Below are 261,109 nucleotides of genomic sequence, written 5' to 3'. Positions count from 1 at the left end.
GCTGTGTAACAAGGAACCACAGAACCTCAGTGATATACAACAATGCTCATTGCTCACCTGTGTGGGGTCAGATGGAGGCCAGCTAGGGCAACCCTGCTGGTCTTAGTGAGGCTCATTCACATACTTGGGAGTAGTTGCCTGTTGGCTAATCTAGACTGGCCTTGGCTTGTTCCAGACTTTTTTTTTTTTTTTAATTGAAGTATAGATGATTTACAATGTTGTGTTAGTTTCAGGTGTACAGCAAAGTGTTTCACTTTTATATATATATATAAACTGTGTATGTGTGTGTGTGTACTCTTTTTCAGTTTCTTTTACATTATAGGCTATTACAAGATATTGAATATAGTTCCCTGTGCTATACAGTAGGTCCTTTTTGCTTATTTTTTTTTTTTTTTTTTAAGTTTTACTTGATTTTATTTATTTATTTATTTTATTTTTGGCTGTGTTGGGTCCTCGGTTCGTGCGAGGGCTTTCTCCAGTCGCGGCAAGCGGGGGCCACTCTTCATCGCGGTGCGGGGACCGCTCTTCATCGCGGTGCGCGGGCCTCTCTCTATCGCGGCCCCTCCCGTCGCGGGGCACAGGCTCCAGACGCGCAGGCTCAGCAATTGTGGCTCACGGGCCCAGCCGCTCCGCGGCATGTGGGATCCTCCCAGACCAGGGCTCGAACCCGTGTCCCCTGCATTAGCAGGCAGACTCTCAACCACTGCGCCACCAGGGAAGCCCTGCTTATTTTATATATAGCAGTGTGTATTTGTTAATCCCAAACTCTAATTTATCCCTCCCTCCTATTCATAGTTTCTTAAGAATATCTATCATAAATGGGGAATTTTTGTCAAATGCATTTTTCTATTGACATGATTGTATAGTTTTTCTCCTTTACTCTGTTAATAAGGTTAATTACATTAATTGATTTTAAAATATTAAACCAACCATGAGTCCCTGGGATAAACCCCAGTAGGTCATGATGTATTATCCTTTTTATATGTTTCTGGATTTGATTTCTTAACGTTTTTGTTTTGTTAAGAATTTTTGCATCGATATTCATGAGGGATACTGTTCTATAGTTTTCTTTCCTTGTAATGTCTTTGGTTTGGGTATCAGGTGCTATCTTTATAAGATGAGTTATGAAGTCTTCTCTATTTTGGAGAAAAATTGTATAACATTGGTATTATTTCTTCCCTACTGTTTGATATAATTCACCAATTAAGCCGTGTGGGCCTTGAGTTTTCTTTATAGAAAGGTTTCCCAAATTATAACTTAAATTTCTTTAATAGAAATAAGGTTATTTGGATTTTCTATTTCTTTTTGAGTCAGTTTTGGTAATTTGTGTCTTTAAAGAAGTTTGTAAATCTCTCTTTTGTTGTTGAATTTCTTGGTGTAAATCTGTTTATATTATTTCCTTTTTATCCTTTACTGTCTCTAGGCTGTATAGTGATGTCTGCTCTTTCATTCTTCGTATCAGTAACTTGTGTCTTCTCAGTTTTTTTCTTGATCATTCTAGCTAGAGGTTTACCACTTTTATTCATTATTTTTTGAAATAGCTTTTATATCCATTCATTTTCTCTACCATTTCTTTTCTATGGCATTTATTTCTGCACTCATCTTTATAATTTCTTCCTTCCACTTATTTTGAGTTTATTTTGCTTTTCTTTTTCTTCTTCTTAAAGTGGAGACTTAAGTCATTCATTTTAAACCTTTCTTCTTTTCTAATATAAGCCTTTAAAACTCTAAGTTTTTCTCTAAGCTTTGTTACAATTGCATTCCAGATATTCTATATTGCTTTCATTATCATTCACTTCAAAATAGACATGATTTCTCCTCTGATCTAAAAATTATCTAATTGTTGTTTAATTATCAAATATTGGGGTGATATTTTAGATATCTCCGTATTATTGAAATCTGTTTTAATTCCACTGTGATCGGAGAACACATTCTACATCATGTCAATCCCTTTAAGGTTATTGATTCTTATTTATGGCCCAGTATATGGTCTATCTTGGTGAAGATACCTGTGCATCTGAAAAGATGATCCATTCTGCCATTGTTCAGGACAGTGTTCTATAAATATGAATTGACTGTGGTTGGCGGTGTTGCTCAAGTTTCTAGAGCGTTACTGATTTTCTATTTTTTCTATCAACTACTGATCATTGCCAATTATTAGTTCTGTAAGTTTTTGGTTCATATATTTTGAAACTGTTATGAGATGCCTTCAGATTTAGAATTGTTAATGTCTTCTGTTGTTAAACTATGTTTTTGCCATACAGCTAAAGTAAAAAACAAAAGACAATAACCAAAAATAGTTGTCACATTTTTTCATAAATTCCAATTTTTAAATAAATAGTCATAGAACTGAGTAAAAACAGAGAAGAATCAAAATCAAGCATAACCCCACCTCTAGAGAGATAAAGCAACATGATCATTTTAGAACATCTTTCAATACATTTTCCATGAATATGATAATATCTTTTTATAACCAAATAATCACGAACATTTTTCCATATCATTATTATTCTTCAATGTTATTTTTAGCAGCTGTATAATATTCCATATGGATGACCATAATGAAATTTACTTCACATTACATTTACATTAATCTCTTTAATTTTAATCTTATAGCTATCCATTCATTGGAATGTCCTTTCCAACTTTTTTTCCTTTGTTCTATTGCCTTTCCTCTCAGTTTAGGGTAATCCACAGATTTACTTGGATAAGTTCACCATCTGTCTCTAAGATGTAGATATAAATGTTTCACGACACAGGCTCCAGGTGGAGCCCCGCGGTCTGCCCCTAGAGCTAGTCCTCCAACTAACAGCCATTCATTCCATACTCTTCTGTAATGTTTCTTCAACCAACAATGCATCCACCCAAGTGTACTATCACCTTGCTCCTCCAACACCATTCTAAATACCTTGTTGTGGAAGCTAATTCATTTCACTGATTTTTTGTTAAGGTTGTGCCCTTAGAGAGCCGTTTGCATATCACACTTGTTGGCATCTGTTACGGACTCCGTTGAAACCGATACCTTTCACCAGCTCCGCATGCCCACCGCCCCCTCTGTGTACTTTGCTGCAAATGGCTTGCACTGATGAATTTCAGAAGATTGACCTTGGGCACTAAAGCAGCTTCATTCTGGGAATTTTACATTTTCCCCTGGGCAGCCTCTAGCCAATAGCTAACTGATCTGAGAACATAAAAGCCCAGCTCTTGGGCTTCCCTAGTGGCACAGTGGTTAAGAATCCGCCTGCCAATGCAGGGGACATGGGTTCAAGCCCTAGTCCAGGAAGATCCCGTATGCCATGGAGCAACTAAGCCCGTGCACCACAACTACTGAGCCTGTGCTCTAGAGCCCACAAGCCACAACTACTGAACCCACATGCCACAGCTACTGAAGCCTGTGCGCCTAGAGCCTGTGCGCCTAGAGCCTGTGCTCCGCAACAAGAGAAGCCACTGCAATGAGAAGCCTGTGCACCTCAACAAAGAGTAGCCCCTGCTCGCTGCAACTAGAGAAAGCCCACGCACAGCAACGAAGACCCAACGCAGCCAAAAATAAATAAATTAAATAAATAATTTTTTTTAATTCAAAAAAAAATAAAAAGCCCAGCTCTTTTTTTTTTTTTTTTTTTTTTTTTTTTTTTTTTAAAAAAAAAATGAATTTATTTTTTAAAAGTCCCATTTACTTTAGAAATGGTAGGAATAAAAAGAATCTTACCATGAAATAATTTTATATTATCTCTGTAACAATAGAGGCTAGAATAACTGTAAAAACAGACAGTTGAAACAGGCTATTTGTCTAACCATAATAGACTCACAGCTGGATATCTCACAATAGGTTGGCCCTCTTGTTAAAAAAATAAAGAAATGGCCTATGCTTTGTACACAGAAAGGGAGCTAATTCTTTTTTTTTTTTTTTTTTTTTTTTTTTTTTTTTTTGACTTAAAATAACAGAAATTTATTCTCTCACAGTTCTGGAGGCCAGAAATCCAAAATCAAGGTATCAACAGGGCCGTGCTCCCTCCAAAGGCTCTAGGGGAGATTCCGTTCCTTGCCGCTTCCAGTTTCTGCTGACTGCCAGCATTCCCTGACTTCTGGCCACATCTCTGCCTCCATCTTCACATTGCTTCCTCCTCTTCTGTCTCCTCTGTGCATTTCTTTTTTTTTTTTTTTTTTTTTTTTTTTTTTTTTCAAACATCTTTATTGAAGTATAATCGCCTTACAATAGTGTGTTAGCATCTGCTTTATAACAAAGTGAATCAGTTATACATATACAATATGTTCCCATTTCTCTTCCCTCTTGCATCTCCCTCCCTCCCACCCTCCCCATCCCACCCCTCTAGGTGGTCACAAAGCACCGAGCTGATCTCCCTGTGCTATGCGGCTGCTTCCCACTAGCTATCTATTTTACATTTGGTATTGTATATATGTCCATGACACTCTCTTACCCTGTCACATCTCACCCCACCCCCTCCCCATATCCTCAAGTCCATTCTCTAGTAGGTCTGTGTCTTTATTCCCGTCTTGCCACTAGGTTCTTCATGGCCTTTTTTTTTCTTTTTTTTCCCTTAGATTCCATATATATGTGTTAGCATACTGTATTTGTTTTTCTCTTTCTGACTTACTTCACTCTGTATGACAGACTCTAACTCCATCCACCTCATTACAAATACCTCCATTTCATTTCTTTTTATGAAAGCCCAGCTCTTTTGATTCAAGGTGGTAAGCTCTGAGTTCCCCGTGGGATCAGGCTGAGTTTGGGACCTGAAATCTGACTTTCATTTGGTTTCCTCCCCTTTCCTATTCTACTTCTCCTGTTCCCTTACAGGTTTCTCCTGAGAGCAGTCCCTTTATAAATCACTTGCACCCAAATCTGTGGCTCAGGGTCTTCTTTTAGTAGAACCCAACCGAAGACAGCATGCAAATGCCACCCAAAGCATTACTCGAAGTAAGTTCCCCCCAACCAGCTCTCACCCACACTACTAACCCCCACCTTAAAAACCCCAAAAAACTGGTGTGCTGAACTTCAAAACAGCTTGACATCTGACATCTATGCTTGTACTAAAAGAATCGTAGGGGGTTTTATTCCCTTTATAGAAGAATTCACAGTGGAGTTCTAAATATAGGGAATTCCACTTGTGTGTTTAAAATAAAATTACAAAATTTTACCCCAAAAATTGACCTTTTACGGAAAAAAATGTATCCTATATAAAGCAGTGCCCCGTATAGCAACCCAATAATTGAGACTGAAATCCCTCTCTGTGAAAGTGGCTTTCTCCTGGGGCCCCCCGGTAAGTTTCTGACTCTTTTCCTTAACCCTCTCCGTGGTACACTGAAGGGAGTTGCCATGGTGACCGTAGGCCAGTGACCTCTGGAGTAGCTCAGATTCACAAGAACGGGCTTCTGCCGGCTTTACTAAGAAGCAGGGAGCTGAGATGCAAATGGCATTCTCCTTGATCAATTGGGACAGAGATTTAACGAGTTTAGCCTTGGAGACCTGAGGAAAGTGCTCAAACAACTTCAGAGGTACCTGAGCTGACGCTGGGCTCACCCTGCTACCCAGGGGTAGAAGAGTTAGCAATACACATTGTCCAGAGCCTAGTTCAGACAGATGTGTGCACTCAAAGGAAGGCATCCTCAGGGAAGCAGGGCTGGGACTGAATGGTTCTAATTAATTTATTATTGGAGTTCACTGGTACAAAGAGAGGGTCACTACATATGTAAATGATTCTGTTTTAAATCCCAGGATCTAAACGCACTTAACCAAGGAAATGAAAGCTATCTCACGTTTGTTAAATTAGCTCATTTGAATAGAAGAGAAGCCAAGGAGGGACAAATAGGCCCGCACTCAGGAACCTGCCTGCATGAATCATTCCTCACCCCCTTAACAGAGACCCTGCTGATCTCTCTCCTTAGTACTTTAAAAAAAAATGTTATTAATATTTGCAATTACGAAAAGAGTATGTGCTCATTGTAAGGAGGCTTCCATACCTTTCCTGGCAATGATTTAAACAGACACGGCCATTCCCCATTAAGTCTCCCCAACTCCCCCACAGGCTGTAACACTGTTCCTGCCGCTTAACCTTACATCACGGTATCATGGGGATTCCTTCAGGTCAAATATATGGATCTAATTCATTCTTCAATACCTCCATAATATTCTATACTAGTCTGTCCTATAATTTTCTATAATACTATAATTTATTCAACATTCACCTATTGATGGACAATTCTGATTTTATCCAGCTTTTGTTACTATAAGTATAGTAACAATCTTGTACATTTCCCCAACTACAAGTGGAGCATATTTTCAAATGTTTATCAGCCAATTGGTGTTCTCTCATCTGTAAAATGCTTGCTCCTGTCCTTTGTCCATTTTTTTTTTAAGTTTTGTCTTTTCCTTATCAGGTATGTATTAAGGATATTATTTATTGTCTGTCATAGGTATTATTATTAGCCTTTTGACTTAGTGAGACTTGATCATTTTTGTCCTTTCCTTGTCAGCTTCACTTGTGAATATCAGCTTTTACCATTTTTTCCAAGCTCATGGGCAAAGGTGTGGGACTAGGAAAAAGCATGTCATGACTACAGACCAGAGAGGAGACTCAAGTGACCAGAGCAGTGAGCCTGTGCTGGGAGGCTGGGGAAACCAAGCAGGACAACATTTAGCATCTATAATACTCACATCTGGTAGAGACAGAAAGATGAGTAGTTTTTCCAGAATTCAGTCAATTTCTGTTCTGCTTTAAATATTCCTCCTTCTCTTAGAATAGGATGCTTTTCCCAGATCCCTTTATCTAGCTCACTCCTACTCATCCTTCAAAACTCCACCCAGACATCACCTCCTCTGAAAAGCCTTCCTTGATCCACCCACAAGCTGACCCAGAAGCCCCTCCTATGTGTAACCCTGTTCTAGCTCTTGTCGGACCACATCATAACCCGTCAATCTCCCCCTCTAGACTGAGTGCCCCTTTACAGCAGGACTCCCTTTGGAGCTCATGTCCATCCCCAGGGTCTGGTACCTTTGTGAGTGCCCCATTTATTCAAAGAATGGCTTGAACAAATTTAGCAAACTTTTCTTCACTACCACCATTCCAGGTGCTATGGGAGTGACAGAAGAATTATAACACATGATCTCTGATCTCAGAGTGACTGAAGTCTAGCTGAGACATAAGAACGCACTAAAATTGAGATAATAGCACATGAAAGTGATCACACTTAGGTGGAACATTGTGTAATTGAGACTATAAGTGTTTTAGAAGCCCTGGGCTGGGGTGAGAGGGTGCAGGGAAGAGTCAGGGAGGACCTGGCACTTGATCTGGATTTTGACGGGTTGCGGGGATTGGGGTAGGGAGTAAGAAGAAACAAGGGGGGCTTCCCTGGTGGCGCAGTGGTTGAGAATCCGCCTGCCAATGCAGGGGACACGGGTTCGAGCCCTAGTCTGGGAAGATCCCACATGCTGCGGAGCAACTGGGCCCGTGAGCCACAACTACTGAGCCTGCGCGTCTGGAGCCTGTGCCCCGCAACGGGAGGGGCCGCGATAGTGAAAGGCCCGCGCACCACAATGAAGAGTGGCCCCCGCTCGCCGCAACTAGAGAAAGCCCTAGCACAGAAACAAAGACCAAACACAGCCAAAAAATAAAAATAAATTTAAAAATTAAAAAAAAAAAAAAAAAGAAGAAACAAGGGCAACCAGGTAGGGGCAGCAATGGGCAAAGGTGTAAACTGGGAAAGTGCACTTGGTGATTATGAAACAGTGCAGATGCTAAAGTGACCAGGGCAGAGAGTTTGTGCTGGGAGGAGGAGGAAAACAAGTAGGATAGTATCTAGCTTCCCAGAAAGGAATTTCTGGATTATTATGAATATACATGCTGCCTCCCCCAGTCTTGCTGGCTGATTATGGCTCTCTGCCATGTACTCTAAAGATGTGGTCACGTGTCTCTCTCACTAAATGGTAAGCTCCTGGTTTGGACCGTGGTTTGCAGAATAATGGCCCCCCACCAAAAGATGTCCATGTCCTAGACCCCAAACCTATGAATATGGTGCATTACCTGGCAAAGGCGAATTGAGGCGGCAGATGGAATTAAGGTTGCTAATCAGTTGACTTGAAACAAGGAGAGTAGCCTGGATTATCACATGAGTCCTTAGAAGAGGTCCAGGGAGGCAGGAGAGGAGGGTCAGAAGGAGCTGGGACCACGGAAGAAGGTCAGAGAGACACAAGGTGAGAAGGATTCAGCCCGCTGTTGCTGGCTTTGAAGATGGAGGAAGGAGGGCAGGCTCTCTAAGGTGGAAAAGGAAAGGAAACCATCTCTACCTAGTGCTTCCAGAAAGAAACACAATCCTACTGACATCTTGATTCTACTCAGTGAGACCCATTCCAGACTTCCCACTCCAGAACTGTAAGATTAAAAAATACGTATTGTTTAAGCCACTAAGTTGGAGATAATTTGTTGCAGCAGCAATAGGAAACTAACTCGAGAGGGACCGTGTCTTATCTGTATTTACATACACACATAACCTGGCTCTGTTTACTGTGGTGCCCAAAACATGCTTACTTAATGCAACTGCATAAAGAATTCCTCCTGACGCCTGACTCCTGTCCCTCCCAGAAAACACAAAGCAAACTCTATCAACAACACCCCTGGGCTCAGAGCCACTTGCTCTAAGTCCGTTTGTTCCTCAGCACAGATTTTGTTTTTGCTATTATAAATAACACCAGAGCAAACATCTTTCTTCTGTTTCGAAATAATTTGCTTATCCTAAGCAGAATTCCTGAGTCAGATGATGGACATTTTTTATGGCTCTTGACCCATTTTTAACCAACTTACTTTCCAGAGAGTTCGAGCTAATTTACACGTCCACTTGCAATTAAACACCACCCTCTACCACAACTGGACCCAGTGGGGCCCTCATGCACAGCCTCCTACCTGCACATTAAACTTGTTCCTGCTCTGATATCAACTGTATAAGTTCTTGCCCCAGAGACTCAAGGGGGCCTCCCACACTGAGCAGAGATCCTGGCCATTTTGCTACGGTGGCAAGAGTGACTTCTCAGCAGCCATGAGAAACACTCCTTAGGGATAATGCTGGTCCAGGAGGGAGGAACTGGACACATCCTTAGCTTATTTTTAGTCAGCAATGACAACAAAAGATTTTTTTTAAGAGTTACAAGAAATGATCTGCCTGTGTTTGGGAAGCTGGTAATTTTCCAATGTCCCCAAATAGGTAGCCTGGGAATTGCAGCTGACTGACCCAGAGGGAGAAGCTAGTTGATTTAAAGGTCTGGTTCTTTTTTCCCCTTTGCAACCTACTGGGTGTTGTGTTTGGGGTTTGATTTTGTTTTTAACAAGTCTTTTGTTGACTATGCTAATAAAAGCATCGCGGAAGCAAGAACAAGATTAGTCATTTTTCCACCCACTTCCATCCACAGGACAGGGACAGACCTGCAGGCTGCAGCTTCCCTCAGGAATGACTATCTCCCAGCTTTAGGGAAGAAAAAAAATCCCGTAAAGCAAATTTTGCTTGCCTCTGCTTCCTCACTCACAAAAGTCTTCCTGGGCTTGGGCGTGGGGATAGCATTCAAGCCTGGGGAGGCCACCAGGGAGGGGCGGGGCCACCAAGACCTCCGAGAGAGTTTAGAATCAGAGGCTCCCGGGAAGGGGGCCATTCCTGTCTCAGGCTCTCTGAGGTGGGCAGGCCACCTGGTGGCTCTCCCCTCCCTTTTCTGTTCGCCCTCTGCTCTTAGCACCCCACTCGGCTGCTGTCTCTGGTGTGTCCATGTGAAATAGGGCCCTTGAAGCCTGGCCTAGGAGGGCAGATGACTGTCCAACTGCACCAGAGCCACAGCCTGGGACTGTGTCAGGCCCAAAAGTACCTTGGTTTTGCCTGCATGTGCTTGATCCAAAGAATGGGAAAAACCTTTGGAGTCTGGAGATCTCCGTTGTAGTCTCGGCCCCTCCCCAGGTTCCCCTCGTGACTTTGGGCCTCAGGTTGCCTCTCTGTGAAATGGCCAGATAATCCTGCTTCCCAGGGAGCAAGCGCATGCCCTGGGAGAAAAGAGCAGCAAATGTTTATAAATCCATCACTGATGTGGCTGAGGAAACAGCTGACAGAGCAAAGCCCGGGGTCCCAGACCCTCCCCGGGGTCTCCTCCTCCCACTGCCCCCAACCGGCACCCCAACAGAGCGGCCGACCTCCAGCCTCAGGTGGGCCCCAGGCCACTTCCCAGGCCGTGAATTTCCTCTGGCACTTTGAGGCTTCCCCAGGAGGATTCATGAGACCGCAGCAGGAAATGAGGAACATATTTTTAAATCAGAAGGGGAAGCAATGCCTTTGTGTCAGATAAGTGGCCTGGATCCAGGGCTATGAGACAGTGGCGCATTTCCCCTCGCAGGCAGCAGGTGCTCTTCTAGATGTGGTTATGGCAACAAAATAAATGATGGATAATTGCTTTTGTGACAACTTGCCAATTAAATTAGACTCAGCAGAATAACATAATGACAATTTGTTATGCTCCGGTGGGCACTAACATACCAATCATAATTAAATGCTATGACTGAAATAGAATATCGCTCCACGCAGGAATATATAACCCCAATTCCCTCTCCGCGAAACATTATAGGTTGAGGCTTGATTTTAATTTCAGGAAGATAATGGCATTAGCGCATATCCGAGTGGGTGTGTGGAGAGGCCTGCGGTGAGGAGAGATGGGCCTCAGTGGGAAGACTGGGCCTGTGAGGAGACGCCCTGGGGGCTGCACTCCAAGGTCAAGGGGAAGAGGGGAGGGGCCGCCGGTTGTGAAAACAGTGCTTCAGGGCTGGGGCTGTGCCTGGCTCTGTCGGCCCAGCTGGGGAGGCCCCTGCGATGACTCTGCAGTGACAGGGGCTGCGCTGCAGCATCTCCAAGCCCCACTCCAGAATGTTCCAGGGGCGGGTTCTTGAATGAGAAGCCCAAGCTCACAACACTTCGTGATAAAGGGGCGTGGAAGACGTGCCAGGTATGGACCTGGTCCTCTTCATCCATAAGGCATTTTCTCCTTCACAACCCTTAACTAAAATGAGGAGCCAGCCTCAGAGAGGAGGGTTTTACTCAAAATCCCAGTTTGTCCATCCAAACGCAGATTGTCTGCCTTCAAAGCCCCTTCCTCTATGTCTCCACCATGCTCCTCTCTCCACACGCTTGCGGGCTGCACAAGGCAGTTAGGTCAAGAAACACAAGGGAAGGAAACTTGGGGGAGAAATAGGAAAGCTGGCTGAGTGGAGATGAGATTTCTGCTCAGCCCACCCACCCTGGCATGTACAGCCCCACCCTCCTAGTTACAGCTGATTGGGCCACGAGGGGACAGCTGACCCAACGTGGGCCAATCACAGTCTCCCTCTGGGAACTTTGCAATTGGACTCCTTCAGTTCCATAAAATGGTCATACATGTATACATCTGTCTCACTCCCTTTGAGCACTATAACAGAACACCATAGACCGGTGGCTTATAAACAACAGAAACTTATTTCTCACAGTTCTAGAGGCTGGGAAGTCCAAGATCAAGGTGCTGGTAGATTTGGTGTCTGGTGAGACCCGCTTCCTGGTTCATTGCCATCTTCTGGATCTTCTGCCTCACATGGCAGAAGGGGCAAGGGCGCTCTCTGTGGTCTCTTTTATGAGGGTACTAATCCCATCCAGGAGGGCTCCACCCTCATGACCTAGTCACCTCCCAAACTTCCTGCCTCCAAATAGCACCATTTGGGGGATTAGGATTTCAACAGATGAATTTTGGGGGACACAAACTTTTTTCAGTCTATAGCAACCTTGACTTTTTTTTTTTTTTTTTTGACTGCGTTGGGTCTTCATTGATGCACGCAGGATTTCTCTAGTTGCAGTAAGCGGGGGCTACTCTTTGTTGCGGTGCGTGGCCTTCTCATTGCAGTGGCTTCTCTTTGTTGTGGAGTATGGGCTCTAGGCACATGTGCTTCAGTAGTTGTGGCACATGGGCTCTAGAGCACAGGCTCAGTAGTTTCGGCACACGGACTAGGTTGCTCCGCGGCATGTGGGATCTTCCCCGGCCAGGGCTCGAACCCGTGTCCCCTGCACTGGCAGGCAGATTCTTAACCACTGCGCCACCAGGGAAGTCCCAGCAATCTTGACTTTTATAAGAGCTTTGCTATATTATAATATACATACAGTTCATGCAGCACTTAAAGGCTATAACTCAACTATCAAAAATTTGGCCTAAACTGGATATTCTGATAGTAATAAGTATTAATTATGTATTCCAATTTTAATATCTTTATTGATGTATTAATCCCAAACCATTCCATCAAAGATTGGAGGTGGCTTTTTTAAATCAAGTAACAATGATTTCATTTGCTTTTTTAACTTTTATAAGGGTGTTTTGTAGAGATAAAAAGGATGGTTGAGGTTTCTCTCTGACTCTCTTAAAAATCTTTACTGAGGTTTCTTTTACCGTAATAATGTAAAAACAAATTATACACTACTGAAATGTTAAAAATAAAAATCCACCCCCATGAAGCCTACTCCTCAAGGATGACCACTGACATCAAGTTAGTGTGTCTCCTTTCTTCCCTGCCTGCACCATCCTTTGAATGTGAATGTGGACCTGATGTTCTGGGTGGACCAAAAATTTCGTTCGGGTTTAAACCCGAATGAACTTTTTGGCCCACCCAATACTTATGGATACAGTGATAGGATATTTGGGGTTTGCTTCAAATAACCCATGGGTTGGGGAGGCAAGTGAATGGGATGGAAAAAGAATAACCAAGAGGTGAAAATTGTTGCAACAATGCTTTGGGACTAGAGGCGTTCATTACACTCTACTTTTTATGTGCTTGAAAATTTCTACAGTAATAGCTTAAATTTTAAACTATTCTTTTACTTTTTTAACTATTTTAAAAATGGATTCATACTTTATGTAATAATTTTTAATTTGCTTTTTCCTTTAACTAACAACTTGTTGTGGACATTACTCCAAATCTGTACAACATAGATCAGCCCTATTCTTCTTAGTAGTTTTCCACTGTATGGATATTCCACAATTTATCTAACCTCTCTTACCCTGAACGGTTATCTGCAGTGTTTTTCTATAACAATTAATGCTAACTGAACCTACTTAGCCATATATCTTGTCTCTCTTGAAGGAGGGTTTCCGTATGATAAGTTTCTAAAAGTGTAGCTTCTGGGTCAAAGGGCAAATGTATTTTATATTTGACTGATATTGCCAAATGCTTCTTTAAAAATGTTACATCAGCAAAAATCGACAAGTAAGACTATATCAAATGTAAAAGCTTCTGCACAACAAAAGAAATGATCAGCAAAGGCAAAAAGCAACCTACAGAATGGGGGCAAAATTTTGCAAACCAAGTATCAGATAAGGTGTTAATATCCAAAATCTATAAAGAACTCATACTACTCAATAACAGAAAAACAAACAGTCTGGGACTTCCCTGGTGGTCCAGTGGTTAAGAATCCGCCTTCCAATGCAGGAGACGTGGGTTCGATCCCTGGTTGGGGAACTCAGATCCCACATACCACGGGGCAACTAAGCCCACGTGCTGCAACTACTGCGCCCGCGCACTCTAGAGCCGGAGCGCCACAACTAGAGAGAAGCCCACGCGCGGCAACGAAGAGTCCACATGCCACAACAAAAGATTCCACATTCCGAAACTAAGACCTGACACAGCCAAGTAAATAAACACATTTTTTTTAAAAATCTGGTTTTAAAATGAGCAGAGGAACTAAATAGACATTCTTCTAGAGAAGACATACAAATGGTACAAGAAAAGGTGCTCAACATCACTAATCTTCAGGGAAATACAAATCAAAACTACAATGAGATATCACCTCACATCTGTGAGAATGGTTATCTTCAAGAAGACAAAAAAATAACAATTGTTGGCAAGGTTGTGGAGAAAAGGGAACCTTTGTACACTGTTGGTAGGAATGTAAATTGGTTCAGTCACTATGGAAAACAATAGGGATGTTCCTCAAAAAATTAAAAATAAAACTAATGTAAGATCTAGGAATCCCACCTCTGGGTATTTATCCAAAGGAAATGAAAACAGGTCATTGAAGAGACATAAGCACTTCCATGTTTATTGCGGGGGGTGGGGGGAAGTTTTAGCAAGTTTCAGTTTCAACTATATATGCCTTTTTATCTGTATCCTGTCTTGCTAACACAGAGTGTTAGCAATCTTGTTAACTTTTGCCAATTCTGACAGGGAAAATAGACCTTATTTTGCTTTGATTTGTGTTGTTTTCGTTGTTTCTGAGGTGGGGCATTTTTTTCTTTATGTGCTTCATGTATTCCTTCTTCAGTGAATTGCCAGTTCACAGTGCTAGCTCATTTGTCCATGGTATTTCTCTTTCTTGCTGATTTGAAGGAGCTCTTTGTATATGATAGATGTTAACCTTCTGTCTAGCGTATATGTTTAAAATATTTTCTTCCATCCTTTAACTTTTGTTTGTGGTATTTTTCACCTTACAGAAGCTGTTGTCACTGTTTCTTTTATGTAGTCAGAACTGTCACTATTTCCCTTTTGTCTGCTGAATTTTGTGTCATGTTCAAAAAGGCCCTATATTTTCTTCTAGTACTTTTATAGTTTTAATTTTTATTTTTAGATTTTTAATTCGTGTGGGATCATTTTTGGGTATGGTGCCAGATAGACAACTAAATTAAAATTTTCCCTGAAATTCACAACCTATTCCCAACACTGTCTATCTAATAATTCACCCTTTTCTCATTGATGTGAAATGCTTTGTCATATACTTAATACCCATACACAGGGTTTTTTCCTGAACTCTGTTGTTCTCCCTTGGTCTAACTGCTTATTTACACCTGTATCATGCTGTTTTAATTATTGTTGCCCTATAATACATTTGATAGTTAGTATGTATATCACATTCTTATATTTCAAATGTCATTGGCTATTCTCATGCATTTATCCTTCCTGATGAACTTTATTTTCAAGTTGTTAAGTTAATAATGAAAACTGCAATGGTATCTGATTAGAGTTGCCTTAACTATATGATTGGGAAGGATGCTCTAAGACGCTCTGGGTAAAAAAGAAAAACAAAAACTATCCATCGATGCCCACACATTCCCAGGATGCCATGGCTGGAATCCAGCAGGTTCAGTATCAGTCCCAGAATGATCCTGCCCCATACCCATGTCCTCTTCCACTCAGCCTGCACTGTATTCAACTCTTGCTTTTTTTCCTGTTGGGTTCCAACTCTGATTTCTACTTGTATATGAGTTATGTGTTTCTCTGGCCTTCCAACCACCTCTTGTTCTCCTAGCATGTTATGGTCGTTCTATAATCTTCATTCTCTTGCAGGTGAGTGGTCCCACCCACTGAAGCTAGCCTGTAGGGTCAGGATTAGACAATGCCATCAATGTCATAATAACAGAAGGAAACTGAAATGTTCTGTTCTTCTTTCCTTTGACTTTGTTTCCATAACACAGAGATCATGGGGTAATGACCATGGGCTTAGACAAAGAAAGACATAGAATAATTGGCACGTTGGAAAGGTACTCTGAATTTTTTAGCAGTAATTACAGGTAACACCTTCTCCTAGTGTCCACCCTTCCCTGTCCCCTGCCGAGAAGTAGAAAGGAAATATTCTAGAATTATGTTGTCCAACGTTCCACCAGTTCCAGAAAGAGGCTGACTTCATGGTGACTGGGAATTTTATTCTGATCAACCTGAAATTTTTACCATTTCCTGATATTTGATTTCCATGGGCGTTTGACAGGCCAGGACTAGGGTAAGGCAAGTGCCAAATCTGCGCTGGTATAATCTTGAGAGTGAGGGACTCAAGTCTGGGCCCCGTGTGCCTCACTTGCCTCACCCTAGTGCCAGTCCTGGAATTTGATTCCTGTGGTGGATACTGTGGTCCTCTGCCCAGAACCCCCATGCTCACATTCCAGCTAGTTGGAGTTGATGAGGGCTCACAGCTGTATCCCTCACTGGGAATTCCTCTGGCCACACAGAACCGCCTTGCTCAAAATTACAACCCAGGGAATATATGTATAGCTGATATATATACGCATAGCTGATTCACTTTGCTGTACAGTAGAAACTAAGACAATATTGTAAAGCAACTATACTCCAATAAAAATTAAAAAAAAAAAAATTACATCCCTTCCAGGGGGCAGCCTGTGGCCAAGGACCAGCTGAGGCAGGGATGTGAGCCCTGCCTCCTTGTTCCTGAAGAACTATCCCAGCTGCGGAGCCTCAGTTCCCACCGCCTAGCAGGGAGCGTAATGCCTGGTAGGCCTCATCGGGTTCTGGAGATACCATAGCCCATGCTTCACCAGGTAACACAGAAGTCTGCCAGCTTAGAGTGGGAACCAGGGCAGGAAAGGGCTCTGATCAAGTTCGGGCAACCCTGTGTCTTGCGCTGTACAACCCGGCAGGCTCCATGGAACCAGAGGCTCTGCGGTAGGAAAAGAGGCCACGCGGAGTTTCTGGCAAGCCCCAGGAAGAGAATAATATTATAGACGCCTACGGTTCTGAAGCAAGACAGGACATCTGCAGAAAGAACTACACGCCAGCTCAAAAGCAGTTCCCAGATGCTACAGAACCTGGGAGAGATGACGTTCCACCCAAGTGACACCAAGTGATCAGACAGGCAACCAGAGATGCCCATCGTGAACTTGGTTTTGTCAGATCCACCCAGTCACAGGCAGGCCCAGCAGCGATCCTTCATAAGATGGAAGTGGTACATTCAGGATCAGCACGAGTGAGCTTCAGGAACAGGTAGCCCAGACCCCACGTCGTGCACCAGTGTCGCCCCAGCTCCAGGCCTAAGGCTGCACGGGGGTCCTGTATGGCCAGCTGACAGAGCAGGAAAAAAGCCGAGCCAAGTTCATACATGGGTCAGCTCAGTGTATGTCAGTGTGAACCACGGCTGCTGGTTCTCAGTGGAGGCGGAGAAGGATACGTTTGACTCCCAGATGATCCACCGGGGCACTTCTTGGTGTTATATCCAATTTTAATGACAAATGGCAGCCAAGGCGTGAAATGAGAGTGGTAACCAAAGCCCCTCAGAATCCTCAGGAATGAGAGTCTGGGTCATCCCACCAAGCAAGCCACTTAGACCAGCAGAGATGCTGGCCAAGAGTAAGAAGAATCTAGTACAGGTGGTGGAGAAGGGGGCATTTGAGTATCAGTTAGAGTCTTGAGATCAAATGCAGTATCAGGGGCTGCAGTTTACCCCATTAAGCCTTCTCTTGTCAGTTTCCCTACAAAACAACCCACAGTCCTAGAGAAACCATCAGAGATGGGGCAAACTTACTATGAAAAGCAAGTGGGTCTGAGCAGCTCAGTGGATGATCTGTCACGAATACTGTCCGCCAAGATCCCCCTCTTCAGGGCCACCCGCCCGTCTCCCAGCTGCTGAGAATATGGGCTGCTTATGGCTCGGAGCTTCATCCCTCACTGGAAATTGCTTTACCCAAGGTACATCCTCTCCCTGGGGTGGCCCTGGCCAATGACTGGCTGATGGGGGGAAGCAAAGGCCCAGCCCCCTTCCCTAGGGACAACTCTGAAGGACCATCTCATTTGCAGAGCTCCCCATACAATTAGCTGAGGTCTCTAAGGCAACCACACTGGGGGCCTGGTCCTGCCTGCCTTGCCCCCTTATAGGTATATCTCCTGAGAACGCACCTAACTAAAATTTTGCATGCAGCTCTCCATCTCAGAGTCTGCTTACAGGGGACCCAACCTAAGACATCCCCCAAGTGCATGCTGAGATATTGGAAAACTCAAATGATGCTGACTTAGTTCTTTGAAACAAGGAACCCCAACAGTTTCACAGCGACCTACTGATCAATAGTTAAGCCTTGGATCAATCTTTAGGTTGGTTGTTTGCAACCTGTCCCCTCTCACTGGGGTTTAAGGAAATTATCAAAAATAGGAGAATGCAGGCTGAACCACACTTTATTGGTGACTTCCACTGCTGTGCCCTTCTTCCTCACTTGAAATCATACGACTCAGGAAATATTTAACTAATAATAGTAAAGCCTTCAACAAGACAAGGACAAACCCAGGGACCTCTGTCAAGGAACACAACCAAGCTTGTCCTTCCAAAGGCAAGGGAAGGGAGATTAGCATTTAGGTTGTTTACGGGGGTTCAGTGCTATACAGGAATATTTTTAGTAAATGACAGAGAAAAAGGTAGAAAACAGGATGATTGATTGACAAACAACTCAATTTTTAATCTGGACATCTTTAATAAATTTCTGCAATGCAGGATTATCAATCTTATCTCACCTGGATTTCTACCCTTCACAAGGAGATGGCCTTGATTTTAGAGGCCAGAATAAGTGGCTTCTTTATCAAAAGGTTCCCTGTAAACGGCCAAGCCTGAGCAGCCCTGAGCCGGTCCCCAGGAGCCAAGTCTCATCAGCTTTTCATGGTAAGAGAGTTTTTCTTAGTAGTTACACATAAGGAATCAGTCTCTTTACGTAAAGCCTTCCTAGATTTAAATGCAAGCAAAATGCAAATGCCAGCTTCCCCTGGTGTGGTAGTGCTATTCCAGGAAGTTAAAGTCATGATGGCAAGTTTCCTGGGTCAGCAGAGTGCAAAGCTCTTTCCATCCTGGATCTCTTTTGACTCTTTCAACACCTTGAAGCAGATGCAGTGCTATTATTATCCCCATTTTGCAGATGACCAAACTGAGGCACTGGGAAATTAACTAATTTGCCCAAGATTACAAAATGTTGTTAATTGTCAGAACTGGAGCTTCAACCCAGTCTGTCTGAGGTGGAGCCCATGTTTTTAACTCTTGATTCCTAAGGATTTTTAGCAATGTCATCTATACATCATAGCATCATAGCCACTTACATTTCAGATTTTAACACTTACATATAAAATTTAATAGTATATTTTCTATGATGATTTTAAAAGGTGAGGTTGTATACCCCCCTTTATTGTGGGAGAGGGCTGTGGTATATTGTTGGTTGTCTATTTTCAAGATTTTTCAGTCAATTTTTCTGTAAGTATTTCTTACTTCCAAACAAATAAAAGTTCAAATTATTTTTTTTTTAAGTCACAAATAAGAGCCAAAGGGAAGTTCTATATTTGACATTCTTTATTGAAAATAAACATACTGAGAATAAGACAATGTCCTTCCTAGTTTTCCTGGTACCAAGCTAAGTGAGATTTCCATACTGAATCCTGCTGCCCAGAATTTCTTCCTTCTTTGCGGGACGAGGGTTGAGGGTGGAATGGGAGGGGAGAGCGGTGGATAGACAGCTGAGTATTTGTCCTATAACAACTTCTCATTTATTGTCTTCTGTTCTGTAAGAGATCTTCAAGCTCATGTTTTATTTATTTAAACATAATAAGGAAGAAAAGTCATTTATTGTCTGTAGTCTGATGGTTTCAGTAACTGAAGTCTTTATAGATCTGTTTCTATTGCCTGTTTTTGCTGGGTCTCACGGGGTCGGGTTTCCTTGTGTGCCTGGTTCTCATCGACCATAGTCCAGTATTTTTTAAATTATTTAAGGAGTAATATGAGGCCAGATGTCCAGAGATCTGCTTCTGTAATGTGTTGGAGGCATAGCAGTCTGGGCCCACCTTTTTTTTTTTTTGATGTGGACCTTTTTTTTTTTTTTTTGTCTTTGTTGAATCTGTTACAATATTGCTTCTGTTTTTTATGTTTTTGGTATTTTTTCTTTTGGCCACGAGGCATGTGGGATCTTAGCTCCCCGACCAGGGATTGAACCTGCACCCCCTGCATTGGAAGGCGAAGTCTTAACCCCTGGACATCCAGGGAAGTCCCAAGGGCCCACCTTAAACCACATCCAAGGCTGAGATTTCCTGGACCTGGACAATCTGGGTAATTGGACCTGGGTTGTAATTCTGTGTGAAGGCTTCTCCACTTCCAGGTCACCTCCCCCAGGGGTATAGCCCTGTGGAGAGGGCTGCCTTCTGGCCTCCATCGCCCTCTCTCTTCCGGTAGCTGCAGGGCCATCAGGATCAGTAACCCTCAGGGTGAAAGCAGCCTCTGTGCTCACTCACCTCTCTGGTTCCTATTCTTCCATCTCTGTCAACCTAGTCATTCTTACTCTCCTATTAGCAATTTAATACTATTTAAGAATATTTCAAAAAATATTTTATGCATCTATTGTAGTTGTCTCCCGGGAGAGCTGGGCCAAATAGTTTCACCTACAATTGCTAGAAGTCTCATCCTACAAGCTTTTCAAGAAATAACCAACTCAGACCAAATTTGAGGCCCTACTAATACCGAATGTTTGATTTATGTGTCTTAAAATAAAATAATTACTTTTTCAACAAACGCATCTTGGATTGTGCTCACTGAGGTCTGTGGTCCACAGAGCGCTGGTTTAGGGTTCTCAAAGGAAGGTGGTGGGGGATCTAGAGGTGGGAGGGGAGAGGGTAAGAGTCACCTGCAGCACCAGGCCCACCGGCTCTGCCCCCGAGCAGCTGTGCAACCTTGGCCGGTAATGCCAGCTCTTGGCTGGTTTCCTCATCTGGAAAATGAGAAGAAGAAGAATAATGCCTGTCTCACAATGTTGTCGTATGGATTAAATGAGATTAAATAACACATGCAAAGCCTTTAGCACAATGTTAAGTGTCCGATAAACATGATTATTATTATTATCCCTGAGATGCTAATGTTCTCAGACACATGCACACACATACTCGCCAGACTGCCCTCTTCCCCACACGTGCACACAGACTGAGTCGAGAACCACTGCCTTAGTTAATGATGATTTGAATAAATCACTCAATTCCAACGGTCTGCTTGCTAAGAACGTCATTCTGAAGGCCTTAAAGGCAGGCCTCCTGGATTTTATCTCCCCTTAACTCACTCTGTGGCCTACAAACTTAAAGGATGACAGTAACTCAGATGTGGAAAGGGCCTGGAGATTCCCCCCAATAAAAGGTACCCCTGCAGCCACGTGGCAAGTTGTGCTGTTGTGATAAAGCGGAGGGCTGTTTGAAAATAATCAAAAATTCTCTCAGGAAGCCCAATTATATTTTTACATCAAGAATCAAAATGCTGGTGCTGTAGACTTCAACCTATCATTCACAAACCTTTTATCCTGTAATTAAGCCAGATCTGCTGCTGGGCTAATTCTTCCCTGAATGACACCACCCTTTGAGCCAGGCCGTATGTCGGCAGAAGACTTCACTCTGATGATCTATTACACTAATACATCACCGCGGTGAGCTGCCTCCTTAATGATTTATCTATAACACATCATCAAAGTGAGGCACGCTCATAATATATTGCTCAATAAGTCTGCGGTGGCCAAGGGGGGAAGCCACAAACAGCGGCCGAGTCCATGGCCTTACATGGTTGGTGTCAGTGCACGGGGCCCACGCTGGGCACTCCCTTCCTAAACAAATGTTTATGTAGGTGGGAGGGCTTCCACACCAATAGGCTTTTAAAACATGAAGAACCATGACCTTAAGAAAGTCCTATAAATCCAAAACAGAAAAGCCCCTCAGTGGGTAGTGAGATCTACCCTCCTAAGCCTGTCAAATAGGTAGAAAGCATTTTGCTTAAGCTCTTACTTAGTAGAAGGCCAGGGCCACTGCACTGCACAACTCCAGGGGGTGCCGTTCACAAGGCAGTCTGTGCAAATGGTGTCCCCTGGGGTTGTGCGACGTGCAGCCTGAGCCACCCCACGCGGCAGCCCTGTTGGAGGCCTTGGTTAAGAGCAGAGACTCTGGCATCACTGCCTCCTTTGAATCAAGGTTCTGGGAATAATGGTTGTATTTCATGGGGTTGCTATGAGATTGAACAAGATAATGTAACCAGGGCACCTATTATGTAGTGAGCACTGAACATATATTAGCCACAACTGATAGCAACCTTAACAAATCCCGAGAGCCAGGACACCTGCAGGACCAGGGCTGGGGTAGCAGGCAGCCCCTGTGTATTGTGACCTCCATTCTGTGGGGCCCTGTCTAATTCTTATGTATTTAGATCCTGCTTCATTCAAAAGAAAAAGGAGGGCGAATGGACGAAAGAATGCTTACAGAAAGTATACGAGGATAAAAATGAGTAGATGGGGACGTTTGGACAAAGGGAAAGAAAGATCAAGCAAAGTTTAAGCAAAAGTAGCACACAAAACACCACCAAGAATGGGCCAGGGTGGGAGAAATGGGCACACTCGCCTACTCAGCACAACTGTTCTAGAAGAGCAATTTGGCAAGATGGTTAAGGACATTCCTACAGAAAAAAGGGGGGAGCATCATGCAATCATTTGCTAGCATCCCCCAATGCGTGCCAGTGTTTCATGTCAAAACAGGACTCAGAAGAAGCTGCTCTGTGAGGACCCATCTTCAGAGCCGGCGTCTGGAACCTTTCCAGAGGAACAGGTCTGTGATAAGCAAGAGGGAAGCAGGCAGACTCTGGGGGCTGGTGCCTGGAGGCACATGAGATAGCATCAGCTCTGGGCAGGGCCCTCCCTCACGCTCCTGCTGCCGGCGGTGCTGGGACCCTCTACAGCCTTCGAGCTGGAGCAGCTGTGGCCCCGGATCAGAAGCATCCGCCCTTTGCCTGGCGCAGCTCAGGATCCCTCCGACTTCTCGGACCCCGGGTCCATTCAGTTGTCTGTTGAAACCTTTGGTTCTTATCCCCATTTCACAAAGTAGAGAATCGAGGTAGTTGACGGAACAAGAAATACAGACATAAGCATTTTACGTAATTGTGATATTGTGATTTGTAACAAGAAATATGCATTGGTCTCTGCCCCCGGCTCCTGACACAGGGCTCTTGAAACCCCTGTAATTTCCAGGGTGATAGGAGTGTTTTTTGTTCCAATGAGGTGACTCTAGGTGGGCTCTTAGATAGTTGCTGGATGAGGGCTGGTCACCAGAAAGACCAAGCTACGATTAGAAGCTTGGAATTTTTAGCCCCGCCCCTCATTCTCTTGAGGAGAGAGAAGAGCTGAAAATGCAGTTAATGGTTGATAATGCCTATATGATGAAGCTTCCGTAAAATCCCAAAAGTATGGTGTTCGGAATGCTTCCAGGTTGGTGAACATGTGGAGGTGCTGGGAGCGTGGTGCCCTGGGGAAGGTATGGAAGATCCACGTCCCTTCCCCATACCGTGTCCTAAGCATCTCCTCCATCTGGCCGTTCATCTGATCCTTTGTCACATATAAACTGGTAAACGTTAAGTGTTTCCCTGAGTTCTGTGAATCTCCCTAGCAAATTAATGAAACCCAAGGAGGGGGTCGTTGGAAGCTCTGATCTACAGCTGGTTGGTCCGAAGCACAGATGATGACCTGGGCTTGTGACTGGCATCCGAAGTATGTGTGTGTGTATGCGGGGTGAGGGTGGGCAGTCTTATATGACTGGGAGGCTGGGCTCTTAACCTGTGGGATCTGATGCTATCTCTGGGTAGATAGTGTCAGAACTGAATTAAATTGTAGGATACTCAGCTGGTCTCTCAGAGAATCGTTTGTTGTAGGGGGAAACCTCCACCTATTTGGTGACCAGAAGTGAAGTGTTTTATGTGAGTAATGAAGGAAACTGACAAGAAGAAACACCCAGGGGGGAAGAACTGGGTTTTTCTCTACATAGGAATGTGGAAAACTGAGTTTTTCCCCTACAATAATGGTCCAAAGATAGAGGAACCATATTAGTTTCCTAGGGCTGCCGTAACAAACTGCCACAAATTGAGTGGCCTAGAACACCAGGAATTTATTCTTTCACAGTTCTGGAGGCCAGAAGTCTGAGATCAAGTTGCCTGCAGGGCCATGCTCCCTCTGAGGGCTGGAAGGGAGAATCCCTCCTTGCCTCTTCCAGCTCCAGGTGGTTGCCGGCAAAACTCAGCACTCTTTGGTTTGTGGTTGCATCTCTCCAATCTCTGCCTCCGTCCTCACATGGCTGTCTTCCCTCTTTGTGTGTGTCTGTTTCCAAATATCCCTCTCCTTACAAGGGTGCCAGCCATTGGATTTAGGGCTCACTCTAATGCAGTATAACCGCATGTTAATTTGATTACATCTGCAAAGACCTTATTGCCAAATAAGGTCACATTCACAGGCACCGGAAATTAGGACTTCAACATACCTTTTGGGGGGAACACAATTCAACCCAAAGTAGAACCTTAGTAGGTGTTACTATACAGAAGAACTAGGTGGAAATACACCCCAGTGGAAGGAAGAGAGAATCTAAGTTAGCTCAACCCTCATCTATCATAGCAGGAAGCCCAGACACTGTGACTGCAGTTGGTAAACAAGAAGTGGTGGTATAAACTATGATTTCTGGGAAGGTAATCACCAGAGGCACTAAAGCCGGAAGTAGTTAACAGTGGTTGACTCCAGGGACAGACCTGGGGTAGGAGGAGGCTAAGAGCCTATTCAGGGAACTCTGGGGAAATCTGAATATGGACTGGGTATTAGGTGATATTAAATTAATTTTTTTGGCTGCACCGCGCGGCATGTGGGATCTTAGTTCCGCGACCGGGGATCGAACCCGCACCACCTCCAGTGGAAGCGCAGAGTCTTAACCACTGGACCACCAGGGAAGTCCCTAAATTACTTTTAATTACCATCTTATTAGGCTTAATGATGGTATCGTGTTGATGTAAGAAAAGGTCTTTTTTTCAGAGAAGCAGGCTGAAGCCTTGGGTGAGGGAGGTCATGTCTGGACTTGCTTTAAAATACTTCAGGGTTTCCCTGGTGGCGCAGTGGTTGAGAGCCTGCCTGCCAATGCAGGGGACATGGGTTCGAGCCCTGGTCTGGGAAGATCCCACGTGCCGCGGAGCAGCTAGGCCCGTGAGCCACAACTACTGAACCTGCGCGTCTGAAGCCTGTGCTCCGCAAGGAGAGGCCGCGATAGTGAGAGGCCCGCGCACCGCGATGAGGAGTGGCCCCCACTTGCCGCAACTAGAGAAAGCCCTCGCACAGAGAAGAAGACCCAACACAGCCCAAAAAAAAAAAAAAAAAAAAATACTTCAGAAAAAATATAGGCGAGCAAATATGGCAAAATATTAATAAGGGGCTTCCCTGGTGGCACAGTGGTTAAGAATCTGCCTGCCAATGCAGGGGACACGGGTTCAATCCCTGGTCCAGGAAGATCCCACATGCCACAAAGCAACGAAGCCAGTGCGCCACAACTACTGAGCCTGCGCTCTAGAGCCCACGTGCCACAACTACTGAGCCTGCACGCCTAGAGCCCGTGCTCCACAACAAGAGAGGCCACTGCAATGAGAAGCCCAAGCATGGCAACAAAGAGTAACCCCCGCTCGCTACAACTAGAGAAAGCCCACGCACAGCAACAGAGACCCAACGCAGCCAAAAATAAATAAATAAATAAATAAAATTTAAAAATATATATATTAATAAGGGTTAAGTCTACACGATGAACATATGGAGGATCATTACACTATTTTCTCTACCTTTACGAGTGCTTCCATAATCAAAATTGAAAAAGTGAAAAGATTTTAAATAAGTATTTAGTAAGTCTTGGAATGTGCTTGCTCGCCCCATCTTTGTGGCTCTTCTCGGACCCACAGACCCAAAGAATAGGCCTTCTGAGGTCTTGTAGTTCAACCCCTTATTTTACAGACGGCTGAAAAGGTTTAATGACTTTCCAAAGTCACAATTAGTGGATGAGCGGGGCCCGGGCCGGGGTCTCCAGGAGCCTCAGCCTGTGCTCCATCTACTGTCTCAAGTCTTCTCCTGCGTCGGTTTTGGGCTTAAGGGAGCTATTTTTAAACGTCAGTAAGAAGTGGCAGCACACTCAGTTCTTTCTGTTTCGTCTTGTGTTGTGTTGTTAAGGCAGACATCGCCTGTGAGTTCTCATACATACGAAATTTTGACTATACCCTGAAAGTTTTATTCTCTTCAACGTGACAGTAAAGTACATTCAAGTCCTTTAGATCTTAAAGTAACCCCTTTGGGGTTTGGCAACGCATGCTAGTTGAGCAGTGAGCATCTGTCATCTATCTTTCATTAATATTAATTATAAGTGGCCAACAGCTCAGGGGAACAAAGTCCTGTGGATGTGAGTTTCCTAAATTCGACCTTCTTGACTTTACAGGTATTCAAAGTGGTTCTTTTCAGAAGCCAGTCTGAATTTGATTTTGATTACTTCAGCAATCAAAAGGGAAGGAATGAACAGGTCCAACCTTAAGAACATGCTGGATTGGAGGTTAGGTTGCCCAGGCCAGGAGAGACCCGGCTGGAATGCTGTAGGACTATGGAATATTCTGGTGCCCTTTATCTGCCTGGAGCTCAGGTTACCAGACCGTTCCTACTCACCTGGCCTGTCTCCCAGGGCCCCTTCCTCTTCTCACACATCCAAAATTGGGAAAGTGAGGGATGGGGCAATGTTACCAAAGACAAGTTTGCCTTCTTAGGATTTAATTTGGAATTTTTCAGACATTAAGCCTCTTGTTCTAACCTCAGGGGCCCCATGAGTGCGGCTGGACAGCGAAACCGGGAGCCAGGGCTCAGGCACAGTCACTGAGGTAAGCCAGGCACTGGGCTTGGACCCTTCCTCTGCCCGGTCTGAACTGGAGACCCTGCCTCGCTGTGACAGGTGACAGCCCAAGGCTGGCAGCAGTGACAGCACAAGCCCATTGTTCCTTGAATTATACCCTCAGGGGGCTGGAAGCCTTGCGGAGCCAAAGTGACACATATGCCCTGGCAGGGGGATGGATCCCAGCAGGAAGCCAGGCCTTGGGAAGAGGATGAGCTCCAGCAGGGCGAGGAGGCCGTGACCCTGCCATGAGCTGGAGCAGGGCCGTTTCACCTCACTTGGCAGGAGCCGGGCGAAGCTGGTGATAAAGCCCAGGATCCTCCTCTCCCCATGTTTAATATTCTAGAGATAATCCTGAGCACGTCTAGAGTTTAAACTGAGCACCCCGGGAGGGGGTTTGAGGAACAGTGGGCATTTCCGGCAGAATTCTTTAGCAGGAGAGACAGGACCATCATCCTCTCCGGCTGCTCTGCACCTCTCCTGAGGCCACAGTCTCCGGCTCTGCTCTCCTGGGAGAAGCCCAGCCCTGCGCCTCCACACCCATTTCCATCTTCCCACACCTTTATCTCGCGTAACTGTAGAAGGCTTGAGAGTTTATAAAGTTCTGCCACACGAGCATCTTGTTGGCATTCTGCCCCCCAAAGCATCCTTGGTGCCAATACGATTATCCCCACAATAGAGATGGGGAAGCATTCCTTTGTTCATTCATTCACTCAACAAATACACTTTCAAGGACCTATTAGGCTCCAGACCCTGTGCTGGGACTGAATGCAGCTTAGAAGGGTTAAGTGACCTGCCCAAAGCCACAGTCACACAGGATTTGAACACAGTGCTTTTGACTGAGACCTTGAGAGGAAAGAAGGCAGAGAGCTCTTCCTCCCAGCGCACCTGGGTGGCACCCTAAGCCCTGTGCTCCCCTGACCTAGCATCCTGGGTGACCAGAGGCAGAGGGGTCCCACAACCCACCTGCAGACCAGCCAGGGTCAAATGGAGGGAGAGGGGCACTGGACAGGGGCAAGGACAATTAACAGATCTTTCTGGCTCTCCGGACCGCACTCCCATCCGACCCACCATTTCAGCCCTGGCACCCACGACCTCCTGCCCTTCACTGGGAGGAGGACCAGAGGGAGTTCCAGAAACTCCTGCCACAATTGCTGAGCAGCCCCAGGTCCCAGAAACAATGTCTCTGAGGTTTTCTTCTGCTGGGCCTCTAGGTTGTGACCCTCTAGCTTCCCTCCACAATCTGGGGTGCAGGGGGGAGAAAGAAAGGAGAAAAGTTTAACACAAGGAGGGCAGGGGAGCAACAATGAGGAAGGAAAGAAGGGACAGAAGGAATGCCATTAAGACACCGGTTTCTATACACACACACAAACACACACACGTACACACACACTATCTGCCTAAGAAATAACTAAAGAAAAGCAAGTTTTTCAGTGAAACCTACCAGCATTGGGTAAGTTCCAATAGTGGACAAGTTCACAGGATGGTGTTTGGTTTCCTCCTTTGTCTTTTTTGATTGATTGATTGACTGATTGATTGATTGGGTGCTAGAAGGCTGGAAGAAGATAAAGGAGATGGTAACTGTTAGGGGGGAAGGGTTGAGAAAAGATAAATGGTTAAACAGGTGGCTGGTGAAAAGGTACACAACACCATTGTTTGGTTTCTTCTGCATTTTGATCTAAAGCACATTCGTCTCCACCCAGTGGGAATCAACAGTTGCTGAGGCCTTCAAGCAGGGAGAGCGAAGACACATCTGATTTGTTCATGCTCATTTGCTCACAACTCCAAGAGGTAGATGTGAGTATTCCTGTTTTACAGATAAGGAAACTGAGGCACAAGCTATTCATTCACTCACTCCCCTAATGTCACAAGACAAAGCGATCTATCTGGGTTTCAAACCCGGGTCTGTCTCTCCAAAGGCCTGGGTTTTTTCCACTGCTCCGCGTTGCCCCCCTGCCTGCACCGTTCTCTCCCTCCATCCTCCGCAGCAAATTCGCAGATGTGTCACTTACTGGAGAAGGTTAGAGAACACTGCTCTGGGCAGGGTCCCCAGGGGCTCAGCACCAGTTAGGTCCTTCCCCTTCTGCTATGATGCAGAGAGTGCTGGATCCCCCGCCCCTACCCGGTAAGTCTTTGTCATCTGCCCGGAGGCCCATCCGCTCCCATCTCTACCCTATCCCGGGCACCCCAGAACCTCAGCTTCCTAAATCTCAGGCAGAACACCATTTTACAAGGACACTCGCCAACCTTGAAAGGCAAGGTACCCCGAGGCAAGGAAATGAAATGATTGTGGCCGATCAGCATGAGAGTGCAGCGCCATCTAGCGGTGCTGGGGCCAAGGTCCCAGGCGGTGACATTTTCAAACAATCAATATCTCATTATTAACCATAATCACCTGATGTTTACTTTTGGAGAAATGTTCAGCAGCAAGGGATGCAAGTGCACTTTTCTGCATGTTTCAAGAGGTCTGCGATCCTAAATGCCACAATGACTATTAAACAGTGTCCTGCCCATGAGCAAACAGGAGGGAGCCGAGATTGATTGTATATCTTTTAATCTAAGCTGCTCACCAAAAACAAAGCATCCATTGAAGCGACTGACCTTTCACTAACTGCTGGAAAGAAAATGCTTGATAAATAATAAATAGACCACTACTGGATGTTACTTAGAATCATCTTTTAATTAAAAGAACTGAGCAACTAGAAGGTCAGGTGACTGACATTTAAGTTCCAGTTCAGGAAAAGCATCAATCAAGGGTAAAACTATACCCCAAATGTAATTTCATTGTCAGCTAACATTTAACGAAAATCCCTTCTCTGTAATCTGCCCCGATGGTGGGGGGTAGGGGGTGGGCCATGGAGGCGGCATTTGTAGGGAACATAGCACTTAACTTCCGGCCTCCTTTGCCTTCCCCTAGCAACCTTTTCATTTTCATGCTGCAGCAATAAACACTTGTCTGGTTCAGCGTCTCCACAGAAACTGCTCCAGTGCTGGCCTCATCCAATCGGAGACCCACTTGCCACACTGAGCGCTACCCTAGGAGTGACAGGAAAACCATTTCCTGCCTTTTCCACAGGAGGGCAGGTGCCCTTCCTCCATCAGCTAAGGTGACCTCAACCAAGCTGCTCACTGAACATGCTCAGGCATCCATCTCATCGAGCACCATCAAAGGCTCAAAACGCATGATTAACCCAGCCAGCCGGTCCTCCACCTTTTGGCTGTTCTGGAATAGCATGCAGGAACACAGGGACCAGGAACAAAGTAATAACCTTGCCCCCTCCCACCCCCACCCCCCAAACACACACGACTCACCTTTCCTTGTTCCTAGCTCCACAGTGCCAGCCTGCTTCCATTGTCAGAGCCACACCATGTCACATGCCCCAGGTCCCAGGTAGTCAGGGAAACAGACAGCCTGGTTCTGAGCAAGGCTTGGTCAGAGCTGAGAGCCTAGAAGGATGGATAAGGCCGCACAAGGCTAGCGTGCCTCATATGGATGCCCAAGAACGGAGGCAGGCACCAGTGCTAGCTAGCCTCAGAGAAAATCTTATCATCCCACCTGAATGACTTTGTTTAAAAAAAGAATCTGTTGCATGTTTTCAAGTGGCAAGCCATCATTGATTTAGGGGGAAGGGTATCATTCTAACAAAATCAGGAATCCTTCGGAGGCACAGGTTTTCTGTAATACCACTTTCACTAACAGGAAAACAGGACATTAAATATTATATAGACAGTCCCCGACTTAACGATGGTTTGACTGACGATTTTTAGACTTTACAATGGTGCGAAAATACTCATTCAGTGGACACCGCACTTTGATTTTGGAATTTTGATCCTCTCCCAACCTAGCAATATGCACTGTGATACTCTTTTGTGATGCTGGGCAGGGCAGCTCCCAGTCAACCATGAAATCACGAGGGTAAACAACTGATACACTGACAACCATTCCGTCTTTCACTTTCAGTACAGTACTCAACAAATTACATGAGATATTTGACACTTTATATAAAAATAGGCTTTGTGTTAGATGATTTTGCCCAAGTGTAGGCTAATGGAAGTGTTCTGAGCATGTTTAAGGTAGGTTGGGCTAAGCTCTTATGTTCAGTAGCTTAGGTGTATTAAATGCATTTTTAACTTATGATATTTTCAACTTATGATGTGTTTATTGGGACTTAACCCCATCTTAAGTTGAGGAAGACTACACAAAATTACAAAAAGACTTGTGCTTGCCTTTTAAGGACACACAATCAAGGATCAGTTCTACCCAACAAAAGCAAAAGGAGAACTCTGTAAAACCTGGTGATTCTGGGACCACTTAAACAAGCCTCTCTATTTAAATGATGGATGATGCAGGACCTGTTTCATCTGCTGACTGTCTTGTTCCCCCATCCTGGCTCAGTCCCCACACCCTGTGTCTCTCTACCCTCCCCCTGGAGAGCTCGTTCATTCTCCTGGCTCCAACCCTTACCTGTGCTAAGGTTTCCTCCGCATCTCCCAGACACCCAACCCATCTCTGTCTGCCACTTGAACATTGAGCCATGACCTCTAACTCAGTACGTTGAGAACTGAAGTTCTCTTCCCCACCTTGCTGTCTGTCAGTGATATCGTTATTCTTCTGGTCACTCAGGTTTGCAAACTTGAAATCCCTGCCTTCAAGTGGGATGGCTACAGAGACCAAAGTCTTTCTGACAAGTCTCTTCTTCCCTCCCTCCCTGCCCACTCCCCAAACCCTATTCTTTATGTCACATCTGGGTGAACCTTCCTCTGACCTGAGTTTTCACTATGCGTTACTTCCTTGCTCAAACTTCCTTATACCCACTCAAGTCCTCTGTGTAGTTATCGAGGCCACCATGATCCGATCCCATCCTATCTGCTCAAACCTGTTTTCCACTGCTCCTCAAGAGAGTAATAAAGGCACCTGTCACACATGCTACAAGTGAGTTTTGCATTCATTATCTCAAGTAATTCTCACAGTACTAACTGGAAGCCAAAGAGGCAAACGTCATCCCTATTTTGTAGTCAGAGAGACGGTGACAGGCACAAGGTCACACCAGTAAAAACTGGAACAATCAGAACTAGAACCCAGACCTTCAGACTTGTCTGGTGCAAACTTCACTGTCACCTGGTCACATGCCTTCCTCGGCTTCAGCTCAGCAAACCCACGTGGAGGGTCTACTCTTGGTTTAATGATTTAGTGCATACAAATAAGAATTTCTGCGGTTGTTCACACTCTCAACAGGGAGAGGATAGTTACCTCTGGCGTGGAAGACCAGGGTCAACCAGGCAGGAGTACAAATAGTGGACCCAGGGTGCCGACTGCAGTGAGCGCAGCCTGCGAGTGTCTCGACAGGGACTTGAGACTCAATTTGGATGCTGGTAAATCTTGCGAGCAGAGATCGCTTTTGAAAGGGCTGTGAAGGTACGGTTTCTAAAGACTGTGGTGTCAGGGAGGTGCTCCGGGCAAAAGAAACAGCACGCACACTTCACGTCCCACCTGCCCTTCAAGGCTCTCCAGGCAGTGGTCCTAGACTAGTCCAGGGCTGATCCCTCTCCCCGACTCTCTACACTCCCTCCGTAATATAAAAGGATTCCTGTTCATCTTGTTTTGAAAGTCACTCTTATCTTCCCAACTAGATTTTAAGCTCCTTAAAGCCAAGAATGAGGTCACACCTCCATTCTCTCCAAACACTAGAGGGACCTGGTGATGGCTTTTGCCCACACTGACCATGGGAAGAGTTCTGAATTCCCCAAGGAAGCTTCACACCTTTGACAATGTTTTTTTTTTTTTAAAGATTTCCCATCCTGGCTTTCTCAGAAGCCTAGACGTTGGTCACCCACCGCCCTAGCAGCTGCCAGTGGGGAGGGGCGTGGCTGTTCAGGGATCCTTCTATTTGGGGCGCTGGGGCTCCTGGATTCTCTCTCTGGCTCGGGGTTGGGGACAGGGAAGGCGGGAGCATGCTCCCAACCCAGCCCTGCAGCACGCAGACCCCTCCTCATATCGTGCAACCCAACCCGGCTGTGTGAACTGGCACCCGCCACTCAGCTGCTCACAATGACGTTCCCTTTGACTATGTTTTTTTTTTTTATACTCTTTATTCAAATCTGCAAAGTACAAGCATATTTATTTATTTATTTATTTATATTTATGACTGTGTTGGGTCTTCGTTTCTGTGCGAGGGCTTTCTCTATTTGCGGCAAGTGGGGGCCACTCTTCATCGCCGTGCACGGGCCTCTCACTATCGCGGCCTCTCTTGTTGCGGAGCACAGGCTCCAGACGCGCAGGCTCAGTACTTGTGGCTCACGGGCCTAGTTGCTCCGCGGCATGTGGGATCTTCCCAGACCAGGGCTTGAACCCGTGTCCCCTGCATTGGCAGGCAGATTCTCAACCACTGTGCCACCAGGGAAGCCCCTTGACTATGTTTTGATCACTGAGGGTCAACCTCAAGGTTTGCTACGCGTCCATACAAAGGATCTCTGAGACATTAACTGGAAAACAAGGTACAGAACAGTATACGTTGTGTCCCCCTGTACACACTCAAAATTATTTCTGGAAAGGTGATAGTGGTGGCCCCAGGGAAGGGAAAATGGGAGGGCCAGGGGACAGGAGTGGAAAGGAGATTGACTTTTCACCTTCAAATTCTGAACCATGAGCATGTATAACTTTTTAATTATGCAACAAATAATTTTTTTAAACGTTTTCATTACTCTGACAAAGAAACCACCTTTCAAATCCCAGAAAGATGAGGTTTCTGAGAATGAGGGAACCACGGTCGTTCCTCTGAGACAGAGCCAACCCCTCCACCTGCCGAAGTCTTCCTCCCAAGGCCAGGCCCAGTATCCGGCACCCAGTGGTTGCCTAATGTCGAATGGATGTAATTTACTTCCCCATCTAAATGTAAAGCATTCCCTAAACAAGAGGAATTGTACAACAGTGACAAAGGTTGGGGGGAGAAGCAGCATCGCTGAGAATGGCTTTTGCCTCATGTACTCACTGACCTTCCATTACCTGAGCACCATGTGCAAGGTGTACGGTCTGCGGGGCGTGGGCCCCGCCCTTGACATGCCAGGAGACAGAAGAGACTGCACACAGGAACAGGGGGGGAAAAGCTACACAAGTTTTAAAGTAAGAAGTTTCTGGAGCAGCAAATTACTGATAGCTGAAAACTAATAGCTGAAGGGTGTTTTATTTATTCAGTAAAAGATAAGGAAATGAAGAAAGCAGGAGAGTCGGTAAAAACTCGTAAGCACACCGACACCAGGGAGGAAGGTGGACGCCGGTGAAGAGTGTCATCCCTCTTGGCAACCCAGTTACCTACAGAGAAGTCATCTGAATTCAGTCTTCAGCGGGATGTAATCATTCATTCACTCAACAAATCTTTCCTGAGCAGCCTACTACCTGCAGGTCTATGCTAACCATCTCCAGCACTCAATCCATGAGATTAAAGTAATAGTTTTGGCCTTGGTCCATCATCAAGGATAGGTCCTCATGCTTATTGCAAAGCACAAGTCAGCCTGGCCTCTCAAGCAAAAAGTACAAAGATTAGCTGCAGACACAGTTGGCCAGGGAACCACACCTGATGTGCAAGTAAAAGTCTGATGGATGAAGAGAAGAGAAACATACCAGAGAATCAAATGTGAACACAAAACTCCAAGCAAACCTACTCAGAATGAGTCCCATTCAAACAATACTTACAAAGGTTTCCTCATGCTATTTACAATTTTAAAGTAAATTTACTTTATAAGCACCAAGGAATTCTTTGTTTAATACCGCCCTAACATAAAAGTTCACCTAACTGCTTCTTCAAACCATGATACAGAGCTTTATGACAACCTAGAAGTGGGAACCAAAAGAAGGCAAACATGATGCCTTAGAGATCAAGAAACATTTACACAGTTCAACTGTTAAAAATAGTACAACATTCATGTAGTGAATCCAGTTTGGATGTCAATATACACAGCATACAAGTTCTTCAGGGAGGTGAGAGGCCTGTCGACTGTTCTCCAGGTGCCCCCAAATGCTGGGCTTGTGGATCTTCTTTCAGAGACTGGTTCTCCAACGCAGTCTGGGGTTCGACACCCATGGGTTCAGATTTCCAGGTAATGTGACTACCATCCTGTTGCTTAAAAGACCAGATATAAGTACGTCACACAGATGTTATGACTTTCACTCAATTAATCAGCTGAAGCTATATGACTAGCACATTCTATCACTGACTCAAAAATCTAACATTAATATCTCAGGTCAAATTTGATTACAACAAATAATAAACATGGTAAAAGTCTCTACAGAACCACGATGTTAAAAGCCCTCATGACAGGGCTTCCCTGGTGGCGCAGTGGTTGAGAATCTGCCTGCTAATGCAGGGGACACGGGTTCGAGCCCTGGTCTGGGAAGATCCCACATGCCACGGAGCAGCTGGGCCCGTGAGCCACAATTGCTGAGCCTGCGCGTCTGGAGCCTGTGCCCCGCAACGGGAGGGGCCGCGATGGAGAAAGGCCCGCGCACCACGATGAAGAGCGGTCCCCGCACCGCGATGAAGAGTGGCCCCCGCTTGCCGCAACTGGAGAAAGCCCTCGCACGAACCGAAGACCCAATACAGACAAAAATAAATAAATTAATTAATTAAAAAGAAAATCCTTAAAAAAAAAAAAAAAAAAAAAAGCCCTCATGACAACTCACTTGTTCCAAGCAGCAGTCCTTACCACAAAATTCTAGTCTATTCAATCTAACAGTATTTGACCAGGAGCCACGGTTGGGGAAAGAAAACCAAGCCTTCCTTTAACCTCTGACAAACAGACAACCAATCCTAGTAACAGTTCTGCTAATAAAATACTCACAGTCCTTGCTTCTCCTACTCGTCTTAAAATGACACCTTCTGCCAATAAAGCCTTCCCTGCTTCCACAAATAACTTCTCTTCATCTGTTTCTCCAAGTTTCTGTAGCTCAATGTACTTCTCCACAAACCTAGAATTCCAAGCAGTCACATCTTCAGTCTGTTTATTCAGTTGTCAAGACATGCTATTACACAGTCCCGAGTATTCCCTTAAGAGAACTTCCTGGGGAGTCTGGGATTGACATGTACACACTGCTCTATTTAAAACAGATAACCGGGCTTCCCTGGTGGCGCAGTGGTTGAGAATCTGCCTGCTAATGCAGGGGACACGGGTTCGAGCCCTGGTCTGGGAAGATCCCACATGCCACGGAGCAGCTGGGCCCGTGAGCCACAATTGCTGAGCCTGCGCGTCTGGAGCCTGTGCCCCGCGACGGGAGGGGCCGCGATAGAGAAAGGCCCGCGCACCGCGATGAAGAGCGGTCCCCGCACCGCGATGAAGAGTGGCCCCCGCTTGCCGCAACTGGAGAAAGCCCTCGCACGAACCGAAGACCCAACACAGCCAAAAATAAATAAATAAATAAATAAATAAATAAGAAAATCCTTTAAAAAAAAAAAAAAAAAAAAAACAGATAACCAACAAGGACCTATGGTTTAAAAAAAGAAAAAAGAGTTAATTTAAAAAAAAAGAGATCTTCCTATAGGAACATTTTTTTCCTCAAGTGGAATGCAACAAAACTCCTCAAATTGACAATTAAATCCTAAAAAAAGAAAGGTAACCGAAGACTTGTGGAATGGCTTACCGTTGACAGGTAGACTTGAAGTTTGGATTGAACAGATCAAAAGCTTTTTGACCAGATCCATAGGTTGAATAAAATTTCCTAGGAAGTACAAAACAACACCATATAAATCTCCAGTTATAGATCATGGCCAAGAATGGAGGGAAGAATAACTGCTGGGCCCTGAGGAATTGAGTATAACGTGACCTACAGACCATTTTTGTTCGTTTTAAATAAGCAGTGCATGCACATGGTAAATACATCAAATGTTACAGAAAGGTATCCAGTGAAAAGTAACACTCCTCCTCACCTCTGCACCCTCAACTCCCAGTTCCCCTCCCCTTAAGCAACACTAACCCGCTTCTTGTGCATCCACCCAGGAATGTTCTATCACTATACAACCAAACACGCATCTATCATTCCCTGTCCCCAGCCACACTGTTTAACCCCAAGGATAGTAAACACATCTTGCCTTTTTACTTAATATTTCTCAGAGATCATTTCAAATCAGGGCACGTAGATTGTTTCTAGTCCTTTGCTACTTTAGACAGTGTTGCAATGATTACCTTTATCTATATTTCTTAGTGTATCGTGCAAATAAGCCTGTGGAATAATTTCATAAAAATGGCATTGCTGGGTCAAGGTATGTGCCTTTGTAATTTGGCCTTGCAAATTGCCAGAATGCTTGCCAAAGGGGCTGTGCCAACTTATACACACACCGGGAAGGCAGGAGACCGCCTATTTCTCCATACCCGCACCTAATTATATCTTCCGACTCTTTGATCTTTGTCCATTTGACAGGTGAAATATTATAATTCACTGTAGTTTTGCTTTTCTTATGAAACAGGTTAAACATCTTTTCATGTTTAAAAGCAAATGAATTTCCTTTTCTGTGACCTGTCCACGTTCTTTGCCTATTTTTCCTTTTGGTCTTTCTCTTATTGACTCATAAACAAACTTTATAGCAATATAAACAGGAAATTAGCCCTCTGTCATACATGTTGCAAAATTTTTTCCCAGTATGTCACCTGACTTTTGATTTTGCTTATGGTAGTTTTGTGTGCAGAAATTTTAATATTTTCATCTATGGCTTCTGGGTTTTTATATCATGCTTAGGTAGGCTTTTACCACTGAGATTATTTTTTAAATTATCCCATAGTTTCTTCTAGAACTTTTACGACTTCACTTTTTACATTTAGGTTTTGATAAACCTGAAATTTATTTTCTTGTTATAAGTTCTTAAAAATATCAAAAACACCAAAAAAAAAAAAAAAAAGCCCAAAAGATAAAGGTTCAAAAAACTATGTAAGTATAAGGTGTTATTATTTTGGCCTTAACAGCAATAAAAGAGGAAGCAGTAAAATATTCCACATTCTCCAGTGACCATCATCCAGTTCCACTGCTACGCACACAGTAGAAGCACAAATGATTTTAATGTGTAAATGACCTTGAAAGCATCCTGACTGAGAGCATGCAATGGACCTGAGCAGAAAAGTACTGAAAAAGTATTTAATGCCCCAAAGATCTCTGAAAATTTCCAAGTACAGCCAGAACATACTTGTTCTCCTACCTCAAAGGAGTGTTGTGGGAGGGAAAAAAAAAAAAAAGATTCCCCAAGTGAAAGGTGCCTGGACCTCAATAGAGAAAATGACTTTATAAATTGTTTTCTTACATCCAGGAATAGGGGTAAGAATAAGGGATATGTATTAATTTCAATTAGGCACAATCTCTGATCTTAACATTTAAAGAGAAAAGAAACTGTACACACACTGGATACTAAAAACTAACTGACATCCGTATTTGAGGGAAAGGGCTTTGTCAGTGAATTCCCAGTAAGTTGACCTTGAGCCTCATTGTTCTCATGACTAAAATGGAGACGAGGATACCGACCTTGAAGGGCTGAAGTACAACCTAAATGAGATAACGTTGGTTAAGGGCTTAGCACGGTGCCAGCCACCAAACAGATGTGCAGAAACAGGTAGCTATGATTGCAATGATCAGTCAGTTGCTGGGCTCCAGATTCTACTTCTCCGAACTTCTGCTTCTCTCACATGGGGGAGGGGCTCTGATTCCCTAATCCGGCTAGATATACAAGACCGGCTCCACAGAGCAAGCCCAGACTCAATTCCTATTTAAGTTGCCAGACTGCTGGCTAAACCTTTCCTTCTCAAGTTCTGCAGCCTCCGGTCCACCATACGGGCCCGGCACTCACGCTCTAATCCGATCCTCGTGGTAGAAGATGTCCTGGATCTGAGCTTTAGCTTTGCCGTATCGCAAGCGGGGCCTTCTGAAGACCGGCTCCCTCAGTGGGGGGAAGGCATTATATATGTCAAACCAGAGGGGCTTCTCCTTCAACACACCAGCCCGAATCAGGTCCCGCGTCCTGAAGGAAGGGTAAAGAACGAAGGTCAGAGGGCTTCCCTGCTGGCACAGTGGTTAAGAATCCGCCTGCCAATGCAGGAGACACCGGTTCGAGCCCTGGTCCGGAAAGATCCCACATGCCACGGAGCAACTAAGCCCGTGTGCCACAACTACTGAACCCACGTGCCACACTACTGAAGCGCGGGCGCCTAGAGCCCGTGCTCTGCAACAAGAGAAGCCACCGCAATGAGAAGCCCGCGCACCACAACGAAGAGTAGCCCCCGCTCGCCGCAACTAGAAAAAAACCAGCGCACAGCAAGAAGACCCACTGCAGCCAAAAATAAATAAACTAATTAATTTTTTAAAAAAGAACCAAGGTCAGTCAGAGAATCAGTGTAGCCGCAGCCTGGGACACCGGCGGGGTCACAGAGTCCGGAAGACAACCGGAAGGAGGGCAGAGCAGGAGGTCCCCTACCTACAGATAAGATGTTATATTCGAAACCAACCTAACAGTGCTCGGGAGTTAATCCTTCCACCTTCTTATGTGCGTCCCACCCCCCTCGCCCTATCCCCGTCCCGTCAAGGAAAATGCAAAGACGGTCCCGCCAGGCCCATCAGCCCCTTCCTCCCATCCTCTTCCTCGAGACCTCCACTCGGGGAGCGGAGAGGTGCGATCTTGAACGTGAGAGCTAAGAAATCCAGGGGGTGACGCAGTCAAGCACAATTCTTCAGAAACAGGAGAGAGCACAAGAGAGGCCTGGCCGGACTCAGATCCACCGAAGAAAGGGCGTAAAAAGGGGAGGCGCCCTCGGCCCACCCCGGCTCCGAGCACGCACCGCGAAAAAATGCTCCCCACGGTTTCCAGGCGGCTCCCCGCCATGCCCGGCGCCTCGGATCCCGTGCGGCTCCTCGTACCGGAACCGGAAGCGCCCGCAACAAGAAAAGTGACTGTAAGTCGCGGGCCGAGCCGCGGATCTCTGGGCTACCGCCCCGGCCCCAACGGGAGGGCGGAGCCAGGCAGAAGCAAAGGATGGCCGCATCGGCCACGCCATCGGCTATATAACAGGTTCAGACAGGAGCACTCGATAGCCGAGCCTCCAGGGAGGGAGCGAGCCAAAGCCCGGCAGAAGCAATAAATGACCGATCCAGGGGAGGGGCTAATTGTGGTGGTTGCTTTACCCTTTCTAGCCTTACTGAGCCGACTCCGCCCGAGAAGACCGGGCCGTGCGGAGGGAAGATGATGGGGAGGGAGGAGGGAGGCGCAGCCTACGTCCTGGGAGAGCCAACTAGTCTAGGAATTCATAAGGCAGGATAAGAGATCACCAGCTCTAGGTCCGGGCTGCACCTAATTTTAGTTGGAGTCAAAGACTGCGCGGAAGGAAACTGAGGTCCAGGGAGGAACGTCGCCTGCCCAGGGTCACCCTAGAGCCCAAGCCTCCGTCCTCCGTCTCCTACTGTTTAGTGCTCCCCACTAAACCCTTTAGCCCTGGAGCGCCACCTGCATGCGCTCTAATAGGGATGCTGCGGGCAGCTAGTGTTTTCTCCCCGGGAGGCGTCGCTAGCTAGCTGTTCCTTAGAGCTTGAAAAGTGAAAGTGTCCGGAACAAACAAATTCCGAGAAGGAAACTCAAAAATCTGGGGAAGTATCCTCTAAGGATAACCTTTTGGCCCAACAGTCATACTTTGGGTAAAGTGCCCCATAGAAATTAAAACACAATTTCACGAGGATATTTGTGCAGAGATCGTCATTGCAGCATTGTTTGTAATGCACCCTCCCATCCATCGAATGGGAGATGGCTGGAAAATTATGCTTCATATAATCTATGGAGTCCTATGCAGCTATTGAAATGAACGAGCTAGATCCATACGTATTGACCTAGATGAATGCCATGACTTATTGTTAAATGAAAAAAGAAATTGCAGAGAAGCGTCTTTAATCTAAAGAAAAAAAAATCTTTTAGACATGTTTGTATGAGGATAGAAACTATGTGGAAAGGCACCCACGGCTGTGAACGTTGATCATCTCCAGTGAGATTGCAGGAGGGGAAGGGAGAATTTTTTTTCTTTATGTATCCCTCAGAGTTTGACCTGTGAAGAGTTTGTATTCATTTTTGAACTGTTTAATCCAGTGAAATGTTCTGAATCACATACACACACAATATCTTCCGGGAGCCCATTATCTTTGTCATCAGGAAAGAATGTCAAGTCATCCCAGAGTCCTCCCTGCTCTCTGGGAGGCTGGTGAGGTGGAGGGGGGATGTCTGACGAGCAGTTAACGCTTGCTTGTGTTCTCTCACCGAATCCACACACCTACCCACAACTGGCTGTTGTTATCCCCATTACAGATGAGAATGTGAGGCCACAGGGGGTTAAGTAACTTATCTGATAGGTAACTGACAGAGCCAGGCTTCCAGCCCCACCTGGGCACTTTCTAGGACCCCACAATGCCTCCTCAGCCATGCCTCTGGCTGGAGACTGATGGGCTGAGGAAGTCAGGCAGAACTGGCCCCAGGGGCAGGGGACAGGGTGATCTGAGGCCGAGGGCCGACAGGTGGGTTTCACTGCTGCCTCAGGACCCTCTGGAGCAGGGAAGAGAGAGCACAGCTCTGGCCGCTGGGCCAAGCGTGGAGTCCTAGGCAGGTCTACAAGACTTTGCTCTAGGGAGAGCAAACATACTTGCAGCTAAATATAGTCTTCCCAGGCTTCAAAACAAGTTTCTAATTCCGTCCAAGTAAGAACTAGCTGCCAGCCCAGACCACAGACACACTTCCCTTCTCTCACTGAGGCCTGCCCTGTAGGCCACTGCTGTTACCCAGTTACCGCTGCTAAAGAATTGGAAGGGCTTATTCCAAGTTCAGGGAAGGGAGCCAAAGACCCAAACGCTCGATGGGGGAGGAATTTGCAAGGTGGCAGTTTTCTCTCTAGATCTTCTTGGGGAAGTCCCTTCCTCTTCTGAGCCTTTCAAGTTTCCCCACCAGCGTCCTATTTCATGCTTCTGTGACTGAGAACGGAATGTTGGTGGGTTGTGTAAGGAACCATGGAGATGTGGGAGCAAAGATGGATTGGGAACCCTCTGAACCTGCAACAGGAAGTTGCATCCCAGGGAGCATTCATTCATCACGTAGGAGGGAGCTGGGGACTGGCAGAATGGACAGAAGAGGTTTTCTGTCTTCTCACCCGGGCCTCTCAATGCTGCAAGAAGCTGATGCACTCATGCCATGCACCACACCAGGGACCTGGATTATCTCCTTCAATAGTTCAGCTACCTGAGGCCATAGATCATGTCCTGACAATCTTACAGATAAAGGAATAGAGCTTGTAAACTCTCCAGAAGGTCATATTCCTTCCACAATACCGCTTGGCCCCATTTTGTCCCACTGCATCACACTGTAGATGTGCCCACTACTCCTGTCATCTTGGGCACTTACGTAACTTTTCAAGCCTCTCTTTCCCCATGTAACATCTGGCAGTGTCTGCTCATTGCCAGAGTAAAAGCGATCATTCATGTAAAGCACACATCACAGTGCCTATACATAGTAAGTGCTTGTAACAGGCAAGTCTAGTGGCTGTTACAGCATCACTTCTGCTGTTGTGTCCTGTAATCCACTGATTGCCACCTGAGACTGCAACATTTTGATGATATTTCATAGATCACCTTAATGTTTTATTTTCTTGTTAAATTATCCATTCATCCCACAAACATTTCGGCGCCCACCTGACCCTGTGCTGAGTCCTGGAGAAGCTGGCTGTCCAGAGGGGGAGACAGAGAGGCAAATGCATAATTGATAAGTTACGTGCTGAATAGCTTATTGACTATTGGGTAGCTAGGGCTGCCATAACAAAATACCACAGACTGAATGGCTTAAACAACAGAAATCTATTGTCTCACAGTTCTGGAGGCTGGAAGTCAGAGATCAAGGTGTTGGCAGGGCTAGTTTCTTCAGAGGCCTCTCTCCCTGGTTTGTAGATGGCTGTCTTCTCCCTGTGGCTTCACACGGTCTTCCCTCTGTGTGTGTCCATGTCCTCTTCTTATGACTCCAGTCATATTGGATTTGGGCCCAAACTAATGACCTCATTTTCACTTAAATACCTCTTTAAAGATGCTATCTCCAAACACAGTCACATCCTGAGGTACTGGGGGTTAGGACCTCAATGTATGGATTTTGGAGGGACACCATTCAGCCCACAACATTGATCAATAAGAACTGGCAGTGAATAGCTTCCATTTGCCTGCCCAGAGCCACACCCACTCTGTGCCCTTCTTCACCCAGCTCTGCTTCTGCCCCCCAGAGGCTGACTTCTAGGACTGCATCCTCCAGCCCCTTGCCCTCTGTTTCACCAATGGGAGGCATTGGCCGGGGACTGGGAAGAAGGAGGAGACAGACGTCATTCCCACCCCTCCTCCCTATACAATCCAGGACCGTAAAGTCTTAGATCTGCAGGGCGGCCTCTTCACACCCAGCTCTCTCCCCAGGTTCCAGTCTCCTCCCTTCTCTTCAGGCCTAGAGATGGCCAACTGTGCCCCTCTGTACCACCTGTAGGGTCTAGGCCAACCCTTGCGGCTTCCCTACAGTTTGCCCACATCTTTGTAATTAGTGCCCAGGAGTCTGTCTGACAAAAAGAGCAAGAGCATCTCCAATAGCAGAAGAGCTTTGGCAAGTGAACCCCCCAGCATGCTGATGAAATCATGAATACTGCTACTCGCCTTTGGCAGAGAGCCAGGACCAGAGAGCAGTTAGATGTTGCTTTAAAAGGGGAGGAAAGCAGTAATATATATTCAATCCACAGGACAGGGCCCAAGAAGAGGAAGGGCACAGAGGGGGGGTCTTCAAGGAAGAGGCAGGAGTGCCCCCTCTCACCTCCATGCTGTTTGTCCCCTGGCCCAGACCCTCCCTCCTTGGAGGCCCACACCGCCACTTCCTTTCAACAGTCAGTCGGGAAGGCGCTTCAGCCCCAGCACACACTCAGCCAGACTGCATGCATGTGCCCCTGGGACCTGCTCGCTCCCTCAGCTTCTCTCTCTCACTTTGCAGGCCTGCTGTTGTAACTGTCTGCTTGTCTGAGTCTGTCTAGCTGGGCCTCTTTGAGGCAGCAACCAGGACTCTTATCTATGCCTCCCCACACCCAGCCTGGTGCTTGGCCCAGAGCTGGCTCATAGAAAGAAGTTTCTAGTTGAACAGCATGGAGAAATAAAACCAAGTTAGAGCAAATGAGGATGCAGTGACCTCAGCCCTCCTTTGCTGCCTTCCTTCCTGGAGGCCTTCCCTGGATACACCCATACGGAGAAAGCTGTGGTTGAATGGAAGCAATCCTCCACCCCATCAGGCCCCTGGTCACTTCCCGTTCTGGCTGTCCTCTGTGCCTCACTGATAGGATAGATCCCTTTTATAAACCTCTGAGCCTCAGCTTGTCTTCTGTGAAATGGGCATCATCATAGCACCCACCACATAGCCTTGTTAATACCTATAGTTAACCAGTGAGTTAACCAGTGTAGTTAGTACCAGTGGGTTAATACTTGTAGAGTGCTCAAAACTGTGCCTGGTGTATAGTAATTGCTCAATAAATAGGAGTAATGATGATAACAATTTCTGACCATTCCATGCCTAAGAGCAACAGATCACAATGTATTCAATCACACCTACAATTAAATCTCATCTAACAATTTTCAAGGCATTTTCTTTCTTTCTTTCTTTCTTTCTTTCTTTTTTCAGGGATTGAACGCAGGCCCTCAGCAGTGAAAATGTGGAATCCTATCCACTGGACCACCAGGGAATTCCCTCAAGGCATTTTCACATGACTGCCCATTCATTTCTTCAGCAAACAGCAGCCTTGCCCCCAAGGAGAATCCAGTTCAGGCAGAGGAGAGAGAAGCACTTTGTGCCTACCTGCCCTGGGTGGTCTGTATCACTGTGACTCCTGTTGTAGCCAAGGAAACAGGAGCCAGCTAGGTCTGGCCTTTTGTTATCAGAATTAAAGTCCAGTGGGAACCACGCTGTGGAGTTTTCCCAGCAGATGAGACCCTTGCAGGCACACATTTCAGGGCTGGGGTAGGCCCTTCTTTTCTTGGGGGAGGCAGAGCCCTCCATCTATAATGTGTACCTGAAGCTCATGGGGTTCTTGGAAAATGCAGATTCTGACCCAGTAGTTCTGGGGTGAGGGCTGAAACTGCATTCTAAAAAAACTTCCAGGCTGACGCCAGCACTGCTGGTCTACAGATAGAGTAATTGACTCACCCAAGTTTGCCACGGGCTTTCCTGGTTTTAGCACTGAAAGTTCCACATCCGAGGAAACCACTCAGTCCTGGAAAACCAGAACAGTCGGTCACTGTATCCACAGACCACGCTTTGAATGGCAAGGTCAGAGCAAGGCAGGCTCGTGCTGAGTTTGTACTGAGCTTCACAACTCCTCCCTGCAGAGTCCCTGGAATAATCCTCCTGGCCTGATAAAGAACTGTGACTCTTTATAGAAATGACAGGCCAGGTAGATGCTGGTTTTGTGGGGCCTGAAGCTTATGTAATCTCAATGGCCCTTTTAAGAAAAAAGGTACAAAAATATCCTTGCTTTGCAAATTTTACCAAACAGAAGACCATGTGAACAGAGCGAACTTCCTCTGTCTGGCTTCAGGCCACACAGGTGCTCGGGTCTTCCTTCGGGGAACATGGTGTTTGGGCCTCTCGGTGACCAGCAACTGCCACTTCTGAGAGATCACCACCAGGTGGCAGTAGATCTACACAGCCCCCTTCAACACCCCAACCCGCCCCCCCTCACCCCACCATCAACTCCAGAAACTTCCAAATCTTTCTCCAGCTGGTCTAGCCAACTAATCCAATGAATATTAATCTATGCTGTGATAATGGGCAAAAGGGGTTCATGTGCGTCTCTCAGTAGCATATCTGCCATTTAATGGAAATGCAAAGAGATTGTTTTTAAAATCAGATAAAGAATGCTAATAGGTGACTTCCGGGCAAGCTGTTGAAGATGTTTTTAAGCAGGTGGACCTTTCCATGCTCTACAAATTGCATTTATGCAGGGGTTCTAAGTCTTATCACCTGTTCCCCCCACCCCAATATATAGCTTAGTGTTTAGGCACCAGCTCTGGAGTTCAGCTGCCTGGGTTCAAATTCAGGTACTACCGCTTACTGATGGTGATACTGAGTAAGGACCTTAACATCTCTGGGCCTCAGTTTCCTGATCTGGGAAATGGGAGTATAAATACTGATTTCATATAATAGTTGTGGGATAAAATAATGTTTGTAAAGCACCCCAGAAAAGTGACTGACATACAGTAAGCACTGATAAGCAGCTCTCAGCATCATCGTCCCACACCTTACCTGCCTGCTTCAGACCAAGCTCTCCTGTGTTTCCTCCAACCTCAACCCCTTACCAGTTGCTTCAGGAGAACAGAGGGAGGGTTGAGACCCCAGCATGGTAATAACCAGGCCAGTTCTTCTGGGCACAGCATTCCCCAGACCCATGAGCTCCTCTCAAGCTGGGACTGAGCCCTGAGGTCACCAAAGCATACAAAGGGGGAGGGGCATTGGCTGGACCAGACTTCAGTTAGCCCAGCTCAGCATTTTTGCAGAAGATAAATCTGCAAGTATCACCTTGTGGATACCAAGAGCCCAGGACTTGCAGATGAGCATGGTGTGAGGGTGGGTGGCTGAGGCAGTCACCTGACTCAGCCCGACTCCTTCCTGGGTCCTCTACACACTGTTCAACTGGGAGGGACTCATCATGGAGCAGGGGCTTCATCTTCTGCACTCCCGTTGGACCTGGTAAGCTTTCTTTGCCTTCTTTCCCCACACCCACCTCTCTGGTTCCAGTCACCTTCAGCCTCATCTACACTAATAGGCATAATAGTGAGTGGTGCTCAAACTTTGCCGCATATTAGAATCACCTGAGGAGCTTTTAATAAATTTTATTTATGTATGTATATATGTATGTATGTATTGGCTGCGTCGGGTCTTCCTTGCTGCGTGCAGGCTTTCTCTAGTTGTGGCGAGCAGGGGCTACTCTTCGTTGTGGTGCGCAGGCTTCTCATTGCGGTGGCTTCTTTTGTTGCGGAGCACGGGCTCTAGGCGCACAGGCTTCAGTAGTTGTGGCACGTGGGCTCAGTAGTTGTGGCTCGTGGGCTCTAGAGTGCAGGCTCAGTAGTTGTGGCACACGGGCTTAGTTGCTCCGCGGCATGTGGGATCTTCCCGGACCAGGGCTCAAACCCGTGTCTCCTGCACTGGCAGGCGGATTCTTAACCACTGCGCCATCAGGGAAGCCCACCTGAGGAGCTTTTACAGTCTGATTCCCAGGCTAAATCCCAAATCAATTAAACCAGAATCTCTGGGAATGGGACCCAAGCATCAGAGATGATTCCAGTGTGCAGCAAGTTTGAGAACCAGTGTTTCTCAAGCCTTACTGTGCATACAAGACAACTGAGGAGTTTTTTAAAATGCACATTCTGGTTCAGTAGGTCTGGAGCAGAGCTGGAAATTCTGTTTCTAACAAGCTCCCGGATGATATAGATGCTGCTGGTCCGCAGACCAAACATTGAGTAGCAAGGTAGTAGAACTGTGGTTCTCAAACGTATCAGAATCATCTGGAAGGCTTGTTCAAATACACCCCAGGTTCGGATTCAGGAGGTCTGGAGTAGGGCCTGGTAACATGCATTTCTAATAAGCTCACGAGCGATGCCAATGCTGCTGGTCCCTAGAGCACACTTTCAGCAGCAGGGATATAGAGGGTGGAGCACAGGTTTTGAAGTCAGGCAGCCCTGGCCCCTTTTCTGACTTCACACCTTGCTAGCTGTTAGGTAAGTTACTTAACCTTTCTGAATTGTCATTTCATCACCTGTAAAGTGGCCATTATTGGGCAAGATTAATTGGGCTAATATGAAACACCTAACAGACTGCTTAGTGTATTGGTCCTCAAACTTGATTGCAAACTTGAGTATGAACTTGAATTACCTGAGGCGCTTTCAAAGAAACCAACCTATAACTGCTGATTAAATTGGTGTAGGGTACTGAGCATCAAGACTTTTAAAACTACTCTGGTCATTCTACTCTGCAGCCAGTACTAGGTACTGACCTAGCACCATGGCTCCCGAACTTCAGTGCATAGCAGAAGCACAGACTGCTGGGCTGCACCCCCAGAGTTTCTGACTCAGTTTGGGGTGGGGTTGAGAATTGGCATTTCTAACAAGGTCCCAGGTGCTGGTGCTATGCTGGCGGTGGGGGGATTTACATTGATCAACAGCTATCAGTAAAGAATGCACAGAGCAGGGGTGAGAGGATAATCTTGGGTTGCTGAGGTCCAAACACCAGGTCTGGAGCATCACCAGATGTCCAGGTACGTCAATTTACAAGCCCACCTCCGTCTGCCTGGGCTGGGGGCAGGGCAGGGGTGGGGGCAGAACATTTTTGTAGGGGAGGCAGGAAGAACCTGCATTGTTTATCCAGAAGGAGAAAGACCACTGAACTCAAACATAGCATGGGGAAGCGGGGGGACTTCCCTGGCGGTCCAGTGGCTAGGACTCCATGCTCCCTTTGCAAGGGGCCCAGCTTCGATCCCTGGTCAGGGAACTAGATCCCACATGCTGCAACTAAGAGTTCACATGCCGCAACTAAAGATCCCTCATGCCACCACAAAGATCCCACGTGCCGTGACTAAGACCCGGTGCAGCCAAGTAAATGATAAAATAAATAAATATTCAAAACAAAAACAAAAAAACATGGCATCAGGGGAAGAGCAGTGACTTGGCCTGGGTGACTCGGAGCCCAGAAACAAGTTGTGTGGGTTGAAGCCACAAGGAGGCCCACAGCTCAACACCAGGAAGAACTTTTTAACCTTGAAAACCGCCCTGTCTGAAAAGGGCACCAGCCTCCTCCTTTGGCAGTGAGCTCCCTGGCGCGGGAGGTAGTTCACCGAAGCCTGGGAGTAGGGAAAGCGAGAGAGGTTTGAACTGGAAGATGTCTGTGGGCCCTTTGAAGCCTGAGACTACACATCCCCGCAGCTCCAGGCGAGACGTTATTCCGGCAGCTTTCTGTTTATTTAGGAAGGTGACCGGCTGGAGCTCTCGCAACAGACTGGCGTTTCCCTGGCCTGTCAGCAAGCGGTTTACTTTCCCAGGCAAACAGGAAGGCGGGCAGCGCCAGCAGGTGGGCGAGGCTGCGGTGCGGCACAGGTGCCACCTGAGGGGCGCTGCGGGGATGCCGAGCCCCGGGGCCCCGCGTGCACGGCGGCTGGGCCAGGCAGGCGGCCCGCGGGCGCGGGGTGCTGGGGAGGAGAAGAGGAGGGTCAGCCCACGCGCCGCCACGTCAGAGCACCAAGAGAACACCAAGTCTTTATTACACGAATTCCTATGAAACTGCTCCAAGAAAAAACCCACACGTAGGAGAAAAAACAAAAACAAGAAAACTGACAAAGCCACACACACAGACGGGGGTGGGGTGGGGTGGGGGGGCGACTGGCGCTCCCCCTCTGCTGTGCCCGGTCATCAGTGGCCCTTGGGGGGCGGTGGGGATGGGAGGGCGGCAGCACTTCCGCACTCGCTCGGGATGCTGAGCCGGGCCAGGGTCCCCCTCCGGCACCGCGGGGAGCCCGCCACGCCCTCATTATCTCGAGGTGGCCCGCCAGGCTTGGCGCCTGCTCCCACTGCCCCACCGCTGTGCCGCTGGGCTGGCTCCCCGCTCGGGCCCTAGCCTCGCGCCTGCCCTGGCTCGCCGGTTCTCCCGAGGTCGGCGCCTTCCCATCTCCAGCTGGGCCACAGAAGCTGGGCTGCCCCTCCCTTCCTCCCTCCCTCCCGTTGGCAGTGGTTGGTGCCGGGTCAGGTTCGTAGGACCCTTGTTTTCCTCCTGGCCATTTGCCTTCTCACTCTTGGCAAGGGGCACCCAGCAAGCCCTTGTGCCCCAGGGGCTCTGGCCCGGCTGGCAGCCTCTCCTTCTCGCCCCTCAGTCCTGCACCTGCTCAGGGTTACTAAAGAACTGGCCGCTGCCCACCCTTAATGACAGCAGAACTTCTAGGCCAACTGGGAAGTCAGAGCCCCTCGAGCCCCCCCGTGTCGTGGGACTACAGGATCCCATCCAGAACTGACTTTTGTCTTCTGTCAGAGTAAAGACTACCCCTGCCTAGCTAGAATCCGCCAGCTCCGGGGTGGCCAGCCTCCCCATCCCTGCTGGGGGCCCTTGCCAGCCCCTAACAGAGGCGGCCCGAGGGGCCCAGGCAGGGTACTCAGCAGATACCTCTCTGCCGTGGCCCATCACTCCTCAGAGCGGGCCCGAGTGACTGCCCAGGGCTCTCTCACCCAGAGCTCCGTGCAGGGGTGTGCCAAGGACCAGCACCCCTGGGGAAAGACTGAGATGCAGAAGGCCATGGGAATAAAGGACCCTAGGTGCCCAGAAGGGAGCTGGGGATGGGGGTAGGGGATCAGGCAGTGTCTGTGGCCCGACAGGAGAGACCAGGGCAAGACGGGGGCAGGGGCTCCACCTTCAGGCCAACGAGCCTCTGGTAGGATCACCCTCCCCTTTTGGGTACTCCAACGTTTGACAGTTTTCTGGGTGGTTTTTTTTTTTTTTTTTTAAGAAGAGGGGTTAGATCCTACATTTCCACTCGGTCCCCATAGAACAGCCTGGCTACAAAAGGGACTGTGGTTGGCTGTTGCCTCCACCCTCAGGCCCTCCCTCCAATGACAGCATGCAACTCCGAAGTTCTAAGTCCCTTGGGAAGTGGCAGTGGCAGTGGCTGGGCTGGACTGTGGCCGGAGAACCACTGGGCCTCAGAACTCAAGCACCATCCGTCCGGCTGCAGCTGGGCTCTTCAGCGGAGGGCCGGTTTGCTCTCTGGCTGCGTCTGCCGGGTCAGATGGTCTCCGGCGAGGAGAAACTGCTGCATCTGGCAGGAAAAAGGGATGGGAGAAGTCTTTTTCAGTGGAGCCCAGGGGTCTTTCCTCACCACTGGTTCCTGGAGAGATGGTTCTGGGCAGAAGCTTCTAAAGACAGGAGCCTTCTCCTTCCCCCAGGGACTCTATGTCAGCCTTGGAACTCTGCCTGCGGTCACACCCACCAATCCAAGCTCCTAGAAACATTCCAACTTGCAAAACACCAGGGACTGTGGCAGCTAGAGATGGAGTGGGGTGGGGGGGTGAAGCAGCTGTCTGTGAAGGGCTGAGAGGTGTGCCTGGGTGCCTGGCCTGTTCTGTGATACAGTGGTAGCCCAGCTGAGCTACACCAAGGGCACCTGTAGGGGCAGAAAAGTAAAATGGGATCAGAATTTGGTGGGATCCCCACACCAAGCTGAGGAGCCTTCACTTGGAAGACCCATTCAGAGAGCAAGGGAGAAATGGAACTAAAGTGGTGTCCTGGTGATGGGTGAACAGAGCAGGGGCAGTGAAGAGACCAGCAGCTGTTAACCAGGTGATGAGAGTCTGCCAGGGCAGTGATGCAAGGAATAAGGAAGAGAAATGAACTGGGGACATCAGAAGTGGGACTGTCTAGCTTTCAGTGAGTTGACAGCCAGGGCTAGAAAGACCATCGTGGGCACAGCTGGGGCTATGGAGTGGATCTGGAGAACTAAGATGGAGATTCAGATTTGGGAGCCAACTGTGCATAAGTATTGCTGATGCTGTAAGAGAAGCTGGTGGCACCGCTAGGGAGAGGGAGTAAGGAGGCTTTAGAGAGGGTCAAGCCCAGAGCTACGGGGAGAGCGGGGATTGAGGGAGTGGAAGGAGCAACGGGAGCCCAAAAGCGCACAGAGAATCCACGGCAGAGAGAAAGGGGATCCAGGATTCCTGGGGCCACAGGAGCCAAGGGAGGGCAGTTTCAGGGGAGACGATGGGCACGGCGTGCAGAGACAGCACCAGAGGATGCGGAACAGGAAAAGGCCCAGGACCTGGCAGGTGATCTTGAGTCAATCTGGGGGTGGGGGTGGGGGGCGGCCAGCTGGCAATGGGTGAAGGAGGATGCACTTTTCTGCAAACTGGGTGATGATGGAAAATATTGAGGACTCTTGGTTTTTAAGATGGGACGAGGAGGATGTAGACTTGAGGAAGGAGCTGGAAAGGGAAAAGCTGGAAGATTCAGGAAAGAAAGAAATGATAAGGAAGGTCCTGATAAGGGGTGGCTTTGGGCCAGCACGTTTCCCGGGGGGAACAGTGGGAAGGAGGTGGCAGCGACACTGCATGGGAGGCGGGGGTCCTCCCCCCGGCTGGCTTTATTTCAGCATTCTGGATACCTGGGAAGCATGGGTGCAGCAACATGGGTGAGGAGAGCCTGAGAGAACAGAAGAGGTCTGGAAGGGCCTGGTGGAGGGTGGCGAGTCAACCAGAGGTGACGTGAAGGCCAGCCGCCCAGGCTGAGAGGAGAGGGCGCCTGTACTCCTCCTGGCTGTGTCCTCCCCACCCTGGTCTCTCCCCTCCACTACAGCTACCCTGAGGGTAGCAAGTATTTCTCCATAGCCTGAAACAGCCATACCTGCCACACCGTGAGCTCAAGAAAGCCCTGTAGATAGCTGACCACTGGGACCAGGACAGAGGCTGGGGGCAGGGTAGGCAGGCAGCTTCCTGATGGGGGAGGGGCTGGAAGAGGGGCAGGTTCCCCTGAGCCCTGGAGGAGGTGTTGACGTTCCCTGTTTCTTCCCCAGGGATGCACAGGGAAAGAGGAGGAAAAGCAGCCTGGAGGCCCATGGCTCCAGCCAGAAACAGAGCTGTCTTGAGAGGGGCCGTTCCCTCATCTTCCCCACCACCAAAACCCAAGAGGCAATGGCAGAGTTCTGTGTGGACATGGCCGGGTGAGGCCATCTCAGTTTTTCTTAAATTGTTCTTAGTGTGCTGTGTGTATCCTGGACTCTCTTCTCAACTGTGCTGTAAACTATTCAAGGTCAAAGCTGATTTTTCTTTTCCTGTTCCTAGCATCTGGCACAGGCAGGTGTGATTATCTTTTGTCAAATGAATAAATAATGCAAAACACGAGTTCCCCCATGCACACGTCCCCCGCCATAACAACAAGGGAAAAAACCCCGGACCTGCGCCATCTAGTTGCCTGAGCCTGATGCCTCTGGACCTCGGGGAAGACAGCTGGGGTGTGGGGCAGGGCAGTCCTGCGCCTTACCTCTTACCGTCCTTCCCTTAGTGCTTCCTCCACCTTGGGCACCTCCTGTCGCCTTCCCCGGAAGTCTTCATCTGAAAAGCAGAGGAAAGCACCTCACCCTCCACCCTGCAGGGCCTCACTCAGGCACGTCCCCCAGGCTGGGCAAGACAGCTCACCCAACTCTCTCCACCCTTGTTTGCCGGGGCACACACTGATCCCCCGGGGCGATGCGTGGGTCTGGTGAGGGGCAACTGGGCACGGTGCGGGGTTAGGACCCCTGGCTGCTGCTCTGTCTCTATCGATGAGCTCTGAGGCCTTGGACAAGTTCTTCCCTCAGTTTCCTCATCTATAAAATGAGATGGGGAAGTTGGACTGTCCAGATGACCTCCAAGGCCCTTCTAGCCCTTGTTTCTGGATGTCTCCTAACCATCAAAGGGCTCCTCTGCTCTGAGGCCTGAGGATGAGGGTTCAGCTGTGGGCCTGGGAAGGTCTGAGGCAGTGTCTGCTGGCCCACATGCCTTTGGGAGGGACTGAATGAACGCTGAAAGGCCTCTGGGCCCCAGACACTGAAACTGCCCAGTGCTTGGTTCTCAAGGGGAGGCCCTTCCATGTGGGTGGGCCTGTCTGTCCCCTCACACCCCAGAGAATATTCTCCAGAAACAGCACTCGGCACTTTGTGCTCCAGGTAAAGATTTAGGTGGAGATGTGGCTGGGCCCCTTTTCAGGAGTGGAAGGGAGAGGCAATACGGACCAAGTCGGGGGGGGGACCCATTTCCTTGGGTCACCTGCCCACCAACCCTGATATGTCCCCCAGGTTGGGTGTCCCCTCCTTTACAGTCTGGGTTCACCTGTGAAATACCCAGGCCCTCCTCTTGGAGGACCACCCATCACAGGCAACTCAGAGCCCCGACTTCCCTGCCCTCCCCGCCTCACCACAAGTGTGGCCCTCCACGTCGTCCAGGAGATTGGCTGTTGATGCCGCAGCCCCCAGTCTACCGGGCCATTCAGGAAAACTGTCCCAGGGGTGGGTGGGCACTCCCTGTCCCTGGACTTCTACCCCCGCTCCAAGCTCAGGAGGCCTTCACCGCACCAGCCTTATCCCCCCAAACTCCCCAGTACCTCCCGCAGGCTCCTTTTCTTGGGGTCACCTGAGCAGCCAGGCCCTGACTCTCTCACCCGGCTCCCATCTCTGGGGACAGAGAAGGAAACTTCTCCCTGTTCTCCTTTGGCTGCTCAGCTTCTATAATAATATCCTGGGCCCTGTTTGACAAGCATGGATGGAAGTCTGGGTAAAATTGTGGAAAACCATATTTTTACTGGAGGAACTAAGAGTGAGAAGGCAGGGCCAACACGTGAAATGAGGAGGTGGAAAGGTCTGTGGATCAATTCAACTTAAGAAATTAGGGGTGCTTCCCTGGTGGCACAGTGGTTAAGAATCCACCTGCCAAAGCAGGGGACACAGGTTCGGGCCCTGGTCCAGGAAGATCCCACATGCCATGGGGCAGCTAAGCCCGTGTGCCACAACTGCTGAGCCTGCGCTCTGGAGCCCGCAAGCCACAACTACTGAAGCCAGTGCGCCTAGAGCCCGTGCTCCGCAACGAGAGAAGCCACCGCAGTGAGAAGGCCACGCACGGCAACGAAGAGTGGCCCCCGCTCTCCGCGACTAGACAAAAACCCGCGTGCAGCAACGAAGACCCAACGCAACCAAAAAATGAATAAAATAAAATAAATAAATTTATATTAAAAAAAAAGAAATTAGGAAAAGGTTTGCTGATTTCCATGGAAGGACGAAGTTTTCTCTCAAGATGCAGATTACCCCAAACAAAAAGTTAAAAAGTGGTAGGACAACTTCTGAGCCTACAGGGGGCCTACACTGGCCTGTTCCCCATGCCTGGTGATGGGGGTCAACATTGGCGTCAAGAGATAGGGCAGCGCCAGGCTGGCAGCAGGGCCCACGGCAGGAGAGGGAGAGTCACACGGCCCGGTCCCACTCCGGGGGAGGACGCAGCCTCAGGGAGTCCAGCCCAGGGTTTTCAGCACCCTTAGCATCCACCGCTGCCACCCAGTGCCAGGCTGGAAAGGATACGACTGATGCTTCAACAAGTGTTTCCTCTTTGACTTCCTCATCTTGGTCTTCTCCGAGAAGGCCCTGGCCAGTTCAAACAGCTTCCTCCGGGTGGCTAGGGGCAGAGAGACCTGTGAGCCGGCAGCCAGAGCAGCAGGTAGCTGCCCCCCAGGACTGGGGCAGGTGGGCAGGCTGGTGGGGGAGGGGAAGAGGTGACAGCAATCGCAGACCGGGGTCAGGCTGGTGCCCTGGCAGAGTGAGGCTGCCATCCCGGGTCGGCCAGCAGAGGCAGCACAGGCCACCGAGAGCCTGGCCAGGGACCGCAGCCAGCAGCTGAGATCCGGGTATTCCTCCTTCCCCAGCTGTGACAGACGGCTTCCGCTTCGCATCTTGGCTTTCTTCCTGCCACCTCCCCTTCTCCCCTCTCCACCTCCAGGGTTGGTTCTGGGATTTCCATGACTAATCCGAGATTTTCTCTGAAATGGAGCCTGAAAGGACGGCAGCCTCATTCATGCATGGTTGTGTGTCTGGGGGGTGGGGTGGAGGGGAAGGCGTGACCCGGCTGGCAGGACTTTGTGGGAAGGGGCCACTGACCCGGTGGACCGCCCACCCACAGAACGTGGACTTAGCTTGGGCCTCCCCACTCAGGCCCGGCCGGGCCAAGCCCCCTCAAGCCACAGAGAATGTGAACTCTAAAACGGCGGGGGGCAGGGGGGCGCGGTGCCTGGCACATTATTATTTTTCTGCAGACAGATGGCTCAAGAGGATTTAAAACTTAATTTGTATCCAGACTCAGCTGCACAGGGAAGTGAGGCAGGAAAGCTGAGGGAGCCAGCCCGTGATTAAAATGTCACTTTGGTTCACCAAGAGTCAGCTGCATTAAAATTCCGGGTGGCTCCCTCCCTCCCAGGAGGCCACAGGCCTGTGTTACAAGAGCTGGGGAGGGGGCGTGGGCTGGACTCACATTTTCCCATGTGTTTCAACTTGTCCCTGAATAAGGCATCTTCAGACACAGCGGGGTTGTTGTCGCTGGTTCCTGGAAGGGGGAAGACACCTCTGAGGGCCAGTGGCTGCCCAAGGCCCGGGGAGGTGGGTCAGGGCTGTCCCCACAGGACAGGGGCTCAGCCCACCCTTCCACTTGAGGAAGGGAGCAAAGAGAAGGCTTCTGCCCTAACCGGGAGGGAGCTTAAAGCAAGGAGGACACCGGGGTTCAAGGAGCATTTCTTTCCCCACCCAAGCCTCACTCTCCCCTTTTCTGTAAAAAGGGTCAGTGGTCTGGTCTGTACGTGTGGAGGGCCGGCTCCCGCAGGCTCCCAACTGTCCGCTCCTCTGACCACTCTGCATTCCGGGAAGGCCCTTTGGTGGCTTGAAATCAGCCATGATGGGAGTGTTTACACCGTGGAAGCTACCAGATGCTAAGCACTGGGGCTCCCCCTGCACCCCGACAGGCTGTTAAACATTCACCAGCACGTGGCCAGCCTGCCTGCATCCCGACATGGTGCGCCGAGTCTCCCCGTTCACTCAGCACCCACTTGGGTCCCTCACTGCCCTTCTAAAGCTCCCACGCTAATCCCGAGTCACCTTGCCTGCTAAGTCCCTGTGAGTCACTCTGATCCACCTCAGCGGTCCCGGTGTCTATGGTTAATTTGGGATCAAGGACAAGAGGCTGCTGTTAAACCCCCAGATGCATATCCGGTGGGACCTAAGCTCCCAGCCTGTTGCTTATGAATCAGTTCGACAGGATTTTCTCTCTTCAAGCTGGGATCAGCTCAGCTCCCCATCCTTCTGCCCCCCTCCTCCATTCTACCACACGATGTAAGATCTGTTTCGGGCAAGAGCTGCGGATTCTTCCTCTGAGGCGGGCAGCCTGTGTGTGTGTGGCGGGCACTGGCTGACCAGGGGCCACTGTGCACACACACAGGCAGAGTCCAGATGTCGAGCATGGAACCGGGGCCTTCAGGGTGTCCCCAGCTCCAGCTTGACCCTCGTCCGTGCAGCCCAGCAGCCTGCTGTCCACCCCTGGCCTTCCTTCAGCCACTGAGGCAATTCTTGCTTCTCACCACCTTGGACATGAAGCTTCCAATTCTATTCCTCCAACACCAAGGCAGAACCTGGCCCATGGCAGATATTCCCCAGCTACTGAATGAATGAATGAATGAATGAACTCTTCCTAGATTGATCCTGCCCTTCCCCGCCAACATGTTTTTGCCATAATTAACAAGTGTGTCCTCAGCCTTGCTGCTTCATTCTGCCTGTTTCTTGGATGCATCTCCAGTGTTCGTTCCCAGTAAAACCATAAGCTCCCCCGGGGCAGTGACCCAGTCTCTGAGTCCCTTGCCACCCCACCTCCGACACCCTGTGGGACATTACGTGGTGTGGTGTGTCCCCTTCTTGTCCGTGCTCCAGGCACCTCCAAGGAGTTCAGCCAGCCCGTTGGCCAATCCCGGGTGTGGGTTGCAGCAGCCACTGGGTTGGTAAGAACCCGGGGCTGCTGAGTGGAGGGGCCATCTCCCTCTTGGCGAGTATGGAGAAGAAGGAGAAACCTCCCCACCAGCCTGTTTCCTCAGCCTACCCCCAAACTCCAAATATGCAAACCACAGCTAGGGTGTGAGCCCCCTACACCCTCCAGGCCTCTCTCTTAGGAAGGCAAGGTTACCTGGGACAGGAGCGGGAAAGTCAAAGTCATTTCCCACAGCTACGCTGCTGGATGTAGATTTCTGGGACTCGTATTTCAATCGATCTGGAAAAGGACCACGTTCTGGTCAGGGAAGTTAGCTCCCACCCAGGGGCAGCCTGCGCTGAGATGCAGGAGGTTGTTAGAGGCCAAACCCCCAGAATCACACACACACACATGCACACACACTCACACACGGAATATGTGCACACACGACGCCTTCGGGCTCTCAAAGAACCAGAACCCTCAAAGATACAGAAACTACTGCCCTGACAACCACCTGCAGTGTCAGAATGCCAAAATTAGAAGGTCCCTGGGAAATCGGATAGTCCAGCCCTTCATTGAAAAGGAAAGACCCCGAGACCCCCAGCACCTTTAATGCAGAGCTGGGACCAGCCTTGGGCCTCCTGTGTCTCAGGCCAGACTTTTCCCTGCACACTGTGCTCCCTCCCCCAAAACACAGTCAGGCACACACACGCACGCTCACACACACATACCCCTCTCCCACAGACCCCTCGCTGTACCCCCGTCAAACACTCCCACCCTGAAGGGGGAAGGCGGCCAGGCTGGGGAGAGTAGAGTGCTGGGCCCAAGGACAACTCAAACACCCAAAAAACTCAAGAGCCCCTGCTCTAATGTCCTCTGCTCAGGGAGGCACCCTCTCTGGCACCCACGGACCCAATCACTCTATTCCTGGAGCTCCAGACACATGGTGCCGAAGCCAGTGCCTGGCACAGAGCAGACAGGCAGGGGAGCAAGGGAAGGGCACCCCTCTCTCTCTCTGAGTTCCAGAGGGGGGAAGGGGTGGCTGGGGATTCAGGTCCCTGTTGGCAGAATTCTGGGGCTCCCACCAGAATAACTCAACAGCACAGAGGCCACCCCGACCTCCAGCTCAGTGACTCTCCTGAGCCCCAAGGCTAAAGCCAACATCAGCCCCTCCTTAGCCATGGAGCAGCGGCCGCAACGCCCCACCCGGGGCACCACCTCTCTCCAGGGCGAGGAGGAAATCGCGGTTGCGCTGCAGCTCCTTCATGAACTCCTCGTTCTGCAGGAAGAGCGCGATCCTCTCGTCCTCCAGGTATTGCTTCCAGCGGTTCTCCTGGTCCCGGGGTCCGGGCCCGGCTGTGAGGGGCAGGCCTCCCTCTGTGCTCGCAGGCTTGGAGCCCCCAGAGTTAGCCTGAGGAAGGGAGCGAGCATGTGGACCGGCTACTCACAAGGACGCGCGCTGCACAAACATCCACGCGCACCTGGGGGTACACGTGTCCTTCCCAGGATGCTGTGGTCGCACCCTGCGGCCAGCACCTCCTATCTAACTTAACAGGCCAGAGCCCTCTCTGCTGAGGAAGCAGCCAGGGCTTAAAAGCTACTCCCCACCTCCTCCACCTTGGACCCCCCCCTTCCTTTATCAAAACCTGAATAGTCCTGAAGAGTGATCTGCAAACTGCTCAGGGTCCCCAAACTCAAAGCTCTCCCTGTCTAAGCTGTCTCAGGGGAGACCCCTTGCAGAGGGCCAGCCTCTGGGGAGAAGCACACTGGCCCTTTCCCAGGGGAGGGAAGGAAGGTGCTCTGGTCCTCTGCCGTTGACAGCTCCCCACCCCCCGCCCCTGCCCACCTCCCTCCAGCCTGGGGTGATGGCTGCAGCCAGGGAGCGTCCTCAGGACTGTCACCTCCCTGGGTGGAAGAGGAAACCTCTAGGCCCAGACAGGAAATGAGGCTTTTGGTTCAGTGTTCTTTCCCTACAAACCCAGGGCAACAGAAATACCTCCGCCTGGGCTTAAACAGCAGGGAGTGACGCTGGCTGGCATGAACGGTGTGGGCAAGCAGAGATGCTGCACAGGCCAGGGGCGGCGGAATCCTCCGTTACCTGTATGCTGTCCAGCTGCTGGGGCAGGATGCGGAGAAAGTCTTCGGGGAGGTTGCCTAGCAGTGGGGGGTTCCAGTTCCGATAGCGCCTCTGGCCGGAGGGGGGCGCGGAGCCCAGCACGTCGATGCTGCAGGGCGAGAGGTGACGATGAGGAGGGAACAGTCAGGCCCAAACACAGGTGTCCTGGCCCATCACACCAAGATCCTGCTCAGACTGGCACTCCTGCTGCAGAGCCTCCCGTGGCCTCCGCCGCCTCTGGCACAAAGCCCCAGCACGCTAGCTCCCCTTCTCAACCAGGCTTCGGCTGACCCCCAGCCTCTGGGCCTGGGCTCCGCTGCACTGGATGTTCAACTACTCAGCGCCTTCAAGGTCTCTGGGCCTAGAGAGCTCTGTGTTGCCGGCGCTCATGTTGAGCGTTGTGGATTTTGACATGGATGGCGGTCATGGCCCTTCATGCTTCTATCCCTAGCACCTAGCATGACGCGAGCTCCTCCTGGCTGCTGAGTGCCAGGCGTGCTCCGAGTGAACAGACACAGAGCTGCCAGCAGCCCAGCCCGCCCCAGTGCTGGTTTGCTAGGGTTGGGGGACATGGGGACACCAGGATCCCCAGAGGGTAAGCGGATCTAGGCTCCAGTTCTGGCGCAGCCACAAGCCAGCCACGCGGTCCTGGGTGAGACCCTGTCCCCTCTGGGGCTCAGTCTCCTGCAAGCTGCTGTCTCCCTGCCCAGGTGCGTGGGAGCCCCTCGGGAGGCTGTCTTGAACAGCGTGCTGAAAAGGCACATGGAGGTGTGGGGTTGGAAGGGTCCTTGTTCCATGTGGCGCTGGGGAACTGCTCTCCTGGGCCAAGGCGGAGGCCAACAGCGAGGCGGAGAGGAGAGGAAGGAGACCATGGCACGTGGCCTCCCTGACCCCCAGCCTCCCGCCCTGCCGTCCTGGCCTGAGGGCGGCCTGGGGCCTGGCCAGGAGCTCCCCACAGCTCCTCGGCAGCCTGCAGCGTGGCAACCGCAGGACACGTGTTCTGCTGAATCAGGGAAATGACACACAGAGAAGGCAGCCGAGGGCCGGGAGCCACTCTCTCTCTTGGGCCTGGCTCTGATTTGGTCTCAAGCTCCAGGAATCCCGCCCGCCCCCTCACTGGAGGGGAGCTTTTCCGGGCTGCCCCTGACTATGGAAATAACTTCCTTTCCTTTTCTATTTTGGGCGGGCGGCCTGGCGGCCGAGGGGGAAGGGCGGGGGCGGCAGCAGACAGGATAACAAGCCGCTAAGTGCCTGGTGGGAGCTCAGCGCTCAGACAGGAGCCAAGGAACCCCAGGGCCCCTCTCGCTGTACAGATGCGGGAATGGTCCTGAGAAGAGCCTGCATTAGAGCCCGGGACTCCCATTCCTGGGTGCTTTTCCTTCTCCATCGCTCATCCACCTCCTATCACTATTGGCGGCTTCATTCTTCTCCAAGGGCCAGAGAGTCAAGGGGGTGGATACCCGATCCCTCTGGGACTCGAGGACCTTCTTTGGTCGACCCCGGCACCCTTCCTCCAGCTTCAAGGTCTTCATCTGGGACATGGGTGCCCACCCCAACTCAATCACACCCACAGCTACCGAGGAAAGCCATGGAGAGAGAGCCCCGGAGTTGCAGCTGGACCCCTCTAGCCATTTGTTACTGAGAACCCAAGTCGGGAGGGGGACGAGGAGCAGGAGGCTAAGTGTCCCTCGCTGCTGGGCCCGCGGTCCTGGAGGAGGGGCAGGCCCAGCCCCCGGCCCTGGCACCGGCTGAGATGAGGTCAGCCCACAGCTGTGAGAGCCAGGGGGACCCTGAGCACAGGCGGCCCAGGCAACTCCACTGTGGTCAGAAAGGAATGTCAGAAATGAGCTGAGAGGCAAATAAAAAACTTCCAAGGCTGTAATTTCAATGGAAGAACAGCAGGTGGCCTGTGAGGAGGGGCGCCTCTGGGCTTCAGAGCCTGTCTTTCATTCAGGAAAGGACAGGCTGGGCGAGGGGAAGGAGAGAGAAGGCTGGGGAGGCTCTCCTGGCCCAGAGTCTCTGCCTCCGGACCCCAGAACTAGAACTGCATGCCCCATCAGACCCCCAGGCTTACCCAAAGAATATCAGAGTCCAGAAGGATTTCAGCAACAAGCCTTCCAGGCAAGATTTTTGGTAAAGACTAGACATGGAGGCCCAGATGGGGTCAGGCCTGTCCTGGAACACACAGATCATCCTGCGAAAACCTGGGCCCAGGAATCCTGGCATTCCAGGCACACTCCCCTGGGATCAGCCTGCCTCTCTGCGCCCCAGCAGGGCCAGCTCCCCAGCCCTCTTCCATCTTCACTCTCAAAGGCACCCCAGGGACTGGAGGTGGCAGAAGGGAGCCAGGCCATTCCTGCCCCCAACCCCCCCACTCGAATCTGATTGCCCCCAGCAGCCAGAGAGAGATTCCTCAAACACTAACCTTACCCCGTCACTCTCCAGCTTAAACCCCTGGCTGGAGGATAAGGTCAAAGCTCCTTGGAGGACCCTCAAGGGCTTCCATGATCTTCTCACCCCTCCAGCCTCACCCAGCCATTCCATACTTCCTGGAGTTCCCTCAGATGGTACCCTCTTTCCTGCCTCCAGGCCCTTGCACATGCTGTTTCCTTTGCCTGGAACGCCCTACTGTCCTCCGCTTTACCAGGTCACTGCTTGGACATCAGTTCCTCTAGGCTGCCTTCCCTGTACCCTGCCACGTGTCTGTGCCTCCCCCAGACCCTGATCTCCTTGGGAGGTCAAGGCGGGGCTGTGTTCATCTCTGTATCACACATGGTTCAGCACCTGCATGCTTCAGGTGACTCCATAAACTCTGGAAATGCATGTCCTGGATGGAGAGACTGAATGAGGCCCTGGAAATGGGCTGGGGGTGGATCTGGGCCTAGCAGGGCCATCCTGGGGCAAAGGGGCACATGCTCAGAGGCTGGCCCTGCCTCTTCTGAGCACTGGGCTCTGAGGGCCGCCTTACCCCTCGTCTCAATGTTCACTGTCAGAGCTGACCCCAGAGGCCCACTGTGCAGCCAGGGGCAGGAGGGAGCAGTAAAGCACTGGTGACAGGTCTGGTTCATATCCGGCATTGTGCTAAGGGCCCCACACACAATATCTCATTCAACCCTCACAAGAGTGCTGAGGCGGGGATTAGTCTTCCCATTTCACAGATGAGGCAAATGAAGCTCAGAGAGGTTAAGCAGTGAGCCAAAGGCACCTCAAGAATCAGAAGTTAGGCAGCTAAAGGAGGCGGGGTGGGGAGAACACTCTGCCTCTGTCTGACTTCACAACTAAGTTCTCTTCCCTGTATCCACCCCCAGGCCAGCGAAGACTTCATTTCTGGGTCAGGCCCCTGAACCTGAGGCAAGGGCAGTAACTTGTCCAAAGGTATGAGCAAGACATCCTGAGCCTTGGTCTAGTGCTGAGGTCATTTTGCCCCCAACTGGGGCTCCCATCACTGGGCTACACTACCCCTGCCCTACTTCACCCCACCATACCCAGAGGAGGGGAGGGAGGATGCGGCCAGGATATCCATGCCAGGTTTACAATGGGATTCTGTCTCTTATGGGCTCAGTTTTCCCTTCTGAAAAAATAGGTAGAACTATTCTGCCTAATAGAAACTGAACTTTTTGCAAAAGCATCTTGGGATATTAAAAAAATGTCAAAGGAAAATCATTTAGCCCTGGGCATCATGACCCATCCTGGGCTGCAAGTCCTGCCAAGATCTCACCCAGACCTATCCACTTACCCGCTGCTTTGTCCCATTACAGCCTCTGGTATCACTTGTGATGGAGGACCTCAGCTCTGCTCCTGTCCCTGACTCAAAACAATGCTTCCTCCTCCCCCCATAACTTTCTGGGCCTCTATCAGCTCCCTGAGCTGCAATCACAGAGGTTTTTCTCATTAGGGGGATGACAGGACACAGCAGGGAAGAGCATTTGTTGGCTTTGGAGTCAGAAATGACCTGGCTTCAAATCCCAGCTCTGTAGTCTTAGGCAAGTTATGAAACCTCTCTGAGGCTCAGTTTCCTCATCTGTAAAATGAGGATGACAACAGGGCCTACCTCACAAATTGTTAGATGGTTTGCATGCGATGGCGTAGGTAAAGAACCTTGTCAGTTTCAGGCATTTGAAGGGCACTTAGTAAATGGTAGGTGTTATTATCATCTATACCTGTATGATCACAGAGTTCTCCACCACCACTGTCTGGGGCTCCCAAGATCCCCAGAAGGGAAGATCCACTGGAACAAGTTCCCCGTCCTATCCTGTCCCCCCACCCCTCCCCACCCCAGGCCTGAGTTATTCTCAGGACCAGCAGCTCCAGGAAAAAGAGGCACCTGCGCTGCAACGGCCCTCCTCAAACACAGAGCCCAGAAAAACAAGCACTTCAGAGACCCAGGGACCCAGCTGGCAACCAGCTTCATTTTAAACTTCCAAATTACAGAGTCCCTGATCTGGACGAAGTCTCCAGGGACCTAACTCTTCTGCTTCCAATTATCAAATTACCCCAGAAAAAGAGACTTACTTGCTCCCATTGCTTAAAAATCCCCACAACATCCCTAGAACAGGGATAGCAAATAGAAATCCATTCCATCAATTACTGATGACTGTCTGGGAGTGCTGTTTTGAGGAGGATTCTGGGGTTCTGTCTCAACTTCGCAGGAAAGAGCACAGTGACCAATTAGTAATGTTTGCCATGGGCTCAGGAGGGGAAGTGTCAGTACACATTCCACGTGCTTGTCATCCCCACTCTGCATCTCCCTTGACTATAAACTTCCAGAAAGCAAAGGCTGAGCGTCGTTTATCTCTATGTCCTGTCCGGTGTTCAGCATAGCACCTAGTCTGGAGCAGGAATTTAGTGGATGTCTGTTCTTGCAATCCTTACACTTTGAAAGTTCTCTTTGGTATCTAGCTAAAATGCCTCTTGCTGCAGTAGAAGCCTGTTCTTGGTGGAATAGTATACTGAAGGGTCCAGTCAAGTTTCCCACTGTGTTTGTACTCAATCCCAACCCCTGATCCCCTTTCCCCATTGCCTTGCGTTCTGAGAGGAGACGGATTCTTACCGGGGAGGTGGAGTGGGGGGGGCCAGAGGGTAAGGCCTGTCGAACATGTGCATGTGGTAGGCTGGAGGGGAGTACACAGGCGGGGGCTCCTCATCAGAGCTATCAGGTTCCAAGGTCCTTTCCAAAATCTGTATCAGAGACGACAAAGAAAGAAATATTAACAATCCTTCCTTGAATTTAAATAACATTTAGACAAAATCAAGTGTGGGCGAGGATGTGTAGTAAGGGAACTCTGCTGCTGCTGGTGGGAGTGTAAAGTGATATAACCAGCACTCTGCAAAACCATTTGGTTTCCTGTACTAACGCTCAGCACATGGGCTACTCCTGAGCCCACGATTCCAACATACACAGCAGACGTGAAAGCACTTCTCCCCAGAGGAACGCTCCATGCAGCATTAGCCATCCAAGTAAGGTTCAAAACCAGGCAAAACATGGGACTTCCCTGGTGGCACAGGGGTCAGGACTCCACGCTCCCAATGCAGGGGGCCTGGGTTCGAGCTAGATCCCACATGCATGCCGCAACTAAGAGCTCGCAGGCAACAACTAAGGAGCCCAAGTGTCTCAACTAAGGAGCCGGCGAGTCGCAACTAAGGAGCCCACCTGTCGTGACTAAGACCCGGCGCAACCAAATAAAGAAAGAAAGAAAGAAATATTTGGGGGGAAAAAACAGGCAAAACAAATTCACTGGGATTGCAGTTGGAGCAGTGTGACCTCTGGAGGTGGGGAAGGCTAAGAAGGGGCACAACGGGGATTCCAGGCTCTGTTGATGTTTCTTCTCTTTTTTTTTTTTTTTTTTTGATTTGTACAAAATTTGAATTTATTGCCAGAACTGAAACATGATTCAATTTCCATTTTTGATTTTCTATACTTATTTGAAAACTAGAGTTCTACCATTACTGTCTCTTCCTGGACTCAGCTAGCAAAATAACTTACATAGTATATTAAATATAATAATATTTATCTAGATGATTTTATATCATCTGTCAAGACTATGACCAAAATTAAACCTTTAATAGAAATCAAAAAAACAATCACATACAAAGTGATGTAGAGGAAGCAAAAACATCTGTGAACTCTTAAGTAAAACTCATCTGTCCCTACAAATTCCTTTAGGGTACATAATTCTTTAAGAAATATAAAGCACACCTCCATCTGTGTGTTGATGTTTCTTGATCCAGGTGCTGATGAAACTTCACCGAGCTGCGTATTTGTGACTCATGGACTCTTCTGTCCCTGTGTTACTTTTGATAAATAACTTTAACATCATTCCTACCCTCTCTCAAAGTACTTCCACATCGATTATCTCACCTTAAGCTCAAACAACTTGGCAAAGTAGGCTATGGATCATTACCCCCATTTTACAGATGAGGAAACTGAGGCCCAGGCTGACTGATTAACATGGCAAGAGCCACACACTGTTTCTAGAACTGAGTCTTTAACTTAGATGTGGTCTCTACAGCAAGAATGCCTCCTTCAGACACAACGCCTGCACACCCAGGTTGGATTCTCAGGGCAGACAGTAGCAAAGGGAGAGCCCAGGCTCTTTCTTGGCCTCCTCTCCTCATCCAGGAGCCAGAAAATGGGGCAGGAGAGGCCAAGGCTGGGCAAAGGCCAGGCTTCCTGCCATATGGACTGACCTGAACCCTTCTGCAAAGGCGTCTGGAGCAGGAGGAAGCCATCAACCTGGAGAGCCCAGGCCACACAACCCCACCCCCGCGCCCTCCTCTCCAGCTCTGTGCCCGTCTCCTCCAAGACCAAAGAACGTGGGAAGGGCTCAGAGGCTGTCAACTGGCCCACAAATTGAACCCCAAGTGAATTTGCAGAAATCACTGCTAAGATGCCTCTGCACATCTCTGCCCGAGCCCAGCCATGCCCAGGCACCCAGTCTCAAAGGGACACCACACAGCGGGTGGGCAGGTGGGTGAGTGAGTGCGTGCACACACACACACACACACACACACACTGCCGTGCTTTGGAAGGCAGCTGTGCTCTCCACTATACCACCAGCACACACACACTGCCATGCTTTGTACACACACAGCCAGCCTGACCCAAGGAGGCCTCCTGCTCTGGAATGCACTAACGTTCTTTCCTTTGAGGCAGAAAGTACTTAAACAGATGCTTTTGCAGAAAAAGAAGAATGCAGCTGCTTCTTGGGCCACTGCTCTCCTTACCCCAAATTTCCACAAGAAAAAGAGAGAGAGAGAGAGAACACTGTCAACTCCAGCCCTGCTCCCTGGCACACACCTGCACAACCTCCGGTGCCCGGCACACAACCGCTCTAAGGGACAGGGTTCCACGCTGGGGCCTGTAGGCCGAGCCCCTCCCCCTCAGTGGCTGGCCTGGACCGTCCCCCACCCCGAAGCCGGTCTGCGCGAGACGGGCGAGGAGGGGAAGGCTCAGGAGGAATTGCTCCCAGAAGCAAGCCGCTTGGGACTCCTCTGACTGGGGCCCATAGCGGCCGCCCCTCGGGCTCAGAGAGATCGGGCCTCCACAGCCACGCAGGGGGGCTTTCCTCCCCTCTCAGCCGCTCCTGGTCCTCAGCGCGGCCTCCTGGGGCTACAGGAGCCAGACGCTCATCAGAGGCTCCTGGAGCAGAATGAGGAAACACCAAGGAGGCAGACAGCAGGCCAGGCACGCTCCGGAAAGGCTGATCCCCAGTCTCCAGGGAGAAGTAACCTCAGCCATGTTTCTGGTCTCCCCGCCCCGCCCCGCCCCCTCCCCCACCAGCCACAGTGAGGCTGTTCTTCTGGCTCTAAAGGTGCTGAAGTTTTTGGTTCTGTGGCTTCCTGGCTTAACTCCATGTGGGTGATGGATGCCTGCCAGGTGCTCTGGGGGCCAAGGTCTGGGCCATTTATCTGACAGGAGATATTTCTCTGTGGCAAGGATACCCCTCGGGCCAGCCCACTATCCATCAGCCCCCGGAGAGGGGGCTTTTTCCAGTCAGCAGTTATCGTCAGCCCAGCTGCTGCTCATAAATTTTCCGCAGCACTTTCCGCGGGCTCAGGAACCGCCCGCCGATGGGCCCACGCAGAGCTCCAAAGATGGGGGGTTGGGGAAACAGCCAAGGAGGGGTGCTGAGAAGGGGCTCAATCTGGAAAGCAAGATTCTTGGGAAAACAGAAGCACACACAGTGCAGGCCCATCTAGGGCATCAGGCAAGCTTTGCGGAGGGTCACAGGGCTGTGGGTGCCACGAACAGAGAAGGAAATATGATCCTACCTGCCAGACGGTCAGAACAAATGAGACTGTGGAAGGGGTCAGCGTTTGCAGAGAACTTTCCTTCCAGCTCACGCTTAAAGGATGTATCTGCGCACACATACACACACCTCCCTTTCACAAAGAAGATCTGGTTTTTCCAAAACTCCCTCCGCTGGCTAATCCAGGCAGAGCCAAGGAGTGCTCTCCCAGGGAAAGAGACTAAAGAAAGCCGTGCACAGACAGCAGCAACATTCATTCATTCAACAAATACTCCCCGAGTGCCTGCTATGTGCAGTGACTGTCCTGGGTGCTGCCCGTGACACAGGGATGAGCCAGATGCCATTGCCCACAGAGCTTCTCCATCCGGAGGGAGAACTCCCAGGCAGCAGCCCTATAGGAGGAAGAGCAAGCGGGCTTTGCCCTGCAGGATGACTCTGATTAACGGAGAATGGCCACCTGCAGGGCTGTGTTGAGAAGGACTCTGAGACCACATCTGGGTCTAGGTTTCCCACTGTAAACGGGGGTAATAATAACACCACCTCACAAAGTTTATGAAGATTCGAAGAGATGATACACCTAAAGCATGTAGGATGGTGCCTGGCCCAGGCTGGGACTCAGTGAAGAACAGAGCTGAATCCCATCTGCTGGGTCCTTCCGTCCTGTCCGTGGCTGCATGTCCCAGATGCCCCTGTGGGCAGTGACCCTCTCGTTGAAAGACTCTGAGTGCCCCTTCTGCACCCAGCACTGCAGGTCCTGCTGAGACTGGGGGCTCAGACATCTACTGAGCTCTTGGAGGGGCCGAGGAGGCCTGGCCACACCCAGCAAGTGGGCCTTGATGCAGTGGGGTGGTCCCTTCGCCCTCAGCCACCTTCCTGGAGAGAGGAGGGAACTGCTTGGGTATCGCTCGCGCCTCGGTCAGAGGAACTGAACTCGCAAGCTCTCTTGCACGGGTCCCTGCACTCCAGAACACACCACACTCTTTCTCAGCCGCAAGGCCTCCTGGTCTCTGCTCACTCTAGGATTCTGACAGAAGGTCCTGCTGCCATTTCCCTAACGACTCCTGCTCTATTTCACCCCTGAGCCTTTGCACAAGCTGTTCCCTCTGCCCACACACCTTTCCCTCACTCTTCACTCTTCCTCTGGGAAGCCATCCCTTCCTCTCTGCTGCTTTCATCTCTCCCATCCTAGCGCTCACCCCTCCGGGCTGCCATTGCCTGACACCTGCCCCTAGTCCTCACTGGACTGTGAACTCTGTGAGGGCAGAAACTCTGACTTGGCCTTAGCGGGTACCTGGAGGTTCAGAAAATACAGACCAGAGAGCTCCAGCCTGGAAGTGGGGTTCGGGACGTTGCGGTGGGGGCCAGGTGTCTACATTGTGAACAGGCTCCTTCATTCTGATGACCCCTGATCCAGGGTCTAGTACCGTGCCTGGCACAGCCCCAGCGTAGTGCTCAGTGTTGTTTAGTGACCGCATGATTTTTGCCCATAAATTAAGGCCACGGGCTGACTTGGGTACGTTTCCCTGGGAGAAATAAGGCTGCTTGCTAGGTAGAACCCAGACAGGAGTATAACCCAAGTCCTCTAAGAGGTTCAAACAGTTGTTGGAGCTCCTGGGAATCATCGGGGCCGTGCCCCTACCTCCGGGGGGATGCTGTCCTCCGAGTCCGAGCTGTCCTCGTAGACGCTGCCGCCACCCGCCTCCAGGTTCATCTGCAGCAGCTGGTCGATGGTGGCGTCCACGGCGCCGCTGTTGGCACGCAGCACGCACTCGATGATGTCGTAATCCATGTTGGGGAACATGGTCTTGAAGTCGTCCATGGCCTGGTTGAACTCGAGGCGGCGCACCTGGCGGGCGGGCCGGCTGTTGTTGAGCTCCTGCGAGGCGGCCGCGCTGCCCCCAGCCCCGCGCGCCGCCGCCGAGCCGCCCCCGCCGCCGCCGCCGCCGCCGCTGCTCCGGCGGAACAGGCTGGTCATCTTGCCGAGCCGCTGGGGGAAAATGTTTCCCGCCGGCGCCGAGCCCCTTCCCCCGGGTCCCTGTGCCGTCGCCGCTCGCTCGGCGGCTTCGGGAAGCTCAGTCCCGCGACGGGCGGGGTCCCCGGGTCAGGAGACAAGGGCGCGGCATCCGGGCCTGGGCCGTGCGGGGTTGGGCGGCTGGTCATCCACACCCCGGGAGCATCCTGGGTCCGGCTCCACGGACCATCCCACCTGAAACCGAGGGAGACAAGAGTCAGGGGCAGAATGCAACGAACTCGGGCGACCCCCGCCAAGCCCACGGGGGAACAGCTTCTTTCTGCTTTCTCTCCAGCTGCGGTCACAGCTCTTTACCAGTTAGTAAGGGCTTACATCCTGACACCACTATGAGGCAGGTGCTATTATCCCCCTTATGCAGAGGCACAGACCTGAGAAAGTGGACGAGGCGGGGATTTGAACCCAGCACTATGGCCCCTGAGCCACTGGTCTCAACCACTACACACACTGCCAAGGACTCCTAGAGACTTGACTGGGGCAGGAGGGGCTCTGTATAGGCAATGTCCTCCCCCTCTGGTCTCCAGCCCCATCCAGTCTCTGCTTTCCTTAGCTCCCTCACCTCAGGGCCCCACCATCATGGCATCCACTTGTGCAGAGCTCCAGTAAATCTGCAACAGAACACGGTGCAGCCCACTCAGAACCAGGCCAGTAAATCACTTCCAAGGTAGCACTTCTGCTAATGCAGGTAACTGAGAGTTGAATGTGTCTAAAAACATCAAGTTCGGACTTTCTCATGCTTATCCCAGGATGTACGGTAATTTTGCTAATTGTAGAAAAGCGGCAGCTTTATTTTTAAGGGACTGTTCCAGCAAAGGATATTCTTAAGTCCTTTTCTAGTACTCGGGGTCATCATCTTAACAGATGATAGAGAAAAGCTGGTGTGAGCAAATCAGCATGATGATCTTCCTTGCCATGATCTCCACAGTTAACTGATGATGAAAGGAAGATCAGACCAGAGGGTGTGGAAGGTGCAGTGGAAGCGCCCTCCCTCACCCTGAGGCCAGAAGACACATCACTACCACTGATTCCTTCTGTCCCTAAAGGTTAGTCCCCTCACAGGTAAAAATGGGGCTTCATACTGTCCCCCAGTGCCTTCCAGTGTCACCATGCTGAGATTCTTATCTCCTTCAAACCTCCACCTCCTTCGAGGGATGTGGAAATTGTCCGGGGCTCATGCTCTGAGGCTTGCTGGGTGGGTGTCTGCCTAGTCCCAGGGAGGCGGGCTGTGTTCAAGGGCAGGAAACTAGAAGCACATGGGCCCCATGCAGCCTCCGGACACTGATGTTACAAAACTATAATCCCCTCCCACCCCCAGAGAAAACCTCTTAACACTGGAATATCTACATGCAGATACATTTATCTATGCACATACTACCATATGTATGAATTCATTTTACTGAAATGTGATCAGACCATAAATTCTACTATGCAACTTCCTTTTTTCCACTTATTGATTGGAGCCATCTTCTCATGTCAGAACATAGAGATCTCCTTTGTGGTCTTTAATGCCTGAGTAGTATTCTGATGACTGGGTGAAGTATGATTTATTATCCAACCTCCTCCACCCCAACGCGTCCCAGATGAGCGAGTCACAGCTCAGAGAGGCCAAAGCCAGTGCACAAGGAAGCACAGAGGAGTGACCTCAAATGATCAGTCCAAGAAATGTGTTATGAAGATGAACACGGGAGGGGAGTCAAGTGTGACGTGGCCTCCCACAGCTGGCTTTAGACACCCCAACTCCCCTCACCCACACCTTCCACCCGCCCTGACACACTGTAAGGTCAGAGGATGCTGCCAAAACACCCTCCAAAGTGGGGCTCCACCCTGGTGTCTGCCTTTGTCCTGCGTTCTGGAAACTTGCCCTGAGGCTTCTAACAAGGACCTCAGGGCCAGGAGGCCCCAGAAGCCGGGCCCTGGGCTGCAATCTGCTGTCCTGGTGTCGTCACACATGGGGGTTAGTGCCTTGTGCTAACGCCTCTGGAGTCGGCCACCTTCACCACCTTCGCCCTCCCCCTCGAGTAGTTTCGTAAGAGAGATTGAGGGACCTGGCCCTCACTTTGCCAAGGGCAGCCCCTTGGAGAAAGAGGCCAGGACCTGATCCACCCCTGACAGAGGAAGATGGAAGATGATGGGGTCCACGGTTTCCCCATTAACAGCCCTCTTTACAGGTCCCTCGGGCCCCGGGCCTGAGTGTCGGGAAGCCCCCAAGAAACCTTCTTGCCCTCCTACCATTTAAGTAAGTGCCCTGATTCAGCCCCAGGCTGCAACTCCCGCTCTGCCGCTCCAGCTGTGGGACCTGGTACCCGTCCCCTGTCCTCTCTGTGCCCAATCCCTCACCTATATGAATGGGGCTTCCATGAGAATTAAACAGGATAATCCTCAGCACAGTGCCTGGAACGTGGTTAGCTGCATGACTGTTGTTCCCACTGCCCCACAAGGCCGGCAGAGAGCCAGGAGCAGTTGGTATGCCAGCCAAGCTGCTCCTGGAGTGGATGGGGCGGGGGATTCTAGGCAATCCTTCCCCAGCATCAACCCCCGAAATTCTGTCAGCCCTCGGGAAGGAGATACTGATCCTCACGGCCCCAGGGGAGGCTGGGCCGCAGCAGCTGCTTCCATTTACCCCAGGTGCAAAGCCTTGAAAAAGAGCACGTTGTGTGTCTGCCGCGACATGAAAACGGCCGACAACTCTACAGCCTGCTCCACATTACAGATGAAGAGACGAGACCCAGGACCAGAGGAGATACCCAGGACACAGAGCAGGAGCAGTAAAGCCTTGACTTTTCCGTCAGGGAGCGTTTCTGTGGATGAGGAGAAAGTGGCTCAGAAACGGTAATGGGAAACAGGATTCAGTGTAGAGAAATGCCATTTTCATAGGACTCTGCAAGGACCCACGGACTCCCAAAGCCAGGCTGCCTACAATTAACACCAGGAGGGGCCGCTGTGAGGGCCCCCACTTCTCAGAGGACCCTCTCCCCAGCCCTCGCTGAGCTCAAGTGCAGAGGCTGAGGCCAGGGCTGAGGTTTGGCCAGCGTGGCTGGGAGCAGGGAGAAGGACTGTCCTCAGGGTCACAGTCATCCGTGCCAGGCTGCCTTCTATAACCGGCACAGCTCAAGTGAAAAAAAATTTAAAACACATGAAAAAATGAAGCAGGCAGCTTAGGTGTACGAGCTTGTGCCAGGCGCTTTCACATTTAATCTTTTTTTACAACTCCAGAGATAGATGTTATTGTCCCCACTTTATAGCTGTGGAAACCAGTTCAGAGAAGTTAGGTAACTTGTACAAAGTCACACAGCCAGTGTGTAGAGAAGCCAGAATTAGGAACCCATTTCCTAAGAGCCAAAAATGCCAAGTCAGGTTTGCAGGGCTAGGAGCCGAGGAACCTCAGAAAGGCTCAGGAGACGGCACAGCCTGGCTGACATTCCAGCAGAGGAAATGTGACCCAGACAGCACTGGGGGAGGGAGGGCAGGGAGGGGGTCTGTTGGCTCTGCCCCAGAACTGGCTCTGTGACCTTGGGGAAATCACTCCGCTGCCTCTCTGAACCCTGGCTGCTGGGCACTGGCGGGGAAACAGAGGGAGATAACCCCTGACTTCTGAAAAAGGAAGTGAATCTAACCTGCTGAGCCCATTAGACATCTTGGAAGCAGACTCAGAGGCTCTCCTGAACTCACAGGTAGTGAGCAACCTGGGGATTGGGAAGCAGAAACCCCACACCTGTCCTCCCCCAGGTCCCAGGGAGCCAGGCCTTCCGCCTCCCCAGAAAGGAATCCAGGCCTGGCAGGGGCGGCAGACAGCCAAGCTTCCCTCCAAGCGTGCGTAGACAGCCAAGGCCTGAGTCACTCCCGGCCTGGCCCAGGGAGGTGGGCCAGCTGCCCGAGAGTTGGAGAGTCATTCTCCCGACTTTGCCCAAGGTCATCCCAGCCAGTCTCCTGCAGGGCCAGGTAGGGCCCACATGGGGGATGTGAGAGCCCAGGAGCCAGAATGGATTCCCATTCTGCCTGGGCCTGGTAAGGCTGTGTGACTTGGAGAAATTACTTCATTTCTCTGAACCTCAGCTTCCTCGTCTGTCAAAGTTGGGATCATACCTACGTGGAAGGGGTGTTGTGATAGAATTTATACGGGTGCCTCAGCATAGGAAGCACCCAACGAGACAGGTTGGTGCGGTCTCCGGCCCAGGTCTTGGCCCTTTTCCTGAGCTATACTCAAACCTTGAGTGATCTTATCCAGTCCCACAGCTTTAATACTGTCTACACGCCGAATATTGGCTCCCACATGTCTCTCACCCTGAGGTCTGCCGGGAACACGCCCTTCAACTCCACATTTGCACAGCCGACCTGCTGCCTCCACATGGGTGTCCAACAGCAGCACAAACGTAACTTATCAGGCGGATAAGTAAGGAAGGGAAGGAAAGAAGTTGAGGTGCAGCAACTGTGGGTTCCCTTCCCCTCTCTTCCTTCTCCGGCTCATATCAATGGTGGGGATGGGGTGCTTTCTTCATTTCCCTGTGAAGCCCTGTCTTCTCTGCATTCTCATTTAGTCCTCACAACAAACCTATCATTTATACAGGGTGTGCATTATTACCCCGCTTCACAGACGAAGCGACCAAGGCCAAGGCTGCTCAGTGACACGGTTAAGGTGCCTGAGCCCTATGCCACCTGGCCTGAGGGCCTCCTCCCTGGCACACAAGGCTGGTCTGCTGGTCTTCTTTCCAAGCCAGCGACAGCTCCAGCGGGCAGGAGGTCGACCCCCTCCAACACCTGAATTGATACTCTGCTGCCTCGCAGGAGGACCAAGACTCAACCCCAAAAGGTGGGGATTAGAAGAGGAGGCCTCAGGAGGAGGTATGGGGCTGGGAGGCCAGAGGTCCCAATTGCCAGCACTTTTCTGCACGCCGCCCCCCCATCCCCATTCTTGTGGAGTGACTACCCGAGGCCAGCTCTGTCCCTGCACACCCCAGGCTCCCTCCTCTGAAAACTCCCAGGGACAGGGACAGACCGGGTCTTGTGATCTATCTGTAATTGCTGTGATCACAGCCTGCAGAGGGACTCGCTGTCCCTTCTTGCATAAGATCTGGGCCCAGCCCAATGGCACTACCATTCCAGGCCACTAGGTGGTGTCCCAGGGCTCAGGCCACAGCTGCTCCCAGGAAAGGGCATACAGATCAGCTTCTCTCCAAGAACTCAAAAATCAGCCCCACCCCCACTCTCGGGCTGACTAAAAGGAAGAGGAGCCACCCAGCCACTCCAGGGATCTTAGAATCCAAGACTGGAAGAGTTTCAAAATAATTTATTCCCAAGGTGCGAAATACAAGGCACACACGCCACTAATTTATATCCTGTGTCCTTGGCAGGCATCACTAATCCATCTAGGTATTGTCCTATGGAACCCACACAGCCTCAGAAGCCTTTTCAACCCAGCGCTCTGGGCAAGCCACTACCAAGTGATTAGAACTGGCAAGCAAGATACACCCTGCTTGCCAGCCCTTTCATTTCCCGTATGAGAAGACCAGGCCCAGGCTTATTTTGTCTCATTAGGAATCCAGGCTGCAAAAGCCAGCAGGGCCAGAATGAGGTCATATGACCCCTGGGATGCTTGTGTAACCATGGTTAAGTCCTGGGGAAACCTCAAGTGGGTAATGGCAGTGTTAATGGAGAGGCTGCTGGGCCTGGGGCAGCTGCATCCTCGTCCAATTGTCACCTCAGACGTGATGGGGGCAGGGCACAGGGAAGTCTGCCTGAGCTTCTTGGCTTCTGAGCTGGAGAGGCCCCAAAAGGGGAGAAAGGAGGGCGGGACAAGAGACAGAGAGAGGCTGTCAGGGTTTGTGTGTGTGTGTGTGTCCGAGTGTGTAAGTGTGTGTGTATGTGCGTGAGCACCCAGCGGGGGAGGGGGGGCGGGGGGCAGCCCTGACAGAGGCGCCTTGTCCTCCGGTCCCCGCACAGTCTTGTTTTCTTCCCAAGCTATTAATGTCACTGCAGCTTCAAAAGCTGGGTGACCTTTAAATGCCGAGCCTCCTGCTCCAGACCAAGGCGCGGAAACGGCTTAATGGAAACTCGAACGGCCACAGCTGCTGGGGCCGCAACAAAGCCGGCCTCATGCCCGAGGCACCGGGAGCTGCTGGGCGGCCGCACCTGTGCCCACTCCCGGGGGGGGGGGGGGGGGGGAGTCAGGAAGGGCAGAGAGGACCCTCGGGCACGGCCATTGGGAAAAGGAGGCCTTATTGGACCTAAGAGAAGAGGAGGAGGAAGAGAGGGAGAGGCAGGCTCAGTTCTGCCATGCCCGGCTGTGTGACCTTGGGTTAGCCACTTACCTCTCTGGGCCATCCCCCATCAATTAGTCCAATCTAAGGCTGGGGCAGAAAAGAAATCCACCTACCCCAGTAATATCTTTTAAAAATCTATAGAAGAAAAAAACCGAAAAATGATATTTTCTTTCCTAATTTTTCTCTCTCTTGCTTCAACTTCTGTGGGCAGGTCTATAGCTGATGGGGGCTGTTGGGTGTGGATTAGGGCAAGAAGTTTCAAAGGAAATTAATAAGGTCCCTACCCTATGAAAGGACTGGCCCCAGAGCTTCAGTTCTAAGGACACCATTGTTCATCTTTGTTCCTGAGGCCCAGACATTGGGCTTGGCTGCTGTAAACGGGCTGAGAAGTCAACTCTGCCTTCCAGTTGAAAAGAGCCAAGATGAAGCTCCTCAGGCATGAGTAACATGTCATTTGTTCGGCTCATCTTGGTAGAATGATGGTAATAATAGCAATAATGCTAACATAACACTTATCGCCTGCTTCTTTATGTACCAACCACTATTCCAAGTGCCTTATGCATGTTAATAACTCTTTTCATCCTCTCTACAGCCCTAAGAGGTACATATTACTAATGCTATTTCCACTTTATAGATAGAAAAATGAGGCACAGAGGAGTCGAGGAATTTGTTCAAGGTCACACAGCTAAGCGGCCAAAGTGATCTGACTCCAGATCTGACACTCTTAATCCGTCAGGCCTGACTCCCTTTCTGCATTCCTGAAGCTGATCACAGAGCCAGGCACACAGCAAGAACTCAGTAACTGTGAACTGAATTGACTCCTAACGGGGCAGAGTTGCCCCTGGAGAGGCTGGGGGTGCCTGATGCTCATGTCCAGGGAAGAAGGGAGGAGGAAGGAGTCTAGGCAAAGCCTACCAGAAGGAAAGACAGAACCATGGCAGTTTCCTTACAGATACCTTTTCTCTACTCCGTCAAGGTTGTCAGTTGCCTGGGCAACCAACTGTTTTCCATCTCTACCTGAACTGGTTGGGACTATTTTTACAACAATCCCTCTCTCCATCAACAAGCATTACCAGCTCAGCCAAGACACTCAACCCAGGCGCCTGGGAGGAGATCAGGCCTCAGTTGACAGAGGGGAAGCTGCTCCCCGCTGCGCCACCCAGGGGCTGCAGCCTTGGGGAGCCCCTCTGGGCTGGCAGGAATGTGTTTGTACCTGGGACCAAGTGCAATGGCCCAAACTGGGAGAAGGGGGCACTGGCAGCTCAGGTGCAAGGCAGTGAGGCTGGGCTGGCTCCAGGCATGAGCTCTTGCTGACCCAGGCCCAGCTCCTTGGCAAAGAGGGGCCAGCTGCCCCTCCCCGGGCATGTCCTTCAGGCAGTTAAGCTGAAGGCCCCTCCACAGGCTGGGCCTGCATGGTCTGGTGCTGAGCCCTGAAGTCTGGGCAGAAACAGGAGATGTCTCTGGGCTGCTGGGACAGGTGGTCAGTCAGTGATACCACATAATTCAGTATCTGAGCATGCCCAGGGAGTCCAGGCCAAGGAACCAAGATTAGGGAGGGGTGCTCAGAGCAGAGGAGGGTCCTGGGAACAGAAGTCCCAACTCCTGTCCCCTTACCCCACGCTAGCACACACTTTGCACCCACCCACTGTTCCATGAATTCCACTTCTATGGAATTCATATAACATATTTAATGGAACACTATACAATGGTAAACAGAAATGAGGCATCTCTGTATGTCTCTATGTCCAAGACCTATTGCTTAGGGGAACAATGCAAGGCACAGAAAAGTAAGTATAGTCTCTATACTATAGGGCATTATGGTATGTGTATGTCTACATATGGAGAGGGTGAGGGAAAGGGCTCTGAAAGGATTCATAAGAAACTGATAATATAGGCTTCCACTGGGGAGAATTAGGTCATAAGAGACAGATCAAGGAAACTTTTCTATGTAAATCCTTTTGTATCTTTTAAATTTTGATTCATGTTCATTAATTTAAAAATTATAAAATAAGCAGATAACCTATAAAGAATATCAAAATGATAGCTCTGCCAGTGATTTTCTATATTCTCTTTGCATATGCATATTATCTACAATTGACATGAATTACTTTTTAATAATAGTCATAGCAAATATCTATGAGCACATACTATGTGCCACACACTTTCTAAGCACGTGGCATGCATTATCTCATCAAAGCCCCACAGTAAAGCAAGTATCATACTCATTTTGCAGATGAGGAAACTAAGACTCAGAGAGTTTAAATAACTTATGTAGGGTCACACAGTCAGTGACAGAGCCAAAACGTGAATCCAAACAATCTGTCCCCAGAGTCCATGCTCTTCTTAACCTCCGTCTTATACTGTTCTCTGATTTTAAAAAACCAAATCAAACCAAACCAAAAAAAACTGAATGATGATAGAAAAAAATCTTAAAAGCACAGAGCCTCCAGGGCTTTAAAACTTTTGTAATCCTTAGAATCCCAACTCCATCCTTCCTACCCGGACTATCTGGCAAGCCCTCCCCAGTCCTGCCTCGCACGTGCTTCCAGAGCCTCAGCCTCAGGGCCAGGGCCCCAGCTAGCTCCTGGTAGGGTTGCAGGGTACACAAAGGTTCCCGGTGGGCAAGGTGATGGCTGATGCCACAGCTGTTTCAGAGGTCAGACCACAGTGTGGAGGGCCCACCGGAGCCACGCAGTGGGGCGGGGTCTAGCCAGGAAGCTCCCCGTGGAGGGGAAACCACAAGTTGGTTTTTACCAGCGCTGTGTCTGGAGTAAGAGCGCAGCGGTTAAGGGTAGGCTTGAGCTCCGGGCTAACCCCGGCTTCCATCCTGATTACTGCTGCTTGGGTGAGTGGAACATCTCTGAGTGCGTTTCCTCACGTGTAGAACGGGGACACCTGTATCTCCTCAGACAGGTTCCTGAGGGGGATCACGTTCTCTCAGTCGGGGCAGCTGTCAGTAAGACTGCCTGTGTCTAGAGCCTGGCCCAGGAGTCAGGCCTGGGGTTATGATCTTTTTTTTTTTTTTTTTTGGCTGCGTTGGGTCTTCGTTGCTGCTCGCGGGCTTTCTCTAGTTGCAGCGAGCGGAGGCTACTCTTTGTTGCAGTGCGCGGGCTTCTCATTGCGGTGGCTTCTCTTGTTGCGGAGCACGGGCTCTAGGCGCGCAGGCTTCAGTAGTTGTGGCACGTGGGCTCAGTAGTTGTGGCTCACGGGCTTAGTTGCTCCGCGGCATGTGGATCTTCCCGGACCAGGGCTCGAACCCGTGTCCCCTGCATTGGCAGGCGGATTCTTAATCACTGCGCCACCAGGGAAGCCCCTGGGGTTATGATCTTGAATCTGGCCCTGAGCGGGGAGAGTGTGCAGCATGAAGGCTCTTCTCAGGGGCCTCCAGGACCTCAGGCTGGGGTGCTCTGGGACCCCTGCGTGGAGCTCCCGCTGTTGCTGGGGGCTGGGCTAGTTTGACAGGGGCCTGCCCCCGGGGAGGGGCTTCCGGGCTGGGCAGCAGGAGCACAGGCTCACCGAGTGCCCTTCTCAGAAGTGCTTCCTATAGCAGCTGGGGAATGCAGGCCCCAGGCTGGGGAGCAGGGGCTTGGGGAGGGGCCCAGCTTCAAACAGCAGGAGGCAGCTGCAGCTGGAGGGCCATCATCCCCCTCGGGCAGGCAGCCTGGACACCATCAGAAATTCCACCAGGCCCAGACAGCAGATGGGATTGTTTAGAGCCACTTACCAGGCCCGCTACTCTCCCCAGCCACAGGCTGCTCCCTCCCCCGCGCCCCTCCTCTGCCACCGCTGGGCTAGGCATCCCTCCCCACCTGTGGCCCTCCCTCACCCACACTGCTCAACTCCAGTACCCACGTGCCCACATATGCCCTCAGGAAGAAACCCCATGCTCTCCCTGCCAGATGGTGTGTGTTGCCTGAGGTCAGAGCTCAGTGGCCACAGAGCTGGGATCTGAACCCAGATTGGGGCGTCCTGGGCCAGTGCCCTGTCCCCGTGTAGGTGTGCACCCCAGCGCAGCAACTCACAGCTCATGCGCCTGCGTGTGCCACACACACCAGCTCCCTCAAAGCCTTCACTGCGCGGCGGGTGCCACAGGTGCCGCAGGCCCTCACAGCCAGGGGCCACGCTCCCCTCCTTTAGATTTTCCTGAACCCTCCCGCCCAGCCCAGGCACTCAGTCCACTCCTCTCTTCACCCAACTTGGAAGCTGTGTTCTTCCAGCCAGACTGTCCTACACACACGCTAACGTGCACTGACCGCACCCTCAGCCTTCCCACGGCCCACCCTTTAAGCCCCTCCCTTCGCTAGGCTGACAGCAGGGCCAGATGAGGCCCTGATCCCTCTCTCTCTTCCCCAAATGTGCCCAGAATGGTTTTTATAGCGTCAGGTGCATCAGTGGTGAGGGGTCAGGTCAGGCTGACCTGATTTGCAGCAAATCTGGCCAGAACCAGAACTGGGAAGCGGCACACCCTCCCTGGCCAAGGCATCAGCTTCCTGGTTCCCTGCAGAACCAACTCCCAGATGGGAGTGCAAGGAGGGCTGCAGGCCCGCTGGGGCTGGTAGCCCTGGCCCTCAAATCTGACAGTCAGGGGAAGGGGCAGGAGCTCCTGGCGGTCCCAGAACCAGCCTTCTTTGCCTCCAGGGGGCCTCAGTCTCCATCCCTAGAAAATGGAGAGAAAGAGTCCCTATTCAGTCTGACCTTCCCCATCACTGAAACCTCCCAGAGATGCAAGGACATGAGTTGGGGTGGGGGATGGATCAGAGCCAGAGAAAGGCACTGCCAAGCTAGGTACAAACCATGATGACACCTCTGCAGAAGGGGTTGGCTGCATCCCAGTCCCACAGGGCTAGAAGGACCTGTACCCTTTCTTCAGCTACAGAACCGGAACCCTTGTCCTCAAATGACATCCTCAGCAGAAATCCACTCCATAAAGACATTAAGCAGAGGCCTGCCCTCCCCTCCCTCCCCCAGCAATTAGTAATCAGAGAACCTGCCATTTACTGAGTGCTGGGCTGTGTTTCCCGTGCACTGTGTTAATCCTCACGATAATCTAGGACTGCAGATTATTACCTTCTACGGTTATCAGAGCCATTTTACAGATAGGGACAAGGAGTCGTCATGTGTGACCTAAAGGTCGTCCAGGGCTGCACCACATCCAAATTGCATGGCCTCACAGGAAAGAAACCAGCGTGCTGTCAAGTCTTCTGACAACACCAGTTTCTTGCAACCTGCTTTAAAGCCTAGGTTTAACCAGAGCTGTTTGCATCTCTGCCTGTTCCCGGCACTGCTACCGGCCTGCTCACGTGGCTTTGGGAAGTGCAAATGTGCTTTTCTATCAGTCTAAAAGCAAATGCCCTTTGCATTATAGCAGTGTATCTCAGAGGATGGTGGAGACCACCTTCACCAGACTCCTCTGAGGGGTTTGCTAAGGACACATATTCTTCACCCCACTATGAAATCAGAATTTCTGGGGATACAGCCTGGGAATCTGTATGTTAACAAGTTCCCCAGATCTTTTGGATGTCCAGTAAAGTGTGAGGACCACTACCTTACAGAGCGATGCAGTTTGGAGCCCCAGATTCTGACTTTAGCTCCATCACTGACCAGCCAAGTGACCTTGAGCAAGTCATTTTGCTGCCTGAGCCTTCAGGTACCCATCTGAAAAATGGGCAAGGAGGACTAAATTATCTTCAAGATCCCTTTCATTCTTGGCATCCTCTGTGTCTGCCCTGAGTCCCCAGATGGTCCACAGCTGTCTGAGCTGAGATTCATGGACCGTTCAGTCCCTGGACAGGCCGATGTACACTGTAGGCACACATTAAAAAGAATTCCTATCTGGCTGATTTAGGGAGATTGGCAAAAATACCTTATCTCTGGCTCCAAGCCCTGAACAAATGGCTTTTGGATTATCCATGCCACCTCCCTACTCCCCTGAATATCCATTTTTTTCATTCCAGCCTGAGCCAATCAGGATTCTGTAAACATTAGGCCCACACACCTGGGCTTAATCAACAGTCATCAAACAAATGCTCTGCCAAATCACCCCACAAGCCCAAACTCGTAGCCGCTCTGTCCCTCCCAGGGAAGCCACCAGCCGGGGATGTGTGGACCCTGCACTCCCTTCCTTCCAGTGTGGGATGGGCACGAGGGCTGGGTCGGAGAGAGGCTGTAGCCGGAATGGCCCCAGCCTACAAGTGGGTTGCAAGTCACCCAGACTTAAGGGGTATGAGGCGACAATGGGGACAGTCCAGCAATTGCTGGGACCTTTCCAAAGCAGCTGGACACCCCTTAGTCCCATGGCTCCTTGATGAGCACCGTTAAAACACGAGGTATTCAGCTAGTGCTCAAGCACTTCTTGCTGGTGGCAAACAGGACTGACTCATCCTTCAAGGTTTATGAATCTTTGCCAGAGGAGCCGTGGTGCTTTTCAGACCCACAGCCCACAGACACGGGGTGAATTCGGATTCATGCTCCCTTGGCGTGGCACAAAGGGGGGAACCCGTGTGCGTGTGCAAAATAACCAAAGAGGAAAGACCGACAGGAAAGGCAGGAGTGAAAACCCAGCTTCCACGGTGGGAAACATCTGTGAATTGTAGCCAAGGTCTGCTGATCCCAGCCGTTTAAAACTCCTGAAATAGATCATTCTCTCACTCTGAACGTGATGACTTTCCTCAAATGACTGTGCTTTACATGTGCACAGCACTTGACAGTTTCCAGTGCCGGGGGCGAGTTCCACAAGCCAGGCTCTAGGCTGGGCCTGTTCCCGGAGAGCAGGGGCTCAGCTGGCACCATGCCAGGCACTTCACTTCCATGGAATCCTAGCAACAACCCTTTGAGGCAGGAGGTGTTATCTTGCAGATGGGGAAACTGAGGCACCGAGGAATTAAATAACAAGCGGCTAAGTCAGGATTCTACCCCAAAGCCCATGTTCCCAACCACTCACTGCACTGTCATCCCACTTATAATGGGGAGCCTCTGATCTCTGCATGGGGCACAAAGGGAAACTGAGGCTCCAGAAGGGTTGGGAACGTGGGGTCACCCTGGGGCAGGAGAGAAGCGGCGGCATGGATTGGCCAGGAGCAGGGAGATAGAAAAGAAGGGGGTGCACCCCAGCTCAGAGCTGAGCAGGCCGGTCCTGCCATACGCCTCCTCTGCCACAGGGGTCCCAGGGCCAACAGGGCCCTGCCAGGCTCCGGCTCCCACCCCCAGCAGGGCCCCCCTGTCCGTCCCTGGGCTCTTCAAGTTGGGTTTCCATCCCAACCACAGCGGGCAGCAGCTGAGTGAGTCAGGCCCAGCAGGAGGAAGTGGCCACACTTGAAAATCATTAACATGCAGGGCTGAGCTCAAGCCTTTGTTCTTGAGCAAGGACTGTAGCATTTCACTTTCAGGAAGGAGCTGGGAGGGTGGGGCAGGATCAGAATTGCACAACCAAATGCACAGGCTCAGACACACAGAGGTCCCACGTGGAAAGTCTGCTTAGACAGCCCCTGCGGAAAAGTACAAGCAGACCCACAACCCTCACATACGGCAGGTCCACACAGAGCACAGGCCAACTCATCCCCTCTGCTTTTTAAATCAGAGAGGCCTTTCAACAGGTGTAAATCAGGGCTATGTGGTCAAGCGGCTTCTAAGTCAGGGACGCCAAGCAAAGGGAGGATGCACACAGGCAGCAGAGGGAGGGTGGGAACTCAGGCCTCCGACCCCAGCCCGACCACAGCGGGAGCCCCAGGTCGGAGAGGGACAGTTCGCCCCACGTCTGGCTAGCAGGGGCAGCCCCAGCTCTGGGCGACTGCCTTCCTACATGCCTCTCTTCCCAAAACACAGCATCCCTCTTCCAACCATGTGCCCCCCACACCCACCCTGCCCATGTCTCCCAGATGCAAGGAAAGCACAGCAAGCAGCCCTCATGGGCACCCCCAGCCGTGAGTGTCCAGGTGAACGTCTCAGGGCTGTAGCTCTTCCCTGAAAGAGTCACATCTCAGCCACCAGCAGTGGTGGGAAAGGCTGTGAAGTGAATTAGTTAATTCTGGGACAGGGTGGATGAAGGTCGGGAAGGTGAGAGGGAGGGAAGGGAGAAAAGTCAGTCAACAAGGAGAAACCTGTTTATAAAAATGTAATACAGGGGCTTCCCTGGTGGTGCAGTGGTTGAGAATCCACCTGCCAAGGCAGGGGACACGGGTTCGAGCCCTGGTCCAGGAAGATCCCATATGCCGCGGAGCAACTAAGCCCGTGCGCCACAACTACTGAGCCTGCGCTCTAGAGCCCGCAAGCCACAGCTACTGAGCCCGAGTGCCACAACTACTGAGCCTGCGTGCCTAGAGCCCGTGCTCCGCAACAAGAGAAGCCACCGCAGTGAGAAGCCCGCGCACAGCAACGAAGACCCAACACAGCCAAAAATAAATAAATAAAAAATAAATTTATTAAAAAAAATGTAATACAGGGAATTCCCTGGCGGTCCAGTGGTTAGGACTCTGAACTCTCACTGCCAAGGACGCGGGTTCAGTTCCTGGTTGGGGAACTAAAATCCCGCAAGTCGCGCAGCATGGCCAAAAAGAAAAAAAATGTAATACAAACAAGAAAACAGCTTTGAGTGAGTCCCACGGCCCTTGGAACAGGACCGTCCCTAGATCCCAGGGAACAGACGCCCTGCTCCCCTCCCCACCTCACAGGGGTCAGTGAGAGGCTAAGGTTTTACCCTGCTCCCCTCCTGCACCTCATTAGAGCTTAACCTCCAGGCCTTCAAGGAAATTGGTAGAAATGAGACCCTTGTCCTTTGTCAGTTAGGGCCCTCTCACACTCTTGGACAACCCCCTGTTCCCTTTGGGGGTGGCAGAGAGAAATGGAAAGGAAAGTGGACTTGTTTAGGGAAGCTGCCGGCTCCCAGAGTTGTGGGATGTCTGGCAGGGGCAGGCCACCCACCAGGTCCAGCTCACCCCCCTCAAAGCCCCTCTGTTTGTAAAGGGCTTTCGGGGACAGGAAGCAATAAACAGAGTCAAGCGTCCAAGATGCAGGGGCTGATTATGCAGTTTGTGGATTTTCCAGGCCTCTTTGTACTCTCCCACCAGCTGCCTGGGGCTCTGCAGAAAAAGGTGCTGGCAAAAGATAGGCTGGTCCCTGGCTTGAAAGGTGGCCTCTTGCCAGGCCTAAGCTGGGTCTTTCCAAGTGTGTGAGGGCACAGCACGCCTTGATGGTCCCACAGGCTCCTTCTCAGAGCCCCGAAGAGAAACCCCACCCGCCCCATGCTGCGAGACTCTGGACTCTCTCTCTCCCCAGCCGCAGCTCACCTCTCTGCCCAGCTCTAAGTTACTTCCTCACTTCAAAGGAGGCTGATTCCCAGAATTCCCAGAGGGGAGGGTGTACCGCGCCAGGCTGCAGCTCGATAAGGCCAGGTGGGTGGCCCTCCACAAAACACAGCTCAGCTAGTTTAGCTGCCCCAAGCGTAGAGCAACTTGGGAAAAGCTGAGACTGATGGGGAAGGTGGTTCTGGGCCGCATGGCCTCCCCAGTGCCAAGGTCAGCTCTGGCAGCCAACGTGTGCGAAGCTGTGAGTGCATAGGGTTTGTGAGAATTGTCTCTCACTACCCAGGAACCGATACATGACACAAGGTGCATCCACAGAACGGAGAGGCACACAGCCGAGAACTTCAGGTGCAACATGGGATGACATGGAAAAAAACCAAGTGGCAGGGCCAGGTGTCCCGTGCACTACTTTTGCTGAAATGTCTGAGTGTATGCTTGTATATTTGGAGATGTACAGGGAGGGGTCCAAGTGGATACACACCAAACACTAAGTAGCAGTTGTCTAAAAGGGAGGGTTGCATCGTTACTTCACGTACCTCTGCATCCTTTGAAGTTTTTATAACAAACATGCATTGTTTTTGTAGTTAAAAATTAAGAATTATTTTTAAAGGTACACTGCGACATAAAATGTATGGCTGCTGTGGAAAACAGTTTGGTGGTTCCTTGAAAAGTTAAACACAGAATTACCATACGATCCAGTAGTTCCACTCCCAGGTATATTCCCAAAAGAACTGAAGGCAGAGATGCAGATATTTCAACACCAGTGTTCATAGCAACATTATCACTATAGGGACTTCCCTGGTGGCACAGTGGTTAAGAATCCACCTGCCGGGCTTCCCTGGTGGCGCAGTGGTTGAGAGTCTGCCTGCCAATGCAGGGGACACGGGTTCGAGCCCTGGTCTGGGAAGATCCCACATGCCGCGGAGCGGCTGGGCCCGTGAGCCACAACTACTGAGCCTGCGCGTCTGGAGCCTCTGCTCCGCAACAAGAGAGGCCGCGATAGTGAGAGGCCCGCGCACCGCGATGAAGAGTGGCCCCCACTTGCCGCAACTGGAGAAAGCCCTCGCACAGAAACGAGGACCCAACACAGCCAAAAATAAAAAATAATAAATAAATAATAAATTAAAAAAAAAAAAAATTTAAAAAAAAAAAAAAAAAAAAAGAATCCACCTGCCAATGCAGGGGACATAGGTTCGAGCCCTGGCCCAGGAAGATCCCACATGCCACGGAGCAACTAAGCCCGTGTGCCACAACTACTGAGCCTGTGCTCTAGAGCCCGTGAGCCACAACTACTGAGCCAGCAGGCCACAGCTACTGAAGCCCGCGTGCCTAGAGCCCGTGCTCCGCAACAAGGGAAGCCACCGCAATGAGAAGCCCGCGCACCGCAATGAAGGGTAGCTCCCGCTCGCCGCAACTAGAGAAAGCCCCCGCGCGGCAACAAAGACCCAACACAGCCAAAAATAAAAAAAATTAAAAAAAAAAACAAAAAACATTATCACTATAGCCCAAAGGTAGAAACAACCCAAGTGTCTGTCACTGGATGAATGGATGAACAAAATGTAGTCTATACATATGGAACCATGGAATATTATTCAGCCCCAAAAAGGAATGAAATTCTGATACACGCTATAACGTGGATGAACCCTGAAAACGTGCTAAGTGATATAAGCCGGACACAAAAGGACAGACACTGTATGATTCCACTTTTATGAGGTACCTAGAATAGGCAAATTCTGAGAGACAGAAATTACAGCAGTTTCCCAGGGACTGAGGGGACAGGGGAATGGAGAGAGCTTGTTTCATGGGCACAGAGTTCCTGTTTGGGATGATGAACAAGTTCTGGAAATGGACAGTGGCTGCACGACACTGTATGTACACTTAATGCCACTGAATTGCCACTTAAAAATAGTTAAAATGGTCAATTTTATGTTATGTTCATTTTATCACAGTGAAAATAAAGACACAAATCAGGCAGGATGAGGCACTGGGTTGTAGAAGAGACTGAGACTCATTGGGCAGAAGGGGGCTCTCCTTGGGCTATGCAGAGAGAGGGCCACCAGCGCACAGGAAATCCTGCCTGCACAGAGGGGCTCTTTCCCCATCTGCATGGAGTGGGCCAGGGGACAATGGCAGCCCTGTTGATGAGGAATGTTCACATGGTCTGCAGAGTCACACATGCCATGGGGATGGCCGTGCAGGGATACTTTGTGGGACATTTGTAATGGTTGAGTTATGATACACTAGGAAACAGCTATTAGAAAAGGTTAGTGTGCCAGAACACGCAGCGTACATCTTGAGAGCCTCGGATAGAAGGAGCCGGGAGAGGAGAGATGGCTGGCCTGCACTGCAGGGCGAAAGGAAGTGGAGGAGAGAGAGAGGATGGGCAGAGGTCTGTCCTGGAGGGCGCTCCGGCAGGCAGAAACCACTTCTTCATTCGTTCATTCAACAAACATCACAGAGCACCCCCAGGTGCTAGCCAGTGGGCAAGTGAGGGCGAGAGGGGGATGGGAGGACCGACTCAGCTGGTGAAGACCTTAATGCAACTTCACCCCACCACCCACCTGGCTCAAAAAATATACCCATATATAAAACAAGAAATTAAAAGCTGTTCCTCGTCCCCACCTTCTTGAAAAAGGCAAAAATCCCTCTTACCTGAGCTGTTCAATCCAGAACAGGAAATAAGATCAAAACTGCCAGCGTGGGCTCCGCCCCAACCCCCCGCCACCCCCCGGGGCCTGGGCCTTATTCACAGGAGAGGGCCTGTCCGCCAGTTACCAGGCATCCACCCTTACCGGATACTTTCTTCCTAAAGGGGAGGAGCAGAGAGGAGCACGGGCACGCCGGGTCGGGAGACCAGAGTTTGCATCCTGTGACCGATGAATCCAGACTCAGATGCACGGTTTCCTGAGGTCTCACACCCCTTACCTCCACGTGTGCAAGGACACAGAGAAGCCACGCGTGGGGGCACGTTCACGGTCAGTGACAGCTCTGCCTCACTCGAGATAAGAATGTTTAAACAGCGGACTTTGTTATAAAAGGACATTGGGACTTCCCTGGTGGCGCAGTGGTTAAGAATCCGCCTGCCAATACAGGGGACACGGGTTCGAGTCCTGGTCCGGGAAGATCCCACATGCCGGGGAGCTACTAAGCCCGTGCGCCACAACTACTGAGCCTGCGAGCCACAACTACTGAAGCCTGTGCGCCTAGACCCCATGCTCCGCAACAAGAGAAGCCACCGCAATGAGAAGCCTGGGCACCGCAATGAAGAGTAGCCCCCACTCGCCACAACTAGAGAAAGCCCGCGCGCAGCAACAAAGACCCAACGCAGCCAAAAATTAATTAATTAATTAATTATTTTAAAACAGCACATATATTAGAACATTTCCAACATCACAGGAAGTTCTATCAGACAGTGCTGTTCCAGAACCTAAGGGGAGCCCTCCTCCTCAGCAGCATGAAGTCCTGGTGTACCGTAATTGGGGGGCTTCGTTACAATGATCTGGGGGGGACCAAGGACTGTGGACAATTGATCCCCAACAGAAAAGCCCTTCCACAACCTTCTGGGAAGGGCAGGCAAGTGCAAAGACCCCCTTCTCCTGGGCAGGCAGAGCTAGGGTGAGTACCAGGCCCACTCCCCACTGGTGTCCTTGGCCTTATCCAAGATCAAAGCTTTGGCCCGGTTCCCGTGGTGAAACTTGACACCCAGGCAGGGAGAAGCAGGAATCCAGCTAGGAGCCCAAGTCTGGTTTCAGAACCAGCAGGGCCCTGGGCTCAAGGACCTGATTCAGAAAAGTCTCTCCCACTTGCCCTGCCAGGACGAAGGGGGTGCTTAGCATCGGCAGGGCTCATCCATTGTCCCCTCTCCTGGGTGTGCCCCATGGTGGCCCTTGCATTGCCTCCTTGGGCTTCTGGGAAGGAGTCAGAGGAAAAGGGCAGCTGAGGCAGGGTGTGTGGTGATGGGGTATGGGAGGGATAGTGCTTATTAAAGAAAAAAAAAACATTTGTTTCCAGGAACCCAATGCGCCAGACCAAGGAAATGAATGAAAAGGGAGTCTGAAAGCACACAGAAGCCTGGGTGCTTGAGCCTGTATCTTTGAACTAACCAGAGAGAGAGAAATTGTCAAGGCACCTCCTGCCCCTGCAACACACACACCGCACACAATGATAGAAACGGCTGAGACAGCTTCACTCCTGACTTAACTGATCTCCTCAAGAATTTCCCCATTTGAGTCAAAGGGGAATCCCTGTTCTCCCCCCAGGCTGCCTCAGCTTGGCCCTGGAAGTCAACCAAAATGAGCTGTAAATCTGCAGTTTTTCCTGCAAGCTGCAGATTGGGAGCTAGGGGCTGGGAGGTGGGTGAGCAGACAACCCACAAAGAGTGGGAACAGTTGGAAATGAAGCCCAAGGGAGGACCGGTGAACAGGGGTTCTGGTCCTGACTCTGCCACACAGATCCTTGAGCAAGCTCCTTTTTCCTTTCAACCTTTTTTAAAAAATAAAACAGATACAGAAAACTGCACAAAATACATGTAAGTTTAATGAATTATCATAAGGCAAACACCTTTCAACCACTCATGTCAAGAAATGAAACTCTGCCAGGTGCTCCAAAACCCTCTCCACGTGCCACAAACTGTTTGCATGGTAATCACTTCCTTGCATTTCTTAACCCTCAAATGTGCATGCCTGAACACTATACTTAAGTCTTGCACATTGTCTTTAAAGTCTATTTTAATCTACAGGTTCCCCCTTCATCCCTTTTTTTCCTTGTAATTTATGAGCTGAACAACACAGGCTGTTTAACTTCAGACTTCCCTACTATCTGAAGTTCATGGAACAAGTTTCCTTTTCTCCCTGAGCCTTAGTTACTGCTTCCTTACCAGTGCCACCCTGCCCATCTTATGGCGCTCCTGTCAACAACAAAAAGAGACAGCCTCAAAGCACATCAGGAAATGCTTACGATATTTTGTTAAGCAAAGGATGCAGGATGCAAACTGATACATATGGTATGCTTTCAACTACATAAAGGAAAGATGCATAGGAAAAAGGAGTAGAAGGAAATACTCCAATGTATCAATAGTTGTCCTGGATGGTGGTGGAATTCTGTACCCCCCTTTTTCTTTCTTGTATTTTCCACAATTAGCATATAACAATGTGATAGGGGACAAATCATTTTTAAACATTTTCAAGAAAAGAGTGCTCTGAAAGCGTGGCACGAGATCAAATGTGTCACCAGGCTTGTCTGCTCTCCTGTCATAGGACCACTTGGCTTTGCTCTCTGCTCCCACGGCCACCACCAACCCAGCTGGGATCCTCAGCACCCCAAGCCTGCTTCCCTTGATGCCTCCTGGCTGGTCAGCCTGTCTCCTTCCTGTCTCTTCTCTGTGCTGCCAACAGAAGAACTCATCTAAAACGCGCCAGGTCACTTCCCAGCTCCTCAGTCTCTTCTGTAAAGATCAGACCCCTTCCTTTTTCTGCATCAGCTGTCACCACACTCAGTGAGCATCAGGGTCACCTGCAGGGCTTGTCAAACACACACTGCTGGGCTCTACCCCCAATGCCACTGGTTCAGGGACCACAGAGCACAGCCGTCTGCACCTCTCCTCTGTCCTCATAAACAAGGCCTGTCCAGCTTTCAAGAGCCTCTCAGGTTCCCCTTTTCCATGAGGCAGTCTCTGGAAACTTTGGCCAATATTGATCCCCCTCGGCTCTTCCAGATCAGCCACAGCACTCAAAGCGGTCTGGTGGCCTGGAAGAGGGGAGAGAGCACTGAGTGGCCGTAATGACGGGCAAGGTGGCACCTCATCGGTTGCTGTCTCCCTCTATCAGGCCAGCTCCTCAGGGCAGACTCAGGGAGGGATGCTTCTTCAGCGCCCCCATGCCACCCAGGGAGTGTTCTGCATGTACCAGGCAAACTGGGTCTGTTTCATTCACAGACACCCCAGTGACATTTACACATGGGCTTCTAATTATTCACTCATTCATTCACTGGAAGGCAAAAAACACTTAGGGAGGACCTACTGTATGCCAGGATACACAAGATAAAAATCTCTTTTCATAAAGAACAAGATTTACAATAGCGTGGGTTACAGCAGAAAGGGCTCTGTGAGGAGCCCTTCCAACTGCAGCCCCGGAGACCGCTGCGCACACACAACCTTGGCCTGAGAGGCAGGTGTTGGTGCCGCCAGTAAGCACACACAGGTGTGGACGTGCCCTCGTGCAGCCATGGGAAAAGCTTGGCTGCCGGTCACAGGCTTCGTTGTCCCCCAGCGAAGCCACCCTGGAGTCGGGGACAGGATTTATGGGTAGATATTGTTAGGAGAACAGATGTCCAGGCAGGCGGGCAGAGCAACTGGGAACAATGGTCGTGATTGTGCCAGCCTGGAACCCAGCAGAGGGAGGCAAGAAAACACTACGGTGTCTGAGGAGCAGACCCCCTACCCCGCTTCTTCAAACACCCAGGGCTCGGGACCCTTAGGCCCTCTGCCCAGCAAGACATTCAGCAGGCTGAAGACACCGTGGACTCTGTAAGGCAGGTTCTGGCTTCTCCATGACCTTGGACAACGTTTACTTTCTTGTGCCCCAGTTTCACTATCTAATAATACCTTTTAAAAAGTAGTAAAGCCAAAAAACAAGATGATAGAGATCACTGTCGGAAGAATAAAAGGAGAGATTAAAAACAAACAACAACAATGCCACTTCGCAAAAGTAAGAGTAAGTGCAAGGAGATGGGGCAGGGAAGATCCATCAGCGCCTCAGTGTGGAAACCCTAAAGGTACTCGGGCATCCCTGAAGCCAGGATTCTCAGGTGGAGGGGTGCAGCAGGATCTCAGGGAGCTTCTGAAAGGGAAAGGTCCAGGACCCTCTACTGAACCAGAATCTCCTGAGGTGCACACAATCCTTGTCCCCCAAACCCCAAGCAAGTCAAAGAGGCTCAGGGGTATTCTGGGCCCCTCCCAGTGTATCTGGGATAGATACACTATCTCAGAGGTGAGTGGCAAATCATTATCTCAGAGAGGGGGAGGGAGGGACAGTGGCTGCAGGGAAAACATCAAGGGAGCTCAGAGACAAGCTGGAGGCGAGAAGGAATGTCAATATTGAGGTGCCCTTCCTTTCTGTTCCCCACTCCAGAAATCTGATCCTGGAGAGGAGATAACCTCCTTTTCGCACAGATTGACCAATCCTCTAGGGACCTGCTGCTTCAGCCACGTGTGGCCGAGTCCTGGGCTGCTCCTTCCTCTAGCCACCATACCATCCCAGCACTTTTCCCTAGTCCTGCGCTCTTAACGCCTCGGCCCTAACAGCCTCACCCTGACCAACTGCAATTTTAGGATTCAGAACACAGACCTCCTCCTCCAGGAAGCCTTCCCAGATGCACTCCTTGGCTCTCCCCCACATGGCCTGGGCCTGTTAGATTCTTGCTGCACCATCAAAATGGCAGCACTAGTCACATGATATCAAAGTTACCAATGTGCCAGTTGGTGGCCCTGACAGAGCAGGCATTTTTTGGTCTCATTCAGCTCTCTGTCCCCAACGCCTAGTTCAGTGCCCAGCATAAAGCAGGTAAGCAATATGTACAGGCAGACCTCGTTTCATTGCCATTCACGTTATTGCACTTCACAGATGCTGAGTTTTTTACAAATTGAAGGTTTGTGGCAACCCTGCAACGAGCAAGTCTATTGGTGCCATTTTTCCAACAGCACTTGCTCAGTTTGTGTCTCGGTGTCACATTTTGGTAATTCTCACCATATTTCAAACTTTTTCATTATTATTATATTTGAGATGGTGATCTGTGATCAGTGATCTTTGATGTTACTACTGTGACTGGCTGAAGGCTCAGATGATGGTTAGCATTTTTTTCTCAGCGAAGTATTTTTTAATTAGGGCATGTACATTGTTTTTTTTTAAGACATAATGCTATTACAGACTTAATAGACCACAGTATAGTGTAAACATAATTTTTATATGCACTAGGAAACCAAAAAACGTGTGTGACTCACTTTGCTGCGATATTCACTTTATTGTGGCGGTCTGGAACCGAACCTACAACATCTCTGAGGTCTGCCTGTATATTTATGCTGATCAGGAGAAAGGGAGGGGAGGAAATTTTAAATCAAACAACGGCACACTTTTCAAAATTCTAGGGAAATTATAGCAAATATTTTCTTTAGCGCTGCCTATGTGCCACAGAGAAGCCTGAGACACAGGGAGGGAAGGGTGGCCACGGTGGCAGAGCTGGGTGAGAACCCAGGCAGTTTGGCTCCAGAGTCGCTGCTCTCAACCACTCTGCCATGGTACCTGTGGTTCAAAGGGAAAAGAAAAAAGAGTAAAACCTGGAAAAAAATAGCTCCCTCTGCAGTCCTTGCTCCTGTGGCTTGGGGGTCACCCTTCGGACAAAGCAGAGATTCAGGCTGCTGTCCACGGGCCAATTGGTGAAGGCCTCTCTCAGTGAGGTACCAGGGACCCTGCTGCAGCCCCTGGGAGAGCCCGGGAGTTGGCAGTCCCAACTGGGAGCTCCCGGAGGTCAGTTTAGAAACAGGGACAGGGATGGTGCCATCCAGGGCCTTTTTGCTGTGGGCCAGTGAGAGAATGTCCCACCAGCCCAGGGGGCTTCGTTCAGGAGCGGCTATGAGGAAAAGCAGGGACCCTGGGTGGCATAAAAGTAGGCAGGAAAGAAAATGCATTCAGAGTTAACCGGAATGATGGAAAATGGACCATACGCCAGGCACTTGGTGACGTGCGTCCCCACGGGATTTAATTTTCACACCAACCCAATGAGGCAGCTGCCACTCTCCTTGTCTTACCAACAGGAAACTCGGGCATTGTTCTGCTGGAACAAGAGAGAGCAGGGAGGGCGACCCTCCCAAATCAGGTGTGTTTGGCCAAGGCTGAGTAGAGCTGTACGGGTCTTTGGGTAAAGCATTAAGGCTACTTGCTCTCTGTTCTCTTTCTTAAAGACAGACCAAATAAAATGGGATTTAGGTGAGACTCCAGAAGAAACTTTCTTGACTGTAAAGAGGTGTTAGAAAGAGTACTTCCCAGGAGAGACCCCCGAACAGTGCATCACTCCAGCAAGTGCCTGTTCTGCAGCAGGAGACTGGACCGCCTGACCTCTATCACCACGAGAGCATCACCTGACACACTCGGAGTTCCCCTCAGACATCTTGGCTCCAGCTCCAGTCTCAAGGGAGGCTTTTGGACAACACAAATCTGAGGTTAAACACATCCTTTGCTAAATTTGACAAGCAGATGGGTGGAGAGTTCCGATATTGAAATGAAGCGTGGAGGTGGCGTATTTGATCAGTGAGTAAAGCTGGCACGAGCGTGGTACTGAGTGATAAACGCCTACTGTTTCGCCTGTTGGATAACATAGCTTGTCAAGCCAGCAGTGCCCAAGATGACCACAGGAAGTGTGGCTGGCAACCCGCTCAGGCAGAAAACTGCTCGGGAAGCCCGGTCCTGCCTGGGCCATCCTCGCCTACTCGCTACTGAGCTGCTGGGAGGTCCGTGAGGACACAGAGCAGATTTGCTGTTGCCCTGGGCTACTCGGGCCAACACTTTTGCCTTGGCCTGGAACAGCAGTCTCCCTGCCGTGATCAGCCCGGGAATGCAGGACACCCTGGGCAGGAGGAGGGGGCACCTGGGAGCCTGGATCACATGCAAAATGGTCAGTCCAGTCTAAAGAGAGGCTCCCAATTCTGAAGTTTCATTTCAAACCAGGCAACTCACTGGTTTGAGTCAAACACAGAATTTACTATTTACCATAGAAAATCATATGACAATGATTTTGCAGTTTACCCAGATGTGGGGCTTCCTTAAGGTAAAAGGGGTCACAGTATCAAAGAGGTTCAAAACGTCTCCACCCTCCCCGGAGAAACCAAGGCCTGGAAAGGTTAAAGGCCTCGTGCAAAGTTCCTGCCAGAGGATCAGCAGGTGCCAGCTCTCCCACCAGCCTCCCGCCCCAAGCGGCCAGCAGCTGCCTCTGCGAGTACGGGGGTGGGGGTTGGGGCCCGAGGGGGCTGAGTGTCTATACACCATGGCGGACTCGCTCCACCCATGGCCTCATGACGCACGCACGAGGCTCCACCACACGGGCCGGGCCCAGGCACGGGTCCCCAGCTGGAGGACTGACTATGGCTTCCCCAACCTGGGAGCTCCAGGCCACTGCAAGTCTTCCTGTGCGGTCCCCACCTTCCCTTTTGATCCCAAAGAGGGGAAGAGGGTGGAGAGCAAAGAAAAATCCCCAGTCGGCAGGCATCAATTTGCCCAAAGCAAAGGCAACATAAAGGCTGCGCCTGTTTCCATGGAGACGCGATGGGCGAAGCAAGGGAACAAAACAGAGCGAGAAACACAAACCGTCACCACGTTCTGGGCCAGTGTGATCCATGTTGTCGGGCCAGAGCCCTGACAGGAAGACATCGGAAGGATTACAGGTAACCAGAACAGCAGCAGCCAAACCGGGAGCCCTTTCAGTAGGTAGAGAGGGAGGCAGCGCCCATCCCCCCAGCCCCCAGCCTACAAATTAGCCTGGCCCCCACTCTTGAGAAAGACCCCGAACAAAAAAAACCCAAACCGAAGTCCAAAGTGAATCATTATTCACTTTACAAAAGGATTCTTTGCTTGACAAAGGGATTCCTTGAAAGGGCCAGAGCCCAAGGTAGACTGGAGCTTTGCTTTGTTTCATTATTTACTTCTGTGGGCCAGAGGAGGAGGAGGAGAAGGCAGTAACTTCCAGCTGAAAGTTTGTCAGAAAAGATGACAAAATTCCTAAGGGGAAGGCATAGAAGGGTGGAGACAAGACTGTGCTTCTAAAACATTTGCCGGGAGAGGCCCTCGAGAAATCGAGCCAGGGCAGCTTTCAAACAGAAGGCAAGAGAGCCGAGTGCCTGTGGCCTGTCCCCCAGGAAGGGCACAGCACAGGAGGCGGGCAGCAGAGTTTCCAACAGGTCCCCACGGGGTGGACCCCAGAGCCATCAGGCTGCGAGGAAAAGCAGGGAGCAGTAAGGGGCAGCCTTGTGCCCTGGGGCAGCAGGAAGGCAGGAGGCCAGCAGCAGGCTCAGCAGGTGGCAGGGGTGTCACCCTTTATCAGGTGACATTTATGAAGCATCTCTTTGCATGTGCTTGCCATGCTGGGGAGGGATGCCCTGCCCTTGGAGAGTCTCAACCAGGCCTTCACTCCACTGGGTCTTTTTCATAATTCCTACGACGAACAAGAAACAAGCGTAGCAACAGCAAGAATATTTCCTGAGCATGCTACCTAGCCATTGTCTCCTGTATCCCCTCAACCACCCCATGAGGGAGACATTATTCTTATTCCCATTTACCCATGTGGAGACAGGCACAGAGAGGTAAGTAACTTGCCCAAGGTCACGCAGCTAGTAAGTAGCAAAGCCAGGATTCAGATACAAGTCTGCCCAACTTCAAAGCCTGTGAACACTAGGCTAAATGCCTGCCACATCAGCCCATTTCACAGACAGAGATGCCGAGGAGGAGAGAATGCAAGCGAGTTGCACTGAAGCGGGGGATGGACTCTGAGGACCAGCTCTCCTGACACACCCAAGGCTTGTTTGACTTGTGATACCTCCGCTGGGAAGGCCAGCCAGCTTTCTTGGTGGGGTACGTGGACCACTCTGTGGCCATTAAGTCACTCACCGGGGCTGGGCCTCAGTTTACCTCTCTGCCATTCATCAGTATAGTGTAAGTCCCCCACTACCTCGCTGAGAGAGAGGAATGGGGAAGAAACGTGGGGCAAGGTCCAGGGTTGTCACCAGGGAGCCCATGGGAGGAACAGGCTCAGTCCCAGCTCCAAAGATTCACAGAGATCCACAGTCTCTGGGTTGAGCAACGTGACATTCACAGAGCAAAAGCCCAGGCAGCATCTCCAGGAGGCATCTGGTTCAATGGTCTGCCCACCAAGGTACACCTGGGAAACTCGGGGACTTCCTGACATGGTTGGCCTTCAGGGAATCAATTTCCAAAACCTCCACTTCCCCGTGGTGTCCTTCCACAATGTGCTGGGAACCATCGGAGCCCACCAGCTCTCTTTCGAGGTGGCCCCCCTCAACACTTCCCCGAAGAAAGGCCCATTCCCCCAGCCACCCCAACTTTACCCTGGTGCTTTGCCCTGGTAAAAGCCACCAAACAAAGGGACAACTCAAGAATGCAGCATTCCTGGGAGAAGTCTCCTGAGGATGGACATTGAGAAGGGAGCTGGCCTTATTTTACCAAGACCTTCTCTAGCTTATCTACCCATCTGTTTATTTTAGAATTAGGAAGGAAGGAAGCTGACACAGGGACACCTGTTTAACACATTTATTTGAATCAAAAAACGGAGTCAGAGTTTTTCCAACACAAAGCATGATTTGGCTGACGGTCTAACAACGAGGTCCAGCTTTGCCAGTTAGGAATTACGGCAGACATTTTCCATAACTGTGTGGGCTGAGTTTGCCGTTCTAGGCTTTGACAAAATAAGCCTGGAAATACGCTCTGCTTAAAGTTATGAGAAAAAAATTTTCTATGTGAATTTCTAAATGTGTAAGGAGATACAGTTTTTCAAAATTCTTTTGGCAGGTGTGGGAGCAAAAAGAGTTTGAAGCCTGTGTCTTTACTTCCCTGGTGCCACACTCAGAGGCTGTAGCTTCCACTCCACCCACTGGGCCATGAGAGTAATAGGTTCTCAAGAGAAGGCAGCTGCAGCGCACATGACAAGCATTCGACCTGGACCCAGGGTGTAAGTTTATTTCTGCAACTTCTTAGCTGTGTGGATCTGGTTAAGTCACCCAAACTCCCTGAGACTCAGCTTTCCCATAAGCAAATGGGAATAATACCATATGAGACATATTAAAAATCCTGACGTGGGGCTTCCCTGGTGGCGCAGTAGTTAAGAATCCACCTGCCAATGCAGGGGACATGGGTTCGAGCCCTGGCCCGGGAAGATCCCACATGCTGCAGAGCAACTAAGCCCGTGCGCCACAACTACTGAGCCTGCGCTCTAGAGCCCGCGAGCCACAACTACTGAAGCCCGTGCGCCTAGAGCCTGTGCTCCGCAACAAGAGAAGCCACCTCAATGAGAAGCCCGTGCACCACAATGAAGAGTAGCCCCCGCTCTCCGCAACTAGAGAAAAGCCCGCGCGCAGCAATGAAGACCCAACACAGCCAAAAAAAAAAAAAAAAAATCCTGATGTGATGATGATAACATTAAATGAATAATGGAGAAGTGCACGGCACGAACAGCACCAAATAGTAGCCAACCAGCAAGTGTTTTCTGTTTGGCTTGGACAACTTGATGGTCTCTGTCTCCAGATGATACTAATAACTGATACTTACTGAGCACTTACTATGTGCCAGGCACTGGACTAGGTGCTTCACAGGCCCCAGTTCATTTTGTCTTCACATCAATCCTATTGGTAAGGTGTCATTCTTATTCCTCGATTTATAAGCACAGAAAGCTTACACACTTGCCCAGCTCAGTCGGCTAGAGATTAAAGGCCCAGTGGGTCTGTTCAGTTCCAGAGGCCTTGCTCTAAACCCTCCCTATTCAAAGTGCGGCCTCTGACTGGCAGCATCTGCACCAACTGGGACCTTATTAGAAATGCAGGATCCCAGGGCCTACTCCATACCTACTGAATCAGAATCTGCATTCTAGCAACATCTACGGTTGATTCCCATGCACATCCCTGTTGGAGAACCCCTGGTCTAGACCACCAGTCCAGCTGATTTACAACCTGGTTTTATCTTGCTGAAGGTAATAGAATGTTTGCTTTCTCCACACGTGCACACACACAGCTGGCAAGTAAAGCAAGCAAGGTGGTTAGGGGTTACAATAATCCATCAGTGACACATGCAAAAGGCATATTTTAAAAAGGGCTGGGAGGACTCACGTCAAACACTCATCAGTGGTTACCTCTGAGGAGTGGTATGGGATGGGGAGAAGGGGTGGTGGAAGCGGGGGGCCATTTGTTTATTTTTTTCGTTTTTAATATTTATTTATTTATTTATTTGGCGGCACCGGGTCTTAGTTGCGGCACGCGGGATCTTTAGTTACGGCATGTGGACTCTTAGTCGCAGCATGTGGGATCTAGTTCCCTGACCAGGGATCGAACCCGGGCCCCCTGCCTTGGGAGCATGGAGTCTTAGCCTCTGGACCACCAGGGAAGTCCCAGGCCATTTGTATTATTTGAAATTTTTAATAAAAAGAATGGAGTTGTTTATTGGTTACACAATTTTTCAAAAAAAGAATGACAGTTCCCCGGAAGGCCAGGAAGGGGGTCCCTAGGGAAGCATTGGTAGAAGAAAAGGGTTGCTGGGCTTGTAGTCATAAGACTTGGATTCAAGGCCAGGCTCTGCCCCTAATTTGCCTCGGGACAGCAGGGCTCTCACTTGGCATCTGTGGGCCTGTGTTTCCCCCACTATAAAGGGGGGTCACCCCACGCACCCTTCCAAGCCCCACAGCATGGGTGCAGGGACCAACCACACAGCGAAATGCACCAGAGGCCCGTGTGAAGGGCAGGGTGCTGTGTTTCTTGAAAGGAAAAGCGACGAAAGAAAGCAGTGAAACATTCCCCCTCACTCATTCCATTCCCCAAACACAGACAGTCCATGACTTTATAAGGAAGACACACACAGCAACCTGGATTTAGAGTCCGTGGGAGCCCCAGGCTGATTTTCAAATCCTTATTCGAACTTAAAAGTTAGGTTTGGACGTGGTTCAAAACACAGAAAGAAAGGGCTGTTTCTCAGCATTTTGCCCATTCTCTTTGCTCCTCTCCGGGTTTCTCTTCAGGCTCAGGACTCGGGCATGCTGTGTTGGGGCACAGATGCTCCCCTCTATGTGCTTTCCATGCCTCCCCACACACGGCCCCGGCCCCGGCGCTGCCTCCCAGCTGCTCTGAGGGTCCACAGTTTGGCTCACTCTGGCCGAGGCCTTAGTTTCCCCACTTTTATCTTAGAACTGGAAAGAGCAGCAAGTCTTCCCCTAGCTTGTCTCGGGGGAGGGGAGGAGTCTGGGTCCACACGGATAAAGGCACTCGCTCAAACACACAAAGCTAGCTTAAAATAAATAGAGCTGGATCGGGTTCTCTATGACCTTTGGAAATACCTCCTTTTCCTTAAGATTTTTCCATCATTCCTTTGCAACTTGTCCCCTCATTCTGAGAGACACACAGATCTGAAGACTAAAAGCTGCTGTGCTTTTCCTCAAACTGAATGATCCTAAAACCACACAGTCTGAAGGTATCATTGAAACTGAGCCAGAAAAGAATCCCCTGTCAGATTTTCCAATGAGAACCAGGCCCTTCGAAACCATTATGAGCTTCAGCTACAGTGAAGTAATGGCAAAAGAAGCCTCCAGGCAGGCAGTTCCAGCCCCAATATACTTACATGGCCTTAGGCACCTAACTTCACCTCTCCGAGCCTCAGTTTTCTCATATGCAAGACAGTGAGAGAACCGGCACCTTTCGGGTTTAAAAAGAAGATTCTAGATAAGAATAAAGCCTTTCATGCAGAGTAGGAGCTCAGTAAATAGCAACTATTACCATCATGATCATCTCATTCAGGACCATCCATCCCAAAGACAGAGGTCTGTCTAAATCAGTTCTCCACTCCAGTCACACATTAGAATCACCTAAGGAAAGTTTTTTCCTTTTATAAAAATACCCGTGCCCAGATCTTATCCCCAGTGATTCTGATTCAGTGGAGTGGATTAGGCCCGAGGGAATCCGAACATTTTTTTTCCAGCTCTCCAGGTGATTCTAATGTGCACCTGTGATTGAGAACTGTGCTCTAAATCCTTGCTTCTCAACCTTTAACGTGCACACGAATCTCCTAGGGGTCTTGCTAAAATGCAAGTTCTGACTCAGTAGGGTTAGCATGAGGCCTGAGATTCTGCATTTTCAACTAGCCCCCACGTGATGCCAGTGCTGTGGTTCATGGCCTCAGGAGGAATGGAACCCAAAACTCAAGGTCTTGGGCAGATGGCTGGCAAGTTTATAAGATTCTTCTCTGGAAGTCTCAAAGGCCGGCTCTGTCTAGCCAGGCTAGAGCTCACTGCCTCCTGGAAGTAGACAGCCAACTATATGCCCTCAGACTGGGGCACAAGGACCCAGAACCAGAGCTTGTCCTCTGATGACTCTCTCTTTGGCTTCATGTTGCTGTTTTTTGGCGATGGTGGGTGAGATGGGGAGGGGTGGTCTAGCAAGAGCCTGCAGACAAGCGTGGCCACAAAGGCACACTAGCAAGTTAATCACGACACCGCACCCTGCATTCCCGTGGAGTTGCCTTCTCAACACCGTCTAAGACAAAAGCCAGAAGGAAAGGGTCCTAGTTACTTTCACTCAGATTGGCGAGGTGTAGGAGGGCATGGCCCGACCTGGCACCATGTCCCATCCAGAAGGAGCTGAAAACAACTGCACCTCTGGTCAGCCTGCCTCCTCTGATCAGCCAAGCAGGAAAGCTTCCTGCCTGGAGCTGGCTAGGTAAGTGCACAGTTGAAGGGACTCCAGGGAAACATGAGCTGGGAAGGGGCTGGACGGGCAAGTCCCTCCAGCTTGGAGGGTGGTGCATTTTGTGACCCTAAACAACATCAACAACACACCACTGACTGGGCACCTATTATGTGCCAGAGAAGTTTACAGAAATACGCTAATTTGATCCTCACGTCAACTTTGCAAGTCAGGCATCACTGCTTTCATTGTACAGATGTGGAGACTGAGGCTCAGTGGATAAGTAACAGAACTTACAGAGGACAGAGTCAGGATCGGAAGCCATGCTCAAAACTCTTAAATCTCTCGATGCCTCAACTTACCCTTTCACAAGAAAGGGAAAAGGGTATAAATCAACAGAACTGCAAGTGGCTTTGGGTCTCCAAGAACAAAGGCTGATGCTTGTTAGCATTGTTATTAATCATTATCTTCATCAGAAGTGTAGTTAAGAGATACTGGGAGAAAAGGTTAGTGTCTGTCCTGACGTTCAGGTGGCTAAGCCCAGACCCCTGCGGTCCCCAGGCCCTCGAGGGGAGGGTGAAATGCACCTGACGACTCCAGGGTGAGTACAGGAGCCTTCAGGGGAAGGCCCGGCTGTGGGATACAGCTAGGGTCCAAAAACCCAACAGCTCAAGGAAGGAGACAGAGCTGAGCCACAGCTGCATGTTCCCGGCACCTGGGCCACCATGCCAGGCCCAAGGCTGGAAATGATACTCAACTTATGCGCCCATGGGTCCTGAGGGCCAACCTGAACCTGTGCCCCATCCGTGAAGTCCTGAGGCTTAAAGTAAAGACAAGCTGGAGGTGGGGGGAACAACAGGGAATGCACAAGGAAGCAACAGTGTAGCCACTGAAAATGTTTTAAAACCACACCATTTCATTAAGAATGCTCATTCTACAGTGTTACATGAAAAAGCTACATACAGAAGTATGTAATCAGTAAGATTACAACTAATTTTTTTAAGAATCTATGCATATTAAAATAAAGAACAGAGGGAAATACAATCAAATGTTATTGGTGGCACTATTTAAATGATCAGAATGATCATTTTTGTTGGAAATTAAGCATTTTCCAGTTTTTCTGGAATGTAATGTAGAATGTAAACTACACAGGGGCCAAAGGAGCACATTCTTTTTTTTGTTTGTTTTTAATTGAAGGACAGTTGATTTACAAGAGGAGCACATTCTGACTAAAGTCCGTGTGTCTGAGGAGTCAGGATGAAGACTTGCGGAGACGGCATAGCCCAGGCGAGGCAGCTCACAGCAATGAGACGGAACAGGCACGTCTGCAGTCCAAGGCCACGGGGCTATGGTGCTCAGACCTGGGCCAGTGGGGGACCCTTCCCAAGGGGCTGGAATTCTCCAGGGAACATAACAAAAAACCCCTTAACCCTTAAAGCGCTCTAAAGGACTCTGGTGAAAGGCGCCTACTGAAAGAGTGCAGTCAGGTGCTCTGCCCCAGGCTGGGGGCAGCAGACAGCTGCCACTGCAGGCTCCAGGGTCCCTCGAGACTCCCGGCCGACGAGGATTCCTGCCTGTGCTGCAAAGCCCCACCAGCACAAGGACAGAAGAGAGCCGAGCTTCACCATACGGGGCTCAGGAGCCTCCTGGGAATGCCGGCGGGAGGGGGAATGGCAGGTCCCTAAGCCCTGTGCAAATGTGAAGGAGGGAAGAGGTTTAAAGTGAAGGAACGGCACCAGCTGTCGCCAAAACAACACTAATTACAGGGGCTGTGCCGCCTGAACCAGGCCGGGTTCTGCAAGCAAAGATCCTCCCAGGGGCCCGACAGTCACCCAGCCGCCTGTGCTTTGCTGCCTCATGACTGGGCTGCAGGCCTGTCACCCAACTGGGCAGGGAAGCCCAGGTCCAGAAAGCGGCTTCCACACGTCCTGCTTACTGAGACGTCCCAATCACAGGGTCAGTTGCCTGGGCCAGGGCCAGGAGACACTGGAATGTGGACAGGACTAGAGAAGCTCCTTCTCTGGAGATTTTTTTTTTTTAACTTTTGGCTGCGTTGGGTCTTCGTTGCTGCTCGCGGGCTTTCTCTAGTTGCAGCGAGCAGGGGTTACTCTTCATTGCAGTGCGCGGGCTTCTCATTGCGGTGGCTTCTCCTGCTGCAGAGCACGGGCTCTAGGCGCTCAGGCTTCAGTAGTTGTGGCACGCGGGCTCAGTAGTTGTGGCGCACGGGCTTAGCTGCTCCGTGGCATGTGGGATCTTCCCGGACCAGGGCTCGAACCCATGTCCCCTGCGTTGGCAGGAGGATTCTTAACCACTGCGCCACCAGGGAAGCCCTCTGGAGCTTTTAAAGACCTAAGTATCTGGAATAGCAACAGTAAAATAGGAAAAAATTGATGTCCTTGTCCCTTGAAGCTGGGGAAGGGGCAGAGTCAAGTGGAGAGACCAGAAATGCCAGTTCTCAGGGGCCCCTCACTCGCAGCTCACAGCTCATCCAGCAAGGAGCTCAAGTTCACCATCACTGACGGGGGGGGGGGGGGTGGGGGGTGGGGGCGGCCTTGGACGTCCTCCTGCCCAAGGCGTTTCTGCTGAGACCCTGGGGTGGACTGAAAAGGCCCACACTCAGGAAGCCAAGGGGGTAGGAAGGGCCCGGGTCCAGACCCGGGTTTTGTCCCTGTTCTGTGGCTTCCTAGCCATGGGGCTGGTGCCAAGCCGCTTCACTCCCCTAAATTAGGTGTAAGCGGTACCCATCCTCGCTACTGCATCAAAACGGATCCACAAGAAACACATGCGATGGTATTTCTAAGACTATCAAATTCTAAACAAATGGAAGGTGTCATTATGACTAGTGGGGCGTCATTATAAAGTGGGGGCATTTTGCTTCTCTCTCATGACAACATGCAAATTAGAAGCAAAAACAGACACATGCATTTTTTTTCACACCCTTCACCCACACACCCTAAAACAGGACTGGATGGGGCTGCCTCAGGAACATAGGAGGGGAAAGGGAAAGGGAGAAAGGAGTAAACAAAACCAGCGAGACTAGGGAAGAAGTAAGAAGGTTAGAACCCAGATTCTGGCCTCCTGGGAACGAGCCCCGCGTCCCTGGGAAAGAGGCCGAGATGAAAGAGAGGCGCAGCTGGGGGAAAACAGGCCGTGAGAACAGGATGCGATTGTTCACCAGGACAGGCTGAGCAGCCACCCCGGCTTTGTGCGTTGATGTAATTAAGGCCCGGTAGGTGGGGGCCGAGGTTTGGAATCCTTTAGCGCCTCGCTATTCTCCCGGGACAGCTGAGCTCGAACTTGGGGCTGGAACTGGGGGTGGCTCAGCTAAAAGGGGGCAGTGGCCCAGGCAGCCAGAGGCAAAGCCCTCATTCCTGCCTGAGAGGCACTTCCTTCTCCCCAGTACTGTCCCCGGGAGTTCCCTGAAGGCCGGCCTCTGCCCTGACCCCAGTTAACACTCCCACTAATTGCTGGGGCTGCGAGAGCCCAAAAGCCCAGGGAGCAAAAGAGCCAGAGTTAATTAAGGAGAGAAAAAAAAGTCTGCTTCTCTGTTCTTCCTTCCCCTCCTCCTTGCTGCTCTGGGTCAGGCGTCTAGTTTCAGGGAAGCTCCAGAGGCAGGGATCTCCAGCCTGGAGCCAAAACCAACAATGGCACATGGAAATTACTGAATGGGAGCAGCTGGGCCGCGAGGGCTTCTAGGAGCCTTGCTCCAAAGCTGCCCAACTTTCCAAATTTCCCAGAGGTATGTCAGGGGGCCACTCCCCACCCATCCAAAGGAAAGCCTCATGGTCTCAGTCCAAATACTGTTTGCTCTCAAATAAGCACAGCACAAGTTCTTGCTACCAAGGTGGGATTCCTCCAGAGGGCAATGGGGCATTCTGTAAGCTAAACAGTAATAATGCAACACAGGCATTTAACAAATATTACCTCATCTAATTTCACAACTACCCTATGAGGTAAGTATTATCCTTGTCCCGACTTTAGAGATGGGGAAACTGAGGCTTAGAGGAGATAATTAATTTACCCAAGTTCAACAAGCCAGCAAGCAGCAGAGGAACGATTCAGACCCCCGCACTCTGACTCCAAAACCTGCCACTTGGATATTCTAGTACACTAGTAACAAGCCTTGTGGAGCTTCTTAGCCAAGGGTCCTTGAGGTTTCAATGAGGTCCAGGGATCTCCCCCCAACGACATCAAATGCACAATTTAATGTGTTTGGGTGTGCATACACTCTTCAGGGTGAAGGAGGGTGGCAAAGTTCTCTTTAGATTATCAGAGGGGTCTGGAACCCAAAAAGAGGTTAACAAACATGGGCCAGTGAGGTGATACCCCAATCAATGCTTGCTAAGTTGACTCCAGAACACAGATCTTCTAACTTGAGTCCTCTACTTTTTCACTTCACCTCCCTGTTCTGATGAAACATCCAAGAGGGAAGCTGAATTTCTCCACAAAGAGACGATGCACTGGCAGTTTAGAATTAGGCAACTTAGCACTGAAAATCCACCCGGCCTGCTTGGGAGAGGGTATCCAAGAGATACACTGTGGGCGAGGAGAGGGAAGAGTTAACAGTCCGGCCCTGCGGGTGAAAGGGATTTCCTACCCACTGCTTATTACTTCTTTCCACTGCTGCAAAACAAGTTCCAACATTGTCCCAATTCTGATCCTTGGTTTTGCTTGGATTCACATAGAGGAAAATACATTACCAGCAGCCCCAAACTATCAGAAATTCACAGGGGGAAGAAAGTCTCTGTTCCAAACTAATTTGCTACACTTTTAAAGACAGTTGTCTATCTAAAAGCAATGGTATTCCTTAAGTGGAGCCACTGTCCTCATTTTCAGATGCTCCAAGACAGCAAACAGTAACAATGCTGCTGCTGCCCACAGCTGACAGCCAGTGTTATCAAGCTCGCATTCTGTGCTTCACCCACGCTTGCCTCATTTAACCCTAACTCCAACCCTATGAGGCAGAGGCATTATTATCTCCGACTTACAGATGACAAAATTAAGACTCAGAGAGGCTAAACAGTTGCCCAAGAACACACAGCAAGTTAAGTGACAGAACCAGGATTCAAACCCAAGTCTATCTGAGCCAAAGATGGGGCCCTAGACCAGGGCCACTTAAAGCAGGTCTGCAGACCATTCAGAAACTGTTAGTCGTGGGTCCTTGGCAAGATAAGCACAGGAAAAGAGAGTAAGGATTTAGAGACGTTTCTAGCAATTTGATATTGCTACCACATTCAAGCATGCGACGGCATACTTGCCTCTTTGAACAGGGAAAGCATATAGACCAGTTAAGACTTGTGCAGAGGGTCATGCTCATCGGGCCACATATCCATCCCCAAAAGAATGAAATAAACCACCTGTCCTTCATCTCAGAGTTTGAGAAGCACTGTCCTAAAGCGCTCTGCAAAGACGGGCATCTATGCCACCCAAATGAGGCCACCCCCTCAGTTGCCCCCCTCAGCGAGCAGTCTTCTAGCAAGGCACTCCTCAGGCTTTTACGTGCCCACAAACCACCTGGGCGTCTTGTTAAAATGCAGACTGACTTGGGCAGCCCAAGGTGGGGCCCAAGACTCTCCATTTCTAACCAGGTGCCGTGGGTGCTGCTGGTCTGGGGACCCGACTTCGAGGAGCAAGTTTCTAACTGCACATCACACAGGGACAGATAAGGCTGGTTCCAGCAACTCCACCGGACAAAGCCAGCCAGAGCCCAGCAAAGGGCCCAAGAACAGGCCCTCCCCCCGGGACTGGCTGTGAGGGGGCAGAAGGCCCTGCATGGGACCGGGTTCCCATCACAGGCAGCCCTAGCAACACACCTTTCCCACCCCAACCTGAGCCTGGGACACCAGGGGCCCTTTTTTCCGGAGTTGCAGAAACAAGGCCTTAAGGGCAGAGAAGAGCGGCTCTGAAGCATTTGCTACCTATAACCAGACCCGAGAAGAGGAGGTATTCTGATTAAACTGTGCTTCCTGCCTCAGCTCTGCTCATGCCACCCTGTAGCTGGATCTCGGACACTGATGCCCTGGGAGGATTACCACACACGCGTGTTTGGGTCATCCCAGGAGGGCAGAAATGGCTCCTCAGTGGCCACTCCCGTGGCCAGAAAGGGCCACAAGCAGGGGAACTCCAAGGCGAAATGGTTCCCACTTCCTTCAGGTTACCTGTCCTATTCCCTGGAAGTTCTTGACCGTAGAGACTTTCCTCCTTATTACCAATCTCTCTCTCCTAATTCAACTTATGGCCCAAGGACTGAAGGACTATGTACTTATTAAAGGGGCAATTCACGGTAAAAGGCTCAGATCTCCCACTCATTCAGGGATTCACTCTTTCATTCAAAAATATTTACGGGGCAACTGCCACGTGTCAGGTACCATTATGGACGCGAAAGACGAGGGACACTTCCTCACTCTTCTCTAAGAAGTAGGCAATAAATGACCGAAGGGGCCATGAAGCCAAGCCATTAACTAAGGCAAGGGGCACTGCGTCTTCCTGGAGCCAGAGGGAAGGCGAGCTTCTGCACAGTAGCTTTCACATATGCATGGACTTAGGGAAAGTCAGTCCGAGGGTGGGGCTGGGCACTTGAGGCCGATGGTACCTGACAGGGGCTCCTTGACTTGACTCACAACAGAGCGCAGAAAGGCCTGAGGGCTACTGACACACACAGCAAACACAGTCAGAGGGGCTTGACATCCGAACCAAAAGTGTCTGGACAAGACACAGACCCAACTCTGGGGAAAATCAGGCTGAAAAACCAACTCCGGATCTCAGCTGACTCTCATGAAACCACGAGGCTCCTTCTTTTTTGCGAAAGCAAACAACATTCTCCTACCTCCAAACCCTGCCATGTGCTATTTCCGTACAAGATGCTCTCACCAATGTCAGTAGTACTACCACCCCTAATTGTGATAGCCAAAAACGTCCCCAGACACTGCCAATGTCTCCCAGGGGACAAAATCATCCCCATTTGCGAACACTGTACTGGAGGAATGGCCGGAAACCCTGGCTGTGCATGAGAAACACCTGGGGAGCTTCTAAAACTCACCCATGCCTGGGCCCCACCCCACACACATTCTGATTCTGGTCTAAGATTCTATACGTAAACAAGAACGTCTGTCACTCTACAGGCCCTAATGTTGCTTTAATGTGCTGGCTGACTCATCCATTAGACTGACTCTCTCCAGAAGCATGAACTACATCTTTTCTTCCCCTCTCCCCACAAAGCTCCAGACAATGCTCCATGCAGTGTCTATTTTATGCTAATCAGAAGAGTCTGGAAAGTTCTTGAGCCCCCTCCACCCCCACTTCAAATGGCACCATCTCCCCCAGATGCAATAGTAGACGACAAGAAGAATCTACAACCTCCAAACCTCAAAAGCAGGAGGGGACAGAGGAGATGGGGGCCGATGAGAACGCAGCCACCTGATTTTGGCCTCAGTGTCCAACCTCTGAATGAGCCCCCCTTCATGCTCTCCTGTGGGTGTGAGGACCATTTGCTAAATGGCCAAGACGCCCACCTATGTACACTCAAGTTTATTGATCCCCCACTTTTCTTGACCAGAATGGCGGCAGCAGCAGCAGTAGGAACTCCAGTCTACCTGATTGAACACTGTTTTCCTCAGGCTGACGGTGACTTGAAAATAAATGCAGGCCCAGAATCAGCTACTTTCTGAGCTGGAAAGGTTAGGATCTTTCCCCACACCTCGCTCAAGGATCCCCAGGGGGATCTGGAGAGCTGATTGACAGAGGCCTGGCCAGTGTTAACAGTTAACTTATGTAGTCAAGTTCATGTCCTGCCTCCCCATCTCCCCACACCTGAGGCTGCCCCTGCTGGCCACCTCTTCGGACAAGGCCAAAGAGGGATGGAGTGTCAAGGGAGAAGATCTGGCTATTAACCCCTAGCCGCCCTAAGTGGAAATGCATTCATCATTCACACATTCATTAACAAATGTATAGAGAATACCTTAAAAGTGATATAGGTGCTTAGAGAGCAGACATGCCATTCTTCCCAATTTTTATACTTGAGTTAAAGACAAAATGAAGGGAGGGAAATCCAGCCACCAAGCTCCCCCAAAGACAGCAAAGGCTATTCAAGCTCCCAAGATCAGCTTTCTCACTAAAATTCACTGGCTAATACATAAGAATATAAATTGCCATTTGGTTACATTACGCTTAATGAATGACTTAGTATTTTCTCTGATATTTTCTCATTTGCTATTCATTGCCCAAAGGATGAGTGAGTCTTAAAGATCTGCTTCAGGTGGCCCTGGCTAGCTTGCTAAAATCCGTCTAGGGCAGGGGTCCGCAACCCCTGGGCCGCGGATCGGTAGCCATCCGCGGCCTGTTCGGCACCAGGCGGCACAGCAGGAGGTGAGCGGCGGGCGAGACGACGGAGCTTCATCTGCGGCTCCCCATCGCTCGCACGACCGCCTGAACCATCCCCCAACCCCCCCAACCGTCTGTGGAAAAACTGCCTTCCACGAAACCGGTCCCTGGTGCCAAAAAGGTTGGGGACCACTGGTCTAGGACACCGAGGCCTTCCATTCTAGGAGGCCACAAGGATAGTGATTTTTTTTTTTTCCAAGCTTCCTTCCCTCCCCTCAATTACACACAGACACACACACCCTGTTGCCTGGAGACTGAACACATTCCTCATGCTTACGTTTCTTTTCATTCTCCAGAAGCAGGAGCTGTGGAAACTGGGGCCTCCAGGAAACAAGCCCAGGGCGGGGGAGGGGGGGACCCGGAGTGACACTTCCTCACCAACAGGCCACCCCCTCCCCGCTGCCCCCCTTTCCTCCCCGGGTCTGAAAAGCCCGCTGGCTGGAACTGAAGGGCTCCCACAGGGAACAAGGCCCCCTTTGAAAGCCCGTGTTGACCGCAGCCCGGCCGGGGTTGCCATGGCCACGGTCCTCCTGGCAGCCCGGAGCCGGCGCAGCGCCGGGACACCCGTCCTGACCCCCTACCCGGGGCCCCCGACACCCCTCTCCTGCACCCCGCAGCTGCTGGAAGCGCCGATTTTCCTCAAATCAGAAAACATCCTCCTAAAGGGGACGAAAGGGGATTAAGGCTCCCCCGGGAGCAGGCCGGCGGCGCCTCCCTCCGGGCCCTGCCTCCCCACCCGGCCGTCCGCTCACGGGGACAGGGACCCGCACGACCTCTTTCTGTCATTCATTCTCGCCGTGCCCGGGGCCCAGCGGCCGGGGAGGTCGGGAGGGGCCGGCTCGGGCTCGGACTCGGCCTGAAGCCTTGGGCCGCAGGGACCCCGGGCCTGACGGCGGCAGCCGGGCAGCTCCAGCCTCGCCAGACCCACGTTCCTCCCGGTCCCTCCCACCACCACCCCCCGCCCCCGCTCCGAGAAGCCAGAGGGAGCAGGGCCTCTGAATAATTCAGCCCTCAAATTGCTCTGTGGTCGAAAGGGTTTCTTCATTTATTTATTTTTTTTTTTTTAATTTTATTTATTTATTTATTTATTTATTTATGGCTGTGTTGGGTCTTCGTTTCTGTGCGAGGGCTTTCTCTAGTTGCGGCAAGTGGGGGCCACTCTTCATCGCGGTGCGCGGGCCTCTCTTGTTGTGGAGCACAGGCTCCAGAGCGCAGGCTCAGTAATTGTGGCTCACGGGCCTAGTTGCTCCACGGCATGTGGGATCTTCCCAGACCAGGGCTCGAACCCGTGTCCCCTGCATTGGCAGGCAGATTCTCAAACACTGCGCCACCAGGGAAGCCCTTCATTTATTTTTTAACTCTCCAGGATCTGCAGTTTCACCACGGGAAGCACTTTAATCCCAAACCTGGATCTGGTTTGAGACCCAGGGCCTCCCAGGACTGCAGGGAAGGGGTCACTGAACTTCCAGAATCCAGCCAACCGCCCACCCAGCGCCAGGGCTGGGAAGCGGCTGCAGGTCGGGAGGAGGGCGCAGGCCTCCAGGGAGGAACTGAATTACTAGAAAGCCCTGAGCATCAGCCCCCTAGACTGCCTCTAGTGGGCGATGCCCAGCCCCCTCCAGCTTCCCACCCTCCCTCCCCACAGTCCTCTTGTTCACTCTGACTCAAGAGGCCTGGAGCACACAGTGTTACCACACGGCCACAGGTCCCTGGCATCAGCCAGCTTTGGCTTTCGTTAATCATATTAGCTAATATTTTACTGAGCTTTCATTTCATATAACCCTCACAATAACCTAATGAGGTAGGTACTATGCATATCCTCATTTCACAAGTGAGGAAACAGACTGGAGGAGGTTAGGAAATGTCCCCAGGTCATATAGCTAGCAAGTGAAGAAGGCGGATTCACACCCAGCTGTCTCATTCCAGACTCCAAGCCGGAATCCCCACATTACATGGCCTATGCATATGCGGCACACAGCATCCTCAAGGAGCAGAACTAACTCAGCCCAAAGAGGTGAAGAGCCTTGCTCATCGTCACACAGCCCACTGGGGCAGTGTCGGACGAGGACTGAAATGCCATAATCTGGGCTAACATCCTTTCCACAATCACAGTTTCAACTACCGAGGCATCCGTATTTACACAGGTGAAAGCACACTCAAAGTACTCCCTCTTTTACAGTGTTACGGTCTAATGGCCTATAAACGTAGCTTGACCCCTGGCAATGCCCCATGCTAGTCCTGTCCATTCCCTCCAGTCTCTGCTCCGTGACCTTCCAATAAACAGCTCCCCTGCCTCCACCAAAACTTAAATCCTCTCCCACCGCATTATAATCTCTCCCATCCCCCTTCAGGGCAGTGCGATCTCCAAGATTCCTAACGAGAAATCCCACACCACCCCGCCAGCTCATATTTATTCAGCACTTTATAGTTCTCAAAGCTCTCTTACAGACATTATCCAATCAACTCGACAACCCTTGAACTAGGTAAGCACCAGCACCTTTCTGAGGACTGCCCCCAACCCCATTCACAGGGGAAAGCCCCCAAGCCAGGTGGTACCAATGACCATGTGTTCCTGATCTTCACTGCTTGGACCAGCAGGAGACAGCTGACACAAAGGAACAATCAGATTCTTTCCTCAGGAATTTGAATCAAGGTTCTGAGATACAATTCAGTCTGATGGTTACTGGAAGGAGGATGGGTATATTTGGGGGCCGAGGACCCATGACATCTGGCACACATCCACAGACGCAGCGGCATCCTGCAGTTCCAGGCACTTGGGAGGCCAGCCGTATTTCCTGCCCTTGATTCCTCCATTCCCCTGTGGCTTCAAATAGCTCAAGCTGGTTTCTGTTACTTGCAATCAGTAGAGTCTGAACTAACAGATGGGTGGATAATTATCCTCCTTTTGCAGATGAGGAAAGAGGCTCACAAAGGTGGAGTGACTAAATGAATATCACATGACCAAAATGTAGTAAAGGAGAGGTTAAAATCCCTGCGATGTGACTCTCCTTCAGTGTCATCTCTTGCCTCCTTCCTTGGATTAAAGAAAGTGGCAGGTGCTCCCTTCTTGTTAGTGTTAAAAAAAAAAAAAAAAAAAAGATAACTGAGGATAAGTGATTAGGCTGGAGGCACTCCAGTGGATTAAAGCCAGAGACAAGAAATACAAAATCCTCTCCTTTGAAACGATGAAGACAACCTTTTGCCCCTCTACATTTCCCAGCCTCCTTTGCAGTTAGGTTGGAGCCATGTGACTAGTTCTGGCCAAATTAAATACACACAGAAGTAACAGGTGTCAGTTCTTTGCTAAGGCAGTTATAAGCCAGGGGCTGGGGAACTGTGATGGCCCCATATTCCAGATGGTGTGGCTATAGGTGGGGGAGGGCTGTCTAACCCACGTCAGACTTTCCATGAGCACAAATGAACCCTAGATGGTGTCAAGCCACTGGGATGTCAGGGTTTGATTATTACTGTAGCACAATCTAGCTTCTCTCCTGGCTGAAACACACGAATCATTCAACCGGGGCCCTTCAGCACATTTCTCTGGTCTGCAGGATGCTGTATTTGTCTGTCTAACATTCATTTGTTCAACAAATATTTCTAGAACACCAAGTCTAGATGCTGTAACACGTACATACAGCCAAGAGCACAGTAGTGAAAAAGACCCAATCCCTCTCCTCAAGATGCTCCCTATCTGGTGACCCACAGGCCCTACCTTGGGACTAAAAGGAGCAGTCCTACAGGTGTGAAAGCAGGACCTCCCACCCAGCCACTGGCTAAACTGAGCCCCAAGAAAAGGTAAGCTTCCAGGAGGCAAAGACAGCTTGTCCCAGCGACTCCAGGAGGGTAGCAGCCAAGACTGAGTTCGCACCAGGTTTTCATGCCCTGGGCTCTACCAGCTCCCCTCCTGCCAGCCATGCGGCCACACACAAGTGCCTCCCTTGCCCTGGGCACAGAACAGAGGGGAGAAGGCATCAAGGAGGAGTCATCAAGAGAGCAGGTGGCTGGTAGAAAACAGCAGCAAAAGACACAGCTCATCTGCCCTCACCCTCCTCTGCAGCAAGAGTTAACTCCTCTGGGAATTACACCCCTGCTTAATTTATTTTAGCCCCCAAAGTCCCCAACAGCTGAGCTTTTTTCCCCTGACCCCATGTAGTGGAGGGCCAACCAGAGAAATCATCACTCTGTCTCTTTCTGCCAAAAGCTAGATGAGGAGAGCAGTGAGGCAGGTAGGGCCACCACATACAGTTGTGCGGGCTGTTCACTGCACAAGGTGCCCATCCAAAGGGGCAAATGGGGCTGGAATCCAGCCTATGCTCTGCTTACCAAGCTGCATACCCTGGAGAAAGGGTCCCTTCTTCTAATTCACACAAAGGTGTCTGCTCTGTGCCATGGCCCCAAAAGCACTGGAGCAGGGGCTTCTCCACACAGAGCGAAGAAGTTTGGTGATGGGTCGGTGGGAATGTACTGTACTAGCCTAAGTTTGGAGTATATTTGAAAATTTTTACTATAAAGTTTAAAAAAAAACCACATCCCACTCAGTAAGTGGCTGTATTACTTAGGCATGTCACTTTACCCCGTAGCCCTCAGCCTTGGTTCCCACATCTAAAAAGACAATAATCCCTGGCTCATAGTTTGGTACAGGACTAAATTAAATGACTGAAGTGAAATGCTTGAAACGAGTGAGTCCTCTTACACATGGGAGCTGTTAACAGTAGCTACTGCTGATGGCTGGGGCAAGAAGGAAAACGAGGCAAAATGGGGGCAGCGGGGCCTGGCGGAGAAAAGCAACCGCTCTGGGGAAAGTTCGCCATGAAGCCAGAGGGTGTCTGAAAACACAGCTGCCCTATTACCATTCCTAAACTGGGCTTCCAGGGGGCTGATCTGAGGGAGTTTTCTTGCAATCCCTCCCTCCCAGGTGGACTTCGAATTCCTCTGGGGACTCCAGCCTCGGCTCACAATCCAAATGACAGTCCACAGAAAGGTCACAAAGAGTGGCTCGGAAAAGGATGTGCCCCCCAGCTTCCTCGCAAACTCAGAGACAAACAGGGTGGCTTCTGGGTGAGGCGGGGCAGACAGGGACTACTCACACCTGGAAGGCTCCTATCTGAGTTCTAAAGAGAACAAGATGTCCCCAAAGATGTCCCAGGGGAGTCAGGTGTTAGCACAGGGAGGGCCCCACCCAGGAGGGCCCCACCCCCCTTCACGGGGTGGAGTCCAAGTGGCCATTCACGTCCCTAAAGGTCAAAAACTATGTTTGCACTGTCTAGTTGTATGTATGAATTTTTACATTATTATCTTCAAAATTATCACTGCTATGTATGAATTTCACCAGTGGTTTGCCATTTAAAAATGACACCCCCCCCAATTTACTTCCCCTTAAGGCCTATTCCTTCCCCAGAGCCTCACGGGGATGGAGAGGGCTGGAAGTGACAGTGGCACAAAGCTGGGAGCCCTTCCCAAAGCCCCTGGGGGAATCTCACCCTTGGCTCGAGCCACCAAGACCCTGTGTGTCGGCCCGGCCTCTACCTTGGGATACCCACACAGAAGGCCTCTGGTTTCAGTCAAATGCCATCTCACTCACTCGTGCTTTCTTTTCTTTCTTCTTTTGCAAGATGAAAGCTAATAGGATGATTCATTCTCTTAAGTCAACTCATGAGAAGAAAGGAAGTCACCTAAGTTCCCAATTCTCTCTCCTTTGAACACCAGCCACTCCATGGCTCACCCCCATATGCATTTCACAGAAATGCAATAACAAAGAAGAATTTCCACTAAAAAGCCCATCCTTCACCTTGCCTTTCATGTCTCAAGAATTTGCTATCTGTATCCATGGCAGTTAGTTCTAAGTTTCTGAAGCTGTCACAGCTGAGGGCTGAGCTGGGATGTAAAGACAGGCTTCCAAATAAAATGTGATCGGAGAGCAAAGAGACACATGGCCCTTAAATCCACAGCGCAGCCCCTCACGGCAGGGAGTAAAAGTCCACCCAGAAAATGTCCTTCTCTGTCCCTGTCGGCTCTCTTCAGCTCTGTCCCAAACTTAGAAACAGCTGTTTCCCTATAACTCCCAAAAAAGCTCTCATATGCTCCATCTCCTCATTCTTTCCAACACTGTGATTTGTACACTTAATCTACCTCCAGGCTCAGCTTATCCCTCCCTCAGCTTGTCAAATAAGAAGAGGAACAGTCAAGGAGTAAGAAGTACAACACAACAGCAAAGCCCTCTTGGAAACACCGTCTACAGACTCAGCAGCCTGGCTTTCTGAGTTCAGATCCCAGCTCCTCAGTTACCTAATTGTGTGACCTTGGGCACGTTGACTTAACCCTCTGAGCCTCCGTCTCCTCATATGGAAAGTGGTAAATAATACTATACTCATACGGAGCTGAGTAAATAAATATATACTCCTAAAATGTATAGGATGGTGACTGGCATGCAATAAATACGTAATAAAAATGTTATCATTATTAGACCATCACAACCATCTAGTGCAATAGGGATTATTATTAAGAGCTCTAGTTAACAGATGTGTTCAAAAGCCATTTGTTGATGGGGTACAATAATAGATTAACCTCGGGCTTCCCTGGTGGCGCAGTGGTTGAGAATCTGCCTGCTAATGCAGGGGACACGGGTTCGAGCCCTGGTCTGGGAAGATCCCACATGCCGCGGAGCAACTAGGCCCATGAGCCACGACTGCTGAGCCTGCGCGTCTGGAGCCTGTGCTCCACCACAAGAGAGGCCACGATGGTGAGAGGCCCGCGCACCACGATGAAGAGTGGCCCCTGCTTGCCGCAACTGGAGAAAGCCCTAGCGCAGAAACGAAGACCCAACATACCAATCAATCAATCAATCAATAAATAAATCTTTAAAAAAAAAATAGATTAACCTCAAGAAAAGTACAAATTAAGAAATTAAGTGATTTGCTCAGAACAACACAGATGACACAGTCCATACATGGCAGAGCTCAGCCTGGATCTCTCATCTTGGACTCCAAATCGCACACTCAGAAATTTCACACTTTAACATGCTCCCTTCCTCAGGCGTGGAAATTTGAGAAGTCCCATGAATCAGCATGAAAAACAGATTTCAATTCTATGAGCCCCAGAGAGTGGCAGTAACTCAAGGGAATGTTGCAGGATTTGCCAAATGAATTTAATTTCCATTTGTTTTCATATTCCAAGAAAATATACCAAAACGGCCTTATACCACCTCACCAAAGGTGTCAAAAGACCCCTCAAGGCCCAGGATCACACCCACCTCAACAACAGTTCAGGCTCCCTCGGGAGGCTCCCAGGCTGTCAGCAATTTGCAAAAAAGGTCAGTGCAAATCATTTGGGAAGGCATTTGTGCAGGCCTGGCCTAAGACATGTAGACTTCCACCAAGCCCGTAGTTTTTCAAAACATGCACTGTCTTCACCCTTGATAAATAGCAGCCAGGCTACAGAAATATTTCCATTACACCCAAAAGCCTGCTTGCCACCACAGCTCATTGATATGGATGTTTCCAATTTGAGGAGAGCGCAACAAAAATATTGAGAAACACCCCAACCTTTCCAGCAGAGGTAACCATTCTGGCATTTAGGAAACCTCTGAACACTAGTAAAGGATGTTTGTGGACACAGATTATTTGGGAAACATATGCCCTCATGCCCAAAGTCTAACTATATCTAATACATGGATTGAGCCCATTTCTTCCAGCTCTATTATGAACGTTCATTCATTAGAAGATTTCTACACAAGTACTTTCATCAGTGCTCTTTGTGTATTTCAAGACTGTGATGAAATCATCTTATGGCCATGCTGGAGAGAACTAGGAATAAAAAGAGTTCAGCACTGGAGCCCTGGCTCTACCACTAACTAGCCACGTGATTTCATGAAATGATGATAATAACAATAATAATAACAACAGCAGCAGCAGTAGCAGCAGCTAACATTTATTGAGAACTTACGATTTGCCAAGCACGTGCTAAGGGCTTAATAAGTGATCCTCATTAGCAACCATTAGGGGATATTATTACTCCCATCGTATGGGTCAGGAAACTAAGACTCAGAGAGCTTGAGTAACTTGCCCCAAGAACACAGCAGCAACTAGCAAGAGTGGATTCAAACACAGGCAGTCTGACTTGCAGTTCTTAACTACATACCATAGTTCTTTTCAAGGTGCTTAATGACCCAGGACCACAAATTCCTCTAGGAGCCGTCTGGATGATCTTCGAAATCCTTTCTGGCTTTGAAATTCAGTGATTCTCTCTTTTAGAAATAAAATGAATTTATGACTTCGAGGAATAAAATGCAATGATGCTCTAGCACTGCTAAGGTGGGATGAAACATCTGTGTCTGCCTCACCCAGATCCGGTCAGGGGAGGAAAAGTGCTGATTTTCTAGGATAATGATGCCCTGTGAAACCACCAGACTGGCCCCAAACCGTCTCAGGAAAAACTACAGCTTGAAGACAGCGTCTTAGAAGATGCTCCAACTTGCAAAGGTCTGCAAGTTCTCAACTATCAGCTCTCAAACCTTCATTTGTCTTTTTTTTTTTTTTTTTTTTTTTTTTTAAGGAAACTCAAATGCAAGAAGACGCAAGTTTTAAGGATACTGGTACAAGGTGTGTGTAGGCCTCGTGGCACACTTACACCTGGCTTACCTCTCAGCTCTGCACCTGCTCATGGAAACCCCACCTCATCCAGGTAATCCGTGTTTTACAGCTTCCCTACAACCTCCCATCTCAGTAGTCCTGTAATTGTGCGGGGTTTTGCCTGTGCACACCTGCTGATATCTTCCTTCATACGCTGCCTCCCAGCCCATAGACACACACATGCTCAATGGCCGCCTTCCCCGACTCCATCTCTGATTCATCTTCCTCCTCTCCCTGCTCAGCACAGGAGTTCCCTGCCCACCCACCTTGCCACTAGTGGCAGCCAATGGTGAGACTCTCCCAGCTCACTTCTCTCACTCGCCCTAGCTCCCGCGCGTGCTCTCTCTCTCTCTCTCTCACTCGGCTCCTGGTACAGCCTGAAACCGAAACTAATCTCAGACCTGAACAAAGTGAAATCATTTCCTACGCCTGATCACCCTACACAACCACAAAGAATCTTCTCCTCAGAGCTCCAGATCTAGCGTGTTGGTCGCCGGGAAAAACAGAGTTCTGCAGGTGCCTGCTAAAACTCGATGCTTCCTTAATGCATAGGCAGGAGGAAGCAAGAGATCCTCCACAGGGTTTTCTGCTGCTGCTGCTTTTCTTTAATTTGCACAAGTTAATTTATATTCACCCCAGGAAGTAAAGTTCACCACCCAGTATTTTAAATTCATTTTCCAGCATCGGTTCATGTTTGGCTCATTCTTAAGCAGATTCTCTTCTGAGAGCAAGCTTTGCTCCCTTCGGAGATCTCTGCAGCCATCTTGCTTGCTATGCAGCTTAGATGGCTAGACCACATGCTTTTCCTAAATTCAAAAAATGCAGCCTTTACTTTCATGCTGGGAACAAAAACAACAACTACAGGGGCTTCCCTGGTGGCGCAGTGGCTAAGAATCCGCCTGCCAATTCAGGGGACACGGGTTCCAGCCCTGGTCCGGGAAGATCCCACATGCCGCGGAGCAACTAAACCCGTGTGCCACAACTACTGAGCCTGTGCTCTAGAGCCTGCGAGCCACAACTACTGAGCCTGTGTGCCGCAACTACCGAAGCTCGTACACCTAGAGCCCGTGCTCCATAACAAGAGAAGCCACCGCAATGCAACGAAGAGTAGCCCCCGCTCACCACAACTAGAGAAAGCCCGCGTGCAGCAATGAAGACCCAACACAGCCAAAAATAAAAAAATAAAATAAATAAATTAAAAAAAAAAACAACAACTACAACAAACAAACAAAAAGAGCAAGTCATCATAAATGAACATAATGTCTGCCCTTGAAACCCTTTCAAAGAATTATACATTTTGAGAAAAATCCCAAACTGTTCTGTTCATCATTCTTGCCCCCAGCATGCTTTTGGATGCCTTTCTCTGTTGCTGGGGGCATCGTGTAATGATTCAGTTGTTGGCTTGGGCAAAACAGAATTGAAATGGTAAATGCACTGGCCCAACAAGTGTTTGGTAAAAGAGTAATAACTTGTGGATCGTCTGCTATTTACTCTTCATTCAACAAAGTTTACTGAAGGCCCCGTAGGTATGCCTGAAGCTCATCTAGGTGCTGGGCCAGGAGGGTGAATAAGATGACCGCTAGCTCCGACTGGGCCATTCTCAGAAACATCTTGTGAGTAGGAGCTGAAGCTTTTCTCTAGTGCCAACAGCCAGACAAGCGGTCAACTACTTGCAGGTCTCCTGCAGCCCTCTTCACGAGGCGTGGACTCCATCCAGTAGGGCTGCGGAGTGCCCCCAGAATGCATCCCCTCTGACAGGGATTGACACAGGCCAGCACACAGCTGTTGGGCAGATGTGGTTTGTGTCTTGCCTTATTAATGAATGAATGAGCCACTTACAGTGATGGGCATTCTTCAGTCACTTCAATGGTAAAATGAGGGGTGAAGCCAGATTTGAGCAACATTCTAGCTCAAAAATTCCAGCTCCTTTTCCCCTCCCGCTGCTGAGCTGACACAGATCTCGAGGGGCCTCTACTTCATCTTCCTGTCTCCAGAAGAAACCTCTTAAACCACAAAGACAAATGGAACTTGTTCCCATTGCTAAAGACCTTCGGGGATGGCCATTCCCCTCCGCTCCTGTGAGTCACTTGTTCTCACATCTCACATCCTATCTGCAACACTGTCCTGAGACCTTACTCGAGTCCTTCCTCTGCAGTTTACATTCATTTGCCTCTGGTTCTGCTTCTAAGTACGGAGAGACAAGAGCGAATCACTGTGTTCTGAGCAACAACTCTTACAAGATTTTTATTTCTTCTTCAGCATGTTCACTGTAGGCTGTATAGGAGGTGACTTTAAAAACCACAAAAGCATCAAGGTAGCCAAATAAGGCAAGGGTGTTGCAGGATCCAGAAAATTCGACCCTCGGTTCTACTCAGAATTCACAGAGTGGGAGAAAGATATACTCTGTGGTCAGATCAAAAGCCCATGGGGCAGCAGCCACCTTTACCCTCACTCAGCTCAAGTGCCCCCTCCTGCAGGAAGCCCTCCCTGTCCCAGCTCCTCTTCTGGCTGGAAAAGCATCCCATTCTTCAGCGCTTCGCCTCAGTGCAGCATTTGCCATGGCAGCTGGAGTTCTAGGCTGACGTGTTTATCCCCCCAACTAGACTATAGCCATCTCCCAGGCAGGGGTCATGTCTTAGTGACCTTTGTACTCAGGGTCAGGCCCCAGGAGAGTGTCTGGCACTTAGCCAGTGGTTCTCAGTAGGCTGTGCTAGGCTGAACCCTCCAGGCACGTCCCAATGATACTTGAATGTTGCATTATCATCCCTTCACCAAGAGCACGTAACCCCTCCAATCCTCCCACCCAGCATCCCCACCTCTCAGCCCTTGGCTCAGTAGGGGTCTCTCTGAGACTTTCTCTAAAGATGTAAGCTCTCTAGCCAGGCCTCTTGGGTTCAAATCCTGGCTCTGCCAGTCTCTAGCCATGTGACCTTGGTCAAGTTATTTAACCTCTTTATATCTCCGTTTCTTCACTGAAAAATAGATATAATATCTCATAGGATCTTGTGAGGATGAAATGAGCTGATCCACGAGAAGCACTTGCAACAGGGTCTGACCCACAGCAAGTGCTCAATGAGAGCTGGAATTATTATTTCCCAAGCCTATTGCTTCACAGAACCCCTGACCTGCCCCTGGCAGCTTCCACTCTTGACTGACATTGGGCTGCCCTTCCCCGACTAGACCCCCTTCCTCCAGGCCCCTTCTGCCCGTTCCTCCAGGACCAATATTAGCATTAATATAAAAAGCAATTCGGGCTTCCCTGGTGGCGCAGTGGTTAAGAATCCACCTGCCAATGCAGGGGACATGGGTTCGAGCCCTGGTCCAGGAAGATCCCACATGCTGCGGAGCAACTAAGCCCGTGCGCCACAACTACTGAAGCCGGTGTGCCTAGAGCCCGTGCTCCGCAACAAGAGAAGCCATGGCAATGAGAAGCCTGCGCACCTCAACAAAGAGTAGCCCCCGCTCGCCACAACTAGAGAAAGCCCACACGCAGCAATGAAGACCCAATGCAGCCAAAAATAAATAAATAAAAGAAAGAAAGAAAAGAAAAAAAGTTAAAAAAAGAAAAGACTTTTAAAAAATAAATAAATAAATAAAAATAAAAAGCCATTCAACCCTTTTTACTGATTATGATCCTCCCCCCACCCCACCCTCACCAGCTTAGAGGGCAAATTCTCCAAAGAGAAGGGAGCAGAGTTGGTTCCACAGCAGGGCTACGAACGCCGAGTCATTCTGCCCCCAACTATGTTTCTCTGTCATCCCTTGACATTTCAGCTCCTCATCTCCCCTCTGCTCAAAATTTAAGCCTCACCCTACCCCATCCCACCCCTCCAAAAGCCAGCCTCAGCCTCTAGTTTTTACCAAAGATCTTCCTTAGCAATAAGAAGCCTCAGAACATTAGCACCCAAGTGAAGAAATAATAATAATAATAATAATAGCTTCTGTCTGGCATAGATCTCCTTTCATTTTTTCTAAAGCTGAGAAACTGAAGCATCTACAAAGTCATAGAGTAAGATGGAGAGCTGGAATTGCAACTGGGGATATGTATGTAACTTCAGATCCTGCATTCTAAACCACTAAGCTATTATGGAAATGGGCACAGAGTGGCCGGATTGCCTCCTGGGGGTGGAGGTTAGAGGGATTTGGAAAGTTTTCATCCCACCAATCATTCCTCAGTGCATTTCACATTTTATGAAAAGGGAGTTTATGTTGACAGGCATTGTTACTCTATTTATCATTTATGACCTGTTTTAAAGATAAGAGCTATAGCTGCATTATTAGGAGTCCATTATATTACTCTGACACATCAGAGATGCCTACTGGGAGGTTAAAAGCAGAGAGCATCAGAGAAGAGCTGAGTGAGCCGACACAACCAGCATTCTAAACTCACCAACCTGTGGCAGCCGGTGCAGCCGCCGACAGATAAGCCCTGGCCACCGATGTATGTGAATCTTTAGTCACCACAACGGGACCCTTACATCCCACCAACACAACTTCCAAGTTCCAAGTCAGGGACCACTGGACCACAGTGTCTCCAAAGCCCTTCATGGTTCTCACTTCCTGTTAAGTCTAAGAGCCAACAAAACGGAGACATCACCTCCTCCAGGCCACCTTGTATAGTCAGAGGTGATCCCTGTCTGACTCCCAGCTTCTCGCCCCCCCAAGGCTCCAGAATACACTTGCCTATGTTGCTTATTGCCAGGATCGGGGAAATCCATCAGGGCAAAGTAAATGTAGGAAGCTCTGAAGGAACAAACTAGTCTGAGTGCTACTACATGCTCAACACTGCTTGCTAGGCAAAGAAAAATCTGAACTGCCATTGTCTGGGGGCACTTGAACCTAAGAAGGGCTTCTCAATACCAAGCAGAGAAGTCACAGACAGCAGGCCCTACTAAAGGCTCTTCCAGATCCCCAACAAGTATAAATGCCACCAACACCTGAGCAGCAGCCCAGGGCCCAGTGAGCTTTGGCTAAGAAAGAAAAGGCAGGCCAGGTCTCCTTGGGGGTGCACTGGGGATGGTGACAGCCATTCCCTCTGGCCCCGACTTGCCTAGTCCAGAAGGATCTAAGGAACCTACAATACCTCGATCCTGGCCTTGAACAACTCTGCCCGAAGACCTCCTCAAAAGGAGGATTGTCTTTCACACTTACACTCTCCACTGAAGCACCTTCTCCCACCTCAACCCCGTGGCCCCAAGAATGAGCTGGGGCTATTAAAGCACCTGGCTCCTATTCTGTTGAAACACCAGAATATCCATCCCTCACCCTAGTCCCTGTATTTACCTCTAATTCAACAGTTCTGTGGCCCTGGCCCAGTTAGTGCCCAGAGCCTTCTCACCACATAGACAGCAAAATCAGCCCCTGGAGAAGGGCCACCCCATTGGCCCCCATCCTCTGGCTAGCTGTAGGGAGCTGGGATCTGGTCCAGAGTTTCCAGGTCTCCATGGCCACAGCCCAAAGTTGCATCGGAAGGTCATGAGAAAAGCCCTCTTGAGAGTTCTGCTCTCCGCACCCTGGGACTATTCACTGACCCGACACAAAGGAGGGAACTGTTCTGAATGGCCTAGGCTGGAAGACTCTAGATCAGGGGTCTCAACAGGGGCCCCAGTTCCAAGGGGCACAGTGACCTTCTGATACTGCATACAAAATGTGTCCTTACACACATGCACGTGTCAGAGGGAGGGAGGGGGGAGTTAGAGTTGTCACCAGATTCTCAAAGGGACCCATAACCCCAACTCTGGCCCCAAGCCCCTCCCCCCCCCCACCCCGTCATATCATCATCCCTAGACCATCCTAGCTGCCCAAGGTCTCTCTCCTATTTAAGGATGTGCCCAGGCCCGAGGCCCCACTCCTGATCCTGTCTCCTGCTCTTTCCAGCTGCAGAAAGTGAACTGGGGTGGGGTCCCACACACACCCTCCAGCTTCCTGGTGACATGAGCCAGGTTTCTCTCTCCAGCCCAGGGATGCCATCCTCCATTCAAACTGAGGTTCCAAAGGCCTCGACTGCCAACAACAGAAAGTGACCCATTTCACACCTGATCCCAAGGGGGCCAAATTTCATGGTGAGACAACTTCCTTCATGAGAGAATACCTGGTGTCCCTCACCTCCTTCAGGTACACGTGGCCAGCTCCACCCAGGCTGTAAAGATGAGCATGCCTGGCAAAGAAAAGGAATGAGAGGCCCAAGCACCTCCCTGAGTCCCTTCTCCCGAGCCGGGTGGCTCAGGGTGCTGCAGGATAACTAACAGGAAGGCTTCCTCCCTGTGCTCAGCGATGCTCCTGCCTGAGGGTCAGGTGGGGAGTGAGAAGGTCTTGTATCCTATATCACCTCTAGGACAACTTAATAAATTCCCAGTCACCCTCCACTCTCACCACAACAAGGAAAATCTAAAACCTCCCTCCGCTTAAATCAAATTCCTCTCCAGGAATTTCATTTCAGTATAAATTTCTTGGAACTAAAACTTCTTTTAACGGGAAAAGAAACGGGCAAGCCCATGCTAGGTGTAAGACAACAATGCAACCAGAAAATGAAGAGGAAATAAAGAATTAACGCCGACACCAACCCCCTGGAGCTTAGAGCCCCGGGCATGTAGGACCGGAGGTGGAGGGGGGGAGCAGGGGCGGGGACAGTGCCTGGTGAACTTTCCCTGGCCGAGCCACGAGAGATGCAGCTCCCAGGGGACCGGGTGGAACCAGAAAAAGCTGAGCCGACCTGTGACATCGGCGGGGACAGGAAGCGAACCTCCCCTTTTCCTAAAAGGAGCTCTGGCCCCGGCAGGCGCCCCCCGCCCCCCCCCACCCGCCAGCCGTCGCCGAGCAGCCAGCGCCCCCCCAACCCCGGCCCGGGCCAAGCGGGGAGGGGCGCCCACACACACAAGGGGGAGCGGCCGGGGAAGGGGCTCCGGGCGGCGCCGGCTCGCCGAGGCCTCGCTCGCTTTCCCCGCGCTGCCCGCCCGCGACCACCCCTCTCCCCGCGCGCCCCGCTCCCAGCCCCCAGGTGCCCGCTCGCCCCGCGCGCCCGCGGCCCGGGAGGAGGCGGCGGCTCGGGAAGGATGCGGGGCCGGACCCGCCGCACGAGGCTGGGGCGGCGCGGGCTCCCGGCAGCCGCGGCGGCCGCCCAGGGAATCAAACTCGCGCCCGCCCGGCCCTCCCGGCGGCGCCTCGGCGACCGGGCCCGGGAAGGTGGGGCCGGGCCGGGTCGGGGCCGCGCGCGGGCCGGGCGGCGCCGGCGGGGAGCGAAGGGAGGTCTTACCGAGCAGCCGCGCGCGCGTCCGCTCCCCGCGGGCCGGAGGGGCCGGGGGCTGGGGGAGGGGCGCGATCCCGCGGCGGCGGCGGCGGCGGCGGCGGGCCGGGCGCGGCGGCGCGGCTGGGGCGCGGGAGGCGGGGAAAGCGAGGCGCGGCCGGCTTCCTAGCGGCGGGCGGCGCGAAATGCAGCTGTCCCTGTGCGGCCGCCGCGGGGCCGCAAGTGGGGCTGCGCGGGGAGGAGCGGGACTGCGGGCCGGGCGGCGGCCCCCAGACCCTCTCCGATGCAGACCCCTCGGAGACAGGAGGGAAGCGGTATCGGGGTCCGCCAGTAACGCAGTCGCGGGGGCCGGGGGCTGCCAGGCCAAGACGAGGCGGATCCCCGCCGGACCCCCGCAGCAGCCGCGAGGACTCCCGGCTGGCGGGCCGGAAGGCGTGAGCGGGGAGTCTCGGTCCCGGGCAGAGTGGGTGCGGGGCGTCCTGCCCCACCCTGCTCGGGGAGCGACGCCAGGAGGGAGACCAGAGACCTCGGCTGGGGGCGGGGGAGACCTAAGAGCCGGACTGCCCGAGAGGGTGCAGAATGTGGACGCGCATCTGGGACCTGGGACACCTGTAGTGGAGGGGAGGGAGGCCCCCCGGGAGTAAGGGCTCAGGAAAGTAAACAAAATAAAAGGCTGAGGTCAAAGGAGATGGTGGGGAGGAGGTCAAGAAATCAAAGTAGTACCCATTCACACCATCAGATACCACCTGCCATCTCCCCGTTTCCTCTAAAACATACCAGGTCACTTCAGGGGCGTCTGAGCCCTGAGATCTCCCACAGAAGAGCTTGTTTAATAAATGGGAAATCAACTTTGGCTCTTCTTTTCCACATGGTTTAGTTTCAGACTCCAACTGGGGGCTGGGTAGGGTGGGTCAGGTGGTGGGCGACCTGCCAAGCATCCAGTTTTGAAGAGGAGCTACCTAAGGAAGGGATCTGAGGCTGACGAAGGCCAGAATGCAGTTCCAGCACTGCCCCCAGACAGCTTGCCAAGGCCTGCACCCTCCTCCTGGATAAGCGTGCCTTAGAGACCCACTTGCCCATCTGGGTACAGATCTTAGGGAACAGTTCCCTCTCCCCTCCTCCCCTGAGGGCTTGCAGTCCCCTAGCCGGCTGAGACAAATCAACGTGCTCAGCCACAGAGACATCTGAAGGTAAAAACCACGAGCCAGAGTGCCCCAGACACCCATGTGTTTCCATCATTTGCATGTCGAGGGTAAGCTTCTTCAGCAGGTTGGGAACCTGGGAGAGGGAGAAACCTCAGAACCACATCTCTGGGGAGGCCCAGCAGTAACTAGCGTGCGGAGTTGAGCTCCAGGGACAGTTTCCCAACCCCCTCCCGGGGATCTCCTCTCTCCCACCCACCCGTCCCCAGGCCCCTTCACTTGGTGGTACATTCAGTTTTGGGGGCCCTTGAAACTCCAGGAGGTGGTCCCTAGACGCCAGGTTAAAGACACTTAATCTGGAGGGACTGACCCATGCCTCCGTGCTGACTCCTGTCTCCTTTCCCAAAGTGGTAACCGGGAGCTCAGGATTTATCCTCCTCACTAGATTATGTTACACTTGCCCACAGTGCAGTTCATCTGTCACTTTTCTGCTTACTTGCAAGATCCCTCTGCAGTTCCTCTCCCTGTCACCTTGGCATTTTGGAGCTGGGAAAATGCACCTGCAAACTTGGAGATTTCGCTGTTTACACTGGGAGGCCAGTGCTCACAAAATCTTTTCATGTATCACTCATATAGTCCTCAAATGAAACCGATCACCGTAATGGACGCTCTTCCTTGAAGAACACTTCTTAGGCGTTGGTAATATACTCTTCCTCTCCGGGCTGTCTTCCTGGAAGCTTTTCCTCAGACTCCTTCCCTGCCTCTCACACCCCACTGGGTAACCTCGCTTGCTCCCACCACTGCATCTGAGCTGAATGGTCCCCAGGACCCCAGGCCAGCCCACCCTCCTGGGCTCCAGCCCCTCACACCCAGCTGCCTACAGAGGCTTTCCACCTGCAGGTCCCTTGGACACCCCAAATGCAAGGAAGCAAGAGGTCCAGAGCATTTCCTTCCCAAGCCTCCCCCACCCCAACCCCGGCTTCACAGCTGGAAACCTCAGTCCGAAGTGTCCCTTCCCCTGCAATCTATTGGTTATGGAGTCCTGTTCCTTCCTCCTCACTCTCCCCATCCTTTGTTTCCCTGGCTCTACCCTGGTTCGGGCCCCTCTTGTCTCTGCTCATCTCAGAGCTTGAGATGTCCCTTTGCTTTCAAGCCCAATGCTCCTGCCTGCCTCAGGAAACTCTACCAGTTCTTTCTTTCCTCCCCCCGCCCCGCAGCCCGCCCCGCTTCATACCCACAAACACTACAGAATGTGCCCTGGTAAGACACCCTTACCCCAACCCTGCCCTACCCTCAGACCATTGCCCTATTTCTCTCTTGCCCACTCATCAGGAGGCTTCCTCTAAGAAGAAACCAACCTTACATAATCTCCCTGCTTCCTCAGTCCCCATTCAATCCTTGAAATCCAGCTTTCTTCCCCATCATAACAGAGACACCTTTCCATAGGAGGCACCAGTGGCTCCCGGTCATTTCAACCCACTGGCCTCCTCCCCACCTCACCCTTGGGCCCACCTGTCACCTGGGATGCCGTTAACTCCTCCCTGAGGGGACTCTCACCCCCAAGGCCTCCTATCCTCTTGATTTTCCTACAAACGCCTTCATTTTTTTCTCCTTTTGGCCACACCACATGGCTTGTGGGATTTTAGTTCCCCGACCAGGGATTGAACCTGGGGCCTCGGCAGTGAGAGCGCCGAGTCCTAACCACTGGACCGCCAGGGAATTCCCACCAACTCCTTCATTACTTCAGCTCTGCCTGCCTCAGGGGCTTTGCCAGGGCACAGTCCTCTTCACTTTTCCATAAATCCTGCAATTCCCAGGATGCTCTCACGGAGGGAAGAGAGCAGAGTGGGTACCAAGCCCTGACCGCGCCACCTGCTGCTGCGTGACTCTGGGCAGGTTACTTAACTCCCTCTGTGCCTGTTTCCTGATTTGTATTTGGGGCTCACAACAGTGCCTACCTCAAAAGATTGTGCTGAGAATTAAACAAATTCACACGTGAAGTGCCCAGAACAGTGCCTAGCACCTTAAATGTTCAATAAGTGCTGGTATTGGTATAATAGTGTGTTGATGGCCCATTCCTGCACCCGCCCCCTCTCTTGAGCTCCTGATTGGACAAGCTGCACCACAACTGCCTCGCCTTCAGCATGGCTGGTCTGGAGCCCTTCATCTCTGCATCTCCTGTGCCAGAATTCTCTGTCCTGGGAGGGGGTACATCCCATTCACTCAAGCCACCAACTTCACACACTGCCTTTCTCCTCTCCCACGTTCACACCCCTAAGTGAGCTTGGGCTTACTACTGAATTTCTCTGGACTCTTTCCCCTCTGCATTCCCAGTGCCCAGGCCACCAGGTCCCCTGCCTTTCAATCGGTCCTCCTCAATGCTTGCAGTTATTTTCTAAAGCATAGACTGGTGATGTCTCTGCCTTGTTGAAAAGATGTGGGTGACTCCCCAGGGCTGGGACAATGAAATTTAAATGCCTTAGGGAGGCCCTTCCCCCAACAGGACGTTTCCCTTGGGGAGTTCCCCAGCCGAGGACAAATGGCAGGCCTGAATGGTGACAAGAGCGTGTGGCTGAGGTTTTGGAAACAACCACATGGTCCCAGCCACCAGGGGACCCCCTCCCCTCCTCGAACCACCAAAGGCAGCTTAACAAGGCCCAAAGTGGGAAAGGAAGTGGGGTAAACATCCAGATAATCTGCGTCATCCTATCCCTTGCTCCATCTTCACTGATTTGACTAAGAAACTCAGAGGAAACTTTTAAAGAACTGGTAATTTCGCTTTGGGGTTTTGAAAGAACACATGGGTGAAGCGTGGAAACAGTGGCCCCCCAAAATGAGTAAATGACCCCCTTCTAGGACAGTAAATGGATGCCTGTGGGATTGCCAGTCTGACTCCCACCTGAGAGGAGGATTCCCTGGGACCCTTACCCTTTCCCAGAGTGCCCCTGCCAATGTCACGCCTGCGGCACTTCCTCTGAACCCTCTTGCCCTTGCGTAACAAACTGTTCCCATGCCGTCCCTTTGTCCATCCTGCCAGCCTCTATAAAGCGCATGGTATTGTAGTCGGTCTCTGAACGAGCTCCTGGGAGGTAGGGGGTGTCTTCTGTCTCAGTGCCCGCACCTCCCAGCCCGAGGCCTGGCTGGCCCCATGAGTGAGTAAATATTTGCCAAAGAACTGACTTCTGACAGGTGGTGAGACATGCCTGGTTTGCCCTTACAAAAACCATGTGTCTTCCCTTCATTGGTAACTGTTTGTAAGGCTCCAGGGGTCCTGCCTTTCTGTTCAGAGGCTGTCAGCTTGTCCTGTACAAGGTGGTGGGGTGGAGATTAGGTGTAGATAAATGGAACTCTGTGCAACCATTAAAGTTGTTTTTAAAGAATATTAAATGTCTATTAAAATATTCAAAATATGTTATGGGAAAGAAAGGCTACAAAACAGTATATGCAACGTGAGACAATTTAGTAATTTTTATTTAGTTAGTTATAAACATAGAAAAAAACATGCCAACATGTTAACAACTGTTGGATGAGGGTTTTATAGATAACTTTTACTGTTAGTGTTTTTCATATTTTCCCAGATTTTCCAAATTTCCTACACACTGAACATACATTCCTTTATAATCATACACACACACACACACACACACACATATATATATATATATATATATAGCTTTCAAGATCATTATGTATGGGGACTTCCCTGGCAGTCCAGTGGTTAAGACTCCACGCTTCCAACTGCAGCGGGCACGGGTTCGATCCCTGGCAGAACCCTGGTGGGGGAACTCAGATCCCACGTGCTGAGCAGTGTGGGCCCCCCCAAAAAAAATCATTATATATGACTGCAAAGAGGAAAGTTAAATATAAGTAACTTTCCTCCATAACTTTGTCTAACTTAGATTATTTCAATCCAGTTGCATGGCCATTTTTGTTGACTTCCTGTGTACTCATACTGAGACCCCAAAGATGTGTAGCCCCTCTTCACCCCGCCTCCAGATCTAAGGGCAAGGTGGATACAGAGCAGCTAGCAAAATAATACAAGGCAGAGTGTGACACTTACTAAAATCAAGGTGTAAGCAGAGGGCTCTGGGGCTGCCCAGGAAGGAAAAGGTTAATTCTCATGGACGACCGGTCACAGAGAGCACCTTTGAAGAGTTGGCTTTTGCGCTGTGCAAAAGAGGCAGGAGATGAAAAAGATTTTAACTGGGGATAAGGGCATTCCCATCTGGGAGCACAGCATAAGCAAAGGCACGGAGGAGGGAATGTTGAGGCATATTTGGATGTGGGTAAATATCCACTGTGGCCAGAGTGCAGGGTGGGTGGTGGGTAACGTAGCAAAATGAAGCTGGAAAGGTGAGGAGGGCGTGACAGTGGATGGTCCGGAACACCACACTAAAGAATCTGCGGAGCAGGCACAAGCTTGAATTTAAAAATAGAATATTAACATTTATTTTTATTTTCTTGACAATGCCAAGAGTTTGAGGCAGTGAGGTCCCCTGGTCCTGCACCAGACCATCTCCTGGGGAAAGCCAGCCTGGAGTTAAACATTCACAGAGGTTAAATGTGCAATCCCAGCTTGAAGCAGCAGATTCCTTCTTCCTCCTAAACTCCCTCTAAACCCCCTAAGTATAGCATAGTGGCTAAGCGCCCAGACCTTCGTGCCAGTCAGACCAGGGTACAAATAAATCTCAGCTGTATCCATTTACAAGCTGGGTGACCTTGGGCGAATTATTTAACCTCTCTGAGTCCCTCATCTCTAAAATGATGATAAGAATATCACCTTTCTCCCCACTAGGTTAAAAATAATAATAATAAATGATAAATTTTCTTGAACGTTTACAATGTCTAGCCCTGTTTTAAGTATTTTTGCACATTTTAGCTCATTTAGCCTTCAGAAAAACACCAAGGGGCAGGCGTTATTACCATTTCTATTTTACAGATGTGGAAACTGAGACACAGGGAGGTCAAAAGTGTTCCCAAGGTCCAGCAATAAGTGATAGAACCAAGACACAGACCCAGCCTGTGACTCCAGAGCCCATGCACTTCACTATACCCCTGGAGATAACAATTATAATAATTATAAATTAAACCCATAATACCAGTTAACATTTACATTGTTAACTCATTTACTCCTCAACGGCCCTGTGCTAGGTACTACCATTAGGCCCTGTTTACAGACTAGGAAACTGAGGCACAGAGAGATTAAGTAACTTGCCCAAGTTTCTTCGCAGAGGCAGGAGAGGAACTCAGGTGGTCTGGCTGCAAAGTCTGTTCCTCGTCACTCTAATAAACTTAATGAATGATGCCTATTTTACTTATTGTCATTCTTTTAATTCCAAGGAGGTCTGCCTGCGATCAGTTTCATCCAGATGTTCAGATCTGATTCTCTCCAGTGATGAAGATACATGGAGGAGGTTGGGGGTGGGGCAGGATGCATATTCTTGGGGGACTTGGGAAGCAGGGCCACAGGTGGAGAAGGAGCCTTTGGACCTTGCAGTTCTGGGGAGGGCTTCTTCGTGCTTCGGGCGAGGGAACCTCTGTTGCACCAGTAAATGGCCAGGAAAGGAAGGAGAGGGAGCTAGCACTACTTCCTCAGCCCCTGAGCCAGGCTCTGGGCACTAGGAGAAATGGCAAAAATGTCTTATTCTTCAGTGGAAGAGCCTCCCTGGGGTTATACCACAGCCAGTTCCAGGGTGGTGGGTGGAGGACCCTAAAGGGCTGAGTGACATCTTTGAGGGAGATTTCACTCACCAGGTGTCTCTTTTTTTTTTTTAAGGAATTCCTTTATTTTTATTATTTATTTATTTATTTATTTATTTATTTATTTATGGCTGTGTTGGGTCTTCATTTCTGTGCGAGGGCTTTCTCTAGTTGTGGCGAGCGGGGGCCACTCTTCATCGCGATGCACGGGCCTCTCACTATCGCGGCCTCTCTTGTTGCGGAGCACAGGCTCCAGACGCGCAAACTCAGTAATTGTGGCTCACGGGCCTAGTTGCTCCGCGGCATGTGGGATCTTCCCAGACCAGGGCTCGAACCCGTGTCCTCTGCATTGGCAGGCAGATTCTCAACCACTGTGCCACCAGGGAAGCCACCAGGGAAGCCCCCAGGTGTCTCTTTAAAAAGGAAGATAGAAACCTCTCCCCAAGGAGCAGGACTGAGCCCCTCGGGGCAAGACAACCCTAACAGGACTGGGTTCCTGGGGTCCAGACCTTCAGCCCAGGTCCCACACTTGAGGCTGCAAGGCCTGCTCCCTTTGGGGTAGGGGGAGGTAGAGCCCAGGGCTCAGTTCAGCTCCATTCCCTAGTCAGGGAACTGTCACCTGGTGGTGGCTGGTCAAAGGAGCAGCACAGCTGGTGTGACAGCATTAAGGGGCACAGCTGCCACTGCAGGGCTGCTTCCCCAGAAAGCGGAACTGAGAATTAAAGGAGCAGCAGGATACACTAATTCATTTACTTATGTCTTCATGGATTCTTCCTTTCCTTCAAGAGCTTATAATTTTTTTTTTTTTTTTGGCTGCACTGCACAGCTTGCAGGATCTTAGTTCCCGGACCAGGGGTTGAACCCGGGCCATGGCAGTGAAAGCGCCAAGTCCTAGCCACTGGACCACCAGGGAATTCCCAAGAGCTTATAATTTATTATTATCATTATTTATTTTTATGCTTAGATTGTTCCGGATTTGGCCATTTACTGGCTCCTGTGTTCTTTTGATACATTCCCATCTTCTTTGATACATTCCCATCCTGACTTTCTTGTGCAGAGATGTTTCCACCATCACCATAAAGACTGGATCAGACCTTCAATAGATGCTAAATCTAGAGGGAAATTTTGATGAGGAGCAGGATATTTGAATGGTCTTAAAGTGTTTCCCCACAGACTTCTTATTAGTTGCAAGGGGGAAAACAGTAATTACATGATGGAGAAACTAGGCAATGTCTTGACTGAGTGATCTAAAGTAACATCACCTATGAGGCACAGAGGGCCGTCATGTGCCTCTAGATATGACATCCTGAGGACACATTGCCTCAGCAGTATTCCAGCTGAGAATGCATAATCTCAATTTAATCACGGAGAACATCAGACAAACACAAAATGAAGAATGTTATATTAAAAAAAAAAAAGCAGGGGTCTGTAATTTTTTAAAAACAGCCAGCTATATAAATGGTCCAGATTTAGGGAGACTAAAGAAATACAGCAACTAAACGCAACACCTGACCCTAGACTAGGCCTTGTCCTGGGCGTGAAGATGCTCTCAAGGACATAATCAGATCATAATTGGAATATGGATGGTAAATTAAATAAAAGTATTATATAAGTGTAAATGTAGAAAGTTAATAACTCGACTGTGGTGTAAGAGCTTATCTTTATTTTTAGGAAATATACACAGAAGTACTTAGGGGTAAGGTCCATGATGTATAAAAAAACCATGGAATGGTTCAGAAAAAAAATATATATAGAAAGAGAGAGCCCATATGTGATTAAGCAAGGGATAAAATGTTAGCAATAGGTGAATGTGGGTAGAGTATATGGATGTCTCTTGCACTATTTTCATTTTTGCAACTTTTTGTAAGTTTGAAATTATTTCCAAATAAAAAGTTTTTCATAACTCTTTCAGGTTCACTTTCCCTGTTTTCCCTGCCCAAGCCCTGCAATCAGCTTTTTCTCCAGAGGAGCTAGTGAGCAGGAATATTTAACCACATTAAAAAAAAAAAAAAAAAAAAGTGAATGAGAAGGAAAAGCATTCCTACCATATGGAACAGCATGACAGAAGGCAAGGAAATGTGAAATATAAGTGTAGATGATAGAAAGGATCGGCGCTGGGAAAATGGCTCTTCTGTAAAGCTAACCCAGCAAACGGCATCCCGGGATAAGCCGCGTCCCACGATAAGCCGTAGCCTCACCCCGAGAAGCAAAACACAGCTCTCCTGCAGCTTCTGTCCATTCACCGGCATGTGTGTGATTTGGAAATGGAATACAATAAACTGACAGATTCGGCCATCCTTCAGGGGGCCAACACTATATTGGGAGGCACATCATAGAACTTAATTTTATCTATTTACATAGAATGTGCACGACTACTGTGCAGAGTGTAGAAAGTGAAGCAGCATTGGAGTAAACTTCAGCGGGAGTGGAGCAATGCTCCCTGTGAATGAGCACCCGCACCCGACCAATCAGAACGCAGGAGACATCAACCAATCTCGGCTCCGCAATGCTCTAGTCGGGGCGGGGCTGACACGCCCAGAGTTGTTTGTTTGCCTCCGCTCTAACCCTAGTCTACCCTGGGCGGGGTCGGGGGCGCGGACCGCGGAGACGAGGCAGGCGAAGTAGATTTGGCCAAACGGTGGAGGGCATCGGATGTTAGGCCTGGCAGTTTGGGCACCGTAGTAGGTTGACTGACCCAGCCCTGACAAAACCCACATTTGTCGCGCGCTCTGCGGGGCTCCTCTCTCAGAGCGCCGAGTCCAGGACGCCTTCGGGAAAACAGGTGGAGCTGATGAGGGCTGATTTCGGAGCGAGCAGGTCTGAGAAGTATGTCAGGCTTCTCTCCGACATCCTGCCTGGGTAGGTGGTGGCGCTCCCTTTCCTCTTGGGAAGGAAGGAGGTCAGGCCCGTGCCAGGCTAGCAGAAAGCTATAAGAACTAACTCTGTCAGGATGGTGAGATTGCAGAGGGAAACTGTACAGGCGACTTCTCTGGATATAGTGCATGTTGGGGAATGCCGTGAGATGGAACGACTTCTCTGATAGGCACATATCCTGACATTTTCCATGTCTCCCAACCTGGTGACTATTACCTCGGTGTAACTTGAGCCCTCCCTGCCACATATTGGGCAGCCTTCAATTAGCTGCTGGTCAGATGTGTCTCCCATCTGAATTTCTCCTTCCCGAGATGAGGTTCTGGCTCCCATGCCGGATGCCGATCCTCAGAATCTCAGCGTCTGAGATAGGGAAGCCATGAAGGAAGGCAATCAGCTCCTTTGCTCTTTTGGAGAACGCAGTTGGTGCCTCTGAGGGAATTGATGTTGCTGTTACTACATAGGGTATAGGAGGACCAGGTGGAGGGGGGTGGGTATATTGAATCTGAGGCTCCTTCCTCTATATCAGGCTTTGTACTAAGCACTTTACATGAATTAGATCTTCAAAAACTTTACTAGGTTGGAACTATTATCATCCTTGCTTTACAGCTGAGGAAACTGAGGCCAGAGAGGTTACGTATCTTGCCCGAGGACACACAGTTCCAACTGGCATAGCCTGGATTTACACCCCAGCCTGTCAGATTCCAAGCCCCTGCTCTTAATTGCAACCCTGTATTACAGCACCTCCCAGCTGTCCCTTATGCCAGGTCTTGCCCTGCTCTGGATCTTCTGGGGGCCTCACTTACCTGTTGCTGCTGTTTCTGGCCTTGGTACTTGGTGCCTTGTGTTTCGGGCTTCCTGAACATTGGGGCTCATTGATACAAGGGCAAGTCAGCAGCAGGTTGCTGTGGTCCCACTAATTAGGAACCAGAGATTTAGGGGATGTGGCAAAACATTTGGAATATACAGTCCGACTTAGGAACTAGCCTCCCTTCTGCGGGGCCCTGGACTACCTCCACTTTATTTGGGTATCTCCCAATTCTGCCTGTATACCAAGGAGGAATGAACCAACTGCCTAAAAGTTACAGGGAAGGCTTCGGGGGGAACAACATTTTAATTAGACTTTGAAGGATATCTAGTGGTTCACAACAGAGAAAATGTGTTGGAGGGTTGCTTGGGGGAGGACATTCTAGGCCTAAGGGACAGAATATACAAAGGTTCTATCTCCTTCCTCTTTCCACAACTCCACCCTCTCCCCAGTCTTCTCCCTCAGACATCCTTGACAGTCACAGTTTTCTGGTGTTGGCAAAGTGGCAGAACTTCAGTTGTGTGGGACAGGCCACCCTGGAGTCTAGGCCTACTGTCTTGGGATGAAGCTCTAGGATTTCAGGAAGGGGGAACCCCTACCTCCTCAGCTGGAAGTGGCTCCTGGGTCCCCACCACAGGTGGGGATTCCCTACTAATCACCTGAATCTTGCCTGTTTCTTCAGCTACTGGTTTTGTTCTTTTTCTGGCTAAGAAGAGCATGTCTTCTTTTCTGCCCATTGACTGGAGCTGAAATCATCACAGCTGGCTTAGACTAGCAGCCTGTCTCAGGGTCCTCTGAGTAATCATGTCCAGCGTGGGGCAGATGCATGGAAAGGGGAGGGGGACAGGGTGGAGATGACACCACAGGAAGCACAAGGACAATTTCTCCAAAGTCTCTCTCTCTCCCCCTTCCCTGGGCCTCTTTCTAACCTCCAAATTCCCCCTTTCCCTTCTCTCCCTCACCTCATAAGCAAAGCTAATTTCTCTCTGGCTCCTTTCCCACCATTAACAAAGCTAGGAATTTCTTGGCTCACGACCAAGGGCCTTGGGGATCCAGGCTCCTTCAAGCCTGATCTCTGAGTGGATTTAGGCTGACTCTGTAAGAACCATGGCTTTGGTGGCCCCCAATTGCCCCTGAGGTTGACAAAGACTTAGCTTCCTGTCCCAGTCTCTGAGGCTGGCTCCCCTCTCCATGAGCAGCCTCTGGAATTGGCACATTACTCCTCCCAGCCTTGGACCTGGGCACTGACTGCCAGACAGAGCTGCTGGACCGGTCACTAGAAGGGCATGTCCCTTCCATTTCCCTTGGTCTCCTTGTCCTCTCTAGCTGCTGTGCCAAAGGAATCGCTCACTGGCAGAATGAGAAGTTGTCCTCAAATGTCCATTGTTAGCCTATTAGTTCTTGCCCAGGCTCTTTATAGGTGTATTTAGGAAAAAATGACATTCAGGTGAAAGGGCTGACACAGCCAAATGCAGGTGGACCTCACTTTGAGAAAACTCCATAAACAATATAAATTTACCAAAACATCCAAGAGAATTCTTCTTGCATGGTTGGTAGTTATATACATCAGAAAGGATTTACTCCAATAAGAAGAGTGACTTTAAGTTCTTCTTCTTCTATGTACTCTTCAAAGAGATATTTAACAGTTGGGAAGGAGGTGGGATGTCAACTTAAAGATCATCAGGTATGAAGAAAATTTCTGAAACTATGATGCAAGTCAGTGGTGATACAGAATCTGAAGTGTGAAACTCCATTCCCTTACCATGACAGGGCAGTTTTTGTAAAGGATCGAATACTTGACCCTCATGGTCCAAGGCCAAGATCTGGGTCAAGTGCCTGTCTTGGGAAGAAGAGAGCTAACTAGTCAACCCCTGATGGGCTGGTCCAAGGGGAGGGCTAGATCACACAAAGATCCAAAGCAGAGCCCTTGACCCTCCCTCCATTCCTTTCTTGGGAACTACATGGGCCTTTGATTGCCCAAAAGTGAGCAGCCAAGAGAAGCTGGAGTCTAGATCAATGCACAAACTCAGTCAGTATTCAGCCGTGAACCATAATGCACTGATCTGCCTGGCCCCTACTTTTACAAGACAGGGAGAGATTATCCAGTAATCTGCCAGGGTCAGATCAGTTGTGGGGGAGATTTATAGGCCCAAATGGGGACAGATGGCGTTCTTTCAGGCTACAAGACTCTTTAGAGAGGAAAGAGTGCAGGACTGAAGGCCAGATTAAGCCTGGGAGGGGAAAGTGATTACCACTCCATGCAACGATACTTGAGGATACTACAGGGAAAACCTCCACCATCCCCTCTACATCCCGAACCCAGGTCTCTCCAGAGAGGACCAAACAGCAGGGCCCCTTGAGAAGAGTGGAAATACCTGGACAGCCAGGACTGTTAACTAGCAACTCAGTGAACTAACACTTCCCATTCCAGACAAAAGCAACATAAGGAACTCTTCCTCCAGCTGTTTTCACTGAGTCAATAAAGAGACGAAAGCAATTATCAGAGGAAGTTTAGAAAGCCTCAATTATATATGAAACAGATGTAGGTATCCAAAACTTTTTTAAAACTGGTGTCAGATCCATCTTGATGTGCTGTCTGGTGGTACTGTCACTCGGGTACTTGTCATCTCTCTCTTAGCCTCCTTGGAGGCAGCAACCATGTCTTAATCACCTTTGTATGCCCTTCAGTGCCTAACAGTGCCTGGCACATTGTTGGTATTCAGTAGACATCTGATGAATCTAGTTGAACATAAATGGGTAGGCAACCCGGCCTAAAACCCTTTTCAAGTAAAGAAACTGGATTTAGAGCATGCAAAGAAATGTTTGAAACCCACCTGCTCTGGGCTTTACTCAAGCTGACTGGCGGGGGTTACTTCTCTTACTGCAGCCAGTCTGGTGCATTTCCACTCTCCCTTCTCAGTGGTCAAACCGGCCTGACGTTAGTCCTTCCCTCTCTCTCCAGCCCAATATCAAGATGTGTACACCTGGAGAAGCAGTGCTTCAAAAATGTCTCTATCATCATGGCGAAATGGTGAAGCTTCTGAGGTATTAAGCAATCCATCATAACATTTGTGACCGGTTAACTTTAATTTGTCAAAATAAATCTGCAGTTTTTGCATGTTAGTAATACAGTGCTGGTATTGACAGGAAAAATCATCCATCTGCTTACATAGAAACCTTCGTTTAGGAGCACACCTTAGGAGGGAAATGGATACACAATAAAAGGCAAATGTAGGCCAAGCAGCGAGCCCTAGAGCGTAACAGGCTGGATGTCAGATTTGAGGATGATCTAATACAACTGTTTAGCTGCCAATCTGATAAAGGGGAAGCTCTCAACCAGGTTACAACCAGAAGAGAAAAACAAACTCTCTGCTTTTTTCGTGAGCGGTGGCCGTCGTGCCTTCAACACTTGGTTGAATCAGTTCATCAGCATCAAAACTCAATTCCAGTTCCAAGAGAGGAGAATTTCACCACACAACCTACTCGGCCCCTGCTTTCAGTGGCCCACTGCCACCCCCAGCCTGCCAACTCTCTCCCTCCCAAAAGAAGACACGACATGGGTTTATTATTGCAGACAAGCTTAAGGTGAATAAAGAATGCATACAAAATATCATTTTAACTGAAGTCATACAATGAAGTCTCACTCCTGTTTATTATACAATGAATTGATAAAGCAATCATTCCTAGTATATATCTTTTTTTTTTTTTTTTTTTTTTAAAGAACTAATACTTTCAGGGTTCTGACGACCACACTCTAGCCTGGGGGTAGGGTCCACACCTGCCCCCACTGAGGACTGCTCCTTGGGCCATTGTGGAGGAAGCCGGGGCCGTCTCAATCATAGAGGATTGTGATTGCCAGCCCAGCCAGAGAGAGACGGCAGGTCCCAGCAGGCAGAGCCAGAACCCGGTCCTGGGGCTGCATGCCAGGAAACGTTGGCTTCCTCCAAATGTGGCCACGACCTGCCCAATCCAGGCCTCAGCAGGGCCACGCCTGGGCCTTCCCTACACGAGTCCTTCCAGTAGTCCACACATAATGCTCTACATATTAAAAACAAACCATTTTGGTACTGTGGATAGGAACAGTTGTAACAAAGTCATAGCTACATATTTTTCTCTACATTTTGTTTATTGAGACAAACTAATTAAAAGGCACAAACATAGGGCATGTTTACATGGACATTATAACAAACATATACATTAAAAGTGTAGGAATGTGTTGCCTTCCTGCTAAACAGAAAGTTCCTAAGCTTTTATATATACAAAAGTTGTACAATTTAATGTCCTAAAGTACAAAAGATCATTTATAAAATTATTTTACACTAAGTACTATTTATTTCATTTTTTTACTACGTAGTTCAACCCCCTCGAACTGTTTTGTATAATGACACACAGATACCTGTCCCTGATGTAGGAAGTCTGCCTCTGATGCAAGGTATTTTGATGCTTGAACTGACACAGTGGGGTATAAATGGAAGTCATCCAGTTTGATAGTCAGTCCTGCAAACATTCTGCAAGATTAACACAACTAATGTCCATTTCTCTTAACTGCAAGATTAAAAAAAGGAAAAAAACCCAAAAACATATTGCAACTTAAAAAAAAAAATCACAGCGTCTTGGTTTTAGTAACTTTTTTTCAAAACACAATGCTTTAAAAACATTAATGTGTGGCATGATGGTGTAAAGAGTATCTGTCTCCCTAGCTTTTGGTTTCTACTTTATGTACAGAGATAAAACATCCTGCTAAGAAATAAAAAGCACATGTCTTAACGTGCACAATCACTGCTGGATTTCTGCAGGGAGTGCAGACAGCTGTCTCCCTGAAAACCCGACAAGGCTGATACAAGTGTTTTCTCAAAGAAAAAAAAGTGATGTCCATATTTACAAAGTTGAACAAATCTGCACAATACTTGATTAAGAAACAGAAGGAGAAATTAAAAAAAAGATACACTCTGCTTGTTCTGAAGGGGCATACTACCTAGTTAGTGGTTAGAATAAAAACTGTATACAATTTAATATAAGACATAAACTCTAGTGAGCAACTAACACCTTTCCCTGTTGAAATATCAACAGACTCTGATTGGGAGAGAGAGGGGCGTATCACATCCCAGTGCCTCCAGCGTCTTCCAATTAAAGCAATGTATTTTAACTGTTCCAAAGTACTCCTTGACCCCTGGATAGGAGTCCCATTGGCCTCTGTTTGTTAGGAGTCTGCCTGTCCGCACACTTGACTTCTCCTCTGTCAGCTGCGGCCTTTTCTTACCAAAACACGTGTATATTTTGTTTGTTTGTTTTTTTAAAATTTTTTAAAAAAGTCAACTACAATGCTATATTCCATCAGGATTAGTATGCTGAGCAATATTTACATCTCCAAATATCAGGTCACAATCCCTATTATATGTTGAAGATAGAATGATAAATTATCATATGCTTTGCATATCAGAGCTGGTATCACCTTTCCCATAGGGAATGCTGCCTGAAATTAACATATTCCCAAAGGTAAAATGCATATTCTCTGAAATGCATTTTATTATGACAATGCATGTATTTACTCATAAAAACAATAAACACAGACAATTTTACACTAGCTCTCAATCCGTGGATTTAGAACAGGTTAAGATCAGCCATCCACCTTGTATATATGGGGAGAAGAGTTCTGCTAGTGTTCAGAATAAAATGATTTCTTGGGATCAGAAACAGTAATGCTGCTTTTTAATTTTGAAATGGGTTTTGTTTTATTATGATTGGTTTTAATTCCGGCGTTTCATCTTGCCAACTACTATCCTGTTTAAGCAATGCTGTCAGCTAAAAGGAATTTCTGATTAAACTAAAGTGGTCCAGTGATAAGTGACATACACACCCTACTTTGAACAATCCCAGCCAAATTGGAGAATAATGCTACTACACTATTATTAACTAATGTAATAAATCTCCCAATTTCATGGTTTACTTTTTGCTTTAATAAACTAAAAGTTGCTGGTAAATATTTACTTTAACCCATATTTTGATTTTATAATACTGTTTACCAAGGTGGTGATGTAGGCAAAGCTTGGGGTAAGAAAGGCATGCTCTCTACAGGCCTCATTGCTATATTGAGAGGGGCAGCTAAAGTCATAGGCGTGGGCAGGTTCATTGGAGACGTGATGGTGACAGGGTGTGCTATATTCACTGGGGCAGTGACGGGGGTGGGGAGGTTGACTGGGGTAGTGAGTGTTAAAGGAGAGGTCATGGATAATGGACTGGTTATAGTCACAGGGTGCCCTATGTTCATTGGGCTGGTTATGTTAACTGCACTTGAAACATTTACTGGACTTCTCATGCTCATTGCAGCTGCCACTGTGACTGGGTTTGACATAGTCCCAGACGACACAGAGGACGTTATATTGAATGGAGTAGTGAGAGTCACAGGTGTCGTAGCAGCCGTGGAGGTTTGGCACAGGTTAGCAGCTTCTAAAATAAGAAGACAAAATGGCCTTTAGATTCTCAAAACAGTGAACACAGTTCAGTTTCTGAATCAACTTCTTTTAATTAAAAAGGACAAACATTTAATAAATTAAATTATAGTTTTCTACCCTGTGGTCAACAGGAAGGGAGGATCCTTCTGAGCACAAGACTGGGGGCCAGGAATCCCAGCATGAGAGCAGATCTCTTTTCTGATGCTGTGCCTTTCACAAGACTGAGGCAACTGGCTTAGCCTTGGTGCTTTTGGTTTGGAGTTTAGATTTACTTACCTACCTCACAGTGATGCTGGAAGATCAGGTAATTTCTGCAAGGCACTCTGGGGGGCAGAGATATCAAGTAGGGCTAAGTATTCTCACTACCACTTCCATGTAGTTCCTCTGAATTCTAAAGACTTTCCCGGGAAGAAACCAAGCACCCACAGGCCAGGCTAGAAGAGCTTGTTTACACAGAGTTGGGCAGATGGTTACACAATAACAGATCATCAGAAAAATCTTCTCACAAGGCACACTGTAACTAGCAGAGAGAGGTGTGTGTCCTCGATGCTATGTACTCTAAAGCCTTCTCACAGGTGAAGCCACATTCTGTTAAGGTTTTAAAAATCCATTAAGTAGGGATGGATAAACAAGCTGTTTTAATATCATCTGTTTATTTTGGTCTTAGGAAAATCATTTTAGTTAAATAATCCTGTTGTTTCTGGTTGTTTCTTAAGGCTGTTTAGAATGAACAAGTATCCCTCAGTAGGTTTATGTTGTCCTCCCCACTCCCGTTTCTTCTTCTCTTTCTGAGGCTAACATAATCACCTACTTTATGCCTGGTGTCATTTAACTGTACGTATTCCACACACCACCCGCCATACCAAGGGGGACTAGCCAGGCTAGGAGACCCTGCAGTGAGTTGGGGGACCGTGGTCCTTGTTATCAGCAAAGCCTGGGCACTTCTTAAGGAAAACTTCCCTCAGAGGTGACACCCCTTACACCACCCCTCAACAAAATTCAGCACCACCTGCTGGTGTGTCAGAAAAGTGCAGTAAGAAGACAGACGGGGGTGCTGGCTGTGACTTGGCTGTCAAAACGGAGAAATGCATTTGAGACTGAAGATGGAGGTCTGCCCGCATGCCACGCATGGTCAAATCACCTCAGGTGGACCCCTGAGTCAATGAGCAGCCCTTCCTTGATCAGCATGATGTAACCTTGGCATTGTTCCATACTCTATATCAGGGATTCCCAAACCTGGCTGATGATCAAAATCATTTATCTAGGCAGGTTTTTTGAAAAAAACTGCTTCCCAGGAAATTCAATTGTGAGATTTAGATGGAACCTGGGAAATTTATCTATCTAAAAAGCTCCTGAGATGATGATCTGATTGTCATCCAGGTTTGGAAACTTATATTACCTTATTTAAGCCCAATATTTAAAAGGGACGTGCTGATTCAAGTTCAGGTTTTCAGGTCAAGAGTCTCTCCTCCCCCCAGACGTGACATTTACTAACACGAACACAGAAGTTTCTAACAACAGTGGGCGTTTCCAAAGAGATTCATGCAACAAATGGGAATACAATAGCATTTTGTTTCATGCAGATCAGAAGATGAGCTAAACAACTGAGTCTTATTGTGCAAGCACACTGAAATACAATACCAAACAGAAGAGTGCAGAAGAAAAGAATGAGGGAGAAAACCAACTCACTTCTGAGGTGATGGTATAGCATGCTAAAAATATTCTCCTCCTGTTTTCACCAAGTAAGCTTTCACTTACTTGGTGGGTGTGCCATCTCCCCACCTCCCCTTCGTTTTCTTTTTAATCTAACCCTATCCCTTTCTGTAACTTAAACACTTTTGCTTCTTCTCTGAGCAAAACATCCTTCATAATATGCTTTCAACCCACTATGCAATTATCACGGCACATACACACATATAAATTTTTCTCCCCTACCCGCCATTCTCCACCCCGTTTCTTATCACAAAACATTTTATCAAAATAATGACAAATATTCATCTGGAAGACAGGAATAAGCAGCACCTGAGGCAAAGTGGAAAGCCTATCTGAGCTGCTGCATTCTTTTCCTCCAATGCCAGTAGATACATGGAAAAGCTATTCCTTTTATCTTTTTCCAAGTACAGGATGTTTAGAAGGGATCTGAGGAAGGGAATAGCTGCACTACATGAACGCAAAGGATGGAAGAAACTACACAGCAAAGGAATTACAGCAGAGCCTACATGCAGGGGATTCCTTATGAATTTAAAATAAAACAGTAAGACATGACAAGGGTGGGGAAGGAAAAACGGAATTTAGGAATCTGTCCTGTGGCTGATGATACACTGACAAAATTATTTAACTGAAATAGCTGCACAGTAGTCCAGAAGCCAAAGCTACAACTACTAAGTTAAAAAACGGTGCTGAAAACTGATACTCCAACCGCTTCTTTATAAGATATATATGAGAGAAAAGCAAACCATTCCCAGTTTTAGTAACAATTACAGTAAAGTCACTAACAACTGAAGTACATACATGTTAAGCTAATGCCAGCCCCAGTGACAGACTGAATTAGATTAAGGGTGAGACCGAGAAAAAAAAGACATCAGCATTACAGAGTCTGAAATATGTAATAAATAATACAATTCAGAAAGAACACTAAAGAGCAGAAAATAACACAGTTGTAAGAAAATGAACTTATGTACACATGAGGATATTTCATCTACCTTTAAGAGTGGGACTATTGTAGAAACACAAAAAGGAGCCTTTAATGCACGGAGGTTGACATAAAAATGAACATAAAAAGGAACTCTGAGCATACATAGCAAAGGACCAAATTTGGCTACAAATGTGTAACAAAATTAAGTCAAAAGAAAGAACCTGACAAGAAGTACTAAGAATTTTTATTTCCTAGTAAAAAAAAACTTATTTGGAAGCTTGGAAGCTTTGTTGCTAATAACTTTACCAGGTATTTCCTAGCATAAAAGCGTTTCCACGAAGCTGAATTCTCTAAGCTGTGGCTGTTTTACTTTGTTACTTGCACACTAGGTAAAAACACTAGCCAGGCTGTGAGCACTGGACACCTCGTCTTACCTTTCTTTCTCGCTTTGACAGCTTCTTCCCACAGTCTCAGCGTCTCTACCTGCTTCCCTGGCCAGCTCGTCACATGCTGCTGCTGCTGCTGCTGCTGCTGCTTCTGGCTGCTGGTCTCTTCACTCATGCACGCTGCTCCAAAGACAAAGACAGAAACGCTAGATTTACCTGGAAAAAGTGTGGCTATTTTTTCAAAATCCGAACTTAGATACTTTGACTCCTCATGCCTCTATGATCTTTATCATTTGCCCGGATAGTTTTTTACTACAGTACATCTTTTGTGCTGCTGTGTCTCTACTGGTCAAAATAGATAAATTTTAAAAATCCAGAGAGTTAGGGAAAACCAACATAAAAGAGTTCTTTGCTACATTAAAAAGCAAGCATCTTTTAGAATGGAACTTGGGTAATATTAGCATGGAATAATTAATGCTCATCAAAATATGTAACATACTTAGTTACCTGACCACAACGATGTACATTAAAAGTAAATTTCTGTAAAGTTAACAAAGTTTGACATGCTAGATAATAAATCCAATGTACTTACAAAGAAGCAAAAACAAATGAGATTGAAACACATTAACCGTTCTTTCCCATTCACTTTTGGCCACCTATTCTGAGAATCTCATGTTTCTGCTGCATGAAGTACATATATAATAGAATACAGAATTAGGAAAACACTTTCTTCTGGTGGTTAGGGAGATCTTAGAAAAAAGCCTGGGTAAATGCAAGTATTGAATTTTATCCACAAGTCCCTGGAATATTCTATCTTTTCAACTCTGAATTTAAGGTAAGCAAAGCATTTAAACATTCAAATGGGTACGTTATCCCTTTTCTCTATAGATTTGGGTTTGAGAAGTAAAATTATGTAACACTGCTTTTATCTTTAGGTTATGAAGGACATGTTATTAATACTATCCGGAGTTAGGGGGCACTCATGCCTGAGAATCTTCCTAACATTAAATAACAACAGTTAAAATTGCCTGGCATAAGATGCAGCTTCCTAGTATGGCTTCTGCTGCCACAATCCTAACACACTAAAGCTTTTTATTCAAACCCCATAGAAGAAGGGACACACTGAAAAACAGCTGCAGGGAAACTGTGCTCTTCTAACATGGACGTTATTAGTAGACAGTACAGGATTAAAAGCAAAATTAGTGGAGAGTTTATCACTGTTGCCTGTATACATGTACGTAAAGTGTATTTCCAACACTAATATACACCGTCCATTGATGCGTGTTTGCATACTTTAGTAACAGGAGGAAACAAGTAAGGTGAACATTAATATAGTCCTGAGAACACATGTGAAAATATCTTCAATATATTATAGAAAAAAAATCTAGATTCCATCAATCTGAAACGCAAAAGAAATACAATTTGAAGTGTCACCTACTTTTACTGATGCCTTGTTTACATGTATTACAGTTGATACTTTGGCTCTGCCCGTGTGTCTTTAAGTGGCTGGTGATGTATGCTGCGCTCAGGAGCTTCCCACAGATGTTACAGGATACCTTGCCTTCGTGGCGTACCATGTGTGTCCGCAGTCTGTCTTTGGTGGCAAAGGCAGCAGTGCACGTCTGCATGAGGGAGGAAAACTTTTTTTAAATATAGACTATCCTGTTCTACTCATTTTAAAGTACGTTATATTCTAGGTATTACCCTACTCATGTCAGCAAGCAGACTGAGTTAGCTGAATTTTAATTGCATGTGTTACCTAGAATTGTACTCACAATAAAACACCTGGTGAATTTTGGACGCTTACATTTTGAGGGGAAGAAAAAAAATATCAACAGAGTAGTGAAAAGATGTGAGCTGTAGAGTCAGTTAAACCCGGATTTAAATCCAGCTCCCTGACTCACTAAACAATGTAATATTCAGCAAGTTAGCTAACCTATCTGAATTTATTTCATCTGTAAAATGAAAATAATACCTACCTCACAAAATTACTGGTGAATTAAGAGCCTGGCCCAAGGCCTCATGGCAGGTAATCACTCAATGACACTAGCTTCCTTCCTCCAACTGGATTTTTCTTAGAATTCAAATCACTTACTTAATAAAATCATTCATTAACAAATTTAACTGAAAGGAGCACAAAAAGACTTCCAGCAAAAAACCAGAATTACTGACGCCTAACATGGTCATTTCATTTAGCAAGATTCTTAACCTTTTCATTACCACAACTTATGTCATTAGAGAATGCTCCAATCTGGCGATAGCAGACAAAAATCCAGTAAGTGGGTAACATTTGGGAAAAAATTCATATTTTCTTCGATTACGGTTAGAACAACCTCAATCATCAGCCCAGAAGTTAATTTAAAACACTTCATTCATTTATTCATTTCAAATAAACAACGACCTTTGCAAGACAATAAATTTTTTTTCTTATAACAATAAATACTGTTGCCCAAGGAAAATGAAATGTAGCTTAACAAAAACAACATTTACATTTTTAAATGATCTTGCCTCACAGAAACAGAAGCTGTCATTTATATTTTATAAAACCAGAATTCAAATGGACCACATTTACTCAAGTCAGTGATTTTAAGACTATTCAAGAAAGGTGAGATTTGACTGGCTCAGACCTTCTGGATAATGTGCATTAAGTGCTACACTAAGGATAAGTCATTTTAACTCTTACTTGGCATTTGAAGGGTCTTTCTGTTGAATGGACATGTTTTACGTGACAGCTTAAGTGGTCAGGCCTGTGAAAGAGAGAGTTTCAACAGAAGATGTAATGGAACACACATAGAGAAATGCTACTTACTGTGATGTTTACATGCTTGGCAGATATGGGTGGGGGACATTTTAAAGAAAGCTAGCAGAATTACCAACTCCCCCACCCCCCAGTGCAAGCCTCCTTACCTCTCTTACCATAAACAAAAGTCTTAGTCCTTTACCTGTTAATTTTCTCTCCTAGTCAACATCAAATCATATTAGGTCTTGATTCTTTACAATTACAAAATACCCAAAGTTTAGTCCTAACACTTGCCAGAGACAACTGCTACTACATTAACTTTAAAAGCCTTTAAAAATGAAAATTAGTGAAATGTTAGTAACCACAGAAAAATGGAAAAAAACGTTCTCTTAAAAGTTTTAAGAGATTCCAAGGTCATCCCAACTTCCAGGATATGTTTCTTTGATTTGTGCAGTGAATCTCATGTCCAGCCACCCAAATGAATTGAAAACTAATGGTTTCGCAGTGATAAGAAGTACTGATGTGCTGAAAGAAGGCCTGCGTCCACCAAGGCACTTCTTAAATGAAATAATAAGTTAATCACTATGTCACCACTTGTCAGCCACACCAAACTGGAGTTAGACCTGGAGGTGTAATACTTTATCTGTCACCAATCTCCTCTAATAACACAGGCCTGCAAATATCTATTCTCACATAAACCTTCCAGATCACACAGAGATCGTACTGACACCATAATGAAAAAAAAGCAAAGCAAAATGCAGTACCTCGAGAAGCCTTTCCCACAAACACTGCAAGTATAGGGTTTGGTGATGCCTCCTTCGTGAGACCTCACATGGTAAGTCATCCGGTCCTTCCTCTTGAAGCGCTGATTACAAATAGGACACTCGAAGGGCTTTTCGTCCGAATGGGAGAGCTTGTGCCGATTGAGGTGGTACACATCTCGGAAGGCCTTCCCACACATCTCACAAGCATGGTTCTTCTTGACAGGCTTACTGGGTTTCTTGACAGACTGCGTCACGGGCATAGCTGTGGTGCTGGCACTGCTGCTGGGGTTGGTGCCCGAGGAAGATGTAGTGACTGTTGACAAGATGCCTGCAATGGTTGAGACCAACGAAGTTCGGCTGCTGTCCCCAGCGATGGTGGAGATAAGGGGAACCACCGTGGTGGGGGTTTTCTTTGGCCGGGACACCAACTTGATGCCTGTGTGGCAGGACTCGTGGCGCCTCAGGTGATAGCTGTCCCTGAAAGCTTTACTGCAGTAAGTGCACACAAAGGAAGTTTTGGGTTTTTCTTTTTTAATCCCAATGGCATCCTTTAATGTTTCTGGAGCAGCCTGAGGTTTCTGAGTTATTGGTATTGGAAGCAATGGTTTCTGATCAGGGGGCTCCACAGCAGAGCTCAGGAGGGGCAGCAAGCTGTTCTGTGCTGCCTGCTGTTGGTGATGGGAGGCTTCGTGGGCCTAAAACCAAACATTTACACTTCAGAAATTCAGCCTCTCACAATGACCTTCAAAATTCAACATGCTTCAGACAATAGAGACCAGACAATAGAGACCAGAAGAGACAATCAAGGAGCCTGTAAGCTACTCTCTGCAGCAGAGATCCAGCAACCACCTAGCTACTCTCAGAGCTCCCAATACAAAGCATTAAAATCACTGCACAGACACAAAACTTCTGCGAGTAAGTTGCTGACAGTGATCTTGCTTTCAAACAGCTGACTAAACTACACACCACCCTGGTTCATAAGGGACATACCAGCTGATGAAATGAGTCTGCATTAGTCTGTCAGTGCTGAAACCAAGTTTAAATAACTTGTCAAAAAAATTACACTCCAGACTTAACTATTTAACAGTACCTTACTGCAGTAATGCACAAGCCACACACTCACACACATACACATATAGACATGTAATCATCTACTTGTCTATTTTACCTAGGAAAATAGATGTCTCTCCCCTTCCATCAGAAACTCTCAGTGACCGAGGAAAGAGGCTGTTGCTAAGTAATACAAGGAATCTAGGTCTCTGAATACATATGCTAGTGGTTACGTTTACTTTTAAAGTTTTCACTTAACTCCACTAAAAGATTTGGTTGAAATGGAATCTGCTATTAATCATCCTGGAAGGCATCTGTGAAGGCAGCCCCCAGCAAACACCTGTCAATTGTTTCTCAGTTCATTTAATCTTACACTAGAAGTCTGCATCCTTTAGCAACACTAGTTGTTCAAACCCTAAACTCAGACTAATAAGAGAAAACAAACTATAAATAATTTAAATTCCTTTCATTTTCATCTTCTTCTAGCAGTTGTAGGGCTAGTTAAAGTATTGGACATTTGCTGTTATAAAGTGCTTTTCCACTCCAAAACTGGGAGCTGGACACTGCTTGGAAATTTTCTTTAGCTGCACTGAAACCAAAATTTCATTGTGGGTCAGGTTCTTGGTATTTATGAGTAGTTACTCACTTGGTTTTGATTCTTCCAAAATTCTCCATACCTCTATACTGATAAACATTTAGAAAATGATGGAAAAAAATTCCTGAAATAGTTCTTCCTAATATGTTGTATTTGATCAACATTATTTTTGAAACTCTTGACAGTGAGCTCGAGCCCCTATGCTTGAGTTTTGTCATCCTAAAAGGATACATGCACTCAGAGGTAAGAGTTCTAAATATTTTAAGCATACAATGTCCTAGGAATGGCCCATCCCATCATCTCAGACACTCTAGACACTTACTTACCCTTTTCACTCTATAATCTAAGTTCTACATTACACTCCATTAAGTAAAAAAATACGGAGACAGACAAACACACACAGAGCTCCTCTCCTGATGAATAAGAACATTACCACACACAGCTCCATGTTTACTTGATAGCAGCACAACAGCTAAGCCTAGAACCAGACTTCCCTAAATCATCAGGAGGTGTCATATCCAGAGTTAACCACTTTCAATTTAATAATTTTGACTGAATCTTCCTTTGAGTCCTGGAAGTACTCATAGAAATTGTGTGCTTACTTTAGAGTATCTTTCTGGACTTAGGGCTCATACTGAATTACAGTCCACTTTTAATTTAATTTATGGAGCTCCTGTAATTGTCAGGGTCTACCCAAGTGACTTTAGTAAAACTTTATAGAATTTGGACTCTAATCGTACCCCCTTTCCAACCTGGCTGTAGGATGCCCAAGCTTCCGTATAGTATACAAACGGTTAATAGCTGAAGATAGCTCAAGATATACAATTTCAAAGGCTAACAGATCAGATAATAGGGAAAGCAAATCTTCTGGACAAAGTTCAGACTTATAGTGTTGAGAGGCATTTTTCAATTCTAAACAACCATTAGTTCGATGGAGTACTAAAAGCACTTACTGCCATTTTACCAATTCAGATGTCTGTGGCAACATAAAGTATTTTTACAGCATTGCTGAAGCTCACTCTCACGGGAGGGTCACACCAGGTCCCTGCTTCTCGGGTGAAATGCTGTAGAATGCCTCGCCCACTACGGGAATCACTCTCTGAGGATTCCTAGGATCCCCACACTTCTATATGAAGCCTTCTAAGAGGGGAACTGGGTTTCCCCAACTTGTTCTCTGGGGGAGAGACAGAGTAAAATAACAACCATGGCCTGCCTTCAGTTAAGTGATTTTTAAAAATATATAACTTCTGGGTAGACTTTTATTTGACTAGCATCACCAAACCAAAGTTTTAATTTTATCTCCCATCTCTTTCAACTGCAAGGCTTTTTTAAACCCTGCCCAAGCTTTCCTCTTCTGGGGCTGGCAAAAAACAAAACAGAAATGTTATTTCATCACCCAGGGTGGTAGAACATGGCACCATGAAATCTCCAGTGCCAGAGGGTAAAAGATTTTGTACTGAAGGAAACTGGCATCAGTGAGTCATATCTTGAATGTCCTGTTAGGAGAATCATCCATCAAACATTTTAACAGATATGGCTTTCACTTTCCACCAGGTTATTTGGAAAGCAAGCAGGTATTAAATTGTTTTAAAATATAAATTCAACAGGATGATCCAGGAAACAAATGAGAGAGTTTAACTCTCCATTTCCCCAGTGAAAATTACTTAAAACTGGAACTGAGTAAGTCTATTCATACCTTTCCAGAGAAAAGACTGAAATATTCTCTTTACCCATTCAACTGTCCTCGGCTCTAAATTATAAGTTTTCCAACAATTTTCACTGCACACATTGCCAAGCCCAGGATCAAATATTAGCTTTCACACTTCTCCATCAGGTGGGAAAAAAGATTTTAATAGCTGAAAAAAATTAAATAATATAAAATCTAATTAAACAGTTGATCATTAAATGCTTGGCATTTGCTTTCCCCAGGAAAAGAATAATAAAAGTATTCCAAAAGATTTTTCAACTAGTTTTCCAAAAATTAGTTACAGGGTTTTCCTTTACATAAAGAACTCTCGTTTTTTTTCAATCTCCATTGAGAGCACGTTTAATATGGTTAATCTAAATCATTCCTCAAGTGAAAAATCACTGCAGTGGCCCATTAATCCTATATTTTAAAATGACCATTTGAAAGCTTTTTCTAGAGAGGGCATTTGCCACCTTTACACCAACCTGGATGCAAGCTAGTTATATATCATTTTTTTCCAATGCATTTTTAAGTTGACTTATCACATTATCAAGCTCATCAAAGCACTTGTTAAAACAATACTAGATCACAATAAGGGCCAAGTTAGTGAATTCCGTAATTTTGGGTATGTTCAATTTTCAGAAGCCCGAATATATTTCAACTACTTAAAAATCAAATTACCACATTCGAAAGAATATGTCTTAAAACAATAAACCATCTCTAAACAGTAGGCACTGTTTGAATTATCCAGTTCCTTATATTAACTCCACTGGGATGGGTCCAGTGGCTGGGAGGATTTTTTTTGAAAATTCTGCATCCATTCCTGGTTAGTTCCAAAAGGTCTCAAGCGCCCAAGCTACGCATTTGGGATTTCACGAAGTTATTCAAAGAAGGAAAATAACTCAGAGAGGCGGGAAGAACGCACTTAAAGTGACGAGCTTCCTAACCTCCGGTTCCTAAGTTTCCCCGTGAGCTCATTACTACTGCCCACTAAGTGCTTCGTTTGCAAACAGAAACGAAGTGGGGAAAAAATAAGTTCTAGGTCTTCCAAATAGGGGTCCCCACCTCAGATGGGCGGGCTAGAGAACTGCCAACGCATCGGCTACAGTCACCTTCAAGTTTCTTGCAAAAAGTGAAGACCAACACCCCACGAATGACTCATCTAGGGGCTCTGTAAGCGGACTTTGTTTGCTCTCTCCACTGGCCGTCTCCCCCACTTGGTTGGAGGAAACGCTAGAGGTGGGACGAGAGAGAAACGCGCCCCAGGAGAAGGTGGGGCCTCCCGGAGTCCCGGCCCCCCCGCCACCCCCCCCCATCCCCGGCCGGGGGATTCCCCGGGCTGAATGGGACGGCGGGAGAGCTGGACAGAGGGAGAGGGTGTCAGCTGCCAAGGCTCGGCACAGGCTTGGGAATGAAAACACGTAAATCCAACGAAAAAGTTTGGGGAGGGGATACACGTTTACAACACCCCCCAACTGGGTAAACATGAGGGGGGCGGCGGGAAGGGGGAGTGGCGGGAGCCCAAGGATACCCGCTATTCGCGGGGACTCGGGGGGGGGGCTTGTCATAAAGTCAACACACACACACAAAAAGAGGACAGGGAGGTGAAAAGAACGGAGAACGAGCGAAAAGATGGATGAAGTGGGGGGGGGAAGTGAGCAGGACCCAGGGACCCCCCTCACCCCACGGTGCGGGCCCGGGCCCGGCGCGCCGTGGCCGAGCGGACCGCGCTATCCAGCGGCCCGGCGCCCTCCTTTCTCTGGGCCGCGGGTGGTGACAGCGACCGGCCTCCTCCCTTCCCCTTCAGGGCGGGAGGGAAGGGTGTGTGTGTGTGTGTGCGTGTGTGCTAGGGGGGCCCGGGGGTCACCCCGAGGCCTGCTCTCTTCCCCGCACCCCGTGAAGCCGCCTCCTTTCACCTCAGCAGCCCCGCTCCGCCGAGGCGGGCGGGCGGAAAAACAAAGGGGGATTAAGGCCGGGCCGGAGAGCGGAGCCGGGAGGGAGGGGAGGAGGAGCGCCCGCCCGCCCGCCCGCCAGCCCCGGGCCCGGCCCCCCTGTCCCCCCCGTGTCCCCCCCGGGGGGGCCCCCCGTACCTGGAACAGGAACGCGGTCCAGTTGGCCTCCATGGCTGCAGCGGCCGACCCCCCTCCTCCCCACTCCCCCCGCTCGGGGAGCCTCCTCAGGCGGAGGAGGCGACAACAAAGCGGCGGCGGCGGCGGCGGCAGCGGCAGCGGCGGCTCCTCAACATGGCAGCGCCGAGCGCGGCCACTTCCGGTAACCTCCGGGACGCACCACCGCCGCGGCGAGCGCGGGCGGGGGGGGAGCCCCGACCCGGCCGCCGCCGCCCCCAGTGGCCCGGACCCCTCCCGAGCGTCCCCGCGGCCCGCTCGCCGTCTCGGAGCTCAGCCAGTGCCCGCGGGCGGTGGGGTCAGGGCCCCCGCGGGGGGGCTGGGGTGGGGCCGGGGGCGGGGATGGGGCGCGGCGTCCCCCCCCGCGGGGGTGTGTGGTGCTGCGGTCCGTGGCTCAGGCAGCTGGAACAGGGGGAGCTCAGGAGAGAAGATGGAGGACGCCAGGGTCTGGCGCTGGCTCGCTGGGCACGGCCGGGCCGGCTCCCGTGACTCAGACCCGGTGCCCGGCAGCATCGCGTCCCTCTCAGGCCCTCAGCGGAAGGCACAGGCCACGGTGGCGCCCGGGCTCTTCAGTTCCTTTCGCGCAGCACAGCCCCTACCTCCAAACTGGGAGAAGCCCCTTCGACTTGGTGTCTTTCCCCTCTGGTATTTCAACCCAGCGAAACCTTCCGCACTCTTGCTGGATACGCATCTACCTCTGAGTGGCCTTCCAACTCAAGCAGGGAATCCCACTGGGGTGCAGCCTCAGATCCTCCCTGTGCGGAGGGAAACACTTCCCACGCGTAGAGGTGTCATTACTGGGTTATTCTTGGGTGAAGGGCTGAGCTTCCCCATCCTCTTCTTAACTCCAGATATGATGTGAAATTCTACCGAACACCCCCCTCCCCGCCAAAAAAAATATTTTTTTTTTAATTAAAGAGAAAGTACAGACAAAAAATTGTTTTAGTGCTTTAGTACAGTCTACTTCCTCACCCCCCAAAACAAGAATCGAACTTCTGGTTGGACAGCGTCAGTTGTCACTGAGGTGACCCCAGCCTCTGTTTGCAGTTCCAAGTCTTCCGTGTAGGCGTCACTGCTACTGGAACTTTGTATGATGATGCCCTGAACATTTTCTATCACAGACAAGCTGTTATTAAACAAGTGCCTCCAGTCCAAGAAGTCTCCTGTGGCGGGAAATGAGGAGGCAGCCTCTATCAGTGATATTTTTGCAAACGCTGGCTTTAAAAAATTCCACAGATGGTCACATTATTTCAAGACTTCAACCTCTTTCATAACCGACTGTCTCTTATCTCATTCCCTCCATTTATTCCTCTTAAATCACATTCTAATCAAGGTCACCATCTCCAACTTCCCCCATACATACACAATAAAAAATAATATGGTTGAAGAATTCTATTGGTAAAAGAAACTGAAGAGGTATAGTAATTTGACAGTCTGTGTTTCCTTTCCATCGACTACACATATATACCCCCTTCCCACACTTTTCTTCCCTCAGTCACCAGAATGAAGGGGCTGGCAAACGTTGGTCTGGTTCCTTTTAGAGTTGATTCCCTACTGGACACTGCCTGGAGGCCTTGGGAACGAATGAGAAGTTCTGCAGTTTGGATCAGTGGCAGAAGCAGGTAACACATCAGGGAACCAGTCAGCCTAAGACAGGAGGGGACAGAAAATGATGAATAGTTTCTGATTACATTCCTCAGCTAAACTGCTACAGTGGCCCCTATGTCTCCTATAAATGTCCATTAGTCTCTTTTGGAAAGAGAAATAAAATGGTTCAGGAAGCCTAAGTTTATATATACATACAAGATAAGGAGAGAACTAAGATGTAAACCTAAGGAATCAACTAGGTAAACTAAAACCTTTTTGCTCTGACCTCGGACACTGGGTATTCTTTTGTTTTCATTCAATGAATGCACGTCTCTGCTTCTTTCCTGTTTTAACGCATTCACTTCCAGGTCTCTGTAATACATCTCCTCAGTCTTTCCCCTTCCCTGTATAGCCTCTCCTACCTACTTTGCTGCCTTTCAAACTGTGGTGAAAATGAAGTTTCAGGATTGTAAGACTAGTACTTGATGAAGACCATTTTTCTACTGACAATATTGCCGCACTCTCTTGAACTTCTTTTCCCGGGATCTAGAAAACCTTTCTCTAGCAATCCTCCTCACAACCTCTGGAGAGGGGTTTCCCCACTACCACAAAGTAGAGGTCAAGTAAAAACAGGCCAGTTCTCATTACTGAAGAGCTGGGATTCAGAAGTATCACTTTTCTTGAGGTAAATGGCTAATTTTTATCTCTATCCATGAGATGAAACCAGAATTCCTGATTGCTCCGATTTTTCTTTCCCCTTAAAAAGAAAAATTAACAACCTTTTAAATTCAGATGAAATTTTAAATCTTAGGATATTTTCCAGAGAAAATATCCAAAAGTTTGGAATGAGTACTCAAAAACAATCGGCTCCAACTGTTTTGAGGAATACAATGAAATTAGGAAGATCAAAGATTCCATTCTTAGGACAGAAAAAATCCTTAACCACAAACAAAATGAACCCCTCCTCAAGCCTGCTTCCACAGACTACACTGGGGTCCAATCAAAACACTAGCAATGTCTGAAGACAATAAATTCATATTGATTATTGTAAACAACTTTCAGTGAATGAATCAATGGTGTTACCTCCAGATATGATGTATAACTGAAATGTCTGGTGTCTAACCCAAAAAATATATGTGCCTACATCCATCCAAATAAAATTCAGATTCCCTCCCCACCTGGTTCAGTTTCTTCTTTCCCATCTCCCCTGCCCCAGTGTGTATAACCTGTCACTTAAATCTTTTAGGGCCTCAGTTTCCTCATCTGGAGAATGAGGACAAAATAAATACCTGTCTCACAGAGACAGGACTGTGGATTGAATGAGAAATGTGTATAAAAAGCTTAGAACATTTCCTGGAATATAACAGGTGCTAAGTAGATGTTTTTATTGGTGCTACTGAAGTCAGGTTCTAGATTAATTCTGGGGCTAGGAACTCTGCATAAGAGCTCTGAGCCAGTTCTTCTTACTTTCTCTCAAAGTAACAGGTTTTCCCCATGCCCCATCCCCCTCTCCCTTGAAGAGCCCTAAGGTAAACGGCCAAAAGGCTAAGGACACATGACAAAGGAAGAAACCTACCAAGATCAGCATTTACCAGGACAACTTTTAGCAAACATTAGAAAGTAACAGGATATTTCCTTCCCATTTTGGAAAGGATTTTAAAATCCTGTGAGTACGTTAAGGATTAAGATTAGATTCAGAATCCTAGGCATAGAAACCATCTCTGCTATTGTCAATTACCCTTCCCAATAAAGACTAATCAACAAACCAAAACCAAATCAAATCCAAAACTGTCCATAGAGACTATCTAGTTAGAAGCAGCTTCAAATTGGCAGTTAATGAACAAACTCTTCATGCAAGAAAGCTGGAACTGACAATGAACAGATCTACTAGTAAAAAGCAAGACTGCAATATTTAGAAATACCAAAAACATTGGCCAGAGAGAAATGTTACCCTGTATTACCAGCCTCAGTGTAATGGGGGAGAATGGACACACACTCTACCAGACCAAAGGCAACAACCCCCCCCCACCACCCACCCAAAAAAGAGACAAAAACAAGCCTCTCCGGGAGGAAAGCAGAAGTAATCTCCCCACCCCACCTCCCCACACTAAGGGCTTAAGCCACTTGCCTGTGGCCCATGTGGTCAGAAGCTGGGTTTGTGTTTCAATTCTACCACCTAAAGTGTCATCACTAGTTTATTTCTGTTTTAACTGGTAAGGTGAGGAAGGGGAAACAACGAAGAATTTTTTTTTTCCTAAATACCTATTTAAGTTCCTTGACAGCTGGAACATAGTCACAGAGAACAAAGGGACAGGGAACAAACCTACCCATTTTCCTAGTAGACATTTAGTTTAACTGGTAGTTGAGGGTCCTTAAACACTCTATTGTTTGTAAGAAAGGCCATATACCCAAGACGCCCAAAACATATCCAAAGCCATGGAAACACATTTATCACCTTAACTCTTTTTGAAAGAAGCTGCCAGAAATCAATGCTTAACCTATCAGTTTCTTCCACAAAGCATCTGAGTAGAAATACCTTCCGTTTTACAACTTCTGAATGGCTGACAGAGGACATCCAACAAATAGCAAGCAAAACAGCATAGGACACAAGAAGGAAAGAAACTAAGATAGGTCAAAAATACACCAAGTAAGAAATTCAATACAACTGGAAAACATACTCTCAGGCACCAACATTTCTCCTTTGGACACCTGTTCCTCCCTGCCCTCAGATGCCCCAAGTCCAGGGTAATGGCTGAGCTTGAAAAAAAGTTGCCACTTAACAGGTCACGCAAACTTCATGGGCCTGAACCAACAACTACAAAGCTTAGTTCAGTTACATTATGCTAATAGTCAAAAACATAAATTAAATCCTTACATAAGCAGTTATTTTGGTACAAAGGAAAAGCTCTTTTCAGTGGTTATAGTCTCCACCCCAAATATATTCTGGTTAAAAAGAGGGATGTAATGACACTAAACAGCATTGTGCTAGTAGCCATCTGCATTACCAGAAAAATGATTCATTTGCAAAAAAAAAATAAAAAAATAAAAATTAGTACTTGTTAATGCCTGTCCAAATGTTCTTGTGAAGAGTGGGGCAGGGCAAAAACATACATATATCAAGTGAATACTCTTTACCCAAACTCCCAACAGAAACATCTCTTCAATTTCTTCTTCATTATCAGACTTGAGGATAGTCCAGAGTTCAAATAGGATTCTGTTTCTCAGAAGTCTCCAAAGAGTTACCATATTAATACATGCAGATCTTATGGCTCCCTCTTTCTGAGTTGGTGCTCCTTCCTCGCCCTTTCATTGGCCTAGATAAAAAAAAAGCCTCATTGGGTCAATATGATCTTTGACTGAGGATCCCTCCATTCCTTGTAGTGAAGGAAACAGGAAATAATGAAACAAGTGTTGAGGAACCTATGTAGTATGTTCCTTGGGTGAGGGACATGAACAGTGGTGACCTAAGACACTGATGTGACATCACAAGACTAGTTAGCCTAAGCTTTAGATAGGCTCCTCCATTTTAGGCAGCAATGCCAAGAGATGGCAACACAAGGTCAGAACAGCATAAGATCTGGCTAAGGCTCCAGGAGAGAGATTTGCTTCTTTAAGGATGTTTCTTGATTCCAAAGTCTCTGAACTAGAAGCTGCCTAAAGTTCTACAGTCAGTTATCTAATCCAGGCATATAAGCAGGTGCAGGGAACCTGGCAAGCTGGTTGTTAAAGCTCTACACAGGGACAACAGCTGTACTCAGCATTTACTCCTTAAGCTGGGGAATAAAACATCAAGCTTACCAGCTATCCACAAATACTCCTTGAAGCATTTCACCCTTGGTTGCCTGAGCAGTGGCAGTAAGCTCTTTGCTAGACCTGAAGAAAGAGGACCACAATTCCTAGATTTTGACTTGATGAACAATTTACTATGGTACACAGGAAGATGGGTCAGATTCAGAGAATCTAGATTTTTCTCTGAAGTAATTTTAGTCTCTTTAACAAAGCACACATGGCTCTACTCAACTAGTTGACAGAATTAGCCCTTTACCCCCAAGGCCTGACACTGTCCTCTGCTAGCTTTGTTTTACTGACCTTACATAAGTGCCCCCCAACTCCCCAGCTCCCACCTCTTATTTTTCCAGCTTCCTTGCCCCCCCCCCCCAACCTCTCATTTCACTTTCTCTCCCCTTTCATTCAGCAGCGAATGCTCAGAGAGCAGATGGCAAGTACTCAATTCAAGCCGGTGAAAATGCTCCCTTAGCATCAGGTACAAGGCAATCCCAGAAACAGGAATCCTGGGGGTTGTGATACACACTATCTCTGCCTTTAAGTGATTTACACTTTAGATGGAAAAGGCATAATATGCTTATTCTTCACATATGGAAGAATATCTTCAGACCAATTTATTAAAACTAAATTTATTAAATAAATAACTAGTTTATTATTTAAATGACTAGTTATACTTAGTTATGTTTCTCAGGGACAAGAGGATTTTTTTTGTTTGCATCAGAATTGACAACTTTTATTCCTAAAGTAATTTGTCCAGGACCTAAATAAAACCTTTAGCAAAACTCATGAAGCCTTAGGAATCCCCCATATATGTCCTATACAAAAGTTCATTTCGCTAAAGATCAGTTACTCTGATCACTTAAGCAAAGCATATGGAAGGATCCAAATTGGTACTACAATCTGTGTTTACAGAGAAGAGCTGCAAAAACTGAAAGGAAACCTTGACTACTAGAGGTAGGTTTGGGATTTGTTCCACAGTGACCTTAAAACTGCAGGAATTTTGGGATGGAAACTTACCTAGGGAAACAGGGAAGGGAGAGGGAAAAGGGCACCCCCAAGTCCAAGAGCTCCAATCAGTAAAGTTTAATTTAGTCTCTCCTGGTGGCTCTGAGAGCCCTGGTAAACACCTGGTCCTAAAGATATTGCACGGATGATACCTAAAGAGAATCAGCAGATACAGCCCAAATTCAGGCTGTGCTAATTCCAACCTAGAATGACATATTCAAGGTTTTGAAAGGCCAGCCGGGACACCCCAGGGACTAACTTCCTAGTTCATAATGGATTCTAATCAATTTGAAGACAAAACAAAGACCTCCTAATATGGATTCTCTCCTTAGAAAAATGGCTCATGAGTAGAACTGTGCCGTAACTATTATCCTATTTCGGTAAACAAATATTTATCAAGCATCTATTAAACGCCAGGAACTGTACTAGTCAGTCACTGGAATACTTTTAAGAATCTCCTCCAGTAGAAAAATCAAAATTTGAAAAGAAATAATTATAGAACAGTTAGACTTTTATACAAAGTGCTTATAAGAGCACTGGGAAGGAAAATTTTAAAGGGGCTACTTGCTCTAATACTAAATGAGACTGCACCTCATTGGTTCTCACATAAGTGATAGCTTTGACACTGAAGATTGTCAACTAGGGTTGCTGAATATCAAAACTAATGCTTAAAGAGGCTGTATGCTCAGGGCTAAGTATAATCTAGACTGTTACTGCTAACTGGAAAGTGGGAAGTCACCATGCACTGGCTTTTAAAACTGGTAAAGTAATTCAATCCAGTTTTGTGTATCGGATCTATTTTGCTAATACAAATTTGTGTAAGTGTATACTCAGCTAACAAAACAAATGCATGTTTATAAACATTTACCCATTCTCAGAATCTTTTTATGCTACTGTCTGTGGGGCTGCAGCCTAGTAAGAGTGACTGGCCAGGCTCTGGCCACTGTCTGACCTGCTATCCTTCTGTGGGGCCAGCCTGACCAGAGAGGGTCAAAAGTTTCTCTGATGCTAGCTGTGCACTGCACACTGGAAAGACCCACTTTCTTGCTGCTGGGCTCTGGGCCATGGCCACTCTGACAAGATTAACACCAGCCTTGAAACAGCCCCCATCAACTCGGATAAGAACATGGATCAAAGACAGCACCATGGGACACCCTGGTGGCATCAGGTGGACATTACAGGTGGTGATCACTTGGGTCAAAGACTTATCTTCCCCCCAACAACCTCCCCACTGGAAAAAGGCTGTCTTTAAAAAAAAAAAAAGAAAAGCAATGTAGTAATAAAATAAACAGGAGTTTGTCACTAGAAAACATAGATTCAGTTTCTGGGCCTGTCACTTTAACATCTCTGAACCTATTTCCTCAAACCCCAAAATAAGGCTAATAACATTTGAGAATTAAAAGGAGTCAAAGCACTTCATAAAACAACTACTTCCATTAAGAATGATAAAGTATTTGTCCTATGTCCTTGCATTTTTCCCTCCAAATTTTCCATTAAGAAGGTAGAAAGGGCATGAACCCTTGAAGTCACTACTTTGGAAATAAGCCCAATCTGATTGGAGGACCACACTGCATATCAGATCTAAGCTATGCAGTCCACCTGCCAAGGATTTCATGAACGTATTTATTTATCCATAAACATTTATTAAGGTGTGTATGTACTAACATACTGAGTATCTTGGAAAAAGTGTCAAAAAGTTATAAACATAGTCTTCGCTTTCTAAGAGTTTACCATGTAGCTGGGGGAAATAAAACATACATGAGACAATTAGACAACAACTTAATGGCAAAATGCAAGTGTATGCATTATGTGACACTTAGTATGTTGAAGAAAAGCAAAGCAAAAATACAATGCAATTAGTCCAAGAATGCTTTTGTCTTTAGCTGATCATGAAGGGGTGGAAGAATTTTTAATGGCACAAGGAATGTGGGTGCTTGTAGGACTTGTGGGTGTCTGCTAAATGTTTGCTGAGTCTCTTGGCTTTGAGAGAACTGCTTATGCTAGCTGATCCTCGATCAGCCTAAAGACCAGGGTCAGGATCCTGGAGTAATGTTAAGATTCCCAAACCAAGGAAATGCTATCCAGTTTTTTCACTCTGTACGTGAATGCCTTTATAGATAACTACTAATAAAAAAGAACCAAAATAATTCAATCCCAACAAGAAATCTGTAGAAGTTCTCATTGATACAGGACCACAAAATTCAGAGAGGATTTAAGGCTTTTTCTTTAAGAATCACGCTTAAGTAAGAAAGATGGAGAAAGGAGACCCAGGAGAAAGCAGCAAGAGAGGGAACTCCTCTGCTCTTTTAGGAGACAATGGCATCAATTCTTGAGATCTGTACTGAGAAGTGTGGCACATCTTGCAACAGAACAACTTTCTTTTTGACTTTGCAAGATTGATTTTGGGGGCAACAATTTACTTTTCCAATTATACTTGGCTTAGGCTCGCATTTAAGTTACAGTTGACCCTTGAACACAGGCTTGAACTGCACAGGTCCACTTATACGTGTTTGTTTTTTTCAGTACATATTACAGTACTACACAACCCGCGGTTGTTTGAATCTACAGATGCGTAACTGCACATACAGAGGGCTGACTGTAGTTATCTGGAAATTTTACACTGCGTGGAGGGATCAGCACCCCTAACCCTGGCATTAAGGGTCAACAGTAATTTGCAGTTCCTAGCTTCACATCTGAGGAATTATTTGATGCAATGTTAGGATTATTACTTTCTTCAGTAATCTACCCAGTTAACCAACAGTTCGTAAAATAGGTTTCTATAGCACTTTGCTTTTAAGGAGTACTAAGTTCTTTCTCTTGTCAATCAACGTTTATTAAACTTGGCCAAATGGAGGTGGGAGACAAATCCAAATAGCATTTTGAAGAACTCTATCTGGCAAGTAAACATTTGGCTCACTGGGAAAAACAAATACGACAAAAATTCCACTGGGTAGAAAAAGTTAACACAAAAATTTCAACAGTAATAAGATAAAATTGGGAGGAGACTAAATGCATCACAGAGAAGAGAGCTATTATATGGGTTTAGAAGCTTGCTTTTATATAGTTTCAGAAATTAAATTTAACTTGATAGTGATAAGGATTTGAAGCTGCAGGGTGACTGCTAAGAGGGAAGGAGAAAAGTCTGAAAACATAAAATACAGAAGTAAAAACAAGCATGGTCAGTAAAATATTTACCAGATCAGCCAGAGCAGGGGAAGATGTGATTGAAAATGGTGATAAATTGTAGACTATAACCCACTGTTTCATACTAGGGAGTGACACTGTTTTAGGAAGATCAGATTTGATCGCCAGGATGGAGACGGGTTGGCAAAACCAGTTAACTAGTTTTTCATTACTTTAGTAATGAATTTGGGTGCACAGACAAGGATGTCAGTATGGCAAATGAAGATGGGACACAAATCCAAACAGCATTTTGAATAACTCTATCTGGCAAGTAAACAGAATGTCTTTATCTAGCTCAAGTCGTAGATACAATAGTACTGTGGCTGAGAACTGGTTATATTAAGTTGCAGAACTTGACTCTCACCTTGCTGCATGTTTACTACGTAGTTTTAGAGGACAAATGAGTCATTTTAGATTTTTTCTGTAGTGTGCTTGCTGTACTGCTAACCAACATTTTACATTCCTAGTCTTATGCTATGGACGTCACTCTTATTTTGTAATTCAAGTTAAGAAAAAAAGTCTCCAAAAATTGTTAGAAACATACCAGGAGGTAAAAGGATGGGAAATGTCTTAATGTTACTTAGCTTCTTCTATAAGTATCAACTGAATAAGGACTTATTTCCAACTTGGAAATAGAAGAAACTGAGACTCTATTAACTGGTTACTTATTCAAGATACTCAGAAAGGGAAGTAAAGTAATGTGAATTTCTAGGTTTCTCTTCAAAAGCAATTGAACTGAGTGTCTCCTCAGTGCACAGCACTGTGCTATGTACCTGGGAAGAAAGGGGATGAGGTTATGGCCTGTTAGAAAGGAGATATATATAAACAACTCACTGATAAAGGCAGATTGGCTTAAGTTTTAAGATACAGTAGAACAATACTCTTCAGGAAAAATGATGAAGGACCAATAGTGTTTATTCAGTGACTATCATGTGCCAGACACTGTCTTGGTTCCTTAGAAAGTAAAAACTCATCAATCAAGTAAGATGAGGTAGGTAAGTGGATAGAGCAAGCAAGGTTAGGTGATAAATGCTATACTAGACATACACAAAGTCTGTGCCAACACAGTATGATGGATGTTAGTTTTCAGAGAGGTGACTCTTGAGATTATTCAAGGTACGTTGCACTTCTCCGAATGAAGAAGAGATGGACAGCACCGCAGAAGGAAGAAACAGAAGGACCAAATACAAGAAATGTTGGACAATGCCAAGTCCTGGGTTAGAGTATATCAGGGGGAAGGCTAGAGATCAGACTAAAAGGTAGGCCAGAGGCCAGGTTACCAATGGCCTCAGATTCAGTCCAGGACTTCCAAGTCCTAGTTAAAGGCAGTAGGTTGTCTTTTGTTCAACTGATGTAGCAGCCCATTCCTAAGGATTAAACCTTAATAAACACCACAACCTGAAAGCTTATCCCAAACTTACAAAGGCTCTCCTAATACCCAGCACTTCAGGGTACAATTCTGCCATGCCATCTGGCACTTAAAACAATCTCCAAGTTTAGTCTTTTTATTTTACAAAGAGAATTCTAGATTTTCATTTGAGCAATTTAGGATTTATGGTCTCTCTTCACAAGTTAAATTAGGAAGATATCAGAGCTAACATTTTTAGAATTAACGAAAGGCATAATCTAGTGCACTTTTAGTACTCTCAATCCAATTTGCAGCAAGGCTGCTAGTCAGCAACTACCTTCTGTAGCCTCATTTGCTACATAAAATGTGAGTTTAGCAGGCAAAGTAATCTCTACTTTGTAAACTTGATTCTATTTTCTCTTCTAAAATACCTTTATTTGTCCTCTTTTAGCGTCTTATTCTTCAAAGTAGACAAGTTCCTAACATTTGTGTTTTAAGGTAAGTGCTCCCATATTGGTGCTGACTAAATTGGATCAAGTGGGCCTAAAAAACTTTAATACAATATTCTTAGTGACAATAAACAGGAAGCCTGTGTCCTTTCCATTTTTGCAATGTAAAGTTGAAGGGGGGGTGGGAATGACAAACGCTGAAGTGTTAGTTCCTAATAATTTTTGGCTTTCTTAAAATAAAATGGCATTAAATAAACATGTCAAGAGAAGTCTGTACTGACTTTGTGATCACAAGATACTCTGCCTACTGAAACAAGGCCTGCAGAACAAAAAACTAAGGCTAACCAACCTGATGAATAAACAGGGTTTTAAGGCACACTAACAATCATTGAAAGTCTCAGTAATGCCAAGAAATAAAGATTGGTATCACTCCCCAAAGTGTTTCACACCATAAAAACAAATGATAAAGGTTTCTGAAAGCATACTGCATTTTTATATCATATGACCAATTTTTGGGCTAGATTGGGGGGGGGGGGAGACGCGCACACATCTACTCCTGTACCCAATTCTTACACTCTGGTCTTACTATTCCATACCTGGAGATATACAAGGTAGACAGAGAAACAAGCAGATTCACATCTTTAGCATTTTCTCCTAAGTCCCAGAACCTAGACAGTTTTCTGATTTACAGATTTACTCATCAAGTACTATTCAAAACCTAAATGAAAAGGGAAAGAATTCTGCCCAACAGACGGGGAGGCAAAGGTAAAGTTTCAGGAAAAAAACTTAGACCAAAAACACTTAACTTTGGCGCTGATACAGAGGATTAATATAGTTTCCCCCTTGCTGTATGGATTCTTTACTCTAGGGTATTTCCTGGTTGATTTTGTATCATAGCTCCCTCTGGTGGCTAAGTGAATTTCCCTAGCGTTTACTCAAATAGGGAGTGGAATAGACCATTGTAAAAAAAAACCCAAACAACTCATTAGGCGTTTGGCATCCCTACAAAATTAATGTTTGTTCAAAGTATATTTGGTGAGGATGAATATAGCATTCTAGAAAAGCTCTGTTTCTACTATCTTCACATTGATAATTCTATTAATAATTGTAAAAGGAGTTAAAGATACTTTAACTTGATGGTTGAATGTTAACTCCTTTGAACTTTTTCTAAGAGATGAAGATGAAACACCCAGGATCTACTTAACTACTTAAGTGTTTATTCTGTTTCATTTGTGTTTTGCATACCTACCTAACCGGGAACGTCCTTATGCAAAGGCATGCTTGATTTTTCTCTCCCATAACCCAGTGAGGCATCTATTTTGAAATGTTTATTATGAGATTATTTCTGCCTAAATTAACTTGTATTTGATAGAGACTACAGAAGCACCAAGCGACTTTTGTAATAAAAAAAAAACCCCTTCTCTCCTTCCATCCCTACAAAATCACAACCACATTCAAGGTTGTCGGGTATAGCTTTCAAAGTTAGCAAGAAGCACCGCCCCCCACCCCCCAAGTTCTCAACCGTTAAGAATAAGCTGGTTTAATTAAGTATACCGTAACTTCTTGGATCTATATTTAAAGCAAAAGTTTTTGCCAGGATTACTATTTATTCAATAGACAATCACGAGAGACACAATGAACAGATGTTTCCTTATAATCTCTTTACTTCATGCCAATCCCACCTTTTCCTATAGGATCATATTGATCAATGTTCCTGTAAAAAAAAAAAGTACTGGAAAAAATTACCCCCAAATAAGAGTATTCCACCATATAGGATGGGATGGCAGAATATTTCCTTCAATGGAGTACAACTGATGAGAGTCCACCATAGCAACAGAACATAAAGAAATGTGAGTCATACCTTTTCTTGTGGCTGCTTCAGTCTAAAAAGACAGGGAACTTACAGCTCAATCAATAAAGGATCCACAGTAACCGGTTTGTTTTCATTCACATGCTCAAAACTACACAGAAACTTTCGCTCTGGGTATCCTGTAACAGTTCTACAATCCCTTATCCGGAACTCTTTGGGGCAGATGTATTTGAAATTCAGAGCTTTTTGCACTTTATAAAGGTATCATATATAGACCCTTTATCACATAACACTCTCAGCAAAACCTATGGCAACTGACACATCAATATTTCTGCAGGAAGACAATTCAGTCGCAGTTAAGTGCAAAACAAAGGCAACGATTTCGGTCACATTTTATATTCAATTTGCTCCACAACAAAAAACTTTGTTTTTGGAGTTTTGGGATAAGAGATTGTGAACCTGTTTTCTGCCTCTGCATTCTTCATACCATGACAGAAATAAGCTAAACCAAAGGATGGTTATAACAGAACTTCAGTCTAATAGAGTTTCTCTGCTTTTAATACCATTTATGGTAAATACAGACATATAACTTATTTTGTTTGCAATTTCATTACAACTTCATGTACAAAGTAGGCAAAAAGGCACACAAGAAATTCATCTTCACAGAAACTTGAAAAAAAGAACACCAGCCCTAATGAGCAAATGTATTTCAAAGACAAAACTGAGAAAGTTAAAATTCTAGAATCATATGGAACTTAAGCACTACGAGTGGATACACGAATAATGGAACATATTATTAAACTATAAAATTTAGGGGAAAAAAACATTTTAAATGAGGGAAATCTGTTCATATTCCAAAGAGTATCTTTTTTAAATTAATAAAATTCAGATCCCAAACAATTAGGAATCAGAAAATGGGTTTCTTACCTTTTGTTTCCAGAAGGATGTGGGCTGAACAGCAAGGTGGGTTACTCAATCTGACGTTATGAAAAATAATTGCTTCTTAGAGACTTAAGTTTTTCCTTGGTTAGAAAATAATAAACTAATTATAGGCTCCCTACAATATCTAAGGGGACATAAATAGGGAGAAAAGGCGAAAATCCAAGACAGCTTTTTTAGTTCCAAAAGGGTGTGACTTTCTTCTAATAGCTGCTAATCTAGGTAGAGATTTAAGGTCCATTTCCTAAGACTGAAAAACAGCAAGTCTGCCTCTCCCCTTACAGCATTTAGCTGTCTGGTCTTACTGAACTGGAAAACCTGCGTCCCCCTACCTTTCATACACAGTTAAGTCCTCTCTAATCTTAAACAGCCTATATACTAGGGAAGTAATATTTTCTATCTCACTTCAGTCAGGGGTTGGAACTACTTTTAGTAGAACACATCTTTCAGCGTAGCTTAAATGCAATTTAAGTGATGGCAACTTAACTTTGCCAACTTTGAGCGATGGCAATTTTCATTTTGGTCCTGTTTCCAAAATATTCAATGAACACAAATGAACCCAGGCTTGCTTAAGTCTAGCTCACATTAATCTTTCCAAAGTTAGTCATTAAAAAATACCAATTGTATATTCTACAGATGAAACAGAACTTAATTGTTTTACGTCCCTAAGTCTGCTCTTGAATAGTTGTTTTGAATTCTCACATAGTAACTAGAGTTACTCCCTTAATGAATCTATACCAAGTGTTTTGCTTAAATACTTAAAATGGAATCCTAACTTGGAACTTCCTATCCCTCCTCTTCCTCCTGACATTCCATAAGGTTCATTTAAATGTATTGGTTGGGTGACCTTATGCAAATCCCTTTGGGCCCATTTTCTCTACTACCAAGATTATTTCTAGTGTTTCCTAGGTTTGAAATTACGTCAACTGAATAGCAATCTTAAATTCTGCTCCCAAGTATAATTAACACCCAAAGGAAATGTTACGACTTAGCTATCTTTTGGGTGTAGAAAAAGAATGGTTTGATGTTCTGGCTAGCTATCAGGAAATCAGAAGATTAGGAATTCTAAGTAAAAACCCCTCCCCAACTCTAAACTGAAAACTTAGCACCAAGGGGCTATCAGGTAAAGATACAAAAACCAGTAGACTACAAGATGTAATCACTGCTTTGGTATGTTCTGGATACAGAATAACTTTATGGTTGAGAAGACTTCCAAGGCAAAATTCTAAAGAATGCCCAGCTTTTTATTAGCAATGACTTACTAAAATAAGCAGTTAATCTTCTAGTGTGCTATTCACACTTCAAACAGAAAATGTAATTTACGTTAAAAATCCTAATCTGTGAATTTAATACTTACCAATTTTTTAGATGAGTTTACTTTTATTGAGAAACTCAAAGGCTAACACCAACATTAATTTACTAGTCCTCACCCGATTTTGCACAAAACCCTATGCTCTCTAGATGATCACCAAAAATAAAGCAGCATCTATAAGCTTTTCATCATTTTAAAATCAAAGCTCTGAAGCTTATCCTTCAGAGACTAGATCACCCCCTCACTTACCATATTACATACACAATTGCCTTATTCTCATTTTTTATCTTCCCCTGAAGACTTTTTACAACAATTAACAGATGGCTAATACCATTTATTAGAAAAGTCCTTTCAAGAACCTTTAATTTACTAACACATAAACACAAGAATTGGAATCTTATCAATTTAAAGTATTAACTGAGACTAGTCAACCAGTAAAAAATCTTACAAGAGGAAAAAGGACAACCATGCATAGTTTTTTTAAAAAAATGTTTATTTTTTTCAAAGAAAAACGGCAATAGCCAATTGGAAACCTACTTAGTCTTCAACTCCAATTTTGTTTTCTTTAAATTTAGAAGTGACTTACTGATTTACTATTTTAAACAAACCCCCCCTTTCCCCTTTAAATGTTTACCATCTACTCGTGCTGAATCCTTCCAAGGAGATTGCTCCAGCGTATATCTCCAGGTCCTCGCTTTGCTCCTTTTACCAAAAAATGCAAAACACAATTCCATCGTGCATCTTAAGGGCTCCAATCGTCAAAAATAGGAAAAAAAAAAATCTTTGGAATAGCCAATTAAGTTGAATAAAAAAAAAAAAAAAAAATCCACACGAATGCGGTTTGGTTGGGGCAGGAATCCACTCCTATGTTCCTGGTAATCTGATCCCGCTCCATGAATCCTTGTAATTCATCCTCCCTATCCTATCCACATTATGATTTGAATCCAATGATCCAGCTCCAAGGATTGGGATCCAGTGAGCCCTCTCCAATCCAAACCTTTATAACCAGCAAAACCAAAAAAGAGGAGGCAAAATGTTAGATACTGTAATCAAAAAAGGTTTCTGGGGAATGATGAGTTATGTCTGTCATCAGTTTAACAGATGTACATCAATAACTATCAAATTCCCCAAAACAAGTTTCTGAATGGTGTTCAGATAAATTTTAGAAACTTAATTATCATAGAGACTAATTGGAAGAAGCATTTTATATTTACAGTTCAACTGATAATGCCAACACTTGTTACTGTACAGCGTATTACAGGTTTTGTGGTTGCAAAAAGTTATGTAGTTGAGAAGTTTACTGGTATTGCTACCCACCTAAGTCTAAACTAAATCTAATGCTCCCATCTGTAATTTAATTTGTAAATTAAAGTGTTTTAAACATGAGTCAATTATGAATATTAGTTTAAAGGGGAAGGTGAGACTTAAAAGTATTCCCAACTAGATTATCTACACCAATACGTTGGAACTCTATATTTTGCTTTCATTTTGTCTTAAAAAAAATGAAGTAGCAACGCTATATCAGTCACACAGAGGACATGCAGATTTAGCAGTATTGATATTATACTCTATCCGGTTGGAATTAAAGACACCCTGTACCCACATGTACACCAACAGCAGGTCACACATTAACAGTTGTAACTAAGCATTGTGACAAATTAGCCAGTTCTTCCCACATTAGTCCCTATTAAAACAAAAAAAGGGAAGGGAGCAAAATAAATTGTTACAAAATGGGCAACGTAATTTTGCCACAATTGCCAAGGTTTAAAGAGCAAAGCAATTGTAGCTAAAGGTAACTGCATAAGATGTTTGCAAGTGTTTTAAGGTAGATGTATAATCATTTTAAACCCTTGCCTTTTAGTATAAGGTCAATACTGCCAATTTCATCTGTGACAATAGCACTTGGAGTCATACCATTGCCTCCATTATTGATCTGATCCTCCTCAATCCTCCTTTTGACAATCCTAAAATGATTGAAATGTGCTCCACAATCCTTAATCCAAAGCATTCTTAATCCATCTCTTCAGATATGTCTACAGAAAGACACATGAAAAGCAAGATAAACATAAGAACTTCCCCAGGTAAGATAACCACAAACACCCCCAACAACCCAGTTCACACAAACCGGAGCAGAATAGACATTTACATAATATCACAGTCTGAAGAGCATGGAGAGTTAACTAAATTTAAACAATCCTGTCTATGACATCACTTAAAATACAATTTACCAGAGATGAGGGGAATGTAGATGTTAGGAGCAAGGGGATATTACACAAGAATGCAATTCAACACTTTAGCCCATTCTGAACAAAACAGTTTGAATTAAAAAATGAAAAGATTGTACTGAATAAAGGAAAACTGTATACAACATGGGTTCTACAAAAAGTGTCACCAATCATCTTATGTACGAGAGCGAGATCTGCTATGACGGGGAGAATAGCGTGGTGATCCTCTGCTTCTCCTTGGGGAATAACTGCGACTCCTGCTGTTGCTTCTGCTACGGCTTCTGCTACGACTACGGCTTCGAGATCGAGATCTTCCATAACTTGGACTTCTGGGCCCATCAACTTTAACCCGGATGTAGGCAGTTTCTCCCTATTGAATAGACAGAACTTTCGATTGAAAGATCTAAGCTTTCACCTGTCTTCAGGCATGCTGAATACAATGTAACTTACACCAGAGGCACTTTACTGGGTTTACTCGGACACCCTTGCCTGAATCTTACCTTCAAATTCCACTGTTAAGACCACTGTATCCAATTCTGGCCAAACAAAAGAATAAGCGTATAACCTACCTCATGAGATCTAAACTTAGTGTTATCCAGTTTTCGAACTGCATAGGTCATATCTTCTTTCCGTACAAACTCCACGACACCAGTGCCATCTCGGTAAACATCAGCATAACATACATCACCTGCTTCACGCATGTGATCCTTCAAATCCTGCCAGCTTCCACTTGGAGGCAGTCCTGAAAAAGTTATTTTTTTTTCAATACCAATTATCCTAAATTTCACATTAAACTTAAAATTTACATTACAACAAAGATTACTTTAAAATTAACGATTATTTTTAACATCCTAGGTTAAGGAGCTGTTAAGATTCTGGAATCAAGAGCCCAAAATTATTTGCAAAGTAAGGGTCCTCATATTCTAGGTACTGCAACCTAATTTGGTAAATCTCAAATACAGTAATTCTTGTTTACTAAATTCACCCATGGGACTAAAATAATTTAAGACCTGGCATGAAAACTTGCATTTGTCAAACTGGTCATGCAAGGAAAACTTTAAAATGGTTTCTGCCCCCTTTCATCAACTCGCACGGAACGGTCAACTCACCGGAGACAACCACTCTGTTTTCAGAACGCCTGGACGGGGGGCCATAGCGGCCTCGAGGAGCCCCGCCACCTCCACCCCCGCCGCCGCCTCGGCCTGTACCACGGCCGCTTCGAGGAAACTCCACCCGCAGACGGTATCCATCGTAATCATAGCCGTCGCGACCATACACCGCGTCTTCCGCATCCCTGCGTGATCACAGAAGAGCAAAGACGTAAGGAAAAGGACCCGGAGGGGCGGCTAACTCGGTCGGAGAGCTAGCGGCCCCCCGCACATGCGCACCTGGGGTGGAAGAGCCCACATGCGCTGCATAATAGGAATGGCCCCTCCCCCACCCAGAAGCACGCCAGGCTGCCGACCACTACGGCAGCCCTCGGCGCCTCAGTTTCCCGCTCCGAGCCTGCGAGTCGGCTCTGGGGACGTCCGGAGGGCCCAGCCACCAGAGAAGCCTCGCCGACTCGGCTCCTCATTCCACTCCTGCATGGGCGATTCGTCTTGCTCCCAACCTCGGAGCCCACCTCCCCATTCTCTATGTGAAGGCCTTGGAGCCTTCCCCAACTACTCCAACCTATTTCCTCAAGGCAGGAAGACCCTGACCGCCTCACCGCGGGTCCTCGAACTCAACGAAGGCGAAGGGCGGTCCTCCGCGGCGGTTCTTCAGATCGATGTCGCGGATAGCACCGTATTTGTAGAACACGTCCTCAATGTCCTTGGTTCGGATGTCTGGAGGTAAGTTCCCCACGTAGATGCGGCAGTCGTTGTTCCCTGCCGGCCCACGAATCACACCACCTCCCGACATGGCGGCGACGAAAGGCGCGGACTCGAGAACAGGTCTTCCCACCAAGCCTAGCCAACGGCAGAGCGAACCCACAGCTACACCACGTCTCCCGCGGCCCCTCCAAAATGGCGCCTTTATCAGCTCGGCGCACGGATATGGGGGGGAGGGAGGAAGAGAAGCGGGAGGAAGCAGCTATTCGATCTCACTACGCACGCGCAGAAGCGTAACGGGTGCTGCGAGAGGGACGCTGGCGCACGCGCGACGTCACCCTCCGCGCGAAGGGAAAAAAAGTTCCCGCGTTCCCGATTTTGTGGAGAGGTTCGCGAATGAAGTGACCGGCTGGGTGGTAAAGATTAAATACAGAGCCCTCATAAAAGGGGTTATTAATCTCTGTCGAGTCCTAAAGAATAATCAGTTTCCTCAGGAATGGGTCTCTTGAAGCAACGGCGCCCTGAAAGGATTTGGTGAAACCTAGCCGAGAGCTTTGTCCCACCATGCTCTGCGGTGTTAACGGTCTTTGGCGGGAAAGACTCACGGGGGCGGAGTCTAAGGGGGCGGGACCGGGCGGTTGCTCCGGAAACGGGGGCGTCCTTGGAGAGTGCGCCTAGTTCGGGAGTTGCGTTGTCTGTGATTCAATGCAGAGCCAAGCCGTGACTTGGTCTGACCGCCCCATCTCCTGCGAACTGGCCGTGGGCTGCTTACCTAAGTGTCTCATGGAGGGGAACCCAGCTTAGATTCCCTAGTAAATAGTATACACTAAGTACCGTACCACCTTCGGTTCAGAACCGAGCTTTGTATATAGCTCAATTGAACACTCCTTGTGCTAGTGGCGGTGATTCGTGCTCTGACCAGTCATTGGTGGTACCTGCCACCCAGGACCCAGACCTCTGCTTCTCTCTTCAACAGCGTATCGCTAGGCCCAACGCAGCGGAAAGGTCCAGTGAAGGTTGCAGAATGAATTGTGCCTGTTATTTCTCCAACCGCTTTCAAAGAACGAGAAAAAGCGCTCCTGCCTCTGTGTATTGAAGAATCCTGAAGTTCCTTCCTTTTTTTGAAGTCATTACCAGGCCTCTCAAGTAATATGAATGAGCACAATGAATGTGTGAGGACTCCTGTGACCACTGGAGACCACAGTTGCTGCTCAGGACTGATTCTGGTAGCATGCTGGTCCAGGGAGATAAGAACTTTTTACATCTCTTCCTCAGAGACATCTGAAATCTAGATTTTTATATGAAATGCTGGGGTTTTTAAATATTAGTGATGAATTCAAATTAAACAACAACAACCCTGCAGTCATAAATATGCTAAAACAGATCTGCACCCTAAGTGTAAGGATGATTTTTTTCGTATTATGTATTTATTTGCAACTCCCTCTCCCCAGGGATGTGAGGCAGTTTACAGAGATACCATAAAACATTACTAAAACTGGATGAAGAAATAATGGGGAAAATAAGGGAGGAGGATTAAAATGAAGGCATCAATAAGGTGAGTACACAAAATGCCTGCAGTAATAATTTTGTGAGTTCCTAGAGATGGACTGCAAATTTGCCTGTGGCCATCCCGGAAGTCACAGTAAAGAAGGGAACACAGTGTGTTCAAACTCCAAAGTGCCTTTGAAATTTTAAAAAATAGATTGTTTAGGAGAAGAGCATGTTTTCAGTTCTGAAAGTTGATTGAATGTATTTTACAAATGTTTCTAGTAATCCCAAAATACACATTTAATTTGCTCCTCAACAGATCCATAGAGGATCTTTGGTAGTCCTTGGAATCTCTTTGGTGGTTTCCAAAATTATGAGTATATGTGCATGTACTTTTTTGTCTGTCCTTTAGCTCAGGAGTCCCCAACCCCTGGGCTGAGGACCGATACTGTTCGTGACCCGGCCGCACAGCAGGAGATGAACGGCAGGCGAGTGAGCAAAGCTTCATCTGCGGCTCCCCATCGCTCGCATTACCGCCTGAACCTTCCCACTCGCCCCGCCGTCCGCGGAAAAATTGTCTTCCACGAAACTGGTCCCTGGTGCCAAAAAGGTTGGGGACCGCTGCTTTAGCTCATCCTTCAATGACATATTTTTAAACTGAGCTTTCAATTTAAAGAGAGAAGACCCTGGGAATTTCCTGGAGGTCCAGTGGTTAGGACTTCTTCCTTCCACTTCAGGGAGCACGGGTTCCATCGTTCCATCCCTGGTCAGGGAATCCCACATGCGCGGTGCGGCCAAAAGAAAAAAAAAAGAGAAGACCCTGATAATTTTTCAATGAGAAGCTGACCAAAAGGGACACGTTTTCAACAGATTTATTCAGTTTCTAGCACTATCCTACTTGGTTAGCAGCAGAAGAGATGAGAGTTTTTAAAGAATTCCAGGCACATCATGTATTGGTTCTTACATTCAATATTTATTTACTGAGCACATTTTCTCTCTAACTTTATCCATCCATTTATGATTATTCAGATTCATCTTCTGTTGATTAATGTTAACTCAGTAGTAACTGAGGTGGTTTAAACATAGGTGCTTTTAATTTCAAGGCATTTTCATGACAGAAAAATAAGAAAACCATGAATTTGCTTTGATTTATTCTTGTCCAGTTTAGTGCAGTCATTTCTGATTCTGTTCAGTTCAGAAGAATACAGGGTAAAATTTAATAGAGAGTGACTAGGACATTCTTGTTTCTCTCTTGGCCTATTTTACTGTGTTTGAGTGTAACCAAATTGTAGGTTCTGGGGTCTCTTGTAACCGAAAGTGGGGTTCGGCTGCTCACCGCTCAAAAGCCAATAAAGAGGCCAGGTTGGTGGAAAGGAAAGTTCGCTTTATTTTGGATGCCAGTGACTGTGGGGGAGGGTAGACGCCTGTCCAAAAGGCCGACTCCTCCCCCCCGCCCCCCCCCCGACAATGGGGGCAAGAGCTTTTATAGACGGAGGGAGGGGGCTACATGCAGAAATAATACAGTCAGCTCTGACAGTCATCTTGAAATTGGTCATCAGTGGTCTTACCAGTGTCATCGTGATTGTTTTAGGTACAGTTAATCTTCAGTTCCAGTTTCGGTTTGTTTCCAATTCTTTGAGGCCAGTTCTCGGAATTGTGGCAGCTTATGTCACGGCTACAGTCTGGTCATCACGTAGTTAACTTCTTCCACCTGGTGGATGTTTCAGTAACTGTAAAACAACTCACAGGATATGGCTCAGAATATTATCTATAACCCTCGAGAAGGAACTAAAGGTCCTTGATTATGCTTAATGACTAAACTAGTATTATTTGGTCTCCTCTGTTTTCCTTTGTTTCTTCATTTTCTCACTTCTCTGATTAAACTTATCCTTCGGCTAAAGTTTTTCCACAGACAAAAGGCAGGCTGGGACTTCCTTGGTGGTGCAGTGGTTAAGAATCCGCCTGCCAATGCAGGGGACACGGGTTTGAGCCCAGGTCCGGGAAGATCCCACATGCCGCGGAGCAACTAAGCCCGTGCGCCACAACTACTGAGCCTGTGCTCTAGAGCCTGTGAGCCACAACTACTGAGCCCGCATGCCACAACTACTGAAGCCTGCGCGCCTATAGCCTGTGCTCTGCAGCAGAAGCCACCGCAATAAGAGAAACCTGCGCACCGCAATGAAGAGTAGCCCCCGCTCGCCGCAAGTAGAGAAAGCCCACACGCAGCAATGAAGAGCCAACGCAGCCAATAAATAAATAAATAAATAAATAAATATTTTTTAGAAAGGCAGGCTAAGGACATGGGTGGGGGAGGGGCAAGGACCATAGGGTCCTGCTCTGTTTCCCTATGACAAGGTCAGGATGTAGCAAGAAAAGTCTGGATGGCTGTTTATCAATGTCTCCTTGGGTGGCATTAGCTTGGAAATTATTACATTTAAGGGTATGATCTTATACTATCAGTGTCCCAGAGTAGATTGGCATGTTTTAGTCCACAAGAGTGAAAAAGAAGAAAGCAAATAAACCAAACCATTTGTTCATTTGTTGGGTGAAGCAGATTCATTTTTGATAACCGTGATGTTCAAATTGTACACACCAAGAAAACTTTTTGTCAGGTCTGGAAAACAAATCAAGCAGTTTCTTAGTAAATAAGGAATCAAAACAAAATGAGGTGAATCGCTTTGAGAGATGTTTCATTCAGATCCTGGTGAAACCTGATAAATGATCCCTGCCCCACAGCAGAGTGTACCTCTTCAAAGACAGGAAGATTCATACCCTCTGGATTTTGCATCTCTGTTCCCTGAATAGTGCTGGGTAAAGATTGGCAATTCTGTTTCTGTAGGCTAATCTTCATGCAACCTTTTCTCTGAACAGTGTACTATACAATTGATTAGATGTTTGCTGACCAGATTACAGCCACTTCGTTTTGCCTCCTGAGATTACCTCCTCATCTTAATTAGGGCTTTAGAGTGTTTCTAAACTCCTCAGTTACACAGTCACAGACAGTTTTATGGATTGCTCTCACAACCAGCTAATTCATTAAGTATGGATTTTACGAGTTTAATTCTTAGAAGCTGCCTATTTCAACACTGTTGCTGTGTATGTAAACTTACTTCCGCAAAAAGAAACTTTAAATGCTTTCGATTCAATCCAGTAAGTATAAACTAGTGTAAGCACTATACTGTACCCTGGAAATAATTACTTGGGGAAAAAAGGAAATTCAAAGAGTTAGTTACCGTAAGGGTTGAAATCACAAGACCCAGTTTTTCAGTGATTTTCCTAACACTTAAATCTATGCCTGTGGTGATGGTTACACAAATCTGTAAATGTACCAAAAACCATTGAATTGTACAAGTAAAGCAAGTGAATTGTATGGTATGTAAATTATAACTCAATAAAAATTTTTTTAAATGACTGGGGAAAAAAATATCTCCACAATCAGCAAAATCACTCTCCAGTACCATTCCTCTAAAGGTGTTATTAAGGCTTCGAGGTGTTCTAGAGTAATTTGCACTGAAATATGCCTTCCCTAATCTGGAAATTCTGTTTTCAGTATTTGTGTATCAATCCCTACTGTCATTTCTGGGGATAACTGTTAGTTTTACTAGGTAAAGAGACACAAAGATTAGGAGTACTTAATTCAGCCGTGAATAGCAGTTACATCCAGAAAGAGTTCACTTGCATAGTTCTCTATTCCCTTGTTCCACCTGTTTAGTGATTAATAGTCTCTGAAAAAGGAAGAAATATTAATAGTATATCTTTTTATTTCATTTATATTTGTCTCATCTTCCCTAGTAAACTAGGTTGAGGACAGATTTTTGCTGTAACTCCCTTTATTACCAGTACATTTTCTGTTAAAATGAATATTATTGACTATTTCCTGAGTGCTCTTTGAAAATAATGGGACTTTAGATGAGCAGAATGTTGTTTCTATGGAAACTGTATCATGTTTCTGTCAGTGGATAGACACAATGGGTACAAGGATTGTTTTTCATTTCACAGTGTAATAATGATAGCCACTTTTCAAGCCCAAGTAAATCATCTAATAATATAGTCTTGGTAATCTTATTTTAGGACTGGCCTCCCTCATTCTTTGATTCTTCTTGTTTTGTTTTTGGCTAATTCTGCCCATCTTTACTGTCCCATTACGGAAAGCAATAACATATGATTTTGCCAGAAAACAGCTCTCAAAATCTCTATTACAAAGAGATGTATCTTTTCCATGTCTCCCTATTAATATTATTACTCCCTCTCTCCCTCTTGCTTAAGTTCTTTTAAAAATTAAAACACCAAATCATCATATTGTACATTTCTTAATTGGAGTAAATGGCTGTTTAAAGAATTATAATAAAAATATGGCAGATATCCTTTATTTGCTAAAAATGCTACCTTTTTTGGCAATTTTATCTTATACTATGGTCCTATATAAGTGTTACCTGTTAGTAGTAGTAGTAATAATGGTATTATATGTTAATGCGGCTGTCAAGTATGTTAGAAATAATTTCAATAAAAACATTTTTATTTGAAATTTTGAGAGTGTGACTGATTTTTTCCCCCTTTATTGTTTTAAAAGTTAGATTCACTGAAAACTCTCAGAATTACTTTTCTAAATTTGCTTGCGGAGTTGAGTAGTTGCAACATAGAATACATGGCCCACAAGCCTAAAATATCTGGCCCTTTACAGAAAAAGTTTGCCAACCTCTGGCCAAGAGGGAAAAACCTGCTTTTGTAATTTTTGCCTAAACCTAATTTATAAATTCAGTTTTGTCATGTTTTTTCTCTAGTAGGTGTTTTTGATGGGTAATATCTTATATTGTTAATAGTTGTAAACATAAGTCATACACTTCTTCAAGTGATACTTTGCTTACACATGCTTCAGCAGCCATTACTACAGTGTAATGCTAAGGTAATCTGCCAGCCTGCCCAGCCCAGAAGGGAAGGTGCTGCTCTGTTCCAACCGGTTGCATTTTTTTGTAGTCTCATTGACTCAAAATTGCTCGTCGTAAGAGTGCAGGTTTCTGTAATTGTTCTTGCATTGACGCAATGTCGTATGCAGAGTCCATACAGGTTCTGTTCTAAGTAAGTATCTGTTAATGTCCACTCACTGTGGAATTTGTAGATAAATTTCCAAAATTTGCAGATTGTGTTCCACAGTTCTGGGAGCCCAGCAGCTTTCAGACTGGTGCTAGTACCACCACTCTGGCCCCAGAGGACTACTAGATGTGGGTGCCTGTGTAGTCTACAATCTAGACCCATGCCCGTGGGGTCCTTCCTTGTCTGGCTCTCACCTGCCTCCATGTGGTCAGGAGCTCACCAGCTGCAAGTCCTTCCAAGTTAATTTCTAGTCTTTGTAGAATCCAGACTCCAGGGGAGGAAAAGTTCTTTCCCTTAATTTAGAGTCTCCATTTCCTGTCTTGGGATCTATCTTTATATAAGACAATTGAGAATGAGAATATTTGCTTCTAAAGGAATTTCCTCTCTTTTCTGCAGGAATATAACCTCTCCCTCTGCCTCCTTATGGGCCAACATTGATATATTTTCTGAAGTCTGGATTGTTCACAATTAATACCACATGTAGGACCTTCTTAACTGCATAGTCAAGGTTGAACCTCATCAGCCAAACATGGTCCAGTACATTTTTTTTTTGCCAGTTTCAGTTCTTCTAGTAAGTGATGAAAAACAAGTTTGAATATCCTTTATGTGGTCTTCTGGATCTCAGTTTCTGATATACTGCAAGACACAGCTTAAACAGGAACACACATCCCCACAAAAACATATCTACATCCATATAGAGGTAAGTATTTCTGTCTATACATTCCTAATCCCCCATAATAATTTTGCAGTGGTATAGCCTGTGTTTGCCAGAATCAATGATTTATATGCCCAAGTATTGATAATATATTCAGCTTCTCAGTCTAAAATATCTGCGGTCAGAAAGCTTTCTTTATAATTTTTCCCAAGGTAAGTGGGTGTTACTTTAAATTTGTGCAGCTGGAGAGCCCCATTAGGTAGGCTTCCTAACACAAAAGAAAAGAAACAGTGTAAAGGATTATTCATATCTTCCACCTTTATAGATACAGTAACTGCTTATCACCCTAAAATGTGTTTTCCTAGCTTCAACTAAATCCAGGTTTAAAAAAAAACTATAGATATTTCTGTTAATGTTTTATCAAGTCACAATTCTAGAACGTTTCTTATAAATTCTTAGTTTGCAAGTAAATATATAAATATTTGGGACTCTAGTTACAGTTCCCATCTGAAAATGTACTTTTTTTTAAAAAATTTATTTTATTTATTTATTTTTGACTGCATTGGGTCTTCGTTGCAGCGCGCGGGCTTTCTCTAGTTGTGGCGAGCAGGGGCTACGCTTCGTTGCGGTGCGCAGGTTTCTCTCATTGCGGTGACTTCCCTTGTTGCGGAGCACAGGCTCTAAAGTACATGCCCAGTAGTTGTGGCACACGGTTTTAGTTGCTCCGCGGCACGTGGGATCTTCCCGGACCAGGGCTTGAACCCGTGCCCCTGCACTGGCAGGCGGATTCTTAACCACTGCACCACCAGGGAAGCTCCCTGACAGTGTACTCTTAAAGTTCTCTAATCGCCCTTAAGAGAATATAATTGTCTCTCCCCAGTCAAGGAGACTGTCTCTCAACCTCTGTGACTTTGAAATTCCACCAAAAATAGCCCCCTTTTGATATGAGCTGTATAAGTAGGGCTAGACCAAGCTATTTGCCCCCTCCCCCCAAGATGACTTGTAATTTGGTGTCCCTTCAAACTGATATTCTTTAGCTTCTCAACTATTATTTAAATAGGAGATTTAAAAGATTTTCTCAATTAAAAAAAAGAACAACAACAAAATAGAATATATTTCTTTAGACGTTTATGCACCAATTTGTATGCAACTATTTGAATGCCAAAGCCATGCCCTGACCAACTCATTGTCTTTCCTGCAGAGCTTCAAACACTTTTTTTTTTTTTTTTTTTTTTTTTTTTTTTTAAAGGATTTTCTTATTTATTTATTTATTTATTTATTTATTTTTGGCTGTGTTGGGTCTTCGGTTCGTGCGAGGGCTTTCTCCAGTTGCGGCAAGCGGGGGCCACTCTTCATCGCGGTGCGCGGGCCTTTCTCTATCGCGGCCCCTCCCGTCGCGGGGCACAGGCTCCAGACGCGCAGGCTCAGCAATTGTGGCTCACGGGCCCAGCTGCTCCGTGGCATGTGGGATCTTCCCAGACCAGGGCTCGAACCCGTGTCCCCTGCATTAGCAGGCAGATTCTCAACCACTGCGCCACCAGGGAAGCCCTTCAAACACTTTTGAGCCTTTGTCTTAAATAAAAGTAAGTACTTGTTTGGGGATGGTATAAAGTAATAGAGACTCTCACTAAGCATGATTTGCACTGTACCATGTTATTAAAGTGGTTTTCAAAGTTTACGACACTATTTAAAGACACCTATACCAACCAACTTCTGTTAGGTAATGCTTCAATAATAAAACAACCCCCCATATCTCAGTGGCTTAGCAAAATAGCCAAGGTTTACTGCTTGCTTATGTTACTTATTGGCAACTAGGGGTAGGCAGAGGCACTTCACTGCATATCTTATTCTGGAATCCGGAAATCTGGTATGGGTATGGTGGAAAGATGTGCTTTGAACAAGATGGGTTTTTGTTTAAATCTCCTATACCATTTACTACCTGTGTGATCTTGCATAACTCCCTTAACCTACTTAAGACTCTGTTTCTTCATCTATAAAATGGGGGATAATAATAATACTTCTGGGGTTGTTGTGACGATTAAATGAAATAACGTGGAAATCAACTAGCGGTAGAGTGCTCTGCACACAGGTTTTCAGTAATTAACAGTCATTCTTATTCAGGCTCTAAACACCTATGTGCTTGGATTTTCAATGTTTTTGGCTCAGATATTGGTCCACTTTACTCCTCTTTGGAAGAAGGAAGAAGTGAAACTCAAGTGAGTCTGTCCTGTGACTAATTTGATGTTGTGGATAGACAGTTTAGTAGAAAAGAAGGTTGGAGGGCTTGCCTAAATTGATTTTGTTTGTTTTTGTTTTTGAAAGGGAAGATATGACCTATGCTGAAAAGAAGTTGAAAAATCCTCTCCATGTATTACATAGAGAAACAAAAGTGCCCCTGTCCACACAGGATGCAGCCTCTAGTGCTATCCAAATATGTAACTAGAGGAAATGTGATGTAGCTCTTTTGTCTTTCTATGTTTCTGAAGGATGTCTCCCTTGTGGAAAAGCTGACTGGATGATTAAAAACCTCCTCATCAATGTAATGCTTTTTTGTGTTGCTCAGGGTTTATCTATGTGTTCTTTTTTTAACCAACTAGTTGGAAATACATCTCAGGTTCCCCCTTGCTAATCTGGTGTGCTGAGCAGGAGCTTGTTCTTGGAAAAGTACAGACTTTGGAGCTAAACAGATCTGAATTTGAATCCTGACATCTCTACTTACTAGTTGTGTTATCTGGGACACCTCCACTTACTAGTTGTATTACCTGGGGCATCTTCTTTTATTCACTGATTCGTCTATTTGTGTATTCATTCTCATTCAGAACGTTTCTCGAGCACTCTCACTATGCCACGGGTACAAGCATAAAGCCACGTGACACCTGCCGAGGACAATTTGCCCTCGGTCTACCCCAGTAGCCTACAAACTTTCCTGACCACTCACACCATCAATAAAACATTTTTGAGCACAAGCCCTTCATATATGTACATTTTAATGTATTGTGTATGTGACTTCTACACAATCGTGCACATAATAAGACATTTGATTTTAAAATGTATAGTATTGTATCACATACCACCTGGGTGCATACACCCAATTTTAGGGGCTACTGGCCTAGTGGTAAGCTTATCTGAACTTCACTTTCCTCATCATTAAAATTGTGATGATGAAATCTGTTTCATGGTATTGTCGCTCATTCATTCACTTAACAAATTTCATTGAACACTCTCCAGTGCTAGATTCTGTCTGAGGGACTGGAGATAGAGTGTTAACTGTCCATTGTGTTTTTTACTAAGGGGAAACTTCCACTGGGGGGGATACTATTATACTTACTTATGTTTTAATTGATATTCAATGCAGCTGGCCTTCTGTATCTGCAGGTTCCATATCTGCGCATTCAACCAACAGCGGATTGAAAATACTTGAAAAAAAAATTCCCAGAAAGTTTCAAAAAGCAAAACTTGAATTTGCTGTATGCTAACAACTAGTTACATAGCATTTACATTGGGTTTACAACTATTTACATAGTATTTATGTTGTATTAGGTATTATAAGTGATGGAATAAGATTATTTTAAGGCAGTACAAGAAAAATTAAACATAAAATTCTCTCTCTGCCTGTTTGAGCCACTATCCCACTCCCCTTTAGCATGCATTGTGCATCTTCATTATACATTAACTAGATCCCCTTAGAAGACGCCTACTCACCAAAAAAAGCAATTTCCTCCTGGTGCCCTCAAGGTAACTACTTAGGAGATAATATTCCTGTCTCAACCCTGTAAGGTGTCACAATAACCCACTACTCACCTTGTTGGACTATGCAAACTGTCAATATGTTACTTTGATGTACAACCCTTTGTCTCAAAAACTTATATAACTGTGCCTTGACCTCCAACAAGTGGAACAGTCCTCAGAGCTTTCAGAAAGACTGTCTCCCAGGTTATAATCCTCAGGTGGCTTGAATAAAATTTTCCATTTCTCTCTTAGATTGACTATTGATTAATTTTTTGTTGACATAAGCAATCCAGAGATGATTTAAAGTATATGGGAGGATGTGTTTAGATTATATGCAAATACTATGCCATTTTATATAAGGAATTGAGCATCCACAGATTTTGGTATCCACAGGGAATCCTGGAAACAATCCCCTGTGGATACTGAGGGATAATTGTATATTAAAATTCTTAAGTTTTAAAATCTAGTTTTTCTTAAACTTAAAAATCTTGATAATTATTAATCTAATCATATGTTGTATAAAGGTAAGATCCATTATTTTTACTTATTCTATGATTAATATTCAATTAATACCTACATTTAAAAGATTAAATCCTCAAACATTTAGCATATTATATAAGTAGGTCATCAAATTTTATTAAACATTTGAAGTACACATTTAATATATCTGATTCTCTCAAACACTTCGAATTCTTAACATTAGTTCTACATTAGTCAGGGTTCAATGCAGGAAACAGAAACACTCTAGGTGTTTTAAGCAGAAAGGGATTAAATACAGGAGATTAGGTACTTACAAAATTGTTGGAAGAAATGGAGGAGTGGGCTCAAGGCGTACCTCTAGGTGTGACTCCCTGAACATTGCAGAACTGACCTCTCAAGAATGCTGCTTCCTCTGCCACAATCAGGAAAGTGGAGATCAGGAGGCCAGAACCTGAACAGTTGAGCCAAAAAAAAAAAAAATTGGCACACTGCCTAAAACTCTATTCAGGGGTCACAGAGCTGCAGTAGCCACTACCACAATTGCCTCGTCACTGAATTGTGCTTTCTGCCACTGCTGCAATTGCTTCTCAACACCCAAGAGGCTGGGGACTGGACACTGGCAACTCCAAATTTTACCAGCACTGCACACAGCGAAGTGTCAGGAAGATGGACCTTGCCACACTCCTATCTTCTGACTTATTTGATCATTGTTACTCATGTGTATAATGTGATTCCTCTAAGTGAATTGAAACCTCCATGAGGAAAGGTGTCATGATTTCTTTTTATTTTTCAGCCTGTAGCACAGGCACACAGAATTTGTTCAGTAAACATACATCGATGCTTGAGTAGTCAGTACTCAAGATATTTGATACTGTCATTTTGATGCCTTGGTTTTGATTGATTATTCTAATCCCCCATCTCCTTCAGCTCAACTTCCAGTGTGCCAACCATAAGCAACTGAGCATGCACAGTAAGTACTGTTGAAGAACTGGATCACTTCCATTGGCAATTGGTCAGAGACATCCATTGTAGACATTATTATGTGGTTAAAAACATCTGCTGATGAACACGGGGACAGGGAAGGGGAAGCTGAGATAAAGTGAGAGAGTAGCATTGACATATATACACTACCAAATGTAAAATCGTTAGTGGTTAACAGCTGCATAGCTCAGGGAGATCAGCTTGGTGCTTTGTGACCACCTAGAGGGGTGAGATAGGGAAGGTGGGAGGGAGACGCAAGAGGGAGGGGATATGGGGATATATGTATACATATAGCTGATTCACTTTGTTATACAGCAGAAACTAACACAACATTGTAAAGCAATTATACTCCAATAAAGATGTTAAAAATAAACAAACACCCCCCCCCCAAAACATATCTGCTGGTAATAGATGTTTCGTAGTGGTTGTCTACAAAAGAAAGTTTTATAGTTTTTTATATTAGGGCACCAGTACATCTAACTTCATTTATACCCAGAGCCCTAACTGTACAAACATGTTGGGAATGGTACCCGTATATAACACTCATGGCCATCATGCGAATCTAATATAAAGAAAAATTTCCTAATGTAACACTACTAGCCAACCCAATGATTATAAAATTTGGGACTTCCCTAGTGGTCCAGCAGTTAATACTCCGTGCTACCAATGCAGGGGGCCCAGGCTCGATCCCTGGTCAGGGAACTAGATCCCGCACGCTGCAATTAAAGACCTGGCACAGCCAAATAAATAAATAAATATTTTTCTTAATTATAAAATTCTATTTAGAAAATTAACCAAATTCTTTTCAACTTTCAGATTAAAATCACAAATATGAATCAAAACTTTTCAAACAAATGATTCTAGAAGACTTCTTATTTTAAGATGGCAGAGTATAGACATTTCTGTCCCATTCTCAACTGAAAAAATACAAGTACAGAAATCAGAAATGCAAACCCAGTCTTTGACGAAACTAGAAGACATCTGAGGCCTTAAATCATACAGGAAAGTAGAAAGTGGAAGTAGAAAGTACATGGGTGACTTGGCAGATTGGCAGAGTTACAGAAGGGCAAAACTGGACACCCTAAACAATAAGCTGAATTCTCACAAAACCCATGAAAGGCTCAGAAACAGGGGTTCCAGGTATCTGGGTGGGTGAGACTGACACAGGAGACAGACTCTCTGGAAAAGTTCAATTTGACCAAAAGCAAAAGAATTGTAGCCAGCTCTCCCTACAGTGAAGTCCTGCCCATAAATGGTGCTTCCAATTAAGTTTTTAGTGCTGGGGCTTCCCTGGTGGCGCAGTGGTTAAGAATCCGCCTGCCAATGCAGGGGACACGGGTTCAAGCCCTGGTCCGGGAAGATCCCACATGTCAAGGAGCAACTAAGCCCTTGTGCCACAACTACTGAAGCCTGCACGCCTAGAGCACGTGCTCTGCAACAAGGGAAGTCACCACACTGAGAAGCCCACGCACCGCAACGAAGAGCAGCACCCGCTCAACACAACTAGAGAAAGCCCGCATGCAGCAACGAAGACCCAACACAGCCAAAAATAAAAAAATTAAAAAATAAAAAGTTTTTAGTGCCTTACTCCTGTATGTGAATGGCCAGTCAAGGGCTGCCAGACATTTAAAGAAAATATCTAACAAGAGAGAGAGAATTCTAAGTGAATAAATAGGAAAAAGAGATTGGACATGTACACGTGGTGTATATATAAAATAATCATGGAATAAGAAAAAAGTACTGTTGAAAATTCAAGATATGATAGTAAAAATTAAAGAAAAAACTAAACAGAGGAGTAAAAAGATAAAATCAAGGAGACCTCAAAACATAAATAAATAAATAAATAAATGAGACCTCTCAGAAATTAGAACAGAAAAACAAATAGATGACAATAAGGAGAGAAAGGATAAGAAAATTAGAGGATTAATTCAAGAAGTTTAAAAACTACTGGTGAGCATTCCAAAAAGGCAGAATGGTAAGAAGAATATCATCAAAGAGACGTATTTCCCAGAACTAAAGGATATGAACCTTCAAATTGATAGAGACCACCAAAATGCCCAGCACCATGAACAAAAAGAATACCCTCGCCAAATTACATCACTGTAAAAATTTAGAATACCGTAGATAAAGTATTCTAAGAGCTTCTAAAGAAAAAAAATAGATCATATACAAACCTCCCCCCCCCCACCCCCGAAATCAGAATATCGTTAGATTTCTTAGTAACAAAACTGGAAGCTAAAACAACAACAGTAACAATAATGGAGCAAATCCCTTGACATTTTCTGAGTGAAAATTTATTTTCAGTGTTCAACCCTATACTGAGCCAAACTCTCAATCATGAATGAAGCCAAAATTTTCAGTGATGTTATCTTCCATTCACTTTTTCTCAGGATGCTGCTGGGGAACTAGAAGAAAGAAGTAAACCAATTTCATTTATTGTGTTGTTCACCATTGCTTGCTTCCTCTTTAGTTCTTCTAGGTCCTTGTTAAATGTTTCTTGCATTTTCTCTATTCTATTTCCAAGATTTTGGATCATCTTTACTATCATTACTCTGAATTATTTTTCAGGTAGACTGCCTATTTCCTCTTCATTTGTTAGGTCTGGTGGGTTTTTACCTTGCTCCTTCATCTGCTGTGTGTTTTTCTGTCTTCTCATTTTGCTTATCTTACTGTGTTTGGGGTCTCCTTTTCGCAGGCTGCAGGTTCGTAGTTCCTGTTGTTTTTGGTGTCTCTGCCCAGTGGCTAAGGTTGGTTCAGTGGGTTGTGTAGGCTTCCTGGTGGAGCGGACTAGTGCCTGCGTTCTGGTGGATGAGGCTGGATCTTGTCTTTCTGGTGGGCAGGTCCACGTCTGGTGGTGTGTTTTGGGGTGTCTGTGGCCTTATTATGATTTTAGGCAGCCTCTCTGCTAATGGATGGGGCTGTGTTCCTGTCTTGCTAGTTGTTTGGCATAGGATGTCCAGCATCCTTGCTGGTTGTTGAATGAAGCTGGGTCTTGGTGTTGAGATGGAGATCTCTGGGAGATTTTTGCCGTTTGATATTATGTGGAGCTGGGAGGTCTCTTGTGGACCAGTGTCCTTACGTTGGCTCTCCCACCTCAGAGGCACAGCACTGACTCCTGGCTGGAGTACCAAGGGCCTTTCATCCATACGGCTCTGAATAAAAGGGAGAAAAAAAAGAAAGCAAGAAAGAAAGAGGATAAAATAAAGTAAGATAAAATAAACTAAAGTTATTAAAATAAAAAATAATTATTAAGAAAAAAGTTTTTAAAAGTTAAAAAAAAAAAAAAAGGTCATGAAGAACCTAGGGGTAACACGGGAATGAAGACACAGACCTACTAGAGAATGGACTTGAGGATATGGGGAGGGGGAAGGGTAAGCTGTGACAAAGTGAGAGAGTGGCATGGACATATATACACTACCAAACATAAAATAGATAGCTAGTGGGAAGCAGCCGCATAGCACAGGGAGATCAGCTCGGTGGTTTGTGACCACCTAGAGGGGTGGGATAGGGAGAGTGGGAGGGAGGGAGACGCAAGAGGGAAGAGATATGGGAACATATGTATATGTATAACTGATTCACTTTGTTATAAAGCAGAAACTAACACACCATTGTAAAGCAATTATGCTCCAATAAAGATGTTAAAAAAAAAAAAAGAAGTAAACCAAGAAAAAGGAAGACATTGGATGCAGGGAACAAGAGGTTTATATATAGAGAGAGAAAGGAAATTTCCAGCATGATGTCAAAGGATAGACCCAAGAGGATAATTCTGTAGCTCCTTTAGAGGACAGCTAGTCTAGATTGGAGCTGGCCAATGAAAAAGTACAGGTGTGGTGCCTCTAGCAGGGGAAAAAGTAACAAATATATCATTGAAAAAATTGATCATGTAAAGCTTGTAATGAAACATTTCCATACTAGGGAGTGTTGCAAGATTTAACTCAAGTTCAAAGAAACTTAGGTACATAAAAAATGAGGTTGGTATATCCATACAATGGAACATTACTCAACAATTAAAATAAATAAGTTATAAAAAGACATGGATGAATCTTAAATGCATGTTGCTAAGTAAAAGAAGCCAGTCTGAAAAAACTACATACTGTATATATTCCAATTATATGACATTCTGGGAAAGACAAAACTATAGAGATGGTTAACAGATTAGTGGTTGTCAGGGGCTCAGGAGGAGGGGAGTAGAATAGATGAAACAAATGGGATTTTTTTTTAGGGTGGTGAAACCATTCTGTATGATACTATGAGTACACGACCTAAAACCCATAAAACTTTACAGCACAAAGAGTATAAAGTTTAATGCATACAAGTTTTTAAAAAATTTTATTGAAGTATAGTTGATTTACAATGTTGTGTTAATTTCGGCTATACAGCAAAGTGATTGTTATACATATATATTCTTTTTCGTATTCGTTTCCATTACGGTTTATCACAGGATATTGAATATAGTTCCCTGTGCTATACAGTAGGATCTTGTTGTTTATCCATTCTGTATATACTAGTTCTCATCTGCTCATCCCAAACTCCCACTCCATCCCTCCCGCACCTCCCTTCCCCTTGGCAACCACAAGTCTCTTCTCTATGTCTGTGAGTCTATTTCTATTTCATTCATTTGTGTCATATTTTGGATTCCACATATAAGTGATATCATATGGTATTTGTCTTTCTCTTTCGGACCTACTTCACTTAGTATAATAATCTCTAGTCACGTCCATGTTGCTGCAAATGGCATTATTTCATTCTTTTTAATGGCTGAGTAGTATTCCATTGTGTATATATACCACATCATCTTTGTCCATTCATCTGTCGATGGACATTTAGGTTGTTTCCATGTCTTGGCTATTGTAAATAGTGCTAATGTATACAAGTATTAATTATCATTCAGGAGGTTTGGGGAACCCAGCATGAAATACAAAGTGTGATAAAAGAATCTAAATATATTGCAAATATATGAAGCAACCTCTCTGAAGCAGGTAGGGGAATAAAGGAAATGAGTGGAGTCTATAAAACTAAAGGCAAAAGGAACTGTACATAAGCACTGTACACTAGTTAATAAAAAACAAGTTGCTTCTGGGACTTCCCTGGTGGTCCAGTGGTAAAGAATCTGCTTTCAAATGCAGGGAACACAGGTTCAATCCCTGGTCAGGGAACTAAGATCCCACATGCCACGGGGCAACTAAGCCTGTGCGCCACAACTACTGAGCTCTCGGGCCTCAACTAGAGAGGCTGTGTGCCATGAACTACAGAGCCCACGTGCCCTAGAGCCTGCGCACCACAACTGCAGAGAAGCCTGCATGCCACAACGAAGAGTCCACATGCCACAACTAAGACCCAATGCAGCCAAAAATAAATTTAAAAAAATAAAAAAATAAATAAATCTTAAAAAATAAAGTTGCTTCTTATTTTAACAAATCTGAAATCACTACATGTGTATACTGGAATTGAACAATTAAGTAGATGGATGGCTGATGGTGGGAGCTAAATTCTCATTGGAATGGTTGGAATTGTTTTATGGAATAAAGATATAATCATTTATTAACTAAATATATTTATTTTATAGCTCACCCAAAATTGCCACGCATCAGCAGAACACCCAGAGAAGCAAATAATTATCTTTATGCCCTTGGATTAGGCAATGGTTTCTTAGATGTTGACACCAAAAGCTCAAGTGACAAGAGAAAAAAATAGATAAATTGGACTTCATGAAAAGTAAAAACATCTTGTGCTTCCAAGGATAACATCAAGAAGGTGAAAAGGGCTTCCCTGGTGGCGCAGTGGTTGAGAGTCTGCCTGCCAATGCAGGGGACGTGGGTTCGAGCCCTGGTCTGGGAAGATCCCACATGCCGCGGAGCAACTGGGCCCGTGAGCCACAACTGCTGAGCCTGAGCGTCTGGAGCCTCTGCTCCGCAACAAGAGAGGCCGCGATAGTGACAGGCCCGCGCACCGCGATGAAGAGTGGCCCCCACTTGCCGCAACTGGAGAAAGCCCTCGCACGGAAACGAGGACCCAACACAGCCAAAAATAAACATAATAAATAAATAATAAATAAAAATTAAAAAAAAAAGAAGGTGAAAAAAACCCACAGAATAGGAGAAAATATTTCCAAATCATTTCTCTGATAAAGGAACTTGTGTCTAGAATATAGAAAGAACTCTTACAAATCAATAATAAAATGACAAAATCTAATTAAAAATGGACAAAAGATCTGAATCGACATTTCTCCAAAGAAGATATACAAATTGCCAATAAGCACCTGAGAAGATGCTCAACATTATCAGCATGAGGGCAATGCAAATTAAAACCGTGAGATACCACTTCACACTTGCTAGGGTGGCTATAATCAAAAAGTCAGATAACAAGTATTGGCAAGGATGTGGAGAAATTGGCACCCTCATATACTGCTGGTAGGAACGTATAATGGTGCAGCCACTTTGGAAAACAGTATGACAGTTCACCACATAGTTAAACATAGGCTACCATGTGACCCAACCCTTCCATTCCCAGGTATATATTCTAGAAAAACATATGTCCACATAAAAACTTGTCTATGAATGTTTATAGCAGCATTATTCATAATATCCAAAAGGTAGAGCAACCCAAATGTCCATCAACTGATGAACAGATAAACAAAATGTAAATCCATACAATGGAATATTATCTGGCAATAAAAAGAAATGAAGTACTGAAATATACTACAACATGGATGAACCTTGAAAACATTACGCTAAGTGAAAAAAGCCAGTCACAAAAGACCACTTAATATATAATTCCGTTTATATGAAATGTCCAGAATAGACAAAGTAGATTAGTGGTTGCCTAGGGTGAAAGTTGGGAGAAAATGGTGATGGGGGTATGTGACTGCCAGTGGGTATGGAGTTTCTTTTGGGGGTGATGAAAATGTTCTGGAGTTAGATACTGGTGATGGTTGCACAACTCTGAGAATATACTAAAAACCATTGAATTGTACATTTTTAATTGTACATTTAAACATTGAATTGTACATCTTAATGGGTAAATTGTATGATATGTGAAATGTATCTCATTAAAATTGATATTTTAAAAAATGCCACCTAGCACTGTGCCTGGCCCATGGCAGAGACTGAAATAAAAGTTCTTTTTCCCTTTCCTCTTCCCCAAATTTCCCTACCCAGGACACCCCTGAAAGACGTCCTAGATTTTTTCACCTCTGACAGGATTTTACCTACCACTATCTTAGCAATCAAGATTTTCTCTTTTCACACAAATACCACACCCTTTAGATCTTACCCTTCTGCTGCCTGCTGTCACCCTCAAAGTAACTTCCTAAGATAGGACAGCCTTAGATGACACTCATTTGATTGCTGAGGGGCCAGTGACTAGCTTGAAGCAGCTTCATAACCCAGGCTCTGCACAGGCTGTATCTGGGCCCTCCACCTCTGAGGTCACTACACAGCTCTAGCTGGAGGTTTCCAACACTCACGCCTGCCTCTCCTGCCCCTCTCTTCTTTCTCTGGTCCAAGCCAGACCATTTCTTCCCTCAGCTACCTTAATCAATGACAAAATGCTCTTTCTCTCTGGACGTCAGGTCTAGCCTTTAGTAAAAACTTACTTAAAATTAAAAAAAAAAACAAAACCCACCAACAAAACCCAGTAAATATTAATTTCTTCACAACTCCCTAAAACTTGATGGAGAAATATTTCCCCAAGTCTCCAATTTACCAAAATCTCCCTGAATTAGTCCTACTGTTGGCTTGATGTTACTCTTTGGGCTTTCTTTGCTTATCTATAAAGAAAGAAGAGTTCAAGAGTGAATGGAGTCCAGATTATCTGATGCTGCTCCAGTTCTTATTACCTTTACCTTCACATAAGACTTTCCTTTCTTTCGTCTTCTTTTTTTTTTATACAGCAGGTTCTTATTAGTTATCTATTTTATACATGTTAGTGCATATATGTCAATCCCAATCTCCTAATTCATCCCACCATCACCATCCCCCACTTTCCCCCCTTGGTGTCCATACGTTTGTTCTCTACATCTTTGTCTCTATTTCTGCCTTGCAAACCGGTTCACCTGTACCATTTTTCTAGATTCCACATATATGCGTTAATATGTGATATTTGTTTTTCTCTTTCTGACTTACTTCACTCTGTATGACAGTCTCTAGCTCCATCCACGTCTCTACAAATGACCCAGTTTCGTTCCTTTTTATGGCTGAGTAATATTCCATTGTATATATGTACCACATCTTCTTTATCCATTTGTCTGTCGATGGACATTTAGGTTGCTTCCATGACCTGGCTATTGTAACTAGTGCTGCAGTGAACACCGGGGTTCATGTGTCTTTTTTTTCTTTTTGACTTTTATTTTATGTATTTTTTTATACAGCAGGTTCTTATTAGTTATCCATTTTATACATATTAGTGTATATTTGTCAATCCCAATCTCCCAATTCATCACACCACCCCCTCACCGCCACTTTCCCCCCTTGGTGTCCATACGTTTGTTCTCTACATCTGTGTCTCTATTTCTGCCCTGCAAACCAGTTCATATGTACCATTTTTCTAGGTTCCACATATATGCATTAATATACGATATTTGTTTTTCTCTTTCTGACTTATTTAACTCTGTATGACAGTCTCTAGATCCATCCATGTCTCTACATATGACCCAATTTCGTTCCATTTTATGGCTGAGTAATATTCCATTGTATATATGTACCACATCTTCTTTATCCATCGTCTGTCATTGGGCATTTAGGTTGCTTCCATGACCTGGCTATTGTAAGTAGTGCTGCAATGAACACTGGGGTGCATGTGTCTTTTTGAATTATGGTGTTCTCTGGGTATATGCCCAGTAGTGGGCTTGCTGGGTCATATGGTAATTCTATTTAGTTTTTTTTTTTTTTTTTTTTTTAAATATGTTCTATTGGTATGTATGTTAAGTTACTGTGTTTTTTTTTTTTAAATTATTTATTTATTTATTTATTTTTGACTGTATGGGGCTTCATTTCTGTGAGGGCTTTTTCTAGTTGCGGCGAGCGGGGGCCACTCTTCATCGCGGTGCGCGGGCCTCTCACTATCGCAGCCTCTTTTGTTGCGGAGCACAGGCTCCAGATGCGCAGGCTCAGTAGTTGTGGCTCACGGGCCTCGTTGCTCCACGGCATGTGGGATCTTCCCAGATCAGGGCTCGAACCCGTGTCCCCTGCATTAGCAGGCAGATTCTCAACCACTGCGCCACCAGGGAAGCCCTCTATTTAGTTTTTAAAGGAACCTCCATACAGTTCTCCATAGTGGCGGTATCAATTTACGTTCCCACCAACAGTGCAAGAGGGTTCCCTTTTCTCCACACTCTCTCCAGAATTTGTTGTTTGTAGATTTTCTGATGATGCCCATTCTAACCTCATGGGTGTGAGGTGATGCCACATTATAGTTTTGATTTGCATTTCTCTAATAATTAGTGATGTTGAGCAGCTTTTCATGTGCCTCTTGGCCATCTGTATGTCTTCTTTGGAGAAATGTCTATTTAGGTCTTCTGCCCATTTTTTGATTGGGTTGTTTGTTTTTTTAATATTGAGCTGCATGAACTATTTATATATTTTGGAGATTAATCCTTTGTCCATTGCTTCATTTCCAAATATTTTCTCCCATTCTGAGGGTTGTCTTTTTGTCTTGTTTATAGTTTCCTTTGCTGTGCAAAAGCTTTTACGTTTCATTAGGTCCCATTTGTTTATTTTTGTTTTTATTTCCATTACTCTAGGAGGTGGGTCAAAAAAGATCTTGCTGTGATTTATGTCAAAGAGTGCTCTTCCTATGTTTTCCTCTAAGAGTTTTATGGTGTCCAGTCTTACATTTAGGTCTTTAATCCATTTTGAGATTATTTTTGTGTATGGTGTTAGGGAGTGTTCTAATTTCATTCTTTTACATGTAGCTGTCCAGTTTTCCCAGCACCACTTATTGAAGAGACTGTCTTTTCTCCATTGTATATCCTTGCCTCCTTTGTCATAGATTAGGTGACCATAGGTGTGTGGGTTTATCTCTGGGCTTTCTATCCTGTTCCATTGATCTATATTTCTGTTTCTGTGCTAGTACCATATTGTCTTGATAACTGTAGCTTTGTAGTATAGTCTGAAGTCGGGGAGTCTGAGTCCTCCAGCTCCGTTTTTTTCCATCAAGATTGCTTTCGCTATTTGGGGTCTTTTGTGTTTCCATACAAACTGTGAAATTTTTTGTTCTAGTTCTGTGAAATATGCCATTGGTAGTTTGATAGGGATTGCATTGAATCTGTAGATTGCTTTGGGTAGTATAGTCATTTTCATAATATTGATTCTTCCAATCCAAAAACATGGTATATTTCTCCATCTGTTTGTGTCAGCTTTGATTTCTTTCATCAGTGTCTTATAGTTTTCCGATACAGGTGTTTTACCTCCTTAGGTAGGTTTATTCCTAGGTATTTTATTCTTTTTGTTGCAAAGATGAATGGGATTGTTTCCTTAATTTCTCTTTCTGATCTTTCGTTGTTAGTGTATAGGGATGCAAGAGATTTCTGTGTGTTAATTTTGTATCCTGCAAATTTACCAAATTCACTGATTAGCTCTAGTTTTCTGGTGGCATCTTTAGCATCTATGTATAGTATCATGTCATCTGCAAACAGTGACAGTTTTACTTCTTCTTTTCCAATTTGGATTCCTTTTGCTTCTTTTTCTTCTCTGATTGCCATGGCTAGGACTTCCAAAACTATGTTGAATAATAGTGGTGAGAGTGGACATCCTTGTCTCGTTCCTGATCTTAGAGGAAATATTTTCAGTTTTTCACCATTGAGAATGATGTTTACTGTGGGTTTGTTGTACATGGCCTTTGTTATGTTAAGGTAGGTAGGTTCCCTCTATGTCCACTTTCTGGAGAGTTTTTATCATAAATGGGTGTTGAATTTTGTCAAAAGATTTTTCTGCATCTATTGAGATGATCATATGGTTTTTATTCTTCAGTTTGTTAATATGGTGTGTCACACTGATTGATTTGCATATATTGAAGAATCCTTGCATCCCTGGGATAAATCCCACTTGATCATGGTGTATGATCCTTTTAATGTGCTGTTGGATTCTGTTTGCTAGTATTTTGTTGAAGATTTTTGCATCTATATTCATCAGTGATATTGGTCTGTAATTTTCTTTTTTAGTAGTATCTTTGTCTCGTTTTGGTATCAGGGTGATAGTGGCCTCGTAGAATGAGTTTGGGAGTGTTTCTCCCTCTGCAGTTTTTTGGAAGAGTTTGAGAAGGATGGGTGTTAGCTCTTCTCTAAATGTTTGATAGAATTCACCTGTTAAGCCATCTGGTCCTGGACTTTTGTTTGTTGGAAGATTTTTAATCACAGTTCCAATTTCATTACTTGTGATTGGTCTGTTCATATTTTCTATTTCTTCCTGGTTCAGTCTTGGAAGGTTATACCTTTCTAAGAATTTGTTCATTTCTTCCAGGTTGTCCATTTTATTGGCATAGAGTTGCTTGTAGTAGTCTCTTATGATGCTTTGTATTTCTGCGGTGTCTGTTGTAACTTCTCCTTTTTCATTTCTAATTTTATTGATTTGAGTCCTCTCCCTCTTTTTCCTGATGAGTCTGGCTAAAGGTTTATCAATCTTTTAAAACAATAAATTTATTTATTTATTTATTTTTGGCTGCATTGGGTCTTTGTCACTGTGCGTGGGCTCCCTCAGTTGCAGCGAGTGGGCGCCACTCCTCGGCGTGGTGTGCGGGCTTCTCACCATGGTGGCCTCTCCTGCTGTGGAGCACAGGCTCCAGGTGCACAGGCCTCAGCAGTTGTGGCACACAGGCTTCAGTAGCTGTGGCTAGCGGGCTCCGGAGCATAGGTTCAGCAGTGGTGGTGCACAGGTTGAGCTGCTCCGTGGCATGTGGGATCCTCCCGGACCAGGGCTTGAATCCGTGTCCCCTGCATCAGCAAGCAGACTCCCAACCACTGTGCCACCAGGCAAGTCCCAAGGTTTATCAATTTTGTTTATCTTCTCAAAGAATCAGCTTTTAGTTTTATTGATCTTTGCTATTGTTTTCTTTGTTTCTATTTCATTTATTTCTGCTCTGGTCTTTATGATTTCTTTCCTTCTACTAACTTTGGGTTTTGTTTGCTCTTCTTTCTCTAGTTGTTTTAGGTGTAAGGTTAGATTGTTTGAGATTTCTTGTTTCTTGAGGTAAGATTGTATTGCTATAAACTTCCCTCTTAGAATTGCTTTTGCTGCATCCCATAGGTTTTGGATCATCGTGTTTTCATTGTCATTTGTCTCTAGGTATTTTTTGATTTCCTCTTTGAGTTCTTCAGTCATTTCTTGGTTAGTTAGTAACATATTGTTTAGCCTCCATGTGTTTGTGTTTTTTACGTTTTTTTCTCTGTAATTTATTTCTAGTCTCATAGCGTTGTGGTCAGAAAAGATGCTTGATATGATATCAATTTTCTTAAATTTACCAAGGCTTGATTTCTGACCCAAGATGTGATCTATCCTGGGGAATGTTCCATGTGCACTTGAGAAGAAAGTGTAACCTGCTGTTTTCGGATGGAATGTCCTATAAATATCAATTAAATCTATCTGGTCTATTGTGTCATTTAAAGCTTGTGTTTCCTTATTAATTTTCTGTCTGGATGATCTGTTCATTGGGGTAAGTGGGGTGTTAAAGTCCCCCACTATTATTGTGTTACTGACGATTTCCTCTTTTAGAGCTGTTAGCAGTTGCCTTAGGTATTGAGGTGCTCCTATGTTGGCTGCATATATATTTATAATTGTTATATCTTCTTCTTGGATTGATCCCTTGTTCATTATGTAGTGTCCTTCCTTGTCACTTGTAACATTCTTTATTTTAAAATCTATTTTATCTGATATGAATATCGCTACTCCAGCTTTCTTTTGATTTCCATTTGCATGGAATATCTTTTTCCATCCCCTCACTTCCAGTCTGTACGTGTCCCTAGGTCTGAAGTGGGTCTCTTGTAGACAGCATATATATGGGTCTTGTTTTTATGTCCATTCAGCGAGCCTGTGTCTTTTGGTTGGAGCATTTAATCCATTCACATTTAAGGTAATTGTTGATATGTATGTTCCTATGACCATTTTCTTAATTGTTTTGGGTTTGTTTTGGTAGGTCCTTTTCTTCTCTTCTGTTTCCCACTTAGAGAAGTTCCTTTAGCATTTGTTGTAGAGCTGGTTTGGTGGTCCTGAATTCTCTTAGCTTTTGCTTGTATGTAAAGCTTTTGACATTTCCATCAAATCTGAATGATATCCTTGCCAGGTAGAATAATCTTGGTTGTAGGTTCTTCCCTTTCATCACTTTAAATATACTGTGACACTCCCTTCTAGCTTGTAGAGTTTCTGCTGAGAAATCAGCTGTTAACCATATGGGAGTTCCCTTGTATGTTATTTATTGTTTTTCCCTTGTTGCTTTTAGTAATTATTCTTTGTCTTTAATTTTTGTCAATTTGACTACTATGTGTCTCGGTGTGTTTCTCCTGGGTTTATCCTGCCTGGGACTCTCGTGCTTCCTGGACCTGGGTGGCTATTTCCTTTCCCATGTTAGGAAAATTTTTGACTATAATCTCTTCAAATATTTTCTCGGGTCCTTTCTCGCTTCTCCTTCTGGGACCCCTATAATGCGAATGTTGGTGCGTTTAATGTTGTCCCAGAGGTCTCTTAGGCTGTCTTCATTTCTTTTTATTCTTTTTTCTTTATTCTGTTCCATGGCAGTGAATTCCACCATTCTGTCTTCCAGGTCACTTATCCGTTCTTCTGCCTCAGTTATTCTGCTATTGATTCCTTCTAGTGTATTTTTCATTTCAGTTATTGTATTGTTCATCTCTGTTTGTTTGTTCTTTAATTTTACTAGGTGCTTGTTCTTTAATTCTTCTAGGACTTTGTTAAACATTTCTTGCATCTTCTCGATCTTTGCCTCCATTCTTTTTCCGAGGTCCTGGATCATCTTCACTATCATTATTCTGAATTCTTTTTCTGGAAGGTTGCCTATCTCCACTTCATTTAGTTATTTTTCTGGGGTTTTATCTTGTTCCTTCATTTGGTACATAGTCCTCTGCCTTTCATTTTGTCTGTCTTTCTGTGAATGTGGTTTTTGTTCCACAGGCTGCAATGGGGAATCTGGGAGCACACCTGAGGAAGGGATGAGTAAAAATGGGACTGAGGGATGTTAATCTGGTTGCAGTGTGCATAATGCATTTGAGGAGGGATATTTTAAGGCAGAGAGGCCAGTGAGGACACGATAGGGAAGGCGTGTGCTAGAAATCCTGTGGTTTTATGTTTTACTTCCTAATGCTGCATGTATGAGAGAGAGAGAGAGAGAGAGAGAGAGAGAGAGAGAGAGAGAGAGATGTGTGTGTGTGTGTGTGTGTGTGTGAGAGAGAGAGAGAGAGAGAAAGAGAGAGACAGGTCTCAGCCTGATGCTCAGCTAGAACTCAGACTTGTCGGGACTTGACTAGGGAACAGGTTAGGTTGCCATCCAGAAGCACGACCTCTAAACTTCAGTAATTTCCAGCAGGTCTATTTCCATCTTCCCTTGCCCACCTGCGGGCCTCAGCTGAAATCGGTCTGCTTCCACCCAGGCACTTACGTACAAAGAGGCCTATTGATGATACATTGTGAACAAAGAAGCAAGTGGCACCAACATCTCAACAGGCCCTCGCACCCAGCCCAGAGCGGAATTACTCCCATCCCGACAACTGGAGCAGGTTCTGTGCTCCTGGCTCCTCCTGCACCAGAGTCAGCTCACAATTCTCCATCCTTCCTGTCGCAGGAGAGCTGGCGGACACTCAGGGCATCCTCAGAACAGGCCGGTGGTGTTCCACCAGCTGCAGACCGTGTTCAGGGCGACCTTGGGTACCGGTTCCCCCAGCTCGACCCTATAGAGGCAGGCAGCTCCTGGCCGGACACTCCCCTCAGGTCCCTTAGTGAGAATGGAGGCTGCTCTCTCATTGGCTTCTCTCTCCCCAGTAGTCAGTCTGAGGAGTGGGGTCTATTTATGAATGGCATCACTGTTTCTAGGTTTCTTAGGACAGCAATTGAACAAATCAGTATTTTTTTTAATTGAAGTGTTGATTTACAATATTGTGTTAGTTTCAGGTGTACAGCAAAGTGATTCAGTTATATATGCATATCTATCTTTTTTCAGATCCTTTTCCCTTATAGGCTATTACAAAATATTGAATATAGTTCCCAATCAGTATATTTTTTGAACAACTGTTACATTAAACAAGCACAACTCATGGGAAGTAATTATAAAGAAACTTAAGTTTTCTCTCTTGTTAAGCCTTTGAATTCGGTAGGGCTGCTGCGTCAGCTGCACCTGAATAAAAATTCAGGCAGGTCCTGAGACTTCCTTGATCTTTCTTAGGCTGTATTCACCTTAAGCCTGAATATAGACACAACTCAGTGTCTAAAATGTTCATATAATCACTAAAATTCCAAATATGATGTAAAATTAAGGCTTTTCCCCTCTCCTTCAGCCCAGGCTGAACACTCACAGTCGACAACACTTCTGTCTCTCCTCTTCCATCCTTTTAACTGTGGTTTTTGATGCTTACAGTGTTGGAGTGGGAACAAGCAGGAAAGTTCCCCCTTGACTGGTGCAGGGGTGGGAATCTGGCACTGGTGTTTTCTGGGCTTGCAGGTGTTTAAAGCTGACTTTTGTGGATACTTTATATCCCCTCCTTAGTTCAGGCTGCTATAGCAAAATACCATAGTCTGGGTGGTTTATAAAAACAGAATTTTATTTCTCACAGCTCTGGAGGTTGTAGTCTGAGGTCCGGTGGCCAGCATGGGTGGGCTCTAGTGAGAGCTCTCTCCTGGGTTGCGGAATGCTGACCGGTCTCATTGTATCCTCACGTGGCAGAAAGAGAGCAAGATAGCTCTTTGACCTCTTCTTCTACAGACACTAAATCCCATTCATAAGAGCTCCACCCTCATGACTAATTACCTCCCAGAGGTCCCACCTCCTAACACCATCACATTGGGGTTAGGATTTCTACATATGAATTTTGGGGGGACACAGACATTCAGCCCATAACACCTCCATTGCTGGAGACCTGTCATATGCAGTCCTTTATTCTGGGTGATGTACTTTCCTCAGGGTCATCGTTTACTCCTTCCTCCATCCCTAGGAATCTGGCCATACCTCCAACTTGTCCTGGCTGAGATCTCTTTGCCCCTCTAGGCTGTCCTCTTGGATAGGATCTTTGACTAACCTAGGCAACCCTCTCTCTCTCCCACTCACAGCTCTCACCTTTGTCCCAACAACTCGGCTTGCGGGATCTCAGTTCCCCGACCAGGGATTGAACCCAGACCACGTCAGTGAAAGCGCCGAATCCTAACCACCAGACCACAAGGGAACTCCCCTGGTTTCTCAGTCGTGACACCTCTGAGATAGGGGGTGGAGTGGAACTCATAACACAGCTTTCTCCAAAGAAATTCTCATCCAAAATCTTACCCTCAACTCTTTTGTACCTTAAGTAGTCTTTGCCACTTACTTTGTAAATCCTGGTGTAGCACTTCACTTTGGAATTTGGTATTTATTGTGATTCAGCTGAAACTTCTATTTTAATATCTACTTTCATTTGATTTAGGATACATCCATCTTGAACAAAAATGCTTCTATTATCTGAATCCTGAGTGTTGATATGACATTTACTTCTATTTTTTAGCATAAGATACTGTCTACCATTTGGATGTATTTTCGACACCCTGCCTTTATAGATCCAAATCTGGACTGTATTAAGAGAGGAGGCTCTAATTAAAAAGAAAGAGAGGCAGCGTTTCAAGTAAACTCTGTAAGGCCGTGGGGCATCCTTGTGTGGTACTCTAACTCTGGAAGGGAGTTGCTGTCCCTCCCTGCTTTCCAGCATCTGCAGGGTGTGGTGTGAGGTGGTGGAGCAGTGACAAGGGCAGACTTCTTCAACGGAAGACTGAGACATCGCTGGGGACTCCCTGCAGGAAGAGGCAAGAGCCAAAGAAATTGGGAAACTTGGGCAAAACATGACCTTGAGCAATTTACTTCTCTGAGCCTTGGTTTCTACATCTGTAGAATGAGAACAGTAATCCCTATGTTCTTCACAGCTGAGAGCCTATGAAGTGTTTTCTAATTTGAGAAATGGGTCACGAGGGTCAGGAATAGGGACTTGTCAGTAGACACACTATTTAGTCCCCCATCTTGGACTGTGTGGACCTTGACATCAGGGTCCGTGTCATGTGGTTTTCTTCTGTCTCAATGTGAGTACAATTTATTGGATGGAATGATGGTGCTGTTGGCCTGTGTCTCTTTGGAACGTTTGTGGTGTGGATTTACCTTGCGGAGCTGCCTATTTATTTCACACGTGCTCTCCATCAGGCTTAACCCGCAGAAAGTGAGTGAAGGACCAGTGTTTCTTCAACTTCATCACATCCCAGAAAACCCAAGCCAAAGCTCTTTGGTGATTTATGTGATTACTTCGGTTCATTTTCCAAGGTATTGAACCCAGTTCTCTTTGCTTCTACTTTTGCTGTGATGCCAATTCTCATTTCTAAAAGAGTTTTCTTGCTTTCTCCCTGATTCTTTCAATAAAGTTGTTTTCATCTTCACTCGTCTCTGGGTTTTTGGTGTGCCCTGTGAACCATATTGACTCGCTCAGACAGGGGTGTGGAGGAAACCAGACTAGGAAACCCCAGCCACCTCCAGCTAATGCCTTTCTTTTTGTGATTACTACAATTGTTGCCTAGTGGAACAGGGAGCCATTAGCTGGGTTTTCACCCCCCTATTAGTATTACCTTGTAATTTAATCCCAATTAGACTCTCAGAAACATAGGCATAGGAAACAAGTAGGCAAAGGAGGTAGATGGCCGAAACTAACAGCAGTCAGGGCTTTTCATCAAACACACTGTTTTCCAAAGGTGCAGGGCCAAGGAAGAGTGAGGTCGGAGCTTGGAACAAAGTAATTGGGTAAATGATTAAAAGGACTTGAGTTTTACTTTCCGGCCTTGAGGTTGGGGTCTGTGAGCATTGATCTCATGGGCTGGGCTGAGCCAATTTGTTTAATAGCAGTAGGGACTGAAAGAGGTCTTGAGAAATGACTCCCTGCCCCCTTCACCTTCTCTCCTTGGGGTCTATGGGAGGAAGGTCTCAGAGGAGGTTTTTTTGTTTTTAATCTCACCTGGTTTCCTCCCTTGTGTCCCTAAGCAAATCCTTATGTGTATGTTGGAATCAACCTCCTTTCTGAGGGACTCACCGAGGCCCAGACCTGGAGATGACCATTCCCGTTGACTATGTGTCCTACTGGAAAGTGTAGTTGCAGGCAGTGTATACAGCTAGGGCTGGAAGTAGAGGATTCTGAGGTAGAGATGTCCTTGGGAGGAGGAGTGTCCTTAGATCCTTACAAGGGACTGTTGTCCTACTCAAGCTTCAGAATCCTAGGTTGCAGTATAGGAGGGAGGAATCCCAGTGTTTGAGGGCCCAAACGACAAGGAAACGATTATATCACTCTCCTCCATGGGACTGATCCAAGAAAAGCCAAGTGTGAAAGTTCAACCCAGCCCGGTCCTTCATTCTTCAGTAACTACAGCCACCTTCGGCCAAAGTCAAGTTGTTAAGGGCAGAGATGGTTGAGAGAGCTGTGGGGATGCGGCACACAGTAGGGGGAGATTGGAGCAGAGCAGGGCGAGCAAGAAGCCATGAGCCCAAGCAGCTGTAAGCAAAATCACGACACACTCCGGAAGCCTTCTACTTCCCTTTACTCTCTCTACTTCTCTTCTTCCCAATCAGGAGCCAGTCCTCCTATAAATCCACTCATGTATTTAATTACTGAGCACCCTCAAGGGTATTAGGAGAAGTTTCTAGTATTCCAGAAGGTTCTGGAAGCCCAAGGCTCCTTTCCTCCAACCAGAAGACAAGACCTGGGTGCATGGGAAGAAGGACTTCTCCCTTCCTCTGACTCTTTTGGCATCACATTCTTCACTTCTTATGGTAACCTTGTGATCCTATGTTGGGGGTTTCCAGGACAGTTCCAGTTTTAAACATTTTATCCTATTTTCCTCATAAGTACCTGTGAGGCCACATGCCCTGAATTTGTTATGGAAAAAAACTGTGAGTACAATCTTAGCTCAGAGTATTTCCTGTCCAGCTGAATCTATATAAACCTTGCCCTTCCCTGGCACCTAGCCATAGTGGCATTTGGAAGATTTGCTGGAATCCCAGCTAAGGAAAAGTTAGCTTGTGGTTTGGTGTAGGAGCAAAGGATAGGTGGTCTCCTGTATCTTGAAGCTTGATTCTGAAGGCCCCAAAACTTATGCAAAAACCCATCCTCATGGGCTTCCCTGGTGGCGCAGTGGTTGAGAATCTGCCTGCCAATGCAGGGGACACGGGTTCGAGCCCTGGTCTGGGAAGATCCTACATGCCGCGGAGCAACTAGGCCCATGAGCCACAACTACTGAGCCTGAGCATCTGGAGCCTGTGCTCCGCAACAATAGAGGCCGCGATAGTGAGAGGCCCGCGCACCGCGATGTAGAGTGGCCCCCGCTTGCCACAACTAGAGAAAGCCCTTGCACAGAAACGAAGACCCAACACAGCCATAAATAAATAAATTAATTAATTAATTAAGAATCCGCCTGCCAATGCCGGGGACACAGGTTCGAGCCCTGGTCCAGGAAGATCCCACGGAGCAACTAAGCCCGTGCGCCACAACTACTGAGCCTGAGCTCTAGAGTCTGCGAGCCACAGCTACTGAGCCCGCGTGCCGCAACTACTGAAGCCCGTGCACCTTAGAGCCTGTGCTCCGCAACAAGAGAAGCCACCGCAATGAAAAGGCCACACACCGCAACGAAGAGTAGCCCCCGCTCGCCACAACTAGAGAAAGCCTGCGTGCAGCAACGAAGACCCAAAGCAACCAAACATAAGTAAATAAAATAAATAAATTTATTTAAAAAAAAAACCTTGCAACTCTCACGTTATGCATTTTTTTTTAAGTCTACAGGCTCAAGAGGTTAAATAACCTGCCTGAGGTCACACAGCTTGTAGTTGCAGACAGCTTGGTCTCACACTCAGGCGTGCCTGATTTTTCAGCTCATGCTCTCATGCAGCCACAGTAAGGAGTTCCTCTTTGGCCTAAGAACAGGATTTGGTGTTGGCCCAGTATCAATGATCTAGGTAGGCCAGCCACAGGCCTTGCCCCTGGGTGCAGGGCAGGCAGGGCCAGGAAGCAAAGGAGTCCAGGTTTCGGAGCCCAGGGCCAAAGCTGGTGGTTGCGAGGGTGGCAGCCCTCCCCCAGCCCTGCTCCTGCTTGAGGCAGGCGGCAGCTTTGCCATCGCAGAATATGCAGCTAATTATAACCAAACAATGAGCAATCACAGCCTGCTGGTGGTTTAGCTCTCGTTAGAGGCCTGGCAGGCTTCTCATCAGGACTTCCCTGCCTCTTGAAGGCAGTGGCAGGAGCTCTGGGCTCCAGCTCCCTCCCCGCTTTCTGCTCCCTCCTCTCTGAGCTAGGTGAGCTAGGTCTGTCTAATTCGGTGAGTGTTTCCTTAGCTTCTGAGGTGTGCAGGCTGTGTTCAGTGTTGCGGGGGTGGGGGGTATCTGAGGCAGAACTTTGTTCCTGCCTTCAGTGAGCTCACCATTCTCCCAGCAGTCTATTGATCAGAATCAAAAAAACCAGACCCATTTGAGCCTGGCAGAGAGGAGAGAGGTTTTGGACAGCTCTGTGTCCTTGGCTGCGTCTCTCTGAGGCCCTTTCTTGGGCATGGTGAGAATTTATTTCTGACCTTTAATAATGTGGGGTACAAAAGCGCTTGCTCTGTATAAATGATCTCTAATGGTGCTCATTTTTACAGGATGTCACAGGGAGAGGAACTCTTTCCAAATCTTGGGACATGTAAATCTGGGCCAACAAGAGAGATGCATAAAGTCACTATAAACCTTGGAACCCAGGAGAGTTTCTCAAATGCCTTTTCTTTTCTTTTTTTTTTTTTTTGGCTGCTTGCACAGCTTGCAGGATCCTAGTTCCCCAACCAGGGATTGAACCCCGGCCCTTGGCAGTGAGGAGTCCTAACCACCAGGGAATTCCCTCAAATGCCTATTTTAAGGGCTTTGGGAAGGGTATCAGGAAATAGCCTCAGACTGTAGAGAATCTGCCTCTGAGAAAAGGTACACTGGTTATTGTTCCTGGGCCAAACTTCAAAGTCCTTCAGGTTTATCTTTTGCCTCTTCAGCCCTCTTCACCCTTCCTGACATCTAACTTCCTTCAGGTATACTCTGGGGACCATTCTTCCTGCTTCCATATTAGGGCTTCCTTATCTGCTATCAACCAATCACATTAAGGCCTTAGTTGAAAATCTGTCAAGATAGTATCCCTCCAGGAACCATCATAAACATGAGGGATACTTGGGTCTGGATCACTGAGGAATCCCTAATGCCTCCCTAGCAGAGTGCTTGCTCAGAGGAGTAGAACATGGTCCATAGTTGCGGGGTGAATGAGTGAGAAGCTGGAAGGGACATGAAAGGGCATCTGGTCTTCATTTTCCAGGTGAAGGCCTAAGGCCTAGAGGTAGAGTGACAAACTGTCTCAGTTTGCCCAGGAATGAGGATTTCCATGACATGGGACTTTCAGTTTTAAAACCAGACAGGTTGATCACCCTATAGGGGGTGGTGATGAGTAAACCCATGTAGGCAAAGTAGGAAGGAAAGAGGACTTGGTCGGATTTTGTTCAGCAGAAAGATGGGAAGCATCTTTCCAGAGGCCTGTGGGAAGGCAATTCTTAAAAGAAGAAATAGATATGGCCAATAAACACATTTAAACAGTTTGAAATTACTGGTAATATCAAAATACAAACTAAAGCAATTTTCACCTATTTGTCAAAGATTTAAAAATACATAGGGAATTCCTTGGCGGTCCAGTGGTTAGGACTCTGAGCTTTCACTATGGAGGGCTCGGGTTCAATTCCTGGTCGGGGAACTAAGATCCTGCAAGCTGCGCAGTGCGGCCAAAACTGGCCCCCCCTTCGCCCCTGCCACACACACACTGGGAAGCCAACACTCATTCACTGTTGGTGGAAATACAAACTGTTTCAGTCTTTCTGGAGGGCAATTTGTTAAAAAATGTTTTTAAGATATCCATGCCCTTAGACCAAATAATTGCATTTTTTAGAATCTGGTCTTAAGGGAATAATTAGAGATATGATCAAGGTTTGAGTACTTATTTGTTCATGACAGTTTCATAACAAAGTCAGGTTGAAGACAACCTAAAATTTCTCCTTGGGAGGCCAAATGAAAAAAACAAATTCCTTTTGATTTTTATTTATTTATATTTTAATATTTATTTATTTATTTGGTTGCTTCGGGTCTTAGTTGCGGCAGGCGGGATCCTCAGTTGTGACTCACCAGCTCCTTAGCTGCAGCATGCATGTGGGATCTAGTTCCCGGACCAGGGATCGAACCCGGGCCCCCTGCATGGGGAGTGCGTAGTCTTAACCACTGTGACGCCAGGGAAGTCCCTCCTTTTGATTTTTAAGCAAAGCAATTCGACTCTCCTTTTGTTCTGCCCTCTACTTTCAGGTTATGCCTAAAAGCCTATATTTTAGACTCAAACAATTCTTTCCAAAGAGGAATTTTGCCATTGGCCCTTTAAATATTGTTTCCAGCCACTCTTGGCTTTCACTGGTCACATAGCCTATCCCAGAATGTTTTCGGTTCTAAATAACCGAAACCAACTCATATTGTCTCAAGAAGAAGGAGAAGAAAAGAATGGTAGCAGATATTGTTAGATGTGGGGGACCCAGGCAAAACTGACCAATGGAGCCTTAAGATCTTCTGAGATCGGCTCTTTCTCTCATTTAACACGACTCTGAGTCTGAGTCCCTCACCCTGGCCCTTACTAGCTGTGTGCCCATAAGGAAGTTACTTAACCTCTCTGTACCTCAGTGGCTTCATCTATAACAAGGGATTATTAATACCTTACATAGCACTTATTATGAGGCAGGTTGTGGTATAATAAAATATATTTGGTCTTTGTCCTTGGTTCTGGCACAGAGCTCCTAAAACTCATGGAATTTCCGGAGTGGTAGTAGTGTCTTTTGTTGTCCATAATGAGCTCTTTTTGACCACACCAGAGTTTATGCTAATGAGATGACTCAGGGTGAAGCCCCTAGATAGCTTCAGGATGGAGGTTGGCCACAAGAAAGACCTAACAGGTAAATTTAGAGGATGGGAACTTTCAGTCCCATTCCCCAATTTCTGGAGAAAGAGGAGGGCCCAAGACTGTTCAAGATAAATCTCTTGAACAGCAAGATTTGAAGCTTCTGGGTTGGTGAATAATACATGCACATGCAGGAAGGGTGATGCATCCCAACTCCACAGGACAGAGGCTCTTGCATCAGGACCCTTCCTGACCTACCCTGTGTACCTCTTCATCCAGCTGTTCATTTGTGTTCTTTACTCAATAAATGTAAGTACAGTGTTATCCTGAGTTCTGTGAGTCACTCTAGCATCCGTACACTTGGCATCATTCCTGTGCCCTTCAATGCCTATTAGATGATCTGCCTTTCCGTTAATTAATCTCCTCCCACCTCAGTCACCTACTTCTGTCATCTTATCCTAGATCTTGTCACCAGCACCAACTGTGCCAAGTCCAAAAATCTTCATTTCAAGCAGCTCTCTCTGGCCACTGCCTCGTATCTGTTCAATTTGCTTCCCGCTCTGAGATTCTTCCACCCCTTCAGTGACCTCTCTTCCATTCAGTGATTCTCTAGTCCATTCATTCATCCCTCTAGACCATCAGTTCTCTCCCTTCTCAGCTTAGAGTTCATGGTCCATCACAAGAAACTCACTTGCATATATCTTTGTCCTTTGTAATGACATTAAAATATGTCTGCAAGTTCTTTGACACGTGTGTTAGTCTTCTTGGGCTGCCATAACAAAATATCATAGAGTGAGTGGCTTAAACAACAGAAATTAATTTATTCACTGTTCTGGAGGCTAGAAGTCTAAGATCAAAGTTCTGGCCAATTCAGTTTCTGGTAAGGCCTCTCCTCTCGGCTTGAAGAAGCAGCGAGCTGAGTCTCTTCTTTTTTTTAATCGCTAAGAAAATATTAAACCTTTTTTTTTTCATTGTTAATTTAGTTCTAAATATATTTCTTTAAAAAAATTTTTTAATTTTGTACTGGAGTATAGTTGATTAACAATGCTGTGTTAGTTTCAGGTGTACAGCAGAGCGATTCAGTTATACATATATGTGTATCTACTCTTTTTCAAATTCTTTTTCCATTTAGGTTATTATAGAGTATTGAGCAGCTGTGTCTCTTCTTATAAAGACATAATCCTATCAGATCACAGTCCCATCTTCATGATCTCATATAACCTTAATAACATCCTTCAAGGCCCCATCTCCTAATACAGCTATACTGGAGGTTTAAAGCTTCAACATATAAATTTTGGGGGGACACAAATGTTCAGTTCATAACAACACTTCTCCCTTCATAAGGTGGAGTCTAATTCCCCTCCCCTTGAACATGGGCTGAACTTGGTGACTTGCTTCTAACAAATAGAATGTGGCCAAGCAATCTATTGTGACCTGAGTCTAGGTCAGAAAAAGATAGCTTCAGTTTATTCCCCCTCTTGAATTGCTATCTCTGTGAGAAGCCGTATGTCATGTTGTGAGGACGTATGAACACCCTGTGCAGAGGCTCACATGGAGAGGAACTGAGTCCGTTTGCCAACAACCACCTCTGGTTTGCCAGTCACATAAGTGAGCCATGGTGGAAGCAGAGTCTCCAGCCCCAGTCAAGCTTTCAGATGACCGTCGCCCTGATAACATCTTGACTGCATCCTCATGACAGACCCCGGAACTGCCCAGCCATGCTGCTTCCAAATTCTAAGTTCTATCTCTCAAAAACTGTGAGATAAGAAATGTCTATTGTTTTAAGCCACTAAGTGTTGGGAACATTTTTTTAACAGCAATTGATAACTAATACAACCACCTTGACCTTCTTCCCTCCCAACCTGTGGGCCTAACAAAGCCCCAACACTAGTCAAATCTAACTTTCACCTATCCCACGCCTGTACTCCAGCTGCCGAAAGTGGCTGGGGAAAAACACATGACCGTGCTGAAAGGTCTCCCTTTAAAATCATGGCCTTTAACCTCAGGAGGACCATATTGTTGCCCAGCAATCCTACAATCTCTCCCCAGGCAAGTCACTCTCCTGCTTTTTGTGATAACTGTATCACACTCCTCCCTTCCCAGGCCTTCACACAACTATCCCTGCTTCTCACTTTCAGCCAATGATAGCATTTTTTTTTCCTCACTGAGAAAATAGAAGAAATCAGAAAAAAAAAAAAATCCTTACCATCCCACCACCAAAAATACCAACCTCCAGTATCCAGGTCCTTTTACTCTGCCTCCATCCTCTTATGATGGATGGACCATCCACGCATCTATCTGAGGCCAGGCCCTCCCCTTGTGCACTGGATCCCTTCCCTTCCTGCTTATTCAAAGGCATCACTCCAGCAATTATCTGCTCTCTCATATGCATTGTCAAATTTTCTCTCTCTAGTGCCCCATACCCATTAGCATACTAAATGGGATATAACACTCATCTTAAAAAAAAAAGAATCCTAGACCCTACTTTCCCCTCCAGTTACTTCACCATTTGTCTGCTAATCATTCAGAGCCAAATTTAAAAACATTATCTGGACTGTTTCTATTTCCTCACCTCCTATTCTTTGTCACACACCCTCCAATCAGGCTTGTGTCCCTATCATGACAGTAAAACCACATTTATCAAGGTTTCCAGGGACTTCTATGATGACAGATTCAATGGTGAATTCTCCGTTCTTATCTGACCCATCAGCAACGATTTAAGTCGTTTGGTCACTCACTTCATGACACAATTTCTCAGTTGCTTCCAGACACCAGAGTTTTCCAATCTTCCTCCTACGTCACCAACTGTTCCTTTTCCCTGTTCTTTCCTGGATTCACTTTTCCCCCTTTCACAAGCTCTAAGATTGGAGTGTCCCTGGGCTCAGTTCTTGTCTATCCTTACCCCTCCTCTCTTTCCTGCCCTGTCCTCTTCTCCTCTCAGTCCTTCCTCCTGGGTGTCTTATCTAGCCCATGGCTTTAAGCACCATCCATAATGCTGCAGACTCCCTGTTTATATCTCTAATCCAGAGCCTCTCCCCTGAGCCCAGGATGAATAAAGGCAATGTGTGTCTTCAACTTCCTCCCTTTTTGGCATGTTTCTCCCCACCTCTCTGTGGTTTCAGTTTCTTCTCCTCATATTCAGTTTATTCCTACTCCAGGGTAACTGGTAGGATTAAAACATTAACTAGTGTTCAGCAGTGCCTTGCACATGATGGAAATATTCATCAAATGTAACTAAGTGTCTCCCTTCAGGGCAATATTTACATTTGGCCTAAAGGCGAAGTTATAACTCTTTACTGATGAAATTTCAGATACGGGCAGATATGGTTTCATCCTAATCAGGGCTGGGATGGAAATGGGGGATGTGTGTGGATTTTTTGGAGTGAGAGGCTTTTTCAGAGTAGCTCAGATCATGTTGACCACTGACTCAGTCTTTCTGTGGCATGTACTTGGCATTCTTCTATCTTTTTTGGTCTTGTTGTGGTCAGGATAAGGTAAACTGGCTGGGGAATGCAGCAAAGTCCCACCCGAATTTTAGTGGTTCCTGTCTGGTTAGGGTAGTCCCATAGTTAGATCACGATAGTGACAAGCTGTGGATTCATTTTCCACTGAGCTTTTCAGAGAGACACTGTTCTTCAGCCACTGACTAAATCCTTAACTTGGTCAAAAATGGTAGATATTCCAGATCAAAGATGCGAGTTAGACCTTGACATTTGGCTGAATCATTGTTGAAAATTTTACATGTCAGAACCTCCATAAATAAGAATGTAATCCTTCCTCCCTCCGCTCTCCACTTCACAACGATAAGGTGACACTCCAGGAGGTTACAAGTCTGTGAAAGTCAGGGGCACTGAATCAGTCCACATCCTGTCACTCCAGGCAGTGAGGAGAGCTGGATGAAGGAGCTGTTTACAGGGTTCAGACAAGCGACAAGGGTGAGGAAGCCAGGGAAAGTGGTAACGAGTCCCAGGGATCAACAGCTACAGGGACTCGCTACTGCCTCCAGGCGGAAGGGGAAAGTGGGAGTAGTGACCAGAGCCCAGGGGCAGCTGCAGCTAGGAGAGGGCCTGGAATGGGAGTCTGGGCCAACCCTCAGCCCAGCAGCTGGGGAGCTGGCAGAATAAACATCCCAACCTCCTCCTTCCCATCTCTCATCAATGCCTCCCATTGGCCAAACCCAATCAGGAGCCAGACAGCGAGGGAGCCTCCAGGTATAGACCACACAGGTCGGCCTCCTGGATCTCAGAGCAGGGTCGAGAAGGCTGGAGAGTGGAGCTGGAGGAACTAGTGGAGAATATCCTGTGGACTTGTTCCGAGTAATAACCACGGAAGTAGAAGGTATGAGAAGGCAATGTTCTCCAGATGGACGGTTCATGACCGCCCCCCCCATCCCCAACAGCCAAAACCACTAAAGCTGATGTCCTACTTCCAGATGGGGTATGTGATGTTGATTTTGTGTCAGCTTGACTGGGATAAGGGATGCCCAGAGAGCCAGTAAAACATCATTTCTGGGTGTGTCTGTGACGATGTTTCTGGAAGAGATTAGTATTTAGAATCACTAGACTGAGTAAAGAAGATCTGCCCTCATCAGTGTGGGTGGGCATCATCCAACCCAAGGGGGACCCTAATAAAGCAAAAAGGTGGAGGAAAGGTGAATTCCCCCCTCTCTTCTTGAGGTGGGACGTCCATCTTCTCCTGCCCTCAGACATAGGAATTCCTGGTTCTTGGGTCTTTGGACTACAGGACTTATACCAGTGGCTCCCTGGATTCTCTGGCCTTTGGACTTGGACTGAATTATACCAGCATCTAGCCTTCCTGGTTTTTGAGTTTGCAGACGGCAGATCATGCAACTTCTTGGCCTCCATAACCATGTCAGCCAATTCCTACAATAAATCTCACATATATATACATAAATCCTAGTAAATTCTATGGGCCCTTTCTCTGGAATACATAGCACTAGAATAATTTATATGTATATGAGACTGGAAGTCTGTTTCCCCATTGATGCTTATGTGACAGGGACAAGGTTTATTGAAGTGTGTGAGTACTCTAAGAAGAGTTCTGGCTCAACTTTGATAAAGATTTTTTGGGATGTAGAACTGGGAGAATGAGTGGGAAGAGAGCCCAGAGGAAATGGAACAGGACCTGACACAAGAGATTAAATCACCCTCCATAATAAAAAGCTCCAGGGACTTACCTGGCGGTGCAGTGGCTAAGAATCCGCCTGCCAATGCAGGAGACACAGGTTCGAGCCTTGGTCCAGGAAGATCCCACATGCCGCGGAGCAACTAAGCCCGTGCGCCACAACTACTGAGCCTGCGCTCTAGAGCCCGTGAGCCACAACTACTGAAGCCTGCACGCCTAGAGTCCGTGCTCCACAGCAAGAGAAGCCACCGCAATGAGAAGCCAGCGCACCGCAACAAAGCGTAGCCCCCGCTCCAGCCGCAACCAGAGAAAGCCAGCCCACAGCAATGAAGACCCAACGCAGCCAAAAATAAATACGTAAATAAATAAAAATCAATTAAAACAAAATAATAAAGAGCTCCAAAAGAGGAGAGACATTTGGGTGCTGGAGAGAGCATGGGAGTTTTTGACACGCAAAATGCCCTTGAGTAGCTGGGGATGTGAGAGAATTAGGGAGGAGAAAAGGGGGCTTTAGAAAAACTTTGCAAAGTGTTTATATCTCTTCAAAAGATTTAAATAAATAATTGGATTAAAAAAATCACTTTCAGTTGCTGAGCCATGTTTCTTTCTTTCTTTTTTTTTTTTTTTTAATATTTTTATTTATGTATTTATTTGGCTGTGCCGGGTCTTAGTTGCGGCATGCGAACGCTTAGCTGCAGCATGTGGGATCTAGTTCACTGACCAGGGATCGAACCCAGGCCCCCTGCATTGGGAGCGTGGAGTCTTAGCCACTGGACCACCAGGGAAGTCCCCATGTTTCTTTATATGAGCTCCAAACAGTGCCAGAGCCACATGGGACCTGAAGTTTTCAAGTTACACTAACAGACCTTCTGGATGATCCTGGCAATTGAGGACTGGCCAAAAACCACTCCACATACCACATTCTCGATCCTCTGTGATGTAGCACAGAATCCTGGAAACTTCTGAGGACTCAGCTTCATTCCAAGCTGTCGTACCTTACACAGGATCACTGTAAAAGTGAAGGGATGACCATTTCACTCTTTTTGTAGAGAGGCCAGAGAGGATAAACACGTCGTTCATGATCATCCAAGCCTTCTAAGGAGGAAAGAGGCATACCCCAGCTCTCTGACTCCCTGTGTGGCCCACATTCCACTCAGCTGACTGGCTGCAGATTCTGTTGCCTTCCCTTTCTAGAAAGTGAAAATCCATCTCCTCTTTCCTTCCTGAGAAGGCCCAGGCTTTTGCCCAGGGCCTGTGTGGGACAAAACTGGAGCCTGAGCTTTTAGAAAATCATTTCTTTTGAGTCCTTCATTCCTTTCTTGAAAGCAGTTTAAATTGCAGAGAAGGCTAAGCCCAAGGACTTGGAGGTCTGAGCACTGAGGCAAGCCATCTGTACCATGTTCTGAATTTCCAGGCCAGGCAGCACTCCAAGGACAGAGGGTCTGATCAGGATGGGATGTTTCCCAACGTGGGCTAATGAGATGTGGGGACACATTGACTGAGGGGTTCTGGAAAGAAGCTTCCACTTTCATTCATGGGAACTATCGAAAAAGCAGCTTGCTCTCTCTTCCGAGAATGAATGAAGGTGCATAGAGCTTTGGTTGCTGCTGGCGACCATGTTGCAACCTTGAAGGCTGAGAGTCTTAGGATGAAGTTGACACAGTGGAGGAGGGTGGAGAGACAAAAGCAAACAACACAGAGCAAATGAATCAGACCTTGCATAAAGCCCAGCCACCTCAAACTTTTTTTTACTGTCACGGACCGTAGATTCCTTTTATTGTTTAAGTCAGTTTGAGCTGTGTCTTCTGTTATTGAGATAAAGGTCATCCATCCTCCGGATACCTAATGGCAGCCCAGACTTTGTACTGCAGGCTCAGGAATGGGAAGGCACAGTCTGGTGTGAGATCCTATCCTGACGCAGTGATGTGTCACTGCATCACTGGGTTTTGACCCTCTTTCTTGGGGAGGGAGGGAAGGTCAGGCGAGTTCATCTTGCAGCTCGGGGCGAGGGGGTAATGTGTTAGTCACTCAGCAAAGACACAGCTGAAAGGAAGCCTCATGTGCTTGAATGTGACCCTCTGGAAGCTCAGAGGGCAGATCCAGGTGGGGCAGATGTTCTTTGCCTGGGGTTACTGGACTCCTAGGAAAGGCACCAGAAAGTCCATGAAACCCTGAAACTGTATGGGAAATTTTGTGTGTGTACGTGTTCACCACGTTTTCAAAAGGAAAGTATCACTGCTCTATGTTTAAATGGTATAAAGCCCTCTAACCGCCCCCTGCCTGGGTTTCCCCTTGTTGTAAAGCAGGAGTGACTACTTCTCTTCCTTCTTACTCTCCAGGAGGGATCGTAGATGATAGATAAACCTATTAGATAGAAATTAAAAAAAAAAAAAACGACCAGGGACTGTGCCACGCTATTGGGAGAGGAGAGCAGGCGGCAAGTCCTGAAGAGAGAAAGTCTATTCGGATGTGAAGACAGCCACGAGCTTAGGTGAAGGAGAGCAATGAAGATCAGTCCTGCCCTCTCGATAGGAAATCCAGGTACATGGATATACGTGACACGTACCCACGCATGCCACACACCACGTGTGTGTATGTGATAACAGCATTTGCATTGTCTGATGGCTTTTAACGGGCATTTCCGTAACACTTGCCTCAGACAGATCATGGCACCTAGGTCTCACATGTTTCCCCCGGGGTTTAGAGAGTGCAGTGCCCAGGGTTCTTCAATAAATGGTGATGCTGCAACCCAAATTCAGGTGTTCCGTCTCCTCTCCTGGGGCTCTGTCCTCTACGGCAGTGGTTTCTAAACCTGACCAATCAGCAACAGCACCTGGATGCTCCCCTACAATGTCCAACGTCTTGGGCTCGGCTCCAGCCCTAGAAACTCTGATTCAGTGTGAATGGGGCAGGGCCTGTGCACCTGCATTTTCGGAAGCATCCCAGGTGGATCTGAACATGACTTAGGTTTTTGGACTAATTGCTCTCTATAAAGAGCACTGTGTGTGTGCATGTGTGCATGCATGTATGTGTGTGTATGTGTGTACACGCATGTGTCCTCCCACAAGCAGGCCTTGCAAACCTGTAAAGTAGGTAGTATGTCTTGGACGCCTCTCATCTCCTCTTTTAGGGCTCTTCTACCAACCCTTTGGTCATCCTCCCCAATGTCTCACGGTTCTTTTGCTAACTCCTCATCCGATGGTAACTTAGTCCCTTTTAGGGGTTGGCACATTGTCACAGTAGACTCTTAGGGATGAGTAATCACTCAAGTTCAAAAGTGGTAAATCTCTAGTGGTGGCATTTCAGGCCTTGGGACGGGCCAATGGATGTGGGAGATGTTTTAGGAGGAGAGATGTCTTATCACGCTGTGCGGTGGTTGTGTATTTGCCATGACAGCTCTCCACCACAGAACCCCCACGTGTATATCATATGCTTGCATGTATCCTGTACAAATATAGTACTCACAAAACTCTCAAAATAAAAAGCAAACACATGTAACAAGCAGGTGGATTTTTAGAACATGCAACCTTTTTTAGGGAAAAAAAATTATGAAGGCATTTTCAGTGTTGAGTCTCATCATAAGGCATCCTCTCGAAGCTGGAAGAGAGGCATGCAGAAACACGAGTTTGTCATGGAAACGCCGACAGGGCTTCAGCAGACGGATGCTCACAGGTGCAGCTCGGAATGGCACAGCCTCTCGTGGCTTATTTACAACCCTGCACACTGAATGAATTCTCTTTTCCTGGTTCCTGGTCCCTGGAAAGTCAGCTGGCCTTCAGGGACCTGGGGGCTTCTTACCAGAAAGGTGGCTGTGTTTCTCTGGGTGGTGGTATTCAGACTTCTGGAGCACGGAATTGAGGGAGTCTTAGGACCAGGTTCACATCTGGGAGAAGGGCTCCTGGAGGGAGTAGAGAAAGGAAGGAGGGGAGGAAGGAGGGAAGGGAAACATACTGACTCTAAATGCTAAGCACTTCTAGTCTCAGAAGCTTATAGCATCATCTTCATGTCTTTATCACCACCAGCTATAACCCAGTCAGTTATAAAATGTTATTTCCACGTAACAGGGAAGAAAACAGGCTGGCAGCTCCCAGAGTGGGAGTTTACAACTGCATCCTTGGGGAGACTAGGTGGCCGGGTGGTGTAAGGATTAGGAAGCTGACCCTGAACCCACCACTTCTGTTGACGCCAAAGCCCTCGAGCAGGTTACAAAGGCCCTCCCTTGACAGCAGAGAGAAAGCTAGGAAGGCAATTCCTCCTGGGAGAGGCTGTGTAGAGGCCATCCTTGGGTCTGTCAAGGGGTAGATGACTGACCACAGACCCTGTGCTGTGGGCACTGGGTCCCTGAAGATAAGGGCTCTCTCTTCTTTTAGGCTGGGCCCCAGGAGTCCTGGCAGGAGCCAGAGAAAGCCATCAGCTGCTTTAGGGAGCCCATGGGCAGGACCCGAGAGGCTGTGGTGAGGATGGTTGGGAAAGGGAAAAGGTGGCTTCTGCCTAGGGGAAGTTTCCATTCGGTGGGGAAAGTGTCATTCCTTAGGGGCTCCCAATCCAATACAACAAGAGCTCTGCACACGAGGAGTCCAAGGGAGACAGAGGAAAGAAGGCACAGTCCATACATTCCAAGGGCTCACAGTCTGGAGAGAGAAAGACCAGTTTCTTCCATCCTGGCCACAGCCTGCCCCACCCTGGACCGCGGCAAGAGCTGGGGTGAGATAGACACCCCAGCCCTCTCCTGCGCACCTGCATGGCCTCAAAGCATCCTCCTGCAGCCCTTTCTGTCAGAGCTGCCGCTCCGCACGCCCCCCAACCCCCCAGGCCTGCAGCTTTGGCCAGGCCTAGCAGCTCTGCTGGGAGGCTGGTTTGCAATCAGGGCTGCTCCGATCGGCCCACCTTCCCTTCCCCACCAGGAGCCTTGGGAGCTTGGGAGACATTCCAGCGCTGGCTCTGACATGAATTTGCTGCTCCGTGCGCCAGGCGATCAGAGCTGAGTCCTCTCCCTTTTCCCTTGGAGGTGTTGATAGTAACAGTAGAGCCGAGCTGCCAAGTTGGCAGGAGAGCAGAGCGACTGTGCACTGCGGATGGAGGGGGCGGGGAGCGGCAAGCCGGCGGAGGGCTGGGCCAGAGAGACAGTTTGTTTATCCTGAGATCGAAAGGGGTCCCTCTAGTCTGGCAGCCAGCACCTTGCACGAGGAAGGGAGACTGCAGAAGAAGGTGGAGGCCCCAGGGGAGGCCTGGGACGGTGGTGCGGGGTGAGGCATCTGGGAGGCTCTTCTGGCTCTTCTGTGGGAGGGACCTTCTGGCTGGGCCCGAAGCCACCAGCCAGCCTGGCCCCCAGAGGGAGGATAGAGATCCACCTTTGTTCCCGCTGTGATGAAGCAGCTGTGGAGTTTCCAAACAGAAACGAACCTGGGGTGGGGAGCTGGGGAGCTGAAGCTGCCTCCTACCAAAGAGGACCTTAGGAGGGTACCCATGCTGTCAATCAAATGGACCTGGGGCAAGTCATCTGACTTCTTTGAGCCTCAGAGATGAGTATCTATATACTTCAGAGCTTTGTGTGAGGCTTCAACACAGCAGTAATAGCAATAACTTACCTACAGCTTACTGTTTGGCAGACACTGTTTGAAGAGCTGTATGTCTGTGAATGTACTTAATCTTCCAATGACTTCATCAGGTGGGTGCTATTATTTTTCCCATTTTATTAATGAAGTAACTGAGGCCCAGAGAGGTTAAGTGACTTGCCCAAGGTCACAGAGCTGGTGAGTATCAAAGTTGGGCTTCAGCCCAGTCTTGTGTCACTTAGGCCACGTTCCCAGCCCTTACACAAAACTGCCTTCATAGTGCAACAGAATTCTCAGCGCGGTGCCTGGCGCAGAGCAAGTGTTTGTAAATGTGAGCTCTCACTGTGACTCCCCGAGAGCTGTTGCAGACAGGGGATCCAGGCTCCTGACATCCTCCACAGGGACTCCATGGGGCCCTAAGGTTGTCTTCCCTTCCATCTTTGGTCCGTAGTACCTCACTTATCCTAGGGGGGAAGATTCCTCCTTTGGCGTGAGAGCCGCTGGCCTTCCGTCTCCCCTCCTTCTGCCTGCCTGCCGCCTGCCCGCCCGACGCTGAGCGGAGCGTAGCAGAGGAATTCTCAGCTTCTAGTTACCCTCAGCCTGCAAAGAAAACATAGTCTGCTGTGTCTGCTGCCAGCTCGGCTCTGGTGACAGCCATAACCCATTTGCTCAGCGCCAGCCCCAGCCTGTGCTGCGAGTAGAGCCGGGAGCTGGACCCCAGTCTCCTGCAGGAGATCCTGGGCCAATCACTTCAAGGCTGGGCCTTGGGGGCTGGTCAAAGGGAAAGGCAGACCAACTGATTTCTTGAGGCCCTCTTGGCTCTAAGAGCTATGCCGGAAGGTTGGTGTGCTGCGTTCACAGCCTCTTCCTAGGGTAGGAAGTCCATTGTATAAACATGTTTCCCATACTTGACTGCCGGGGTGGGGGGGGAGGATGGTCATTAGCGCCGCCTTGCAAATTAGTAACCAGCTTTCCAAGACAACTAAACTGTGCGAGCCACCCGTGCCTCTGAGGAGATACCAGGGAATGAAACCTTTGCCACTTTCTGGGCAGCCAAATCCGCCTCCAGTCAGTCAGCTGTGACGTAGTCAAACCAGAGCCAAGAGCCTGGACTACTGACTGCTTCCCAGGCCTGAGTTCCCCCCTGGGACAATTAAACCCCAGCCATCATGGGGGAAAAGAACTGCAGAGCAGATGTCTCAAAACAACACTCTTCGGCTTATGTGTGCTGGGAAGCGTTGTGGGTACGTTGGCTACAAATTCACATCCTAATTGTTTCCTTCACGCAATGACTGCTGACAGGAGGAGACCAGGTGGGGTTGGGAAGCTGGGGCTGAAATTTTGCCATGGATAATTCAGGAGGAAATGAGATAGTCTACATTTTATACTTAGAACAGAGAAAGCAGGGATATGATGTCTGCTGGTTGGAAACCTTTAATTAAAGGAATGTTCAGTCCCCAGGGATCAGCTGGAGCACCGTGGCCAAGAATTATGAAGAGAGAGGCTGTCACAGCCCTATAACTCCCTCCTCTGCACTAACTACCCCAGCAGCCCTTAGGCACCTTTAGGCCTGGGCCAGGGAGCTGGAGGGGAGACCAAGGCTCCGAAGCAGAAGACAGGTCCTGAGGTGTTGCAAGGTGCACCCAGAAGGCAGTCGCCCATCACCACACAGGGCTGACCACTGTCTTGGTCTTTGAGGTCCAAAATATTGAACTTGCTTTATTGGAGATTTGCTTCTTCCTCGGAGAAGAATATCCTTCTGTTGTAACAGAAGTCAGAGAGAGAAAGCGCTGCCTTGCAGTCAGCTTGCTGACATATATCTGTTCTGTAAAGTTACAAAGGTCTTTATCCATTGCTTCCAGAGATGCATTTACTCTGTCCGACCTTGAGGGGCTCATATACAGTGGATGACAAAGAGTCTGGCGGGGCGCGGTAGAGAGGGGATACCCCAGAGGAGTGGGGACCCACTCCCTTCCTCCTGCTGCCGATTCCATTTGGTGACAAGCAGTAGTCAGAAGAACGGTAGGAAGTCAGGAGAGGTGAGAAGCAAAGAGCTGGAGCTGAAAGAGAGGGAGAGTTTACTGGGGGTGAGAGAATGAAGGTAAGAGCCCCAGGGAGCTGGGAGGAGGGATACTACGGCCAGGAGAGGGAGGGCCTCCCCCCCGGGGGGGATGGCAGGCAGAGGGCACAGGTCCCAGCCTTGACCTTCTTGGATGGGGTACATGGCAGGCCAGCCTGGAGGCAGGGAGATGGCCTGTAAGGTTTCCTTCCCTCTGGAGGCCTCTGTAGAAATCCAGAATGGGTGAGCAGAAGTGGGTTGAGGTTCGATTTTCCTGAAGAAGCCCTGAGCTGGAGACAGGATGCTTTGACTCTTTATTTATTTATGAGGCTATCGATTCGAATGCAGCTTTTCCACAGGATCCCGAGGTCGCTGGAGTTGGGAGAAGAAACCTCTCACCAGTTAGCTTCCTTTGCCCTCTAGATACCAGGCGCTCAGATAGGCTGCCCCCACCCTCCCTTCATTCCTCCTCCTCTCTACACCCCTTCTGCCCTTCACCCCTGTGCACCCTGAGGGTTGGGGGCCCCAGACAGCCCCTCTAGTTTCCTCCCTTTCTCAGGTCTAGCTGTTCTGGGTTCCTTCCAATATTTAGGGCACACTCCAGCACCCCAAATCCTAACAACAGGGCATTGCTTCACTCAAGTGTAGATGTTAAATTTCCAAGCTGTAAAAGACCTCTGAGATCCTCCCAGCAAAAACCTTTTGTTTCACTGAGAAGGAACAGAGGCCAAGGGGAAGTAATTTCCCCAAAGTTGCGCAAAGAGAGTGGCACAACCTGGACAAGAACGAGGCCAGGCCTCCTGATTCCCCTGACAAGAGCCCTTTGAGCTGTGCCACGTTGCCTCCCAGTCTGGCCCCTCAACCCAGAGGTGGCGATGCCCCTGAGCTGGGACTCACTCTCTGAGACCTTTGCCCCCTTTTGCAGTCTCCCAGCAGGGCCTCTCCTGAGTTTGTTTTGCACTTGACGAATCTTTGCTCTCAGTCTGCCCCACTCCAAAACAGGATTGAAAAAGTTCTATGTAACCACAGAGGAAAGTAGAGGCTGGTGATAATGACTTGGATTCTGCTCAGCCTCACCTCGCCTTAAACACCCTACATTCCCACCTCCCTACCTACTGGCCACCTTTCATGAGGCCTCTCCCAGCCTTTGTGCCCCAACATCAGCCTTCAGGTGGGCCGAGATGCCCATGTCTACTCATCCTTGTGAAAGAAGATGGCTCTTCTCCCTCAGCCTTGATTCCAGAGCTCAGTCTGCCAGAGAGGCAGAAATAAGCCTTTCTAGGTGGGTAGAATACAGGAGACAGACCAACACTGCACCAAGCCCCAGGGGCTGCCTCCCTATCTTTGGACACCCTGAAGTTTGGCCCAACCAAACATAGCTCTAAAGATGAGCACCAGGGCTTCCCTGGTGACGCAGTGGTTAAGAATCTGCCTGCCAGTGCAGGGGACACGGGTTTGAGCCCTGGTCCGGGAAGCAACTAAGCCCATGTGCCACAACTACCGAGCCTGCGAGCCACAACTACTGAGCCCACGTGCCACAACTACTGAAGGCCAGGAGCCTAGAGTCTGTGCTCTGCAACAAGAGAAGACACTGCAATGAGAAGCCCGCGCACCGCGACGAAAAGTAGCCCCCGCTCGCCACAACTAGAGAAAGCCAACGCGCAGCAACAAAGACCCAACACACCCAAAAATAAATAAATAAAATAAATAAATTTTAAAAATAAATAAATAAATAAAGATGAGGACCATTGCTCGAGGCAAGGTGGGCGCTCTGCCTTCTTAAGGTTGTCTATGTTATTGTAGTTTTCCTTAGGTTCATTCTGGCGTTCAGTGTTCCAAGGTTTAACCCCAACACGATTTACTGGCTTCATCTCTTCTTTCTCCCCTTCTCACAGGCTGCAGCCAAAAGGAATTCCATACAAGCACCACATTTTCTTCCTGTGGCCTGACTGTTCTGGAATACCCTACCCTCCTGCCCCACACGTGCAGAAAACCCGTGTTCTAAGCCACTTTCCCTGATTCTAGCAGCTGACATCCATTGAGCTCTACCAGGTGCTGGACCCTGCACTTTATCTTCGCAGTAACCTCAAAACTCCCCCCATTTCTCCATAAGTTACACGGCAAGTGGCAAAGTCAGGATTTGAACCCAGGCCTGTGGTCTCCAGGGTCTATACTTTCAGCCACTATACTTTATTACCTCTCAAGAAACAGCGACCCTTTCCAAAATTATCTTTCTCTTACCTAGGATTTTATCTGCATTTTCCTTTTCTCGCATCGCTTTTTGATTTTTGACTGCAACTACTTAGATCATATGCTTTCACTCTCTCACTAGACTGTGAGTCTTCAAAAGTAGGGCCTGGGTCACATGTGGTGTGTCCCCAGCATCAAGCTCAGTGCTAGCACATGGCAGGGGGCCATTCAATCTGTTTCCAATGAAAGAATGAATAAACGACCAAATGGATTTGAATCATAGTGAGGGCTAATGTCTGCCCATGGTGGAGCAGGGCGTTGGAACTAACTTTTCTAAAGGCCCCAGCTTCACATTTCCTTTTTAAAGGCACCATGGGAAATGAAGGGAACGGAAGCTTTTCATAGATGAGTGAGAACAGGAACGCAAACCCCTGCATGTCTGTAATTACAGAGCCTCTTCATGCCGGCTGCCGCTGGCAGCACGTTGGGGAACATGTTTTCAGTTAGTTCTCCAGGTTGGGAACTGCAGGTACTACCAATTGCTTTGTGTGAGCTGACATGGCTGTGAAATGAAAAGAGAGAAGAGGATAATAAAATCTGGGAGCGATGGCTTTGCCAGGTGCAGGGTCTGCCCCGAGAGAAAGGGCCTCCAGTGTGCATCCCACCTTCAAGACCCACTGGGCAGGGCAGAGGGGACTCTAGTCACCCTTTCTGTGCCAGACTCTTTTGGGATCAGGGACTCCACATGGAACAGCCCAGGGCAGGGTGGTCTCTGGCTGGGTTAAGGGCAGGGTCAATCCACCGGGAGTCCTTCTAAGTTGAGAAGGGGTAACTAGAGGCTCTTGGGTGCAAGGCACTGGGCAGAGGACCTGGAGTGTGGGCGTCACCTACACAGGGTGTGTGTTTGTGTGTGCCTGTGTGTTCATACTCTCCGGAGTGTGTCAGAAGCAGCGAGGGAACCCAAAATCGGACTGTGCTTCTTTCAGGCCCCAAGGTTAGGGAACCACCTGGGCAAACTTTCTCCAAGGTTCTGCTCAGGACTCAACTTTTCTGGTCCAAGTTTAGAACAGGCAGATCAGGCTGCTGGGCCATGGCTTGGGAGGGTGGTTTCCACTCTGCCTTCATGTAAACCCACTTTTGTCTTAAGCTCTGGGTCCCCATCCCCCATCTCCTTCACCTCTCGGAAATCTCCTGAGAGGCTCACACTTCATTAGCAACATGCACATGGATTCTCCTGGTGCTGGGTAAACAGACACCTTGCTCACTGCCTCCCCCTATTCCTACCCACCTCACCCCCGCCCGGGAGGAAGCTCATCTCTGTGAGAATCCGCAGCATAGCTCCTTCTGAGAATGCTGGGGACGTGCCAGGGAGCTTTCCTGGGAGGAGAGTCAGTGCTGTTTGCCCTTGCTGGGATGGAGGACGGGACAGTGGTGGCCTGGGTCTCCACAAATGGGCCTGTGCAGGCCTGGAACAGAACCGAAGACCAGGCCACATGTTACAAGTTTCCCTTTGCCTCACCTCCCAAACTGGGAGCTTAATGGTCACTGGGTGGCGAGACTTAGAAGTCATCTAGTCTGGCCCTACCCTGAAACTTTGTTTATCTGGCTTTGGAGTGAGTCATTCATTGATTCAGCACACGCTTGTTGCCTACTGACCACGTGCCAGCTCTAGGTGCTGGGGATACTACAGTGAACATGACAGGCACATTTCTGATCAGTCATTAGTGGGCACAGTCATTTGGGGGTGGGTGGGGTGAGGTCAGGATAGAGAAGTAATGGGAGCTCAGAGAATCAGGGTAGCTGGGAAGAGATGCATCTAAGCCAGGCTGGAGAGATGAGTGGAGCATTAAGCCACCCAAGAGGGGAGAGAGCGTACCAGACACAGGGTCCAGAGGCTAGAGAGCACCTGGTACGTTTAAGAAACTGAAAGGAGTGCAAGGGGAAGGTGGAGGGAAGGAGGAGGTAGTGAAAGATGAGGCTGGAGGGCAAGGCAGGGGCTGGGCCGTGGAGGGCTTGAAAGCCATATTGAGTGGAAGGAGCTTTAGCCTAAAGACAATGAAAGGTTTTCAGAAGATGCGTGACATGTTCAGATTTGTGTTTCAGAAGATGCTTTTTGCTTTTGTGTGGAGCAGTGCTATTTTTTTTTTTAAGTATTTGTTTATTTATTTATTTATGGCTGTGTTGGGTCTTCGTTTCTGTGCAAGGGCTTTCTCTACTTGTGGCAAGCGGGGGCCACTCTACATCGCGGTGCGCGGGCCTCTCACTATCGCGGCCTCTCTTGTTGCGGAGCACAGGCTCCAGACGCACAGGCTCAGTAATTGTGGCTCACGGGCCTAGTTGCTCCGCGGCATGTGGGATCCTCCTAGACCAGGGCTCGAACCCGCGTCCCCTGCATTGGCAGGCAGACTCTCAACCACTGCGCCACCAGGGAAGCCCGAGCAGTGCTATTTGATAGATATATAATGAGAGCCACAAATGTAGTTTTATTTTTTATTTTATTTTATTTTTTTTAAACGAAATTTATTATTTATTTATTTTTGGCTGTGTTGGGTCTTTGTGCTGCGCATGGGCTTTCTCCAGCTGCAGAGAGCAGGGGCTATTCTTCGTTGTGGTGAGCGGGCTTCTCATTGTGGTGGCTTCTCTGGCTTCAGTAGTTGTGGCACACGGGCTCAGTCGTTGTGGCACGCAGGCTCAATTGCTCCGCGGCATGTGGGATCTTCCCGGACCAGGGACTGAACCTGTGTCCCCTGCCTTGGCAGGTGGATTCTTAACCACTGTGCCACCAGGGAAGCCCCACAAATGTAGTTTAAAATTTTCTAGTAGCCACATTAAAAATGTGAAAAGACAGGTGAAATTAATTTTAAATAATACATTTTATTTAATCCTATATATCAAAGCTATTATCATTTAACAGAACGCTTAAGATATTTTACATTTTTTTCATATTAAGCCTTTGAAATCCAGTGTGTATTTTGCACTTACATTGCATCTCAGTTTGGACTAGCCGCCTTTTGAGTACTCAGTGGCCACATGTGTTTGGTGGCTAACATGTCGGACAGTGTAGATGTAGAGAGTGCATTTGAGAGGAGCAGGAATGGTGAAGTTGTTGCAGGTGACCAGGAGGAGGATGGTGGCCTGGGGATAGAGACAAAGTGACAGATTTCAGAGATATGAGCCCCAGGTTGTCATCCCAGGCTTGGACTTAATACCTCTGAACTCCTTTTATCTGAAAGAGAAATCTTGTTTGGGCCATTTTACTAGGGGTTTCCCCTCTACTCGCGGCTGGACCTACTTTTAATGAAAATAGCACCTAAATGGAGATGTCCAATGGACAGTTAGATCTGATAGGTCTAAATAAGCAGAGAGGTCTGAGAAAGCCACAGAGAGATTTGGGAGTTCCCAATCCATATTTGGTCCTTGAAGCCATGGCAACATATGAGATCTCCAAAGGAGAATGTTCTAGTGAGGAGAGGAAGGATCTAGAACAGAACTCTGAGGAACACCAACACTTAGGATGGGCAGAGGAAGAGGAGACTGCAGAGGAGCAGCCAGAGAGGTAGGAAGGAAATCAGGGACATGCTGCTCCATGGAGGCATAGGGAGGAGAGAGTCTCAAGGACGTGGTGATCAACAGCGGTAAAGACTGCTGTCTCTGCTTGCTTCTAAGCATGAGGAGGCCACCAGGGAGCCTGAATAAATCAACCTAGGCTTCTGTTGTGGCCCCAAACTCCAGCAAAGGCTGGTCATGTCATCCTCCAGCTCAGTGCCCTTCAGTGGGCTCCAAATGTTTTAAGGACAAAGTTCTAGTTCCTTAGCACATCCTTTAGGCTCCTCCAAAGTCTGGCCCTAGCTCTTCTGTCCAGCCTGTCCTTTCCCCAGCACACTCTGTCCCTGCCAGGCCTGGCTTCCTACCACTCCCTGCCTTGGCTTGTGTGCTTCTCTCTGACTGAAGAACCTTCCCTCCTTCCCTTTTTCTCCCCCAATCCTGCCATGCTTCAAGACTTACCTCAAATGCCAGCTCTTCTGTTCTCTGACTCTTCCAGACAGAAGACCCCCCAACCCCAGCCCCCCACAAGCATTTTTCTCACTCTCAATCACAGCCCTCATTGTAATCCAGCCTGTGTTAAAGTTGGCTGTGTACCTGTGTGCCTCCCCAGCTAGACTGTGAGGTTGGACAGTCTGAGGCTGCTTCTGGCTACTCAGCCCTGTCCTTGGTGCCTTCCACATAGCTTGTAACAGATGTTTAAGAAATGTTTATGGATTTAATGGAACTGTTGTCCCTCACAGCCCCCAAGTAACAATGTGGTCTCTGTCTTTTTTGTCATATTACTCCGGGGGGATGAGGGAGACACTAAAATAGAGAGAACCCTGTTTTAGAGGGACATAGACAAGGAAGTGAGTTTGAATCTAGTTGCTCAAAGGAATAGTCCCAGTCTGAGCTTCCCCTGACCTGAGCAGCTTGTATCATCTGAGTGCTCAAGAAGCACCTTATTAACAGAAAGGCAATAGAAAACAGTTAGTGAAATTAAAAGTTGGTTCTTGGAAGAGATGAACAGAATTGACAAATCTTTTAGCTAGACAGACTAAGAAAAAAGAGAAGGCTCAAGTTACTAAAATCAGGAATGAAAGAAGGGATCTTAAAGAAATAAAAAGGATTATACAGGAATACTATGAACAAGTATATGCTATGAAATTAGAAAACCTAGATAAAATGGACAAATTCTCAGAAAGACACAGACTACTGAAACTACTTCAATAGATAATCTGAATAGACCTAAAAGAAGTAAAGAGATTGCACTAGTATTTTCAAAACCTCCCACAAAGAAAAATCCAGGCCTAGATGGCTTCACTGGTGAATTCTACCAAATGTTTAAAGAATTAATGTCAATCCTTCACACTCTTCCAAAAAAATAGATTAGGAGGGAACACTTCCAACTCATTCCATGAGCCCAATATTACTCAGATACCAAAACCAGACAAAGACACCACAAGAAAGCTATATATCAATATCACTTACGAATATAGATACAAAAATCCTCAACAAAATACTAGCAAAATGAACCCAGCAACATATAAAGAGGATTATACATCATGACCAAGTGGGATTTATCCCAGGAAAGAAATACTGGTTTAATATTTGAAAACCAATGTAATGCACCATATTGATAGGTTAAAGGAACCAAGCCATATGATCCTCTCAGTAGATGCAGAACAAGTATTTGAAAAAACTCAATACATTTTCATGATAAAAACACTCAACAACCTAGGAATAGAAGTGAACTTCCTCAACTTGATAAAGAGCATCTACGAAAACTCCACATCTAACATTAGACTTAATGGTGAAAGACTGAAAGCTTTCTCCCTGAGATCAGAAACAAGACAAGGATGTCTGCTCTCACCAATTCTATTCAACACTGTACTGAAAGTTCTAGCTAGGACAATTGGCAAGGAAAAGGAAAAAAAGGCACTCAGGTTGGACAGAAAGAAGTAATACTATCTCTATTCATAGATAATATGGTCTTGCATATAGAAAATTCTAAAGAATGCACACACACACACACACACACACACACACGCAAACTATTAGGGGTTAATGAATGAGATCAGCAAGGTTGCAAAATACAAAATATAATATACAGAAATCAATTGTATTTCTATACACTAGCAATGAACAACCTGAACATGAAATTAAGAGAATAATTCAATTTACGATAACATCAAAAAGAATGAAATACTTAACAATATATTTACAAAAAGAAGTGCAAGACATGTACACTGAAAATTATTTCACATTATTGAAAGAAACTAAAGAAGACCTAATAAATGGAAAGAAATTCCATGTTCATGGACCAGAAAACTTAATACTGTTAAGATAGCAATACTTCCCAAATTGATCTATGATACAACATAATCTCTATCAAAATCCCAGTTGATTTTTTTTTTTAACAGAAATTGGTAATCTGGTCCTAAAAGTCATATGGAAATGGAAGGGACCCAGATTAGACAAAGAATCTTGAAAAAGACAAAGTTGGAAGACTCACACTTCCAGATTTCACAACTTACTGCTAAGGTACAGTAATGAAGACAGTGTGGTACTGGCATAAGGATATATAGACCAGTGGAAAAGAATTGACAGTCCAGAAATAAGCTCTTCTATTTATGGTCAGCTGATCTTTGACCATTTAGTGATGAAAAAATAGTCTTTTCAACAAAAGACGTAGGACAATTGGATATCTACGTGCAAAACAATGAAGTCAGACCCAAACACAAAAATTAACACAAAATGGATCATTTAGCAAGAGCTAAAACTCTTAGAAGAAAACATAGGACACATCTTTGTGATCTTGGGTTAGGCAATGGTTTCTTGGATGTGACATCACAAGCACAAGGGACAAAAGGAAAAATAGGCAAATTGGTCTTCATCAAAATTGAAAACTTTAGTGCTTCAAAGGTCACTGTCAAGAAAGTGAAAATACAATCCATAGTGTGGAAGAAAATACTTCTGAACCATGCCTCTGATGAGGGTCTGTTATCCAGAATATATAAAGAACTCTTACAACTCAATAATAAAAAGACAGCTTAATTTTAAAAATGGAAAGATCTGAATAGACATTTCTCCAAAGAAAATACACAAATTGGGACTTCCCTGGTGGTCCAGTGTTAAAGAATCTGCCTTCCAATGCAGGTGACGTGGGTTCGATCCCTGGTCAGGGAACTAAGATCCCACATGCCATAGGGCAACTAAGCCAGCGTGCCACAACTACTGAGCCCATGTGCTGCAAACTACAGAGCCCACGCGCTCTGGAGCCCATGCACCACAACTAGAGAGAGAAAACCCACACGCCGCAACTAGAGAGAAGCCTGCGTGCCACAACGAAGAGCCGCCGCAACGAAAGATCCCGCACGCCTCAATAAAGACCCCGTGTGCCACAGCTAAGACCCGAAGCAGCCAAAATAAATAAATAAATAAATAAATATTAAAAAAAGAAAATACACAAATTGCCAATAAACACATGAAAAGATGCTCAACATCATTAGCTACCAAGGAAATACAAATGAAAACCACAGTGAGATACCACTTCACACACACTAGGCTGGCTGTAATCAAAAAGACAGATAATAACAGGTGTTGGTGAATATGTGGAGAAATCACAACCCTCACGCACTGCTGGTAGGAATGTAGAATGGTGCAGCTGCTTTGGAAAACAGTCTGACCATTCCTCAAAAAGTTAAGCATAGAGTTACCATAAATCCCAGCAATTCCACACCTAGGTGTATATCTAAGAGAATTGAAAGTATATATCCATACAAAACTTGTACGTGAATGTTTATAGAGGCATTATCCATAATAGCTAAAAAGTGGAAACAACCCAAATGTTCACCAGCTGATGAATGGATAAACAAAATATGGTATGCTCATACAATGAAATATTAAGCAGCCATACAAAGGAATGAAGTACAGAGTCATGCTACACCATGGATGAATCTTGAAAATATTACACGTAGTGCAATAAGACAGTTGCAAAAGACCATAACCATATATTTTATGATTCCATATATATGAAATGTCCAGAATAGGCAAATACATAGAGACAGAAAGTAAATTAGCGGGGTTTGGGGGGAAATGGAAGAATGACTGACATTGAGTATGGAGTTTATTTTTGGGGTGGTGAAGATGCTCTAAAAGTAGATGGTGGTGATGGTTGCACAGCTCTGTGAATACACTAAAAACCACTAAATTGTGTACTTTAAAAAGGTGAGGGGCTTCCCTGGTGGCGCAGTGGTTGAGAGTCTGCCTGCCAATGCAGGGGACACGGGTTCGAGCCCTGGTCTGGGAAGATCCCACATGCCGTGGAGCAACTAGGCCCGTGAGCCACAATTACTGAGCCTGCGCGTCTGGAGCCTGTGCTCCGCAACAAGAGAGGCCGCGATAGTGAGAGGCCCGCGCACCGCGATGAAGAGTGGCCCCCACTTGCCGCGACTAGAGAAAGCCCTCGCACAGAAACGAAGACCCAACACAGCCATAAATAAATAAATAAAATTAAAAAAAAAAAACAAAAAAACCAATTGTTTAAAAAAAAAAAAAAAAGGTGAGATTTATATGTGAACAATATCTCAATAAAGTAGTTATATATGTGTATAAATATATATAATTATGTTGAAATGTAAGGTGGGCCTCCATTTCTTAGTGGGAAGATAATTTTTTTTTTTTTTTTGCCAACTGGAGTATATCACAATATACCTGACAAGGCAAGGTTTTCCTCCAAAATTTTCCTCTGAAAGGACGGCAAAGTTGTGCAGATCTCATTTTTTAGAGCTCCTCTCATCATTTCCCACCTCACCCTAAGGGACTGAGGGTGAGACAGCAGAGTGTTTTTATGACCGTGGGGGTGAGGATCTCCCTCATAAATAACCTTGGCTCCCACTCTTGAGGCTCTCCAAGGTAGATATCTGTGGTTTCTGCCCGCCCAGTACCCACTCTCTGGCTTCTTGTAACTGCATGTAGATTTTCCTTCTGTCAGCTATCCGCCCCCTCCATCTCAGAAAGTCTACCAGTCTGGCTGCCCTTTATTTCCATGGCCAAAATGTGGACTTATGACCCAGTTTGTCCAATCAGATGCCCTTCTTTGGGAATTTGAATTGAGAGTGGGGTGACTCAAAGAAAAAGCCAGTGATTTGCCACACTGGGATGCCCTGTGGAAACTGTTCCATGGTTCCTGCTCCCTGGAGTCAGGGGGGCTATTCAGGTCCTGTTTTCTTCTTCAGGTGTTTCTTGCACCCAAGAACTTAACTTCGTCTTTTGGATATTCAAGGGCTGACACATTCCATGTCATTGTCTTTGTTCTCCCGCAGCAGGGGCAGGGTTCCTCAGAACTGTCCATACAATGAAGGAGGAAGACTCCTAAATCCTAAGGAGTCATGACCTAGAAACCACTAGCTCCATTGGAACATCTTTTCTTTGGCTCCTTCTTGGTGACCATTTGCTTTATAAATTTATGTATTTATTTATTTGGGGCTGCATTGGGTCTTCGTTGCTGCACTTGGGCTTTCTCTAGTTGTGCTGAGTGGGGGCTACTCTTCATTGCGGTGCGTGGGCTTCTCATTGCAGTGGCTTCTCTCGTTGCTGAGCACCGGCTCTAGGCGCACGGGCTTCAGTAGTTGTGGCACGTGGGCTCAGTAGTTGTGGCTCGCGGGCTCTAGGGCACAGGCTCAGGAGTTGTGGCGCACAGGCTTAGTTGCTCTGAGGCATGTGGGATCTTCCTGGACTAGGGCTGGAACCCATGTCCCCTGCACTGGCAGGCGGATTCTTAACCACTGTGCCACCAGGAAGTCCCATGACCATTTGCTTTAATATTTTAATTGAAGCTCTAAACATTAATTGAATCTTAACTATGTCAAGTTGCTTTGTTAGTTGAGGGAGTAAAAGATGAACAGAATTATCTCCCAACTTCGGTGGGTGGTGTGAGGTAGAGAAATTCTCTTTGAATTCTGACCGCATGGACAGACAGAAAGAACAGAAAAGGGGCATTTAAAGTTGGCCTGAGGTAGAGGCTCCTAGCCTGAGAAATTTCTCCCATCCACATGGAATGTGCCCTTTGGGATGGGGTATTGAAATAAGAGAATCATAGACTTTGGGGCTGACAGGGACCTTATAGAAATGACTTGACTAGAGCCAAATTGGGCTTAAGACTTCTCCTTTGGGGCTTCTCTGGTGGCGCAGTGGTTGAGAGTCTGCCTGCCAATGCAGGGGACGCGGGTTCAAGCCCTGGTCTGGGAAGATCCCACATGCCGCGGAGCAACTAGGCCTGTGAGCCACAATTACTGAGCCTGCGCGTCTGGAGCCTGTGCTCCGCAACAAGAGAGGCCGCGATAGTGAGAGGTCCGCGCACCATGATGAAGAGTGACCCCCGCTTGCCACAACTAGAGAAAGCCCTCGCACAGAAACGAAGACCCAACACAGCCATAAATAAATAAATAAATAAAAATAATTAAAAAAAAAAAAGACTTCTCCTTTGACTCCCAGTCCAGTGCTCACCTCACTAGCTCCCAGTCATGTGGTTGACCTTGGCTGGCTCCTCTAAGTTTCAGGGGATTGGGGAGGAGGAGGGGCAATATTTGGGGCTTGGTAAATGGTTGCCTAGGGAAGTATGTCTTGCAAGGCCACCCAAGAAATCAGCAATGAACTGGAGCAAATTCCAGTAGTTCTATAGTCACACTGTTTCTTCCTTAAGTTTTCCCAGTGGGGACTTGGCAGAAGGGACTGATACCAGGGTTTGCACTGCAGTGTGTCAATGTGTGTGTTTCCCACCCTTTTCCATCCTCCTGGAGCTCTTGAAGCAAGTCAATAGCCAAAGTCAATAACCTCTGTCACTGCCATGGTCTCTTTTCTGTAGGTGACCTAGTCAGCTGGGGTGGGAGAGCCTTGCTAGTCTTTACCTGTAAGGTGTAAGGATATCAGGCAAATAACCAGAGAGTGTGAGAAGGAAATCAATTCAGAAATCAGGCCTGGACTTTCCCCAGGGCTGACAATGATTTACCTTAGTTAGCAACTTGCACTGGGCAGGAAGGGCCCAGTGTAAATAGTGTGCATTGCTGGTTCTAGGGAAAGAGACAGAAGAGCCTAGACAAGGTTCTTTGGGTGGAGAAGAGATGAAGTGTGTCCTTCCAAAATGTATTTTTCAGCCATTAATGGGCATGATCAGTTTAACTAATACTTACAGAGAATTTCCCATGTTCCAAGAACTGTGTCAGGTTCTGCAGCCCACACATAAATAAGATGTGATCCCTGTATGCAAGGAACTACAGACAAACATAAGACCAACAAGTTTAATAAAATGTGGTGGGTGATAAGTCCTGGATGTTACCAAAACATAGAGGAGGGGTACGCTTCCCACCTGGGATTCAGGGAAGGCTTCCTAGAGGACAAAGAGCCAGGAAAGAAAGCCACAAGCCTCACAGGCAAGAGAACCACATAAACAAAGGTGTGGAATCTGGGTTGGGGGGGGGACCACAGGCAACAGCTGATGGTGTTACTAGAGCCTGAAGAGGGAGATGGGAAGTGTGGGGAGATAAGGCAGAGAGGCTGGGCTGTGTGTGGCTGAGAGGGGAAGTAAGTTATGGGAAAGAGCATGGGTCTTTTTTCTGAGCAGGGAAGAGGGAAGTGCCTGGGAGGTTTGCATTTTAGATAGATCACAGCAGTGTGGATTTGGGGAGGAGGAGTTAAGAATGGGGCAGGGAGCCTACTGGAAGTGATGATGAGTACTAGATGCAAGGTATTCACAATGAGAATGAGGCACTCCTAATGAAACGGGCATGGACTGGAGACATGGCCAGGAGGTGAGTGATGATAGAAATGTGGTAGGGAAGGGAGAGACACAAATCCAGAGGGGACCGCAGGTTTCTGACTTGGTACCTGGGTGGATAATGGGGCGAGGAACTGAGGTAAGAAATGCAGGAAAGGGAAATAAGTCTGGAAGAGAGATGTTGATGATAGCTAACATTTATTAATCACTTATATGGACCACACATTGTGCCAAGAGTTTTTCGTGCATTTTTCTCGTAACTCTATAAAGTAGATATTATTAGTCTCAATTTATAGATGAGGAAAATGAAACTTTGAGATGTTGAATAGGTTGGCCAGATCTGCACAGCTGGTTAAGTGGTGGAAAGAGGTTAAAATCCAGGCATTTTGGCTCCCGGACCAATGCTCTTAATGACCAGGCAGGATATATGTGTATGTGAAGAGTCCAAAGAGCCTGTGGGACACCCACAGTGGAGGTCTGGAATTTAGGGAGGCCATCAAGGCTCAGATCATGGTACAAACTACTTAAGTTGACCACAGTGCCCTGGGGAACCCTTAAGTTAAAGAAGTAGCCAGTGGGTAAGGGGCTCACAGATGAGACAAAAACAAAAGTCCCATCGGATTTTTAAATCTGAAGACATGGCTCTGCTATCCGGGCAACAGAAAACTGGACAATCCTGAACATGTAGTAGCATCAAATAGAAATGTCCACCAAGTTAAGCAGACATATTAATTATAACAGTTACTATGTTGCATAGTAATTATCCTAAACAGTAAGCAGTTTACATAAATAGTAGTAATTAGCATAGCACAAGTTTCCCAAACTGTGTCCTGTGGAATAGTAGTTCCTGGAGATGTTAATAAATGTTTGGATAAAAAAGGTCTTTGGAGTCAGATAAGCTTAGGAGATGCTGGTATAATTTAGATAGGGTACCCAACACCTAGTTTACAGTTTTATTTTTTCTTTGTCAGGAGGATAGTGGAAAGGCTAAAAGTGTAGGCACTGGGAATTAAATACTGCTGCTGACAAGCTGGGGAATTTGGGGCAACTTACTGAAATTCTCTAAGAGGTAGTTTCCTCCTCCCCACACGTGCCCCGCCCCCCATTCATTCACACTGAGGCTGACATCAGAATACCCTTGGTGTGAGGGGATACCACAGGCCTTGCCTATTTCTTTCAAATCTCCTGATTGGGCTGAAGATGACAGAGCAGGTTGGGAAAGCATAAGTGGGAGGGGATGATTTTCTAGGTTTCCCCTGACTCGTAATGAACACTAAATTATGATGCTCCAAATCAGAGCAGGTCAGGGCCAGAACAAGCCTGGCTTCCTGACCATGGTTTGGGGCAATGAAGGGTTAGGGTTAGGGTTATAGGATGAATGGAAGCTTCTTAATCCTTACTGTGTGGCCCAAATGCTTGGCTCCCCATAAAGACCCTCACCACCCCTTTAGGTAGACACTTCCTTTGGAAAGAAAAGAGCAGCTTCTTCCTGTTCTCCTTAGGAGGTGGGTGGTGTGGCATGGAGGGCAGGCACTCCCCCAGTGTGCACAGGCATTTACACACACACCCACAAACCCCAGGGGGACTGCTGCCTAGAAGCACCTCTTTTCAGCCTAGAAGCCAGGTCCAGGCCTGACCTGTGGTGGTCTGGCAAGGGCTCCCCGCTCTCTGTTCCTTGTTTCTCTCCTTTATAAGGTGAGGAATACGGATGGGGTGAATTTTAAGGCTCCTCGCTGTACAGACATGCTTTGGTTTGTACCTCTAGGGGATTCTATTCACTCCCCCTCTAGTCCTGTCTAACCAGACGGGTAGACTGAATGGAAATGGCTTACTCTCATCTCTCTTCCAGGGGCCTGTGTATCAAAGACAAACCTCCCCTCTCACAATCGCGCTTAGGGTTTGCCTCCATTGCTCTTGAAGATAAACAGCATCTGGGGCCCCAGCTGGGAGTTTAGGTCCTGTGGCCTTGAGCCTCGGAACAAAGGCAGAGCAGGAAGGGGAAGGGGCCTTCCCAGAAAGTGAGAGGAGGGGAGCTCTGGGGCTGTTTATGGCTTTACCTCTCCGTAGGGCTGGCTGTCCTCTCCTTCCCACAGTTTTGGGGGGATGGAAGGGGTCCTGTCTTTTCCTCTAAAGCTGATGACTTCACCTCCTTCCCCTTCCTCTTTCTAAGGTTAGGATCTCTACTCCTTCCCCATGGGCTCCCAGGATCTGAAATCTCCATCCCACTCTCTTCCTTTATTCTTCTTCGAATTGGGGTCTTTACGCCCCTCCCTCTTTTTCTCTCTCATTGAACCCGGCCTCTTTATTCCTTTTTAGGCCTGGCCTCTCCAGCCCTGGATTGAGGGGTCTATATACTTCTTTTTTCCTCTTCTGAAGGCCACGTCTCCCTCCCCCAACCTTTCCCAGCTCCCCCTCCCCACCCCCTCCCTCCGCCCCGAGGCATTGTGGGAGGAAACAAGATGTGGGGCGAGAGCGGCGCGGGGAGAAGCCCGCAGTGCGGGGCCGAACGGGCCCAGCCAATGGGGAGCGCGGACGGCGGCGCGCGCGGCGGGGGGGGGCGGGGCGGGGCGCTATTTCAGTTGGGGGGTCGTGCGTCTGTCCAGCTCGAGGCAGAGCGGAGCAGAGCTGCGACGTGCCAGCGCGGAGCTGGCTAGCTGGCAGGCGGGCCGGCGGGCGCGAGGCGGAGCGCGGGCGGCGGGAGAAACTCGAGGGCGGAGGGCGGCGGCGCGAGTGCTCGGCCCGGGCCTGCGGGAGCCGGAGACCGCGGCGGCGGCGGTGGCTGCTGCCAGAGGAGCCGAGGGGACACCGCCCTGCCCGCGCTCTGCCTCAAGCCATCCCTGCTCCCCCGGGACCCCGCGCGGACTCGCCTCCGTAAAGGTGAGCGGTGGGTGGAGGCTGCCCCGGGGCGGCGGCCCAGAGCAGTGCTGGCCTCGGTGTGACGCCCCCGGCGCCTCTCCCTCTCAGGGCTGCGCCACTCTGTGCCCTGCCGACCCCGGGGCCCCCGGCTGCAGAGGTGAGGCCTCCCGCCCCCCGGAATCTCCCTGCGCGCTCGGAGGCCCTTGCTGTCTGGGCCGCGGGAGAGCCGCGGAGCGGGCTCGGGCGTGACGCGGTTCGTCCCGCCGTCGCCACCCTCTGGGGCGTCCTTCCTGCAGCGAGGACGCTCAGTCACTCCGGCGCTGCTCTAGGCCGGACGGGGGAGGGCAGCCGGCCGGGCGGAGGTGCGGGGGGAGGAGGCTTTCTCCTGGCCCAGGTGCCGGCCTTCGGGATCGCAGCCCACTGGAGGATGGGGTGGTGGAGGGAGACGGCCCCTTGGGGATCCGAAGGGAGGAAATACAAGCGTTTGTACGTGTTGGGGGCTGGGGAGGGCGGGTCGTGTCGTTCGGAGGCTTGGTCTTTTTGTCGCAGGGCCGGGGATAGAGGAGAGTGAGCTGTCCTGGAGTGCCCTTTTCGCTTTTCAGAGGAGCCCCTGGCTCGTGACCGAGGCAGCTGGCCTGGGGCCCTGTGGTCATCCTTCAATCTGGAGGCCCAGGTCCCTTGCTGTTTTTTCTTTTTTTTTTTTTTTTCCTTCCCCGGGGGGGAGGGGCTACGTTGGCCCCTCCCTTTACTTTTCTCATTGGCACCTTGGACAGGGGAGACTGGGGCTAGGCCTCACCTCTCAGACGCCTGGGGGGTCCAGGGTGAAGAATCGTGGCATTGTAGTCACAAGACGAACGTTATGTAACTGCAGGCTCTCCTGGAGGGTGAGGTGGTTTTAATTACTGTGACAAAGTTGTTTCTTTGGACTTTGGGAATGAGGCAGTGGGGCAGGTGAGCTTGCTGGGAAAACGGGTGCTGATTTCATACTTTAATCAGGCCCCACCCCACCCTTGGATTTGTAAACAGTGCCCCCTTCCGAGTGGTAACCTGGGATAGGCCATCAGGTGACACTAGTTTTCTTCACACTTAGCGAGCCTTGTAATAGAACATTCTCCCTGTGCTGCTGCTGTTGTACCTTTGCGCAAACCCATTGAAGTTGCCACATTTATCTTATTTTAGCCATTGTTTTTTACAAAGAAGACGTTGGTTTGCACCAGGTCCTATAGACAACTAGGCCTTGAACAGGGTGTTCCTGACCCTTTCCTCAGCCCTAGCTGGTGCTCGCAGACTCCTCTTGAGGCTCTGACTTTCCCTCTCGGGCGTACGGGAGCACAGGGTGCTGGGGCACTAACCCTTTGCTCTGCCAGCCTTTGCAGAAGTGGAACCAGCCCTGCTTAATTTGCCAGTGTGAGACAAAGGTGCCCCGGATGCAGTAAAGGGTTGCCTGGCTAGCAACTGGCACGCATGCCTCCTTTGCATCTAGTGCAGGCTGAAGAAGTAGTCATGAATTCTGCTTCCCTTTTCAGCCCACCCAGCCCACAGGCTAGTGTGGACTCAGATCAGGGTGGCCTGGAATGATACCAGGGATCTCTCCTTGAGCGGTCAGGTCCTTGTGTAGCTTTGTATCAGATAGGGCTGCAACGACAACATCTTTTATCCACTGGGCAGGCCACAGAGTGGCGCTTTGAGGGAGTAGCACATGAGGTGGGGGGTGGATTGTTACTGCGCTCCGTGATGGGGCTGTGGTCAAGGACAGAGGGTAGGATTTTGCAGCTCATCTCTTTTCCTGCAAAGCACCTCACACGCCATAGACTGCTAGGCAGGCCATGGCCAGCCCTCTTGGAATTCCTGTCATCCTAGGAGGGGACCATGCAAGGTGAGCCCTGGAACTCTGGTTGCTATAGGATGAATGCAGTGTCTTAGATAGTGGGGATATGAAACAGTGCTATTAAAATAATAATTCTTTACCTTTTGTTGTCTCTGTCACCACTGGGCATTGGTAGCCTAGGGCTTGGCAGTCTTTTCCTGTGAAGGGCCAGATAGTAAATATTTTAGGCTTTACAGGCCATATAGTTTATTACAACTATTCAACTCTGCCGTTGTAGTGTGTTCCTATGAAACTGTTTACAAAAGCAGGCTGACTCTGGCTAACGGGCGAGACCATTGTATAGACTGTCCTTGTTTGCAGTGTTCTCATATAACCTTAATTAATCCTTACAACAATTTTTTTTTTTTTTTTTTTTTTTAAAGGATTTTCTTATTTATTTATTTATTTATTTATTTATTTTTGGCTGTGTTGGGTCTTCGGTTCGTGCGAGGGCTTTCTCCAGTTGCGGCAAGCGGGGGCCACTCTTCATCGCGGTGCGGGGACCGCTCTTCATCGCGGTGCGCGGGCCTTTCTCTATCGCGGCCCCTCCCGTCGCGGGGCACAGGCTCCAGACGCGCAGGCTCAGCAATTGTGGCTCACGGGCCCAGCTGCTCCGTGGCATGTGGGATCTTCCCAGACCAGGGCTCGAACCCGTGTCCCCTGCATTAGCAGGCAGATTCTCAACCACTGCGCCACCAGGGAAGCCCCTTACAACAATTCTTGATAGAGATATCCTCATTGCTAAAATAGAGGTAATCAAATGCAGAAAGGCTAAGTAACTTGTCCACGGACCAGAAGTCAGGCCTAATTCATCTTTCCACTTTGATACCAATGATACAATAATGGTCATTAAATCAAGGGCTTATTATATTCAGGTGTTACACCACCGGGTTTACCCTGAGGTTAACTCAAGTCCGCATTTTAAGATGATGAATGAGAGCACAAAGTTTAAGCAACTTGCCCAAGGACACAGCTGGTAGATGGTATATTGTAACATCTTGGCTGTTGGTGCTATTCAAAATATTGGAAATAGATAAATTTAGAGTTGGAAAAGCCTCATTTTACATGTGATAAAAACTGATGGCTTATTATGTTTTTTTAATTATTTACCTTGTGTTTCCCAGACTTGGCGACCATGTCTCTGCTAAAATCTTAGGCTCCCTTTTCTAATGCCTCATATCTGTGTTTTCTATTGGCCTCATCTTCTGTGCTCTCCTCTCCCAGCCCCACACCCAGCTGTTAGTGTTCATTGCCCAGAGCATGGGATTGCAGCCTCACCTCTCTGCTTCTTCTGCAGTGTCACGATGTCTGACCGGAAGGCAGTGATCAAGAACGCAGACATGTCTGAGGACATGCAACAAGATGCCGTTGACTGCGCCACGCAGGCTATGGAGAAGTACAACATAGAGAAGGACATTGCTGCCTATATCAAGAAGGTGTGCTGGGAGAGCTGTGGTTGGTGGTCAGGGGTAGGGATGGATAGCTGAGCTATGCCCCAGGGAGGGCTGGAGCTGGGGGCATAGGAAAGTAGGTATATTCCATGCAAACAGAACCCTACGAACTTGCAAAGGAGATAAATTAGGGGATGATTCTTATTTATTAAAGCATTTACCTTAAGAGTTCTTAATAGGAACTCTGCTGGGGTTGTGTGTATGTTTACAGATAGTTATGTGACTGCAAAAGCAATGGGGAGTGAAGCTTCAGGATTAAATATAACTGTCCCAATTCAGAACTATTTAAAATGAAGATCAAGGATGTTTGAATGGATAACATAAGATCATATACAAATTTTCAGGGAGCTGCATCATTTAAAGTGGGATAGCCCTATAAGTAATTCTCATTATGTAGGAGGTTTCCTTTTCTTTAAAAGGACTCAGGTGGGGAGTTCCCTGGCTGTCCAGTGGTTAAGACTCGGTGCTTCCACTGTCACGGCCCGGGTTCAGTCCCTGGTCAGGGAACTAAGATCCCACAAGCCGAGCTGCGCGGCCAAAAAAAAAAGGGACTCACGTACTAAATCGTCCCCTTCTCCCTACCTTCTTGAGGAAAGGGTGGGCTTGAATATATATATATATATTTTTTTAATAGATGAGCATTACTGGGGCAATAGGTTTAGTCCCTGAAGAATTCCTGGGTGAATGGATATAGTTAACATATATATAGTGAGGAAGCTGCTGAGCTAGAGGTGAAAGGTGGTCCCCAGGGTCCCTGATTCCCAGTCAGGGTCCATGTCCATTGGTGGCATAGTCCCAGTCTTTGATACTCTTAATTCTGGTATCCCAAGGATGCCTAAGAGCCATGGCATTCTGGTCCATACAGGTGGTAGAGTGTCCTTGAGTTTTACAGAACTCTTTCCTTTCTGTATGTGTGGTATGAGAAGAGGAAACTGGGGTCCTGAGAGACTTTTCCTTTCTGTGTGTGTAGCCAGGGGGTGCAGAGCTGGCAAGGCTGCTAGGCGTGCTGGTTCCTTGTTGAGTGATGGTTTTTCTGTTCTATTCCGGGAGAGAATGTAGAATCATGGACTCTTAGGGCCAGAAGAATCGCTTTCTCGTTTTGCTGATGGGGGAAATGGGGAAGCAACTGTGGCTCTCCTATGTTACACAGGGTCTTCAGTCAGGAATAAAGCTGAGTGTGGTGACCCACGCCCTTTCCACTGTTTCCTAATACCTTTTGGAGTTACGTGGTATGGGGGCTGTGAGGAGGCTAAACAAGTTGCAGGTTGAGCCCCTAGGGGCCAGAGCCCCAAGGTTGGCAGCATTGCTGGGCCCATGGTGGAGGGCTGCTGTCCTTTCACAGCCATGGCAGGATGCATCTAGAACTGAGCCATCTGCTTCCTGCTGGGTCCACAGAGTGGGAAGGTCTGTCTGATAAGGTCGTGAGGATTTCTGAGCTGGCTTTGGTGCTGAACTGGTTCTACCCCTGAGAGAAGTGAGGGAATTGCCTTGATCTCATGGTTGAGGTCCTTTTTCTGGTGCTTACAGCCCACATAGTGCCTGGCACCCTGGGGTGTCTTTAATGTTGGCTTACACAGAATTGCTTCCTGGTACTCCTGCAAGTACTCCGGGTACTTTTGTTCCCCGTTTTGCTCTAGTGTCTTGGTTTTTGGCATTTGGAAAATGCTGGTCTAGTAACGTGAGAGGTGGCAAGTGGCAAGGCAGGGAGGCTTGCTCCTCTTTTGCTCAATGCTGCGTGACACTGGAGTGGTCATTTATTCCACTGGCTTTTCTGATTCCCTTGCTGAAGAATTGCGGGGTGGGCTTTTGAAAAGCAGGGTAGCTAGAGGAACGAGAGATGATCAGGGTGTAAAGTGCTAGAGAGAAATAATGGAGCCTTTGTGGTGTTCCATTATTAATGAAGGCGTGTCCTAGCCAACCTTAGAACCTGAGCTCCTGAGGTTCAGAGGACCGAGGCCGTGGACTGGGGGCGGGGTGGGGCTGACAGCTAAACTAATCAGACTCTCATTCTGATTTCTCATCCTCCAGCTGTCTTAATCACCTTTTTTCTCTTTTTTATTCTTCTTTTAGGAATTTGACAAGAAATATAACCCTACCTGGCATTGTATTGTGGGCCGAAATTTTGGCAGCTACGTTACACACGAGACAAAGCACTTCATCTATTTTTACTTGGGTCAAGTTGCAATCCTCCTCTTCAAGTCAGGCTAGGTGGCCGCAGTGAAGGTGTCAGTGGCGGCGGCAGTGATGGCAAGCAGGCGGCGTTGCTGGGACTGTTTTGCACTGGGGCCAGCATCAGGATGTCCTCTCCAATGGCTGTGCTACTGCATGGACTGTATACTCGATTTCATGTGTATGTCGCAGTAAACAAAACCAAACTTCTTTCTGTTTAGTTGCCTGGGGAAGGAGGCTGCTTTATGTTTATTTTTCAAGACTTAAATTTTTTTTTTTGGTTGTATTGCACTAGGAAATCTCTCCCACCCCTCTTTTCTCTTTCTCTCCCTATACAAATAAAAAGCCCTCAACAAAGCCTGTAAGACTAGGAGGGCTGGGGAAAAGAAATAGGTTTCTGGAGGTGGAACTAAAACTGTGCAGCTGCCTCTTCCTGGTGGTGGATGCTGCTTTGGGAGGGCCAGGGAGGCTGCAGTGTTAGGATTGACAAGGAGAGAGGGATAGGAAGGAGGGTAGGGGGATTGATCTAGTACCAGGGAGAATATTCCACTGAACTGTGATTCCACGGCTTGGGGCAGAGGGTGGGGCAGGGGCTGGATTCTTTAAGGGGCCCTGAGACGTGTTTGTCTGTGGTGTGTGGGAGTGGGGAGCAGACTTATCTTGCTGTCTTTGTCAGAAGAGTTTCTAAGTGAGGGCTGTGTCTTTTATTCTTTTATTCTTCCTGCCAGAGCTCATGCTAGGAGGATGTTGAGGGTAGGATTAGCTTGATTTTTTTTCTTTTCATACTTCTCTCTTTCTGTCTGCTCCCTGCTTAGCTCTCTGTTTTCTCATTCCTCCGGAGTTCTCTTAGAGCAGCCCCTGGTAGTTGGCTGGCAAGGGAATTTCTGGTGACTAGTTCTTAGTTAGGTCTTAGCAATCAAACCAAATCAATGTGTCCCTTGATTTTCCTCTGTGTATATGTGTGTGAGTGTGTGTATATCTTGGTTTGGGGTAGAGGGGAGGGAGGGGCAGGACTGTGGAATCTCTAGGGTGTATGGGTAGACGAGTAGGCCTTTATCTGGGGGCCTCTGTTTTGGGGGTGAAGACGGGTATCACCCTACCCCCCCTCAGCCATCTGGCCTAGACACTGCTTGCCCTATGGCTGTCTGCTCCCAGGAAGGCTTTAGGAGGATAGTCCAGGATGAGGTCATGCTACCATCAATCCTGGAGCTGGGTCTCAGTGGAGAGGGAAAGTGACTTTGTGAATGGTGGCAGCCTCTTGTGGGAGGCAGGGGTGGAAGTGTGATAAAGGGCTGTTGAGGGGCTTTGGGGGAACTTTGGAGGAGGTCAGTCTTGCAGTGGTGAAGCCAGGAATTAGGGGATGGAGCAGGACCGCTAGTGGGAGGAGATTCCAAGGGGAGTGCTCGGGAAATCTTGTCTGTGGATCAAACAGGGATGGGGTGGGGGATGGGGTGGGGGGAGTCATTACTGATTGAGCTGCTGATTCTTGTGAATCGCATTAAACACTCTCGTGTAGGGTTGATGCTGTGGAGGGGGTTTGGGATCCAGCTCATTCTCTTTTTTTTTTTCCCCAAGTCCATCCTAGAGGTTGGTGGGGAGGCAGGAGAATGCCCCCTTCTCAAGCCTTTAGTGTGTGCTGAGCTTTCTTTTTGATGCTGACAGGGGAGGGTGGGGACTGGGATGGTGAGTGAGTTCCCTGTATCAAACCCTTTGGTGGGCATGAGACTGAGTGCTTGAGTTTAGGTTTATTTTTTTATGAATGTCCAGATCCGTTTCCCCCTGCCCTCCCAGACTTGTGTGGCCAGTTGGAAACGTCTGGTTTGTGTTCCTCTCTCCCTCATTTCTGGAGCAGGGGCTGAGACCCCGCCACATCTCCTGTGCTCTGCATCCACGCCTCTTTTGGACATTAAAGGTCGATTGATGCACTTCTGAGCTGTTTGGGTTTCTTTGGGGGTGAAGGGGATGGCCTGGTGGCGGTGGTGCCACACATGGGTGGGGTGGGTATCTAGGGTAGAGTAGAATGGGGGCCAAAGAGATCCTGAGTCAGGTCTTAGTTAGAGGGCCTAGGCTTGGGCCCCTTAAGTGGAGGAAAATAACCAGCAGCACTCACCCACAAGATTTCTTGGGTCATTGGTGGAGGTGGTCTGGTGAGCCGCATTTTTGAGTCTTCCATATAATAGATGCTGAGACCTGGAGACTGTTTCTCTTAGCTCTAGCCACTCAGGAACGGAGAAGCTGAGGGTCTTCAGAAAGGTGGAAGCTGAATGGTTCTCTGATTCTTGGGTTATCCTGGTTGTCCCACTTGGGGCTCCTGCCCACACACACCTGGAGAAGTCAGCAGTACCGAGACGCTTCTGAGAAGTATCTGCCCACCCGTGTGACCCTAAGCCACTGGTGTCTGGGCTTATGGCTACAATTCTTGTGGAGGGTGTTTGGGAGCAGAGGTGGTTTATACTCATTTCTGTTGTCAGTTATTCACTGAAAAACATTTCTGAGTTTTATACTTGGGCCTAGGATAATGTTCACATAGGAGAACAGGACAGGGAAGTTCTGTTCTTTCATGGCACGTACATTCTAGTGGACAGAGCAGACGTACACATTAAAAAGCCAGTAGTGACAAACACTTATCAAGGAAATAAACTGGGCAATGAGCTATCGGTGTTGGAGGTAGGTGGATCCGGTTCCTCCACATAGTTGAAAGTTGGTGGGCTGGATCCTGGGGAGAAAAACCTCCAGGGCAGTGAGGTCCTAAGGGAGTAAGACGAGGGGCTCTAGAACCTCAACTTCTGTTCCCACCTTTGCTGGTATGAATGATTTGACAGAGCTGGAGCTTTGGAGGAGGAGAGGGGGCCACGGTCCACATTTTATCTGCAATGGGTGCCTCTAGGGTTGAAACTCATCCTGTCCTGATGGGAGAGGCAGTCCAGGTAGCATCTGTGGACAGCACACTCCTGCACAGGTAGGTACATGGTGCTCATCTAGGAGGTTAATCCTGCAAGGCTTCCTGATGAGCCCCCACCCCACGGGGCCCAGAAGGGGCACCACGGGAGGATCGACTATAGAAGGGGCTGTGGAAGGCAGATGGGAACTGTGGCAAAGAGGAACGCAGCCACTGTTGGAACTGTGGCCAGGCAGAGGAAGCAGGAGCTTCAGTAACCCACCTCTCTTTCATCCTGTTCTCCAGTCTTCTGGGGACCTCCTTTTGGCTGAACCTAACAAAAGTCAGGCCGAGGACAAGGCTGACCCAGGGATGCAGACTGTAGGGGTCAGCCCCCCTCCCCCCAGGGAACATAGCAGGAGAATGAATCTAAGAGGGGCAAACCAAACCAGCATGGTAGGAAATTCTCTGTTGCCGTGGACAACGTGTCTGTCTCTCCCCAGAACTCTAGTGACCTCTAGCCTAGACGGAAGGTGTGGCCGTCTCCTAAACTATCCCCTTACTTCCTTCAGGTCTTTCCTCAAACATCCTCTTATCAGAGGGGCCTGCTGACACCCTACAGAAAATAGTACCACTCCCCCATCACTGTTAACCTTACCCAGTTTAATTCAGCATAGCGCCTGCCAATGTTTGACATTCGTTTACTTATTGATCTTTCACAAGTAGGACGTAAGCTTGAGAGCAGAGCCATTGTCTCTTTTCTTCACTGCTTTATCTTCAAGCCCCCAGAACAGCATCTGTGCTGTAGGGAATGCTTGATAAATGTTGATTGGCCAAATGAAAAAAGAGTGCAAGCAAGCATGGGCAACCCGGCTTTTCCTGAAGACACTTTTTTTTTTTTTTAATTTTATTTATTTATGGCTGTGTTGGGTCTTCGTTTCTGTGTGAGGGCTTTCTCTGGTTGTGGCAAGTGGGGGCCACTCACTATCGCGGCCTCTCCCGTTGCGGAGCACAGGCTCCAGACGCGCAGGCTCAGCAATTGTGGCTCACAGGCTTAGTCGCTCCGCGGCATGTGGGATCCTCCCAGACCAGGGCTCGAACCCGCGTCCCCTGCATTGGCAGGCAGATTCCCAACCACTGCGCCACCAGGGAAGCCCTCCTGAAGACACTTTTGCTTTTGGCTTGACTTCCTCTTGCTGGCCAAGCCCTGGAAAGGCGTCAGTGGGTCACTCCCCAAGTGTGTTCATGCCTCAGCCCTTCTTCATTATCAGCTAAGGGAGAATGAAAGAGTGTGTTCATAAAGTACATTTTATTTTTAAAGCATTTCAGTTTATGTCCCTGAAACCTCCAAGCACCCCTCTGAGCTAGACCCCAGGCAGTCATTAGCCGTGTTTTTGGATAAGCAAACTGAATCAGAGAGGGTGGGTGACTTGCCAAAGCACACATAGCTGGTAGTGTTACTAGTGCCCAGGCACTGTGACTTATAAGGGCTGACCTGGGTTTGACAGCAGTGGTCTCTCTGATACTCCTTGAAATTTAGGCCCAGCTCTCTGAGCTTGGGAGTGAATGCCCTGTTCACTGATGTTCCCTTTCCCGGGCTCTGCTTCAGCAAAGGCAATGAGGATAATTCCCAGGCCTTCTCTTCTCCTCACTACTCTTGTCTACTAAGCATTGAGGAAGTGCCTCTTCCTTCTTGAAGCTTCATGAAAGGGGTAATGAGTCTTCTGGATTTAGGAGAGAGCAGACTCCCAGAGTTCTGACTCAGGACTCCCCTGAACAAAAGGCATAGCTTCCCCACCACTCTGGTAACAAGGAGTGACCTCTCATTTGTTGAGGTCATGTGTACCGGTATGTGTATCTTTGTGACACAATGGGCTTGGTGTCCACACCAGTGTACGTGCATGCTCCTATGCACAGACTGCTGCTGTACCAGTATAGAAGGGTTCATAAGAAAAGGTCAAGGAGGACCCAAGTCCTTGTGCCTCTCCTCCCTTGCTTTGTCCAAACAAAGATGTGTTTATAGTGAGGCTGCTGGACATTGCTGTCTTGGGCTTTAGAGAGAGGCCAAACATGCAAAAACAGTGTGGTGTTGTGGACAGAACTGGGGTTGAGTCCCAGCTCCTACACTTAACCACTGTATGAACTTGGGCAAGTCATTTGACTCTGAGGTTTAATTTCTTCATCTGTAAAATGGGGATGATACCTATCTACCCTAAAGGGTGGTTATGAGGATCAAATGACATCATGTATGTGAAAGTGCTTTGAAATTGGAACATGATGATGATGATGAAGATGCTGGTTATTAGGGTCGGTGATGATAAATCTTGGGGAAAGAATAAAGGATTCTGGGAAGTCAGGCCTCCCTGCATCTCCCCTCATGTCTCATTGTACTGGCCTTCTCCCGCATTGTCCAATTGTATCATATTATAGAGAAGGAAATTAAGAACTGGACAGGGAAAGAAACTTACCTAAGATCTCATGGATGTTTGGGATAATTGGGATGTAGAACTTGGCCCCCTAACTCCCTGGCTGGTCTGATCCTGAGGTGGTAGAGGGGACTAACTTATCACTCGGTGCTAAGCCCCCTACTGAGCTCTGAAATGCCTTGTACTTGGTGATGGCGTACAATTCAGTGGTTTTTAGTATATTCAAAGAGTTGTGCAACCATCACCACTATCTAATTCCAGACCATTTTCATCACTCCTCAAAGAAACCTGGCACCCATTTGCAGTCACTCCTCATTCTTCCTTCTCTCTAGCCCCTGTAAACCACTAATGTATTTTCTATCACTGTGAATTTGCCTAGTCTGGATATTTCATATAAATGGAATCATACAATATGTGGCCTTTTGTGTCTGGCTTCTTTCACTTAGCATAACGTTTTCAAGGTTCATCTGTGTTGTAATATTTATCAGTACTTCATTCCTTTTTCTGGCCAAGTAATGTTCCACTGTATGGATATATCACATTTATCATTCTGTTTATGTATCAGTTGAGTGACTTTTGGGTTGGTTCCACTTTTTGCCTGTTGTGACTAGTGCTGCTATGAACATTAATGTATAAGTTTTTGTGTAGACAGATGTTTTCAATTCTCTTGGGTCTTTTTTTTTTTAATGTCAGCTTACTTTTCTATTTTTAAAAAATCTAGATTGATATCGGCAAATTTTTTCTGTAAAGGGTCTGATAGTAAATATTTTAGGCTTTGTGGGCCATATGACATTGTGTATGTTGTGTATGTAGTTGTTCCAATTACTGAACTCTGCCATTGCAGCTTGAAAGCAGCCATAGCCAGTATGTAAACAAATAAGCATGAATGTGTTCCAGTAAAACTTTAAACAGGCAGTGGGTTAGATTTGGCCTGTGGATTACAGTTTGCCAATCCCTAATTTAGATGATAGACTCACATAATCCAACATTCCAAAAGTACAAACAGTGAAAATCCTCCCTCCCACTTCTGTCCCAGAGCCCCGGGGCTCCCCTCCTTAGAAGCAATTAATACTATGAGATTTTGTATCCCCTTTCAGGGGCAGTTGATAAAGAGCATATTTTTTAAAATTAATTAATTAATTAATTAATTATTTTTGGCTGCATTGGGTCTTCACTGATGTGCGCGGCTCTCTCCAGTTGCAGCGAGCAGGGGCCATTCCTTGTTGTAGTGCGCAGGCCTCTCATTGCGGTGGCTTCTCGTTGCGGAGCTCGGGCTCTATGCACGTGGGCTTCAGAGGTTGTGGCACACGGGCTCAGTAGTTGTGGCTCGCGGGCTCTAGAGCACAGGCTCAGTAGTTGTGGCACATGGGCCCAGTTGTTCCTTGGCGTGTGGGATCTTCCCGGACCAGGGCTCGAACCCGTGTCCCCTGCATTGGCAGGTGGATTCTTAACCACTGCGCCACCAGGGAAGCCCTATAAAGAGCATATTTTAAAGTGGCCATTTAGCATTCCACTGCGTTACAGATAGTTTAATAAATATGAAAGGACTAACATATCCGAAGGCATGCCCTGAAAGACAGAACACTATTCTAGGAGTGTCGCCCTGACCTGCCCAATTGATTCCTCCATTAGAATAATCCTTTGAACTCCTGGGATTTGCCCAGGAATTTTGGGGGGCATGCCTGATGAATATGTTGAGTGATCCCTTTTGGATCAAAAACAAGCTCTGACTCTGAAGGGATGCAAGATTTTCTTAGGTGGTTTTTGTGGCAGTCAGTTCCACCACAGAGATAGAGAGGTGCAAGCTGTGGATATCTATCCTACCTATTCTATCTATCCATCCATCCTCTATCTTTCAATTATCTATCAATCAATTTATCTATTTATATCTATCTATCTATCCATCTGTATTTATTGCGAGGAATTGGCTTTTGCCACTGTAGGGTTCAGGTAGGCAAGTCTGGAATCTGTAGTGCATGCCATGAGGAAGGTCAGGCTGGAAACTCTCAGGCAGGCGCTGATGCTGCAGTACACAGGTGGAATTTCTTGAGGGAAACCTCAGGCCTTTCACTTGGTTGGATCAGGTCCACCCAGATTATCCAGGAAATTTCCTTTATGTAAAGTTAACTGATTGTAGATGTTATCACATTTACAAAATACCTTCACAGCAACACCTATGTTAGTGTTTGAATATCTAGGTACTAGAGAGTAGCCAACTTGACCCATAAAACTGATCATCACAGACCACATCTGGTCAACCTGGCACCAATACACATCTCCTAAACCATACTTAATCTCCAAATAAAGACAATAACAAAGTCATACTTCCACCTAACGTAATACAATTATCCTGTGTACAATTGAAAATGTGCTAACCCTTTCCCCAGAAGAGGAGGCAAAGTCTTTGGATGATGTTCACTCCCCTCCTTGATAATCCTATAACTTCAATAATGTAAACTTAGTTTTTATTGGTACGTTTTATGTTAGATGACAAGGGGATAAGAGAGGGAAGAAAAAATACACAAACATTCTCACAATAAAATAAGGAATAAATACTCATAATAATACAGCCTTCAGTTCTGAAATTGGTCAGGTGGTCGTAGCTGGCATTTATAACTACCTTCTTCTACTACCCATTCCATATTTCCTTTACCCTCAGCAAGCACCTCAGTGCTGGTTGTGGTTCTTTTCCTGGTGGCATGCCCCCAAACATCCATTCTTGAAGGGTCTGTGCCATTAGAAGTCTTGCCTGAATTGTGTTGTTATAGTATTTCATTGGCTTTACTCACGGGCTATGATAGTACTAAGAGATGCCCTAAGGGATCTCCTGTATTCCAGACATACTTTTCCTTACCTCCATAATGTAGTAGCAGCCCACTTTCCCCTTGGCAGGCAGAATCAATCACCCCAGCCAGTCCAGTAACTCCCATCTTTGTCTGTTTATTTAGAAGGATGAGGAGTCCAAAATGGAGGTAGCAGTCTTAACTTCCAGTTCAATGGAATCATTGTTGTGTTTCCAGGTGGAAGTGTTCCTCCCTTTGGAATGAAGATGTCTATATCAGCAAGCATATGGTTGCAGACAGGAAGCAAAATTTTTCTTATCAATCACTAGGGTTAATATTGAATGCTGCCATGCCATTTCCACTCCTTGATTCCTGGAACCATGAATCCTAGCTGTGGGAGAAATAACACCATGCATGGAATGCTGATTTGACATTGCCCCAGCCCTGCAAGGTGTTGCCACCTAGCTAGTTCTGTAACTGGATCTTCAAAAGGCCATTCAACCTTTCTATCAAGCCAGCTACTTCAGGATGGCAGGCAATATAGTAAGACCAGTAAAGTCCACGAACATGAACCCATTACTGCACTTCATTTGCTGTGAAGTGAGTTCCTTGACTAGAAGCAATGCTGTGTGGAATACCGTGATGGTGGATAAGGCATTCTGGAAGTCCACAGATGGCAGTTTTTGCAGAAGCATTACATGCAGGGAAAGCAAATCCATATCCAGAGTAAGAACAAAGCACTATCCCTTCCATGATGGAAGCAATCCAATGTAATCAATCTGCCATGAGGCAGCGGGCTGATCACCCCAGGGAATGGTGCCGGGTCTCAGGGTTGGTCTTTGCTGCTGGCAGACTGGGCCCTCAGCACTGGCTGTAGCCAGCTCGGCCTCGGTGAGTGGACGCCCACGTGGCTGAGCCCATGCATAGCCTCCATCCCTGCCATCTGGCTGCTTTGCTTATAAGCCAATGGGCAATGATGGGGTGGCTGGTCACCCTATCCCCCTGATTACTAAAGTCCTCCTCTGTGGAGGTCACCCTTTGGTGAGCATTCACATGGGACATAAATATCTTCACATTCCTTGCCCATTCAGAGAGGCCTATGACCTAGATTCCTTGTCACCAGTTTTCCAATCACGTTCCTTCCAAGTCCCTGGCTATCTAGTCAAACCACTGGCCACAGCTCATGAACCAAACTTATGCCTCTGGCCATTTCTTTTCAAAATGAACAGCCAGGTGCCCTGATCAGAGGTCTGCCCACTGGGAAGATTTACCTTCACCACTGTCCTATAGGATGCACTAGAAAGGGCTGCAGTGCTGTAGCTATCCACTTTTGGGGGATGCCTACATACCATGCAGAACCATCTGTAAACCAGTCCTGAGTTTTCTCTTCCTCAGTCAGCTGATTATAGGGAACTCCCCATGAGGCCATAGGGGCAGGCTGGGAGAGAAAAGGCAATGTGGCAGGAGTAGGGACTATGGGTGTTTGGACCACTTCATACCAAAGAAAAAGAACTGAGATATAGATATTTATATATATGTGTATAAATCCCCACACCATATATAATATACATTCATACATATATTATACTATTGATAATATATGAGCAGTAAGATAATATCAGTATATGATTCTGATAGGTATGTTAGGATATATAATATATTAATATATGATATATTCTCTCTGTGTAAAGAGATTTACTGTAAGTACTTGGCTTATGTGTCTATGGAGGCTGGCTAGGCAAGTTTGAAATCTGTAGGCTGGCAGGCTGGGACTCTGATAGGAGCTGAAGCTCCAGTCCACAAGCAGAATTTCTTCTTCCTCAGGGAAACCTCAATTCTGTTCTTATTTATTTATTTATTTGGCTGTGTTGGGTCTTCGTTGCTGCGTGCGGGTTTTTCTCTGGTTGCAGAGAGTGGGGGCCACTCTTCGTTGCGGTGCGCAGGCTTCTCATTGCAGTGGCTTCTCTTGTTGTAGAGCACAGGCTCTAGGCACGCGGGCTTCAGTAGTTGTGGCATATGGACTCAGTAGTTGTGGCTTGCAGGCTCAAGAGCACAGGCTCAGTAGTTGTGGTGCACGGGCTTAGTTGCTCCGTAGCATGTGGGACCTTCCTGGACCAGGGATGGAACCTGTGTCCCCTGCATTGGCAGGCGGATTCTTAACCACTGCGCCACCAGGGAAGCCCTCAATTCTGTTCTTAATGCCCTTCAACTGAGTGGATCAGGCCCACCCATATTATCCAGGATAATCTCCTTTCCTTCTTTCTTTCAACTGATTGTAGATATTAATCTCATCTACAAAACACCTTCACAGAAACACCTAGATTAGTATTTGATTGAATAATTGGGTACCATAGCCTAGCCAAGTTGACACATAAAACAACTGACAGAATTTGTAGACTGAGAAAGTTGTAACTTCTCATAGAGGAACCCAAACATGTTCAAAGAGGCAGGTCATTTTTTAAAACAGTTTTATTGTAGTGTGATTGACATACAATAAATTGCATGGCTTTAAAGTGTACAATTTAATAAGTTTTGACACATGTATATACCGTTAAAACTATCACCACAATTAAGATAGGAAACATTCCCATCACACCCAAAAGTCTCCTCATAACCCCTTGTAATCCCACCCTCTCCCTTCCTTGCCTCCCTTGCAGCCCCTGTCACCAGACAACCACTGATCTACTTTTTGTCCCTATAGATTAGTTTGCATTTTCCAGAATTTTATAAAAATGGAATCATACAATGTTACTCTTTCTGGGTCTGGTTTCTTTCACTCAGCGTAATTATTTTGAGATTCATCCATGTCGTTCTTCTGTGTATCATAGTTTATTCTTTTTTGTTGGTGAGTAGTATTCCAGTGTATGGATATATAAGATGTATTAATCCATTCCCCAACTGAAGGACACTTGGGTTTCCGTTTGGTGATTATGAATAAAGTTGCTATAAACATTTGTGTATAAGTTTTATATTAATGTCGGGTTTTATTTCATTTGGATAAATAAGAGTGGGATTGCTGGATTTTATGGTAAGTGTTTGTTTACGTTAAAACAAACTGCCAAACTATTTTCCAGAGTGGCCACACCATTTTACATTCCCACCAGCAATGTATGAGAGTTTCATTGGCTTCCATCTTGTTAACACTAGCTATTGTCAGTTTTTCTTTTTTAATTTTAACTTTTCAGATAGGTATATAGTGATATCTCATTGTGTTTTTTGTTTGTTTGTTTTGTTTTTTATTAATTAATTTATTAGTTATATTTGGTTGCAGTGAGTCTTCATTGCTGCACGCGGGTTTTCTCTAGTTGTGGTGAGCGGGGGCTACTCTTCATTGCGGTGCACAGGCTTCTCATTGTGGTGACTTCTCTTGTTGTGGAGCACGGGCTCTAGGCCATGAGGGCTCCAGTAGTTGCAGCACGTGGGCTCAGTAGTTGTGGCTCACAGGCTCTAGAGCGCAGGCTCAGTAGTTGTGGCGCACGGGCTTAGTTGCTCCATGGCATGTGGGATCTCCCCAGACCAGGGCTCGAACCCGTGTCCCCCGCATTGGCAGGCAGGTTCTCAACCACTGCGCCACCAGGGAAGCCCCATCATTGTGGTTTTGATTTACATTTCCCAAATGACAAATGATGTTGAGCATATTTTCATGTGCTTATTTACTACCTGTATATCTTTGCTCATCTTTTTATTGTGCTGTTTGTTTTTTCATTGTTGAGTTTTCAAAATTTCTTATATGTTCTGGAAAGAAGTCCATTATCAAATATAAGATTTGCAAATATTTTCTCTTGCTCTATGACTTGTCTTTTCATTCTCTTAATTGTCTTTCACAGAGAAAATGTTTAAAGCATTTTGATAAGTCTAATTTTTTTTTCTTTTTTTCATAGTGCTTTTGGTATATCTAAGGACACTTTGCATGACCCGAGGTAACAAAGGTTTTCTCCTATTTTTTTTTTCTAAAAGTTTTAGAGTTTTACATATAGATCTATAATCCATTTGGAATTAACTTTGTATATGATATGAGGTATGTATGGATCGTGGTTTATTTCTCTTCTCATCTGTTCCTCCCTCCCTTCCTCCCCTCCCTTTGCATATTGTTTCCCTTCCAATGGTTTCATCATCATTTTTGAAAAGACTCTCCCTTCTCCATTAAATTGCCTTTGCACCTTTGTAAAGATTCAATTGGACATATCTTTATTTCTGGACTTTGTGTTCTGTCCCATCCATCTACTTGTCTATCTGTCTACCAACATTGTACTGTAGTTTTATAGTAAGTCTTGAACTTGGGTAATGTAAATCCTCCAAGGTTATTCTTTTTCAAAATTAATTTGGGTATTCTAGTCTCTTTGCATATAAATTTACAAATCATGCTATCAATATTTGTAAAATATCTTTCTGGGATTTTTGTTTGGATTGCACTGAATTTATAGATCAATTTGGAGACAACTGACATCTTAACAATATTGAGTTTTCTGATCCATGAACCTGGTATTTCTCTTTTTTCTGGTCTTCTTTGATTGTTTCCCATAACTGTTCTGTAATTTTCAGTGTACAGATTCTGCACCTATTTTATTAGTTTATATCTAAGTGTTTCCTTTTTCTGTGCTATTGTAATAGTACTGTTTTTTTATGGAAGTAATGTAGAATTTTTATTCTGTTGCATTTATATATTTATTTAATGTGTCAACATTATCATGGATTTTAAAAAATGTTTTATTATCTAGTAGAGATAGTTAGCTGCCATTATCCTTTTTCGGAATATTTTTAGGTGTTTTGCTTGTTTAAATTTTTCTTTTCTTTTTCTTTTTTTTAAATTTAATTTTTATTTTATATTGGGGTATAGTTGATTTACAATGTTGTGTTAGTTTCAGGTGTACAGCAAAGTGGTTCAGTTATACATATACATATATCCATCCTTTTTCAGAATCTTTTCCCATATAGGTTATTACAGAATATTGAGTAGAGTTCCCTGTGCTGTACAGTAGGTCCTTGTTGATTATCTATTTTATATATAGTAGTGTGTATATGTTAATCCCAAACTACTAATTTATCCCTCTCCTCCACCTTTCCCCTTTGGTAACCATAAGTTTGTTTTCTATGTCTGTGAGTCTGTTTCTGTTTTGTAAATAAGTTCATTTGTATCATTTTTTTAGATTCTGCATATAAGTGATATTATATGATATTTGTCTTTGTCTGACTTACTTCACTTAGTATGATAATCTCTAAGGCAACTTTAAAAGAATGTCCATTAACTGATGTAGAGACGAAGGAAAGTGGTATATTCATACCATGGAATTTTTTGGGCCATGAAGAGGAATGGAGTGTGGATTCATGTATATAACGTGGATGAACCTTGAAAATGTTATGCTGAGCAAAAGAAGTCGGATACAAAAGACCACATAAAACCTGTGAGATAACAGAAGTTTATTGTTTTAGGCCACTAAATTTGGGGGTAATTTGTTACATAGCAATAGATAATGAATTCAGTGGGTTTGTAAGGATTAGTGTGAATAAGGGAATATATGTGAGATGTTTAACATATAGAAGGCCACCATGGACTTCCCTGGTGGCGCGGTGGTTAAGAATCCGCCTGCCAATGTAGGGAACATGGGTTCAATCCCTGGTCCGGTAAGATCCCACATGCCGCGGAGCAACTAAGCCCGTGCGTCACAGCTACTGAAGCCCGGCTGCCCTAGAGCCCATGCACTGTAAGTACTGAAGCCTGCGTGCTCTAGGGCCCACGTGCTGCAACTACTGAGCCTGCGTGCTGCAACTACTGAAGCCCACACACCTAGAGCTCGTGCTCTGCAACAAGAGAAGCCACTGCAATGAGAAGCCTGCACACTGCAAGAATAGCCCCCGATCGCCACAACTAGAGAAAAGCCTGTGCGCAGCAACAAAGAGCCAACGCAGCCAAAAAAAAAAAAAAAGAAAGAAAAAGGCCACCATGATGAATGGTGGCTGGTACGAGTGGGAAAAATGCCATCCAGTTCCAGAGGTTGTCTCTTGTGGGCAACCAGGGATGAGGAGAAGGGTGGGCCCAGGGGCAGGGCCTCAGCACTGGCCCCAGCTGGGCAGAGCCTCCTCAGGTCACTCTCTGCCTGCCCTGGAGGAAAAGGACATGGATACACATACACTCCTTCACCCCTTAATCTATATCTACCTCCCTTAGGGTGCTATCACTTCGTCTGTTGAATAGAGTTCTATAAATACTAGTTATACACTCTATAACTAGCATATAACTAATAATTACCTATATAACTAATATATACCAGCTGTGTAAATAATCTTTAGTATTCATGTGCCTGAGGGCAAAGCCTTGCCTCATTTACTTCTGCACGTCCGACACAGTGCTCTGCACACAGCAGACACTCAGTGCAGATCTGTGAAAAGAACACATGAATAATAACTTGGGGAATAGCTATTGAACTAAAAAAGAATGACCCACATATATTGACCTAGCTCACTTCCAGGATCCATTAGAAAGGGGTGTGAGGAAGGAAGCCATATGTCCAAGGATGGGTATTGCAGCCTTGCTTGAAACGGTCAGGAAGGAAAACTTGGAAACAACCTGACTGTCCATCCTTAGGAGAGTGGGTGAGTAAATTGTGTCCCATCCGTATTCTGCAATGTCATGCAGCTCTTCAGAAAGAATGAGTTTAGGGTCTACCCACTGACCTGAAAAGTTAAGATGATGTTAGTTGAGATAAGCAAGTGGAATTATCCTCTGTTGTCAAGGGATGACCAAAGCACCCTCTAAATAGGATGTGTGTGTTTGGACACGGCTGTGTGAGTATGGAGACGTGGGTAGAGAGTCACATCCGAGCAGCTAATATTGAGGGGATGGGGAAGAGATTAATCACATTCCTTTTTTGGGGGGTATTATACATACAATTGTCTCATTGGAAGCAATAAACATAAGTTATTTTTGTGATTTTTGAAAAGTTTAGTAAAATTCTAAAGGAAACCAATGGCAAGATCTTGGACCTAACTGTTGCCACTCTCATGTGCCTGGAGGTGGATCCCGGATGTTCTATTAATGAGTCAGGTGAGAGGAAGATGGATCCACTTCACCCTCAATTTTAAGGTGCACCGCCCTCTTGCCTTCCTGGCTGAACCAGGCGAGAGTTGCCCCTCTTCTACAGGGCACCTCCTCTTAGCCTCAAAACAAACTCTCTAGGTTCTTCATGACCTTTTTTTTTCTTAGATTCCATATATATGTGTTAGCATACAGTATTTGTTTTTCTCTTTCTGACTTACTTCACTCTGTATGACAGACTCTAGGTCCATCCACCTCACTACAAATAACTCAATTTCATTTCTTTTTATGGCTGAGTAAAATATTCCATTGTATATATGTGCCACATCTTCTTTATCCATTCGTCTGTTGATGGACACTTAGATAGATAGCTAATGGGAAGCAGCCGCAGAGCACAGGGAGATCAGCTTGGTGCTTTGTGACCACCTAGAGGGGTGGGATAGGGAGGGTGGGAGGGAGGGAGATGCAAGAGGGAAGAGATATGGGAACATATGTATATGTATAACTGATTCACTTTGTTATAAAGCAGAAACTAACACACCATTGTAAAGTAATTATACTCCAGTAAAGATGAAAAAATAATAATAATAAAAAAACCCAAAAAACAAAAAACAAAAACTCTCCCTGTCCGGGCAGGACTGGGGATGAGGGAAGGGATTGCCTCCCCACGGCCCTGCATCTGGCCTGGGAGTGAACTCTTCCCTGTTCTCTGGGGACAGAGCTCCTTCCCAGCCAGAGAAAAAAATATCTGTGGCTACAGCCCCTTCTTTGAGGGAAGGAAGTATGGTCAGGTTAGGAAGTGTTTCTCTAACCTGACTGTGTGCACAATCCTTTTAAAGGGAAAAACATTCCCAGGGTCTCTCGGTGTTGACAAATTAATTTCATTATAATATTACTTAAGTGTGTAGAAGCATAAAACTAGGTATACATGTATGCTTATAGCTCTTACGTGACTACTATGAAACCAGAAACAAATTTACAAGTTAAATACAAGCAAAATTACAAAATTTCTAAAATTCAAATGAATGACACTAATGCTATTTTTTCTTTCTATATCTAAGTCACACTTCCCCCTGGGAACGAGTCCCCACCAGACACAGCACAGGTTCGCCTGGCATGCTGCCCTGGGTGTGCCAGGCAGATCACTCACTTCTCTTCCTTGATTTAAACCCCTATAAATCTTCCCTTCTAACAGTGTATCTTGGGGTCATTTGACTTTCACGTGGTATGAGTGCATCATTTAGGTATTAGGTCTAACTCTCATTGGCGCTGAATAATTAAAGTAGCCAAAGCTACCGGAAAATACAAAAGAGGACATTGAAATTGGGAGGCAGCTGTTAGTTTTAAAGTGGCCATTCATTAAAAAAAAAAAAAAAAGTTATCATTTTGACAATATGAATAGCCCTTGAGGGCATTGTGCTAAGTGAAATGTCAGACAGAGAAAACCAAATACTTTATGAGCTCACTTAGGTGTGGAATCTAAAAACACTGAACTCATGGAAACAGTGAGTGGGATGAAGGTGGCCAGGGGCTTGGGGGGGTGGGGGAAATGGGGAGATGTTGGTCAGAGGGTACAAACTTCCAATTATAAGATGAGTAAGTTCTGGGGGTCTAAGGTACAGCTTAGTGACTACAGTTGACAACACTGTATTGCATACTTGAAAGTTGCTATGACGGTAAAGCTTTAATGTTCTCACCATAACAACAACAACAACAAACTTGTAACTATGAGAGGTGGAGGATGTGGTAACTAACCTTACTGTGGTAAACGTTTCAC

The 261,109-nt window shown here is 47.1% G+C and overlaps 5 protein-coding genes and 1 long non-coding RNA gene across 13 annotated transcripts; 2 read left to right on the top strand and 4 right to left on the bottom strand.

Annotated features, from left to right (window-relative positions):
• Nucleotides 1-19,100: 19,100 nt before the first annotated feature.
• On the bottom strand, nucleotides 19,101-39,451 carry MRPS23 (mitochondrial ribosomal protein S23). Of its 2 annotated transcripts, XR_009006369.1 has the most exons (7): nucleotides 39,279-39,451; nucleotides 38,294-38,464; nucleotides 36,106-36,183; nucleotides 35,310-35,436; nucleotides 29,787-29,921; nucleotides 27,919-28,029; nucleotides 19,101-20,500 (listed from the first exon to the last, which is right to left on the bottom strand). XR_009006369.1 is itself a non-coding variant. In XM_007176147.3 (5 exons), the coding sequence occupies exons 1-5, from the start codon at nucleotides 39,320-39,322 to the stop codon at nucleotides 34,442-34,444; spliced, it is 570 nt and encodes a 189-aa protein (XP_007176209.1). In that variant the 5' UTR covers nucleotides 39,323-39,445; the 3' UTR covers nucleotides 33,637-34,441. The 2 variants fall into 2 exon arrangements, 1 of the variants encoding a protein (XP_007176209.1); XM_007176147.3 differs by lacking the exons at nucleotides 19,101-20,500; nucleotides 27,919-28,029; nucleotides 29,787-29,921 and adding an exon at nucleotides 33,637-34,591 and having other exon boundaries at nucleotides 39,279-39,445.
• Nucleotides 39,452-48,748: 9,297 nt separating this feature from the next.
• CUEDC1 (CUE domain containing 1) lies at nucleotides 48,749-125,793 on the bottom strand. Of its 4 annotated transcripts, XM_057536528.1 has the most exons (13): nucleotides 125,659-125,738; nucleotides 117,916-118,021; nucleotides 69,023-69,589; nucleotides 64,185-64,312; nucleotides 59,117-59,243; nucleotides 58,237-58,429; nucleotides 57,235-57,318; nucleotides 55,543-55,614; nucleotides 54,600-54,693; nucleotides 53,447-53,505; nucleotides 52,690-52,859; nucleotides 52,535-52,605; nucleotides 48,749-50,321 (listed from the first exon to the last, which is right to left on the bottom strand). In XM_057536528.1, the coding sequence occupies exons 3-12, from the start codon at nucleotides 69,356-69,358 to the stop codon at nucleotides 52,552-52,554; spliced, it is 1,317 nt and encodes a 438-aa protein (XP_057392511.1). In that variant the 5' UTR covers nucleotides 69,359-69,589; nucleotides 117,916-118,021; nucleotides 125,659-125,738; the 3' UTR covers nucleotides 48,749-50,321; nucleotides 52,535-52,551. The 4 variants fall into 4 exon arrangements, with proteins under 4 accessions (XP_057392511.1, XP_057392510.1, XP_057392512.1 ...); XM_057536527.1 differs by lacking the exon at nucleotides 117,916-118,021 and having other exon boundaries at nucleotides 125,659-125,793; XM_057536529.1 differs by lacking the exons at nucleotides 117,916-118,021; nucleotides 125,659-125,738 and adding an exon at nucleotides 100,340-100,413.
• Nucleotides 125,794-139,239: 13,446 nt separating this feature from the next.
• On the bottom strand, nucleotides 139,240-155,421 carry VEZF1 (vascular endothelial zinc finger 1). Of its 4 annotated transcripts, XM_057536383.1 has the most exons (8): nucleotides 154,570-155,421; nucleotides 152,523-152,648; nucleotides 151,746-151,966; nucleotides 149,148-149,842; nucleotides 148,327-148,390; nucleotides 147,082-147,283; nucleotides 145,692-145,823; nucleotides 139,240-142,617 (listed from the first exon to the last, which is right to left on the bottom strand). In XM_057536383.1, exons 3-8 carry the CDS (start codon nucleotides 151,749-151,751, stop codon nucleotides 142,190-142,192), a joined length of 1,527 nt encoding a protein of 508 aa, XP_057392366.1. In that variant the 5' UTR covers nucleotides 151,752-151,966; nucleotides 152,523-152,648; nucleotides 154,570-155,421; the 3' UTR covers nucleotides 139,240-142,189. The 4 variants fall into 4 exon arrangements, with proteins under 4 accessions (XP_057392366.1, XP_057392367.1, XP_057392364.1 ...); XM_057536384.1 differs by lacking the exon at nucleotides 152,523-152,648; XM_057536381.1 differs by lacking the exons at nucleotides 151,746-151,966; nucleotides 152,523-152,648.
• A 12,892-nt stretch (nucleotides 155,422-168,313) lies between these two features.
• Nucleotides 168,314-174,297, bottom strand: SRSF1 (serine and arginine rich splicing factor 1). The gene is made up of 5 exons (XM_028164962.2): nucleotides 173,961-174,297; nucleotides 173,359-173,543; nucleotides 172,819-172,991; nucleotides 170,659-172,619; nucleotides 168,314-168,750 (listed from the first exon to the last, which is right to left on the bottom strand). The coding sequence occupies exons 1-4, from the start codon at nucleotides 174,152-174,154 to the stop codon at nucleotides 172,425-172,427; spliced, it is 747 nt and encodes a 248-aa protein (XP_028020763.1). The 5' UTR covers nucleotides 174,155-174,297; the 3' UTR covers nucleotides 168,314-168,750; nucleotides 170,659-172,424.
• A 35-nt stretch (nucleotides 174,298-174,332) lies between these two features.
• Nucleotides 174,333-180,069, top strand: LOC130705951 (uncharacterized). Its single transcript, XR_009006349.1, has 4 exons — nucleotides 174,333-174,479; nucleotides 175,040-175,209; nucleotides 175,515-175,618; nucleotides 175,964-180,069. It is a non-coding gene; the product is annotated as an uncharacterized LOC130705951 (long non-coding RNA).
• Nucleotides 180,070-238,449: 58,380 nt separating this feature from the next.
• On the top strand, nucleotides 238,450-246,137 carry DYNLL2 (dynein light chain LC8-type 2). Its single transcript, XM_057536043.1, has 3 exons — nucleotides 238,450-238,746; nucleotides 241,890-242,028; nucleotides 244,114-246,137. The coding sequence occupies exons 2-3, from the start codon at nucleotides 241,897-241,899 to the stop codon at nucleotides 244,249-244,251; spliced, it is 270 nt and encodes an 89-aa protein (XP_057392026.1). The 5' UTR covers nucleotides 238,450-238,746; nucleotides 241,890-241,896; the 3' UTR covers nucleotides 244,252-246,137.
• Nucleotides 246,138-261,109: the final 14,972 nt, after the last annotated feature.

The sequence above is a fragment of the Balaenoptera acutorostrata genome, chromosome 20, assembly GCF_949987535.1.
Source record: "Balaenoptera acutorostrata chromosome 20, mBalAcu1.1, whole genome shotgun sequence".
In the NCBI taxonomy this organism is placed as follows: Eukaryota; Metazoa; Chordata; class Mammalia; order Artiodactyla; family Balaenopteridae; genus Balaenoptera; species Balaenoptera acutorostrata.
Note: the sequence above shows the minus strand (reverse complement) of the source record. Positions and strands in the feature narration are given on the sequence as shown.

Coding starts and splice junctions, on each gene's coding strand:
- MRPS23 (XM_007176147.3), bottom strand. CDS start 39,322: ATGGCGGGGAGCCGCCTGGAAACCGTGGGGAGCATTTTTTCGCG. Junction 38,465..39,278: donor GTGGGGAGCATTTTTTCGCG/GTGCGTGCTCGG, acceptor CCCTTCCTTCAG/GACGCGGGACCTGATTCGGG. Junction 36,184..38,293: donor CACGAGGATCGGATTAGAGC/GTGAGTGCCGGG, acceptor TGTACTTCCTAG/GAAATTTTATTCAACCTATG.
- CUEDC1 (XM_057536527.1), bottom strand. CDS start 69,358: ATGACCAGCCTGTTCCGCCGGAGCAGCGGCGGCGGCGGCGGCGGCGGG. Junction 57,319..58,236: donor CCTCCTCGCCCTGGAGAGAG/GTGGTGCCCCGG, acceptor GTCCTTTTCCAG/ATCGATTGAAATACGAGTCC. Junction 54,694..55,542: donor GTTGAAACACATGGGAAAAT/GTGAGTCCAGCC, acceptor CTCTGCCCCTAG/CCACCCGGAGGAAGCTGTTT.
- VEZF1 (XM_057536381.1), bottom strand. CDS start 154,602: ATGGAGGCCAACTGGACCGCGTTCCTGTTCCAG. Junction 149,843..154,569: donor GGACCGCGTTCCTGTTCCAG/GTACGGGGGGCC, acceptor GTTTGGTTTTAG/GCCCACGAAGCCTCCCATCA. Junction 142,618..145,691: donor TGTCAAAGCGAGAAAGAAAG/GTAAGACGAGGT, acceptor TTCTTATTTTAG/AAGCTGCTAACCTGTGCCAA.
- SRSF1 (XM_028164962.2), bottom strand. CDS start 174,154: ATGTCGGGAGGTGGTGTGATTCGTGGGCCGGCAGGGAACAACGACTGC. Junction 172,992..173,358: donor AAACAGAGTGGTTGTCTCCG/GTGAGTTGACCG, acceptor TAACTTTTTCAG/GACTGCCTCCAAGTGGAAGC. Junction 172,620..172,818: donor CTAAGTTTAGATCTCATGAG/GTAGGTTATACG, acceptor TCTATTCAATAG/GGAGAAACTGCCTACATCCG.
- DYNLL2 (XM_057536043.1), top strand. CDS start 241,897: ATGTCTGACCGGAAGGCAGTGATCAAGAACGCAGACATGTCTGAGGAC. Junction 242,029..244,113: donor TTGCTGCCTATATCAAGAAG/GTGTGCTGGGAG, acceptor TTCTTCTTTTAG/GAATTTGACAAGAAATATAA.